The following is a 288,358-nucleotide window of genomic DNA, read 5'->3' on the forward strand; positions in this document are numbered from 1 at the left end:
TATTGGATGCAACAGATTTCCAGAATTTTTAGAAGCTAGGTTCCTACATTTCATGGGCTGACATTTGGAAAGGCCAACAGGATTCCTGAACATCTGTACTCCTTTTGAGTAGCTTTGTGACAAAGTTTTAAAAAGGACTACACACTTCTTTGAATGACACAGATAAAAATCATAACTGAGGAATATGTTAACTGGATCCATGAAACATGTATGTCAATGTATTTAAATTGGTAATTTAATTTTTCATTAAAATAAATGACAATTGAATGAGGTCTGAAATTGAAATTATTTATTTTTGATGCCTGAGCCAGAGCTCAAAGTATGAACCTGCATTGTGTATCTTTCACAAGAGGATATATTCTCTGAAGAAATGAAATACAAACTATATAAACCAGTGAATAAATACTTCATATAGTTAATACTTGAATCTCCAAATCCTTTCAGGTTTTACAACATTGTCAGGCTAGAGCCTCTGAGGTTACCCTAATGAATATTCATGGTCTATACCTTGAAGAAGTTAATAGACCATTGTCTGCCTGTTCATTCTCTCCTCTGGCTCCTATTATGATTTACAGACCATACAAAGAAATAACTTTGAGTACAGATATGGCAAAGCTAATTGACTAGTGGACAAGTTTTGACTTTGGCCTCATAAACACATCATTCAGCTAGTTAACTTTACTAGAGAGAAAAAGAATGAATGAAAGAAGAAAGAGAGAGAGATTCAGGATTGCTTATTCAATGTCACACAACCATGAAAAAGTATGGAGGGAATATAAATTAATACAAACTCTTGAGAGTTTGTTTGGAGGTTCTAGCAGGGGACTGCAGCTACTCATACACCTTGACTGAGGAAACGGTCCTTTGCTATTGGAGATGGTCGTCCTCTTCCACCGAGAACACAGCTTTAGGAAGGACACACATGGAGCGGTGAGGGAGGAAGGGGACACCCGCCTAGCCAGCCAGATCAGCTGAATCAACCCTGGCAATCAGAGGGGTGACAAATGTTGCAGCCAGATCACCCTCAAATCCACAAACTCTTGAAGGGTAAAAAATCTGTCAATATCCATTACACTGTTAGTTTAAGCATATAAATTTTGACCCCAGAGACTACACTTCTAGGAAGTTCTCAATAGATGTATGCACATGTGTTTGTAAAAATACATATACAAAGCTAGTCACTGATTTATAGTTGCAAACCCCGAACCTAAAAATCTATCAATAGTGGACTGGCTGAATCAATTATGGTATCTTCATGTAATGCAATACCATGTAACCATATTTTAAAAATGAGCACTGCCTGCCTCTCAAGTGCAGTGTCCCAAGTTCAATCCCCAGTACCCCCCCAAAAAAAGAGCTAAATCTAAATACAATAATATGAATAAATCTCTATGAAATATTTTATCTCTATGAAATATTAAGTGAAGACAAAACAAAAATAAGGCACAGATTATATTAAATAATGATACTATTTGAAATTTTCAAAGGGAATGAGAAGGATTTCATAAGAGCTCACTTAAATATATTATATATAAGCAAACAATATATGTGAATGTATCAAATATGCACACATGTTTAACTATATTTATAAACACACACGGTAGTACTATAATAATGGAGGTTGATTTGAATTTAGGTTCAATGACAAGGGAGATCTTTTTCTTAGATCTGTTTGGAATGGTAATGCCTAAATTTTTTTTAGAATTTTTGAATAAAGAGAAAAACATGATGACTTGGATTATTCCCATGTTCTGCCTCCAATTCAGTGGCTTCTTGTGTCCACCTGTGCTGTGCTTACAACATCCCATAGTGGATATCTGAGAACTTTAAGTGGTCTCCAAATTACTCAAGGTGAAAGTGGTTTTCCTTGAACATCCCTGGACAAATTATTAATTTTGTAAATCTGTTTCCTCAATGGTAAAATGAAGATGATATTTACTATGCAATTACTATGGGTTCAGAGTTTGTGCTTAAGTGTTTTTAACATGGATTATTTCACCTAATCTTAAATAGCCCTGCCTAGTAAGCATTATGACTATCATTCCCATTTTGCAGATGAAGAAAGGGACACATATCACAAAACTAATAAGTGGAAGAGTCAGGATTTGTCTGTTTCCAGACTCTATGGACTTACAGGATTGTGGTAGAAATTAAGAAAGTGCAAGTGAATGGCTTGGCCAGTGTCTGACCTTCTTAGGAAATGCTAGGTATGATTATTGATGTTATTTCTTCCCTACCAGGAAACTCTTCCAGCCATTAAAAATATGCACCTGATTGAATGGAAACAAGGTGTCATTGTACTGAAATAAATGATGAAATTTAGCAAGGGCATGGCCACAACTGAAGCTCAAACCTGTGGCAGCATCATCTATCTTCAGCTCTGAGTAAATTGCCATGGGGTCACTAGAGGAAGTACTGTAGCAGGGTATGTTTTTCCCCTCTTCAGGATACAATGGTTTTACTGTTATTAATAACAGATGTAGGGCCAGGGATTTAGCTCAGTGGTTCCAGCACCTTCCTCGAAAGTGCAAGGTTCCAAGTTCGGTCCCCAGTACCAAAAAAAAAAAGGAAAAACAGATGTAGTCAGGCAACTAAAGACTCAAGACAGGTGATAATGGCTTATATTTTAAAGCTTAATCTGATCACCTCAAGGGTCAAGGAATTACTTAGCTATTGTCATAGTTAAATTCGGTCTTGTGCTACCATTTGGGGAACAAAGTTCATCTGAAATGTAGTTTATCTGCTTTGTAGTGTATATGTATGTGTGTGATTTATTTTTGCATACATATAAACTGCTCCAAAACTCAGCTGGTGAGGAGCCCTGTCACTCTGGTTCTCACTCAAGTTTAAAGGTAAACATATCTTGTGACAAAAACAGGAAGTCAATAGGAATCAACTGCTTTCAGCTCTACTACAATTCCCTTTGCAATTCTGAGACCAATACTCATTTGTAAAATTAAAGTAATCTCACAATTTATACTTATTTATGCTCCCCCCCACCAAACTGAGAGTTCCCTAAGGCAAACGCCCTTCTATCAGTCGTTAAATTCTCAATGTCTAAAATAGTGATTAGTATACAGCAGACACTCAATAAACACAATTCTTTTCCATTAAAACTAGACTCCATAAAACCATAACCTAGTGAACACCAATATACGCAACAGAAAACACTGGCTGATAGCTTTCTTCTTTTCTTTGGCGACTAGTAACACTTTTGTGAACATTTCCACAAGAATGTAAGTTTTATGTACAAAAGGAGAGGTTTGAGATTTGCCCAATTTTCCTCTCCTTTAGATGTACTGGACAAGTTTGGATGAGAAGGAAACTGCAAGTGTTTGAAGTGTCAGTGATCAGCTGCTCTTATTTATGCAGGGTGCACCTGCCTACCACTGCCCTGCCACCCATAGCACCTGTTTCCAAGGCCTCTCTATTTACTTCCCTTTGTGAGTAACGTCAAAGAAAAGCCATTTTCTGACATTGTCTGAAAACTTCAAGTGATTTAACAATCTTTCCAGATCTAGAAGGAGAAATGACCAAGGAAGACATTCTGATATTTTGTTTTCATGTGCATTAGTCAGTGTTCTTGGTTGTTTACACACTGGCCAACAGAATAAGAATTGACTGTAATGATTTCAGGTATGAAATGAAGATGAATGAAGATGATACTAATTGGTTCATCACCATGATGGCTAGATACTGCCAGACTCAGGATACTGCCTGCCTCAGGGGCAGGAAGTTGACCACTAGGAAGTTAAACTTGTCCCTTGGTCTTCACATCACCTGCTCAAGATTCAAAGTTCAAAACAACAGCATCTGATTGGCTACCCTGCCAGATGGGAGAAATTGAGTCACCAATTATCTGGCCCCCTCATGCTCCATAATGGAAGAGAAGGTCCTAAGAATGGGATACAGTGGGGCAGACTCTGTGTGTGGCCCTGTGATACTGGTGGCAATGTTAGTGGTGAGAGTTACAAACTCAATGCAAGCTTGTTTCAAACTGAAGGGGCCTCCAGAGTAGAAAAACATTTTAAAGAGCCAGTGACTCTAATGTCCCCAGGTAACTCTGGGTTACAGCATCCAGCCCCAAGTGGCCTGTGTTGAAGCTTGAATGACAAGAAGCATGTGGAGCAGGGGACCAGCTTAGAGAAGGATGCCAAGAGAGAGATCTTCCTAACTTCCCACTGGCGGGATTTCTGCCCCCACAAGACGCCATCATACCCAGCCAAGGGTGGCAAGAGACTGATACTGCAACAGCCAAGCTAGTCTGTGGCCACAGCTCTTTTTTCCCCTACTGGGGTGCTAGTGCTTGTCCACCCTAATCTGGATCACATTTCCCAGGGCTCCAAATGTGGGGGGAGGGGGTTCTTCCCCTCCTGTGCGTCTAAGAGCTAATTCTAGTGTGTTCAGTAGTGGAAACCTGAAGGACTGAGTCGCTCTCCCCAGCCCAGGGCTATCTGCAGAGTCCTAATAACAGGGTCTGGGAGACTCAAATTTGTTTTTGTCCTTCGGTGGCTGGGAAACTCCCAGTTCAGTCTGGGAGTCTATACTCAGGGCCCTGGAATAAGCTGGGTCCTAGCTGTCCCAGGATGGGTGGGGAGCCAAGGCTAGTCAAAGCTTTGGCTTTGAGCAGTAACCACCAAGTCAGATCTGGGACACAGGCCCAAAGTCTCTTCATCCTTCTCCGTGTGGCACTCAGATGTATCCCTGGTCCCACTTTCATGGTAATTCCCACAACCACCAAGGCAAGAAGGCCTGTCCTAACTCCTCCATCCTCGGGAGTCTGATCACCATAGGTCCTGGAGATAGGCTTCTGGTTTCTTCTTCACATTTTACTAAGGGTCCCTTTGTGCACCCTTAGATCTTCAAGGGGAGATTTCCTTGGACTGTCCCCAGCAGTGAAGGCCCAGCCCTGTCAGGTTCCACTTGACTTTTGAGGTCCAGCCGCCGCCTTTGGTCCCTTCTTGGCCTGAAGTGGCTCCGGGTCTACGGGTCCCCCACCCCCACCCCACGCACACACCAACGCAGCGACACGAGGGCGGCCCCAGGGCCCTGCGCCGTGCACCCCGCTCGGTGCGGGGGACGCGAGGCCGCGCCTGCCTCCTCCCTCGGTGGCCACGCGGGGTAGGTAGCTGGGGGGACCGGAAGGATGGCGAGGAAGTCGGAGCGGGTTTCCTGAGATGAGAGATTACTTCCGTCCGGGCGCCGGCCTCTCTCTGGAGCCGGCTCGCCAGGGCTCGGAGCGTGGTGCGCGGGGCTCGGGGCGCGCCTGGCCACCGCAGCGCCGGGCGGGCCTCGGGCCTCGGGCCTCGGCGGACGCGCTCGGCCTGGTGGCCTACGCTAACCCGGGGGTCCTTGCAGGCGGGATTGAGAGCCTTTCAAAGAGCCTAAGCCATGGTGGCCAAACAGCGGATCCGGATGGCTAACGAGAAGCACAGCAAAAACATCACCCAGAGGGGAAACGTAGCCAAAACCCTGGTGAGGAGGGGGCGGGCCGGCCAGCGGACCTGGCAGGACCTGCGGGGCGGGGCGGGGCGGGGCGGGGCGGGGGCGCGGCCTTCAGGATCGGGAGGGTCCCGCAGAGGGGGCGCGGGGCTGGGCTGGGCTGGGGGGCGCGGAATTCTCCCTCTCCGTGGGCGGAGTGGGCCCTGGTTGGTCGTGGCCTCTCTGGGAGTGGCTGCCTGAATTACCTAGTAGGGTGGAAGAGCCTCCCCAGGACAGAATTAGACCAATGCCCTTGAGAAAAAACCAAAAGTCACATCCCTAAGGGACAGTTAAGCCAATTCCTTGTACACAGGGGCCAGAACCTAGTGGGTGTTAAAATGTTTGTTGAATGAATGAGGGAGTAAATGGAGGGCACTTATCATCTCCCGCTCCCAGGCTCCGCCCCTGGCTTTACACAGGTTGTAAAGGTTTTTTTGAGGAGTGAGATGCTGACCCACATTTCCCACTGTCCTCCTTTTTTTGTTTTCCAGTGAGGCCTCCCTTCAACGTTAGGCTAAAGTTTAAGTATGACATTGCTCATGTTTACTCCTTGAAATCAGACTCACACTGATGGTGTAACTTTAGAGACCAGTTTATGTGCTGTGCCCCTAGAACTGTAGATTAGAGCTTTGTAAATGGAAGTAAACGTTTGCCATATGAACAGGGATTTCTTTTTGTAAAGTACTCTTCAACAGAAAATGCCAGCCCTGCGACTTTGAACATTGAAAGACCTGAGTCTGTTGGGCTGTTGAGCAGAGTTGGTCTCCAAATCTATGAGCAAAGGCGTCTGGAATTTATTATTCTGAACAGTTAACTAGAAGTCCAGCTGAAGCTTTGGGTTTAGCTGAAAAAGCTTACAGAGTTGATGAGGCAATTCCTTTTAGCCAAACAAATTATGTTGGTTTGATTAACTGAATAAAGAGCAGGATCTGCAATCATCACATCGAAATTCTTGCAAAACCAGGATGTACTGTGTTAGAGAAACCTCTACTCAGGAGTTTTATATGCAATTCTAGGTTTAAGTAATCCTTAAAATTCCTTCGTTTGGGAATAGATCATTTAGCTGTGATTAGGGCAGCAAAATGCCAAGGCATTATTGAATTAGAACAATTTTTATATAGATTTACATTTCTTGTATTTTTTTAGTCAGGAAAAGTTGCCTGAAAAAATAATGTTTAATTGATGTTAAAGATGCAGGATTTATATTCCCAAGAAATCCTTCTGAAGGTATCAAACCTACTTGCTGACACAGTGAAAATATCTAAATGTGGCTCTTTCTAATGAACTAAGGAACCAGAGTTCAGTTGTTTACTGATCTCAGTTGACTAATTTGCCTGCAAAAATAACAACTAAGCAAGACCTAATTTGCAGGGCTGTTGTACCTATTAGCTGTGTAGACTCATTGACTGCCACTTCTAGCTTTTCACAGAACACTAGAAAATATTTTGGCCCTAAAACAAAAATTATTGGCCCCAAAAGGAGAAAAGACAGCAGGAAAATTGAGAAAATGTATAAATATCTAGTCACCTGCTATTCAACTCAACTCAAATTTCAGACCTACATTTAAATTATATTTATTGTGTAGTATCAATACACTTAATAGGATCTGATATAACGTAGGGTGGGCCCTCTGAAAGTCACTGGTGCCAATGACAGTTTTTAAATGGCCCAGCTAAATTTGTAATGAAAGGTTTCCCAAACAACCCACAGTACATGTTTGTTTTCAGTTGGTTGGAGGAGCTTTTGGTTAACTTTATTTTAAATGGGTCCAGAGCCAAAAGAAAAATGAAATTCCCTTTCAGAAAGAAACTAAAAATTCTAAATCTCATTTTCCCAATTACAAGTCAAATATAATTATACTTTGATAGAAGTAACTTGGAAAAGACAGTTTACCCAGGATGAAATTCAGTAAATGGGGAAGTGTTTACAGATTTCAACTGAAAATTCAGACAACTTGTTCAGAAATCAACTTCTCCTTTAATGCCACAGTATTTCATTATTAGCTAACAGCTTTGGAGTTAATATTTTTCTCCCAGATAGCATATTAAGAACAAAAAAAAAATCATTGTATGATTATAAAGTAATAAGTCCTCCACAATGAAAGGGGAATTTAACTCAGAGTTCTGAGCCACCCAGCTGGTATTTTATCACAGGGAAAGCCATCTCCTGACATTTTGGAGCCTCAGGCTTGAAGTGAATCTTGTCATTTGCAGAATTGCTATTGTTTTTCCTTACCTTTTTAAGCAACAGGGTCAGGTTTATGTGAATTATCCCAATGGGATTGTACTGCACACCCCTCCCCCAAAAAAGAGTAACCCAAAGCTCTCAAAAAGAATATATTCTATTTGGGTGTCTAAGGCAGTAGGATTGCAAGTGCAAGGCCAGCCTGGACAATTTAACAAGATCCCATCTCAAAGAGAGAGAGAAAGAGAGGGAGGGGGAGGTGGAAGGGAAGGAGGATGGAGAGGGAGAGCTGGGTGTGTAGCTCAGTGGTAGAGTGCTCCTGGGTTCAATCCTTAGTATAGGAAATTAAAAAAGGAGTATGTTGATATTATGATCGGCCAGGTATTTGTGAGCTCTGAAAGACCACTAGAGAATATCATCAAAAAAGTTTTTATGTTATTTACTCCAAATTCTATCTGCTGATAATTTGATTTTTCTACAAATGAAAAATGAGGGACTCCATTTGGAAACTGTACTAGAGTAAGGATTCATATGGGCTCCTGAATTAAGTTGTTGGCTTGCTGAAAACAGTGCTAAAATAAAATTTTTTATGCAGCATTAGTGGTAGGATGATAACAAAATTGATTTCTGGACAACTCTGATAAATTGTTTTAAAAGTTGTGGATGAGAGTAGAGAAGGGAAAATGTCACTCTTTTGGTAACTTTGTTTAATGTCTTTATTATTTACTTAATCAGAACTTCACCTTGTTGCAATTATTGAAGACTTATTTTGTCCTGGTCTGGTCAAGAGCAATGATCTATTATACCTCACAGCGTGACTTACTGCCATGTAAATGATGGTAGATACAAGGACAGGGGAGTCAGTGGCTTTAATCCAAAGTCAAAGTACCTGCCGCTGATACTTGATACCTCTCTAGTAAGAGAAATGCAAGGATAACCCTACCACCAATAAGGAAGTATTAATTAACAGATACTAATTTACCTAGACCCAGACCTTACTTGACCTAAGAAATTGTATTTAATGAAATTTGCATACTATTCATTCTCTAATGAACATTTATTTGTTGTGTTTAAGTTTTGTGCCAGCCTTTGTTATACTTTGATATCTAAGAGGCAGTGCCTGCTCTGGTGGGGCCTAGAGTCTAGTGGAGAGAAGACATTAAACACATTCTTACAGAAGTAAATATAGAGCTGTAAACTATAATAAATGCTGTCAAGAAAATGTACATGGCCATACAAATGACAAGTGAATGCACCTGAAATTTTTTTTAAAAAGTAAGGCTGTCTAGGAATGTAACAGGTAAGCTGAGAACTAACAAATTGTTGCCTTATCTATAATAATGTGAGAGATTGAGCTGGGGATGTAGCTTAGTGGTAGAGCATTTGCTTAGCATGGGTGAGGCCCTGAGTTCAATTCTCAGTACTACCAAAAGAAAAACTAGGGATTTTTTTTAAAAGATGAAAATCTACTTTTTATTTATATGAATTTGACTCCATTTTATGTATGAATGAAAATCAAAGGACGATTACATCTTCTTTGTTAGAAACTATTAAAACTTGTTCAGCATTTTAGAAAATTGCATCCCCAATAACAATACTGCTCATTTTTTTTTGTAATGGACATTAACTCACTTTTAGCCCATATTTTATATGTTTAATATATTTTAAAATGTCAATGACATTTAATTAAAATATGAAATTGGATTTTATGATTTCTATCACAAGTAAACATTTGTCAATATATATATATCAGCCCTACCAATATGTTTCTGTTAATGATGTGTGGAGTGTGTATGTGAGAGAGAGAAAGAGTTCTTTAATTTATGTTGACTACAATCTATCTTTTGCTCAAGCCAATGAGGAAGTAAACAATTAGTTCTTTCCTTCTTTCTACTTTCTCAATCACTACTTTTTCTGATACCTCTTCAGAAAATATGTTGTTCTCCCGTTGATTGAGTTGGTTTGAAGGACCTGCACATCGACCCAGAAGTGTTGTGGAGGGATGTTCTTATTACTTCTGAGCTCTTGGCTTGAGGAGAGCATGGGGCATGTAGGTGTGCATTCATGCAGGTGTAGCAGTGCCCTTCTGCCTGCCAGAATGTGCATAAACCTCTCCAAAGCACAAGCTGCTTTAAGGCTTAAGAGCTTCACTACAAAATACTGTAACCCTCACATCCATTCACAATTCTGAGGTGCTTTTTTGTTCCAAGATTGCCACTGCACTGACTTTCCAATTTATTGGTATATAGACAGATCTGAGGAAAAAGTCTATGCTCTCTGATCCTGCTTAGAATGCACAGATGTGGGAATGAGAGAGAAAAATAATCATGCTCTGTAATGAATTAAATTCCAGCTCTTTCTCAGGTTAACAAATTTTGAATCCGTTTCTCAACTACAAAGTGAAAATAAAGATAATATTTGCCTTCCACTGAGGTGTGCATTCTTGAGATAATACATATATACTGCCTAGTGGAATGGCTGGCTTAGAATATGCTTTCAACACATGGAAACAATTATCATTAACACCAGTTTGTCTCCAAAAATCACTGTATTAGTGTATATATTTATACCTTATATACCCAAGAATAATTAAGACTCCCAAATTTATTGAGTAATGGATGTTAAAAGGATTGTTGATTAATTTTTTCAAAACTTTCTAAGTCCTCCAACATCTATATTTGCCCACTAAGAATTCAGAGCAAGTCTGTCTCATTCATAGTAGCACCCAGGCCAATGCCCAATCATAATAAGTGTTTACCAACTCAATGAATCTAATCTTGCTTTTTCTCTTTCCCTTTTAGAGGCCACAAGAAGAAAAATACCCTGTAGGACCATGGCTGTTGGCACTGTTTGTTTTTGTTGTCTGTGGCTCAGGTATAGTATTTCACTGAACTTAGATACCATGCTCTCTACTGTCCTTCAAAATCCATGTTTTATTTATAAAGTAAATAAAAAATATACCAATCTGGAATTCAAGTTAATCACTGCATTAAGCTTTAATCTTAATAGGCTTTTGTTTAGTCTTTATTTCAAATATGGATGAGATAGAATTGATACCCTATCAAATCATAATCATAAAATGATTACACTGAGCAATGAAACTGATTGTGTATACTACAGAGTTCAGGTAAGGCGTTCGGTATAGACATCACCTTAAAAGAACATTTAGAACAAAAAGTGGAGCACTTGTCTGCCAAAGATAAATCCACATTCCAAAGGGAGGGAGAGGCCTTATGCCTCACAAGAGAGCTCTACAGAGTTCCTTGATAACACTGAGCCTTTGACCTGAGCCTTGAGTTATGGGTCACGTGGTACTGTAAGGTGCCAACTTCAGAGAGCTGTACTTACACATGACAATATATCTACACACATGGGAGATGAACAAAAGCATCACACAGTTGTTCCTAGTTAGATGCTTGTTAGTGAGAACCTTGACATGATTTCCTGGTCCTCATACTTGGGTCTCTGTAATATTGTACTAGTAAGTGGCAATTACTTCTAAGTGTGGGGATCTCTGAAGGGATCTTCCATCATCTCACTGTTACTGAAGTCAGGGAAGGTAAAAAGTCCATGTATTCCTGCACAGGAGCAGGCGCAGGCCTCCCACCAAGACGTCTTTCTGCCCCAGTGATAACAGAAGCCCATTACTAATGAAGGATCAGTTTCTTTGATCTTTAAGACATCTCCTTTCCAAGAAAACAAAAACTCTTAAGAAGAAGGAGGAATCTGAAGTACTCAGCATATTGTTGTTTGTGGTTCAAATGTTTTAAAGAGGATTTGGTGTTCCAAGATGAGAAAAATCATCCACCCAGAGATATAAAGATATATCCCATATCCAAACATAAGTCCCTGAAGCAAATCTTTTGCACAATATAGTAATCCCTTAATCATTATTTTAGCAGATGTTTACCCAGTCTCTGAATACTTCTAGGAATGGGATACTTCTTTTAAAAAGCCAATTCCATTTCTATGTAGCCCTAATTCAATGAGGACCATCTTCCCTGTTTTGAACTGTACTATACTGTCTTCTCAACAGTTCAAGTTTAGACTTCTAGAAAAACACAAAATGGAATCGTTCTCTTCGGAATGTCTTGAATCTTCAGTTACAGTATTTTAAAGATATCTTCCTTGCAGTTCTTTCTGTAAACTAAACTTCCCTGGTTCTGTCAGCATTGCCTCCTTAGGTGGAGTTTCTAGACCCGTTTCCTGGACACATTCAATGACTCTCTCAAACTATAGCACTGGTAGGAAGATGGCCTACACAAGGTAGTTTAGAAGTGGTGTGACTTCCACAGAGCCAGTGGGATTGTCAACACCCATGATTTCACCATTCTGCTTCAGCTATTATGACCCAGGCCTGCAGTTACTTTTTTAGCTATTTTACTTGTTCAGATGGCCCTCATCAGCCAGCCAGATCCTGCCTAGCTTTTCACATAAAATTCCTGAAAGCCTCAAAGTTGCATCTGTGTAGCCTCTTATCTTAAGGCCTCCTCTGTCCCCATCACACGTTGTTTTACTCATGACTCTATCAGCATTTGAAATTATTTCATTATCTTACTTATTATCCATTTTTCCCCTAAATATGCTCAGGGGAGGCAGTGTTAATTTTTCACTAAATTTGTAGGTCTTAACACAGTATGTGTCACATAGTGAGTGCTCAGTCTGAATGGATGAAGGATGGATGGTGGGTGGGTGGGTGGATGGATTAAGTCAGATATTCCCTACTCTACAGATATCTACTTAATTTTTTTGAGACCTAATATAAAGCTTCATGATTACTCCTGTTAAAACTTTGTAATTGGTTATCAGTTATCTTCCCACAGCGTCCATAAAGTTTAGAAACAGAGAAACATACATAACAAATGGTGTACTGGTATTTCATTATCAAATACAATATGGTCGGTAAGATAATGTGAAGTCATGATAATATTCATGATATACTCAATGTATTATCCACCCTTAGCAGTGCATAGTTCAAAGTACTGGACAAAATTGCAGGAATATGGTTCATTAATGCACTATTTGCATCAGTACCTACATATAAATACTTCGCCTCTGATGATCTGTCTCTGGTTTTTTCCCCCAAAACAAAACAAACCAGCCTGTTCCTTTAGCATGCTACAGGAAAATCAAGAAAATCAACCCACATTAAAAAGTTATCTCTGTTTTTAGGATTTGTGACAAGTCTGTAGATAGGTCTTGAACCTTGAACTTTGTATCTAGTTGCCTTTGTCTACCACCTTTATGATCTTTTAAAGTATGTTATAGCTCCAAGTCGCTGTGAAAAGTGCAGACTTAAGAGAAGTCCATGGAATACAATGAGACAAGCTTCTTCAAATTTCACTTTGAACCTCTAAGTGAATCATTCACCATGTCTCGAGTGTCCCCCGTGCAGCTTGAAGCTGTGCTGGACTATGAAAATACAAACCCTCTCCAGAGCCGTAGGTCCCAAGGGAGGCAGTAAGTGAGCTGTGAGGTACTGCCCAGGGAGAATACTGTAGTAATGATCACAGAGTGCATGGAGCACTTGGCCAGTGTGGATAAGGGACTTCCCATCAGCCAGCAGCCAAAGAGGAAGCTTCCTAGAGGAGGTGCTGTTTGAGCTGAGTTTTGAAATAAACAACCAGACAAATAGGGTGTTACTTCTGAGTCTGCAAAAGGAAACACGATGTAGGAAAAGCACAGAGGCTTCCAATAGGTGCTGGGTACACGAATGTATGAAGCTCAATTATGGGGATCCCCAAACCCTAGGATCATGTGCCCCAATTACTCAGGGTCTAACAGATACAGACCCAATATTTGTTTCTTTTGGCTTCAAGATATACAGTCACTGTATGTAGCTTTTCCCCAGTCTGCCTCCTTAAGTAACCTGTATGGCTTCTTTTTCTCAAATCCATGCTAGTTCTCAGAATCCATCTTTTCCTTTGCAAAAGACTTAGGAATCTTCTCTAAATTATATATGGCCTACAGTTTTGCAAGGCTTATTGTTCCTTACAGGAAGAACTACATCTTTTCTTCTTGGGTAAATTGGGACATTTGCCAGAAATAGTTTTCTGGAGGTCTTGCTATCTGTACTGGTTCCCCAGGGATCAGGTATATTGGCTCTGTTATCTTCTTTTTAGGCTTGTCCAGAACCCTGGAATGTGAGCCTGTAGTGCCCGAAGATTTGGACTAAAGCGGCTAAGAAACAAACCACTTATTGTAACACACCTCCTCCCTGTGTGTCTAGTATTTTATGTTCTTTTAGTACTAGGGATTAAATCTATAACCAGGGCTTCATGCATGCCACAAAGGTGCTCTACCACTGAGATTCCTGACTTTTCCACTGAGCTTATTTTTTTATGCTTCTTTAAATTTTTCTAGTTAGGAAACCATTTTTGCTTTTTCAGAAAAGCTAGATCTAAAAGGCAGATGAGTCATCTTACTTTAGCTATCCTCACTTAACATGCTACCAAGATCCCTAAGTGAATAATCCACCGCCACCTTTTTTCATTTTAACTTTTTTTTTTTTTTTTACCAACTTCAGTTGTTTTGTTTTGTTTTTGCAAGCCTTGGCTTAAGTTGGGCACTTTTCTCACAGGAATGTGTCACTCTTCTCAGTTTGTCCTTGGTACTGTGCCCTTCCTTCTCTTTGTACATAGCCTATTCTAAACAAAATATGTCATGAAAAATATAATAACTCCTTTAGATCTGTCTCTATTGCCACCTGTCTGGAATTAGTCACGATTCATTTCATTTTGCAGGGCCTCTTTCCCTCTTGAGTTTCTCCGTTCTTTTAGGGTTGCAAGCAAGCCACTAAATCTTATCTTTTCTCTATATTTCAAAGAACGAGACTTCCTCAGTTCTTTCCTGTATTGGTTCCTGTGCTCTAGGCAATGAGCCTTCACTGTAGGTGCTAGGATACCGGAAGTTCACATCACTGTGAACTCTGTAAGCCCCTCCCTCCAGGCTCTCCAGCCATCTGGAGTCTGCATGCTTAGCGTGGAACCCTGTTCTTGCCTGCTTCCCTCCCACAAAATGCACTGCCACTTCTTGCAGGATTTCCATTTCTCTACAGGCACCCCTCCTTGACCCTTTCCATTTGCTCATTCTTCTCTGAGCATGATCTACCCCATGCCAGGCTCAAGTTCCGTTTTGCCAAATTCCAATGACACCTTGGATATCTTGTTGACATCTTCAAACTCCTGTGGTTGGTTATACTTATATTGTGTGTTTTCATACATACACTAAGATAAAAGGCAAAATTTTCTCATATGAATGAAAATATCAATCATTGTTCTGAATCTCTTGAAAGTCTTATTGCTTTCATCACCTTCCTCTATTAGTCCACTTTTCTAATTGATGACGGATTGAGTAAAGTGTTCTTTTCAGAAGTAGTACCAGTAGGATAAAAATTCAGGTCAGGTGAGTAGTAAGAAATGTACATTTTATCTGTTTTTTTTTCTAGCTATGTTCTGGGAAACATAGCTGATAGAAAGTTGGCATTTAAGTACATGCCCACTTACTGGTCACTCTTCCTCCATTTTATGTAGAGAAACAGATGAACCTGTAAAAAGGCCCTTGATCCCCTTATTTTGGGGAGTCACATGTCACTGCCCTCTCTTGACCCCTGCTTCTCAGCTTCTTTCCTATGGGCTTCACTGTCCTCTGCACATGCCTGTCATACGAGCAGTGCCGATAAGGGCACAAGGTTGTGAAAAGGAATGAAGCAGAATCAGGAGAACAGTGAGAGATGGAGTCCAGGCACCCATCCCTCCTGGCACAAACACCCTCCCAGGAAATGCCATCCCCTGCCTACTAAATCAGATGGAAGTGAAAGACCTCCTCGGGCTTTCCCAGGCACCACAGTCTGAGTCCTGCTGCAGGCTGGGCCTGAAGGTGGTCCTTCGTCTCCTCCCCACTCCCTTTCTCCTCCCTGCTCCCTTTCTTCTGTTTGACTAATATTGTAGACCCTGGATGGCACAGCCCCAGGAGACAGTTACATTATGTATCCTTCCCTGTTCCCTTCCTGCACATACCCTGATCATGAAACAATCACGCTACGTTCTGCTTAGGCCATGTGGACCTCGTAGCACTATTTGCCCTGCCTTCTCTTCCTGTTTGCCTTCCACTATAAATAAAGAGCAAGTAGTGCTCCAGGAGGCCATTGGCTGCGGATAAGATATAGTTCCACCTGGTTCCAATTCTTCAAGAACAGTTGTGGTTTCTTTGTTTCTTCACCTCTCGCAGCTCTCCCTGGCTTTGGGCCCTATGTGGTGGGGGTCGCAGCAGAGTCCAGCCAGGCCTGCCCTTGATTCTTGCTTAAATATTTGGCTGTAACCTCTGATAATTATCCCCAGAAAGAGGGAGTTTGGGGAGATTATCTAAATGCACCCTCCTCCAAGTAAGGGAATTTCTACTTTACATGATTTCAAAGGGTCTCTTAGGCAAGGGACTTCTCTGAAAACTGACCAGTAATGGGATATGAGGCTTCAGAGGAGAAGATAGTTTGGAATCTGCCAGATGTGAGTTCAAAAACTAGATTTGCTGTTTGTCAGCTAAATAACCTTGAACAAGTTGTTTACTCTCTCAGTATTGATTTTCTTGTCAAGAAAATGGAGATAAGTCCTCCAAAGACAGCACTGGCTCTGAATGGTTCTGAGAATCTAAGTTCTGACCCACAGCAAGCTCAAAACCTCTAGTCACAGTCACACCAACTCTGTCCTCTTTGCCCTCCTGGAAAATGGTGGCATATAGGACTGTCAGTTGTGCCATAGGAGGATTAGAGTTTTATTTGCATATTTATTTGCACTTCTTTCTCCCAGCCTGTCCATTTCATTGACAGCCCCAGCCTCTCACATTGGTCTTGATCTCTCAGGAAGCCATAGGCCTGCCTCTTCACTCCAAGGGCGAGTGAGAGCAATTCTCAGTGATAACGCTGTTTCCTCAGGTGATAAGATATTGATATATCTTCCTCACACAAAGAAAGAAGCACCAACATGAAGACCAAAATCAGAGAATAACAGTTTATACTTTTAATTTGAGCATCAAAAATAAAATATGACTTTCATTTCCTTAAAGCAACCCTAACACCCTGTTTTTCACAGAACTTTTGTGAGATTCAAAACAGTGAGAACAGTGTATTCTTTTTAGATATGGCATTGTCCAGCCAGGACATCTCAGGCCTTATCTTGTTTGGTAACCAGCTTTATTTATATTAATATTATGTAGATTATGTTTTAAAACTAAAACTATTTCTCAATCTAATACTTGCTCTTATCTTGGGACTTTTTTTTTTACCTGAGCCTGTTGAACTAGCTGGATTTGTCTCTACTTGATCTGGGATCTAGATCCACATTGAAATCAAGAAATTTAAGTACCCCATAGGAGACTTTGTCTTCTTTTGCTCTTCTTTTTATAAAAGCATTATTTTCCACTGGGTATGATGGTACATGTCTGTAATCCCAGCTACTCAGGAGGCAGAAGGATTGCAAGTTCAAAGCCATCTTGGGCAATTTAGTGAGATCCTGTCTCAAAATAAAAAATTAAAAACGGGTAGCTCAGTGATAGAGTATTCTGGGGTTTGATCCTCAGTAGGAGGGGAAAAAGCATTAGGTTCCATTTCTGCTGGCAATGGGGCCTCTTTCCAGATAGGCAGCATACCCTGGCTCTTTCCATTCCATGTTTCAAGAGCTAATCCTTTAGAAAACAGTTTGATAGCTTCTGAAGAGTGCTTGTTCTTCTCTTGAGACTTAGAGAAAAGCATGACCTGGAATGTCTATCTGAGACTATTCCCCGCAAAGATACCGTCACATAAATACATCAACTGCTATCTTCCCAAGACACTTGCAGATTTGATGTGTTTCCTTTCTCCAGACCATTAATGAACCTTGTCATTGCTGTTTATGCCAGAAGCCCGAACTCCTGGGTTGTTCTTTTCTCTCCCTTTTGTCCTCAGCTGTCAGAGCATTGTTGAGAAGGATTCTCATATCACACCAAGCATCATTGTCTGCTGTTAACACAACATGGCCTGCAGGGCTACATTCTCATCTTTGCTATCCCTGACCTAAATTTTTTTAGTCTTCAGTGCTTTGAATTTCTTCTTTGACCAGAATGTCCCCTGGACTTGGTAAAAGTAGGTCTTTTTCTTAATATGCTAGTCCTACAGTTTTCTTGTTTATAGTCAGTGCATACATGTTTCTGGTGGTCTCAAAGTATTATTTATCTCTTCTGAGCCCGTGCTGTGATACTACACCATGACAGGGAGCAGCACTTGGAGGCGCCGTCTTTGTGGCCTGGCAGTACCTTTCTCCATCGTTAGGCCTCAGTTACAGTTTCAGCTGGGATCAAGGGAGCCACAGTCTAATTCTCGTCATCCTTTGATTCTCCAGGGGAACTCCTTAAACACCAGCCATGCCTCAGTTCCTCCACAGGCCATTTCTCCTTCATACAGTATTCCTAATTTCAGTTTTATTTCTCCTCTTTGGCAAATGCTGAAATTCTTTTCTTAATTTGAGTGTTTGAGAATTTTAATGGCTCCCAAAGCCTGGGTATTCTTGAAACTGACAAGCTCCCCCATGACAGGGAAACCACTAAGGGGGATAGGATTAACCAGTGATTATTATTATCTTCATAATTTCCTATACTGTACAGATTTTCCAATGAGTGTACATTACTTTTAAACCAGAAAAAAATGCTTTTTAAGAATAAGCCTACACGATTGGGTTTTTTCAGCCTTTTTTTTTTCCTTTTTAAAACTAAAGAACTCTTTGTTCAAATCTTAGAGAGAAACAAATGAAAGAGTAGCTGTTGTGGTTGAAGTGCGGTGTGTATAGGTTTCTGTGTGTGTCTATGTGTTTATGCATCTAAATATTTATGCTTGTATAAGTTTTTGTGTTTGTATATGTGTGTATGTGTGTGCAGGCTTCTATGTGTTTGTATATGTGTGTTTGTGTATTTTCATGTTTATCTGTGTTTGTGCATGTGTGTATAAGGCATATCTCCCTGCATTGCTGGATATTCTGACTCTCTCATCCTCAAAAGGAAGCACCTATTTGGATCCTCTTTGCCTTTCAAAAAGGAAATGGAGTCTGTCCTCATCACTGCAGAGCTACAGCCTTTCAACAAAGCTGTCTGGGTTGGTTGGTTTGGCGCTGCCTCTCCTGATCAGCCCCACCATTCCTGGGTGGGGATGTTCCTTTTGACTATCAGTGGCCAGACCGTGTGCTCCTCCCGTACTCTCTCAGGACTGTGCCTGGAGGGGTGGGGTGGGGGAGAGGGATAGCATGTCACAAGCAGATTTTTTTAGGACAGCCTTTTCAGAATAGATGTGAAGAAGGGATTCTCTGAGAAGCTCCTGGCAGGACCTGAGCCCCTCCTATGGGCCCAACTTCATGTGTCAGGCGACCCAGTGCCCTCCTCTGTGGATACACTAGAAGCCTCTCCATGTCTGGAAGGGCCACATTCCTGCCCTCCCTAAGACTGAATGCTTTTGTTAAAGATGACCCAGAGGAGGAAAAGGACTAAGTCCTGCATGTGTCAGGGATACACAGCAGGCCAGAGAGCCACTCCTCTTAATGCCTTCTGTCCCCACTCTCTGTGCAGCCCATGTGTGTTCATCAGTTCATGGTGACCTCTCTTTGAGTCCCACGGTTGCAAAGTAGAACCTTTTGCAATAGCTAAGAAACTTACTTTTAGTGAGCTGCTAGCTGTTCCCTGAAATCTTCCGGGAACACAAGTTTGGAAGAAGGCCTATATTTAGGGGTGTCTGGTTGAAAATTACCAAATAAGCATGTCCACATGTAATAGGCAGGAGTTAGCATGGTTTCTAAGAGCTCCAACTCCAAGACTAGACTCTCTGAGCCTTTATGAGGATTTTTCACCTTACTTCCACCAACTCTAAGCTTCAGTTCTGCTGTTCTTAAAGAGGATGGTACTGGGCCAGGGATTTGGCTCAGTCCTTCCATTACCTGCCTCTCAAGCACAAGGTCCCAAGTTTGATCCCCAATACCAAAAAAAAAAAAAAAAAAGAGGATAGTACTGCTTCCTAACACCTAGGATCCTCATGAGTATTAACCCTGAAGATCAACTGAGACAATGCATGTAAAATGCTCACAGAACTATGGTGATGGTTGACTGTTACTGTAATTATATGTATGGCTCTTCCTCACACTGCCTTCCCACCTGTCTGCCTCCTTGGCAAGGTTCTGACCAAGATTCTGAATGCTTATGAGGAAGGAGAGGTAACATTTCCATTTTGTATGTGTATGGCTTTACTTTGTAATGGTGAGAAAACTTGTACTGGGGGAGTGTAGCTCTTCCTGAGCCCTTATCAGCTCTTCCTGAGCAGTTAGAAATGGGGTTTGTAATCAGAGCATCAGAGGTATCACCTCTGCAGGGACAGCTGGAACCTTTTCGCTACTTCTAGAAAGAACTCTTTGTAAACTAGCCTTCAAGGAGGAGGAAGATCCATTCAGACTATTTTGCCATTTCTTAGGGGCTTCCTTATTGTCATTTCAAAATATTTTCTCTTCTAGTCACACAGTCCCTACAAAGAGGGTATTACATTCATTTTTCCAGATCATAAAACAGGCTCATGTAAAAAATCAGTCAATATCCCATAGCTAAAAAGTGGGAGCTGAAACTCAAAGCTAGCTTTTTGAGACTCTAAATACCATCTGCTTTCTATTATTCTACATTCCCTCTCTCTTATTTTCCTAAAAATACTATTTTCCACTGACTTCAGGCCTCCAGCATATGACTGTATATTGAAAAGAGATCCTGTTAAAACATTTCCTATTTTCCTCTGCCAGAATAGTATTTTCCAGAAGTTCCAGATATCTGGCTGTGGTGGGCCTGCCTGCTCCCAGATGGAAAGAGCCTTGCTCCAGATACATGCTGTTCCTTGATTGGGTCATCAGTGTCTCTCCTTCCTTCATTCTTTTCTGGAAACTTATTCCAAGACAGACTTGAATTTGCCATGTTTGCAGGTTGACCACATAATCACTAGCCTTTCCTTGAGACTACCAGAACATTCTCAAAGTCTGACACTTGGAGTCAACCTCTGAGACCAGCAAGTGGAGTGCTTGAGGAACTGGACTGCCCTGGAGGAAAGATGAAAGCCACTCATCTGCTTTGGAGTTCCTTCTTCAGGATCTGAGATGGACAGTCGGAAGGAGGTGTCTCATCATGCATTCGCTCCCTCAAGGGGACCCACAGCCTCCCTTGTTATGTGCCACCTTCTTCTCTGTGCAGGAACAATTGATACTGTGTAGGGTCTCTTTCTGGGAAGGATGTTTCTGCTATTCCAATGTGGGTAGAAGGCATCACATTCTTTGCTAATAATATCTCCATTTTAATGCACCATCCTGCCCTCGCTTCTGGCATCTTTCTTCCCTCTTCTCTGTTACTCAAAAGTTACCAAGAAATACTACCAGAAAACTGTGTCTTGCCTTTGACTTTCTTTGTGCTGATCTCTCAGTGAGCTTAGTGTTCCACATTTGCAGTGTCTTATGTCCTAACATTTCTGCTTGTCCCTTTCTTTCTTACATTCATGTCTTTCATTTTTTCTAAGTGAAAAATAAAGTTTGGTTTCTAGGGTTATCTTATCCTTCTAAAGGCTAGGTCTCTGGTCTATCATTATCTCTCTTCTCAACAGCTTCCTTAATCTCTCTTATCATCAACTATTTATTTTCAATAAAAGTGGTTTTATGAAGCTTCATATTGTCTGGCTGGGTCCTGGCCTCTGATGTTTCCTATAGGATTCACTTGTCATCAACCTCATGTCCTCCTGCCATGTCCTAATAGCTGGGGTGGTCCCCAGGGTAAGAGTGGATTGATTTGACATTGTCTTGGGCCTTTAGGAGTCATGTCATGATCTGATTTCTTTGAGGACTGAGCTTTTGGGACATTTGGATCTAAAGTAATAATCTCAATAATAATTTGAGGTTTTAAAAATGTTTTCCTCTGTGCTCCTTGCAATTATTCACTTTCATCCATTCACTAGATGGTTAGAGGATTTACTTTGTGCCATACATGATCCCTGCTATCCTGGAGCTTATGGTCTAGTGGAAAAGAAAGATAAGTTAGTCAAGCAATCACACTAAACCATGTGAAATTTCATCATATAAGTGTTTGAAAGAGAGGCATATGGGTCTATACAAGCATAGAAGGTGAAGGAATGGTCCTCAAAATGTGGTCCCCAGACCAGCAGTCTCATCAACACTTCTGAACTTGTTAAAAGCACAAATTGTCAGTCTCTCACTCGAGACCCACTGGATTAGAAATTCTGGGGTGTGGGACCCAGCACCTGTGTTTAACATGTCCCCAAGAGACTGTGATGCACACTTGAGTCTGAGAACCCCTACTCCAAAGGATCAAAGAAGTGTTCTCTGAAGAAATAACTTTTGCATTAGTAAGGAAACTAGATCTTAGGGAAGAAGAAAGGAAGTATTTCAGACAGAAAGAGTGGCATGTGTTAAAGCCCTGTAGCAAGACCAGGGAGTTTTGAAAACACATACTGAACAAGGGGAAGAACAGTACAAGATACATCTGGACAGGTGGGCAGGGGCCAGCATCTGCAGGGCAGGTAGGTGCCATTAAAGACTGGGAAGTAGAAAATTTCTGACATGCTTCAAACACAGAATAACACCACTTGCTGTTGTTTAAAGGGTGGTTATAGCTCCATTATGAAAAATTGACTGAAGAACAAGAATCACCCAGTTGGAGATCATTGCAGTGATCAAGGGAAAGATGATGGTAACTTGGACTAGGGTAGTATCTTGGGGCCTGAAAAGAAGAACACATAATCCCAAAATTCCTAGGTAAAAGCCACAGGTTTTAGTCATCAATTGGGGATGTCAGGGATGATTAGTTTTTCAAGTTTCCGTGTGAGACGAAGGATAATGACACCAATTTTGGCAGTGGAAAGAGCTCATGAAAAGAACCTGTTGAGTTTGAGATACTTTTGAGCCACCAAGTGGAGATAGCAACTAGATGGTAAAAGTTGTGTTCTAGGGCTCAGAAAAGTTGCAGCTGGAGGTACACATTTGTGAGTCAACAGCTGGTTGGCCATTAACACTCTGGATCAAGATGAGTCACCTTGGGAGAAAGAAGAAGGTGAAGAGAAGAAAGCTAACGATGCTCATGGAGGAACATCAAGTTCAATAATCAAATGGAGGAAAATGACCCATAAAACACTTAGTAGAAAGTGCCCAAAACAAGGAGGAGCTCTTGGGACCAGGAAGCTGTGGCATTTGAAGTCACAGAGGAGAAGGTTTCCAGAACAGAGCACTCAGTGGGGGGGGAGGAGTAAGGCAAGAGGAGGCTAAAGAATGCCTGTTGCATGAGTAACACACAAGTCATTCCTAACTTTAGCAAAAGATATTTCAGTGGAGTGAAGAGAGCAGAAGCTGGAATACGAGGGACAGAAGTAGAAATAGAAGGTAAGAAGGAGTATTGACAGCTCTTTAGAAATGGTTGGGAAGAGGAAAGAGCACCAGCTGATAGGGGTTGTAAAGTTGCACAGATGTTTCTGCTTTGTCTGTATTGGGAATGGATGATTCTAGCGTCCTGAAGACTTGGTTGAAAGGAGTTGAAGAAACTATGGAGCCGTGATCCTAAACTCAGGGGGACAGGTATAAAGTTGTGTTGATTCTGGTAGCTCCTGCTCTCACATGGCCTATTCTGACTCTCTGTGCAACCTGCCCAAGGCTGCTCCTCTGACCTGGAGTGCTAGCTGCCCTTCCCTTTCTCAGATTTCTCCTCCCTCCTGTCTCCTCTCCTGCAGCCTGCTTGGCTGTTTTCATTGTTTCCTTCACCCTCTGTTAAGTTATTAATTTATCAGGATCTAGAATTCCCACTTCCTTTATCTCTTTGGACTGACTGTGGGCTCTTTTCCTGTTCACCACCTCAGCAAGTCAATATTTAGAAGGTTATTCTGCCAACACAGAATTAGAATTTATATAATTGGTATAAAGTGTAGAAGACTTCTTAAAGACATTGGTACATCGGAGAAAGGAATAAAAACATGCTCATCTCTCCATTATCTCCTCCCTGCCCCTCTTTCCTTGGTGCTTGGGATTGTATGCTGAGCCTTGCATGTGCTAGGAAAGTGGTCTGTCTACCCTCCAGCCCTTTTTGTTAAATTTTATTTTGAGACAGGGTCTCCTTACTTCCCCAGGTTGGCCTTGAACTTGTGGTCCTCCTACCTAGCCTGTTGAGTAACTGGGATTACAGGAATGTGTCACTGCACCCAGCTTCTCCATGTCCTTTGATGTGAACTTAAAATAGACTTTATTCAAAGTAATTTCTCCAAGAGGGTTTGGTTTCAAAGGGTTACCCGTAAACATACTAAGAATTATTGGATTTTTTTACATGTTAATTCATGGATTCAATTAGGATTAGGAATGATCTTTAGTTTCTAAAGCAGACTCAAACAAGTTGCCACTCAGACATGCAAATATTGTCTAAGATTCTTTACATAGATTTGCAGCAGTTCTTAAAGAGAATTGAATGGCTTTATCATTCCCTAGAACCTCAGAAGTCATGAGTCAACTTAATATGGGGTGTAAACTAAGACCAGACAGTTCCCTACTCGTTGACCTACAACACACTGGTCATTTCTTGTCTAAGGATAAGATTGAGGAAGAAGTAACATTTTTAAGCATCTGTCATGATCAAATCTTTTACATGTGTCATATTTATTCCTCAGGATCCTCTGAAGTACTTATTCGGAGATACTTATTTTACAAGTAAGAAAGTAGGGCTCAGAACTATGGCAGATGGTACAAGGCTGGTCTTTCTGCTTACATGTGGAGGAGCCCTGTCGTTATTGTAATAGTAATATAGGTGGAGTATCTCTAAACCAAAAATCTGAAATTCGAAATGCTCCAAAATCCAAAACCTTTTGTGTACCACAAGTGGAAAATTTCACACTTGACCTCATGTTATGAGTAGATCACAGTCAAAACGCAGGTGCACTAAAAATATTGTGTAAAATTACATTCAGGCTATGTGTTTAAGGTATATATAAAACAAATGAATTCCATTTTTAGACGAGGATACCATCTTAAAAGTATCTCATTCTATACATGCAAACATTCCAGAATCCAAAAAACTCTGAAACACTTCTGGTCCCAAGCATTTCAGATAAAATATCTCTAATAATAGCAGTATCTGTGACCATCCGTTGAATCTTCAGTATGTGTGTAGGAAGAGGGGCTTCATGTGTGTCACACTAATTCATCCTTGTGACAATCCTGCAAGGACCACCATCCCCATTTTACAGAAGATAAAACAACTGCAAAGAGATTAAATTATTTGTCCAGTCACACAACTCTTTAGTAATTGTGATTCCATTCAGTTCCATCTGACACCAACATTCCTCTCTAAAGTCATCTTGTTTGTAAAGATGAGGATGGTTCCCGGATCCCAAGATCTGAGAGATGTATTTTTTTTCTCGGTTTTGTTGAATTTATAACTGCCTCCTGGCATTCCTGTTGAGCCAGAATACAAAATGTTTATTTAATCTTTCTTTCTTTGTCAGTCTTGGTATGGAGGACAAAAACATCAGATATTTCTGCAAGCTTCTAAGTTTTGGTAGTGTAGTTTCCCATCAATCTAGCAGCTTCCCCTGTCAAGACAGGCACAAGAACCCAAAATTAGCCAAGAAAACTTCAAGCACAGCCAGAATTAAATATCACAAGTTGCTGAACTAATTCCTTCACTTATCTTCACAAGAGTCCCTCACATGGAGCTGGTTGACTCCAGTTTTACACATAATTCTAACGGTCTTTGTCTATGCTTCCTCTATAGCAAAAAATAAATCAAAGTGGGCCCACTGTAGAAGAGGGCCCTGATGTAGGGTATAGAAACAACAGAGATGTGACCAGAGGTAAAAAATAGGACACAAAAAATGACAAGAGCCCAGAAGTATAGCTAGCTGAAGTTATTCTGGTGTCAAATACCATGTATCCTTCATAACGATATCACAACAGAGCGTTACCAGTTATTTTTTCATTATGATATAGACACTGAATATCCATGAAAAGTTAACATTATATCACATTATATAACATTAACAAGATATCATTATATTGGGCTGGGTATTTAGCTCCATGGCACTACGCCTGCCTGGCAAGTGCAAGGTCCTGAGTTCAATCCCTGGTACTGAAAAATGGAAAGTTTTGATCCCTGGTACCCCCCGCAAAAAATGGAAAGAGAAGATATCATTACATTATATCTGTAGTTTAGGAAGGTAATGACCCTGTGAGCATGTTTCTTTAGAAAATGGGGAAAAAGAGCTTCCTCCCCCAAAAAGCATTAGTACTTTCTCTACCCTTAAAATCCACCCATCCACGAATGATTCCTCAGAACCCTCTGTGCTATTTTTCTTTGTATTCCTGAGGCACAGCTTTTGGCACATGGTATAGGTTGAACATCCATAATCCAAAAATCCAAAATCTGAAATGTCCTAAAATCTGAAAGTTTTTGAGCAATGATGTGATGCCATGAGTGGAAAGTTCCGAATGAAGTTTTGATTTATGCACAAAATTATAAAAATATTTTGTGAAATTGCCTTTAGGCTATGTTTATAAAGTGTATATGAAGTATAAATAAATTTCATATTTAGACGTGAGTTCCATTCCCAAGATATCTCATTGTGTATTTGCAAATATCCCAAGCACCCCCCTTCAAAAAAAAAAAACCCAAAATGTCAGATAAGAAATACTTGGCCTGCATCTGCCCACTAATGTTAGATGGTAACATGTCAAGCATGTCCTCAGGGTTTTGGATAGCCCTGTTTTGTTGTGGTCTCTTAGGCAAGCTACATTCCTGGATATATTCCAGGATGACTTTATGAAACAGAAAAGAGATTAAGACCCTGAAAGTTCAGTGTTTATTCTGCTTGTACCTGTGATTAAATAAGATGACGCTAAGCATCTTTTCAAATAACAACAATAATAATAATAAACATTCCACTACATAGTAGTTGCTCTTACTTATTATCACTGTCTTCATTAACATTGACCGCTGTTGATCACTGGGAGAAGTCATAAAAAAAAAGTTGGGACACATTTGAAATCCAATAGCTAGAACTAGGCTGAGAATTATGGGATCAGATTTCCCAAAATAAGTGGGGATTCAGGAATTTTCTGCAGGCTTCAGAACACACACACATACACACACACACACACACACACACACACACACACAGCCTGCTAGTAAAGACTGAGCCCTGCATGAACCAGCCTTGATCTGAATGAGACAACCGCCTTTCAGAGAGTTCCAGGCAGCTGGGAGGTGCACATGCACACAGGTCATGGGCAGCCAGAGGCCCAGCTTTGTGCGTTTACTCCTAGCACCTGGCCTTCCCGCACAGAGCTGTCGTTTTACAGGTCAGGGCCATTTTGAAAAGGCAGAGTCACTGACCTGTTTAATGAGTGCAGTCTCTGCATGACAGCCCACATCCCTCTCAGCAGGGGCCAGGGAGCATTGCTAGGGTTGGGGCCAGTTCTCCTCTCTGTGCCTTAGGGATTTCTGGCCTTAACTCCTGGTGGAATTAGCAGGAGATATCTATTAATCCCTGAGGCATCCATCAGCAGACAGAGCCAGACTGCCTTTTGAAAGAAGTTCACTGACCCCTTGTTAACTTAACTCCTTGTTAGGAAATATCTAATCAGCTGTGAGCCAGCATGCCAGGGCCCAGGGGTCAGCAGAAGTGGGGAGCTGTGGGTTGGGTCTCCAGCTGTGTGCTTGTCTGGTGCCTGAGTTCTGTTTTGCTTTCCACTTTCAGCTATCTTTCAGATCATTCAGAGCATAAGGATGGGGATGTGAGACAGCCTGGCATCTGACTCTGTGCCCTCCCCCTAGAGGGTGGAAGACCAGGAAAGCCTGTGGCAGGTACCTGTGGGAAGCAAACAAGTCACAGAAAAGAAAGGAGGGTTCCCCCTGTTGTTCCCTGATCACTTCATCGAGGAAGTCAGACCAGATTGCCTTCTCACAGGACATCTCAGTGCTTCCATGTCCCCAAGCAGAAAGGACATTCTGCTGTTCTGTTGGCCAGATTGTTAGCCAGGCAGGTCACCTGCAGCAGCGCTGTCTGTCTGTCTGTTTTCCCCCTCAGTTTCACTAGTGTGTGCATGTGACCCCCTGAATGACCACTGGTTTACTATTTACTGATACAGTCTCTCCTCTGTCGGGAATTGGTTTTACAAATAAATGTCTTCATTCAAGCTTATACCACGTGTGGGTTACCAGAAGAAAAGCAAAAGGAAGAAAATAGCAGAATAGCTCAAGGGCGGTGGGGGCAAATAGGAGATTTTTTTTTTTTTTTGTAGGGGGATCGAACTTGGGTCCTTGCGCTTGCACAGCAGGTGGCAAAACCACTGAGCTAAATCCCCGGCCCAGGAGAATTTTTTTATGCAGTGGGAAAAGAGAAAAAGAATCCTCTGATGGGGATCCAGGGACTTACCCAGCAGGTCAGACCTTATCTGAATGAAGCTCTGGGCCATTCTAATAATCTTGGGTTTCTACACATTTGACTCTTCTTTTTCTTCGTTAAAATATATTTTTGTCTTGCTTTGTCCTTGTTGTTCTTTTTTTCAGTCCAGAAAAGGCATGTACAATGTGTGTTAAGGTCTGATTATCCGTTATCTCTTCTGTGGTCTGCCTCAGAGGATACAAAGAACAGATGTCTTAGGCGCTCAGTGAAAGCCATCACTCCAGGGCCCAGCAGCTGACTCCAGAGCCTGGAGCAGGAGCCCAGTAGCACCCTGGGTGGCCAGCAAGCAGGAGGGCAGGAGGCCAAGCTTATGGCTGAGGCCCTCCTCTCCATGGGCAGCCATCCCTCAGCCTCTCAAAGTGTGGTGTCACCAAATGAAATTACAGGGACAACCACAGAGATCCCAGATAGGAATTAAGGTAGTCCTCATGCAAGTTTAAGCATGCCTTTATTTTTTTAATCCCATCTTTGCACTGGCAGTTTTTTTCTTCTTTAACGTCATGAAAGCTATAAAAAGGGAAGTGGCAGGAATAATGGGCTTTGTCGTTTAAGTGGCACACTTTGAATTATGGAGCAACTTAATCACTAGTCTTTCACCCTAGACCAGCAATGGTGAACCTTTTAGAGCTTTCAGTGATACTAAACAGCCCACTGCAGCATGCATGCCATAGGTTTGCCACCACTGCCCTAGACCCTGTAGTGTTTTTCTTGAAGGCTTTTTTTCCCATTTTCTGAATTCCTCTCCAAAATCACTCCGCTCTCCTCTCTTCCTTCCTTTCCCACTGAGCCTGGTAAGAGGGCACCTCTTAGACCAGCACCTTAAGGACAGTCTGCCAACCTTGTGCCCAGGGCCCAAGCCCAGCTGCCTGCCAGGGTCCTGAAGGAAAAGGCCACTTGCCTCTAGGCCACTTAGGCTGGGCTCTCCACACACATCCTTTCTGACCCTTTTGTTGCCTGCCATAGACTTGTACATGGGCATTTATCTTCTTTCCTAATGCCATCAAAAGCACACCCACCAAACTACCACTGAAAGCCATAATGGGCTGGAGTGCTGTGGTCCACCCGTCATTGGATAGAATTTCTCTTTCCCTAATTTGGACTTTACCATAACAGCAGGAGGGTGATGATCCCCATTTTGAAGAAAGGAAACAACGGCAGCCAGAGCCAGCTCCAGAAAAGCCCAGGTTGACCCCAAGTGACATTTATGGTATGCTAAGTCAGTTGCTATCCGAAAAAGTGCCCCACTGCGCTTTATCCCCAGGGTATGAAGTCACTCACAAATCGATTTTCTGCTACTTTTGAGGTAGCATCCCTGAAGTACTTCCATACTGAAGACAATCTGCCCTCCCTTGTGGCTTCTCCCATCAGTTCTACACAATTAGAGATGAGACCATAGGTAAATGAGGGTCATTGTTGGTGGATGCTGTACAGCACAGACAACAGACATTTTCACTGTGACACATAGTAAGAAGCACACAGCATCCCAGTGCACAGTTACTCACTGAAACAAGCTCTACAGAGCAGCACCTGGCCTCCCCAAACAGAGTGCACTCTGGAGTTTTGCTTCTAGTCTGTTTGATTTTAAAAATTCTGATTGTATCCTCCACAATTGATTTCATAACCCATAAATAGATTTCAACCCAGTTTCAAAACACAATAATTTTCAAGGGAAATTCAAGCCCTTGGTAGAGGGTAGATAAGCAGGAAAGTTTGAACCCCACCTTCTATCCTGATGAGAATCTAAAGTCACACCTCAGTCAATTCACATACCTCACACATAATAAGAGACTTCTTTTAGGATTTAAGGTATGTTGGCTGATCCTGCAGAAAGTAGGTGGAGTGAGATTGGAGAGCCTGTGAATCCAGCACTACGGTGAATCCACTGAAACACCATGAAATGAAACGCTGTCCTCAAAGGAAAACCAAAAGGAGACCACTGCATTTGTATGACCTACCTGAGAGCATAAGCCTCATATACTCTCCTCAGATTGATGTAACAGTGCTTATTTTAGTATTAGCACAGGGTAAGCTGTACTGCAGGAATAAAAGTTCAGTGGCTTCACAAGATAGATAGATAGATAGAGAGAGAGAGAGATATGTATACATGTGTATGTATATAATTATTTCTATATAATTACATATGCAATCATTGTTGGAAGTCATATAATAATATAATAATTGCTACTCAGGACAATCTCTGTGGGACTGAACAGAGAAGAGCTGGATGTGTTAGCTAACTTGATTACCATTACATTGTATGATATAGACATTTATCAAATAATCATAAATGTATATAATTTTATTTTTCAATTATACTTCAAAAAAGCTGGGGAAAAAGAAAGGGAAAGAGACAAAAAGGAGAGAAGGAAAGGAAGGAGGAAGAAGGGGATTTTCTTGCACTTTAGTTTGCAATTTACTTTATCATTCACAAAAATTCACCAAATATGTCTGGCTGCATCCAGGTGCCAGCCAGGCATGGTACACCTCCTGCCCTCCCAGTCTTCATTCTCCACAGCACACATGGAGGAAATGGCTCAGAAGGATGGTAGTGGCATGTCCAGCCCCCAAATCTATATGTTTCTATATGTGAAGAGGACTTACTTTTCCTTTTTTCCTTTTATTTGGCTATAAATATTTTGATATCCATCTACAGACTTGATATGCTATGGGTGTCATGGAACAGATGAGGGTAGATCATAAATTTCTCTCTTTCTGTCTCGAATTCTCTCTGTCTCTCTATCTCTCTATATCCATCTCTGTCTCTGATGCGGTCCCTTTGTGTCTCTGTCTCTATATCTGTCTCTGTCTCTCCCTCTCTCTCTGTCTCTCATTCTTTCTTTGTGCTGCAGGGGATCATACCCAGGGCCTCCCTAATCCAAGGCAAATGCTCTGCTGCTGAGCCATATTTCTAATGACAAGGTATGAACAAGACTGTCAGACCCACAAGGAAGAAAGGCTTCCCATCCTGTTTTGTGGAATAGTTGTGTCTCTAGAGCTCACTAAGGACAGAAGCAGGGTGGGCTGAGATACCTCAACCATTCTTGGTATCCTAGGAGCAGAGTGGCACCTGTGGGATCCAGCAGCATCCCACATGCTAGATCACTCCCTTCAGCCAGTGCACTACTGAATTTTCCTCCTGTGGAAGTCAAGGTGGTTACTAGAATACATAGCCACTGTCGATATGATAATGACACAAAAAGTATCTGTGTATTAGAGATGCGTTCACAAACCAGCATCTGATTTCTCTTCTGGAAGCTTACTTGGAATGGTAAAAGGAAGAGGAGCAGTTGCAGCTCTGTTCTGTGCCCTGTGTGTGGAAACACAGACTTCTGCACAGAGTAAATATCTCCTTTGCTGTGTATGGCACCAGCTCCTGTCCAGGTTTGTCTGTTTTGCAGCAAGTACTGTAAATAGGCAAAAGATGGCAAAGGAAAGCAAAGCTCCACAAATTAGACCCTTTGCTGTCAGAGTTACCAACTCTGTATTTCAAGGTACATCTCCACCTCTCACTCTCCCTTGCTGGCTGCAGCCCTGAGAGGGCCTGAGATCTAGCCCTCAGAATGACAGATCCGTTACAGTCTTTCAGTGAAACCACCAATGTCTCTCCCCATCTTCTACCATCAGAGTTGCTGCCTGAGATCATGGTTTATTTGTGTTGGAAAAAGCCCCTGCTGCTTTCCAACCTGGACCGTCTCCCCTGGGGCTGACAGGGGAAAGTCATTGATGTAATAACCCAGCTTGAGCTTAGCTGTCAGCTGCAACAGGCAGGAAGAAGGCACCGCATGGGCTCTGGGCCCAGGGCAGCGAGGTGGCAGGAGATTGCCAGCCGTGCAAAACAATCTTCAAGTTTTCACAGCAATGAAGCCACCTTTGGCATCAGGTTCCTTGGGGTATTGAGTGCCTGTCTCCCTATTCATTTCTCTGCCTCTCTGTATCTCTGTATCTCTCTGTCTCTGATTCCTCTCTCTTCTACCTCTTTCTCACTGTCTCCTCCTGTCTCTCTCACTCTGTCTCCCCTCCTGTGTTTCTACACAAAAGAGCAACCACTACTACTCTTCATCCAACAAGAGTTTTATTCTCCACTTTGAAATACAAAGTATGCCTAGGGCTGCAGACTTCAGCACTACCACCTCTTCACTTTGACTAGCTGTGCCACCTAGCAGGTCAAGTTGCCCTGGGCTGGTTGGCCCCTCCTCCCAGTCCCAGGTGACCGTAGTCCTCTGCCACAGAAGCCTGGCTCTTCTTCCATCACCCACAATGCTCCTGGCTGATTAATTCCACAGACCAATGGTCTGGGGCAAAGGCAAGCAGTTGCCTGATGGTGTTACTTGCTTTTCTTGGGGCAAAGGTGAAGAAGTGTGATTAATGTAGCCAACATTGGCGCAAGGGACACAGACATTGCTGGGGACAGCAAAAGACAGGGGCCCACCAGAATAGCCAGGCTGGGGAACAAGACCTCCAGACATTCTTTTATCAATCTTCATCTAGAAACCAGACTGAAAAGTGTTTTTAAATGTTAATCCAACAAGTGCCCCATGATGGTCCAGACTGTAAACAATGTGGACAGTGGGAGGCCCCAAATGGAAGGGGGTGCTTCTTCAAGTCACAGGTGAGGGGTAGAGCTCAGAAGAGCTGTGCTGGGGAAACCTTTTAGGGTCTGGAGTGACCAGGACCCACGGCACCCAGGGGCCATATGTCACCTTTGATCGTGCACATCTGGGAAGCAGTTCCCCCTGACAAAGGTGGAGTAAAGCCCACATGACATGTGGAGGGGGCCTGGGGTGCAGCAGGGCTGGGAGAGCTTCACCACATAGCAGCTTCCTAACTAGTCAGGAGGACGTGCCATGGCCCACAGCCCTTCAGCCCTCTGCCTGTCACTGGGCAACTTCTTTATGCTCAGTGCACTAAGATACAACAGGGAATCAGGAAATGATCTTCCTTTATACAGTGGAGGCCATGTTCAATTTCAGAAGACAATGGAGGGTGCACAGTCAGCTTTATGAGACAAGAAGCTCATCCCAAAGTCTGTCTTTTGTTATAAGTTGCAAGAATTTTAAGAATGAGCATAGCTCTTCCTCCCCACCTGCCACCCTCTTGGAATCTGCCTCCCTGTCTTGGAAAAGCAAGTGACAACCTGGCATTGTGCACCAGGCACTGTCCAGAGCCTTTCAGATCATCTGCCACCTGAAACTCCATGGGGAAGGGCATGTTTCTCTCCACACATTGTCTTTTTCTCTGGCTACCTCTCTATCACACACACACACACACACACACACACACACACACACACTGACACACTGTCTTGTTGTCTGGCAGCCTCAGAGCAAAAGAGCTCCATCCCTTACACTCCACACTCACCCTCCCCCACCAAGCCCCCAGATCTCCTGAGCAGCCTGGGGCTGGAGTTGCCCTGCGGGCCTTCCTCCTGAGCCAGCGGTGAACTGGAGGAAAGTTCAGGGCAAAGAAGGCAGGGCTGCTGACTGCACAGCGAGATGCCAACTGGGAAGTTTCTGGCAAGGGTCTGTTCTCCCTTCTGTTCTTGTTCTGCTCTGACCTTTGAGGAGAGGGACAAGGAGAAGCACTGTGGAGGAAGAAGCCAAAGAAACCTTCCTCTCCTGGCTGCAGGGGATGGCAGCAGCAATTCTGACTTGAGACCAGGGAGATGAGCTCTGTCCTGGCAGAGCCACTCAGAACCCCTGGACATATGGCAGATCGAAAGCTCTCTGCATTTTTCTTTCTCCCACATAGAGATGGTTTAGATCTGGTTTTATTTTAGGGGCATAATGCCCCTTTCAAGCAAAAATCAGGTAAGTCCAACATGTAAAAATACATGAAAGCAGAAGGAGAGGAGACACCCTCTGTCTCACTCGCCCCTCACTTCCTCCGCAGCAGCTCTTTTCAGATCTGCTTATTTAATGAGCCTATCTGAAGTGTGCATCCTGTGCCTTACCTACCACCAGGGTGCATGACATCAGGCACAGGCTCCTCCCCACCAGGCACTTGCAATGGAGAGGAGAAAAGGATATACAAGTAAGTCAACTCAGTATCCTTAAAGGGGGCCACAAGGAAAGCACAGTGCATGGACTCAAGAAACAGGAACCTGCTCTGGGTATAAACCCAAAAGACCTGCAAGAGGGTCTTAAAGAGGCCCAGGAGGAGGCTCCCCACCCTGCCATTCCATGCTCCTAGGGCAGAGAAGGTGAGCCAGTCCCAGCACAGGGGAGGAGGCTTCCCTGCCGCAATTCCACACTCCAAAGGCAGAGAAGGTAAGCCTCGTGGGTGCCAGAAGCAGCCCCTCCCCTACCATGGAAATGAGAAGACACGTAAACAAGCCTCAAAAACAGACTTCCGGGTAAGCTACAGCAACCCCAAAGGGAAACGAGATGGAACAGTCTGATACTCGACCACCTGTACTCCCTGAACTAGCAACAAAAGAGGAGCTGGGAAAAATGAAATCAGAAATAATTTCTCAGATAAGAGCAAAGATTGTGCTCATAGTGCAAGACATGATTAATAAATCGAGAGAGGATACAGATTAAAAAAATAGAGGAGCTGAGGAATATGATGGAATCCCAACATAGGAAACAAATGGAATCCATAAAAGAGATGCAAAAAGATTTCCAGGAGATTAAAAACTCCACTTACAGTCTACGCAGCAGAATGAACCAATGTGAGGACAGAATTTCAGATATAGAAGATAAGATTGCAATTAGTGACCAGGAAAAGAAAAATTGCTTTAAAATTATAAGGGACCAGGAGAAATCAATCCAGCAGCTGCTAGATGATGGAAAGAAGAATAACATAAAACTGATTGGAGTCAATGAAGAAAGAGGAGAGAGTGCAGATGACATAAAAAAACTCTTCACAGAAGTGATGGCAGAAAACTTCCCAAGCAGGGAAACAGAACTTGACATACAGATCAATGAGGCATATAGGACTCCAGCTAGCCTTCATTAAAAAAAAAAATCTACACATAGGCATATAATAGGATTCCAAAAACCCAACAGAAGAACAAAATTCTACAAGCAGTGTGAGAAAAGAAACAAATCACATACAAAGGAAAGCCCATCAGAATCACAGCAGACTTCTCAATGCAAACCCTCAAGGCAAGAAGAGCTTGGAGTGATATATTTCAGCCCTTAAAGGAAAACAGCCTCCAACCCAGATTGATGTACCCTGCAAAACTATCTTTCAAAATTGATGGTGAAATAAGATACTTTCATGACAAAGAGCACCTTAGGAACTTCATGAACAACAAACCAGCACTCCAAAAAATTTTAGACAATATCCTAGGAAAAGACAATGAGGATCACAACCCCAGGAAACCCAGCAGAATTAATCCATTGAGCATGACAAATTAAACGCAAAGGAGGAGAATTCAACAAAAACAAAAAGTCATGACAAGGCTTTTAAAACTTTGAACTTCATCTCCCTAATGACTGTATAATTCAATCTTGTTATTGTACTGATTAGTATTTTTCTGATTCTAGAGTTGCACACCTTTCCTTGTGCTGTACTGGCTATTTATCATCTTCTTGTGTCTACTTTTTAATTGGGTTGTCTATTAGTGAGCTCTAGAGTTCTTTATATATTCTGGTCATAGGTTATATACATTGTAAATATGGTCTGTTTAAGGACTGGACTACTTTTCATTTTCTTAACAATGTCATTTAAAGTGCTAAATTTTGATGGAACCTCATTTATCAATTTTTTTCTTTTATACATCATGTTTTTTGTATCCTAGGTAGTTCTTGCCTACCCTAAATTCATAAACATTTTCCCTTATAATTTCTTCTTAAAGTTTTATACTTTTAGGCTTTCATATTTAGGTTCATAGATCCTTTCAAGTTATCTTTATGTATGGAAATAAAGGGTTGAGGTTAATTTTTATATACAGATACCAGGTGTTCTAATGCTGTCTGCTGAAAACACTATCTTTTCCTCTGCTCTTGAAATGAGTTTATATTATATAAAATGTTAATGTTAAATAATATTTTAAAACTCAGTGGATCATATATCTGTGGTTCTATTTCTAGATTCTCTGTTTTATTCCAATGATCTATATGTCTTTCCTTACACCAACACTGCCTTGATTACTGTAGCTTTAGAAGAAGTCTTAAAATTAAATACTAAATGTCTTCCAACTCTGTTTTTTTTTCCTCTTTTTCGTTTCACTTTTCTAGGTCCTTTGCACTCCTACATAACTTTTAAATTTCAATATCCAATTCTTTATTTATAGCAAGTATACATAGACCTGAATTTTTATATATGCCTTGTGTTTTCTAATCCTGCTAAATTCAAATACAAGTTCTAGGGGCTCTTAGAGATTTCTTAGTATTTTCTCTGTAGATAATCATTTCATCTACATATATTTTGCTTCTACCTTGCCAATCCTATCCTAATTGTGTCATTTTATTGCCAGACTATTTTGGTTTGGGTTTATGTTTCAAAGTTTAATGGACAGATGAAGAGTAGGCCTATCTGCCCTTGTTCCCCACCTTAGGGAGAAAGCATTGTATCTTTTCCATTCATATGAGGTGTTTTTGCAGGAAGTATGGAGTACATGGCTTATCTGTTGAGAAGGTTCTGTTCTACTTCTAGTCTCCTGATAGCTTTTACCATTAACAGCTGTAGAATTTAGTCCAATACTTTTTCTCCAACTAGTGACAGGATCATATGGCTTTCTCCTTTCCTCTGTTAAAATGATGACTTTTGGGGGTGTATCTTCCAATGCTGAACCAATAGCCATCCCTATAATAAAACCACTTTCTACATACTTCCAGATCTGACTTCTAATAGTTTGTTTTATTAAACAAATTTCTATCTATGTTCATACTTTTTTCTTTTATTATCTTTATCCAGTTTTAGGATTAGCACAATGCTGATTTCCTAAAATGAGGGGAGAAATGTTCCTTCTTCTGCTTTAAATGTTTGTTATAATTTATCAGTTAAAATGTATATGAGCCTGCTGTTGTCATATAGGTAGGTTTTCAAGCTAAGAATATACTTTCTTTAATAGGTGCTATTCAAATTTTATATTTCCTCCAGAGTCAGTTTCATTAATTTGTCTTCCAAGGTACTTCTTAGAAGTTGTCAAATTTATTTCAAAACAGATTTTTGTAATATGCTTTCTATATCCTTTTACATTCTGTTAAATCTGTGGTAATGTCTCCTAGGTCTTGATATTTTAATTTTAAAAATGTATATTTGATGTTGTGTAATAGGAAGAAAATGTCTAAAGGAGCAGGGTAAGTGGGAGGGGTAGGGGAAAGGAAAGAAGGGAAAAGAAAAAATATGAGAAAAGGAAAAGAATGGAAACAAAATCTTTGCAAATAGGGAAGGGTGGAGTGGGTGAAGGGAGGGCAGGGGAAGGGGAAAAAAAATAAGAACCAAGATACTCACGTAAAGGTACAAGATCCCAATGATGTATGTAACTGTATTTTATACCTAAAATGTACTAAGAAACTTAATGCGGGGGTGGGGGGGTGGGAAGAGGGTCTTAAAGAGAAACCGATACACCCGCATTCATAGCAGCCTTACAGGGGAGAGAAACTCTAGAACCTACCATCAACAAATGAATGACTAGCAGAATGTGGTATGTTCATACAATGGAATACTATTCAGCCTTTAGGAGGAAGAAAATTCTAGCACATGCTTCAAGGAGGAAGAGGAGGAGCCTGGAGCACATTATACTAAGTGAAATAAGCCAGTCTGAAAGGGTAGATGCAATGTGGCTGCCTTTTTGTGAGGTACCTCAAGTAAACTAATCTATAGGGACAGAAAATAGAAGGATGGGCCCCAGGGGCCATGGGACATTGTTTAATGGTGAAGAAAACATTCAGGAAGTAGATGGTGATCATGATGGTTTCACAACAATGTGAATGTACTTATTGTCACTGGTTAAGAAGGTGATCTGTATGTATATTTTACCACCATTAAAAATAATAATTTAAGAAATGAGCCTATGTGTCAAAAAAGATGCCAAGTGGTCAGGGATTTGGCTCAGTGGTGCCTCCACCTGCCCCCAAAAGCTCAAGGTCCTGAATTCGATCCCCGGTACCAAAAAAAAAAAAAGATGACAGGATTTGGCATAAGCTGGGGAAGAAGGATCAAAGAGTTTCTTGGGCCATTAGGTTCCAGCCATGGGCTTGCTTGCCTCATGGTCTCGAGGCCTCTGCGGGTGCCCTTCCTTTCACTAGATGCTTTTGCTTTGAGAATTCCATGACTTAGTCCTTGCCACTCTCTCCTCAAATGTCACTCCTTCCAAAAGGCCCTCATTGGCACCACTCACAATGACAGTGGTCACATATGTGCACACTCATGCACACACTGCCTCAAACACAGTCACCAATTTGCATCCCATGTAGCACTTACCACATCTCCTGTCCTGTAGACATAGCCTTGCTTATTTGACACTTTTCTGTTTCCTTTCCTAGAACATGGATACAAAGACCTGTTCCATTCACTGTTCTTGCAGTCGTGCCTGAAATATAGGTGCTGTGATGAATTTGTAGGCTAATAAACAAGTAAATGTGTGATCTATACAGCCTGCTGAGGTTCCCCTTATGAGTTTGAGGTTATACACATAATCAGCTGGGGACAGTCTAGCCTTGTTTTTGTTGTTGTTGTTGTTTGTTTGCTTTTGTTTTGTATCTCTATTTTTAAAGAACACTGAGGAAAGATCTGCTTAAAGACAGTTTATGGATTTGATTCAAATAGAAGCTAAATAATATCTATGACCACTTTCTACCCTTTTGACTTTGCCTTACAGTTTGGATATCAGCAGAATGACAGATGGTGAGTTAGAAGGTGACATTCAATTTTAGGAAACAAATAATTCATTTTTTTAAATAGTCATACAATTTTTGAGATGGATAAGGCCATAGACTGGGCTGAATTTGAAACCCTGAGAGACTGTCCACTTGCAAAATGGCAGGCCTGTATTGTCCCCTTGATCATGCAATCCAAATAATCAAGCTCTCAGAAATATTTTTGGGAGGAGAAGGAGCTGCTCGCAGTGGGGAGAGCTGGGGATGCTTAGGGAAGGATCAAGATGAGCTGTCCTCTTCCAACTTTCTCCGGAGCCCACTGAACAGTGAGTATGTGGGTCCTGGGGTTTCCAGCACTCATTTTCATGACCTTGAAGCTTCAAAATCATTCTTGTCAACAACGAGTTTTAAGAGGTCTAATCCCCTCCCCTTCTAAAAAATACTCAACTTTGAGAAATAATTCTATGAAAAACTGAAGACAGAATGGCACCTTCATCTGATTCTTCAAGGCAATCAAGCCACCTCCTGATATGTGCATCACCATCATGACATGATTACTTCCTCATCCATTCTGCCTTGGGATTCTAACATGGCAGTCACAGGCTCTCCAAAATGCAGACAGTGCTAAAGCTCACTTTTTAAGCTGTGGGTTGCAACTGTTTTGTAGGCCATGAAATCAATTTAGCAGATCATAGTGAGAAGTTAATTTGAAAAATTGAAATGGAGGAGAACTAAATAGAAAATATCAGCATGCACACACACACACACACACACACACACACACACAGAGTAAAAGTAAGCACTTCACAAAACTTCTCAATCAGGCATGTATACATTTGTAGAAGTACAGTGCATTCCATTCTGAGCTATGTATCTTACTATGCATGCTGGTCAAAAATCTTTTTGACAGTGTCTTTCTTAGTCTATTTTCCATATAAGATTTAATGCTTAAATCTTAATGCTTAATCTTAAAGACTTAATGCTAAGTCTTAATGCTTAAGGCTGATGCTTAATCATTCCTTAATTCCTGAATTTATTAAGTGCCAGTGGTATAGAAGGCACTGAGCTGGGTCCTTAGGCAACAAAGCTAAATAGAAGACTGTGCTCAGCAGGGGTCCTAATTGGGTTACATGAGGAGAGTTCAATAAAGGAGCTATTTATAAGGTGTGGGCAGAGTGTAGGGAAATCTAAGGAGGTGGGGCAGCCTCCACCCCTGGGCTGTGAACAGAGAACAGATTGGAAGGGGTGACAGGAAGAGCTGGTGCCAGACCTTGACCTCTGTGGAGAGGGTTTGTTGACAAAAGAGCTGTCACCTTCAGTCCAGGGAGGCAGCCAGCTCCCAGGAACCTACAGGAAGTCACCAGAGGGACCAGTAGCTCAGCTCTCATCTCCTGACTGTGAGCTACACAAGCCCCACCTGCAGCCAGGGGGCTCAGGATCCCAGCAGTAGCATCCACCTGGGCCAGCAGGGGAAGAAGGTGGAGGGTGGAAAATAGACGGATGATCAGTACTAACAAAGTGTCCTTCTTTCAGGAACTTAGGTTGGATAGATAAGAAGGCACATTGAAAACAACAACAACAAAAACCCACAGTGATGTAACTTGGGGTGGAAGAGAGGAATTGATGAAGACTTCTGGAAAACCTGGATAGAAGCATTTGACTCTGGAGAAGGACGGAGAAGGCTCATAAGGTGCAGTGGCCTGTCTCCAGCCTACCTCTTTTGGGGAACTGCCTCTCCTGCTTCCTTTTCTCCTTGACCCTGGTGGGATCTGAGAAAGATGTGCTGTTTTTCTGAGCTGCACGACAGCTAGTCAGAGTGCACCCCTACTCCCTTGCCACCCCGCACCCCAGAGTCCTCTCTGGGATCTGTTGCTAGTGACAAAACCTGGTTTTTGTCCCTGAATTTAGGATACTGAGAAGAAATGAAATTAGAACCATTGACTACCATCTGCCCTCACCCAGCAATAAGTGTAAATATTCCACTTAGGAAAAAATTAGGGCAGGACAGGGACTCTTTTTATTGGATTGGGTTTTACACCTTGCGTTACTTTGTATTTGGATAATATTTTAGCACTTTCCTAGACAAAAATGCCTGACACAATATGAAAAGAAAAAGTCTATCTTGGCTCATAGTTCTGGATGTTCTTGTTCATGGTTGGTTGTCCCCATTGCTTTGTGCCAGTGGTGAGGCAGGATATCATGGCAGGAGTGTGTGGCAAAACACAGTAACTTAACTCATGGTTAGAAAGCCCAAGAAATAAGGAGGAACTAACTGGGATCCTATAGTCCCCTTCAAGAATATGCTCTCAATGGCCTAAGGACCCACTAGTCTCCACCTCGTACAGGTTCCAAGTCTTTAACACATAGGCCTTTGGGGGACATTGAAGATCCAAACTATAGTAGGGATATTTGGACCAATGTGTTCATTTTATATTTAGTGAGTTTAATTTGAGTTTCTGGCTCTCTTCACCATGCAGAGGAAATTGTAGGTACAAATGTATGGAGATGAGAAAATGCTGAGGATATTAAGGGATCTGCTGAGCATGTGGCCAGAACAGAGGAAATGGGATGAGACTGTAACAGTGGGCTTGGGTCAGATCATGAAAGGCTTGAGTCAGATGGTGAATGCAGGAGCATCCAGTAAGGATTTTAGCAGGGAGATGTAGATGTGCAGTGTAGAAAGCTCACATGGGAGTTGAGTGGAAGTGAGCTGACCTGGAGGAAGGTCTGCCAGAGAAGCCTGGGGGTGACATAGTAGGCACCAGAACTCAGCTGGGGACCCCAGGGGACAGACAGCTGTGCCTGCATCCAGGAGAGGCTAAGTGATTAAGAGACTAGAAAGTTCTGGTATGGCTGTGATAGAATTTAGTTTCAATCATTTCCCATATCTTATAGCTTTGAGGGTCTCCTCCTTCCTAATTATCCTTCCCTGAAAGCATTCTGAGTTGGCCTATCTCTACAAGAAGATATGAGACCCAGAACAGAACTCCATACTCTTGATGACGTCAAGCTGAGGAGGAATAATAATATGCATAAAAATGCTTTACATGTTCAGTATGGATGCAATTTTTTCCAAATATTTTCAGTCTACAGTTGAATCTGTGGATCAGGAACCCATAAATATGGAGGGTGGACTGTACAGGATTGTGTAGAGCCTGAATCCTTTTTTTATATAGGCTCTAAATTATTTTTTAATAAGCTGGTAAATATTTTTACAGATTTTTCTCAGAGGAGAAGGCATCAAGAGATGGAAGGAGAGGAGAGGGAGAGAAGGGATAGGGTATGAAAAGCAGGAGCTGGGATGTGCTCTGTGCATGTACCAACTCCACACAAGAAATGTAAACATTATGTGCTGCAAATATGTACTAATAAACAAAAAAAAATATATGCAAGCCTACGTTATTAAGCTTAGCATGTCTTACCTACACCTGAAAACTGTGTCTCCAAACTTTTGAGTTCAATTAAATTCAGCAAGTAAGTATGATGTTACTGGCCTTTCACCTTTGTGATTTTTGTTCTAGAACATGTCTCCTGGGCCTCTGCTTTCTCTTGTCTGGGGATAACCTTTTATTTATTCATTCCCAAAAATCTTACTAGCTTTTACAGATGCACCTTACAAGGAGTAATTGTAGAAAACAGACTTTCTCACATGCCTTTTGCAATTTCTTGTAAATTTCTTTAAACTCACCATATGCCTCCCCTCCCATCTCCGTTAAACTCCCCTCCCACCTCATGTGACCCCTGAGGGTTTTCTTCATTGAGTACTGTCATAGCCACACCCCATCAGCCCCTTGGGTTTCTCATAGATCACCATTTATTCTAGTCAGCCAGCCAGCTGGGGCTATGCAGTATGTCCATTACCTCCCATGGCTCCCCTTTCTGCAGTCCCATGTGGGAGCCTGGCGGATCTCAGGCTCCTAAAGGCACCTAACCTTCAGCAGATCTGTTCATGTTACCCATATTTACTAAGCACTTTGGTGTCAAGCACTCTGAGAGGGACGGAGGAGAATTGAGGCTGGAGAGACGAGAGGTGCCATTTCAGGAAAGCCTAGGAGGTACAGGACACTTCCAGAGAGAAGTGCTGGAGGTAGGCTGCTTCCTGAAGGAAGAGATGGGTGAGCTGAGCCAGCATGGGGCATGAGAGAGAGCACACCCTGGCTGCGGGGGAGAAGTCTGGCTTCTCCAGGCTGCAGAGTGGGAGGGGTTGGGGAGAGAAGAGGCGGGTGTGAGACAGACAGGCAAGGAGCTTGGGTTTTATCTAAGATCAATAGGAAGCCACTGACAAATTTTAAGCCACAGATTGATTTTATATCTTTTTCGCTCTTAGCTTGGAAGCTCAGAAATGAACTTGCACCTGTTAGCAACTATTGCAGGCTCTCATTGTGTAGTTTGTAGATCCATGCACCCTTCCTTCATTTTCTTAGCCTTTTGTCCAAGCGTCCTCATTTAATAACTTTAGACATCTCTACCAGGCCCATCAGACATAAATAAACCATGTTAGTACACTCACCCTTTGAGTTTTATTTGTGTATCTCCGTTTTGTAGAGAAGAAAACCAGAGCCCAGAGAAGCTGAGTAAACTGCCTAATGACCTTCATATCCTTTCATTCATTATTAAAACTTGTTCAATATCTCACTTCCCCGAGGAGGGTAGGGTGGAGACAGTGTCTGCTGTGGTTGTGCCAGTGCGTCCCACCTGAGACTCAGGAGGCAACCCCTGGTGCTGCTCACCAAGTGACAGACTGACCCTCCTTGCTGGTAGCTTTCAAACCAGCCTGCTCAGAGGCCAGGGCAGAGCCCAGGCTGCATAGTTCCTAGGACTGAAAACCTTCCGATCCACTCCACTCTACCCTCCCTGCCTGCCTTGACTTCATGGCTCTTCTGGACTGAGCTTCTTGGTTATCCCCATATAACATTCCGTCACTTACCTTTCCAGTCCATCAAGTAACTAAAACCAGGCTAACATTTGGTTGCCTTTGGAACTAGACTTTTAGAACTGGAAGAAACCTGAGCAATGCTTCTTCTCTGACCAACTCATTTTACAGTGAACCACCTCAGGCTCACAGGAAGTGGGTGGCTCCCCAAGGTCACTCAGCCAGTTGCCAGCAACATTGGTGCTATCTGATGAGTGTTTACGGTGTTGCTTTATTTGCTTAGAAACATAAGGAGTGCATTTTAAGTTGGGCTGCTCATAAAATAAGTTATTCAATATATTTAGATATAAGTCTGGTGAGATTTTATTTTTAAGATTTTAAACCTCTCAGGCACCATCTTGCCTCAGGAGAGAAACAGGAAAACATCTTTACTGCTCAGGGTCTCAGTTGTCCTCTGGCTTCTGTCCTTTTGCTCACAGCTCTCTACCTGGGTCATCTCATCTGCAGTAACACTGCAGTAACCACACAGAGTCCCCGGTAGTCCTAACATGTGTTGAGCACACCTAGGTGCACAATCCACAGGTTCTATCCTCACCACAAACCTGTGTGATTTACACTTTACAGAGGAGGAAACTGAGGCACAAAGAGGCAAAATGTATTGGGCAAGGTCATAGGTGGATGGCCCCAGCTGCCTGGCTCTGCAGCATGTTCTCTTTCTCAGGACAGCATTGTCTGTACAGCTCAGCTTTGGCTCAGGGTTCTTCTTCCCAAGCATCAATTCCCAGTAACCTCCTACCTTCTACTCTCAACCCCCAGGCTGTTCTACAGCCAGTGCAAAACTGAACACAGGCTGAGCCACCCTTTCCCATTGCATCCTTCCTATTTCATTCCTGAATATATCCCAGACCTACTCCTTCCCCTCAGAGAGACCACCACTATAGATGGCCACAGTTTCCCAAATGCTCCCTGAGCTACAGCGCTAGGCATAGTACCCAGCCCAGCCCCTTATCCCCAATCTGCCTGGCCTATGAATACCAGCAAAGGTCTTCTGAAGGTGAGGCTGAACACATGCTAGCTATCTCGGCAGCTCTCTTGATGACCCCAGGGCCTGCTGTCTGGCACCTTACTGGCCTCTTCCAGGGTGAACAGCCTTGGCTTTGGCTACAAGACCCAGTTCTCAGAGACTCTGCTTTTACACATCTCTTTCCCCTGTTTCGAATTCCCTCCTACCTCCTCTAGCAGGGATGCTCATTTTCCTTTTGGCCTCCAGCGCTGCCCCTTAAACATACACACCCCCAGTCCTGCAGCACTTTTTCTAGATTGCAGTTGTTTACTTTCCTGTTGCCTCCCAGGTGGCAGAAATTATTTTATGGCATTCAGAGCTACATAACATTTAGAGTAGTTACATAGAGAACTCATTATGAGCAGGTGATGGGTGGAGCGAAAGAAAGAAGGAATGGTGTGGTGCTGGGATGATTAATTTTTGTGTCAACTTGACTAGGCGAAGAGATGCCCAGAAGGCTGGTAAGCATTGTTTTCTGGGCCTGTCTGTGAGGGTGTTATCAGAAGAAGTAGCATTCAAATTCTGCAATGCGGCCAGGCACCACCCAATTCATTGCAGGGTCTAAATAGAGAAAATAGGCAAGGTCAAGATGAATTTGCAGTCTTCTTGATGGGAACATCCACCTTCTCTTACCCTCAGACACCAGAGCTCCTAGTTATCAGACCTTTAACTACACCACTCCCAACTCTCCAGCTTGTAAATTATGGGACTCTTGGCCTCGATAATTATATGAGCGAATTCTTATACTCAACCCCCTCGTAGACATCTATATTTCTCCTATTAGCTCTGCTTTCCTGGAGATTCCTAATACAGATACAAAGCCCTGTTCATCAGCTCCATCCATACACAACAGACCTGCTCATTCCGGCAGGGCCTTCAGCCCTGTCTGGCCATTTGCAGTCCCCTGTGCGGGCTCCTGGCTAAAACTGTGAACTCCCTCCTGCACCAACTCCCACTCACGGAAACCCTGGTTCCTTCCACCGCCCAGCAGCAATCACTCTAGTGCACTCTCTACTCAGACAGGATGTGGGTTGTTTGCCTCATCCTCTACATCCTTACCTGAAGGGTCTCCTTAACCAAACAGGGGGAAATAATTGGGCTTTTCCTGTTCATCATGGGGCAGAAGGGCCCCAGTGGTCCTAGAGGGAGCCACAAAACAGTTTGCTGCCCCTGATACACATGCTTAATAAATATATGTGGAGTGAAGTCATGAAAGTAGTATAAATATTTATACTTGAGAGGTCTGAAAGATAAAGATTGTAAAGCCAAAGCAAAACATCAGAAATTCATGACATTTGAAAAGAGCATATTCCATAAGGCCAAGGTCTCAGCAAGGTGAATCTGTGTTCCTTGCCCAGTGTTGTCTTGACCCTGCCGAACATTATTAAAAATGCTGCCTTGCTCACCTCTTCCAGCTGAGAAGGAGGAGGGAGGTAAGAGCTCTGGAGTGGCAAAGAACCCCAGGGGTCAGTGGTTCATATGCCAGAAGACACTCACCACTGCCATGTCTGTCACCCAGCCAGCTCAGCACCTGAGACAGATGCCCGTGACAGGTGGGCATGGACCTTCTATAAGCTCCAGACTTGCTGCTGTTCCTTAGTAGGAGGAAGAGCTCAAGGGGAGGTCCATTAGGCCACATCCTTACAGTACTTCAGGTTTCTTTCTTTCTTTTTCTTTTTTCTTTCTTGCTTTTTCTTCTTTCTTTCATTCTCTCTCCTCTTCCTCTTTCTCTTCTTCTTTCTTTCTTTTGTAAGTTGTCCTTGAATTCGCATTGTTAGGAGGTAGATGGCAGATGTGAACTGAGCTGGAATTTCATGGAGAAATAATTTTTTTTGAAAAAATAAAAACAGTGATTACCCTTTCAGATACAAGTTTACTACTCATGTCCTTGAAAATAAATCTAAGTAGTAAAGCTATGTAATGCATGCTCCCTGCAAAAACTTTAGAGAACTTGAAAAACAATACTTATCAGTGACTGACCATTGTTCTCATTTTTTACAAGTGCTGCTGGGATAGTTCCCAATTATATGTGTCAGCTTCCAAGCTGCTATGGTACTGTAATATTCTTTTGGATTCCTGCAGTATTCGGTTTGGTGCTTTTTAACAATATATTGTGACTGATTTATTTTTGTTGTTGTTTGTATTTCATTATTGTTAAAAACACCAATAAAATTTTTCTGTGCATATCTTTATGATAAACACATTTTCTCAAGAAAAACTTTTAGCAGCAGGATTACTAGACCTGACTATATGCGCCCATCTAAGACTTTGGGTCCAAAAGGCAAAACCATCCTGCAGAAGTGTTGAGCCCAGGGCAGAAATGCCATGTGCTTCCACGTACATTTACCAACTCTTAGATTTATTGTTCCTTTACCTCATTTCCAATTTGATACACAGCCCAGAAGACAAATGAATAAACAAACCCTTCAGCTGACTGCTGGTAAGCCACAGTCTCATCCAGTTCTTGTCAGTGAGGTGAAAAGGAGAAAATTCAGATTCAGGCCTGCTTAGAATCAACCAAATCAGGAGTCTGCTCAGCCTGTCAGAGCTTCTGAGTGCAGAGATTTTTCTCAAGGCAAATCCCGTATGGCCTCAGGCAAAGCAGAGCAGCTGTCTCCAGTGTTTTCTTCTGCATCTGAAGGGCCAAAAGCAACAGCAGCTTGGCTTCCCCATGACTTGTCTGCAGTGGCTTCTGCTGGAGGCTCAGAAGAGCCCAGTCTCAGGAGTGCTTCCTGCCCAGCTGCAGGGGCTTAGCAGTGACAGCAGGTGAGGATGCTGAGGAATGGCTGGACACAAATACATCAACAGATAGAAAATTCAGGGGCTGTGACAAGTTGAACGGAAAAAAACCCCCACATTTTGTTTCACAAATCACTAATTGTCATATAGAGCTTTTATAAATAACTAAACTGGCAACAAATCATAGTAATGTTAGCAGTTATTGTAACTTCATTATCAGTAGAAATCATAGCTATTCTTAAGCCTATTACTGTTGTGGCAGATATTTTAAATGTCATTAAGCTCATCACTGCTTTGAAATTACAGTGATTATTGAGACCTGGTACTAGATCTTGTTATTTAATGGGTTGATAGGCATAACTATGACCATTGATAATTTATTCTTTTAAAAATTCTGATAACTGCATTTTAGTATAAGTGTTTTACTTGTTGCCTTGTATTTTTTATTGTAACATTTAAAACTTTATTCTGAGAGGGATTTTTTAGGCTTCACCAGACATCAAAGGGGTCCAAGACACAAAAAAAGGATTATAAACCTTAGAGAAGAAAGCTAAATTTGGGACTTGTGGGTGAGTCAAAGCTTCTGTTTTATAATTCCACAGTTGAAACATTTGTCTAACAGTGGAAGAACAGTCTCTTTCAAATATTTTCTCATCTCCCTTTTCCATGCATTCATTCATTTAACAACATGGATTTAACATCTACAAAGTGCTAAACAAACAAACAAGAAGTGGCCCACAAGGCAGCCTCATAAGCCAATTACTGACTCTAGTGGGTGGGAGGAAGATGGCTGGCTGGACCAATGGAGCCCACTAGAGCTCCAAGAAATCAGAGAAAACACAAATCAGTTGTTCATGGCTTTGAACTCCATGGAAACTCCCTCCCTAAAGTACAGATTCCATGAGTAAATTCTCCCATCAACCCCTCCTCATTCTGTGAATCCCAATCTACTCTGTCAAAATTCTCCTCATCCCTCAATGTTCTACTTCACAGGCCCCTTCCCAGCTGGAGTTAGTCCTTCCCTCTCCTGCACTCTCACAGATTTTAGCACTGTCACTTTTGGTTTTGGGGTTTTTTTTTGGTACCAGGGATCGAACTCAGGACCCTGTGCTTGCTTGCGAGGCAGGCAGCAGCACGACTGAACTAAATCCCTGGCCCATTATCACTTTTTATTTGCCTTGTTTGTGGGAGTCTGACTTGTCCCTAGGCACTGCATGCGAGGTAGAATATCCCAGATCCTGAAGCCCAGCAGGTCTGTTCGGAGTTCTGCTTCTTCTGCTTCTTAGGTAAGCCATGTGGGCAACTGACTTTCCTCTCCACTGGCCAATTTCCATCTACAAGGGGCAAAACTGTAACACATCGTCCACCAAGACCTCCCTCTGGAGTTTCCTTTGAACTCCAACCACAATCAAAATGTGATTTTCAGCCAGGCCTATTAGCACACGCCTGAGATCCCAGCACTCTGGGAAGCTGAGACAGAAGGATCCCGTTTGACCCCAGCCTGGGCAATTTAGCAACTTAGTGAGGCTTTGTTTCAGAATTTTAGAAAATAAGGGATTTACTTCAGGGTGAAAGCCCTGGGTTCAACCCCCAGCACATACAACCCCTCCCTACACATACCTCATGCACACAAAACAAACAGGATTTCCCAGAAGAGGCACTTGCTCTCCCAGCCCAACCACAGTGCTGCTTCCACAGCACTGTCTTCAAAACAGCTTGGTCAGATCCCCCGCTGCTCACCTGGTCAGGCTGGGCTTCCACTCCCTCTGCCAAGAGGTTCTCTTCCACTTAGTCCTGTTCATTTTTTATGCTCAGTTTGAGTGACTTTCTTTTAGAGTCTTTTCTGGAGTCCCATCCTCTAACACCCCACACAGAAATGACTGTTGCTCCTTAATTGCCCACTGTGTTCTGCACACTTGCTTTCAATAGCTGTCTATCTGCCTTGCTGGCTAGAAATTCCTAAAAAGGCAAATACCACGTATTATCTATATGTGTGGTGTCAGCACCTAAAAGGCTGAAGGAAATAAATGGAGGAATGAATGAATGAGTACCCCTCCTCTCCTCTCTCCACCTCTTTTTCAACATTCTCTCTCTTTTTTTTTCTTCCAGTACCATGGATTGAACTGAGGATCCTGCATGGAGGCAGACGTGGTGCCACTGAGCTAAATCCACTTTATAATTGTGGATAAGTGACTTCACACTCTTGAGACTCAGTGTCCCCTCTCTGTAGGAGGAAGGGGTGGAACTAGAGGCTGGTTAGAGACCCTCTCCTGCTCCTAGTGATGTGATTCTGTTGTGTGACTTTGCAGGTCTCCTTATCTGCTGGAACAGAAGAGCCTCCCAGCCACAGACTCTGTCCCAGGCACCCACCCAGCACAGGGTCCTAACTCTTGTATCCAGTTGGCCACTTAGTCCTCTCAATCCTACACCTTTTCATGTCTCTAAATCCAACACCAACCCCTTCCCCCCTGCCAGAATCTAAGTTACCATTTTCTCCCACAAAACTGTCCAAGTCACTGACTCAGCAAGGTACTGCCTGATCCAAGTGCATCTGGTCTCACACAAAGCCTGAATGCCCATCTTAGAGCCTGGTGTCCAGGCCACGTGCTTTGGGGAAGAGGTGTCTATACAGCCTACAAGAGCACCTCAAATTCTGGGTTTGCTATTGGAATTAAAAGAGCCCAACTTCAAATTTTTCCCTCCATCAATCCTATATGTGATTTATGTTTTCTTTTCTCACATTCCCAGCCTTTCCAAATCTGAATTTCCAGGAAGTCCCCCACTTCCTTGCTCACAGAGGACAAATCTGGTTAGGGGGAGAGATGTTCAGTTTCCCAACACCTATAAGCCCAGGTGTATTGTGCACCCCCCCCCTTCACTTTTCTTGTCCTTGCTCTGAGAGTTTGTTGATTACGCCACCTGTGTTGTGGTTCCTCAGGGAGTTGCAGTGTTTATCTCAGTGAATGATAAACTTGTGCAAATGTCTTCTCTCTTTTCTTTTTTCTTTGATCCCCTATCTAGCTGTTTCTTTGTTTTTCTCATAGCTTAGTGCTTTTGGTTTTTTGTGTGTTTGTTTGTTTGTTTTTATTTATTGAGACAAGATTTTACTATGTAGTGCAGGCTGGCCTTGAACTTACTATGTATCCCAGGCTGACAGAACTCACAGGGATCCTCTTGTCTCAGCCTCCCAAGTTCAGGGATTACAGATGTGAACCACCATGCCCAGTGGCTGAGTGCCTTAAAATGGTGATTTCTACTCACAAATTCCCTCTCACCTCCCATTCATTGTGCAGACCTCTGCAGTTAGGCTTCTTCTCCAGCCCTTTGAGTTCATCTCATTTTTCTGCTCACAGACCCCTTGGACAGTTCCTGTCTTTAATCTGCTCTGGCATCTCTCAAGCTCATCAGTGTCACCCACTCATTCCTCCTGGGCTTCTGTGCTCCATAGCTGGCCTCTCTCACCCACGATGATTCTTCCTCAACCTGCTGGGTCACGCCTGCAGCTAGCTTTGCCCAAGTTCTATCCTAGGCCTTGTCCTCCTGGATTGAATTTTTCCAGAGACACAAATCCACCCTAAGTGTTCTGTACCACTTGCAGTCATTTGTCACTTAACAACAGGGATAGTCTGTGAGCAGAAAAAGATCTGAATTCAGTGGGAATCCCCTAGTCTACAAGCCACAGCAAATCCAGCTTAAACCAGTTCAGACACTAGAGCGATGTCCAGGATGTGGGTCTGGCTTTAGACCCAGGTGATGCTAGGGATCACATGATGTCACATAGATAGATCCAGCTTTCTTTCAAATGCCTCTATCTTGTGCAATGGCTCCTGCAGGATCCCCAAATTTTCTGCACATAGCTGCAGCACTTTCAAAGCTTTTATTGTCAAACTGCCAATCCCAACAGAGAGGGAGGGAGGAGGGGGTGGGAAGGAGGGAGACTGAGACAATATTCTGACTAACTCTGACTGGACCAGGCTGGGGCCCTGTGGCCAGGCATGTGGCATATGTCATTTAGGGCCATTTTGGTTGCCACACTGAGTTTCCCAAAGGCAAGAGGCCAGATCAAATGCTGGCAGCCAATAACAAGTGATACAACACCCTCCCTTCCCAAGCAAGTATGTAGCAAGACCACAACTTCCTCTCTGAAGCTGTGTGTTCCTCTCCTTTCCCTCCACTTCCCAGACAGAATTTATTTTCCCTCCTCGGTTCCCACAACACTTCAGTGTACAATGTGTAATAATTTGCAGGATTATCTGCCTTGGCTCCTTAACTGGAAAACCTCAAGGCAGAAGTTGTTTCTAATTCCATACCCACAGCATCTAGAGAGCTCCCTATGCTTGATACATGGTGGATGCTTAATAACTATGGTGGGTTTCACAAATGAATAAATAGTAGCTTCATCTATGGAAACATTCAACTCTCCAGCACTGGTTTTTCTGGCTTTAGGGTTGTGATATAGGAATGGGAAATGTCACTGTCTCCTCTATGCTGCAGATTTTTCTGGTGCCGTGCTGGACAGGGAGAAGGGCACAGCATTTACCTTCATGGTAGGTATTTGACTAGGGATCTTCTGACTCAATTTACTCCTACTCTTCCCTTTGTGGTTTCTTAAAGGACACAGAATTCCACTGATCCTGCTGGCCAATGAGGTGATAGCTCAAAAAGAGCTTGGGACAAGGTCCTGCCCATGACTATTGGCTGAAGGGGCTGAGATTCACATACCAGCCCCAAATTGTGCCTCCACTTACACTGAGTGGTAGACAGAATGCCAGCTTTGGGGCAGCCACAGGCCCCAGACAAGCTCCACGTGTCATGAAGGAGCTGCCTGTCTTTAGGAAGCAGATAAAATAGTAGCTAAGAACCACAGACTTTGCTGTGGGACAAACCTGATTTGTGTCACACTTATTAGTTCTTTAAACTTGACATTGCAAGTGACTTTTGTAATATGGGTTGATAGTACTTTCTTCACAGGGCTGGTATGAGAAATAAATGAGACACTGTCTTGAAAGTGCTTAGCACTCAGTAAATGCTCAATACACATAATAATAACAAATGGATCTATTATTCTTTCCCTGAAAGCCCAGTCCAACCATTTTATATCTATGAAGGTGAATGCTCAGCTTTGTGCATTTTCAACTGTTTGGATCTATGAAGTAAAATAAAACCCCACAGACATGAGAATAAGATGTAATCATTTTCTTCTTTAAGGGTCCACACATTTGAATTATAAAAGGAGAATCCAATGAATGAAGGTACAATATTTTAAGAATCAGCTGTTGTATGGCTTGGATCACAACCTCAAGTGCCTACCTGGATCAAGTGTGGTGTTGGATAAGAGGGCATGCTGGCATCTGACAGTATGGGAGTGTCACAGGCATGGTGGGACTGTGGCCGGAGGGCCATGCCTGGCCCCCAGTGAACAGCAGTGATGACTCAGCAGCAGCTGACTGCTGTTATGAGGCAATACAGGTTCAAGGTTGCTAGAACTCAGAACAGTACCTCAGCTTCAAAAGAGATGTCACTAATCCGTTTTTTAAAAAGGTCTGAAAGCCAGCTGTGGTCAGTGGCCCTGTCATGACCCAAGGACCACCAGATTATCATCTCTATCTCAGCTGACTTTTTGCCACTGGTGTTCCTCAAAATGAGTTAAACTTTACAACTTTAGCAGGCCGATTCTCAATGCATAGAAGTATTTTTCTAAACTCTTAGGAAAATAATTCATTCGTACACATAGGAAAGCAATTGTTTTCTATAACTTTGCCAAAAATTATTCTTCCTGTATTAATTATATTACAGCTTCTTCAAAGTCAACGTCAAGATTTACCTTTTTAATGTCTCTATTCATCTGTTTACTGCTCCCTGATTCTGATATATGGAATTTTCACTATGTTCATCTGCAGTTATATTGCTTCCTAATATTGTTTCATGTATTTCATAGGTTTGTGTATCAGTTAAGATATTAGACTCAAAAATGTGTGTTGAAAGCAAAGAAATTTCTTTCTTGCTCTCTTACAACAGTCCTGAGTAGTTCCAGGTTGAGAGATGGGGGAGGACTGTGTTCCACTCTGTCACCCAAGGGCTCGGGATGATAAGGCTCTGCCATTTTTCAACACATGGTTTTCAAAGTGGCTGTCATTGTCTCCAACCTGTTGACTGGAGAGGAAAGAACATGGAGGATTGCACAGAGGAAATTTTTATCATAGGCCTAGCTAGAAATGACAAGCCACATTTCTTTGGTAGAATTCAATTGCACAGGCTCATCCAGCTGCAAGGGAATCTGGTAAATAAATTCAGTCTCTGTGCCCAGAAAGCAGAAGAGATTTTTTTTGGTAAACATCTGCCAGTCTCTGCCAATGAATCCAAATAAGCATTTCAACTTCTTGCCCTGATAGAACACACCCCCCCTTCCTGGGACAACAACCCAAAGTCCCATCTAACTTCTATATCAACTCCAAGAATCTTCGTGTGAGGCACAGGTATGTCTGTAACTTTCTAAAGTCTGGAGATCTATGAACTACAACAAAGTATCTCCTCTCCATTGACATTGCCCAGTGGCGGGCACAGGAGCTGCAAAGAAACGTCCATTGGAGATACATGAGAGGTCCCAGTCGCCGGCAACTATGGAATCTTGATGGGCAGGGATGGAGAAGACCCATGTTCTATCAATGGGGGAGTTATTTGATTAGACCCTGATTCCTCTCTCTAGGCACATTGTTCTCCACCCTGTGGGGAGCTTCTCTTGTCCAATATTCCCAGGGCCACAAATGAAGTGGGTGATGGGAAGAATGCTCTTCTTAGGAGCTAGCAGCTTTCAACACCCACTTTGCCCCATTCTAACTCTTGCAAGGTTGGGGTGCCTTCAGATTATTCAAAGGTTCCAACAAAGTTTTGTTTTTAAGTCTGGATTAGCTTGAGTTTTCCTTGGCAGTAAAAGTTTCTCAAAAACCTAGAAGTCTCCCTTTTCTGTTTATAATCAAATTCAGTGTGTCAGTAGCAGGACCTGAAATATTTTTCTGCACATACCTGGTTTATTTTTTATTATTTCCTCTCTCTTGACCCCTCTCAGCAGAAGGGACCACCTAGAAATCATAGGAAACAATAGTCATGTATGAGGATTCTCACCCTTTGTCTGATCTTTGATGAAGGAATGAAGCACTCTGCTTAATTGAAAAGCTTAATGGGACTTTACTGATTTTTTAGTCTTATTTTCAACTCTTTGGGATCCAGAAGCACTAGGGTTTTCTAGTACTAGAAAGCCCCAAATTTCTGCACTTTTTCTTCTCTTTCCTCTGTATTTAAAATTAATTCTTTCCTGAGCTCACCTTTCTCTCAAGAACACGGGAAAAGTAACCCAGTGGAGTTTATTCCCAAAGAGTGAGGAGTAACAGCTCTCCATAACTCTGGTTCCTGAGTAACACATAAGGCACATGGTCAGCCTTCTAAGTTACTGCAGATGAATTTTAGAAAATGTTCTGTCACTTCACAATGTGGAATTCAAGCTCTCTAACCTTCAGTAGTTTCATCACTACTACCACCATTATCAATACCATAGGATTTAGGTGTTTTGACAGCAGCACTCCACTGTACTAATTTCCATATTAGCCAAGATTAGACACTGCAGGAGAAGATTCTAGAATGCCTAATGGTGAGAGGAACACTCTTGCTCATGAAACTGTGCTGCTTGGATTTGGGTTATTGGCGGACATTCTACTTCAGTCATTCTGGGTCCCAAGCCAGAAAGGTCCTGACATCTCCAAGGTCACCAAGTCTTCTCTATCCCAGGAAGGAATAACAAATCACTGGGAATGGTTTTCTTACAGGCTAACTCAGTAGTGTTTGCTCACTTCAGTGCTCATCTATTTACTAAACCTAGGACTTACCTCGTTTTAACACTGAAAGTCCTACTTTCTGGGAACACCCTAAGTCTCTGGGAAAACCAGTATATTTGATCACCCTAAAAGCCTCCATCATAGTCTCGCTCCTTAAGGAGGGCACTGAATCTTCTGTTTTCTTGATCTCTTAATTTACAATGACTACAAACCACATACTGGGGCATGAAATGAATGTACTCATGCAACAATAAGGCAGAGTATCTTAATCAAAATATTTTGTTGTGGAAATTTGAGGTGTGTGAGATGCAACCTTGTAGCACACACATTTGCAAACACAATCATGGTCTCCCCATGAGTCAGCTATATAATGCAGTGGTAGGATCACACTACCACAAGGAAATGCTACCCAGTTAACAAGAGCTCTTAAAAGAACTCCCAGAAATATTTTTCCCAAAGATTCACCTGAGAAGAAACAATAAAGGAATAATATAGATATATCAGAGAAGGCAATTTTCGCCAGAAAACAAGTGATCTCGTTTGTCTTAAAGGCAGGTGCATGAGCTCTCCTTGAGGACAGGGACTGTGGCTTGTTCACTGTACTTATCTCCAGCATGTAGAAGATATTCAATAAACACTTTAACAGATAGCCTATACCCACTTCCTCTCATCAAAAATGTTTTTCTGATTTGTCTTGCTTTGAGCTGCTGCCTAGGGCAGAAGGCTAGTTCCTCAGATGGGCACAAGATAGAAAGCAGGCATGAAAGCTTGTGGCCTATAGGTTCACCTGCTTAGTAGGTATGCTTCTGTTTGGTCTGCAGTGTCTAGAAGACAGCAATTTCCAGGCAGAGGCCTAGAGTTCTGGATCTTGAAAAATGGGAAGTTCTGGCAACACAGTGTTTGAATTCCCACATGGCAACAACTGGATGAAGCCCTAGTGGTAGCTATCCTGTCTCTGTTAGATGGAGCACCCACTCTCCAATTGCCACAGTCACTACACTTCCTACTGCCTTACCCTCACTCACTCAAGGGACTTCCCTGTCATCTGTCATATCTGATAGAAATTAGTGTCTGAAATACCTGGTTTAAAGCACAGATCCTAACGTAAGGGTGTAGCTCCGAGACAGAGTGCTTGCCTAATATGCACAAGGTCCTGGGTTCAGCAGCAGCCCCTATTAGCAGGGCCCAATTACAAATCTCAGCGACTTCCTGCCTGGCCTTCCACAGCACTGCTTTACATGGAGATTTCTTCCATAATGGAATTAATAACTTAAGATCTATATTCCCTATCTGAAATCATTTATTTACTTCTACCAATATTATTTTCAAACATGGACAGTTTCCAATTTCCCCAATTCACATCAGTGAAACAGCTGTCATTTGGTATTATTTTTTAGATGAAACGGTACATTTCTGTCCATATTCTAAAAGACATTTTTCTTTCTATTTGTGCTTTCCTAGTATAGTTTGAACAGTCACTAGTATCAGATGTTACATCAAGTGCTCTTAGAAAATCAAGCTGGCACAGCTTTATTCCTAGGAAAAAGATAAAATTACACATTTAAACAAACACAAACAAGAGGACTAATGACTCAAAAATAATAGAAAGTTAATACTCTTTGATGAGTTGCTCTGAAACCATTTCTAGGTCTACTGCCTTCTAGCATTAGCCTTCCAAAACCCCTGTGGAGACAGAATGTCCCCATTTTTAATCATGAGGAAATAGAGACCAGCAAATAATGTGCCTGAGGTCACTGAGATATTAATTGCAGAGCTAGGATTAAAACCAAATTAATTTTGGCCCAAGAAGTTAAATGAACAAAAACACATCACACATATATCCCCGCTTCCAAAGACCACAGGAATAAAATAAAGTCATCGTGAAACACACAGGATTGTAGCATCTAAGACAGGATAGATTCCTTATGATCTTTAGTTTACAAATGGGAAGCAGGTCTGAGGGGTTCCTCACCCAAAGATCAGGCACCTAGTTCTCACAGGGCCTGGCACCAGGAGCCTCACATCCGAACTCCTCCCACACGCCCACCAGCTCAGGGACCTTACTGCACCATCTGCTTCCAAGTTCTAATGGCAGTCCTCCACTTCCAGGCCATTTTGTCTAAAAAGAAGAAAAAACTTCATTTTCTCTGCCCCTATCCTAATCTTAAAGCTATTATTGCTGTTGGAACAGATTTAGAGGTTAACGTCTAAAAGCAGTCAGCTTGTCAGGCCCTAGTAGCGTCAACTATTTATTTCATGTAACACAAGGGCTGGTAGGGTTTGCATTTTAAGTTCATTTTCACATCTAATTTCAGTTATAATGAACTTCTATACATATCTTGTGTAAATTTAAAACTGATTCTGGTATGACATTCACACTGAAAAGTCAATTTTTGCTTTTAAAGTATGCAAAAAAAGCACAGTTACTGAATTATAAACATCGTTAATTTGAAACAGAAAGCCAACATTCATTAAAATCATGTTTCTCTTTCTCCTTCACTAAACAGCAGTTGCTGATGTCATGAACATTCAGTGCTCCTACAACATTCCATTCCCTTTAGAAATTGTTCCTGCTCCACAGAACAAGTGTGATATAATCAATTATATAATAACCCACAGGCTGACAAGGCCTAGTCAGGTCTATAAGCAGCAAACTGCCTTTTCAAATCACTAAATATACTTAAACACGTCAATCACTTAAAAGCATGTTTAGTAATTACTAAAATAAGAAACACGTATAAAAACATCTTTTCATTTTAGTAATTCATTATCTCACATACAATATTCAGCTAGCAAAATTTGATGAATTTTCCATTTTTAATAGACCCAAAGGTCTATTAAATAATGAAGAAGAGATTGAGGTTTCTTGAATATTCCACAATTATCACCTAAAGCATTAAGGAACTTCATTAAAAACATAAAAGATGAAAGGCTAGGGATTTCTGTCCACTGTAGTTTTCTTTTTCAAGAAAATAGAATTACTACCTAAGTATCCCTTTGTTTAAACTGAAGTTATCTAATAGGATAGTGATTTTTTTCAAGTCCTCTCCAAATTCCCCAAACATCTTCATGCCAACTGCCATCAGCTTGTGATGGTCAGCAGTTCACTGTTTCAATACTTCCGCCTTATACCAGGCACACTGTCTAACAATTCTTTTCAGGAAGTTCTGATGTCCACTTATCAGTCTCCCGCCAGCTCTGCATTAGAGCAATTAAGGATTCAAAGAGTTAAGCTCTTGTCCTGCAAGGAAGTAAGGCTTGGAGCTTGCATATGCCTGATTCCCCTTGGGCAGAGGGTTATTGATAAGGTCCTAGGACAGATTACAGAGCCAAGTCCATCCTGTTTACTTGCTTACTGACATTGTACCTACAGCAGGGTAGGACCTCTCAGGCTCAGTCTATTTGCTTCAGGACTCCAGTGTTTTTAAAATTTGACCTGTTTGACAGTCTTACAGAATTTAACTGGGAGGGACTCCCTTGGTCATCAGGGCCCACCTCAAATCCAGTACAAGCAACCACTGCAATATGCCTACTTGGGCAAAACAAATTACTGTCCCAGGGGTTAGAAATTCATTTCATCCTATGAAAGACACCTCAACCAAGGTAACAAGAGTTCTTGTATGGGAAATCAGCTTTTTAAATTTTCATCTTCTGATTCTAGAACTGTTTATTGGGATTATACACACAATAAGGATCATTCCCCCTTTGTTCAATACACATTGGAAAATAAAGATCTTCACGGACTCCCAGAATTTAATGCCAAAGGGAAATTTAAGACAGTATCTTCAGTCCTCCTCATCAGCCCATAGAGGTGAAACCACTCATCGAAATCACGTAATAGTGAAAAGTGAGCCGTTTCCTCCCATCTCTTCTCTTACTGATTGAACAATTCAGTATCAATTTCCTTTACTTCTATAGACAAATCACAGGCACCCCTACTTTGTGCAGCCCTTCCTCTCTCTTTCAGTTCTATACTGGCCAAATTGCATAACTTTATATGAAAATAGTTGTGAAAATGACTGTAATTATGTTAACACCGTAATATGGAAACACTTGCTTATCAACATTTTATATGCTTTATTGAAAGTTGACAAGTACAACAGTTAAATACAGGGACACCTTACAACTGTGTAACAAACATGCACAGAAATATATCCATATGACTACTATACAGGTAATATGCAGAATCTTACTGGGAAATTGATTCATTAGCTAGAATTGATCACTTTTCAAAGTATTCAACCAGCTCAATCAAAAAACTTCAGAGAACAGAGATTTACTTTAAGATATTCAGCAGCTAGATTTCAGATTACACAAAGTGACTAACTGTGCCAAATTCTTAAAATTTTTTCAGATGTGGTTTGTGTTAGTTTTCATGTAGATTTCTATATAAAAGACAATCCACACCTCTTCAAACAGCCAATGAAACATCTAAATTTCAATCTGTACAACCTAAATAGTAGTTATAGTCCTCTATTGTACAAAAGTTACACTACATACACAAATATACAATAAGCAAAACAACCTTCATAGTAAGATAGCCTAGATTCCAGCTACCTGTCACCATTTTCCCACTAATAGTTTTGTGTCATCTGCTATTTCAGAAAAAGAGGCACAATACTTTTTTTTTTTTAATGTATTTGGGTGACAGTCATCAGTTTGTACAATTAACTGCATTCCCCCTCATTTGTCTTGTCTCTTGCCTCCCTTTCAAGTTCCTCATGGTGGGAGGAGAGGAGAGCAAAGTTCAGTGAGGAGCTCCACTGCCTCCGGACCCCATGCAGTAAACTGTGCAAGCAGGAGAGAGCACTCTTGGAAGTGGGGTGGACAGCAGGGAAGGGATGGAAAGGCACTCAGCTCCTCAGCAATTAAACCATTCCTCCAGTATCTGCCAAGCCGCACAGGGTACATCCATGCTAATTCTCTGATTAACCTTTAATTTACCTGGCTAATACATGTCTTCAGCCCAAAGCTTAGGAGTGCTTAATACTGGAAAAAAGAGATAATGGCATGTCAGTCTCACGTCTCTTTTGCAGCAAGCAATGAAATGGGTGACTGTGGATGTGGATTCTCCCTAGTACATCTTCTTCGTCTGTTCAGATCAGATAGCAGCCAGTTCCATGGGGACACAGCAGCCTACGCAGTTGGTCCTGAGCCCTGGGATGCTGGCTGGGCAGGGGGCTGTGTGCTCCCCTGTGGCTGTGTGGTGGCAGGAGGGGAGCCAGTCTGCAGCTGGGCCTGAAACTGGGCAAGCTGCTCAGGACTGGCCAGTGTCTTCAGCAGATTGTTTTCCTGCTCCAGCTGGGAATTTTTCTCTATTAGTTCTTTGATTTGCTCTTTAAGGACCTCCACCTCCTCTCTAACCGCATACATCAAGTGGCTCTTCACCAGATCCTGAAAGAAAAAAAAGTTTAACTATTTCTGGACTCTGAATTTCTAGAGTTATTTCGCACAGCTACATATTCTGTCCTTAAAGTTCTTTAAAGGACACTTGGGGAAATCTGAATACAACTATACAATAGTTAAATTTAATGTGTAAGTGATAAGCTTTTAAAAATTCTATGCCTTCTCTGCAGACATTAGCCAGGGATGCATACAGTCAGTTTCCTATTGGAGACGGCAAAAAGCACCAGGGATTCTTTGCCTGGGGCCTTGCATTCCCCAAGCCTATTCCTGAGCTGGCTGCCTGGACTTCCAGGCCCGCAGCCCAGTGTCCACCTCCCCGCCCCCAAGTCCCTCCCAGGTCTGCAGAGACGCCTCCCTCAGCACCGGCTACAGCCAGTTCCTACAGAGCATGTTGCCGCATTTTCTTCCCTCCACCCCCAGCACCCCTACCCCCTTCGAGATTAAGCTGACATCACAGAAACCTGGGCAGCCATCGCAGCCAATAGGAGCCCAAGTTATTTATAGCTCCGAATTAAAGGTTCGAGTTTGCCTAGCAACAGTGGCCAGAGAATCCCGTGAGAAGAGCCACAGGCGCTGCTCCAATAACAAAGAACGGCCAAGGCGGAAATAAAAAAATAGGAAAAATCCAGGCACAGGCTGAGAAAACAAAACTTTTCTCCGATTCTCCTTCATTGTCCAGTAGCATGCATATCTGGGGATCTGTCTGCACCGTTAGGGGGGCCCTTTCCCGGGATCCCCAGTTCTATCCCCCTCCCCCGCAGCTTCCTAGTAAAACCTTAGGATTCTTAGTAAAGCCACATCCCTAAAGATGTGCCCGGGACCAACGGAAAAAGACACTAGGGCACTGCTTCCCAGCAAAAAGGGACGCCCAGAAGAAATCCCTACTTTTGTGAAATCTGTCCAAGAAAGGAGCATGTCTTGTACCCCTAGGGTCCCTTTCTCCCTCTTTGGCAGCCGCGGTATGTGGCTTCATGCTGGCAGAAGACAGTGCCAGCATTTCTAAATGTATGAAGAGCAGTCGACATCATCTAAACCTAAGGGATGCTCTCTGGTTGCACCTGAAGACACCTCGCTTTCTGTGCTGTGCTCACAGTTAGTACACTTTTTAATTAGTACATACCATAGCTTGCTCGATTTTGTTGTCGATAGCTACCACACTTGCACCAGCAGAGCTGAAAAAGATTGAAAAAAAGAGATCATTGATAAATGGAATTTAAAACATCCAAGATAAAGATGAATCTCCCCGTTCTGTGATGTTACTAGCATTATATTTTGAATAGTCTTTAACGCTATGAAATGTGTCACGCTCCAGAAAATACCAGCCACTCTTATGAACATCCAGGCATTTCCCTATTTGAGGGAGTCACAAAAGGCTAAATTACATAATGTGAAAAAGCCTGTTCTCGGGCTAGACCTTCAAAAATAAGGCAATTCGGAACATTTATAAAACCAACATCTATGTCACAGTAACCTCTCAGCAATGGACAAAGGAATTCGCCTGGCTTTTACCCAATTATAAGCATCTTATGAATAAACTGAAGGAAACTATCACAGCCGACATTTACCTATTGTCAAGTCTCACAGAAGCGTTTTCAGTCCCCAGCAAAGATGACAAGAAAGAAATTGAAAAATGTCTCAGTTGGTAAACTCCTAGATCCATCGCCACTGGTCTACACCATTGGGATTTCATACAATTGCTGCCAAAAACACCCTCGTGGGAAAAAGGAGGGGGCACCAGCAGGCTTGTTTGAGCTAGATAAAAATCTTCTGGTTTTCTGCAGCCCAGGGGAAGAGAAAAATATACAGAGCTGGTTTAAAGAAACCCGGCTTCTGGGGCTTGGCGATCCAGGGAAGATGCGGATCCTAGCAGTGTGCGAGGCCTCCAGGATCCGAACGCCGCTCTACTGGGCTCTAGACCAGGTCTCCTGGTTTCAGTGCAACATAAATGCAGGACAGCACCGTGCCGATTGGCCGGCTCTTCACAGGCCCGCCCTCCACCTTCCCCGCCCTTCCCGCTGGCTCCCCCGCCTCCCGTCTCCAGCCCTGCTCCTCCCGGGGGCTGCCCAGGCCGCGGGTGGAGGGGCTGCTGCATGGCTACCAGGACCCGCGGCCATAGCACCCAGGCTACAGCTTCGGCAGGAGCCCGACCGCCCAGGGTCCCTTCAGAGACAATTGGTGCCCCGCATCTGCTTACGTTTAAGGGAGTCAGACCCCTGTCCCCCGAGCGGCCTGTTCCCGTGGCTGCTGAACGGAGAAAGCTTCCTATTTGCAACCAGACCCATCTGAGCTACTGGGCATGCCCAGTCCCACTGCTAAAGCCTTGCAGGAGTGTCTCAATTTCAATTATCTGGTTCTTACAGGCAACAGTTAAGGGGAGGATTTTACAGGCTGTTTTATTTATAAAGATGATAACTGAACTGCAGAAATACATAAATTCTCTTTTTTAGAAAAAAAAATTCCATTTGGTTTTTGAAATCCTACCTTTGGATGAATTTATCAGTTACTACTTGTACAAACAAACAAAAAGTACATTTCTTTACTAGATAAATAAAAATTGAATCAAAGGAATCCACAGGATGAAACAAGGGATCTTTCCAAAATGTCCCAAAGCCATAAGCCTTAAAATCGCATCTCCCAACAGCACTAGTAACTAAATATGACTTCTTCCATTCATAGCTAGAAAAGTCAATCCACAGCTTGAATCCTAAATAGATCTATTTTCATCTAATCCCTAAGGCAAGTTTTTGGAAATGGCAATTCCCCTAAGTCCCAATCCTATGAGCCTTCTTACATCTGAGGTATTGAAATATTGTGAAGTACATTTTGAAAGCACACAATTCCTTGAAGGTAGTCTCTTTGCCTATTTTTAGTTTCCAGAAGCAGTGAAAAGGGAGGTTTGATGGTATTTAAAAATAGTTAAGTAGCCAAGAGATGCTGCAGGCTCACGTCTATTTCACCTATGGCCACAATGATCAACTAATTCCCTTTGCCAAATAAAAATCAAGAAATATTTGGTGGTAAAATGGCTAAAATTATAACAGAATTACCTCTATTAATTTATTGGAAAGGATGCATCAATTAAGGTTATAATTAGCATGTTATAAATCCAAGGCCAGAATTTTGCTTATTATACATACCGTATAGTTTGCAGTCTTTGAGAAGGAAAATTTAACTTCTACAATACTGCCCTCTAATGGTACATACTATAAAAACAAACAAAATCTTGAGCACATATTCGGACCTCTATTCCATAGGCAAATTGTCACAAATAAATCCAACATAAAATTTGACCACAGAACATAAATATATACTCTACTGACACAGAGAGAGACAGACAGATTGAGACACAGACGTACAGACAGGCAGGCCGGCAGATAACACAGACATGTCTCTCCCTCAAGGAGCATCCTTCCCCAAAACCCTCATCAGAGCCCTATACACAGTCTTTGAAGTTGACTCAAATCTGGCGGGGGGGGGGGGGGGGGGTTTGAGAACTGTCTAAAGCAATTAGGAAACAAATCTGGTGAATGCAACAGATAAAGAAGATGATTCTCTTTTAGGTGACTAACTACGAAACAATAAAACTCACTTTCATTATAAGGTTCATTTGTTAGGATTCATACTTGAATATAAATGTTAGCATATTTGTAAGAATTAAATATGATACAATTTTTAAAGAAGTCTCCCTCCCATTTCTTGTAATAGGAAACAGTAAGTAGAGGCTTAAAAAAGCAGAACTTGACTAACAGTCATATAGTCCTATTGTCTATGAATGCTAAGCAGCATTATTTACTATTTAATAGTTTCTATATTTTGAAAGTTTAGATTATAACTACAACTGTGAAAAAGGTCCATTTACATTTTTAAACTGCGTACCAACTCCAGAGGAGGAGGTATTGAAGAAAGCTCCATCTTCAGCAATAAAAAGAACTTGAACAAAATCCTCTAAGGTCATATAAATAAATGAATTAAAAATCCCCTACTGGAGTTTTAAAATATTATTGAATTAATTTTATTTATTCATGTTGTTCTTGAACATAAACAGAGATAAGTTGATTATATTTTAGTTCAATTATTTCAACTAATTGCCTATTGTATTATGTATGCCACAGAAGCAAATATAAGCAACCATAGTCTACTTAACCCAAATTCCTACTAAGCAACATTTTATCTCCAATGTTTTCTATTTTAAATAAAACTGCAAGAAACATCTTTGTAAGTGTGTGTGTGTGTGTGTGTGTGTGTGTGTGTGTGTATACACTTCTGGAGAATTTGCTGGGCCAAGCGATGTGTAACCAAGAAAATGATTAGAAATCTAATCTTGATAATCTTTTATATAAATGTGCTAGATTCCCATAAAACTGGAATTTTATATGAAAATTGAAAAGACAATCTGAAAAAGGAGGCAAAGGAAATGGAGGAAAGCTTTATGGAAGAAAACCACTGGGTAAAAAATGTTTGAGGTGCAAATGGCTAGAAATATTTGCAAGGCAAAGTATCTATGAGTCTTGTGCCTACTCAGAGCTCACTGAAGTCTTGCTAATAGGACAAGGAAAACACTATAAGCCACCAGGAAAGACAGATCACACAAATCAGCTTTGGGCATTGGGTAATTCCCATGGGTAATCAGAAACGCAGGCAAGGGCCTGGGCATTTGAGACTGGGATATTTTGCTATTGTTGTCTGTCAAAGAACCTTTCTACATGGATTCCAATTCAACTATCTCTGCATCTCAGTATCAAGCAAGCGAAAGCAATAGGAGAAGAGGAGCAGGGCCTGTATTTCTAATCCAGTAATACATACTTTTCTCCAAACATGATCTCACTTAGCCAATACTAGTACAGGTGGTGATCCACCACCTGTAACCAGGACACTCTCCTCCTATCCAAACTCCTTGGAGATCTAAATTGACTGACAAGGATGCAGTTAAGGCACAGCACCCTGCACCTGACCCAGTCACTGTCGTCTAGGGACTTTCAGGTCATTTCTACTTTGTAGCTTATTCTTACTAGGTATTGGTAGTAGTTACCACATTTAGCAAATAAAATCACACAATGACCAGTTTTTTAAAATGTGGTATATGTATCCTCTACATAGTAAAATACTAGTCAGCCATTAAAAAAACCCCTATTATTTGCAACAGCATGGATAGAAATGGACGACATTAAGTGAAACAGGTCAGGCACAGAAAGACAAATACTGCATGATCTCACTTGTATGTAGAATCTAAAAAAGCTGATCTCACAAAAGTAAATAATAGAACAGTGGTTACCAGGGGCTGGGGTGGTTGAGGAAAGAGAAGAATGGGAGGATACAGGTGAAAGGATATATAACTGCAGGTAGATGGGAGAAGGAAGTTTAAAAAACCTGTTTTACAGCATAATAACTGTCATTATGATATACTGTATTTTTTAAATGCAAAGAGAATGGATATTAAGTGTTCTCATCACAAAATGATAAATATGTGAAGTCATATATCTATTAGCTAGATTTAACCATCCATAATGTATGTATACTTCAAAAAACAATTTTGTATACAATGAATACATGTTTATCTGTCCATTTAAAAAATATTTCAAATAAGCTGAAATAAAGTCAGAAAAAACTGATTTATAAACAATGAGTAATGCCTTAGTGCTGGATCCCCTCCACTGTCAGAAAGGAGTGGCAAATAAAAAAGAAAAAGCTGTACATAAAAGACATAAAAGACTGGAAGATAAAGATAAAATCTTCCAAAAATTAGAACAAAATTAAAAGAGGTGAGTTGTGAAATTAAAAAATAAGAGAGTTAAAAAATGAACTTAGGAGATCCAATATCAAAATAGGATGAGTGCTAAAAAGAGAGAACAGAGGGAACATAATCATTTAAGTTTTCCAGAACTGAAGGGCACAGGTCTCCAGATTAAGACATGACCAAGTACCCACTACAATAAATGAAAAAAGCCTCACACCAAGTGTAGCACCACGAAGCTTCAGATCATGACAGGGAAAAAATCCTAAATTCCAAATGGTAAGAACAAGTTCCAAACATAGAAACTAGCACCAGAATGATTTTTCTGGCTGTCAGAAAATAATGGAGAAAATGTATTTAAAACTCTGAAAGAAAAGGTTTTTTAAAATCTAGAATTCTTTACTTGGTCAAATCATCATTTGAGTGCAAAACTAGAGTAAAAATATGTAGATAGTTCAAACATCAAAATGGAGGAGCAAATCTAGAAAGAAGGAAGGTGTGGGAAATAGGAACCAGAAGGTCAGACACTGGGGAAAACAAAGAGAATCAACAGGCTGGAGAGGGATGCAAATTGCAGATGACAGCAGCCAAGCAAGTGAAAGCTGCAGCTGGTCTGTATCTGGTCTGCAAAGGTAAAGGGAACTGGAGGGAGGGAAAAAGCAGAGAGGCAAGGGGGAGAATGAACTCTAACCCACCTGTGGTTTTCAGGGGGCAAGGCAGCTAGGGTAGTTTTATGGAAAACAAAGCAAGGGAAAAAATGTAATACTTACAAATAAAATTTACATGGTCAAATTTTTAATTTTCTACCAATTTAACTTTTTATTGGGAAGGTGGCAGGAAGAATAATTGCATGGTAGGAATAAAGGAGCTGAATGTAATCTACTACAACCTTGATCAGATATCTAAAACTGAAAAAGCAAGAAATAACATAAAGATACTATGTTACAAAAAACGCACATTTTCTTTATCCAGTTTCCAGCTGATGGGCATTTTGGCTGCTTCCAAGTTTTAGCAATTACAAACTGCGCTGCTATGAACATGGGTGCACATATATCACTGTGGTATGATTCTTTTAATTCTTTGGGGAAGATACCCAGCAGGGGACCAGCTGGGTCAAATGGGACTTCCAATCCTAGTTCTTTGAGGTATCTCCATACTGATTTCTACAGTGCTTGCACTAGTCTATACTCCAACCAGCAGTGGAACAGGGTTCCTCTTTCCCCATAGTCCCGCCAGCATTTGTTATTGGTTGATTTCATGATAGCAACCATTCTTTCTGGAGTGAGGTAGAATCTCAGTGTTGTTTTCATTTGCATCTCTCAATTTACCAGTGATGTTGAACATTTTTTCATGTATTTATTTGCTATTTCTACTTCTTTGTCTGAGAAATGTCTGTTCATTTCAGATGCCCATTTTCAGATTGGGTCTTTAAATTTGGGAGGTCTGATCTTTTTAAGTTCTTTATAGATTCGAGATAGTAACCTTTGTCTGAGGAACAGCAGGTGAAGATTTTTTCCTACATTGGGGGATGTCTCTTCACACTGCTGGTGGTTTCTCTTGCTGTGCAGAAGCTTTTTAATAAGAACAGATCCCACCTGTTGATTGATTGTGCTAGTTCATAGGCAACTGAGGTTTTGTTCATAAAATCTTTTCCTACACCATTGTCTTGAAGAGTTCTACCTAACCTCTGTTCCAGCCAGTTCAGTGTTTCTATTTTAATATTTAGATCTTTAATCCATTTTGATTTTAGTTTAGTGCATGGCGAGAGATATAGGTCTAGTTTTAATCTTTGGCAAGTTGAAACCCAGTTTTTCCAGCACCATTTATTAAAGAGGCTATCTTTCCTCCAGTGAGGGTGTTTGGCTCCTTTATTGAAGATGAGATGGCTGAGTGTGTCTGGCGTTGTTTCTGCATCTTCTAATCTGTTCCACTGGTCCTCAGGTCTGTTTCTTTGCCAGTACCATGCTGTTTTTATCACAGTAGTTTTGTAGTATAGTTTCAAGTTGGGGATTGTAATACCCCCTGCCATGTCTCTGTTACCTAGAATTGCTTTTGCTATTCTGGGTCTCTCCTTGTTCCAAATGAATTTTTGGATTGTTTTCTGAAGGTCCATGAAGGATGCTTCTGGGATTTCAATTGGGATTGCATTGAATCTCTATAGCAGTTTTGGAAGTATGGCCACTTTCACTATATTGATCCTTCCTACCCAGAAGCAGGGTATGTCTTTCCATTTTCTAATATCATCTTCAATCTCTCTTTTCAGAGTGCTATAGTTTTCATGGAAAAGGTCTTTGATTTCTTTTGTGTTATATGTACACCCATGTTCATAGCAGCACAATTTGTAATAGCTAAAACTTGGAAGCAGCCCAAATGTCCATCAACTGGAGACTGGATAAAGAAAATGTGGTTTTTTTAAAATAGAGTACTACTCAGCCATAAAACATGAGAAATTAGAGACATTTATAACTAAATGGATGCACATTGAGGCCATACTCTTAAGTGAAATAAATAGGACACACATGTATAAATACTGAATAGTTTCTCAAGTGTGAGAAACTGAAAGTGTAAATAGGGACTAAAATGTATAATAGATAATGTAAAAGAGGAAGAAAAAAGGGAAAGGGGAAGGGGAAGTGGGAGGGCTAGGGGAAAGGAAAGAGGGGAATGGAATTAATATGAAAAAATGGAAAAATGGTAACAAAATCTTTGTAAATAGGGAGGACTGGAGGGGTTGAAGGGAGGGCTGGGCAAGGGTGAAAAATAAGAACCAAGAGAGACTATGTAAATGATGAATGTCATTATATTGTATACCTAAAATGTACCAATGATTAGAATGAATAATCGATAATGCAAAATAGGAAGAAAAGGTCCAAAGGGGTAGGGGTAGTGGGAGGGGCAGGGGAAAGGAAAGAAGGGAAAGGAAAAATGATGAGAAATGGAAAAAATGGAAACAAAGTCTTTGTAAATAGGGAAGGGTGGAGTGGGTGAAGGGAGGGTTAGGAATAGGGAAAATATAAGAACCAAGATGCATCATGTAAAGGTACAAGTTCCCAATGAGAAATGTAAATGTGTTGTATACCTAAAATGAACCAATAAAAGAATTTAAGTAATAATAAAAAAAGAAAAAAAGAAACTATGTTACATAGAAATGTGGACATAAATAAGAAAAAATAAATTTAAAAATTAAAAGTAGTTATATATGAGGAACAATAGATTTGAGGGGAATGAGAAAGGGAGCTGCTAATTTTTTTCTATTCATTCTATGTGATTTGGATTAAAAAAACATTTAATGAGAAAGAGGTACACAGAACACAGAGAGAGGGGTCTGTAGGGGATCTGGCAGCAAGCACTAGGCTTCAGCTGAGCAGGCAGAAAAAATTTCAGAAATCATACAGGTGGGGAATAGCAGGGCTACCCATAAGCCTCAGTGAAAAAGCCTTGTAAACACAGAGCATCGAATGCTCAGAAGCATACAGACTCACAGGAGAAAGACCTAGACTGAAGAGTGCTCTCGCCATTGGGAAGCAGTTTAAAAGGGAGTCTTGAAAGCATCAAACTATTGCCAAGTAACTTAATTTTGTCCCAAAACAAAGCTCAAGGATATTTAATAAAATTAAATCTCTAACATCCAATAATTCACAATATCTGGCATCCAATAAAAAGTACCAGGCATACAAACAAGCAGGGAAATGACTTATAATAAAGAGGAAAATCAATCAAAATGACCCAGATATGACAAAGATGATACAATTTGCAGACAGGAATATTAAAATAGTTATTATATTCAAGGAGGCAGCTGAAAATATTAAAGATAGGTGGAAAAGGTATCAAGAAAACCAAATAAATCAATCAAAATGAAAGCACAATGTTTTAAAAGAAAAACACCCTGGATGAGATTGTAACAGCAGATTGAATAGGGCAGAAATATTAGTGATATATTAATAAGAAATTTCAAAATAATTCAAAATAAAAAATTGGAGAGAAAAAAGAACAAACACCAAACATCACTGAGGTATGGACAATCTCAATAAACCAAATATACCTATAGTGAAATCTCTACAAAATTTCAATATAGAATAGGGAAAGAGAAATATTTTAAGAAATAATGGCACTTTCCCCAAATTTATTAAAACAATACCCACAGATCTAAGAATCTAAACAAACTCAAAGGCAAGGTAATTGCGAAGAAACTACAGTGAAGCATAGAGTCAAATTGCTAAAAAAAACCAATGATAAAGAGAAAATCTCAGAAGCAGTCAGAAAAAAGAACAATTTTAGTATATAGAGCAACAAAAATAAGCTTCTAGTTAGAAACAATGCTAGACCAAAGACAGCAAGCAGAATCTTTACAGTGCTGAAAGAAAAAAATAAGTGTCAATCTACAGTTTTATGCCCAGTAAAATTATATTTTAAAAATTTATGGCAAAATCAAGACTTTTTCAGATGTACCAAAACTATAAGGATCCATCACTGGCAGGGTTGCATTGTAAAAAAATTTAAAGTAAGTTCTTCAGACAGAAGGAAAATGACACCAGATGAAAATTTAGATCTACACAAAAGAATGAAGACTCAGAAATGATTTCCATAGTTAAATACAAAACCTTTTCCTTCCTTACTATTCATATCTCTTTTAAAAAATAATTGACTATTTAAAGCAAAATATAATATCAATGTACAAGAATAGGCTAGAACATATGGGAAGTAAAATGTATGACAAAAATAGAACACAGGCCAGGAGGGGAGAGAGGGAACCAATGTGCTCTAAGGTTTTTATATTACTTAAGTAGAACAGTAAGCTAAAGATGTCTCAAACAAACTCAAAAGCTAATAATACAAAATAGAAAGATAAAATGGAATGAAGAAAATGTACACTCTAGAGGAAGACAGAATAAGAGAGAAAGAGGAATAAAGAACAAAATAAAAAAATTCCAAGACAGATTTAAACCATCTGTATCTGTGGTGGCAAATTTATGGCACATGTGCCACATAGGCTGTTTGTATCACTGAAAGCTCTACAAGGTTTGCCATTAGGCTGGGGATTTAGCTCAGTGACTTTGCCACCTGCCTTGCAAGCGTAAGGTCCTGAGTTCAATCTCTGGTACCAAAAAATAAAAATAAAAAAATAAAAGGTTTGCCATCACTGATCTACTGAAATGTATCATGTAATTGATGTAAATGACCTAAATTAAGCACTTCAATTAAAAGGCACAGATTCCCAGACTGGGTGGAAAAAACAGAACTACATGCTGCCTATAAGAAGTGTACTTTAAATATGAAGGCACAAATAGGTACAATAAAGGGATGTAAGAATATATGCTATGTTGAGAATAATCAAAAGAAAGCTTTAATGTGAAATAGGAAGAAAAGGGACAAAGGGGAAGGGGAAGTGGGAGGGGTAGGGGAAAGGAAAGAAGGGAATGGAATTAATATGAGAAAATGAAAAAATGGAAACAAAGTCTTTGTCAATAGAGAGGGGCGGAGGGCTTGAAGGGAGGGCAGAGGAATGGGGAAAAAATAAGAACCAAGACAGATTATGTAAAGTGCAAATTTCCAATGATGAATGTCATTATATTGTATACCTAAAATGTACCAATAAAATTATATTTTAAAAAAAGAAAGCTATATTGGCTATACTACTCTGGCAAAGTGGGGTATCCAACAAAGAATATTACTAGGAATAAAAGTTACTTCATAGCGATAAAGTGTCAATTCATCAAGAGATCCTAAAATTTCTAAGTGTTTATGCACCAATAATAAAGCTTCAAAAAGCATGAAGCAGAAGTTGAATTGCAAGAAGAAATCCACAAGAATAGTTGGGAGGTTTTATCAACCCTCTCTTAACTATTGAAAGAACAAATAAACAGAAAATAAGTATACAGAACATTTGAATAATATTGTCAACCACTTGAATTGATTTTTGTATAATATTTGATCCAACAATGGAATACACAATTCATTACAAGTATACCTGGAACTTTTATCAAGTTACATCATATTCTGAGCCATAACAAAACAAAAACAAAAGTCTCAATAAATTTAAAAGGATTCAAATAATCCAAAGTATGTTTTCTGATTACCATTAAATTAGAAATCAGTAAAATAAAATTACTTTAAAAATTTCCAAATACTTAGAAATAAAATAACACATCTAAATAACTCATGGGTTAAATAAGGAATCAAGGGGAAGATTAGAAAGTATTTTAAACTGAATGAAAATATATATCAAAATTTATTTTAACAAAGATAACAATTTAGATGAAATGAACAAATTCTTAGAAAGAGATAAACTACCAAAATACACACAAGGATAAATAGATAACCTGAAGAGACTTTATCTGTTTACAAAGTTGGACTTTTAGTTTAACATCTTCCTATAAAGACTTCCTGCCCAACATCGGTTCACTCATGAATTCTAAATGTTTAAAGAAGAAATAAGACCAATTCTATACAAACTTGCCAGAAAACTCAAAAGGAAAGAAACATTTTACAACACATTGTATGAAATCAGCATTCCCCTAAAACTAAAACCAGGTAATTATAAAAGAAAAAAAGAAAAAGAAATCAATAGATCTATAGCCTAACGAATATAGATGCAAAACTTCTCAACAAAATTTTAGCCAATTAAATCCAAATATATAAAAAAGATAATGCATAACTAAGTGCTATTTATTCTGGGAATGCAAGGTAAACATATAAAAATCAATCATGATAACATTTTAAAATCAACCAATGTAATTCACCCTATTAACAAACTAAAGAAGAAAAATTATCAGATCAGTTCAATAAATGTGGAAAAAAGCATCTGACAACGTTCCATCTGCTTATGATAAAATCTTTCAGAAAAGTGAGACTTGAAGAAAATTTCTCAACATTAACAGACATCAAAGGTAATGGTAAAAGAAAGGTTTTCCCCTTCAGGTTAAAAGGCAAGAACGTCCACTCAGCACTTTAACATCAATGAAGCAAGGTAATAAGGCAAGAAAAAGCATCCAGACTATAAAGAAAAAAATAAAATCTCTATTCACAGATAATCTGATTGTCTATGAAGAAAATTTCAAAGAATTTACAAACTACTAAAACTAACAAGAAACAAGTTTCTTAAAGTCATAAGATACAAATTCAATGTACAAAAAGCAACTGCATTACTTTACTATTTATTAGTAATGCACAATTTAAAAATTTAAAGGTTCCACTTATAATAGCGTGAAAATACATAAAATAGGTGTAAGTTTAAATGAAATAAGTACAAGATCTGTATGCTAAAAATGATAAAAGACTGATGAAAGAAATCAGAGTCCCTCATAAGTGGTAAGCTATGCTGTGTTTGTGGATTCAAAGACTCAATGCTGTTAAGCTGTCAATTCCCTGTTCCCAAAATTGTATAGATTCAATTTAATTCCAATCAAAATCCCATTAAAACTATTTGTATAAAAATTATAGCTATTTTAAAATTATATGCAAATAAATTAAAGTAACCAAAATAATTTTTGAAAAAGAAAAAAGCTGAAAGACCCTCACTTGATCTGAAGCCTTTTCATAAAGCCACTCCCATCAAGACAGTGTGGTACTACTGGTCAACGGACTTACAGAGTAATGGAGCGGAAAGAGAAAGTCAGAAATAGATACCCACACACCAAAAAAAGAAAGAAATAGACACCCAAACAACTGATTTTCAACAAACATGTAAAGGCAATTTAATGCAGAAAAGATGATCTTTTCAAATGGTGATGGCACAATTAGATAACCATATGTAAAAAAGGATCCCTCCCAGAAAATCTCCAACTCGATCCATTCCTCACATCATATGAAATATTAACTTTAAACAGACCATAGATTTAACTATAAAATCCCAAACAATAAAATGCCTATAAAAAAAATAGGAGAAATCTTTCACTCCCGTGTTAGCAAAGATTTCTTACATGGCACCAAAAGCACAGTCCATGAAAGAAAAAAAAAACGGATAAGGTGGATTTTTATCAAAATAAAGAACATTTGTTCTTTAAAAAACAATGCTACAGGCCGGCTGGAGCGCGGGGCGGGGGCAGTGCCTGGCCCAGCTGCCCAGGGCGCCGCGGTCGCGCGTCTTCTCCCCCTGAGCTGGACACCATGCCACAAGAAGAGTGAGCTCTTCCCCGTTTTCACAATGGAGGACTCAGGAAAGACTTTCAGCTCCGAGGAAGAAGAAGCAAACTATTGGAAAGATCTAGCGATGATCTACAAGCAGAGGGCAGAGAATACACAGGAGGAACTCTGAAAATTCCAGGAGGGAAGCCGAGAATACGAAGCTGAATTAGAGACACAGCTGCAACAAATTGAAACCAGGAATCCAGACCTCTTACCAGAGAATAACCACCTTCATATGGAGCTGTAAACTGTCAAGGAGAAATTTGAAATGCAGCATTCTGAAGGCTACCGGCAGATCTCGTCTTTGGAGGGTGACCTGGCACAGACTAAAGCAATCAAAGATCAACTGCAGAAGTACATCAGGGAACTGGAGCAAGCAAGCGATGACTTGGAAAGAGCCAAACGGTATGCTCGGAAGGAGGAAGCAGGCTGGGAGCTTTTTGTCTCTTGCCCCAGCACTAGGCATGGTACTAGGCACTGTGTTGAATATAGAGAACTCAACAGTGAGCACCAGTGCCTTTCTGTATCTTCGTCTCCTGGGGGAATAAATAGGTAAATAAGAGCAACTTAATGATTGCAAGAAGTGCTGAAGTCCAGTGTGCTATGGGGCCTGTAACAGGATATGTTCATTTGGCCACTGGTGGGACGTTAACAGGCAAGGCTCCCTAGAAGAAATGTTGTTCAGACCAGCGGGAAGAGTGTGAGAGCATTCCAGGCAAGAAGAGAGCATGGGCAAAGGCTCTGACATAAGAAGGAAAGGAACATGCTCAAAGAACTGTATTTCTTACACTACTGCTCTGTAGTTTAACAAAATAACAATAACATTTATGTAATGATTATTGTGACTATAGGTACTTTTTTGGGAAAGAAAACTCTTGCTTTTTAAGAATTTATTCTATACCCCATAAATATTTTTTGTGTTACTAGGGATTGAAGGCCTTTCTCTTGAGCTACATCCCCAGCCGTTGTTGTTGTTGTGAGACAGGGTCTTCCTAAATCGCTAGATTGCCCAGGCTGGGCCTGAACTTGCAGTGCCCCTGCCTCAGCCTCCAGAGTGCCGAGATTACAGGCTGTGCCATACCACTGGTCTTTCTACTCTACTTAATATTATATTACTTCCTTCAGAATGTGACATCTCTGCAGTCTTAGTTTCATTTATGATCCTTGCATTTTACGGTATAGTGGTAAAATTTATTATATCACCAAATACTAGGAAGTCCATACTACATTGTTGTAAGTTTTGCTTTTAGAATCCATATGTATTGGGCCGGGGATTTAGCTCAGTGGCACCACGCCTGCTGGCAACCACAAGGTCCTGAGTTCGATCCCCAGTACCACAGGAAAAAAAAAAGCCATATGTATTTTGAAGAAATTGAAAGTAGAAAAATAGCCCCTTTATATTTTCCCACATATTTTCCCTGTATTGGAACATCATTACATGGATAATTTTTATTGTATACATATTAGTACACAGTTTAATAATAAAAATCCTACTCAGAATGAGGAGACAATAATTAAAACAAAGATACAACTATGAAGTGAATGTAAGACTAAGTATGTGTTCTTTTTTTGGTACTGGGGATTAAACTGAGGACCTTGCGCTTGCGAGGCAGAGGGCAGAACCACTGAGCTAAATCCCCAGCCCAGTATGTGTCTTTTACAACATGTTCCATACAGTTATTAAACTGATTTTTTACTATTCACTTATTTGAAACTGTAGAGTTGATAGAGGATGTATGTCATTTAAGTATTAGTTCAGATCTTATAAAACAAATTTTGGGGGACATTTATTTGTGGAGGCAAAGTTGTTTACTGTATGTAACCATCACGTCTCAGTGGACATGATTTAACAGTGTGGTTTTCATATTATGAAGAAGAAAGCAAGTATATATATTAGTTATTTTAGAAAGGTTACCTAAAGTAGAATGACATTAAGTAATTATTCCTTCCCAAACTCCATTCTAATAAACTATCAGTGAGGCTATGGGAAAAAAAAAAAAAAAGACAATGCCACAAGAATATTGCAAGTCAAGTATCAGATCAAAATCACAAAAAGAACTCAGCACTCAAAGGCAAGAAAATGAACAATAAAATAAATGGGCAAAACACCTGAACAGATGCTTTTATCAAAGACATACAGATAGTTAATAAGCAAATGAAAAAAATCCTAAATACCATTCATCATCAAAGAAATCCAAAGTAAAGTCATAATGAGATACCATTATACAATATACCTATGTAGAATGGCCAAAATAAGATTTTAAATAATTTTAAACTTTAAAATCCCAAGCATTGACAAGATGACAAAGTAAAAGAACACTCATATATTGATGAAGAGAATTCAAAATGGTACACTTTGCAAAACGGTTTTTGTAGCTGCTTATAAAGTTGGACATATGCTTTTCATAAAATCCAGTAATCTCAATTTCAAGTTATTTTCTCAAAAAAAATGTTATCATCAAAATTGTACCTTAATATTTAGAGTGCCTTTACTGTAATCACCACAAAGTAGAAGCAATCCAAATGTCACCGAACTAGAAAATGAATAAACAAATCATGATATAGCTACACAATGGAGTGTTAACACTCAGCAGTGGAATGAAATAAATAACTAATACCTATTAACAGCATGAAAGAATCTCAAAAATACCATGGTAAATGAAAAAAGCCAAACTCAAAAGGCTGCAAACTAGACAATTCTATTTACATGATATTCTGAAAAGGCAAAACTATAGGAAAAGAGATAGATTAGAAATTGCCAAGTTCTCAGAGTAGAGGGAGGTTTTCTTTTTGTGGCTGACTAAACTATTTCTTAGTTTTTCTTGATTGTGGTGGTGGTATAGCTACAGTTTGTGTTTTTCAAGACTCATAGAATTGTATATGTAAAAGGGAAACTTTACTGTAATTAAATTATACCATGATAAAATGTTTGTTTAAAAGCATCTAGGCAGCAGACTGGAAAGAGTGGAGGGGGGAAATTGCTAATATTTTCTTCTATTAATTCTACTTGTATGTATGTATGTGTTTAATTTTTATTGTACTAAAAACACATAAAATTTACCTTCTTAACCATCTTCAGATGTACACTTCAGGAAAGCTAACTATATTTGTTATAAAGTATATCTCTAGAACTTTTCCAACTTGCAGAAGTGAAACTACTCATAAAACAACTACTCATGGTCACAGAGGAAATTAAAGAAGAAATCAGACAAGTTTCTACAATTAAATGACAATGCCAATACAACATATTGGAATCAGTGAGACACAATAAAAGCAGTCTTACGAGGGAAATTCATAGCAGTGAATACTCATATTAGGAAAACAGCCAGCTCAAATAAACAACTGGATGCTGAATCTCAAGCTTCTAGAAAAAGAAGAGCAGGACAAATTCAAAGCTCATAGAAGGGAGTAAATTATAAAGATCAGAGCAGAAATCAATGCAATGGAGACTAAGAGAAAGATACAAAAAATCAGTGAAGCAAAGAGGTGGTTCTTGGAAAGAATAAAAAAAATTGACAAACCCTTAGCCAATCTTATCAAAAAAAAGGAACAAAAAGACCCAAATCCATGCAATTAGGAATGAAAAGGGTGAAATTACAACTGACCTAGCAGAAATCCAGAGGATCATCAATACCTACTTTGAGAACCTATATGCCAATAAGACGGAAAACACAGAAAACATGGACAGGTTCTTTGATACATATGAATTACCAAAGTTGAATGAAGAAGACCTATAAATTCTAAAACAACCCAATATCAACCAAGGAAATTGAAAATGTAATTAAAAACTTACCAACTAAGAAAAGCCAGGGCCCTGAAAGCTTTACTGCTGAATTCTACAAGACATTTAGAGAAGAACTATTGCCACTGCTGTTTAAACTCTTCAATGAAATTGAAAGGGAAGCAATACTCCCAAATTCATTCCTGGAAGTAAGCATCACCTTGATCCCCAAAGCAGAGAAAGACCCAGCCCAAAAAGGAGAACTATAGGCCAATCTTACTAATGAACATAGATGCAAAAATCCTTAATAAGATACTGGCAAACAGAATGCAGAAGATCATCAAGAAGATCATACAGCCTGACCAAGTGGGATTCACCCCAGGGATGCAGGGATGTTTAACATACACAAATCAATAAATGTAATACATTATATCAATAGAGCCAAGGACAAAAACCATATGATCATCTCATTAGATGCAGAAAAAGCATTTGATGAAATCCAACATGCATTTATGATGAAAACCCTACAAAAAATTGGAATAGACAGTCTCTACCTCAATCTGATAAAAGCCATCTATGAAAAACCAACAGCCAATATCATACTAAATGGGCAAAAACTGAAATCTTTCACACTAAAATCAGGAACAAGACAAGGATGTCCATTATCACCACTTCTGTTCAATATAGTTTTGGAAACATTAGCCACAGTAGTTACACAAAAGAAAGAAATAAGAGGAAAAAAGATAGGAAACCAAGAAGTTAAATTGTCATTATTTCCAGATGACATGAACCTCCATATAAAAGACCCCAAGAACTCCACCAAAAGTCTGCTAGACTTAATAACTAAATTCAGTAGAGTAGCTGGATACAAGGTCAACACAAAAAAGTCAATAGCTTTCCTGTACACAAACAGATTCACTCAAAGAGGAACTGGAGAAACAACCCCTTCACAATAGCATCGAAAACAACAAAAAATCTAGGAATCAACCTAACAAAAGAAATCAAAGACCTTTTCCATGAAAACTATAGCATTCTGAAAAAAGAGATTGAAGAGGATATCAGAAAATGAAAAGACATCCCTTGCTTCTGGGTAGGAAGAACCAATAGAGTGAAAATGGCCATACTTCCAAAACTGCTATGTAGATTCAATACCATCCCAATTGAAATTCCAGCAGCATAGTCACAGACCTTGAGAAAACAATCCAAATATTCATTTGGAACAAGAGACCTAGAATAGCAAAGGCAGTTCTAGGCAACAAAGACAAGGTAGGGGGTATCACAATCCCCAACTTGAAACTAGACTACAAAACTACTGGGATAAAAACAGCATGGTACTGGCAAAGAAACAGACCTCAGGACCAGTGGAACACATTAGAAGATGCAGAAACAATGCCAGACACACTCAGCCATCTCATCTTCGATAAAGGACCCAAACACCCTCACTGGAGAAAAGATAGCCTCTTTAATAAATGGTGCTGGAAAAACTGGGTTTCAACTTGCCAAAGATTAAAACTAGACCTATATCTCTCGCCATGCACTAAACTACAATCAAAATGGTTTAAAGATCTAAATATTAAAACAGAAACAATACTAAACCAGCTGGAAGAAGGTTAGGTAGAACTCTTGAAGACACTGGCGTAGGAAAAGATTTCATGAACAAAACTTTAGTTGCCCTTGAACTAGCACAAAGAATCAACAAGTGGGATCTCTTCTTATTAAAAAGCTTCTGCACAGCAAGAGAAACCACCAACAGTGTGAAGAGACAAACCACAATGTGGGAAACATTTTCACCAGCTGTTCCTCAGATAAAGGTCTACTATCTAGAATATATTAAAAAAATTTTAAATATCAGACCTCCCAGATTTAAAGCCCTAATCCAAAAACAGGCATCTGAAATGACCAGACATTTCTCAGACAAAGAAATAGGAATAGCAAATAAATATATGAAAAAAAGTTTAACATCACTGGTCACTGGAGAGATGCAAATGAAAACAATGCTGAGATTCCACCTCATCCCAGAAAGAATGGCTGCTATCATGAAATCAACCAATAACAAATGCTGGTGGGGCTGTGGGGAAAAAGGAACCCTGCTCCACTGTTGGTGGGAGTGTAGACTGGTGCAACCACTGTGGAAATCAGTATGGAGATACCTCAAAGAACTAGGATTAGAGCTCCCTTTTGACCCAGCTATTTCCATACAGGGTATCTTCTCAAAAGAATTTAACAAATCATACCACACCAATATATGTGCACCCATGTTCATAGCAGCACAATTTGTGATAGCTAAATCTTGGAAAAGGCCCAAATGTCCATCAACTGGAGACTGAAGAAAATGTGTTTCTTTTTTCTAAAATAGAGTACTATTCAGCCATAAAGAATGAGAAATTAGAGACATTTATAGCTAAATGGATGCACATTGAGGCCATACTCTTAACTGAAATAAATAGGACAGACGTGTTAATACCGAAGTTTCTCTGGAGTGAGAAATGAAAAGTGTAAATAAGGATCAAAAGGTATAACAGATACTGTGAAATAGAAATAAAAGTTCCAAAGGGGAAGAGGAAGTGGGAGAGACTGGAGAAAGGAAAGAAGGGAATGGAATTAATATAAGAAGAGGAAAAAAATGGAAACAAAGTCTTTGTACATAGCAGGGATGGAGGGGTTGAAGGGAGGGCAGGGGAATGGGGAAAAAATAAGAACCAAGAGAGATTACGTAAAGGTGCAAATTTCCAATGATGCATGTCATATTGTATACCTAAAATGTACCAATAAAATTAATTTTAAAAAATAAAGAAAAAAACAACTACTCATTTCTATCTTCTCCCATCCTCTGATAACCATCATTCTACTTTCTGTTTCTACTAATTTAACTACTTTAGATATGGGTACATATATTGTTTTCATTTAAAACACTGTAAGTGAAAGCACAAATAAAAGCCTACTAAAGATATAAAAAGGTATGAATTTATTCATTGACAAAAATCTGATAATACCTATTTTATAACCAATTAGTTTTTTATGATCATATGAAATAAATTACTGGACTTGAATTTTAAACTATAATTTGCTTCATGGTTAAAGCTATTAGGTTTAGTGATTGATCTTAAAAAAGAACTAACTCAGATGTATTGATAATACTGGTTCCATAAATTCTGTATTAGTGGTAAAATATTTGTAAAAGAAAACCCATTTTAAGTGTGAGAATTTTTAAGCCTTAACAAAAATGCTAATAAATTTAATCTTGCATTTATTTATAGACCTATATATAGTAATAAGGTTCTCTGTAAATATTCTTTTTCTGTATTTATCTCCCTGAACATTTATGATTATTTCTAACTTATTACAATTTCAGAAACAATTTGTACTTCTACCATATCTGTCTGCATATATACTCATTTTTTCTTTTTCTTATTTAACACAACTCTAATTCTAAAAGAATACGCACACGCTGAAAGATCCACATGTACACATACACCACTCCCCAAGTTTCACAGACGGTCAGGAAGACTTTATTTGAGAGTTGCAGCTGCAGTGGGAGTTCTGCAGGAAAGGGCAAGAGATGAGAAGCAATTCTCCTCAGTGCCTCTCAATGCCTTTAAGCACCAGGATTCAAATGGTTAACTTTTTAAAAAATTTCCTCCTTCATGGAAATAATCATTTTGAAGCCAAATTTCTACATAAATACCACTTGTACTAAATAGTGATAGATTACGAAAATCAGGAGCCATGGACAGAAAAGGCATCACAGATTTAGAAGCCAAATGATATTCTACGTAAAACATCTAAAGAAGTGAAAAGTTGATCCCAGGCTCCTAGGTCCAAGAAGGTGACCTGTCCCAGGACCCGGAAGGAAGCTCCCCCGCTGCCATCCCAGGCTCCTAGGGCCAAGAAGGTGAGCGGGTCCCAGCCCCTGGAAGGAAGCTTCCCCGCCTCCATCCCAGGCTCCTAGGGCAGTGAAGCTCAGCTGGTCCCAACACCCGGAAGGAAGCTCCCCGCCTCCATCCCAGGCTCCTAGGGCAGTGAAGCTCAGCCAGTCCCAGCACCCGGAAGGAAGCTCCCCCACTGCCATCCCAAGCTTCTAGGGCAGAGAAGCTGAGCCGGTCCCAGCACCTGGAAGGAAGCTCCCCTGCTGCCATCCCAAGCTGGTAGGGGAGAGAAGGTGAGCCGCGTGGGCACCAGAAGCACCCCCCACCCTGTGGAAATGAGAAGACACATAAGCAAGCCTCAAAAACAGACTTCCAGATCACCTACAGCAACCCCAAAGGGAAATGAGATGGAACACTCTGATACTCAACCACCTGGACTCTCTGAACTGGCAACAAAAGAGGATCTGGCAAAAATGAAATCAGAAATAATTACTCAGATAACAGCAAAGATTGTGCTCATGGTGCAAGGCATGATTAATAAATCTAGAGAGGATACAGATAAAAAAATAGAGGTTCTGAGGAATATGATGGAATCCCAACATAGGAAACAAATGGAATCCATAAAACAGATACAAACAGATTTCCAAGAGATTAAAAACTCCATCGAAAGTCTGCACAGCAGAATGAACCAGTGTGAGGATAGAATTTCAGATATAGAAGATAAGGTTGCAATTAGTGAGGAGGAAAAGAAAAATTGCTTTAAAATTGTGAGGGAACATGAGAAATCAATCCAGCAGCTGCTAGATGATGCAAAGAAGAATAACATAAGACTGATTGGGGTTAGTGAGGAAAGAAGAGAGAGTGCAGATGACATAAAAAAACTCTTCACAGAAGTGATGGCAGAAAACTTCCCAAGGAGGGGAAAAGAACTTGACATACAGATAGGTAAGGCATATAGGACTCCAGCTAGCCTTGATCAATAAAAATCTACACATAGGCATATAATAGTTAGGATTCCAGAAACCCAACAGAAGAACAAAATTCTACAAGCAGTGAGAGAAAAGAAACAAATCACATACAAAGAAAAACCCATCAGAATCACAGCAGACTTCTCAATGCAAACCCTCAAGGCAAGAAGAGCTTAGAGTGATATATTTCAAGCCCTAAAGGAAAACAGCCTCCAACCCAGATTGATATAACCTGCAAAACTATCTTTCAAAATTGATGGAGAAATAAGATACTTTCATGATAAAGAGAACCTTAGGAACTTCATGAATACCAAACCAGCACTCCAAAAAATTTTAGGCAATACCCTAGGAAAAGACAATGAGGATCACAACCCCAGGAAACCCAGCAGAATTAAACCATTGGGTGTGACAAATTAAATGCAAAGGGGGGGAATCCAACAAAAAGAAAAAGTCATGACAAGGATTTTAAAACTTTTGACTTCATCTCCCTAATGAGTGTATAATTCAATCTTATTATTGTACTGATTAGTATTTTTCTGATTCTAGAGTTGCACACCATTCCTTGTGCTATACTGGCTATTTATCATCTTCTTATGTCTACTTTTTAATTGGGTTGTCTATTAATGAACTCTAAGAATTCTTTATATATTCTGCTCATAGGTTATATGCATTGTAAATATGGTCTGTTTAAGGACTACTTTTCATTTTAATGATGTCATTTAAAGTTCTAAATTTTGATGGAATCTCATTTATCAATTTTTTTTCTTTTATACATCATGTTTTTTGTATCCTAGGTAGTTCTTGCCTACCCTGAATTCATAAATATTTTCCCTTATAATTTCTCCTTAAAGTTTTATACTTTTAGGCTTTCTTATTTAGATTCATAGATTCATTCAAGTTATTTTCATGTATGGAAGAAAAGGGTTGAGATTAAATTTTTATATAGGGATACCAGGTGTTCTAGTGCCCTTTGCTGAAGACACTATCTCTTCTTCCTCGGCTCTTGAATTGAGTTTATATTCTATAAAATGCTAATGTTAAATAATCTTTCAAAACTCAGTGGACCATATATGTGTGGTTCTATTTCTAGATTCTGTTTTATTCAAATGATCTATATGTCTTTCCTTACACCAACACTGCCTTGATTATTGTAGCTTTAGAAGAAGTCTTAAAATTGGGTGCTAAACGTCTTCCAACACTGTTTTTGTTTTTGTTTTTGGCTTCTCCGGGTCCTTTGTACTCCTACATAACTTTAAATTTCAATATCCAGTTCTTCATTTATATCAAGTATACATAGACCTGAATTTTTATATATACCTTGTGTTTTCTAATCCTGATAAATTCAAGTACAAGTTCTAGGGGCTCCTAGAGATTTCTTAGTATTTTCTCTGTAGATGATCATTTTGTCTACATATAAAGATTTTGCTTCTACCTTGCCAATCCTACCGTAATTGTGTCATTTTATTGCCAGACTATTTTGGCGGGCCTAGGTTTCAAAGTTTAATGGACAGATAAAGAGTAAGCATATCTGCCCTTGTTCCCCACCTTAAGGAGAAAGCATTGTATCTTCTCCATTCATATAAGGTGTTCTCGCTGGAGGTATGGAGGACATGTCTTTAATCTGTTGAGAAGGTTCTGTTCTACTTCGAGTCTCCTGATAGCTTTTACCATGAACAGCTGTAGAATTTAGTCCAATACTTTTTCTCCAACTAGTGACAGGATCATATGGCTTTCTCCTTTCCTCTGTTAAAATGATGACTTTTGGGGGTGGATCTTCCAATGCTGAACCAACACTGCCATCCCTATAATAAAACCACTTTCTACATACCACCAGATCTGACTTCTAAGAGTTTGTTTTGTTAAACAAATTTCTATCTATGTTCATACTTTTTTCTTCTATTATCTTTATCCAATTTTAGGATTAGCGCAATGTTGAGTTCCTAAAATGAGGGGAGAAGTGTTCCTTCTTTTTTCTGCTTTAAATGTTTGATATAATTTATCAGTTAAAATGTTTATAAGCCTGCTGTTGTCATACAGGTAAGTTTTCAAGCTAGGAATATACTTTCTTTAATAGGTGCTATTCAAATTTTATATTTCCTCCAGAGTTAGTTTCATTAATTTGTCTTCTAAGTTACTTCTTAGAAGTTGTCAAATTTATTTCAAAACAGATTTTTGTAATATGCTTTCTATTTCCTTTTAAATTCTGTAAAATCTGTGGTAATGTCTCCTAGATCTTAATATTGTAATTTTAAAAATGTATAACTGATATTGTGTAACAGGAAGGAAAAGGTCTAAAAGAGCAGGGGAATTGTGAGGGGTATGGGAAGGGAAAAAAGGGAAAGGAAAAAATATGAGAAGAGGAAAAAAATGGAAACAAGGTCTTTGCAAATAGGGAAGGGTGGAGGGGGTGAACGGAGGGCAACAGAAGGGGAAAAAAAATAAGAACCAAGAGACTCATGTAATGGTACAAGATCCCAGTGATGAATGTAACTGTATTTTATACCTAAAATGTACCAATAAAGTTAATGGAGAAAAAAAAAAAGTGAAAAGTTGTCCTGATTAGGACTTTCTATTTCAAGAAAATCACTCAAGTCTATCAAAAATGAGTATTATTTCTATTTTACTTTTGCATATCTATGGAAAACAGGTGCTCTGAGCTCTTTTTATACTTTAATAATTATTTACTTTAAGCTAATTTATGAAAAATTCCAGAAGTAATGACAATGACAAGCAGTATGGAAACAAGAGCTGGGAGGAACCAGACTTTTTCTATGTACATAGAACCACTTGAAGCCATTAGAGCTATTCCCTTGGTGACCATAAAATAATCAGAGAAAGCTCAATGGAACGGTTTTATTTATAAAGGTGAACATAAATTCAAGGGTATTACATAGCTACTGAATGTCTAATGCACTAGTTTTAGGTAAGCATTAAAAATTGGAAAAGATGGCTCTATTTTATGCCCTCTGTGAATACCCACTCTGATTTAAATAATGCCTGGGGATAAGTCTGATATATTTAGAATTTTAGAGATAAAATTTTAGAGATCAGTTAATTCTAATAGCATTACTCTATAGGTTTAGAAATGGGGGTTCAAAGCCATTATGTGTTTTGTCTAAGATTTACTTATTTGTGGGATGGGACACAGAGACAACTTATCATTCAATATACTTTTCTGGAAGCATAAATTACAAATTACAGGTCCATATACCGAGATGTAAACCAAAGAATAAATATTAGAGCTGGAAAGGTAAAGAAATCATAAAAGGAAGATTCCCCCAAGTAATCTCAATGGAACCAGAGTAATCATCTAAAGTTGCCCATTTTACAGATGAGGAAACCAGGTAGCAGACTGGAGATCTAAACCAGAGAACAACATGTGGTATGAGCCAGCAGCCTGGTGCAAGGTTTCTAGGCCTAGTTTAGAGTGGAGACTGTAAGTTCTTGGTGGGAACTGTATCCAGCTTTTAGGAAGTAGGGAGGGCGACTGGCCCTCAAGTCCATTTCAGGGTCAGCGAGTTCCAGTCTGAGAAGGTCCTCTCCAGGTCCTGGGAGGAAGTCCTCGCAGTGAGCAGGCTCCCCCACAGAAACAGACACACACTTGTTGAAAGGCACATGACCATGGGGAAGTATATAAGAAGGATTTGTAAACTGTGCTGTCAAGGCCCTGAAAGTACTTTGTACAGCCCTTAGGAGTTGTTAAAAGGGTCAGAGGGGGTCAAAGTGGACCACAGAAAATGGTACTCACTTATAAAGAAGGAAAGCAGGCTGTGTTCTGTGACATCTCGTATAATTTGTTATACATAAAGAATGATGGTAGCAGAAAGAAGCCAAGGATGCTTCCAAGAGCAGAAGATCTTCCCTTGGGCCTTGAAAAACAAGTAGGAGTTGTCTGGTTGTACTATAAGAAAAAAAGAAGGATGAATATAATCCATAGTAAGAGAATGGCCAGGCTAAATAAAGCCTGTTCATGCAGCAGCCTACTGATTTGGACTGAGGGCAATAGAGCCTACACAAGAGGGTGTTCAGCAAACTAGGGATGCAATGGGATTTGTGTTTTAGCAAGGTCACTCTGACCACAATCTATAAGATATCAAGAAATGGAAGTGAGGCTTAAAGGAAGGGAATGACGAAGGAAGGGATATTCAGGATATAGAACCGACAGGACTGGCCTGCAGGAAATAAAGGAGGCAAGAAGACATCCAGGTTTGTGGATTACATGAATGGTGGCAGATGATGCCATTAACCAAACAATGCTGGAGCTGAGAAAGATTCTGGTTGTAAGTAATGATACTGACTAGGCCCACTAGGCAGTGGGAAATATGGTTTTGGAACTTAAGAAAGATCAAGTATCAGAAGAATGCCTGAAAGTTGTAAGGTAGCAATAAATCCATGAGTAAATGAAATTCCTCAGGAATGCATATGGCAAAGAGATGGTGGAGCAGAGAGGTCACATGCCATTGAGGGGGCCATTTCAGTACAACAAAGACACTTGAGTTTTCTGTGTCTTATGGGCATCATGGAAGGTTAGGTGGGCTTGAGCCATTTTTCAAGAATTCTGGGAGAGTAGCCTTCTGGATGAGGAGGCCAAGACCAAAGACATACTTTAGCAGCAGAGGAAGTGGGGAATGGAGAGATGAGATCAGATCTCCAATACCAGGCTACGTAAAGGATACTCCAGAGAAAGCAACATGGGGACAGTGGCCTCACAAAAGAGTGAAAGGCCAGCCAGAGGCAGGCAGAACTACAGCCAACACAGAGAAGCAGAACTCTGAGGCATGGGTACATAGCAATATCCACTAATGTTCTTCTGACCCCCAACACTAACTAGCACATTATTCATTGAGAAGAGGGAGGGAAAGCATGTGAGAGCCAAACAGGCCCCTACTCCAGGGAGTAGGATCTCGATTGAGAAGAGCAGGCAGAGAAGAGAGCTTTGAACTTAACATGAGAATCAAATTCCACAATGAAAAGAACTGAGTTAAAAAAAAAACAAAAAAAAAACCTGTTACTGTTTTTTTGTTTGTTTGAGACAGGGTCTCACTATGCAGTTCATCCTGGCCTTGAATTCACTATGTAGCCCAGGTTGGCCTTGAACTCCCAGTGATCCTCCTGCCTCAGCCTCCTGAGTGCTGGGATTGCAGGTGTATGCCACCATGCCTGGCAGTCATTGACTATTAAAATGATCAAAATGTACTGGAAAGTGTGAAAAATGGGTTGACATGATGGTAAGGAATGTTACCAGGAGGGCAAAAGGGACTCAACAGGGCATAATGATTACTGGGAATTATCAGAAGAAATAAAACAAGTTATGAAAGGCTCATTCTCCCTGATGAAATCAGAGACTAACAGTCCTGAAGGGAGATGCAGAAGAATGTGTCATAAAGCTATCAACTGAAGGCCAACCCTAGATGAGGCTGTGTGATGGAAGGGACTGATAAGACTTCAGTGAGTTACATGGGGTGCCTACTGGGGCAACCACAGGACCTGAGGTCAAGGAATGGCTGTAGTTGACCACAGAGAGGACGGTAAGCTCATCAAGGGCTGTCTGTCCCCTCTTCTGACTCCCAGGTCACTTCAAGGGAACTCATCTATGAAAGGGAGCAGGAGGCAAACAGACATGGAACAGAGTAGGTCCTCCCATCTCTACTCCAAAACGCTAGAGACAAGTTTACTCTGCACTGGCCCAGGAGGAGAGCTTTGAAGCAAATATGATATGAAAAAGTTGTTAAATAATAGCACTACATCTTAAGAACTAAAATGAGGCTGTTTGAATAACCAGAGGTATCTGAAAAGTTATAGAATTAGCTGAGATACTATGAAGCAGCTCCATTATATAGTAAAAAAGGAAAAGCTTCCAAATGCCAAAGTTGGTGGTAATTATCAGAAAAAGAAATGATTGTAGAGTCATACCTCTGAAATATTAAAACTTCTCAATAAGCTGGCCATGTATTATTTTATTTAATTCTCACAACTCTGAGGTATATTTAACTTTATTTTAAAGTTTAAATGATTCATACTAATGGAGTAGATGTGCGGATCTATCAGATACCAGAGTCCTAGTGAGCACCCATCCCTTCCCTTTGAAACCAAAGACTGCTGTCGCTACTATACGGGCCACTCTGCAGTTTAGTTCAATATGTTAGGAAAATCTGCTTTAACATAAACAACAGACACCCTGAAAAAAAAAAAAAGTTTAAAAGCTGAGGGTTAGAATGGTCAAGCAATGGACTCAAGGAGACAAGATGCCTAATAAATGGCAGAATCAAGATCAAAATTCAAGCCAGGAGGCTTTGGCAGAGCATGGCTCAACTATCAACCAGAACCAAAAGGTGAGCAGTTTCTAGACATCCCGAAGATGCACTATTCAATCAGTTTAATAAAAAAGGATACTTGTTCTTACAATAGTGAATATCACTTATAGTCATTATTGTTAGACACTTTCGGACAATTAATATTTTAAACTAGAGGTTAGGAACTGGGCCACACAACAGGAGGAGGTGATGAAGCTTCATCTGTATTAACAGCCATTCCCCATAACCTACATTACTGCCTGAATTCCACCTCCTGTCAGATCAGTAGGGGCATTAGATTCTCATAGAAGCACAAACTCTTCTGTGAAGTGCCCATGTAAGGGATCTAGGTTGTGTGCTCCTTGTAAGTATCTAATGCCTGATGATCTGAGGTGGAGCTGAGACAGTGATGATAGTGCTGGGGAGTGGCTGTAAATACAGAGTAACATTAGCAGAGAGGTTTGACTGCACAGAAATCATAATAAATCAACTGCTTGCAGGCTTGTATCAAAACCCTAACAGTGAGTAGCAATTGACAATTAAGCTGCATCTAGTGGTAGGCTTTATAGTGGCAAGTGAATACTTCAATGTATAGCTGCATCTAATGGTAAGCTGTAAGTCAGAATCCAACAATTATTTTAGTCTGCACCTGGCATGCCCATTATTTTACTTACTACTTCTGCCTGTGCCTTTTTCCTGCACGGCGTACTTGTCTCAGTCAGTTCTGGTAAGCCCACAGGCTAATCCTAGCCAAAATGAGTGAAAAACAAACACTGGAGAGCTCCTTTGAAACAGAAAGACCCAGTGATGAGACAGGAGCTCCAAGACTGCCAAGAAAAAGAAGGTTGTATTTAAAAGAAAATATCAAGAGTCCACTTAAATTACAGATTCATTGCAAGAGGTAATACACATTCTTTAAGCCTGTTTTGTATAATGTGGGAACCAGCTAACCAATGAAGCCATGAAACCTTCAAAACTGCTTCACCACATGGAGACTAAGCACCCTGCATTAAAAGACAAGCCTTTGGAATTTTTCAAGAGAAAAGAATGTGAACACAAATCCCAGAAGTAATACTGATGGCTACCACTTCATCAAATATGTCCACACTGAGAGCATCATCTTAGTGATTTACCACATTGCTAAAGCTAAGAAGCCCTTTACTACTGGTGAAGAGTTAATCATGCCTGCTGCTAAGGACATTTGTCATGAACTTTTAGAGGTGGTTATAGTTAAAAAGGTGGCACATGTTCCTTTTCTGGCTAGCACCATAACTAGGTGAATTCATAAAATAGCAGAGTATACTGAAGCACAGTTAGTTGTTAGAATTAATGAGTCACCATGGTACATAAACCAAGCTGACAAGTCTATGGATGTTAACAAGGTAACAATGCTTATTTTTGTGTAATACTTTTTCAGGAAGATGTGCCCAAGAATATGTTATTTGCACTTGTGTTGCTAACGAGCACCACAGCTGTAGAACTATTCAAGTCTTTGAATGATTACCTATCAGAAAAAGTGAACTGGTCATTTTGTGTCAATAATATGGATCCACAGAGCAGTCACCATGACTTCACAGCCTTCTTGTTTCACACTAGGGTCAAAGAGGTAGCTTCTGAACATGAGTCTATACACTATCATCCACAGAGAAATGCTGGCTAGCCAAAAAAGGTTACTTGAACCTAACAATGTCTTGCATGGTGTGATTAAAATTATCAACCATATTAAAGCACATACCCTTAAAACATCTGTTTGTGCAGCTCTGTGGAGAGATGAACACAGAACACACATCTTCTCTTATACACAGAAGTGAGATAGCTTTCTAAAGGCAGATCACTGGCTAGGATAGTTTTTGAGTTATGAGAACTGCTCCAGCAATTTCTTTTAGAAAAATAGTCACCACTAGCAGCACAGTTCAGTGACACAGAATGGTTATAAAATTTGCTTACTCCAGTGACATACTCAACTTGCTCAACAAACTCAATGTGTCACTTCAGGGGAGAATGACAACTATGTTTAAGACAGCAGATAAAGTGGCTGTCCTCAAAGCCAAACTGGAATAATGGAGGTACTGAATGAACACTGGGATGTCTGACATTTTAAACATCAGCAGAGATTTTGAAAGAGACTGAGAGGTCTTCTTTTCCCCAGCTAGTTTATGATTACCTATTTGAACTTTCAAAAGTTTGTGCATTACTTTTGAACCACAAAATACTGCAAACTGGGAAGAAATGAATCTGCGACCCATTTGTAGACCTCTCAGGTAAATTGACTTTGTCTGTGCTAAAACAACATCAACTGCTTAAGATCACAAATGATGGTGGCCTTAAAAGTATGTTTGAGACAACTTCAAATTTTTATATATTCTGAGTTAAAGTCAAGGCAGAATATCCTGAGATTGCCACAAAAGCACTAAAAAGCCTACTTGCATTTCCAATACCCTATCTTTGTACATCAAGGTTTTCTGCAGTAATCACAACCAAAGTGAGATTACCAAGTACACTGGAAATAAGCAACACATTATGGGTGTCAGTGTCTTTCATCACCCCAAATGAGACTGTATAGTTTCAGGAAAATAAGCTCAAGGATCCCACTGATTTTGTGTTATGCTGAGTTATATAATTCATATATTTCGTCATATATTATAATGTAATAATGACAGATGTATACAATAAATGTAATGTACTTGAATTATCTTGAAACTCCCTCCCCTCTTCCATTCCCCATCCATAGAAAAATTGTCTTCCATGAAACTGGTCCTGGATGCTAAAAAGGTTGGGGACCACTGTCTAAAATGTACTGATTCATCAGATATTAAGACTTGCGCTTGAATAAAAAGAAATAATTTTAATTGAGTATGCTTTAATTATACTTAAAGATTTTGTAACTTGTTTGAAGGTAAAGTTAGAACATGAAATAATTATTTTAGTCAGATATACAGAAAATTAAATCTGTTGTTCCATTAAACAAATTAAATGTGTGTATTTAAAAATTCATTAACATTATTTTAAACAAAACAAGATGTTGGACCGGGCTCAGTGGCACTGTGCCTGCCTCACAAGTGCAAGGTCCTGAGTTCGATCCCCGGTACTAAAAACACCAAAAAAACTCCAAGATGTTTTGCAAAGGCCATAAAGATGGTCCCATCAGCTGTTACTTACATTAAATTAGGTTAATTCTGCACACATTATATACATCTAAATACTCCAAATATATATTGTAAGTAAAAAAAGAATTATAAAGCTTTGCCTTTAGTAAATTAGATGACAAGAAGAGATATCAATTAGGTTATATTAGATATTTTTAAAAACCAAGTTTCTTACCTAAGCAGGAAAGCTAGATTAAATGAATGATTAACTTGTTTAAACACTGAAATATGCTCGGGGCAAAAACGTTTTTTAAAATAAGTATTTAAAGCACACAAAATATATATAACATATACATATTAGGAAGCATAATGGTAGAACAAACAATTACAAACCCACCATGGAACTAAGAATGTGATCAACACCAGTGAAACTTTGTATGGTTGTCCTAATGCTCCACCCTCCTGAGTAAGGGCAACTTCTCCAACCTGAAATACTTAAGAGTCATTGTCATTTATGTAGTCACCATATTTATTGTCTGTCTTACTTCACTAGAAGATACTAGACATGGGCAGAAATTTTTTTACTTTTTTATTTATGTGTCCAAATGGTGTTGCACAATAGTAACGATTATAATGATAACAGAAAACACATAATTACACTTATTACTTGTCAGTACTATGCTAAGCCTGTTACATGTATTAATTCATTTAGTACTCTCAGCAATTTGCTCATCTAGGTACCACTATTATCCAATTTGGATAGATGAAGAAACCAAAACACAAAGAAACTGGGTGAGACCATTCTTGTCACCACTAAGAAAAGTAAAAATCATTTCTGCAGTCTAACATAATAGATGCTGTGCATTTTGGTGTGGCAAATCCTTAGTCTCTTCAAAGATTATCAAAGGAATACATGAAACAGCTGAAAGAGTGATGAAAGTCCAATTAATATTCATGAGCACCCCTTTTTTCGCCAGGCACTACTCTAGGCAAGGGGAATCAGCAGTCAATAAAATGAACAGAAGTCTCTGCCCTGGTGGAACTCATATTTAAGGAGGGCTGAAAAAATAAACATGGCCAATAAGTAGAGACATAGAAGGTGAGACAGTGATAGGGGTCAAGGAGTTGAAGACTGGAACCAGAAAGGATGGGAATTTTAGATCGTCTTCAAGGAAGGACTACCTCCCTGAGAAAGTGAGTTTTGAGCAAAAACTTGAAAGAAATGATGGGACTGTTCAAGAGCCTTTCAAACAGAATAGTAAGAGGAAATGCTCCTCTGATACTTGGGGGTCCATCAAAGTTAAGCCAGCATATGACATCCTGAGATGGTGCAGTATCCATTGTACAGATGCCTAAGATGTCTTTCTCCTTGCTATCTTGGTTTCCTGAAAGATTCTTTTCTTTGAGTAAATAAGTTTTTTATTAAGACTACTGTTATGGTATCCATTGCATATAAGAAACATTATGTATGCTTAATAACAGTAAGAATTACATACCACCTAATATTCCAAACTAGCTTCAAGAATCACTGGGGGGTGCTTTTCACCTTCCAATAAAACTCAAAGATGTTTTCCTATATTGAAGTATAAACAAGTAATGTTCTTTCAAAGAAATGTCTGCCTACAAGGTTTAAGTAATAGATACACAATGATAACTCTTTCCCAGTCTTAGCTTGGACAGTTTCACAAAACTGTGAGATTCTCACTGGGAATTTACTTTATTACACAGCTGTTAAAAGCTACTTCTGATTTAATATGTGATTGAACACACTCATTTATCTGTTTCTACCTACATACAACTAAAGAGATTAAGAGAATCAACACATAAGGGTAGAGTGTAAATACAGGACAGTGATGGTGAACACTTCACAGACAAGTGCCCAAATGGTACTCCAAAACCCACTTACTTATCACAAAGTGGCAACACTGCAATTAAACCTGAATTCCAAGGCTTTAGTTCAGAAAAAAACAACTCATACATTAACATCTTTTATCTTAAAAGAAAAATGACACACGTGCAATAGGTTTGCCACCACTGATATAGGAGCTGTCCAACAGTTCTTAAGGTTGAAAAGATAATTCATTAAACTGAAACCTAAACAAGAAGTAAAGAAATCCAGAAGACAGTCAATATGCACTGAAGAACCCAATAGTTATAATACATATGTTCCTGAAGTGCAAGATGCAGGCAAGATGAGTCTGTATAAAGCACAAGCTCCAATATTATGCAGCTGAAGTAACTGAGCAATAGTTAACAATCCTCTAAATATAACCAACATTCAGTTACAAAAAGCTGGAGGAAACAAGGATGGTGTCAAAAATTGAAGAAACCTTTACAATCCTAAAGGATTACACAGATAAAATAAAGAGGGAAAGGAGGATGACAATAACATTCAGAATAACAGAAGAGCTCCCGGATATTGAAAAATTGGTATTATGAATGTTCAAGTGAAAATCCTCTATAATGAATGGGATGTAAACTTGAGTATCTTAAAAATCAACACAAAATGTCAAAAAGGGGGAAAAAAGGAAAGAATAGCTGTTTAGAAGGGCTAAATCTTAACAATAAAAGTTTCCGAAACAGAACAAAGAATATGGAGGGGAGAAGTATCCAACAATTCAAGTCTTGATCTACAGATGAGGCTTTTAAAAATTAATAGAGTTGACACCCTACCGAGGTCCCCAGTCATGTGGAACACAGGCCGAATCAGCCCGCTGCAGACAGGCAGGTCTGCCCATGCACTACCGAGGTCCTGAGTCGCACAGAACATGCCGAATCAGCCCGCTGCAGACCCCCAGGTCTGTGCACGACCTAGCAAGGTCCTGAGTCGCACGGGAGACGCCTAATCACCCCGCTGCAGACAGGCAGGTCTGCCCATGCCCTACCGAGGTCCTGAGTCTCACAGAACACGCCGAATCAGCCCCCCGCTGCAGAGAGGCAGGTCTGTACACACCCTAACGAGGTACTGAGTCGTGCATAAGACATCGAATCACCCCGCTGCAGACAGGCAGCCACCTGATTCCACACTACAAAGACGCAGAGGACACCAGACCACCAGACCAAGGTACTGAGTCCCACTGTTCCCAGCCCAGAGGTAGGGCACAGAAGACCCCAAATCAGCCTGCTGCAGACAGGCAGGTCTGCCCACACCCTACCGAGGTCCCCAGTCACATGGAACACACATCAAATCAGCCCGCTGCAGGCAGGCAGGTCTGTACATGCCCTACCGAGGTTCTGAGTGGTGCATAAGACACCTAATCACCCCGCTGCAGACAGGCAGCCACCTGATTCCACACTACAAAGACACAGAGGACACCAGACCACCAGACCAAGGTACTGAGTCCCACTGTTCCCGGCCCAGAGGTAGAGGTTTCTGAGCTGTCGTCCCACTGCTCCTGGTCCAGAGGAAGGGGCTTCCCAGTCACCATCCCTCCCGCTGCTCCCAGCCCAGAGGAAAGGGCTTTTGGGCCACCTTCTGTCCCGCTGCTCCTGGCCCAGAGGAAGGGGCTTCTGGGCCACCATCCCACTGCTCCTGGTCCAGAGGAAGGGGCTTCCGAGCCACCATCCCTCCCGCTGCTCCCAGCCCACAGGAAAGGGCTTTTGGGTAACCATCCCTACGGCTGCTCCGGGCCCCTGTCCCACCTCTCCCGGCTCAGAGGAGGTGATCTGTGCAGGCGCTAACAGCCCCCCACCACAATTGAAATGAGAAAATATGTAAATAAGTCTCAAAACCAGTCTTCCACATCACCTACAGAAAGCCCAAAGGGAAATGAGATGGAACACTCTGATACTAAACCACCTGGACCCACTGAACTGACAACAAAAGGGGATCTGGAAAAAATGAAACCAGAAATAATTTCTCAGATAACAGGAGAAATTGTGCCCCTAGTGCAAGACATGACTAATAAATCTAGAGAGGCACTGAAGAACATGATGGAATCCTAACAAAAGAAACAAATGGAATCCATAAAACAGATGCAAATAGATTTCCAGGACATGAAAAGCTCCACTGAAAGTCTCCACACCAGAATGAACCAATGTGAGGACAGAATTTCAGATATAGAGATAAGACTGCAATTAGTGATCAGGGAAAGAAAAATTGCTTCAAAATGATAAGGGAACATGAGAAGTCAATCCAGCAGCTGCTAGATGATGCAAAAAAAATAACATAAGACTGATTGGGCTCAATGAAGAAACAGGAGAGAGTGAAGATGACATAAAAAATCTCTTCACAGAAATAATGGCAGAAAACTTCCCAAGCAGGGGAAAAGAGCTTGACATTCAGATAAAGGAGGAATATAGGACTCCAAATAGCCTTGATCAAAAAAAATCTACACATAGGCATATAATTATTAAGATTCCAGAAACACAACAGAAGAACAAAGTTCTACAAGCAGTCAGAGAAAAGACACAAATCACATACAAAGGAAAGCCCATCAGAATCACAGCAGACTTCTCAACACAAACCAACAAGGCAAGAAGAGCTTGGAGTGACATATTCCAAGCCCTAAAAGAAAACAGCCTCCAACCCAGATTGATGTACCCTGCAAAACTATCTTTCAAAATAGAGAGAGAAATAAGATACTTTCATGACAAAGAGCACCTTAGGAACTTCGTGAATACCAAACCAGCACTCCAAAGAATTTTACACAATATCCTAGGAATAGACATTGAGGATCACAACCCCAGGAAGCAAAGCAGAATGAACCCATCTGGCATGACAAGAAATTAAATGGAAAGGGGGAGAACCCAACAAAAAGAAAAAGTCATGGCAATGACAAGTCAATACGTTTCAGTTATAACCATCAATGTTAATGGTCTCAATTCAACAATCAAAAGAAATAGACTGGCAGAATGGGTCAAGAAGCAAAATCCAACAATATGCTGCATACAAGAAACACACTTAATTCAAAAGGAAACTCATAGACTGAAAGTTAAAGGGTGGAAAACAATACTGCATGCGACAGGAACCCGAAAAAAAGCAGGAGTAGCTATCCTCTTGGCAGATCAAGTAGATTTCAAACCAACACTGATTAAGAGAGACTAAGAAGGACACTACATCCTTGGAAAGGGAACAATCCAAGAGGAGGAGATGACAATCATAAATATCTATGCACCAAACACTAGTGCACCCAACTATATAAAACAAATACTAACGGACATGAAAAGTCATATATGCACTAATACTATTGCAGTGGGAGACCTCAACACCCCACTGTCACAAATAGATAGATCAACTAGACTAAAAATAAGTAATGAAATAATAGAACTCAATAGAACTCTTGAACAAATGAACTTAACAGATGTTTACAGAGTCGTCCACCCCACAAAATCAGAATACACATTCTTCTCAGCTGCACATGGGTCATTCTCAAAAATAGACCACATACTCACACAGAGAACATGTTTAAGGAAGTGCAAAGGAATTGAAGTTATCCCCTGTATATTATCAGACCATAGTGCGATGAAATTGGAGATCCATAGCAAAAGAAACTCAAAAAAGTTCATAAACATGTGGAAATTGAACAACACACTTCTGAATAACCAATGGGTTACAGAGGAAATTAAAGAAGAAATCACACAGTTCCTTCAATTAAATGACAATGACAATACAACATATCGGAATCTATGGGACACAATGAAAGCAGCCTTATGTGGGAAATTCATAGCAGTGAATATGCATATTAGGAAAACAGAACGAGCCCAGTTAAACAACCTGATGCTGAACCTCAAGCTTCTGGAAAAAGAAGAGCAGGACAACCCCAAAGCTCATACAAGGGAATAAATTATAAAGATCGAGGAGAAATCAATGAAATGGAGACTAAGAGAATGATACAAAAAAATCAATGAACCCAAGAGTTGGTTCTTTGAAAGAATCAACGAAATTAACAAACCTTTAGCCAATCTTGTCATAAACAGGAAAGAAAAGGCCCAAATCCATGCAATTAGGAATGAAAAGGGTGAAATGACAACAGACCCAGCAGAAATCCAGAGGATCATCAATACCTGCTTCCAGAACCTATACGCCAATAAGATGGACAACACAGAAGAAATGGACAGATTCGTAGATACATATGAATTACCAAAGTTGAACGAAGAAGACCTAAAGATTCTGAACAACCCAATATCAACCAATGAAATTGAAAATGTAATTAAAAACTTATCAACTGAGAAAAGCCCAGGCCCTGATGCCTTCACTGCTGAATTCTACAAGACATTTAGAGAGGAACTGCTGCCACTGCTGTTTAAACTCTTCAGTGAAATTGAAAGGGAAACAATACTCCCAAATTCATTCCTGGAAGCAAGCATAAACTTGATCCCCAAAGCAGAGAAAGACCCAACTGAAAAACAGAACTATAGGTCAATCTCACTAATGAACATAGATACAAAAATCCTTCATAAGATACTGGCAAACAGAATGCAGAAGATCATCAAGAAGATCATACACCCTGATCAAGTGGGATTCATCCCAGAGATGCAGGGATGGTTCAATATGCGAAAATCAATTAATGTAATACACTGTATCAATAGAGCCAAGGACAAAAACCATATGATTATCTCCACAGATGCAGAAAAAGCATTTGACAAAATCCAACATGCATTTATGATAAAAACCCTACAAAAAATTGGAATAGATGGTCTCTACCTCAAACTGATAGAAGCCATCTATGAAAAACCAACAGCCAATATCATACTAAATGGTCAAAACCTGAAATCCTTCACACTCAAATCAGGAACAAGACAAGGATGTCCACTATCACCACTCTTGTTCAATATAGTTCGGGAAACATTAGCCACGGCAATTAGACAAGAAAAAGAAATAAAAGGAATAAAGATAGGTAATGAAGAAGTCAAATTGTCATTATTAGCAGATGACATGATACTCTATATAGAAGACCCCAAGAACTCCACCAAAAGTCTTCTAGACTTAATAACCAAATTTAGTCAAGTAGCTGCTTACAAGGTCAACACACAAAAATCAATAGCTTTCCTCTACACCAATGATAGACTCACTGAGAGAGAAATAGGGCAAATAATTCCTTTCACAATAGCATCCAAAAAACTGAAATACCTAGGAATCACCCTAACAAAAGAAATCAAAGACCTCTTCTCTGAAAACTATGGCACTCTGAAAAGAGAGATTGAAGATGATATCAGAAAATGGACAGACATTTCCTGCTCCTGGGTAGGAAGGATTATTATAGTGAAAATGGCCATACTTCCAAAACTGCTATATAGATTTAATGCAATTCCAATTGAGATCCCAGCAGCATACTTCATAGACCTCAAGAAAACAATCCAAAAATTCCTTTGGAACAAGAAGAGACCCAGAATAGCAAAAGCAATTCTAGGTAACAGAGACATGGCAGGGGGTATCACAATCCCCAACCTGCAACTATACTACAAAGCCACTGTGATAAAAACAGCATGCTACTGGCAAAGAAACAGACTTGAGGACCAGTAGAATAGACTAGAAGATGCAGAAACATCAGACACACTCAGCCATCTCATCTTTGACAAAGGAGCCAAACACCCTCACTAGAGGAAAGATAGCCTCTTTAATAAATGGTGCTGAAAAAATTGGGCTTCAACTTGCCAAAGATTAAAACTAGACCTGTATCTCTCACCATGCACTAAACTAAAATCAAAATGGATTAAAGATCTAAATATTAAAATAGAAATTCTGAACCAGTTGGAACAGAGGTTAGGTAGAACCCTTGAAGACATCAGTGTAGGAAAAGATTTTATGTACAAAACCTCAGTTGCCCGTGAACTAGCCCAAACAATCAACAAATGGGATCTCTTCTTATTAAAAAGCTTCTGCACAGCAAGAGAAACCACCAACACTGTGAAGAGACAATCCACAATGTGGGAAAAAATCTTCACCTGCTCTTCCTCAGACAAAGGTCTACTATCTCGAATCTATACAGAACTTCAAAAGATCAGACCTCCCAAATTTAAAGACCCAATCCAAAAATGGGCAGCTGAAATGAACAGACATTTCTCAGACAAAGAAGTAGAAATAGCAAATAAATACATGAAAAAATGTTCAACATCACTGGTCATTCGAGAGATGCAAATGAAAACAATGCTGAGATTCCACTTCACTCCAGAAAGAATGTCTGCTATCATGAAATCAACCAATAACAAATGCTGGCGGTGCTGTGGGGAAAGAGGAACCCTGCTCCACTGCTGGTGGGAGTGTAGACTGGTGCAAGCACTGTGCAAATCAGTGTGGAGATACCTCAAAGAAATAGGACTGGAAGTCCCATTTGACCCCACTATTCCACTGCTGGGGATCTTCCCCGAAGAATTAAAAGAATCATAGCACAGTGATATATGTGCACCCATGTTCATAGCAGCACAGTTTGTAATAGCTAAAACTTGGAAACAGCCCAAATGCCCATCAACTGGAGACTGGATAAAGAAAATGTGATTTTTTTATAAAATGGAGTACTACTCAGCCATAAAAAATGAGGAATTAGAGACATTTATAGCTAAGTGGATGCACATTGAGGCCATACTCTTAAGTGAAATAAATAGGACACACATATATAAATACCAAATAGTTTCTCTGGTGTGAGAAACTGAAAGTGTAAATAAGGACTAAATGTATAATAGGTACTGTGAAATAGGAAGAAAAGGGGCAAAGGGGAAGGAAGTGGGAGGGCTAGGGGAAAGGATAGAAGGGAATGGGATTAATATGAGAAAATAGAAAAATAGGAACAAAATCTTTGTAAATAGGGAGGACTGGAGGGGTTGAAGGGAGGGCTGGGCCAGGGTGAAAAATAAGAACCAAGAGAGACTATGTAAAGTTGCAAATTTCCAATGATGAATGTCATTATATTGTATATCTAAAATGCACCAATGATTAGAATGAATAATTGATAATTTAAAATAGGAAGAAAAGGTCCAAAGTGGTAGGGGAAATGGGAGGGGCAGGGGAAAGGAAGGAAGGGAAAGGAAAAATGCTGAGAAATGGAAAAAATGGAAATAAAGTCTTTGTAAATAGGGAAGGGTGGAGGGCGTGAAAGGAGGGTTAGGAATGGGGAAAAAATAAGAACCAAGATGCATCATGTAAAGGTACAATTCCCAATGAGAAATGTAAGTGTGTTGTATACCTACAATATACCAATAAAAGAATTTAATACAAAAAAAAAAAAGAGTAAACGAGGACCAAACTATATAATAAATAATGTAAAATAGGAAGGAAAGGTCCAAAAGCGAAGGGGAAGTAGGAAGGGAGGTTGGGGAAAGGAAAGAAGGGAAGGAAAAAATATGAGAAAAGAAAAAATGGAAACAAAGTTTTTGTAAATAGGGAGCGGTGGATGGGTGGAAAGGAAGGAAGGGGCATGGGGATAAACAAGAATCTAGATATATCGTGTACAGGTACAAATTCCCAATCATGAATGTGATTGGGAATAATAATGTATACCTAAAATGCACCAATAAACTTAATGGCATGAAAAATGATGTAAATACAAAAAAAAAATTAATAGAGTTTCACTGACTGCTGTGCAAGCACAAGGACCCGAGTTCAATCCCTGGTACCAAAAAATAAAAATAAGAATAAAAATAAATTAATAGAGCTGGAGCCAATCCCACCACCCAGGAGGAGGCTCCCGGGCTGCCATTCCACCGCTCCCAGGGCAGAGATGAGCCAATCCCAGCATCCAGGAGGAGGCTCCCTGGCCACCATTCCACTGTTCCCAGGGCAGAGGAGGTGAGCCAGGCAGGCTTCAGCAGCAACCCCCCCACACACATTGAAATGAGAAGACACGTAAACAAGCCTGAAAAACAGACTTCCAGATCACCTAAAGCAACCCTAAAGGGAAATGAGATGGAACAATCTGATATTCAACCACCTGGACTCCCTAAACCTGCAACAATAGAGGATCTGGAAAAAATGAAATCAGAAATAATTTCTCAGATAAGAGCAGAGACTGTGTTCATAGTGCAAGACATGATTAATAAATCTACAGTGGACACAGATAATAAAATAGAGGAGCTGAGGAACATGATGGAATCCCAACACAGGAAAAAAATGGAATTCATAAAACAAATACAAACAGATTTTCAGGAGATTAAAAACTCCACTGACAGTCTATGCAGCAGAATGAACCAATATGAGGACAGAATTTCAGATATAGAAGATAAGATTGCAATTAATGACCAGGAAAAGAAAAATTGCTTTAAAATTATAAGGGACCATGAGAAATCAATCCAGCAGCTCCTAGACAATGCAAAGAAGAATAACATAAGACTGACTGGAGTCAAAGAAGAAACAGGAGAGAGTGCAGATGACATTAAGAAACTATTTACAGAAGTGATGGCAGAAAAATTCCCAAGCAGGGGAACAGAACTTGACATACAGATCAATGAGGCATATAGGACTCCAAATAGCCTTGATCAAACAAAGTCTACACATAGGCATATAATAGTTAGGATTCCAGAAATCCAACAGAAGAACAAAATTCTACAAGCAGTGAGAGAAAAGAAACAAATCCCATACAAAGGAAAGCCCATCAGAATCACAACAGATTTCTCAGTGCAAACCCTCAAGGTAAGAAGAGCTTGGAGTGATGTATTTCAAGCCCTAAAGGAAAACAGCCTCCAACACAGATTGATGTACCCTGCAAAACTTCAAAATTGATGGAGAAATAAGATACTTTCATGACAAAGAGCACCTTAGGAACTTCATGAATCCCAAACCAGCACTCCAAAAAAGTTTAGACAATATCCTAGGGAAAGACAATGAGGATCACAACCCCAGGACACCCAGCAGAATGAATCTGTTAGGCGTGACAAATTAAACACAAAGGGGGAGAATCCAACAAAAAGAAAAAGTCATGACAAGGCTTTTAAAACTTTTAACTTCATCTCCCTAATGAGTGCATAACTCAATCTTGTTATTGTACTGATTAGTATTTTTCTGATTCTAGAGTTGCACACCTTTCCTTGTGCTGTTCTGGCTATTTATCATCTTCTTGTGTCTACCTTTTAATTGGGTTGTGTATTAACGAGCTGTAAGAGTTCTTTATATATTCTGGACATAGGTTATATGTACTATAAATATGGTCTGTTTAAGGACTACTTTTCATTTTAATGATGTCATTTAAAGTTCTAAATTTTGATGGAATCTCATTTATCAATTTTTTTCTTTTATACATCATGTTTTTTGAATCCTAGGAAGTTCTTGCCTAAATTCATAAACATTTTCCCTTATAATTTCTTCTTAAAGTTTTATACTTTTAGGCTTTCATATTTAGGTCCATAGATCCTTTCAAGTTATTTTTATGTATGAAAATAAAGGGTTGAGGTTTTTTATATACAGATACCAGGTGTTCTAGAGCCATTTGCTGAAAACACTATCTTTTCCTCTGCTCTTCAATTGAGGTTATGTTCTATAAAATGTTAATGTTAAATAATCTTTCAAAGCTCAGTGGACCATATATGTGTGGTTCTATTTCTAGATTCTCTGTTTTATTCCAATGATCTATATGTCTTTCCTTACACCAACACTGCTTTGATTACTGTAGCTTTAAAGAAAGTCTTAAAATTAGGTACTAAATGTCTTCCAACAATGTGTTTTTCTTTTTCTTTTCCTAGGTCCTTTGTACTCCTACATAACTTTTAAATTTGAATATCCAATTGTTCATTTATAGCAAGTATACCTAGACCTAAATTTTTATATATACCTTGTGTTTTCTAATCCTGCTAAATTCAAATACAAGTTCTAGGGGCTTCTGGAGATTTCTTAGTATTTTCTCTGTAGATAATCATTTCATCTACATAAAAAGATTTTGCTTCTACCTTGCCAATCCTATCCTAATTGTGTCATTTTATTGCCAGACTATTTTGGTTTGGACCTATGTTTCAAAGTTTAATGGACAGATGAAGAGTAGGCCTATCTGCCCTTGTTCCCCACCTTAGGGAGAAAGCACTGTATCTCCTCCATTTATATAAGGCATTTTTGCTGGAAGTATAGAGTACATGTCTTTGATCTGTTGAGAAGGTTCTGTTCTACTTCTAGTCTCCTGATAGCTTTTACCATGAACCACTGTAGAATTTAGTCCAAAACTTTTTCTCCAACTACTGACAGGGTCATATGGCTTTTTCCTTTCCTCTGTTAAAATGATGACTTTTGGGGGTGTATCTTCCAATGCTGAACCAACACCGCCATCCCTATAATAAAACCACTTTCTACATACCACCAGATCTGACTTCTAAGAGTTTTTGTTAAACAAATTTCTGTGTTCATACTTTTTTCATCTATTATTTTTATCCAGTTTTAGTATTAGCACAATGTTGATTTCCTAAAATGAGGGGAGAAGTGTTCCTTCTTTTTTCTGCTTTAAATGTTTGATATAATTTATCAGTCAAAATGTATATGAGCCTGTTGTTGTCATATGGGTAGGTTTTCAAGCTAAGAATATACTTTCTTTAATAGGTGCTGTTCAAATTTTATATTTCTTCCAGTGTTAGTTTCATTAATTCCAAGGTACTTCTTAGAAGTTGTCAAATTTATTTCAAAACAGATTTTTGTAATATGCTTTCTATATCCTTTTAAATTCTGTAAAATCTGTGGTAATGTTTCCTAGATCTTGATAGTGTAATTTTAAAAATGTATAATTGATATTGTGTACCAGGAAGAAAAGGGCTAAAGGAGCAGGGGAAGTGAAAGGGGTAGGGGAAAAGAAAAAATATGAGAAAAGGAAAAAAATTGAAACAAAATCTTTGCAAATAGGGAAGGGTGGAGGGGGTGAAGGGAGGGCAAGGGAAGAGGGAAAAAAATAAGAACCAAGATACTCATGTAATGGTACAAGGTCCCAATAATGAATGTAACTGTATTTTATACCTAAAATGTACCAATAAACTTAATGGGAAAAAAAATTAATAGAACCTATCAAGTACAATTTATTCTTGATAAAGCTTGTTTAGAAGACGCAAATTTTTTCCAGAAACAATTTGTATCTTAGAAAACAATACAATATGAGAAATCCAAAGTATAAATAATTTAAAGAGCAAAATTAAAGATAGGTAGGAGGACTTTTGGGAAGATGGTGGGATGGTGAACCACATGTACTAATCATATTAAAAAAGAAAACAATACAAGTATAATGCACATTTCATTGTTCTTATGAATGATTTCAGTTGCAAGAAATCATACATAGCCGAACCAAGCCCATAAAAAAAAAAACATCTCCAGCATACACCAGCTACCTCAGTTCACCACATTTGTTATCCCACAAGTTGTGTTTTGCTATTCTTCTGCAAATGTTAACTTTTCTATAAAAAAAAAAAAATTCAGCATCCCAAACACAGCTAATTGCCCTGTTTCAAAAATGTCAAGCAGATGCAAAAGAAAAGCTTTTAAGTGTTGAGAAGTAAGAAATGAGGCATTCTGAAAGACAGAACATGTGGTATCTCCCAGGAAACAGGCATACAGGAATCCACCTTGTGGGCTGTCAAAAATAAGGCAAGAAAATAAAAATGTCTGTTGCTGGAGAAATTTCAAGTGCTAAAAAGACATAAAACGACACCCAGAGAATGGAAAAAATGTTGAGAACATGTATTGAAAAGACAGCAGAAAAAAAAAAAAAAAGAAAATCCAGGAAAAACCTTTCTCACAATCAAACAATAAGCACTATCTATATATAGACCCCATATGTAAATCACCAAATCCTGCAGACATTGCTTCTTTTAGTACTCGCAGTGGCTGGGTTAGTACTTTCAAACATCTCTGTAATTTCTAAAGCCTTCAGTTGTAGGGTGAAGCCAAGAGCACAAATAAGAAAACTGCAAAAGAATTTCCAGTACTGATATAAAAAATTGTCTTTCATTAACTTTTCTGTCATTTTCTCTAACAAAGAATAATATCTAACTTCTAAGTGACTTTGTTGTTTGGTAAAGGGCAATTCAAAGTCTCCTTTAATCTCTGGGTCATGATGAGTTAATTAGTTAATTAATTAGTTCGGAAAATGACCACAGTATTTTTGTTTTATGCCTCTAAAGAGAACCCTCTTTTCCTCACACATTTATTTGCTGCCCCAAACTGTGTTGCAGTCTCTGTAGCCTTGGTCCAGGGCAGGGCTTGGCACTTTGACTTTTCGCAAGGGAAGGCTGAGAAGGAACACTCCCCACCACCTACTGGCTCTCCAGTGGTTCTGGAGTTTATGCTACAGCAGGAAAACAAGTGACCTTCTGCCCAGGACAAGGAAGGGGAGATGGTCTTTCCCACCACAGCTCCCTTCTGCAAATACTTAGTGTACAAATATCTAGACAAATATTTATTTCACATACTTTTTGTGCCTAGCATGGTGCTAATCACTGGGGTCCCACCTCAAAAGGCAGCCTTCCTCTGAAAAGCATTCAAACCAGTAAAGTAGCAGGAGTTTTCAGACAAATACTGTCTTCTTTTTAACTATTACAGTTCAAAGAGAAAAAAAGAAAAGCAAAAAAAAACCTTTTCAACCAAATTTAACTGGGAGGGTATAACATTTATTGAACATCTATATACCTGGCAACATTAGTATGCCACATATTATCTTGCTTAATATTCAACTTGCTTCTATTTTCAGTGCATATGTAGATTAGTACCTTGAGACTATGGACAATTAATTTCTTCACTTTCACTCTGCTGGTAAATGGCAGGCCTGGAATTGAACTCTGATTTTTCTGACTAGTAAAAAGTAATTTTTTTCCATAAACTTAAATGTTTCTTTAGTGCCTACCAGTCCTAGGCACCATGAATAAATCCATAGTTCAGAAGGTAGATTTGTAAGCAATAATTATAGGCAAAGTAATGAGTGCCATAAAAGCAGAGGAGGTAACAGTAAAAGGGGAAGAGGCCAGCAAAGGTTTCACAAAGGAACTTTCCCCTAAATCTTCAAGAATAATCTTAAAATCATTACTTAAATCAAAGAATGACTATAGCAAAGTCAATGAAGAACGTATCCAAACAGAGGCACTTGTGGAAGGTGCCCCCAAAATAGGAACATCTGAAACAATTACAGAATGGTGGGAAATGAAGGCAGAGCAATACTTACTCAGAGATTCCAACCCCCAGTCTTGAAAACACTGCTAAGGAATAGGAAATGTACCCCACAGCACATGAAGACCAGCCAGTCAGAGCATCTAGTTACAAACAGTTCAACCTAACTGGGGCAAACTAGCTAAATACCAACCCTACTTCTGGAAACCCAGCAGTCAGTGAGGGGCCAAGAGAGCATTTGTTCTAGGAATAGAGCATTTATTCTAAGACCAGGGATAAATTCTGTTAATGGGCCTTTGCTGGGGGCTGGAGAGAAGTGTTTTTAAAAGAAACTAGATAATAAAAAAATATAATCATTTCAAATGAGTCTATTGTTCTAACAATATGTATTATACAGAAATTATACAATAAGAATAATTCAAACTGGTGACTCATAGGTTATGCTCCCCACAAATATATGAATGTTATTTCAGCAGCAAAACAAGAAGAACTACTGTCACTTAACAGAACACCTTGCTTGTGTAACTTGCTTTGTTCAACTTGTATATCCAACCCCTACTTTACATACAAACAGTTTGGGAAATATATTGAACAATACAAAATATGGCTCTACAGTTTACATCACAGTGGCCAAAACTTCTGTAGAAAAAGCAGAGCCAACTTTGTTCAACAAACTAAAATAGCAATGACATGGTTTTAATAAGTTTTCTAAGTCCTTTGTGATCATTTCATAGCTAATGTTCAAGACATATGCTGGTCCCACACAACTTTTAGTTAGATGGACCATCTACTCCAGTAAATGACTTACAAGCCTGCAAATCACAATAAGTACAACTACAACAAAAATCTGAATAAAGGGCCAGGGATTTAGCTCAGTGGTTTCACCACCTGCTGTGCAAGTGCAAGGACCTGAGTTCGGTCCCTGGTACCAAAAAACAAAAAAACAGAACAAAACAAAAATCTGAATAAAAATAAATATCAACTTAGGTAAAATTTGAAAGTCTATTATTATAAGTTATATTACACTTTACTAATGCTATTTACCTGGGTGCTTAAAGTATTTGATATAGGCTTTACTTCCACATCAAAAAAAGCACACATAAATTTAGACAGAATTCCAAAAGGATTAAAGACTAGCTCAAAAATCAGAAAACTAAAGTAGACGAAAATAAGATATAGAAAAAAGAGGACACAATGTCAAGGCCATTAAGATGGTAAATGTGTCTAGAAATTTTGGAAAACTGCTTATCTATGAAAAGTAAAGAGTTGTAAGCTAATGTATAATCATAAACAAGATTTTAGATGTATGTTAGTTATACTTGTTAAGAGCTTAAGAAAGTTAAACAATTTAAGTCATGGCACTCTTTTCAACAAAAGAGATCACTTAATAATTTTTTACTCTTCCCCCACCCAGCTGAATTAATCTGAATCCTATTTCTGAAACAAAAACTAAAGTTGAACATATAAGAAAATACTACATATGAGCTTTCCCATATTTGATCAAAGGGGTTAATTTTATCTGACAAACAGACCTGGAACTGCAGCTAAAGACCCTGACAAAATAGATAAAGGAGGGGACTGAGGAATGGAGGTGGTTCCAGGCAGACCTACGGACTGCAGTGGTGGTGGCCAATGACATTAAATGTGAAGCCCAGCAGGAGCTACGGACTGTGAAGAGGAGGCTGTTGGAAGAGGAGAAGAATGTCAGGCTACAGAAGGAGCTGGGGGACATGCAGGGCCACAGCAGCTCCGTGGTCTCTGTCAGCTAGCAGAGCTTTTGGTGGAAGAAACACAGCCCGGCCCTTGCCATGACTGGAAACTACAGCCATTTCTATATGAAAGGGGGAATCTGTAGAGGAGAAATTACCATTTTATATGAAAGAGCCCAGTTGTCTCCTATACCATCCACTGTTCCAAACAGTGGCACATTGCAATCAAGCCTCTTTACTTTTTTCTACATTTTCAGAATCAACTCATGCGTGATCAAAGATAAATCTTCCCTCTTTTTTTTTTTTTTTTCCTCCTCTCCTTAAGAAGATTCAGCAGTCTCTGCTTTTGGAGAATAAAATGAAGTTCTGGAAAGATAAAATATAAGTTTTTGCAAAAATATTTCATGTTCTTAGAGAATAGTGGCTTAGCAAACTCCCAAGTGGTGGTGAATGCAGCTCATGCATAGGTTCTGCTTTTTGGTATTTATTTTCATGCACTTTTTTGAATGTAGGATCTGGTAATCTTGGAATTGACACTGCTTAAGGCAAAATAAGAAGCCATCTGCATGATGCCTTATCCTGAAGAATTTTAGAAAGTTCTCCCTTATATCAAGTCTTGCTTGAGCCTGTGCAAGCTGAGGTCTCACTTTATTACCTCATTTGAAACAAACTGCCACTAAGCTTTGGTTTGATTTCCAGAATCTTTGTTTGGCTAAACATAGATATTTGGTTGAGAATAAAAAATGTGGTTAGCTGGATGAATATACACAATGACAGTGCTAATTGAAACCTAACTGAAAACTAATGAAGGATAACTTATAACAAAAGCCTCATGAATAAAACCTAGACTGGAAACTTAAAGACTTTTAATGCAGAAGGGCGCAACTCAGAGTGATCTGGAATTTAAAGTATGACTAAACTTTTGGGTAGTACATATGTTTGTGAAGATCTGTATCCATTTCAGCAGACTCTACCAGTGAAAAACCTCCTACATTTCTCCTGTGAGGAGCATCTTGCAGTATAGATAGCATAAGGCTGTTAGCTACATAATAAAAAGGAAAATTAGGATTAAGAATGCTCTTTAAGCTCAGGAAGAAATCAAACTGGAGTACACAGGCTTACCAGAAAAATTTAACTTGGCACGAGAAAGAAGAGGTGTTGATACTTCTTTATAAAGAAAATTAGGTACTCGCTCGAATTACCCTCATGTTCTGGGAAATCTTTACCTCGGGTTGAAAATTCTTAGAATGACTTAAAATGAACTTTCTGGGTGTTTTCTAATCTAGACAGTAAGAAAAATGCAACCTCAACTTAAAATGCACAGCTGTGTTAACCCTCATATTTTGATCTGTCTTTACTCTGGGTATTGTTGAATATTTTTATATGTAAGCACTTATGAAGTGCTAAATAAATGTTATTATTTAAAAAAAAATTTTATCTGACAAAGTAACAAAGGAGAAAAAGGTTTAAAGAATCCTTACCTGCAATACAATCATAATAATTGTCAAAGAATACTAGAACAGTAATCAAATTATGAAAAAAAAGATCCCCATATATGCTACTGTAACCATTGTATCTAGTTTACATTTTTATATTCAGGAATTTATTGACAAATTTAAAATCCTTACCATGTGCATAGCACATGAAAAGTATTCAGAACCTGCTGGATCAAGTTGTAAAGAAAACGTGTAACTTTTATAATCTCATGCTTTGAACAAACGAAACTAGGGAGTCATGTATAGTCACTATAAAAATAACAGATAGTAAGTAACATGGAAAACATATAATATTAAGTGAATGAAAAGACATAGGGCTACATCTATTCACAACTACAACAGTAGATGCATGTGTGTGGTGGCTAGCCTTCAAGATGGCCTCTACCACTCATCCTCTCCTGGTATGCACACCCCTGTATGGTCCCCTCCCACAGTAAGCAGAACTGAGCTGAGTAAAATACTGCAGAAATGGTGGTGTTATAACTTCTAAGGCTAAATTATAGGTAACTTCTAAGGTAAGTTACCTCTACATTGCTCTCTATTTGAACACTTTCTCTGGGAATGAAGCATCTATGCAGAGCTCCCTATAGTAAGGGACTGAAGAGCTTCCTGACACCAGCCAGCATCAACTTGCCAGTCACAACAGTAAGCCACCTTGGCAGTAGATCCTGTGGCCCCAGTGTCTAGTCTGCAGTGATGAAGACTGGTTGACTCCTTCATTGTCATCACATGAGAGACCTGGAGCCAAAACTATACTGCAAAGTCACTCCCTAGTTCCTGAACCTCATAAACTAATGAATGTTCATTGTTTTAAGCCAATAAATTTTAGGGTAGTGTTATGAAACAATAGAAAACTGATACATTTCAAAAAGATCTGCAAAAATTATAGTAGTATTAGAGTGTGACAAGACTCCTGACAGAAGATCAGGAGTGACTGCTTCTTAAACTTTCTGTTACATCACTTTCTGCTATGTCATTTGCATTATTCCATTTTTACAAACCATATCCACTGTTTCTATCACCCCCACCATTTTCTTTAGAGAGCTTACCTAAATCATTCATTCACTGAACAAACACCTAGTAGGATGGTAAGTCAAAACAGTCACCATCCTTGGTCCCATGGAGCTTATGGCCTAGTAGGAGAGATCCTAACTCTCTAATATCATAAATTAGTCTAGGATAACAAATTGCAAAATTCAATCTTTTTTGCTCCAACATGTGCAGCAAGGAAGGCAAACTTATTTTTTCCAGAAGCAAAGTAATTAAGTGCCTAATAAAGAGAAAAATGAAGTCAATATAACACAAAAGTTGTATTGGTTTCCAGAGAATTTTCCTGTGCAAGCAAAGCCAGGACAGCCAGAAAGAAAAGAGCTCTCAGTTCTGCTATAAAAGCAGCAGTAGGAATCCTTTCATTTGCATTTAACCAAACTTAAAAAGCAAGTGCTGCCACCAAGAGTCCCTGCTGGTTACCTTGCCACCGGTACCCAGCCTCTGGCCCACTGGCTTGGAGCTCCACTTCCCTCTGCACTATCTCAGCACCTGCCACCTTTGCTCTAACGAAAATGCTGCTGGCAAGGAACTGAAGTTATCCCCTGTACATTATTAGACCATAGTGCGATGAAATTGGAGATCCATAGCAAAAGAAACTCAAAAAAGTTCATAAACACGTGGAAATTGAACAACACACTTCTGAATAACCAATGGGTCACAGAGGAAATTAAAGAAGAAATCAGACAGTTCCTTCAATTAAATGACAATGACAATACAACATATCGGAATCTACGGGACACAATGAAAGCAGTCTTATGAGGGAAATCCAGAGCAGTGAATACGCATATTAGGAAAACAGAACGATCCCAATTAAACAACCTGATGCCGAACCTCAAGCTTCTGGAAAAAGAAGAGCAGGACAACCCCAAAGCTCATACAAGGGAATAAATTATAAAGATCGAGGAGAAATCAATGAAATGGAGACTAAGAGAATGATACAAAAAAATCAATGAACCCAAGAGTTGGTTCTTCGAAAGAATCAACAAAATTGACAAACCTTTAGCCAACCTTGTCATAAACAGGAAAGAAAAGGCCCAAATCCATGCAATTAGGAATGAAAAGGGTGAAATGACAACAGACCCAGCAGAAATCCAGAGGATCATCAATACCTGCTTCCAGAACCTATACGCCAATAAGATGGACAACACAGAAGAAATGGACAGATTCGTAGATACATATGAATTACCAAAGTTGAATGAAGAAGACCTAAAAATTCTGAACAACCCAATATCAACCAATGAAATTGAAAGTGTAATTAAAAACTTATCAACTAAGAAAAGCCCGGGCTCTGATGGCTTCACTGCTGAATTCTACAAGACATTTAGAGAGGAACTGCTGCCACTACTGTTTAAACTCTTCAGTGAAATTGAAAGGGAAACAATACTCCCAAATTCATTCCTGGAAGCAAGCATAAACTTGATCCCCAAAGCAGAGAAAGACCCAACTGAAAAACAGAACTATAGGCCAATCTCACTAATGAACATACATGCAAAAATCCTTCATAAGATACTGGCAAACAGAATGCAGAAGATCATCAAGAAGATCATACACCCTGATCAAGTGGGATTCATCCCAGAGATTCAGGGATGGTTCAATATACAAAAATCAATCAATGTAATACACTATATCAATAGAGCCAAGGACAAAAACCATATGATTATCTCCATAGATGCAGAAAAAGCATTTGACAAAATCCAACATGCATTTATGATAAAAATCCTACAAAAAATTGGAATAGATGGTCTCTACCTCAAACTGATAGAAGCCATCTATGAAAAACCAACAGCCAATATCATACTAAATGGGCAAAAACTGAAATCCTTCACACTCAAATCAGGAACAAGACAAGGATGTCCACTATCACCACTCTTGTTCAATATAGTTCGGGAAACATTAGCCACGGCAATTAGACAAGAAAAAGAAATAAAAGGAATAAAGATAGGTAATGAAGAAGTCAAATTGTCATTATTAGCAGATGACATGATACTCTATATAGAAGACCCCAAGAACTCCACCAAAAGTCTTCTAGACTTAATAACCAAATTCAGTCAAGTAGCTGCTTACAAGGTCAACACACAAAAATCAATAGCTTTCCTCTACACCAATGACAGACTCACTGAGAGAGAAATAGGGCAAATAATTCCTTTCACAATAGGATCCAAAAAACTGAAATACCTAGGAATCACCCTAACAAAAGAAATCAAAGACCTCTTCTCTGAAAACTATGGCACTCTGAAAAGAGAGATTGAAGATGATATCAGAAAATCGACAGACATCCCCTGCTCCTGGGTAGGAAGGATTAATAGAGTGAAAATGCCCATACTTCCAAAACTGCTATATAGATTTAATGCAATTCCAATTGAGATCACAGCAGCATACTCATAGACCTCGAGAAAACAATCCAAAAATTCCTTTGGAACAAGAAGAGACCCAGAATAGCAAAAGCAATTCTAGGTAACAGAGACATGGCAGGCAGTATCACAATCCCCAACCTGCAACTATACTACAAAGCTACTGTGATAAAAACAGCATGATGCTGGCAAAGAAACAGACCTGAGGACCAGTGGAACAGATTAGAAGATGCAGAAACAACGTCAGACACACTCAGCCATCTCATCTTTGACAAAGGAGCCAAACACTCTCACTGGAGGAAAGATAGCCTCTTTAATAAATGGTGCTGGAAAAATTGGGCCTCAACTTGCCAAAGATTAAAACTAGACCTGTATCTCTCACCATGCACTAAACTAAAATCAAAATGGATTAAAGATCTAAATATTAAAATAGAAACTCTCAACCAGTTGGAACAGAGGTTAGGTAGAACTCTTGAAGACATCAGTGTAGGAAAAGATTTTATGTACAAAACCTCAGTTGCCCGTGAACTAGCCAAAACAATCAACAAATGGGATCTCTTCTTATTAAAAGGCTTCTGCACAGCAAGAGAAACCACCAGCAGTGTGAAGAGACAACCCACAATGTGGGAAAAAAATCTTCACCTGCTCTTCCTCAGACAAAGGTCTACTATCTCGAATCTATAAAGAACTTCAAAAGATCAGACCTCCCAAATTTAAAGACCCAATCCAAAAATGGGCAGCTGAAATGAACAGACATTTCTCAGACAAAGAAGTAGAAATAGCAAATAAATACATGAAAAAATGTTCAACATCACTGGTCATTCGAGAGATGCAAATGAAAACAACGCTGAGATTCCACTTCACTCCAGAAAGAATGGCTGCTATCATGAAATCAACCAATAACAAATGCTGGCGGGGCTGTGGGGAAAGAGGAACCCTGCTCCACTGCTGGTGGGAGTGTAGACTGGTGCAAGCACTGTGCAAATCAGTATGGAGATACCTCAAAGAAATAGGACTGGAAGTCCCATTTGACCCCGCTATTCCACTGCTGGGGATCTTCCCCAAAGAATTCAAAGAATCATACCACAGTGATATATGTGCACCCGGGTTCATAGCAGCACAGTTTGTAATAGCTAAAACTTGGAAACAGCCCAAATGCCCATCAACTGGAGACTGGATAAAGAAAATGTGGTTTTTTTATAAAATGGAGTACTACTCAGCCATAAAAAATGAGAAATTAGAGACATTTATAGCTAAGTGGATGCACATTGAGGTGATACTCTTAAGTGAAATAAATAGGACACACATGTGTAAATACCAAATAGTTTCTCTGGTGTGATAAACTGAAAGTGTAAATAAGGACTAAATGTATAATAGGTAATGTGAAATAGGAAGGAAAGGGGCAAAGGGGAAGGAAGTAAGAGGGCTAGGGAAAAGGATAGAAGGGAATGGGATTAATATGAGAAAATGGAAAAATAGGAACAAAATCTTTGTACATAGAGAGGAATGGAGGGGTTGAAGGGAGGGCTGGGCAAGGGTGAAAAATAAGAACCAAGAGAGACTATGTAAAGGTGCAAATTTCCAATGATGAATGTCATTATATTGTATACCTAAAATGTACCAATGATTAGAATGAATAATTGATAATGCAAAATAGGAAGAAAAGGTTCAAAGGGGTAGGGGTAGTGGGAGGGGCAGGGGAAAGGAAAGAAGGGAAAGGAAAAATGATGAGAAATGGAAAAAATGGAAATAAAGTCTTTGTAAATAGGGAAGGGTGGAGGGGGTGAAGGGAGGGCTAGGAATGGGGAAAAAATAAGAACCAAGATGCATTATATAAAGGTACAATTCCCAGTGAGAAATGTAATTGTGTTGTATACCTACAATGTACCAATAAGAGAATTTAATACAGAAAAAAAAAAAAGAAGAAAATGCTACTGGCATTTCACTCTCCTTTTGCACATTTTTTATATCTACCACTAGGATCTGCAGCTAATGCGAACTTTTTTTCTCAATGCTCTGGGTACAAAGCTGCATCAGTGTTGAGTGGTTGGTTCTATTCTATTTTCTCCCTCAGCTATTTTTAACATGCAATTTTGCAAACTAAGTTTTTTAGAAACAATATTGTGGTAGAGAAAAAAATGCCTGCACTCTTTGGGAAACTTTCACAATACAGGGCAGTAAGTAACAAGACCCTGACAAAATGTGGGAACAGAAGAAGCATTTCCCAGGAAACAAGAGTCTTACATGAGCTTTCTCTTCATCCACCCCAACACCTCTGCCAGACTAGGAAAGTTATATTCACTTCAGGTGGATAAAGCAATGCTTTGTCTAACAGGACTGTATGGTGGGGCTGGGGAAGGGTTATGACAATGATGAAGCTAATTCAGTGATTCTTAACCTTGGATGAATTTTAGAATCAAGTAGGAAGCTTTTTAAAAAGTAGAGATGCTCATGCCCATTGCTCAGATTCTATTATAACTGGTCTTCTGTGGGCCAGTTTCCCAGGTGATTTCAATATGAAGTCAGGGCTACAAACCAGCAAACCACTGAAGGGCATCAGCAAAAGAGGACTGGAGAATAAGTCTCAGGAAGAATCTTAAAGCAAAAACCTACAGATGCTATTATTTACGCATAAAAATGTTGTAGCTTTAATTGTTTCTTCTTCTTGCCATACTATGTTGGTTTGGGCCTATGTTTCAAAGTTTAATGGACAGATATCTGCCCTTGTTCCTACCTTAGGAAGAAAGCATTGTATCTTTTCCATTCATATAAGGCATTTTTGCTGGAAGTATGGAGTACATGTCTTACCGTTGAGAAGGTTCTGTTCTACTTCTAGTCTCCTGATAGCTTTTACCATGAACAGCTGTAGAATTTAGTCCAATACTTTTTCTGCAACTACTAACAGGATCATATGGCTTTTTCCTTTTCTCTGTTAAAATGATGACTTATGGGGGTGGATCTCCCAATGCTGAGTCAACACTGCCATCCCTATAATAAAACCACTTTCTACATACTGCCAGATCTGACTTCTAATAGTTTGTTTTGTTAAACAAATTTTTATCTATGTTCATACTTTCTTTTATTATCTTTATCCAGTTTTACTATTAGCACAATGTTGATTTCCTAAAATGAGGAGAGAAGTGTTCCTTCTTTTTTCTGTTTTAAATGTTTGATATAATTCATCAGTTAAAATGTGTATGAGCCCGTTGTTGTCGTATAGGTAGCCTTTCAAGCCAGGAATATACTTTCTTTAATAGGTGCTATTCAAATTTTATATTTCCTCCAGCATTAGCTTCATTAATTTATCTTCCAAAGTACTTCTTAGAAGTTGTCAAATTTATTTCAAAACAGATTTTTGTAATATGCTTTCTATATCCTTTTAAATTCTGTAAAATCTGTGGTAATATCTCCTTGATCTTGATATTATAATTTTAAAAATGTATAATTGATATTGTGTAATAGGATGTAAAGATCTAAAGGTGCAGGGGAAGTGGGAAGGGTAGGGGAAAGGGAAGAAGGGAAAAGAAAAAAATATGAGAAAAGGAAAAAAATGGAAACAAAATCTTTGCAAATAGGGAAGGGTGGAGGGGGTGAAGGGAGGGCAGGGGAAGGGGGAAAAAATAAGAACCAAGATACTCAGGTAATGGTACAAGATCTCAATGATGAATGTAACTATTTTATATCTAAAATGTATCAATAAGCATAATGAAACAAGAAAAAAGATGAATTTAATTTTGAATCTCAAAAAAATATGTAGCTTTAATTAATAAGATCGCATATTCATTTTTCTGAACAAAGTGACAAGGGTATTTCTTAGGACATAAGTAGGTGTGGAAATAAGCACAGCTGGAAAGTGAGGGCCAAGAACATGGAGCACTAATGTAGGTTTCTAGGTGAGGCAGCCTGGGCCCATACTTATGGGCCAGGACCTGTAATCTTCAATTCACTGGAAAGGAGAGAAGGTGGAAGGGGGATGGAAGTTACATTCAAACAACAGCACATACCACTTAAAAACATGACCATCAAAATAGAAAGATAAAAATGTACAGTGGTTTAAACAGAGTCGTATTATATGAATGCAGAAAGGTAGGTGGCAACTGCTTGGCAATCAGTTGGAAGAAAGAATATTTATAAAATATATTTCAGAGGTAGGATGGAATGAATTGTCATTTATTCACATTTACAATATGCCAGGCAATTTTCTGAGTACTTTTTATGTATTATCTTACTTAGTTGCTGAACAACACTAATAGTTAAATGTGATGCAGTCACTTGCCCGTGGCAAATGGACCAGGTTCCAAACCTACAGACTGTAGGTCTGTGCTCTTAACCATGATCTTCTTTATCTCCAGCAAACCAAGGGATGTTGAGGCAGCTAGTACTCCTATAGTATTTGGAGCAGGAGGCGGAACCACTGAGCTAAATCCCCAGCCCAACTCCTATAGTAATTTGGGAACCACTTACAGTGTGTGATCTTTCAGAGTCACTTTAGCCAAATCATTCTATAAAATTGGGCTCAAAATCTACAATGTCTTCCTGGGGTTTTTATCAAATAGCACTATCTCCTTTATTAGTAATAATTCACAATATGCTAAATGTATGAAAATTATTTTTCTGCAGAAAGTGGGCTTGTATCTAAGATTTCTATTCCTGACAAGAATAGAAATTTTGTATGACATATTTTGTTTCTTAGCCTCACTTGGCAAGTTGCTATATCAATTCTGCCCTAACAATATCTGTTCCTTTTTCTTCTTTCTTTATTCCTACTTGCTACCACTCTGATCCAGCCTCATTTCACACAATTTCTAGATTACTAATCACCATGTCACACCTCTCTTGATCAATCTGGCTTCAATCTCCCTCCAGCCAGATCCAAGAAACTATATCCTGTGTACTGCTACCAGTCTAATTTTCTTAAAATATTTCTTGCCTGTCATTCCCTCAATTACGAGTCCTTTAATGAGCATAGGCTATCTAAAAGATAAACCCCCAATCTGTAATCTGGCATTCAAGGTCTATAACTAACTACTCTCTACTAATCTCCAGCTTTTTTTATATATACATTCAACTATAGTGCGCTTTAATTCAAAAATCTTTCATAAAAACAAGAGATAAATATATCACTTTTTAAAAATTTTAAATATATGAGTTCCCACACAGTCTTCTCCACTATCAATACCTCTCCCCAGGATGGCACATTTGTTAGGATCAGTGAATGTACAATGACATGTCATTATCAACCACCATTCACAGCTCACGTTAGAATCTATTGTGGGTGGTGCATAGTCTATGGGTCCATGTTAAGATGTTCATCTTAACTTGCATTTAAAATAACAAAAATACTTGAATTGTGGGCTAATTCTTTAGGTCTTCTTTATAAGATTCTAGCAATTTTGGAGTTAAATGTTCACATTTCATACTACTTCAAATGAGGTGCTTTTGCTAATAGTTCATACACTTTTGGCAGAACATGTAGGAAGGTGTTCTTAACACAATCTAAGCTTGCATCTGGTCTTTCTGGTAATCTCAAAGAGTTAGTTTCATTGTATACAGTTACACAAAAACTTGACCCCAAGACAACAAAGGACTGTCTCTTAAATCTTTTATATAATTCATTAAACCAGTTTGTCAATTTTGAATAGGGTTATTTTACTTAAAAATATACAGTATGTAGCCAGGCAGCAAATGTATATGTTCTTATATATAAAATTAGAAAAATGTACAAGTAACTAATGAAAGAAACAAAGGGGGAACAACACTTCCCTACAACCCAATCTTTCATAACAGATTCACAGAACTACCACAGGCATAGAAACATATGGGAGAGGAGAAAAGGCTCTCATAAAACCAGCACCTACAATAAGCAAATCAAGAAGTTCAAGAGACTGAAAGATCTTATACAATGCTTGTTGTATCACCAATAAAAGGGTAAATTGCCTTGGAACAACTGATTACCAGAGCAGGGAAACGGATTCATTTCTGGCTACATCCCTTATCACTATCACCTCTCCATATAAATTATGTATAGCTCAGAAACCAAAAACTACAGGAAAATTTTCTTCAAGTTACTCCACAAGCAGTTAGATTACCTTCTAATATTCTTGTAACAATGGAATAGAACTCATAGACCATGAAGTGCCTTTACGAGAGTGGTGTTTAATGAAAAAATTTGAAGGCCTTATAATTTACTTTCCTCTCCTAAATACCCTGTGTCACAAAACTCCCTGAGAGAAGGCATTGTCCACCTTCATTTGGTACTTAATTTAATAAAAAGCATCCATATTCTAAAACACTAGAGCTTGGCAATTTACATGATTTGCTTCACTGCTAACAGGAAAAAAAACAAAATGCAGATAAGCCAAAAGGTCTCTGAAGTCAGAGAGCTTTTAGGAGTAAAGGTCCAGAGTGCCTGCCAGGACCAATCTTCATTCCTTCCATTCCTGAGTTATCTGCTGCTTCATCTTAATCCTATACAGCAACTGGCATTCAAATGACTCATTGCTACATTATATTTTATTCTACTGCTTAAGAAATCAGGAAAACGTAGAATGTTTTCCACTAGAAAAGTTAAAATTTAAAAGTTCTGGCATATAAAATGCTTAACATTTAACCACATAGAAAACATAATCAAGGCTTGCTAAGCATCAAAACAAAACAATCCACAAAAACACAATCCTGCCCCCTTGTGGTACCAGCTTAAAAGTACTTCACTTCATACTAGACTACTGATTTTTTTTAAATTAATGTTGGAAAAAAATCAAGACAATAATTTTAAAATTTATTAAATTGTCATTGTCTTGTTTAATGAAACTATTTGAGATCTAAATTCTTCAAACATACATAAGATGTACAAATTCAATTGTATAGTACTTGGAACGCTACATCAACTATTGGCCTCACATTTCCTTTCTGACAGTTAAACGTTAAACAGAAATGCAAGAACTTCACTAATCACCAGGTAGTACTGCTTGATCAATTTCAAACTATGAAGTAGAGGGCTGGGGATTTAGCTCAGTGGTTCCGCCGCCTGACTCGCAAGCGCAAGGTCTCGAGTTCGATCCCGGTACCAAAAACAAAACAAAACAAAAAAAACTATGAAGTAGAACTAAGCCTGATAAATTTGTATAGTATTTTTATTGAGTATATGTACAATTCTTAGATTGTCAGACTTTTCAGTGAACTTAAAGAATTACTGTTTCATATTAACATAAAAGGTTAATTCTAAAATATTGGATAAAAACAAGAACCACTGATATTTTCAGAGCAACATCTGCAATAATTAATTCGTTTTAGAAAATTATAAAATAACGGTTTCATTTTTCATATAAAGAATGGGAAATATGAAATGTGAAAATATGAATCATCAATTACATTAAAAATGATGATACTGGCCAGGGATTTGGTTCAGTGGTTCCAGCGCCTGTCATGCAAGCACAAGGTCCTGAGCAGGACTCCTGGTAACAAAAAAAAAAAAAAAAAAAAGATGATAGTGCTCTCTCGCCATTGTTCAAGGTAGCTGGGCAGCTCATTCCCCCCAGTAAAGTCTTGACTCAGGTGGAAAAAAAAAGATGACATTAGGTTGAAACATGAAACTTACTTGCACAGGTCAAAAATAATAATTAACAAGCATTTTCTGTAAGTCTGTGCTAAATATTTTTCCTGACCTCTTTTAATAATCCTAAGGTCAACCTGTGAGGGGGAATCATTATTATCCCCTCCTCACCAACAAGTCACTGAGTTTTAGAGGCCCAGAGCCTGCTCTAGGTGACACAGTCTGCATGCCTTTAGTTTCCATGGTCTTAGCTACCAGATTGTGTATGTCAGTTAACTACAGAGATATAAATGGAATGCCATATAATTCTGAAAATACAATATTTTGACCAAACTTTTTTTATCTTTGATTAATGATGGCTATCAAGAGGTTCTCTGAGAGGGGGCGACTGTTGCATTTCTCCATTCTATGCTATCATTTGAATTAAGTTACTCAGTTTAAGAAATGTTGGTTGTCTCTTTTTATCTCATGATTCCAGACTGCAGCTTTTTTTAAAAAAAAAGATATGAATCAGCATTTTTCACCTTGTCTGCTGGTAACAATCTCTCAGATACCCATAACCACTGGCATATCTCATTTCTCTCCCCTCTTCATCCATTCATCTTCTCAACAAACAACTGAGCACCCATGAAGTGTACCACTTTTAGTTTAACAGGGGAAACATAAGAACCAGTACAGTCAAGTATGCACAGAGGGTAACGAGTCTTGAAGGAAGGACAGTTCATTTTGTTTTGAGGTATCTAAAAAATTCACTCCATTTATCCCCCATTCTTCAATAAACTCTACATCTAATTGGGTAACTCTGTAGAGTGTTCTTTTTTACAACACAAAGTCTTGTAATACAAAGAATAAAAATTAACACTAAAAAAAATAACACTAATAAAGTACAAAAAATTTATCAAGGATAATAGCCATGCAAGTAACTTTATGTTTTAGTCTTTTTCTTTTCTGTCCAAAAGTTAAAATGTCCAAATAATTCACTAAATGACACAGAAGAAACATAGGTATTAGTATTAACTATAAATTCTATAAACAGAAAGAGGAAAATTCAAGAAGCAAAGATTTAAGTTGATTTGCTCTAAACTTTTTAAATTAAGCACCATGTTTTAAAGCTCCATTACAAAACTTTCTGAAGTTATTCTGTTCCCCCTCATTGAACTTTCTTGATAAAATAAATAGCTTTTCTTAGGTTTCTCCCTACAATTCCCTACAGCTGGACATAAATTCCTCTAGAAAAGCTTCTTCACTCAGATAGGAGTTATTATCAGATTAAAAATATCCCTCCCAAATACAATTTCAGCTTGAACACACACATGTATACATGTCTATATACACATTATATACAATTACATTTTAAATATACATAGGTATAAAACTACATTTATATATTATAATCACATACACCTGACATATTCAAGATAATTTTTTATCTTTCATCTAACCCCTTCAGTAGACAGATTTGAAAGAGACTTTTCCTTTCTAGCTTGTTATATCTTCCAAATTTCTCATTAAAAGAATTCCTAATTAAATCTTTATTTAATGAGCATATATTGATTTTATAATGAAAAGGTTATTTATGCTAATTCATCCACCAAATATTTATTGAGCATAGTTTATATGTACTACAAACAAACAAGATACTTTAAATGTAAAGTTCAAATCTGGAGTTAAAGACTAGGACCTTGTCTGACTGCCCAGCTATGCTTCCATAAGAAACATTCACTTCACTTCCAATTCTTCACTTGAAAAATAAGTGTAAGTAAGTAGTGAGTGTAAGTAAGCATTTGCCTCATCTCTATCCCAAGTTATTCCGAGGATACAAATAGAGAATGTGTGTGAAACCACTGATATTAAGTTAATTCCAAATCCAATAATCAGCGAGGCAAGTCATATTACAAAACAGGTGGGTAAATAAGATTTAGTGCTATAATTGAGATGAAATTTATCCCATGTATTTAAAATATTTTCAAATAACCAATAATTTCAGTGAGGTATATATCTGTGAATCACAAGTGTTACGAGTTTTTAGAGTGTATCTTTTAAAATCATCCCAGCCAGTTAAAAAAAAAGCTATCTTAAGCAACTCCTGGCTGCCTATTAACATCAACAATACACAAATTATTTCAATGATCTTTAACAAAACAACCTATCTGCATATCAAAAGAAACATTATTTGACCATTAGTAATTAAATATTAAATGATCCCTTAGTTTAGGGTCCAGAATTATGCAATTATTTTATTTACTTTTTTTTTTTTTTTGGTACCAGGGATCAAACTCAGGACTTGGGCTTACGAGGCAGGCATCAGAACCACTGACCTAAATCCCTGGCCCTGCAATTATTTTAATAGAAAGTTTACAACCCCTTCAGAAAACCACAAATTAAAAAGAAACTAAATTTATTTTTTCCACTAAAAATAATTTTAAAATTTTGACATCTTATGCAAGGGTTGATCTAGGTAAAAACCTACTGTTCTTTTAAGATTTAATACTATTCACTAATACTAAGCAGGAAAGTTCTTATTTACAACTTCAGACCTAATGTATATCTCTTATTCAAACTAATTTGATTCCTAAAGAATATCTACTTTAGAGTACTTTAATTTAGAGCTGTATAATTGGATTAATACTTTTGCCAACATTCAAATTAGTTTGTTATAGACACAAACAGCATATATATATTATTATATACATTATATATAATATTATTATTATATATAATGTTTATTAATATTGTTAATCCTTGATATCTGCAGGGGATTGGATTTGGGACACTCCTCTTTTCCCAGCAAATAGCCACACCCCAGGATACTCTATCCCTTTATGTTAAATGACAGCGTTTACACATAACCTATGCACATCTGCCCATATACTTTAAGTCAACTCCTGATCATTTATAATACCTAACACAATGTAAGTGCTGTATAAACAGTTGTTATACCATATTGTTTAGGAAATAAAGACAAGAGGAAAAAGTACGTTTTCAGTACAGATGTCAATTATGTTTTTCCCAAATATTTTTGATCCTAGGTCGGTTGTATTTATTTTTAAATCACTAAGCTAGAACCAACCAGTCTGCTCTATAAAATACTCACAAAAATTATGAACATTTCTAAAGAACCATGTAACCAACATTTTACATATAAAGTATATCTTTTATTTATAAGACATGTAAAATACAGCTAACATAAATTTTCAAGTATGGATAAATTAAACTACCATTTTCTGATAGAAGGTTCAATATAAAACTCAAAATTCTGTACAGTTTTAAGTCAATTTATAATGGTGTCAACTGGGAAATCAAATTAAAAACCTAACACTTAACCAACTAGAATTTTAAGAGGATTTTATACAGCCTGTTAACAACTGAAGGAGAAAACTCTCATCATGATCTCCAAATAATCCACTAAATTACTTTAAAAATTACCTTTTAAATTTTTCTGACTAGGAGAAACAACACAGAGCAAAAACCAAAAATGGCTGAACTGAACCTAATTTCACTCTTTGAGGTGGGAATCTAGAAGCTAACTGCCTTTCAAGGTAATGATGTGTTTAGGACAAGACAGAGGCAATTCCTTCATAATTAGTTGAGTTAGTTAAGTACTCACAGCAGATATATAGCTAGACTACAGAAAAGGTCTCATGAACAGATACAGCGGCTACCCGGGGCTTTCTTCCCACCCAGGCCCAACTGACACTCCTAGGGGACCAACAAGTGCTTCAGGAAGAAGCCCCAAAGTTCCACTGGTCCATATTTAAAGGGGCAGTGGTCTAATTTACTTATGACTCGTTAAAGAAAATGAAATTATCACCAATGAAATGATCTGCTATTTTTTAAGGATTTAAAAGGGCAGGTGGGATTTTCTTTAGGTTTTCTTAGATTGCAACAGGTTAATAACATATGGCCTCTGCAAATCATTTCTGCCTGATCCAAAAATTAGGACACTGAAACATGTTTGTATGTGGAGAAAAAACATTAAGTATTCAAAGATGGAAGGAAAGAGGCTTGAGAAAGAGAAAGGATGGAGACAAGAAAGGAGGGGAAGAGGAAGCAGGGACTGATCTCCCCTTAGTAGTTAAGGCAATTGACACTGAGATATGGATCACACAATCATTGAAGACTAATAATCTAACAGAATGTTTAGGTCATAAGGGATGTAGAGCTTTCAAAAACTTAGCTGCAATGTAAATTAGATATTACTCAAAGTCTACCCAACTTTCTATTTTAACAGTTATATAAACTATATACAAGCTGCAGCAAAACTTTTGTAATCATCTTTGGGAGTATAAATACAAAAATACATTAGAATTATTACAGAACAGAATCACTTGTTCTATATCAGTCCCTACACATATAAACTATAATTTGAAATAATCATAGAATAACTAGTGAACTAATCTTCCTTTTATTGGTCATTATCTAAAAGGTATCAATATACAAAAGTAGGAATAATGGGCTCTACCTTAAATGTCTTACACTTGAAGTCAGTCTTTATTTTAAAATCCTGGCTAATTATGAATCAGTAGAAAATTCACTGATTATTTTGTATATTTAGTAATTACAATTTACATTTGAAAACAATTTTTTTATATTTTCTTAAATATTAGACCACTTCAGTTGTAATTTAAAAATTTTAAGACTGTTATATGAACCTTCTTAGATGAAACACATTTAACAGAAAAATCTCATTGTTAAAAAAAGAATCCTTTTTTTGTTGTGCTGATACATTTTCTTTACATATATTGGTTCCTGTATATCTCTGAGCATTTAAGTATCTAACTCTGCCTGGAATGCATACCCTGCCATGTCTACTCCTTTTCTAGTTAATAATTCAAATCATTCTTTGGATCTCAGTGGAAGCTCCTTCCAGGAGCCTTTCGTGCATGGCAGGTGAGGTTACCCGTTGAATTCTCATAGATCCACACACCATTTCCCTGGTAGAAAAGAACTAAAGGAAAGATAGTCTTAACTCATTCTCTACAGCCCGTGTTTACCAGGGCAAGGAACATGTGCCATTATTTTACCTTTGACATACGACTTTATTTTTATTTTTTGGTACCAGGAATCAAACTCAGGACCTTGCGCTTGCGAGGCAGGCACAGTGCCACTGAGCTAAATTCCCAGCCCAGGACTTTATTTTAAAAAGAAATGATACAGTACTTCTGTACTTTCCCTAGGGTACTTTCCCTTTTCTCTCCAGACACATCTGAGTTTAGGCACTGTGTTAAGCACACGTTCTTTGCCCTGGTAAATGTGGAGTATAGAGGAGTCAGGACTACTGAATTCCATATTTAACACATCAGTCATAAATTTAGGTAAGGATTACATATGTAACACTCACAATAACTTTTTTTCACCTTATAGGCAGAAAAAATGAGGCACAGAAAGGCTAAATAACACGCAAATGTTCACAGGCATAAGTGAATAATTTTTAAGTCAGGTATAGAATTTGGCGGGCTGATGCCAGAGTACACAGGCTTTATTGCCTCTGCAAAAAATAAAATAAATATGAAGCTCAGAACTTTCAAAAAGTAAAATAATGGGGAACTGGAATTTTCTTCACATTTTTCATGCATAGCAATTCTTTATATAATTAAAATAATTCAGTGATAGTAAATGTACAATATGTTCCAAAATATAGACCAACATCAAATACGCCTAGCCAGAGACCACAGATGCTCTTTATGGACAGTGATAGGCAAGGTCTCCAACAATGAATTAACAGGAATAAGATTAATGAATATGTGCTATGGTGTGCACATAAACACGAGGCATATATGTACTGTGTGTGTGGGTGTGTGTATGTGTGTGTGCGCGCATGTGTGTGTCTAGATTTTCAGTCAGGCTTTCCATCACCAAAGAGAAAAAGCTTCTGAATATTACAGAAAAAAGAAACAATTATCTATGACTCAACCCCAGATGGCTCTACAAGCAAATACAATGAAGTTAACAAGACTGATTCCAGAAAACAGATGAACTACAAATGAACAGAAAGTGCATCTGAGTGGCTAGAATCAGGAATCTTACTTGAAGAATGGAAGTCAACCTATGTATGGGTAGTTTAAAAAGCTCTCATAAAGCCACTATGCCAATGAAACATGCTCTGCTCCTCAAAACTTAAGAGTCAGACTCTTGTTTGTCATATAATTCTTTAAATTTGATTATCTAGCTTGTTGGGTCTCAACAGAGTAGAAGCAACCAAGCAAAAATGACAAGGTTTTGCCAGACACACTTAAGCATCTAGAGGAGAGAGAATTTTCAACCTAATAAGAGAAGAAATAAGTAGCATCAATGAGCCAGGCATGGTAGCAAATGCCTATAATATTGGCAATCTGGGAGGCTGAGGCAAAAGGACTGTCAGTTTGAGCTCAGCCTGGCAACTTACCAACTTAGTGACCCTGTCTCAAATTTAAATGGGCTGGGGACGTAGCTCAGTGCAAAGCCTCTGGGGTCAATCTCCAGTAAACAACAAAAACAGAACAGCTCTCTCTGAGGCAACTCATCATCCTCAGCTAAACTTCAATCATCAACCTGTAATCATTTCTGAAAGTTAAAACAACTTTGGATATTTGAACCCTTAAGTTTCAGTTATCTGACTATTTCTCTTATGTGAAATATTCAAACCATTAGAAAATCAGGTAAGTAGATGGCTGCACTCAGAATCTAGAATGCACCTAGTTATTGTTTATTTGACTGAAATTTATTTAGAAAAAAGTCTACCACTTTAGGCTGGCCCTGTCCAGAATTGTAGGGAAGACACAATTTTGTACTTAACAAACATGAAACTTAAACTATCACTTGAAAGCATGCAATGAAAAAATACTGAGAAATATTGAATAAGAAAAATAAGATATAAACCTGATTAAGTTTAGACTTGGGAGGATGAGGCAGGTGGATTGTCACAAATTCAAGTCCAGCCTGGGCTATATAGTGAGTCCAAAGTTAGCCTGAACTTTGGTGAACTTTAAGTGACAGCCTGTCTCAAAAAACAAAAACAAAAACCCAAAAATAAAAATAAAAGCTTGCAGTCCAGTGGGGAAAATAAATATGCATTTAAGTATTATAAAAGCAGGGTAAGTGCTAAAAGAAACAAGAGTACTATAATAGAGACTAGAAAGGATTTCTGGGAAAATGGGAGGACTTCCAAGAAGATGGTGGAGCAGTAAGCAGCAATAAATCAACCTCTCCAAGGTTCAGAATCCAGACACTGGAAAATAACAACCTAGGGAAGAAAAAAAGGAGGGAGGTAGATCCCTGGGACCCAGGAGGGATCTGAAGGGACAATTAGTGCCCACACAGAAAGTGAAGAAACAAAGAAAAAGTGGGGGGAGGTTATCTACACTTTCTCCTCAGCTCCCAACTTGTGACGAGAGAAAGGAAGATCAAATCTACAAAGACACAGTGAAAGCTGTTGACTCCAGAGATCTCCAGAGAGACGTATACCAGTGGAACAGCGCAGTGGATGCTGTCCACTACAACAGCTGGTGAGTGACTCCAGTCCAAGCAATTTCTGTGTCCCCTGGAGAGGGTGCTTAGTGGGATGCCATTTTAGAGAGGGGCAAACTGAACCCAGAACTCAGAGCAGCTGTGGGTTGGCTTCATCTCAGGGCTCCCAGAGTTGAAATCCCACAGTGACTGGGTGAGGGACAACTGCTGGAGATGTCCAGAGTCAGGGAGCAGGGGTTAGGCCAGCAAGAGACACCGAGTGTTGTAGGCTGAACAACTCAGGCCTCAAGCCCACAACCAGAGGCCAGGATCAGCCTAAACTTCTGTGGATTCGAAGGCACCAGAACCAGTACCCTGGCCTAATCCTACTGCAGGCTTGCTGGGATTATCCTGCACAGATCTGGGCTCTGACTGTCTCCCTCCTATTTGCAGACAAAGTGGATTTCAAGCCAAGATCAGAGGAGACAAAGAAGGTCACTATGTACTTGTTAAAGGAACAATCCAAGAGGAAGAGATAATAATCATGATATATATGCACCAAAGGCACACCCAACTATAAAAACAAACACTAATAGATATGAAAAATCAGATAGGCATTATTACAATTGTAATGGGGGACCTCAATACCCCACTGTCACAAATAGGGAGATCACTAGGCAAAAAATCAATAAAGAAATATCAGAGCTGAACCAAACCTTTGAACAATTGGACTTAATAGATATCTACATAGTGCTCTACCCAACTACAATGGAGTACACATTCTTCTCAGCAGCACATGGGATTTTCTCCAAAATAGACCACATACTACCTCATAGAAGATGCTTAAGGAACTGAATGAAATGCAAAGGAATTGAACTTATCCCATGCATAGTATCAGATCATAGTGCAATGAAATTAGAAATCAATGGGAAAAGAAACCACAAAAACTCCATAAACATATAGAAATTAACACCTTCTTGAACAACCAATGAGTCACAGATAAATTGGGGGGGGGCGGTATTGAGGATCAAACTCAGGACCTTGTGAGGCAGGCAGCAGCACCACTGAGCTAACTCCCTGCCCTGAGTCACAGATAAAATTACAGAAGAAATTAGACAGTTTCTACCATTGAACAATAAACCCAATACAACATACTGGAAATTATGGGGCATGATGAAAGCAGTTCTATGACAGAAATTTATAGCAGTGAATTCCCACATCAGAAAAACAGAGCAAGCTCAAATAACCTGATGTTGAACCCTCAAGCTTCTAGAAAAAAGAGAAAGTTAAACCCAAAGTACATTTGAGGAAGGAAATTATAAAGATCAGAGCAGAAATTAATGCAACTGAGACTAAGAAAACAATACAAAGAATCAATGAATCCAAGAGTTGGTTCTTTGAAAGATTACATAAGATACACAAACTCTTAGCCAACCTTATAAAAAAAGGAAAGAAAAGACTCAAATCCATAAAATTAGGAATGAAAATGGCAAAATGACAATGAATCCTGCAGAAATCCAGAAGATCATCAATACTTACTTTGAGAACTCTAATAAGATGGAAAACTCAGAAGAAATGGACAGCTGGGCATAGTAGCACATGCCTGTAATCCCAGCACTCCAGAGGCTGAGGCAGGAGGATTGCCGTGAGTTTGAGGTCAGCCTAGGCTACATAGTGACCTCAAGACCAGCTTGAACTACATAGTGAGACCCTGTCGCAAAAAAAAAAAAAAAAAAAAAAAAAAAAGGACAGATTCCTAGATACATATGAATTACCAAAGCTGAATCAAGATATAAAAATTCTAAATAGCCCAATATCAGTCAATGAAATTGAAGAAACAAAACAACACAACTAAGAAAAGCCCAGATCCTGAGATTCACTGCTGAATTCTGTAAGAACTTTAGAGAAGATCTAATGCCAGTACTACTCTCACTTTTCAATGAAACTGAAAGGGAAGGAACACTCCCAAACTAATTCCTGGAAGCAAGCATCACCCTGATAACCAAAACCAGAGAAGAATCCAACCAAAAAAGAGAACCACACCACCTCTTTTTGAACATGGATGTAAAAATCTTCAATAAGATACTGACAAACACAATGCAGCAGCAAACCACCAAGATTCTACACCCTGACCAAGTATAATTCATCCCAAGGATGAAGGGATGGTTCGACATATGCATATCAATAAATGTAATACAGCACATCAACAGAACTAAGGACAAAACCACATGATCATCTCAATAGGTACAGAAAAAGCATTTGACCCATTCATGATAAAAGCCCTCTACAGGAATAGAAGGTGTTTATCTCAATCTGATCAAAGCTATCTATGACAAACCATCAGCCAGTATCATACTAAATGGTCAAAAACTGAAAGGTTCACTCTAATATCAGGAACAAGATAAGGATGCCTGCTATTACCACTCCTGTTCAATATAGTTCTGGAAACATTAACCAGAGCAATTAGACAAGAGAAAGAAATGAAAGGAATATGGATAGAAAAGGAAGAAGTTAATTATCATTATTTGCTAATGACAAGATACTCTACATAGAAGACCCCAAAAACTCCACCAAAAGACTCCTAGATTTAATGACCGAAATTCAGCAGTGTAGCTGAATTTTTTGAGTCAACACTCAAAAATCAATAGCATTCCTATACAAGAATAACACACTCACTGAGAGAGAAATCACACCTTTCACAATAGCATCAAGAATGAAATACTTAGGAATTTAATCTAACAACATTCAGTACACATCTTTGACCTCCAAACCCTTACTCCCTTCTGTCTACTTTCAAGGCTGGATGCATCCAACAGCCTTGGTCCATGATGCTGGCAAATAATATGAAACCAATATTTCTGATAATACAGGAGTGGATTTATCTTCTGTAGGTCCTCCTACAATGGCCAATAGCCCCACACTGTTGAAAACATTACAACAGTAAATTCAGTGAGGGACATGGAATCTAGACCCTGTGTAAAACATATTCTTCCTCTGCACTTCCCGCAAAACATTTCTATATAATTTATTTAGCAATCACATACAAGTATCACTACCTGGGCTGGGCTGGGAATTTAGCTTAGTGGTGCCACTGCCTGCATTGCAGGGGCAACGACCTGAGTTCGATCCCCAGTACAAAAAAAAAACAAAAAAAAACAAGAGTAATACAACCATCCCATGAAATATGAAATATATAACAATAAAAAGAAACTTTAAAAAAAATCACTGACTAAACTATCATTCAAATTTTTAAAACCTCATGTGTTTATATCCAATGTCTCAATTATAGTCCTTGCAGATGTCACAATTTCTCTGTATCCTTCTCAAACTCCAGCAATCTTTCAAATGTACAAGCTATCTTTTTATTTTATTTTAGTATGAGGAATTTAAAGTGAAAATACAGAAATATGTGTATGTTAGTATATTTGTAGTATGTTATTAAGAGAATTAACACTCATGCTGTTAGTCTACTCAATGCCAAGAATGATGGTTTCATATATAGATACGATTTGATCCTCAAAATAACTCAGGAAGAAATGGAGCCCTAGAGAGATTAATGTACTCCAAGTTACACTGAGTAACTGACAGAGCCCAGACAGGAACAAACAGTAAACATTTAAATTGTTAAGGTACATGTTTTATGTCAGATGCTGTAAGTCTCATCATCAAAAAAAGTATGTTACTAAACCACATATTCACATATTATATTCACTTTGAATAAACATTGATAAAATTTGACAATAAACTATAGCATCTAACATTTGTCTGTGCTTACTAATGTGCCAGACATTCTGCTAAGTGCTTTAGAGAGATAATTTTATGTATGCTTCACAATAATCCCAAGAGGTAGGTACTATACTTTTATTTTCATTTACAGATGAGAAAACTTAGGCTCAGAGAAGTTAAGGTTGATGGTCTCAAGATCACAAATGGAAGGAGTGATAAAGACAATATTTAAACTTGGGAGTCTAAATATAAAACTTATGCTCAAGTACATTATATGAAACTATTTCAGCATATACTTTCCTATAAGAAATTAAACTTGAAGACAGTAACTATATTAACTTTGATATAAGCATTGTCTTAAATGAACCAATGTACTCAACCCTGTGGAGATCTGAACACTTAATAACAAGAAAGATGCTAAGACATAGTTTCCCATGGCTACAAATGGGAAATTCAATTTAAATACTAATTGTAATCCACTAGTCTTTATAACAGTGGTCAGGAAATTAGCAAAGTTTAAAACAAGGATAATATACTAGAGGCTAGAATAATCAGCTTTATTTTATTTTTTTAATTTTTTTGGTACTGGGGATCAAACTTGGACCTTGCGCTTGCAAGGCAGGTGGCAGAACCACTGAACTAAATCCCTGGCCCATCAGCTTTATTTTTAAATGCTGAACTATGAAGAAAATTGTAGAAAGTTTGTCATTGTTACTTTGACAAGGATTATGAAGCAAGATCTCCAAACACTGGCCAACTCAGAACACAAACAGAATATCATTTCAGAACCTCAAAGCACCCAAATTCTACAGAGTGGTAAACTAAGCAAGGAGACTTTCCCTAATATGCAAGACATGAAATATGTCCGGGAAAAATCCAAATGTACTCTAAGAAATTACTATTCCTACTTAACAGTAGATGGCACTACAACACCACATCCTATTAAAATGGTTCCTATATACTTCTCCGTTTATAATATATACAACCTGGTTACCCTAAATTAACTACAATTTTACTTATATAATTTCATCTTTAACCTCATTTTTTAGGCTGAATACACTATATTTATATAAATATAAATATATATTTATATACAAATATCAGTCATTTAAAATTATTAATACAAAATAAATTACATTATGTATTAAGAAACAATGTCATGAAGTTTAAGACAAAAAGAATAAGAGCATATATAAGTAATTCAAAACAAATAGTATCTGAATATTTTCAGGTTTGGTGAGCCTGAGAGCTTGAAATTCTTCCATAGTCAATTATGAGAATATTCAAAATCCTTTTAAAATCTCTAGTCCCTGTAACAGAATTTCCATTTATTTCTATGAAACTCTTTAAGGCTGTGTAGAACACACTAGTTTCCTACTGGAAAGTAAGGGAACCCAGTCCTTATCCCCTTCCCATATTAGCCTATCTTATGTCCTTCTCAACCCAGAGGTAAATACTGCCTCTGAGGGTACAGAAGTTAGTTTGGAAGAGAAAAAATGTATAGTTGCTTATTATTACTTGTCATACTACTCTAGAACGGGAATTGGGGATGGAGAAGGAAGGTAATAACAGAAATTGTTAACATGCAACAAGTAATCATGATAAACGTTTAATGATTTATGGCACAGAAGTAAATCTAATTGTAGCAGCAACATTATTAGATGACAGGCTTCTCACATCTAACATCAAGCGTAAGGAGGACTGATTACCATGACTGACATCCCATTCATTACCATGGGATATCCTAAGTGACAACAGAATTATAGAAAATACATGAATGTTTGTGTTTTGACTTCTTATCCTAATACTATGATATCCTGGGAAGTCACTTAACTTTCAAATTGAACTTCTTCATTTATAAAATGAAAGTAAGGTGGGCTTACAGTCAGAACAAAAAAAGAAGAGATGTGGAACATACAGCATGAGTAATATGTAACAATTCAATGAATGCTGAATTCTATCCTTCTTGTATTACGATGTTATAGAATAAGGAGCTGCCGGGGATTTAGCTCAGTGGTTCCACTGCCTGCCTCGCAAGCGCAAGGTCCTGAGTTCGATACCTGGTACCAAAAAAACAAACAAACAAAAGATATATAGAATAAGGAGCGAACAGAAATAGCAGTACTAATTTACTTAAACTGACTTCAATCAAGTAAAAAGCTAGAAAAAAAGATTTTAAAAGAAAGGTATGCAGGTAGGCTGCCCTCTTATAATCAAGAACTAATTAAGATATGAATTTTCTGAAAAATGAATGCTTAATATAAGCAAATAAAAACTGAAAGTCATCAACATTAGGCACTACAGTTACTTTAGGTGCAAACCTACAAGCAGTCACCATTCATGTAGCAGTTACTTTTAAATTTTTTTGTGTTTTTTTGGTACCAGGGATCGAACTCGGGACCTTGCACTTGCATGGCAGGTGGCGGCACCACTGAGCTAAATCCCCGGCCACCATTCATGTGCATACAGAAAGTTCCTTTTAGTTGTATTTCAGTCTCTTAAGCATAGAACAATTCTGCGTAACAATACAAATTTTGTGCAGATTATTAAGAGCATTCTTAGTGAAAAAATTTTAATTAAACCCACACATAAATAAATATTAAATTTCTGGTTGTATTTTTTTTATTACAAAGGCATTTCAAAAGTATCCTGCTATTTCAGAAAGAACACACAGTTATTCCAACCAAGAGTTGAATACCCAGATCTTTTAAGAGCTAGAGTAAAATGAGAACATTTTAAAATAAACACAAAATGAAACTTTACTGCTGTTTGACATTCTCTACAGGAACTTCCAAAAATATTCTTTATGAAGAAAAATACTCAATTTAAAAAAGCCTGAATGAGGAGAAGAAATAGTAAGCTGAGAAACTGGTACTTACATATGCAAATCCTCGGTACCTTAAATTAAGTAGTTTTACGTATATGAATTTATTTCTAACCTCATTTTTCTTAAATTGAACACATTGGGATCTTATACATTGTCTATATAAAATAAAATGTAAAATTTGTGGAATTATTAAAAATGAAGTTAAATTAAATTATGGGCAATATCATGTAAATTGTGGGGATTGAGGGAGATTGTAATTAGTGTTAAAATGTAGAAAGATTTTTATACTTTCGCATGTGGATGTGGATTTTATGATATTAATTTTAGGTTTTGTTAAGTTGATCATACAAAAGCCATAAACTAACAGAACATTAATATACTATAGAGCTCCAAAACCAGAAAAGGGAATGAAAACAGAATAGATACAGAAGACAAAGTCAAAAAATATAATCCAAAAAAATAAGGCAAGAATTTTGGGGGTGAGGGGCAAAGCATAGAAAAAGCAAAACAAACAGCAAGATGAAAACAGATACAAATATAAATAGATGAAACTCACCAGTCAAAAGACTTAAAATGCTATTTCCTCCCAAACTCCACTATATAAAATAATATTTATAAGAGACAGACTAAAATATAAAGTCATAGAAATACTAAATATGGGAATTGGAAAAAAAGATATCATTGACTATATCAACTGACAAAAGCTGGAGTGACTTTGTTAAAATAAGATGAATCCCTGGAGTTCGAGTCATAACAGTTTCAATGCACCAAGAAAATATGAATTCTAATCTCATGTGCACTGAATACATACAAATATAAAGAGCAAAATTTGATATAAATATATGGAAGAAAGTCAAATTGCCTCTCTTATTGTTAGGTCATTTGGACCAAATTAACTAAAATATTAAAGATCTAACAAATTTAAAACTTGACTTTATTTAAAACTTAACTTGACACAGAGAATCCTCAAGTTCAAAATTAAAGGATATACCCATTTTACATAAACTATAAGTAAGCTTTATGAACTCTTCCTGTGCTAAACCATAAAGCAAGACTAAACAAACATCAAAGAACCATTTCATATAACCAGATTGAAGATCACTATGCAATTAATGTACAATGCATTAACAAATGATAACATAGAGAACTTCTACATTTAATCATTTCAAAACATAATTTGTAGGTCAAAACATAAATGAAAAACATAAATGAAAAATGGAACTTTAAAACATTTAAAATGAAGATTCACACTTATATAATAGAATGAAAAATTAAAACCCCAGGAAATTTTATACCCTTAAATGCTCATGCTGTTAAAGAAGAAAACTTGAAATTTAGTTAATTTTTGAATTTAATATAAAAAGAACTAGAATAAGCCTTAAAATGCAGAGGGAAGCAGACAACAAATATTTTTTAAAATGAGATTTTAAAACAAGATGCAATTTTCAAGCCAAATTTTCTCTTTAAACACTATGGAATGATGGTTACTGGAGGGTGGAGAAAATAAAAGGAGAGGAAGGGGGAAAGGTTGATCAATAGGTACTAAGTTACAGTTATATAGGAAAAGTAAGTTCTGGTGTTCTATTGCACAGTATGGTGACCACAGATAACAATAATTTACTTTTTTTTTTATTTGGTACCAGGGATCGAACTCAGGACCTTGCGCTTGTGAGGCAGGCGGTGGCACCACTGAGCTAAATCCCTGGCTTGCAAGTGCAAGGTCCCGAGTTCGATTCCTGGAACAAAAAAAAAAAGATTTTGACTGTTTCATCACAAAGAAATGATAAATCCTTACCTTAATTTATTACACAAGGCATACATGCATAGAAACATCACCTGGTACTCAAGACTAACAGGCAGGAAGACTTTAGAAAAATGTAATGGAAATGGGAAGCAAAATAAATAGCAGGAATAAAAGGTAAATATAATCACCTATACAGAAAAATAAAAGATAGACTATTACAAACTTTAAGGCAACACTTAGAAATCAGACCTAGGTTGTACATGCAAAATTCTACCAAACTGCCAAGTAACTAAAATGAGCTTAATAAAAAGGGAAGGGGAAGTGGGTGGGATTGGGGAAAGGAAAGAGGGGGAATAGAATTAATATGAAAAATGAAAAAATTAATATGAAAATGAAAAAATAGAAACAAAGTCTTTGTAAATAGGGAGGGGTGGAGGGGTTGAAGGGAGGGCAGGGGGACAGGGAAAAATATAAGAATAAGAATCAAGATATATTCATAAAGGTTCAAATCTCCAGTGATGTCATTATACTGTATACCTAAAATGTACCCATTTTAATAAAAATTTTCTAGCAATTTTACATATATATGAGTTTAACTCTCCAATTTATTTTAAGAAGCAAGTAAAACCTTGAAACCAAAATCAGAAAAGCAGTTTAGAAAAGAAAATTATAGGCTATTTATTCCCTTTATGAACAGGGCAAAAATCTCTTTTTAAAAACAAACAAACACAAAACAAATCTAGTAGTAAATAAAGAGACATCATGGGCCAAATTGGGTTTATCACAATAGTTTATAAAATCTGTAAATTTTAATCATCAGATTAAAAAAGAAACAAATTAAAGAAAAAAATTATTGCCTCAAGAAATAAAAAAGATAAAATTCAATATAACTTTTTATTATGAATAAACTTAGTTAATTAAAATTAGAAGGGAACTTGTTTAATCATATAGAAGGTATCTACAAAAACCTTCAAAACACGTTCTTCTTAATGATGAAATGTCAGAAGGATTTGTTTGAAAATTAGGAAGAAGACAATCAACACTATCCTGGAAATTCTAGTCCTACACTGTCAATATGGTAGCCACTAACATAAGCACTATGGCTAGTGCAAACTGAGAAGTGATGTAAACAGATTTTGAAAATTTAGTACCTCCAAAAGTACAATATCTCATTTTCTCATTAATGTTTACACACTACATACTGAAATGACAATATTGAATTAGATAAAATAAAGCGAAGTATTAAAATTAATTCCACCTTTTAAAAAATCAGTTCTAGGAATCAAAACCAGGGCCCTGACATTAAACTATATCCCTAACCCTTTTTTATGTTTTATTTGGAGACAGAGTCTCACTAAGTCACTAAATTATGTAGGCTGAGCTGGTACTTGTAATCTGTCTGCCTCATTCTACCAGTGTTGGGATTACAGGTCTGCATCCTCATGCCCATATTTTTATTGCATAGTATCATCCTCGTCAACAGTACAAAAAAAATACAAATAACAAAGATTGGAAAGGAAGAAGCAAAACTTCCATACTCAAATGCTGTGACTCTCAAAAAAACAACATATAGAAAACTTGTTACAGTCAGATTAAGGTATAACAAAGTAGCCAACTGGGCTGGGGATTTAGCTCAGTGGCACTGCTGCCTGCCTCACAAGGTAGCCAACTGCATTATATACACATCAGCACTTAAACACAATTTTCAGAAAGATATAATTTACAAAAGCAATAAATAAAAAATGCCTGAAATTTAATGAAAGATACATAAAACTTTATTGAAACACATTTTTAAAATTCAATGTAGAAATTCAATATCATAAATTTCCAAACCGATGTAGATTCAATGGTATTCCATCAAAATCTCAAAATGATTTTATGAAGAATGATAAGATTTACACAGAAAAGCAAAGGCTGCTTAATAGTTGAAGTATCTTAAAGAAGTAGATGGAAGGACTTTCTCAAATATCAAAACTTAACAGCAAAAGTATACTGAAAGAATAGAATACACAAATAAGCCTACATACATGGATTTATGACAAAGGCAGCACTGCATAGGAAAGGATGGTTTTTCTAAATATCAGTGCTGAGGAATTAATTTCCATATGCGGCAAAAAATGATTAATGATCCCTACCTCACACTATGCATATATATACATATATGTGTATATATATACACACACATAACATATATATATATATATATACACATATATATATGGGATTGTACCTCTAAATGTGAAAGAGAAAAGCTTTCTAGAAGGTAACAGGAGAATATACTGAGACAGCACAATGATCTAAAACATAGGGGACATTTTCATGGCCTTGGATTTGGTATTGGATTCCTAAACGAAACACCAAAAACACAAGCAATGAAAGAAGAAATAGATCAATTAAACTTTATCAAATAACTTATAACTCAATAATACAACATGATTGAAAAATGGGCAAAAGATCTGAATAAACCTCTTGGGCATATACGTAGGAGTGGAAATGAGATGACATACAAATGACTGCCATCCATGCACAATGAAGATGCATACCATTAGCCATTTGGGAAACACAAATCAAAACCTCATGATACTGCTTCATATCCATAGGGATGGCTGTAATTAAAAATATGGAAAATGTGTGGAGCCGAACGTGGGTGCGTCCTGGCGCTCGTTCCGGGGTCTGCAGAAGGAGCAGCCTCCCTCCCGGAGCTGGAAGCTCGCCTGGGGACGCAGGGAGGCTCCCCTTGTGCTTCGTCCCGGGGCTCCGGTGGGGAGTCTCCGGAAGGAAGCGAGGGCGCGGGCGGCCTGCGCTCCGGCCGAGCCACGGGAGGCTCAGCGGCCGAGAGCGGGGGAACCCTCGTGTCCTACCCTGCAGTGCAGTCAGGACGAAGACTCCTTGACTGCTAGTTCAAGTGCCCGGGCTTCAGCCACAAAGCCTTCGAGGAGATCTGAACCCCCTCCGGTACAAATTGAACTTCGCCACACAAGACTTAGCTTACTCCTTCCACTTGCAGTTTGCTCCAGAGAATAAGTTGAGTACCAAAGAACCCGAGATTAGCGTTTCTTCAGACAATGCAGTGATAGTGCTGGCCAAATCTCCAGGGAGCCATGGACATTGGCGAGAGTGGTTTTACGGTTTAAACAGCTGTTCTTTGGAGGAAAGGTTATTTGTCAGTGAAGTAAATGTTAATGAGTTTCTTGAAGAGGTCCTGAACCCTCCATTCAAACAGACAGTGCTCCCAACCCCACCATTAATTGAAGTTCTTCAGGTTACTGATGAGAAGATTCAAATTCATGCAAAGATACAAGAATGTAGTAATCCTGATCAGCTTCGAGGAAAGGAAAAAAGAATCAATGAAGGATGTCCTCTAACTGAAAATGAAAATATAGAACATCTTACCACTTCTACAATTGATTCTGATTCATCTATATCAGTTAAATCACCAGAAATAGATATTTGTGGTTCAGTTGCAGGCTTTCAACAAGAGCCTCTTGATGTTTCTCAGATGCAACTAGGAAAATCTCAGCCACTTGAGGCAAAAATGGAACCTCAATTTGTAAAAGAAAAAAGTGCTACTTATTCAAATGAGGAAGATAATTTAAAGGAACCAGTCATAAGTGAAGAAAAACAGTTAGATGGAGATCACCAGTCTTCATCACTGAACAAAACTGTAATTCACAATACAACTGATTTTGATAGCATAAAAGAAATCAATATGCAGGATGGCAGTGTCCAGATTATTAAAGATCACGTGACTCATTGTGCATTCAGTTTTCAGAATTCTTTGCTGTATGATTTGGATTAATTAAACGTAATTTTGGAATTTGAATGTTAAAAGTAAAAAATTGGGGGATCTAAAATATTTTGTTAACTATTAAAACTAAAGCTATTCAACAAAATGTAAATTTTAATTCCAGTGGGGAAACGAGATATTTTTCTTTAGAATTTAAAGTTTCCTTAATTATAGAAATACTAGTTTTGTGATTCCTCTGATAGAGGTTTTTTCCTAATGGAGAATAAAACATTGTTTTAATACAACCTGTAAAAAAAATATATATATATATATATGGAAAATAACAAGTGTTGGTGAGGATGTGGAAAAATTGGAATCTTTACACAATGATTGGTGTGAACAGTGGTACAGGCATGAAAAACAGTTTTGTAGTTCCTAAGTTAAATACAGAATTACTAGCAGCAAGTAATCAAACATATATAAATGCTCATAGCAGCGTTCACAATTCACAATAGCCAAACAATGGAAACAACTCAAATGTCCACCAATATCAGATAAATAAACAAAATACAGTTCATACCCACAGGGCATACTATTCAGCCATCTAAATGAATAAAGTATGGGTTCATACTATAATGTGGATGACACATGATCACATGCTGTGTGAAAGAAGCCCAACAAAGTCACATATTGTATCATTCCCTTCATACGAAATATTCAAAACAGTAAAATTCCTAGAGACTGAAAGCAGGTAGGTGGTAGTTGCTAGGGGCTAGGGACAGGAGAATGGGGAATCTCTAATGGGAATGGAATTTTACTTTGGGGTGATGAAAACATTTAGGAATCTGATAAAGGTGGTAACTACACAACACTGTGAATGCACTAAATAGTGGAATCCATTTATTTTTATATTGTTCATGTTAAATTGAATTTCACCTTAATCTAAAGAGAAAACGAACAAAACAAACTCATGTCCTAAATCAGAAAACTACAAATGATCTTCAATTTTTTTCCATCATTTCTCATATCCTGTCAGATAATGAACCAAAACTGATTCTACTTCCACTTCAGAATGTAATTCTCTCCTCTTCCTTTTCCTTGCAACTGTCCCTGCCTTAATCTATCCATTAAAGAATTATCACGTCTAACCTAAGTTTTCCATAATCTAATGGCCAACAGTGTTGTTCCTCACATTTAGTATCTTCTGTAAATTGCTGTCAGATCCATCTTTCTAAAATCCAAATCGTCTTGTAAGTTTTCAACTCAAAATTTTTTCATGTTTCCCTATAGCTTTCAGCATAAAACAATGCTCTTTATCCCCACACAAAAGACCTTTTCTATTCTAGCCCCTTCATATACCTCTGGCCTCATCTCCTGTCATTCCTTGCCTTTCCCTGGCAATACATGGAGTACACTCTTCCTACTTCAAAGAACTGGGAGATCCTTTCCCAAGTAAATTCCTTAGAAATTCAACTACATGAATCTTCACAGGACAAGGTTCCAATTTTTTATTTTTACATCATACCAACTATTTCTCAGAGCACTTTTTACACTGATACAACTGGCTTACTTTCCTTTAAACTTATAATCTCCTAGTAAACTCTGAGGGCAGGGCATATGGCTTTCTCATTATTTATATCACATGTATCTAGCTCAGCAAATTTCAGTCAGTCATTCAATGAATCAAACATAAAATGATTCAGAAGTCTGCTTATTCTTTGCTATTTGATCACTAGGTCTTTGTGCCTAGCCAATATCTGACAGAATAATGACAACTTGCTTGAGCAAAGTTTCTGCTAAAACAGTCTATCCTCCAACTAATTCAAACAAGAGCTTCATTAAGACAGTTAATACATGAAAGAAAATTTTCTAATCCTCATTTTAAAAATCAACTGAAAACTGGCCAAGGTCAATGTAAAGATAAGTAAAAATAGTAGTAGTAGTAGTAACAATAATAATAATAATAATAATAATAATAATAATGCTACAAAATTAAATCTCTTCGTTTTGAGATGACAAATCTAAATATAAAAATTTAACTAACAATTTTCTCCCTCACTGGACAAACAATTCAATGTCAGAGTTGTTTTCTTTTGTTTTGTGATAGGATCTCTCCATGTAGTTTAGGCTGGCCTTGAATGGATAGCAATCCTCCTTCCTTAGCCTCCTAAATGCTGAGATTATAGGCATGTGCTGGGATTATAGGCATGTGCCACCACGCCTGGCTTTCAATGTCAATTTTTAGGGTTAGATATGCAACACACACTCTTGTACCATATTACCTGTCATTCTCTGGGGTGCACACTCCGTGTTCTTGAGCTCACCAAATCATCTGGTTGATTTTAAACTATGTGTTAGAAAATAGGTTCTTTCAGGATATCTTTCAAAGATAATATTCTTTACTCTTTCAAATCTGCTAAAAAAACTTCGTATTTTAAAATGTTTTGACAATGTGAATTTGAACATACCCAGGTAAACTTGAAATAAACTTGAATGTATCTCTAGACTTCCTTAGTGACCAGGGAAACATTGTTATTTTGAAATATGTAGAATATATAAATATTTCTCATGGGCTGAGGATTTAGCTCAGTGGGGCCACCGCCTGCCTTGCAAGCACAAGGTCTTGAGTTTAATCCCCCCGGTACCAAAATAAAATAAAATAAAATATAAATAAATAAATATTTCTCATAACATAACTTATATGACAAACTATATTTTTTTTTCATGAGGTTAGTCTTTTTTTGGCACCGGGCATCAAACTCAGGATCTTGTGCTTGCCAGGCAGGAGCTGTGCCACTGAGCTACATCCCCAGCCCTCATGAGATTAGTCTTATTCTAATTGTTCAGATACAATCTAATTCTGCCCACATTACAATATATACAGTTTCAAACACCTGAAAGAATGAAGCACAGCCATTAACATACTTTCTTTTTTTCACCCATGCATGGTGGTGCACACCTATAATCCCAGGACTCAGTTGGGTGAAGTAAGAGGTTTGAAAGTTTGAGGCCAGCATGGGCTATCTAGTAAATTCAAGGTTGGCCTGGTCTATATAGTGAGACACTATCAAAAAAAAAAAAAAGAAGAAGAAAAAATTTTTTTCCTGGGGCTATTTCTGCTAGACCCTCAGTATTTTTCTTTCAGGCAACTCAATAACAGAAATTCTTGTGCTTTTCCTATGAAATTTACTTGTATAATATTTTACGGGCTTAGAATCAGTTAACTATTTCCACCTTGCATTAGTTACTAAAAACCTCACAGCTAATTTACAGGTCATTTCTATACTTTTTTATTTGCAATAGGGGGATATTATTCTCACTCTGAGCTCTTACTCTTTCTTAACCTTTTTGATTCTATACCATAATATATACTTAATTTTGTCATGCTAGGTATTTAAGCTGCCTTTAACCCCTTCTGGAAAATAATTATTTAAAAAACCTCATATACATACTTCACTAATTATTAACTAATATGCTTCTGGGCTTCAAAATGTTTCAGAATCCAGACACAATCAAACTTATTCCACAGCTGCTCAACAATCCCTGTATTCATTGTTGGTTGACTACATATACATTTCCCATATAAATCATTATAGATTTTTTTTTTTTTTTGGTACTGGGGATCAAACTTGGGACCTTGTGCTTTCAAGGCAGGAGGCGGCACCACTGAGCTAAATCCCGGGCCCCTGAGTCATCCTAATTTAATTCAGTCAACACCTCTACCTAAATTTCAGAGATGACAGAGTCAATCAGTTAAACTCCCTCACCCTGAGGTTCTTGCAGTGGGAATGCAGGGATAAGGATGTGAAACTAGAAACTGTGTGGCAGTGAACCCACTGTAGGGAGTAAGGGGAAATTTAGTAGGGAGAAAACAGATAAAACTGTCAAGGCAACAGTCAACATTTAGTCCAGTAGCTGATATGAGGGCATTTCAGCATGAATTTAAAGATAGTCCAATAAACTGGGCATGGTGGCACATACCCATAATCCCAACACTTGGGAGGCTGAGGCAGGAGGACTGCTGTGAGTTCGAGATCAGTCTGGACTACAACAGTGATTTCAAGGGCTGCCTGGACTACATACCAAGACCCTGTCTCAAAAAAACAAAAATAAAATAAAATAAAATAAAATACAGATAGTCCATCAGATGGAACATTGAAAATGTCACACAAGAGTCAGTTATCTAAGCAAGAACTCTGAAAACAGAAAGAAAAGTAGTCCAGATATCTGAATTGGAGAGCAAGGTAGAGAACTAGTGATCATAATAAAGTAGCACATCAGTTACAAAGACTGAAAGATAAAGCATACAACTAGCAATAACTACTCTTACTCCTGAATCCTCTGAATTGAACTGCAACTTTTAAATCCTCCCCAAGATCAGACTTTGTCCCACAGGCTGGGCTAGGGGAAGGGTAAGCAGCTGGAGCAGGGTCAGCTGGAGCAGATGAAAATGATCAAGGCAGTGACAAACAGGACAAACTGCCAGTATAGTTTTCATCCTCAATACAGGATGAAAAACTAAGAATTTAGTGAAAAACAAAATTTTAATAAATTTAATAAGCATATTACCTATACCAAAGTTGCATAAATTTACAAATATCATATTGAAACTATGTGTGTGCGTGAAAGTAAAAGAAAGAAAAAGGATGAGCACCAACACATGCACTCTAGGCTGATACTCCCTTGAAATGGTTCTTTACAAAAAATAAAAAACCCAAAAGATCTTTATACTCAGCAGACAATTTAAATACTTACCCTACTCAAAATGGCATGCACATAGCTTAGTAGATCAAATAACATAGGTGTCTCCCTCTAACTTGCCTTTACATGCAACAAAAAGATATTATATAGTTAGTTTCCAGTTGCCATTTCTGCTCATAAGAAATCTTTCTCTCTCATTGTTACAGTATATTTGATGAATTTAATACAGGTTATATGCTTTCTATGAAGGACTTTTCTTCTACGTATAATCCTGTTTAAATTTTAGTGCCTTTCAGATGGATTTCTGGCCCCATTTGATACCAGGGACAGAGTAGTAAGTGAATACTGGCTTAAGATAAAAAATACTTTCAGGGCCCAGGGATTTAGCTCAGTGGCACCAGGCCTACCTCACAAGTGCAAGATCCTGAGTTCAATCCCTGGTACGGGAGTGGGGTACTTTCAGACAACTTTTATTGACTCCTCTTGCTTGAAAACCCTTTTACCCCTAATTAAATACTCTTTTTTTCCCCCCCAAGTCCAACAATAATAGCTAAAACTTTCAGGCCTTGTTCTAGGTGGTTTACTGTATGTTACCTCATTGAATTCTTTAGTAAGGTTCCTCACTGGAACCACTGCATACAGACAATTACCTGAGTGGCTGTTTTCTCACATTTCCCAGGTACGGTCCATGACTAGTAGTCCATTTCAGATTCACAGGAGAAAAGTCAAAATTCATTCACACAGTAGATGTCATAGGTCAAGGCTTAATTCTCTCAACCCAGATTATGAATATCAATGTCACAACTATTCCTGTGGGCTGCTTATACTGTACTATCAACCCCATTTTGCAAATGGGGAAACTGAGACAAAGGCTGATATGTGGTGAAGCCAGGACTGAAATCCAGCCTGCCTCCTCCAAAGTCCTTACTAATTCAATAGGTTCAACTGTGTTATTCTGAATACATTTAGCTCTTTCTCCATGTATAGGCTATACCTTTTGTAACATTTTTCAAGATTTGCTCTTTTAAAATTTTTATTTCACATGCATAAATTTGCCCTCACAATAAAAATGCCATCTATTCCAAATAAAAAACACAATACACTTCCTTTTCATTCCTAGTGTTAGGCTTACAAAATGTATTTAGAATTTGTTTACCTGATCACTGCAACTAGTAACAGTCATAAGAAATCAGAGAAACAAAAGAGTGAATTCAAATAAGCATGACTAGGTTACTTGATAGAAACTGCTTCAGCCAAAAAGACACGCTAATGTATGCATACTGACCACCTTGAAACTTGAAGATATAAATATGAACAAGACATAAAACAAAAACATATCTGTAATCAATAATTTTCAACTTATATAATAGTAATATGAAGGTTGCTATCTCAGTAATTTTACTTCCTAGTTACTTTTAATATTTTTAATGTTCTTCTGCAGATATCCTACAGCACAATCCAAAAACATAACAGAGAGATGGCATAATGATGAAAGTCTCTAGAAATCTGTTGGGGCTTTATCTTGCAATTTATAAATCTAGACTAAGTTAACATGGCAGAAAAGAAAGGAAAATAAATTATTTCCACCAAAACTATAGGATTCCAATCATAAATACCTTTGAATTTTCATATAGTTGTCATTGTTAATGGGTTTATAAATCATCCAGTTGCCCCCAATAGTTCTCTTCAATTTAAGGGAAGAGGGGAGAAAGTATCATTTAGAATATAGAAACTTTCAGCATTTCCAGCTCTAAAGCAGAGAAAACACAGAGGTTTATAATATAAACTTCTCAGTGTTTCAACAAGAAGGTTGTAAAGACAAGTAACAAAGAAACAGAAGTAAGACTTGGCAGGTTGAGTAGGTCATGTGTGAATATTTCATTACAATTACCTGATACCATTCCTCCTTTTACTTAAGTACTGCAAAAACACTTTATAGATTCTTGGATATATCTGCTTTATATTCACCTCAAAATACTTAGAACATTTAAAAATATTTGCAATAAGTTCATGACAAAATTGGAAATATAAATTGAATAAATCTTAATATAGCATATTAACGCAAAAAATAAGAAATTTACTTTTCAACTATGTTAAATATGCAAGATAATGTATCTGGACTTTATTATAATATGGGAATATGAACTATGGATTAAATGCCATAACAGAAATCTTAGAACAGTGTAAATGATTCCATCAGGTGCTTCAAAAGCCCTTGTGAAACCTCCAAGGGGAAGAAAACTTTTACTTTATATTATCAAATGGAATAAATTGTCTTGACATATTTAGTCAAGTTGTTTACTATTGAAAACTCAAGTCTCCTCCTCCGGCAGCCAGAAAAATTAGGCTTGTATTTAATGGACAGTTCTTCCCTTTTCCCTAAGAAAACCAAACATTATTCTATTATTTCATCTGTTGTCTAATTTTAGTTTCCTTAAGGCTTTATTAAAAGTCCTGAGAAAATTGATAAAATTTAAATGAAATGTCTACTCCATTGATGTTTGTCATTGCTTCAGAAATCATATAAAATAAAGCTAATATCCAAACTGATGTGAAGTATTTAAGCTCGAAAAAAAAGTATAGTTCACAATATGTTCAACTTTAGTATTTCAAGACCAGCTGGACATCTCCTACTCACTTCTAAGAATCATGTTTATCTTAGAAAAGCTAAATGATACATAACTTTAAAATCCCAGAATGGAGCTTAATGCTAGTATTCTTGAAAGAAAATTATACATCATAACTGGATAGTTCTACTCTTTTTTTTTTTTTTTTTGGTACCAGGGATCAAACTCGCTCGGGTCCTTGCACTTGCAAGGCAAGCGACGGAACCACTGAGCTAAATCTCCGGCCTGATAGTTCTACTCTTGGATATGTTCACCTTGGAGGTTCTCTCCAGTTGTTCAATATGATCATTAGTCTTTGGGGGCCTTATTGTAAACACCAAAGCTTGTGTATTATGTTTTGGTATTCAAAGTTTTACTATTTCATCACGTTCGTATGTTTTTGTTTAAAATATATTTTTTAGTTACAGTCTTTTTTATCTAACCATATAATTAAATAAGGAAACAGTATACCCTATTATTAAATTATCCCAGAAAGGGCCGGGGATTTAGCTCAGTGGTTTTGTCACCTGCTGCGCAAGGACCTGAGTTCGATCCCCGGTACCAAAAAAACAAAACAAAACAAAAAGTAAATTATCCCAGAAAAGCTTGGTGACCTTGCTTTATGGCTACTGAAACTACTCTGTACAAGTTTAAATGACCTTCTCATTTCAAAACCAAAAATAGCTGTTAATGGACAAATGGGGTTTTCAATAAACTTCAATCTCATTCAGTAAGAAAGCTTACTCAGAAAAGCTGATTATGTGTAAAAGGCATCATTCTAGAGTCTTCAGGGGTCAAAGAGAAATAAGATATTCCTGACCTTAGGGAATCTTTTAAAAATATGTAACAATAATAGTAAATATCACTACGGAACTGAGCAGCATCTTATATTTTAAACATATATTAACTCATCTATTCCTCACAACAGCCCTGAGAGATAGGCATTATTTCTGCTCCCAAATTATGGATTAAAAATCATGGCCCACAGAGTTAATACAACTGGCTCAAGGCCCAGCAATAGCAGGACACAGAAAGGTGTGCAATGTAGGCAGTGTGGCACCAGAGCTCATACTTTGAACCATTCTGTCCTGCTTCATCCTGAGCAATGATGAAGCAGGATAATGCCAGTTTTGTAGAAGCACAGAGAAATATGTTTTGACTTTCTAAAAGAAGATCATATCCCACGAGGTAGAATTTGAAATATGGTACCCAAAGGGTAGGTGAGTTTCAGGGAAACAGGAAAGTGGGAATTTTTGATGAAGAGGATGCACAAGAAAAAGGGGTTGTGGCAAAGTACAAAGAGAGCAATAAAGGATGGGTAGAAGAGGGGCAAGGGGATGGATCTTGCAAGAAGGAAAGGGTTCAAGGGAACAAGGGTGAAAAGTGAAGAGGAGGAGAAGGAGAAATAAGTAGAATAAAGATATGCCATGTATAGAAATCTAATCACCTCAATGAATGTATGCCACAACATGAGAGAAGATTAATATTATCAACAAGAATGAAAATAGGGAGAGAGGAGGGAGAGAAGGGGAGGAGATAAAAAGAAACAAGTTGTAGTATACATCTACCAATTCTCCAAGATGACTGTAAACTGCATATTCTGAAAACATGTACTAATAAAATAAAAAAATAAACACACAAACATACAGATAAATGTACCTTACAAAAAAGGAAAAAGAGGTTATGTTAAGGTAGTATCTTGTTTTTTTCTCTTTTTTTTGGTCCCAGGGATTGAACTGGAGTCCTTGAGCTTGCGCAGCAGTCAGCGAAACCACTGAGCTAAATCCCTGGCCCAAGGTAGTATTTTGAAAGTATATGTGAAAAATCAGCTCAAAGGGAACACTGGGAAACAACTGAAGATTTGAGTTGGGTATTGGGAGGATGTGGTTTAATAAGATTAATCATATGGCTGGGAAGGGGGGAGGTGGGCTTGGACCCAGGATGATCAATAAGGTTTCTCCAAAGTCTTAATAGCCTGGGCAATAGAGGGGATAATGGCGAAACAAGGGAAAACAACAAAAAGACAAGACACACTACAGAATCAAGAGATTACAAAACTGGATGACTATATACAATGCCTGCTATATCCCAGGAACTAGGGGGCTCAGGAACAATCATGTCAGAGATATAAGAAAGGTAATGAGGGGCCGGGGATTTAGCTCAGGGGTTTCACCACCTGCTGCGCAGTCGCAAGGACCCGAGTTCGATCCCCAGTACCAAAAAAAAAAAAAAAGAAAAAGAAAGGTAATGAGGCTGTTGAGCCTGGATGACTGAAGAATTGGGGCAATCATAAATAGCAGCTACAAGCTTAGGACACGGACGGAGCTCACAGAAAACATGAGGCTGTTGGCTGCTCAGGACAGGGTGATGGAAAAGGCTCAGAGTGAAGAGGAGGATCTGGGTTATCTGCAGAGTTCAGGATGAGGAGGAAGAAAGGAACAGAATGAAGGAGATGACCTTTACACACCTACACAGCTTATGGTAGGAAAGATAAAGAGCCAAGAAAGAAGATAAAGATAGCAGCACTAATAAGAATACTACACCAGTGCAATATCAACAGACCAAGCTGAGATCAAGGGTGGTGAAGAGTCAGTCATATATCATATTGAAGAACCCAGGGACTAAATTCTTTTCAAACTTTTACATTCAAAGTAATAATCTTAGATGAAATTCTTTTTTCAGCCAGGCATGATAGTGCACACCTATAATCCCAGCACTCAGGGGGCTGAGGCAGGATGACCTCGAGTTTGAAAACAGCCTGGGTTATATATTGAGTTCAAGGCCAGAATGAACTACATAGAAAGAACCTGTCTCAAAAAACGAAAAAAAAAAAAAAAATTCAAACGTACAAAGCCTAATCCTATATCAATACACAGGAAACACTACAAAACTGTAACTCCTCACAGTGGAGAAAATGGCAGTGTGCTGAAAATAGATGCAGTCATCATGTAAACAGAACACACAGCTTTACTCACTAAAAAGCGCTCCCTATCAAAACAGAACTGCAAGAAGGAATAAAACAGAAGATTCACAAGACTTCAAAGTAATGTCACTCTTGCCTTAAGTCCCTTCAGTTTGTCCCCTCAATGTTTGCATTCATTCACAATCTTTCTCTCCGACCTCAGTGTGCCAGGTAATTGAGTATGGTAAATGCTATCTATGGCAACACAGAAAGGACAAAGAGAACCTTCCCTGGAGTCCAGCTTCCTGTAGGAATTACTCAATTTTTAACTTAGAACACCAGTTAAATATATAATATGTGTGAGCATACCAAAAATGTACAAAAAAGTGCTCAATCTCATCTATACACTGAAGTTATACATGAAAAGAAACTAAAAGCATGATGCTGATAAAATGATGCTTTGCAGTTAGGAAAAACTGACAAATGTTTTGCTTTTTATTTTAGTACTATAAACAACCTGACTTCCTACTCTTCATATATAAAATCCAAACATGAATATCTTCTGGAATTCACTAAATCATTTATAATTACAGTTTAGTTAATCTCACAGGTATATTCAAAGATAGCTGACCCTGGGCTGGGGATTTAGCTCAGTGGTTTCGCCGCCTGCTGCGCAAGCACAAGGACCCAAGCTCGATCCCCAGTACCAAAACAAAACAAAACAAAGATAGTTGACAGTGAACTTTTGAGATTCACAAGCAAACTACATTTAGCCTGGAGTTAGCTGAGTTAAAAAAAAGATTATCAATGAACTCACAGTTACAATGTTTATACATTCTGATAAACTTCACTTTTCCATGGAGTAAATTTGGCCAGTTAGCTTTAGTTATGCCGCAGATGTTTACAATATGGTTTAGATTACCAAAAAGAAAAAGAGGAAATGAATTAGTGTTAACACTGTCACCTGGTAAGAGAATACACGTCCCATACACCAGCTTCCACTCTTACTCTATAATCCTTTCTCCATGCAGCAGAGTGATCTTTCACAAAACACATTAAATTATGTTGTCCCTACACTCAACTCCAATTAAAATCCTTCTATCACATTCTACTCACATTTCCATTCAACAGGAGCCTACAGCATCTGGCCTCTGCTTACCTCTGCAACGTACTCTTACACCGAGGTCTCTTCACTCCCCATTCTCCAGGTCACAGGTCTTCCTTCTGCTCCCTGAGCAAGTACAGCTCCTTCCCACAGCAGAGCCTTTGTACCTTCTGAAGCTCCTGCCCATACCCAGAGTTAGAAACAGACACACAGCCTCCATCCTCATGGACAAAAGCTTCTGAGGAGTAACAAGTCTCGTGCAAATCAATCACAAATCATTTAAAAAGCTCATGAGGTTCCATGTGATAAACATAAAGGGGCAGATGAGGATCAATCTTGGCAAGACAAGATACTAGGTCCAGGAAAAACTAAAATCACTGCTAATGAGCCATCCTCTTTGAATAAGATTCTCTATGTTACTAGTAACACCCCCAATCCCAATACAAACTAGAAATTTCAGCTTTCATACCCAAGCAGTGTGTTTCCTCACCCAGACAGGCCAACAAAATTATCAGAAACTAGTACCAAAGAATGGTTCACTAACAATGCCAGAGAGAACAAAAGTGAATTCTGAAGTCTGTGGGAGGAAGGATCAAAGCGACTGAGTGTACTTACGGCCCTCACACTGTACTCTTAAAAATGGTTATGGTGGTAAATTTTATGTTATGTATACTTTACCATAGTTAAAAATGTTTTTAAAAAGAGGGTAGGAAAGTTAAACACAGCTTTAAAATGAAAAACCTGGACCTCTTCATCCTTAAAAACACAAAAGCTAAGAAAGATATGATCCACATCTATTAAATCATAAAAGATGCCACTGCTTACTAAATTAGTGATTAGAATTAAAGAAACAAAAAGGAGAGTAGGAAGGACAAATGTAATTATATTTTAAATGCTTAGCTTTACTAACAAGAAAATCCACATTACTAAAACAAGATACTTTTGGGCTGGGGATTTAGCTCAGTGGCTCCACCGCCTGCCTCACAAACACAAGGAACTGAGTTCAATCCCCAGCACACACAAAAAAATTAAAACAAGATACTTTTTTCAGGGCTGGGGATTTAGCTCAGTGGTTCTGCTGCCTGCCTTGCAATCACAAGGTCCCAAGTTTGATCCCTGGTACCAAAATTTAAAAAAAAAAAAAAGATACTTTTTTTACTCATCAAACTAGAAAATTAATAAGAAAAACATGTAAAACATAATCAATAAGGGAGATGAGTTCTTTCATACATACCTAGTAAAAATAGTCAAGACCCTTTTGAAAAGGAATTTGTCAGTATATATTAGGAGTATGTCTTTTAAGTTCATATTCTTTTGCCCAGTAATTTCACTTCAGTGAATTAACCCTAAAGAAACAATTCTAAATGCATAAAAGATTAATGCTTAAATATGTACACTTATAAAAGCACCGTATATAATGAAGTAATGGAAAAATGAAAATGTCTGGCAATAAGACAAACTGTACATACCTATGTTTTTAGATAATAAATAAAAAGTTTTCTGAAGAACTTGTGTAACATGGAAAAAATGTTAGGCTAAAAATTATGAAAAGTTATATACCAGGTATAATTTCAAACATTTCTAAATAACGCAAAAATCTATACCTAGTATTTTTCTGCTTTCCTACATCTAAGCTCATGTCACCGAAAAGGGGTGTGAGTAGAATAAGGTTAATTTAACGATAAATTAATTCTAATTTATATTTGGGAAAGAATAAGAAAAGCTATGAACTTTATAAAACATCTACCTAATTGTCTTTTTTTTTTTTTGGTACGGGGATTGAACTCAGGACCTTGCGCTTGCAAGGCAGGCACCGGAACCACTGAGCTAAATCCCCGGCCCTAGTTGTCTTTCTTCACTATTAAACTTTGCATACCCTAAGGTCAGGAACTAAATCTTATTGCTAACATCAAGAATGTAACTGGTAGACACACAGTTGTTCAACACCCACCCATCTAAATGGGTAGCTTTTTAAACAAAAAGAAATGTGTACACAAATACTTTTTTTCAAACAATCAGGAACCAGCCAATGAAGCCAAAAATCTAAGATTCTATAAAGCAGAATTTAATTATGATTAAAAATAAATGCTATCAATAATGTCTTTGGAAAGAGTAGCAGAAACAGTTTGGTGACATTGATAGGTTTGAATTCAAACACTGAAGGACTTAGATTTGGTTGGATATAGAGCTGGGAAAGCAATTTGGGAAGGGGAACTGCCCAAGCAAAACAAAGAAGCTTAATTCTTTAAATTAATTAGAAGCTTCCATTCTTTAAATGCTGATATTCTCAAAGTTCTATCTTCAGCCCTATGCTTTTCTCATTCTACACACACTTTCTGGAGAATCACATCTACTGTCTTAACATTAGTCATCACCATTAAGATGAAAGCTCCCAAGAAGACAAAGTTGCTTTCAGTTCAGAATTTTTATTCCAATCTACACACTGATCATCTGTCCTGGGATATTTGTTTCAAATACAACATGCTTTAAATTGAGCTAGTGTTCCTTCTATATTGCTCCTACTATATTTCTTATTTCTGTGAAATAAAACTGCTTATTACCTAGAAAACCAGGCCATCCTAACTCATCCCTTTCCCTACACTTAACACCCTTCAATTAACAACTTATAAATTCCTAAGCATTTCTTCAGTCTCTCCATTTCTACCTCTATATCTTCTATCCTAATTCAGATCCACAAGAGCTGTTCCTCAAATTCTGAAATTGCCTCCTAGTTGATTTTCTTGCCCCCAGCCCTAACTCATCAATCCTCTTCAGAGACTTGCTTCAATGTCACCTCCTCAGGCAAATCTTCCCTGTTCTCCAGACTAGGTTGGATATGACAGCAATGGGTCACACAGTACTCCTCTACCTACCATTCTAACATGTAATGTTCTTGCAAAGGATGTCTACCCTAAGTCAGCATCTGCATTAGGGAAAGGACTGTCATACCAGTTTTGCTTTGTGTAGGGCTTCTTACGATGGCTTACTATAAACTGGGCATGTTGGCACACACCTGTAATCCTGGCTCTGTGGAAGGCTAGAGCAGGAGGATCCCAAGTTTGTGCCCAGCATAGCAACTTGGCAACTTAGTGAGACTCTCAAACTAAAAATAAAAAATGGTTGGGAATATAGCTCAGTGTGAAGGCCCTGGTTCAATTCAATTCCCATTACAAAAAAAAAAAAAAAAAAAAAAAAATCACTCTATGTTCTAACATGTGACTGATAGTTGTGATTGCCTCTGCTTTGTGTATCTCAAACATGAACCTACTTTCTCAAATGTATATAGAACTTCTGTGTATATCAATTTAAATCTCACTGCTAGAAATGCTTTTGTCACGTGTTTTCTTAGTCATCATGTATGAAATACACAAAAATACATGAGAAAATGTGGAGCTAATTAGATTAGGAAGAAACTGGCCTACCAAAATACAGTGAAATATTTAACAGTAGAAAGTACTCTAAAAAAATGTGAACTGGCTAGCAAAAAGATCAGCTTATAAACTCTGGCTGTTTTTTCCTTTGAGTTAGAATTTTGCAAACCATTGAAAATGCTAATGGAAGACAGAACCAACTACATTCACCATGAGCAATGTCCACAAACACTTTGGGGGCCGGGGATTTACCTCAGTGGTTCTGCCGCCTGCCTTGCAAGCATAAGGTCCCAAGTTTGATCCCCGGTACCCCCCAGAAAAAAACACAAACACTTTGGGGAACCCATAGTAGGGAATCTTGTATTATCTCTTCTACTCTTGCTTAACTTTCCTCTTGAAAAGCTAGTTTAGGCCTTCAGATAACAAGTTAAGTATGAAAAACCCCAGAGACCAATTAAAAATAGTTTTGTCAAAGAAGCTTTGAAGATAATCTACACTAAACTCTAACAGTGTAGTAGAAAAGTTTAGGGAAAGGTCCTGTGGATGGCTGAGGTAATTGAGGTTTTGGTAACTCAAAAATGAAACAGAATTGTAAAGCTACATTTTCTGTTATTCATTAATTCTATCACCCTTACATTCAAAACACTTGAAGGAGAGTATAATTAAAACTCATGAGTATAATCTGATCTGGAGAAAATATAAATTATTTATAAAATGTTAGAACGACTCAGAGCTGTATACAAAAACAAAAAGGTGGATCCACTCAGCGCACCAAAATAAACTCCAAAATGGTCAAAGACTTATAGAGAAAAAGTAAAATCAATAAAGAAATTGTAATATTTTAAAAAATAGCCTTGAAGTAAAGGAGGTCTTCTGTAAACAATATTCTAGTCATAAAAGGAAACTTTGATGAATTTCACTGTATTTTTAAAAATTTTTAAATCTCTGGAAGGCTGAAAAAAAATAAGCTTACTATAAACAAAACCAAAAGATAAAACATCAAACTTGGAAGAAATATTACTACTCTTTCTACCATTGACAAAAGCCACAACAAAAGTGGTAACGTGAACACAAAAAAAAATATGAAAAGATGTTTAAAGTCACTTATAAAAATGCAAATGAAAACTAATGTAGGAACAATTTTCAGGTTCAATAGCATTTTCTAAAGACAAGAAAAAAAAAGGCATTCTCACCCACTGGTAGTGTTCAGAGTAAAAAGATTTGATCCACAAGGAAAACTTAACACTATCAACTCTTTCTGGGATTTTAATTTATGAAAACACATACCAATAAAAAAGACATGTATAAGGTCTCTCATTGAAGTATTGTTTATAGTAGCAAAAGAAATAAATATCAATAGAGACTTAAGGAAAATGATACATCCACATAATGCAGTACTATACAACTGTTAAAAAGTAACTGCCATATGAAAAGATTGCTAAGAATTATTAGGTAAATAAAAAGGGTAAGGTGCAGAATGTATATAGTACGCTACCATTTGTGTAAGATTTTGAAAATTTAAAAATTAAGAACATAAATTCTTACTTGATCGAGTATGTACACAGAATATCTGAAAGAACATTTAGGGGAAAAAAACAGCTGCCTTAGGCTAGGGTTAGGGAGGTAGGAGTATTTGGTAGAACAGATTTAAGAGCATAACTTTGCAATATGTGTCATTGTAAACCCTATTAAAAATTTTAAAAAGAAACTACTGTTTCACTTCGAATGTCACAGAGAAAAGCATAAGAATACTGTATTAATATGAATGAAACTCATGCTTGTAGTATATTGTTCCTAAGACTGTGTATACAGTTTGTGTATACACTATAAGCTTTTTGAAACGGATTAAAATAGAAAGTGAAGTTGATTTTAGTAAGAACACGTCCCATTTTCCCTAAAACAGTATCTAAATGCTTTAGCTACTTATAATATCCCAGAATAATGTTGCTTGATCCATAGAACTTCAGCAACATACTATTGTTTTAAAAAGGCATTTTCTTGTTGAACCTTATTAGTGTGTCTAGAACACTAGAAACTGATGCTGAATGATGAAAAGTTACCCTCCTTCCCATTTCCCCTTTGCCAGATAGCTTCCTTAATTCTAACGACTTTCATTTTTTAGAAAAAGTCTCTTGAAAGGCCAGGGATTTAACTCAGTGGTTCTGCCACCTGCCCTGCAAGTGCAAGGACCCGATTTCGATCCCCAGTACCAAAAAAAAAAAAAAAAATCTCGTCTTAAATAGTTTCTTAATAAATAAAAGTCCCTGAAAGCTTGAATACAGGCTCTCAAAAGGCACCTGGCTATAATGCCTAGTGGAAACTAGAAAACAGACCAGGACACCTCAGCACATCACACCTAAGCCGTAGTCAAGGCACTCTCAGTGCATGAATTATGCTAATAAATAGCTTTGCCTACCATAAAAAACCAAACCAGTATCATAGTGAAATACTATTAGATTTATTTTTGTTAAAAGTACAATGATGCATAAAGGCACTTAAAAAAACAAACACTCCAAAAATTCACCAAATAGAAAAGGTAAGTCCAAGGCACTTTGTTACTTCCTTCAAAGCCAGGGTTTCAATAAGTCAAGCTTTTCCTCCAGTATTCCCTTCATTTCCCTCTCCTACTGCATGAAACAGTAACACTAACAATGGGAGCTTCTCAAAGCAGAAAATAAAACAATTTTGCAAGGGCAGAGTAAGATGAAGAAGCAAAGGGAGAGCAGTCTGCACCCGAATGCCCAGTGGTTAGTTCTCTTCTTCCTGCCAGTTCCTGATCTCTTCTCTTGCTGCCATGCAAACAACCCTAAAAAAGCAGCTTGGAACAACAGCTGTCTGATCCACCACTGTCCCGGTGTGTGATCAATGTATGTGCATATACTTATATATATTTGATCCAGATTGTGTTCACTTTTTAATTGTAGATAACTTAAGAGCTAGTTTTCAAATACTGTACTCATCCTGTGCTACAATCTATTTCACAAACTAGTACTTGTTTTTGTACACAGTGTACATTGATCTATGATCCTTAAATCTAAAGTATAGAAGAGTAATGGTAACCACTATAACTGTAAAAAAAAACTCTCATTATTAAAGTATTGGTAAAAATTAGAATGGAACAGTGAGCATTAGAACTTACCAGAATTATCTATTTGGAAGACATCAATAATAACAGAATATAATTATTAAACATTCAAACTGGAAATGTATAGAAATACTAGTCCTTGATCTATTAAAATTGGATATTTTTAAGTATTTTCCAGCCTAACACTAATATTTTCTTTAGTTGTCTATAAATTGAACCAGTACAGAAATACTGACAGTATTTTTTAACCTCTCATTTGCACAAAAACTTGCACATAGAATTTTTAGTGTTTCAAAATCTTCCCCAAGTTTTTAAATCTATTTCTTAAAATGACAAATTTAAAGCCTTTGAATGGGAGCAAGGGAAGACTAACATTAGGGAAGACAGACATTCACTTGCAGGGGACTGCAGACTGCTTGCACATAACTGCTAGACTGAATGAAAATCTCAGGATCATGAATTAGGAAGCACTACCATTTCAATTTGTTTCATTGTGAACTGACATAGAAAGTGTCAAATTAAACTGACCTTGGAATCATTCGTATTCCTGTCATATTCAACCAAAATTTGAAAAAATGAAGCATGTTACAGATGGATGTTTAGAAAAATCCCCACATTTTACATTTTGTATTGAAATGTTCAATCCCCCACACCAAAAAAAAAAAAAAAGATACCAAAGCTCTCATGTCATAACAGTACATATGAAAAGGGAATGAAAAGTTGCTATTTTTAAAAATCTGATGGTGGGCCGGGGATTTAGCTCAGTGGTTCCACTGCCTGCCTCACAAGCACAAGGTCCTGAGTTCGATCCCCAGTACCAAAAAAAAAAAAAATCTGATGGTCATTACTAGATTGCCATCAATGCCTTTTTAAAAACATTATCAAAATAAACAAGCTCATCATTCACATTTTCAATGAAGAAATTCACATTTTCAATGAGACATGTAAACAATGACAGCAGAATGCCACTAACTGAATTTTGGGAATCAATACTTAAAATATTCCCATAAAAATCACTTGTAAAAAATTGCCTTGTGATCAAATCTTTAGAAATTTTAGCAAACATTTAATAAGCTATTTCTACAAACAGTTTCATCAATGTGATAATAGTAACTCATTGAACTATTTATGAAAGCTATTCTTTGCTCTCAAAGAAATATAATTAGAAAGATAAATACATTTCCAACTTTAGCAAAGAAACATTTTAAAGTTTACAAAGATGCTAGGTTATTAGTTGCTTATTCATTCAAGCATATTTTCTCAAAGCAAACTTACCAGTACCTCACCAAAAAAAGGTTATATACACCAATGTACTTTTTATTCTACAAAAGGAATGTTACTACTAATTCGATTATTTAGAATAGTTTGTTGTCCAGCAATGTATCTTGGCACTACTCAGTTTTCAGAATAAAAATGAACACTTGGCTCACAATTCCCACAAAAAGGCTTCAAAGAACATACAAGTCAAGAAAGAAAAACAAAGATCTATAATGTACATGATTTCAAAACAATGGCATTTAAGTGACTATAAAAGGCTGAAGTGATTAGTTTATTCCAACTATCAAATGGCAGCCTATCGGAGAGTTTATTACTCAGAGTCTAGTGAAACAGACCCTAAAATTACAAAAGGGCTTTAAAAATGTAATTTTAAAGTTTCCTTTAAGAAACTATACAACAGTAAATGGCAAGCTGACTTTCCATTTGAAGGTACAAATGGAGTCAAGACAAAAGTTGAATCTGTTACAGACTCCTACCTCACCCCAACCAGAATGGTGCAATGGAGAACCTCCTATAAAATGAGGAAGGAAACAAAAGCCAACAGTAATTTTCCTAGAAGAAAAGTATGAGAAAAAGAGTAACTTAATGAAATGAAGAACGAGATAGGCAAACAAGTAATGATTCATGATACATCACTCTAAATTTTAAAATCTTTGTGGTGTTTTTAATCAAGTCTTCCAGGGCCAGGGATTTAGCTCAGTGGTGCTGCCACCTGCCTCACAAGTGCAAGGTCCCAAGTTCAATCCCCAGTACCAAAAAAAATAAAAATAAAGAATGTCTTCCCAAAGGGTATCCCAACTAACAATTATTTCAGTTTAGAAAGACTTTGCAAAATGATCAACCCTAACAAAATGTCAAATTCATTAAAATTAGCTTGGGTATTTTCTTTTTAAAGTTAGAAACAAATCTAGTTTTTCAGTTTTGGAAGACTGAATACAGAACCACTAAGTGCCAATTACATTAAGGTGTCACTCAAGAAATAGTTAATATTCTGAATTTCTTTCTTCAATAACATTTTACCACCACAGAGAAGTAGGGGAGTAGGAGAGGATGTCAAGAGTTCAAGTTAATTCAGTTTTTAAAGAGAATTCTTTCAACATATTATGATGATCTTGTCTTTCACTGATCCTAAGCACATTTTACATCACTCATATTAGGCTTCTTTGATTACTTGTTTTGGGTCCCTTTTATTGCTAGTAAAAGAAAAATAACATCTTAAAGTTCGATAAAATGAATGGTATACCAGTTACTGTGTTAACAAGAATTGGCAAATAGTAAGCCAAAGCAGACCGCTTAGTCTCCTAGGAGTTCATAGCTAGAGAAAGAAACTGCAAATAAAAATGTGAAACCATGACCATAAGGAATGATTCAAAATGTACACAGCACAATGACAGCAAACAAGATAGTGATCTGATCTGTTTAGGAACATCACTGGAGGCCTCCTTGAAGTAAGAAAATGAGCCAGAGACAGAATGTGAAACACCAGAAAGTGGTCCACAGTTAAGACTGCAAAGATAAAAAGGTGCTTAATCTCTCTTGGGGCATCACAAATTTTATGAAAATTTGTTTCTATTCAACCTATGGATTCAGAAAGCAAAAGGGAAGCCAGTCGAATGTTTCAATTAAAGGGACAACATCATTAAACTGCCATACTGTGGAAAATGAGTTTGTTTAGCAGGGCTATATAAAGGAAACCAATTAGATCTAGTATACATTAAGTTAGGAAATAGTTGGTTGAGCCAGTGTAATAACAAGTGAAATGGATGAAAAGTAAATCCATATTTCAGGGGACAGAAAGATCCTAAGTTCATAATATATGTTTGAAGTGCATTAGGGACAGCCAAAAAGAGATGTTAACTAGGAAGTTAGATCCATAAAGTTGGATGCTATAAACCTGAATCATCAGATAGCAACCCCAGGACCCAGCCTGAGAAACCCTATAAATGAAGCCCAGTTAGAGTTAGAATAATAAAGTCACTAATAACCTCAATAATAATGCTTTAGTGAAGCTGTGAGAGATAAAAGCAAATGGGCAAACAAGTGAGGGAAGGAGTGAAATGTAAGATTACTGACAGTTTTTAAGTTTGGTTCCACAGAGGAGGCCTAAAGCAGTAGCTAGAATTAGGTACAAAGTAATGAATTTTTTTTTAATTAGAGAGACTTCAACATGTTTCTATTATATAGAAGATACACTCAGAGGAAAAACTTAAATATAGAAAAAAATAAAAACTTTCAGCATCCAAGACAGTACAGGTGATAAGGTAGAGTCAAAAGGAATGAGAGCTAGAGAAGTCAGATTTATGTTTGGCATCAGGAGTGTAAAGAATTCCCATCTGATGGCTTCTATTTTGTTTAGTTGGAAGTGAGACATCCACATAGAAAGCTACATGTTATTCATGCAAGTATACTATATTGTAATGAAACTTTAGCTGAGTAAGAACACATTTACATAACGGAAAATACTTCATGTTTATTGCAGTACTTGGCATAAAGTGAATACATATATTAGCTCATTTACTTCTCAAAATACCCCTAGTAGGTAGGTATATTTTATTAGCCCCTTCATGGAAAAAAAACTGAGTCATACAGTTTAAAGGATTTGCCCAAGGTAAGTGGCAGTACTATATATTCAAATCCTAACACTGCTTACAGAGAGACAACACTGTGTGCCAAATGACTTCTTAGGGAGCTTGAGACTTCCCCTAGAGTAGTGATGTCATTAGAGATTGGTAGTTTCTTAACACATGTGATACCCTAAGAGGACTGCAGGGATCAGAGTTGTGTTAACCCCACATTAACAAATAAAAAGTAACAACTTATTTATAACAAAGTCTCGGCAATATAACTTCATAAATTGACATATAGAATTACTAGTTCACACTAGTAAGAATTCAAAGATGTTTATTCTTTATCTTTCATTGCTTGTTTTCCATGACAATAACTTTGTAATAGCTCTAAAGGGACACAACAATTTACCTATGTATGTATGGCTCTCCCTTACTACATCTGAGCATCTCAAAAGCTGCCTAGGGCTTCTTGTTCATTGGCTACTGTGGGGCAATCAGGTGCTAAAAAGCCATAATAAACAAAAGAGACATAATCCCAGGCTCAGGAAATCAGGCAATAATAAACCAGAAAGTTAAGCTTTTAAATTGAGAAAAATACTAAGCAACTCAATCTAATATTAAAGAATGAAAGTTAAGGAGTAGAACTTGATGTTTACATACAGTGACTACAAAAGGCATGTCTAAAGAGGAAACATTTAGGCTAAGAACTAAAAATAAGAGAAGGGGTAGTCTAGTCATTAGGAATTCCCTAAACCCAAGGAGGTTGGAGAACAAGAGTGAACATAAAGTTGTATACCTTTGTATGCTATTGTTTGTACAAAGGAAAGCAACTGAGTATTTTATCTATGCTTTAAAATTGTTTTTTGTAATGGAGGACAAGAGATACACCAAGACCAGTAAGGGCTATGGTAATAGTTAAGGCAAGATGATGGGGGCATGGAGAAGAAGTTGGCAGAGATTTTGAGAAATAGGTTTGTGAGATTTAGTAGGTAAACCTGTGCTCTGATTCATTGGAGAAAAAGAATAGTCTTTTCAACAGATGCTGCTAGAACAACTAGAAACCTATATGCTAAAACAAATAAAAAACAAAAAGCAAAACAAAAACCTATCTAAACATTGAATTTACATCTTTCACAAGTTAATTCAAAATGGATCACAAGCCAAAATGGAAAATTCAAAATTGCAGAACTTGTACAAGATAAAAAGATAGCATAGGAGCAAAGCTTGGATGACTGGGGATTAGAAATGAGTTTTTAGAAACATCAAAAAAAATCACTTCTCCACCTTTTGGCTAAGATCAAGTGAAACATCAATGAAATTATGACCCATTAAAGAAAATTTTGATAAGGTAAACTTCATTAAAATTAAAACATTTTCTCCTCTGAAAAACATCATTAAGAGAATGAAAAGACAAGCCACAAAATGGGGAAAAATATTTGCAAAGCATGTATTTGATAAATATCTGGTATCCAAAATATATCAAGATTGTTGTATTGTGTTCTTAATACACAACAGCAAGAAAATAACAATTTAAAAACTAGGCAAAAGATCTGAACAGACACCTTGCCAAAGATCAAATTGAGATAGAAAAAAGTCTATGAAAAACACATACAACATCACAGAACATTAGAGAATCATGAAGTCAAACAATGAGATATCACTGTAAGCCTATTAGAGTAACCAAAATCAAACACTGACATGATCTGGTGAAAACATAGAGCAACAAAACATATTCATTGCCAGTGTGAATGCAGCACGGAACAACCTCTTTGGAAGACAGTTTGACAGTCTCTGCATTACAGAGCTAAGCACAGACTTACATGACCTACCAATCACATGAACAGGTACTTTCCCAAATGAGTTGAAAACATACCCATATAAAAACTAGTACATGAATGTTTGTAGCAGCTCTATTCGTAACTGCCCCAAATCAGAAGCAACCAAATGTCCTTCAATGAGTGACAGATAAACCATAGAAAGTCTGTTCGCTAAAAAGAAATGAACTAGCAAGGCACAAAAAAAGATGGGAAAATATTAACTGGGAATTATTAGTAAGTGAAAGAAGCCAGCGTGAAAGGCTACCTACTGTGATTCTAACTCTACAGCACTTTGGGAAAGGCATAACTAGAGGCAAAGATCAATGGTTGCCAGAGGTTTAAGGAAGAAGGGATAAACATATGAAGCATAGGGGTTTTTTTGTTTTGTTTTGTTTTGTTTGGGGGGGGGGTTGTTACCAGGGATCAAACTTGGGACCTTGTGCTTGCAAGGCAGGCACCACTGACCTAAATCCCTGGCCCAACATAGGTTATTTTTAAAGGGAGCAAAACCATTCTGTAAGATACCATAATGATGGATACATGACAGTTTGCATTTAGCAAAACCCTTATAGAATTGCATGATACAAAAACTGAGCCCAAACAGAAAGTAGTTTATGTAGCATTTATCAAAACTGACTCACCAAGTTTGACAAATGTACCACTAATGCAAAGCATTAAGAGAGGCAAATTCAGGGTAAAGGGTAATAGCTGTACTAACAAAAACAGTTCTAATTGCATATATTAATTTTTTACTTATTCAAGTAAAATTATCGACTGGAACTTTGACAGATGAGTAGGAGATAAATACTGGGGAACAGTTAAAACATAATTAGCCACAAGAATGAATAAGATTATTACATGTAAAGCCAGATGTGGTGGCACATGCCTATAAACTCAGCACTTGGGAGCCTGAGGCAGGAGAATCACCATGAGTTTGAGGCCAGCCTGGGCTACTGAGTGAGTTTAAGCCCAGCTTGAGCTACATAATGAGACTCTGTCTCAAAAGACTATTATATGCAAAGGGAAAAGTTAGGAGAAAAACTCAACTGAGCTCTGAAGTACATTCATGGTTGAATTAAAGAGTGAGAAAGAGTTATAGTGAGAAATAGTAAAAAGTAAGGGCTGAGAGGAAAACCAACTTATGGAAGTATAGAAAGGGATACTTGCGACACAGAACAGGCCGAATCAGCCCCCTGCAGAAAGGCAGGTCTGTGCACCCCCTACCGAGGTCCTGAGTCCACGGAGGTCCTGAGTTGAGCGGAGGACGCCAAATCATGCTGCTGCCCACAGGCAGGTCTGCCCACACCCTACCAAGGTCCTGAGTCACACAGAACAAACCAAATCAGCCCGCTGCACACAGGCAGGTCTGTGCACCCCCTACCAAAGTCCTGAGTCACACAGAACACGCCAAATCAGCCCTCTGCAGACAGGCGGGTCTGCCCACGCCCTATCGAGGTCCCCAGTCCCAGGGAATACGCCGAATCAGCCTGCTAGAGACAGGGTAGGTCTGTGCAGACCCTACCAAGGCCCCGAGTTACGCAGAAGACACAGAATCACACCGCTGCAGACAGGCAGCCACCTGGGTCCACACTACAAAGATGCAGAGGACACCAGACCACCAGACCAAGGTACTGGGTCCCTCTGCTCCCAGGCCAAAGGTACGGGCTTCTGAGCCGTCGTCCCACTGCTCCTGATCCAGAGGAAGGGGCTTCACTGTCACAATCAGTCCCGTTGCTCTCAGCCCAGAGGAAAGGGCTTTTGGGCCACGTTCTGTCCCTCTGCTCCTGGCCCAGAGGAAAGGGCTTCTGGGCCACCATCCCTCCCACCACTCCCGGACCAGAGGTAGGGGCTTCTCAGCCACCATCCCACTGCTCCTGGTCCAGAGGAAGGAGTTTCCCGGCCACCATCCCTCCCACTGCTCCCAGTCCAGAGGAAAGGGCTTTTGGGTCACCAACCCTACCACTACTCCCGGCCTCTGTCCCACCTCTTCCGGCCCCTGTCCCACCTCTCCCGGCTCAAAGGAGGTAATCCGTGCAGGTGCTAACAGCCCCCCACCCCAGTCGAAATGAGAAAACACATAAATAAGTCTCAAAACCAGACTTCCAGATCACCTACAGCAACCCCAAAGGGAAATGAGATGGAACACTCTGATACTCAACCACCTGGACCCACTGAACTGGCAACAAAAGGGGATCTGGAACAAATGAAATCAGAAATAATTTCTCAGATAACAGGAGAAATTGTGTCCCTAGTGCAAGACATGATTAATAAATCTAGAGAGGAACTGAGGAACATGATGGAATCCCAACATAAGAAACAAATGGAATCCATAAAACAGATGAAAATAGATTTCCAGGACATGAAAAACTCCATTGAAAGTCTACACAGCAGAATGAGCCAATGTGAGGACAGAATTTCAGATATAGAAGATAAGATTGCAATTAGTGACCAGGAAAAGAAAAATTGCTTCAAAATGATAAGGGAACATGAGAAATCAATCCAGCAGCTACTAGATGATGCAAAGAAGAATAAAATAAGACTGATTGGGCTCAATGAAGAAATAAGAGAGAGTGCAGATGACATAAAAAATCTCTTCACAGAAATAATGGCAGAAAACTTCCCAAGCAGGGGAAAAGAACTTGACATACAGATAAGTGAGGCATATAGGACTCCAAATAGCCTTGATCAAAAAAATCTACACATAGGCATATAATCGTTAAGATTCCAGAAACACAACAGAAGAACAAAGTTCTCCAAGCAGTCAGAGAAAAGAAACAAATCACATACAAAGGAAAGCCCATCAGAATCACAGCAGACTTCTCAACACAAGCCACAAAGGCAAGAAGAGCTTGGAGTGACATATTCCAAGCCCTAAAAGAAAACAGCCTCCAACCCAGATTGATGTACCCTGCAAAACTATCTTTCAAAATGGATGGAGAAATAAGATAGTTTCATAACAAAGAGCACCTTAGGAACTTTGTGAATACCAAACCAGCACTCCAAAGAATTTTACACAATATCCTAGGAACAGAAATTGAAGATCACAACACCAGGAAGCAAAACAGAATGAACCCATCTGGCATGACAAGAAATTAAATGGAAAGAGGGAGAACCCAACAAAAAGAAAAAGTCATGGCAATGACAAGTCAATACGTTTCAGTTATAACCATCAATGTTAATGGTCTCAATTCAACAATCCAAAGAAATAGACTGGCAGAATGGGTCAAGATGCAAAATCCAATAATATGCTGCATACAAGAAACACACTTAATTCAAAAGGAAACTCATAGACTGAAAGTTAAAGGGTGGAAAATAATACTCCATGTGACAGGAACCCAAAAAAAGCAGGAGTAGCTATCCTCTTGGCAGATCAAGTAGATTTCAAACCAACACTGATTAAGAGAGACGAAGAAGGACACTATATCCTTGTAAAGGGAACAATCCAAGAGGAAGAGATGACAATCATAAATATCTATGCACCAAACACTAGTGTGCCCAACTATATAAAACAAATACTAACGGACATGAAAAGTCATATATGCACTAATGCAATTGTAGTGGGGGACCTCAATACCCCACTGTCACAAATAGATAGATCAACTAGACTAAAAATAAGTACTGAAATACTAGAACTCAATCGAACTCTTGAACAAATGAACTTAACAGATGTTTACAGAGTCGTCCACCCCACAAAATCAGAATACACATTCTTCTCAGCTGCACATGGGTCATTCTCAAAAATAGACCACATACTCACACATAGAACATGTTTAAGGAAGTGCAAAGGAATTGAAGTTATACCCTGTATATTATCAGACCATAGTGCGATGAAATTGGAGATCCATAGCAAAAGAAACTCAAAAAAGTTCATAAACACGTGGAAATTGAACAACACACTTCTGAATAACCAATGGGTCACAGAGGAAATTCAAGAAGAAATCAGACAGTTCCTTCAATTAAATGACAATGACAATACAACATATCAGAATCTATGGGACACAATGAAAGCAGTCTTACTAGGGAAATTCATAGCAGTGAATATGCATATTAGGAAAACAGAACCAGCCCAATTAAACAACCTGATGATGAACCTCAAGCTTCTAGAAAAAGAAGAGTAGGACAACCCCAAAGCTCATACAAGGGAGGAAATTATAAAGATCAGAGGAGAAATCAATGCAATGGAGACTAAGAGAATGATACAAAAAATCAATGAAGCCACGAGTTGGTTCTTCGAAAGAATCAACAAAATTGACAAACCTTTAGCCAACCTTGTCAGAAAAAGGAAAGAAAAGGCCCAAATCCATGCAATTAGGAATGAAAAGGGTGAAATGACAACAGACCCAGCAGAAATCCAGAGGATCATCAATACCTGCTTCCAGAACCTATACGCCAATAAGATGGACAACACAGAAGAAATGGACAGATTCCTAGATACATATGAATTACCAAAGTTGAACGAAGAAGACCTGAAGATTCTGAACAACCCAATATCAACCAATGAAATTGAAAATGTAATTAAAAACTTATCAACTGAGAAAAGCCCAGGCCCTGATGCCTTCACTGCTGAATTCTACAAGACATTTAGAGAGGAACTGCTGCCACTACTGTTTAAATTCTTCAGTGAAATAGAAAGGGAAGAAATACTCCCAAATTCATTCCTGGAAGCAAGCATAAACTTGATCCCCAAAGCAGAGAAAGACCCAACTGAAAAACAGAACTATAGGCCAATCTCACTAATGAACATACATGCAAAAATCCTTAATAAGATACTGGCAAACAGAATGCAGAAGATCATCAAGAAGATCATACACCCTGATCAAGTGGGATTCATCCCAGGGATGCAGGGATGATTCAATATATGCAAATTAATCAATGTAATACATTATATCAATAGAGCCAAGGACAAAAACCATATTATCTCCATAGATGCAGAAAAAGCATTTGACAAAATCCAACATGCATTTATGATAAAAACCCTACAAAAAATTGGAATACATGGTCTCTACCTCAAACTGATAGAAGCCATCTATGAAAAACCAACAGCCAATATCATACTAAATGGGCAAAAACTGAAATCCTTCACACTCAAATCAGGAACAAGACAAGGATGTCCACTATCACCACTCTTGTTCAATATAGTTCGGGAAACATTAGCCATGGCAATTAGACAAGAGAAAGAAATAAAAGGAATAAAGATAGGTAATGAAGAAGTCCAATTGTCATTATTTGCAGATGACATGATACTCTATATAGAAGACCCCAAGAACTCCACCAAAAGTCTTCTAGACTTAATAACCAAATTCAGTCAAGTAGCTGGTTACAAGGTCAACACACAAAAATCAATAGCTTTCCTCTACACCAATGACAGACTCACTGAGAGAGAAATAGGGCAAATAATTCCTTTCACAATAGCATCAAAAAAACTGAAATACCTAGGAATCAACCTAATGCAAGAAATCAAAGACCTCTTCTCTGAAAACTATGGCACTCTGAAAAGAGAGATTGAAGATGGTATCAGAAAATGGACAGACATCCCCTGCTCCTGGGTAGGAAGGATTAATAGAGTGAAAATGGCCATACTTCCAAAACTGCTAGATAGATTTAATGGAATTCCATTTGAGATCCCAGCAGCATACTTCATGGACCTTGAGAAAACAATCCAAAAATTCATTTGGAGCAAGAAGAGACCCAGAATAGCAAAAGCAATTCTAGGTAACAGAGACATGGCAGGGGGATCACAATCCCCAACCTGCAACTACACTACAAAGCTACTGTGATAAAAACAGCATGCTACTGGCAAAGAAACAGACTTGAGAACCAGTGGAACAGATTAGAAGACGCAGGAACAATGCCAGACACACTCAGCCATCTCATCTTCGATAAAGGAGCCAAACACCCTCACTGGAGGAAAGATAGCCTCTTTAATAAATGGTGCTGGAAAAATTGGGCTTCAACTTGCCAAAGATTAAAACTAGACCTGTAGGGCTGGGGATTTAGCCCAGTGGTTTTGCCGCCTGCTGCACAAGCACAAGGACCTGAGTTCGATCCCTGGTACCAAAAAAAAAAAAAAAAAAAAAAACTAGACCTGTATCTCTCACCATGCACTAAACTAAAATCAACATGGATTAAAGATCTAAATATTGGAACAGAGGTTAGGTAGAACCCTTGAAGACATCGGTGGAGGAAAAGATTTTATGAACAAAACCTCAGCTGCCCGTGAACTAGCACAAACAATCAACAAGTGGGATCTCTTCTTATTAAAAGGCTTCTGCACAGCAAGAGAAACCACCAACAGTGTGAAGAGATAACCCACAATGTGGGAAAAAATCTTCACCTGCTCTTCCTCAGACAAAGGTCTACTATCTCGAATCTATAAAGAACTTAAAAAGATCAGACCTCCCAAATTTAAAGACCCAATCGAAAAATGGGCAGCTGAAATGAACAGACATTTCTCAAAGAAGTAGAAATAGCAAATAAATACATGAAAAAATGTTCAACATCACTGGTCATTCAAGAGATGCAAATGAAAACAACACTGAGATTCCACTTCACTCCAGAAAGAATGGCTGCTATCATGAAATCAACCAATAACAAATGCTGGCGGGGCTGTGGGGAAAGAGGAACCCTGCTCCAGGGCTGGTGGGATTGTAGACTGGTACAAGTACTGTGGAAATCAGTATGGAGAGACCTCAAAGAACTAGGACTGGAAGTCCCATTTGACCCCGCTATTCCACTGCTGGGGATCTTCCCCAAAGAATTCAAAGAATCATACCACAGTGATATATGTGTGCCCATGTTCATAGCAGTACAGTTTGTAATAGCTAAAACTTGGAAACAGCCTAAATGCCCATCAGCTGGAGACTGGATAAAGAAAATGTGGTTTTTTTATAAAATGGAGTACTACTCAGCCATAAAAAATGAGAAATTAGAGACATTTATAGCTAAGTGGATGCTCATTGAGGCCATACTCTTAAGTGAAATAAATAGGACACACATGTATAAATACTGAATAGTTTCTCTGGTGTGAGAAACTGAAAGTGTAAATAAGGACTAAAACGTATAATAATGTGAAATAGGAAGAAAAGGGGCAAAGGGAAAGGAAGTGGGAGGGGCATGGGAAAGGAAAGAAGGGAATGGAATTAATATGAGAAAATGGAAAAATAGGAACAAAATCTTTGTAAATAGGGAGGAATGGAGAGTTGAAGGGAGGGCTGGGCAAGGGTGAATAATAACAACCAAGAGAGAGTATGTAAAGGTGCAAATTTCCAATGATGAATGTCATTATATTGTATACCTAAAATGTACCAATGATTAGAACGAATAATCGAAAATGCAAAATAAGAAGAAAATGTCCAAAGGGTAGTGGTAGTGGGAGGGGCAGGGGAAAGGAAAGAAGGGAAAGGAAAAATGGTGAGAAATGGAAAAAATGGAAATAAAGTCTTTGTATATAGGGAAGGGTGGAGAGGGTGAAGGGAGGGCTAGGAATGGAGGAAAAAAGAGAACCAAGATGCATCATGTAAAGGTACAAGTTCCCAAAGAGAAATGTAAATGTGTTGTATACCTAAAATGTACCATTAAAAGAATTTAAGAAAAAATGAAAATAAAATTTAAAAAAAAGAAAGGGATACTTGCAGAAGGCAGACATGTTCAACTACATTAAATTCTGCTAAAAGATCAAACAAGAAAGGGTGGGTAATTGTCTACTGGGTGTGACAACAGAGGGCCCTAATGACTTTAGTAAGAGTAGTCACAGAGATACTGGAAGCAACAGCCAGAATGCAACAGACTGAAGAGTGAACAAAATTTTAGAAATTGTGGTAATGTAAGTAGACAATTTTTAGTAATGAAAAAGCAGAGACTGCAGAAGTTATAGAGAAAGGGTCAAGGTGGTTCTCTCTTCTTAAGATGATATATCAAAGCATAATTAGGTACTCATGGTAATTATCTAGTAGAGATAGAGAAGAGAGAAAATATTAAGGCCACAAAAACTTTGACAAGATATGAGACAAAACCAGATTCTAGAGAATGGAAGAAGCATATTAATATTTCAAGTGCTTGGAAATGTGCATGGAGTTAGTAGGCAAATGCTCAATAAAAATTAAATGAATCAAATTAAATAATGATGATGGTTTAGAAAGCTCCTAAGCTGTACATGATGGTGCCTGTAATCCTAGCACTCAGGAGACAAAAGATCACTGCAAGTTCGAGGTCTGCCGGGGCTACATAGTGAGTTCAAGGGCAACCTGGACTACATAGCAAGACACTGTCTCCAAAAAAAAAAAAAAAAAGTGCAAAAAGAAGCTCCTAATAGATCAACATATTTCTAAGTCTCTTAACACCTTGCACTATTGGTACATGTTTCAACTGGGACTCAAATCAAAGTGAAGGCAAATTCAAACATTTAAAAAACATAATAACTTCCACTTTCCAATTCAACAAGTAAAGTTGTCACTCTTGAGCATGAGAAAAGAAGCTGAAATAGACATCAACAACCTCTATTAGAATCAGAGCACTGATATTACAGGACAAACTACTATCCCCAAAACAGGAGAATCAGGCAGACACAGAAAACAGCTGACTTGAAGCAGAAACCACTACTTTACCCTACACCTAGTACAAAACCTAGAATAACTGATTGCTACAGAGTGAGTTAGATTAGCATGATAGATATAACGTCTGCCAAACAAGGGGACTCCTCCTACACCTTCATGATTTTATATAGAAAAATCTCTTCTTATCGAAAAAAGGAAAACTAACCATGATCCAAAAGTCCCATAGCACCCACCCTGTTCTGCTTAACCAAGGACACCCTGCCCTAAAAGAAAGCTACTTTACCAGAAGTTAACCAACATGGGTTCAATCAAAGCTCCAGTAAACAGGAAGGAAACATTCACCTCCAGGACTCTCTAGCTTTCAAGTCTCACCTAAGAGGAAAGGTGAGAAACAATTGTGAAGGTGAAAGCCCAGGAGCACTAAATTGCTAAAGGAGTAAGACCTAGTCACAGGACTAAAGAATGTCTCCTCACCAACCATTCCTCACCATCAACCAAGGGGCTTCCATATGACAACAGGCAGTTGCACATTAGAGAACACCAAGGCTTAGATTCTTTCTTTCTATCTATCTATCTATCTATCTATCTATCTATCTATCTATCTATCTATCTACCTACCTACCTACCTAATCATCCATCTATCTAGTTATTTGGTTGAGACAGGGTCTCACTATATAGTTCAGGCTGGCCTCGAACTCTTGGTGATCCTCCTGCCTCAACCTCCCAAATGCTAGGATTACAGGTGTGTACCACCATGCCCAGCTTCAGATTCCATTTAAGAAGTTGTTAGGAATAGCCAGAGTAGACAAAAACAAGGACAGGATAGGAAACTTTTCCCTGTAGTACTTTCAGCAAACAGTAAACACAGGCTTACCTTGGGCCAGATTAACATAAAACTTTGACCTTAGCTCTAGTTCATCTTATCTAATTAAATAGAAGGGAAAAAAACTATAAGGCATGCTATGTATGTATAAGGTAAAAAAATGTCTGAAGATATAAAGTAGGTATCAGAATTAGATTCAGGTATGGCATGTACTCTGCAATCATTAGACGATTTTAAAGAACTATATGCTCTAATGGTAAAAAAGGGGCCAGGGATTCAACTCAGTGGCACTGCACCTGTCTCACAAATGCAAGGTCCTGAGCTCAATCCCCAGTAACAAAAAAAAAAAAACTGACTGACTCCTTTCACTTAGCATGATGTTTTCAAAGTTCCTTCCTGTTGCACCATCTAAGGGTAAAAGAGGACAACACGACAGAGCTGATGGGTAATGTAAGCTGATACGTGAAAACTGTAATAAAGAATAAAAATATGCTAGAAAAGAAAAACATGGAAGTGAAAAATGCATTTTAGGATCATCAATAGACTGGAGATGGCCTAAGAAAGATCAATGACCTTAAATATATGTTAGTAGAAATTTTCTAAATTTAAAAGCAAAGGGGAAAAAACAAGGAACGGAATATTCCAAAACTGTCAAACTTTTTAAAAGTTTAGCCTATACATAATGAGAATCCAAAAGAAACAATATTTGAAGAAATACTGGCTGGCAATTTCCCAACATTTATGAGAGACAGCAAACCACAAATGTGAGAAGCTCAGAGAAAGATAAAAAAGCTCAAAGTAAGATAAATATCAAAAATCTACATTTAGGCATGTTGTATTCAAATTGAAAGAAATCAAAGAAAAAGAACCAATCTTGAAAAAAGGCATAAGTGCCACAAGAGGGGAACCTTACCTCCAGAGGAACAAGGAAAGATAAGAGTCACATCAGGTAGTTCTTCAGGAGCCATACAAGCAAGTTGACTGCAGTGAAATAGTGAAAGTATTAAAAGAAAAAAACTAAAAACTACCAACCTATAGAACCTACAATTCTGGGTCCAGCAAAATTATCCCTGAAAAGTAAGAGAAATAAAACAACTTTCTCAGGAAAAAAAGAAAAACAAAGGGAGGGAGGGAGGAAGAGAGACAGAGAGAGACAGAGAGAGAAAGAGAGAGAGAAAGAGACAGAGAGGAAGGAAGGAAGAAAGGAAGGAAGGGAAAGAGAGAAAGAAAGAAAAGAAAGAAAGAGAAAGAAAGAAAAACAAAGAAAGAGAAAGAAAGAGAGAAAGAGAGAAAGAAAGAAAGAAAGAAAGAAAGAAAGAAAGAAAGAAAGAAAGAAAGAAAGAAAGAAAAAGAAAGAAAGAAAGAAGGAAAGATAGGTAGATTTGTCACTAATAGACTTGCCTTAAAATGTTGCAAGTTCGGAGAGAAGGAAAATTATATAGGTCTTAGATCTTCACAAAGGGAGCAAGAGATGGTAAAATGAAATTTTATCTTGAAAACTTTTAATTGATCTAACACATAAGTCTTTTAAAATACTGACAACAATAATATGAACAACTATAGCTCATGAAAAAGTGAAATGAAGAAGACCAATGTTAAGGAATGAGGGAGAAACTGAGTAGGCTCTGTTGCAAAGGAACTGCACTACCTGTTAAACAGGATAGTGTTAATTAGAAAGTAGATTAGTCATAAATGTCTACTGCAACCTAGGGCAAAAACAAATTTTAAGTTACAAGAGAAAGATAAAATAGAATTCTACAAAATGCTCAATACCAAAGAAGGCAAAAAGGCAAAATATAAAAAACACAAGGCCAAAGACAAGTTACAAATATGTCAGACAAGATAGATACTATCCAACTATATCAACAATCACTTTAAATGTGAAATTTAAATATTTCAACTAAAAATTATCAGGGAGATCAAAATATAATATATCCAAGTATATGTTGTCTATAAAAAAATCTTTAAATGATCAAGATGTGATATGTGTATGTACCCAAGATGAATTATTATGAATCCCAAATATATACTGATAATAAATTCACTTTTATGGGGGGGGGGCAATGTCTCACTATGTAGTGCAGGTTGGCCTTGAACTCATTACATAGGCCCAGGCTGGCCTTGAACTCTTGGCGATCCTCCTGCTTCAGCCTCCTGAGTGCTAGGATTACAAGTGTATGCCTCTATACCCAGCTAAGAAACCAATTTTAAATACAAAAACACATACAGATAAAAAGTACAGAAACAGAGACAGATATACCATGCCAATACTAATCAAAAGAAAGCAAGAGTAGTTATATTCAATTCAGACAAAGATGTTAGAACAAGGAAAATTACCCGAGATAGAGGGCTATTAAGTAATGCTAAAAAGGCCAAATATCCAAGAAGATATAACTGTCTTTAATATGTGCCTAGCAAAAGCTGATAAAAATATAAGAAAAAATAGACAAATCCACTATTATAGTTAAAGACTTAAATATCCACCTCCTGCTAATTGACAAATCCAGCAGGTAGAAAATCAACCAGGACACAATTGAACTTAACAGCATAATCAATCAACAGGATCTAATTGACGTCTATAGACTATTTCATCCAGCAACATTAAAATACATATTCTTCTCAAGCTCACATGGAACATTCACCAAGTCAGACCATAGACCGGGCAATAAAAACACCTAATAACAAATGTGGAAGAATATAAATTATGTTTTCAGTCCACAAATGAAACTATACAGCAGTAGTAACGCATGCCAAATATTTAGATAGCTAAAGACTCCAAATTCTTGGAAATCCAACATTACTAAATGTTTCTAGGGTCAAAGAAGTAGTTTTAAGAGAAATTTTAAAATATTTCAATGAAAATGCAAAAGAAAATATAACATCAAAATTGGGGAATGTGACAAAAACAGTGCTTACAGGGTAATTTAGAGCATTGAATGCATTTATCAGAAAAGAAAAAAGGCTCAAAATTAATAATCTAAACTTCTACCTTAGGAAAACTAGAGACAGAAGAGCAATACAAACCTGAAGAAAAAAATATTAAACCAGAAACTAATGAAACTGAAAATAAAAAAACAGAGACATCAACAAAACCAAAATCTACTTCTTGAGCAATAAAACTGACAAACATCTAGTCAGGTAACCAAGCAGAAGCAGCCACAAAAAACTAACAACACAGTTGAAAGAGTAGTCATTACTACTGATTCTACAGGTATTAAAAGGATTGAAGTATCCTCACAAACTTTATAGCTTAGATGAAATGAATTCCTTGAATGATACAATCTACCAAAACTCACTCAAAAATAAATAGGATTGTATCTTTTGCACAAATTGAGTACATAATTAGTAATTTTTCTAAACAGAAAGCATGAGGCTCTGATGGCTATAGTTATGAATTCAACCAAATATTTCATGAAATGGTACCAGCGTTCTAAAATCTCTTGATGATCCTAACTTTTATTATGAGGCCAGTTACACTAATTTCTAATTCAGATATAGATAATAAAGGAAAATTGTGGACCAGTGTCTCTCATGAACACTGATTCAAAAATCCTTGACAAAATATTCACAAAAGCAAGGCAGCCAACGTTTAAAAATTACAGCCCATGACCAAATGAGATTCGTTCCATTTATGTAAGGTTAGTTCAGAAATCAATTAATACAATCCAGTGAATGGGCCACAGAAGAAAAATCATATTCAACATCTATTCATAAGTAAAAACACTGAGAAAATGGGAAGGGATATCTTCAAAAAACCTACAGCTAACATCAAATCTACCAGTGAGAAATTTGATGCCTACTCCCCCTTAATACTGAGAAAGGACAAAAATAATCTCCACTCACTACTCCTATTCAACATGACATAAGCCCCAGCTAGTGCTATAGTAAAGGAAATGAAAACGCCTATAACTGAGAAGGAAGAAGTGAGTGCATTTGTTCACAGATGATATAACTATGTATGTTGAAAATCCCTAGGAATCAAAGACCAAAAAAAACCCCCAAAAAACTCCGTGCAAGATTGCAAAGACAACACTCACATACAAGTCTACTGCTTTCCTATACACCAGCACTGAACAACTGAATAAAAGACTAAAACTTAAGATGTCAGTTCTTCCCAAACTGACCTGTTTGTTTTTGGTACTGGGGATTGAACTCAGGACCTTGGGCTTGCGAGGCAAGTGGCAGAACCACTGAGCTAAATCCCCAGCCCCTCAAACTAACCTTTAGATTCAAGGCAATCCTAATAAAAAATTTCAGCATTTGTTTTTTGGGATATAGGCAAACAGATTTGAATATGTACCTGCAAAAAGCAAAAGATCTAAAACAACCAGCATAATACTGACAAACAAAATCAGAGACTGATACTACCACAACTTTGTAAGACTTAATAAAAAGCTTCAGTATTCAGAACAGTAAGATAATGGCATAAAAAAACTGCCAATGGAATTAGATGCAGCACCCTAAAATACACAGAAATACAGTCAATTATCTTTGAAAATGAAAAAGGGTAATTCAGTGAAGAACAGTTTTTCAACAAATGGTGCTGCACCAACAGGACATCATGCCCCTCCACATATACCCTCAAAATCAATGTAAATATCTTATACCTTTCACAAAAATAAGCTCAATGTAGGTCATAGACCTAAATATAAAACACGAAAGTGTAATCAAATATAGAAAGATAAGGCACAAGGTCCTGAGTTCGATGCCCATACCAAAAAAAAGAAAAATAGAAAGTAGGGAGGAAGGGGGGGAAAGAAAGGAAAGGATGAAAGAAATAAAAAAATATGAAAAACAACACAAGAGAAAAATCTAGGTAACCCTGAGTTTGGCAAGGAGTTTCCAGAAATATTATCAAATCTAACTCATTAATGAAAATAATTTAAGATGGACCTCATTAAAATTATATCTCCTCTGCAGAACACACTGTTAAGAGAATGAAAACACAAGCTACACAACGGGGGAAAATCTTTTTTCTAAACACATTATCTTTAAAAATAACTGGTATCTAAAATATAACAAGACCTCTTAAAACACAACAGCAAGAACATGTTTTTAAAAGAGTGAGCATAAAATCTAAGAAGATGCCTTACCAAAGATGATGATAGAGATGGAAAGTAAGTATGTGAAAGATACTCAACATCACAGATCATTAGGGAACTATGAATTAAAATAAAATACCACTACATTCTTATTAGAGTAGCCAAAATCAAACCCTGACATATGATGAGAAAGTGGAGCAATAGAACTCATGTCCATTGCTGGTGGGATGTAAAATTGAACACTTTGGAAAAATTTAGGAGTCTGCACTACAGAACTAGGCATAGGCTGGGTCATAAGCATGATCCCGCAATAGCATGATTAAGAGAACACAGAGTTATTGAACTGTATAATACTGTAATGGAGAATTTATGGCATTACTTGGCAAACTCCATAAACTGTATGACAGAGAGCAAATCCTAATATAAAACATAGACGTTAGTTAATAATGTTATCAATATTGGTTCATCACCTTAACAAATGTTCCATGATAAATACATGATGGTTAACAGAGAAAACTATGGGAGAGAAGAGGTACATGGGCACTCCCTATCCTTCATCAATCTTTCTATAAACTTAAAATTGCTCATTAAAAAGCTCATTAATGCATAGCAAACAGAGTAACTTTTATTTATTTTAGATAGCAAGGTTCTATGTGAAACTTTCCTGAGAATATGCATTCTGTCAGCAAAGATATTTGACAATCAATGGTGTAATAGAATTCTTCAGATTTAGATTACAGACCTACTTTCAAATGTCATCTTTACCGCCTACTGATCACATGCTCTTGGGCAGGTTCTGTAACCTTTTGAGTATCTTTACATGTAAAATGAAAAATTACCTTTCTCACAGATAACTAAATTAGATGAATAAGTTAGATAAATATGTAAAACACCAAGCAAATGTGCACACAGCAGGCATGTAAATGTTTCTTTTCCCCAAAATTCTAATTCAATTATGAAATAGCCCTCCATAGCGATGGATTCTGAATCCACAATTCACCAACTTCCGATAGAAAATGCTGAGAAAATAACTGTACTGTAACACTTATGTAACTTTCTTGTCATTAAAAATAATACAGTACTGAAACTATTTACACAGAACTTACACTGATATTGTAAGGAATCTAGAGATGATATGAAGTAAATCCGAGGATGTGGGCAGGACATATGCATTCTGACTCCTTTTATAGAAAGAACTTAAGCATCTGTGGATTTGGTGTGCATGGAGATTCTGGATCCAATCCCTTGATACAAGGGATAATTGCACACTCTATGTCAACCAGTATTTCCATGCAGGGGCATTAGTACTCTCGACCACTAAACACCTCTTATCTTCCTGGAGGCAATTTAAGACTGGGAGGGTGGGGGGTGTGCTGAACATTTTAACAATTTAAGAAAAATGATTACACTGAAACAATGGTGCTATGGTTGAGTGTCTGTACTACATTTCAAGAAGCAACACAAATTATCATTTGCACTAGAATCTGGGCCACACTCTCAGATATCCAAGGCTACTTCTTCACTCTTTTGGTGTTTGGTATTATTTTCCAAATTTTTCCACTGAACCACTGTCTTTCATTTCTAATTTTGTTACTAAATACAAGTTGAAATTCTTCTCAATGCCAGTAACAAAGATAGTTTGGCTCCAACACACCTAGTTGTCCTTAAATTTTCTAGGATAGCCTGAAAACTAGCATTTCATATTATACATATACTTACTACATTATCATACATATTATTTAGTATACTTTACAAGTATTTAAATCAGAATTAAATAAGCAAAGCAAAAATACCTTAATAGATTATACGTTTCTATCTACAATTTCCCAAGGTCTTAGTTATTACCTTGAGTCAGCTTTACTCTTACTAAGTTATGCACATTATAGCCTTTCCATAGGCTACTACACTGAGTTTTACAAACAAAATATTGTGTAATCACTACATAATTTCTCTGCCTGAATAATATCAACACGCATAAGACTAGGCACACTACTTAGGTATAAATACCTAAGGGCAGAGTGGCATGAGGAGTCCATGGACAAACATATTAGTCATATGTTCTAACAGTCCAAGCAGAGCACCTCTGTTCTGTTCAGAATCACACAGTAAGAGCCGGGCATGGTGGCACACACCTGTAATCCCAGCACTCAGTTGACTTAGGCAGGAGGACTGCTTCAAGTTCATGCCCAATCTGTTATACAGGTAGTTCAAGGTCAGCCTGAACTATATAAGCAAGACCCTACCTCAAAAACAAAAACACTAAGAAAAACAATGAGAAACTCAAGTATGTTCAGGGAAGATCTACAAAAGTTTTAAACCAAGTTTCATGAGTAAGAGATAGGAACATGGGAATGCTTTATCTGTGGGAGGAAAAAAACCTAAGCTTGGAATTGATGGGTAATTAAGTTATTTGAATACTATCATATCTGAAAAAAATCAGATACGCTCTGTCATCCAAAACTAGGTATAACAAGAGAAAGTAGTAGGGCCGGGGATTTAGCTCAGTGGTTTCGCCGCCTGCTGCGCAAGCGCAAGGACTGGAGTCCGATCCCCGGTTCCAAAAAAAAAAAAAAAAAAAAAAAAGTAAAATTGGGCCAGAGATTTGGCTTAGTGCTTCTGCCACTTGCCTCGCAAGCGCAAAGACCCGAGTTCGATCCCTGGTACCAAAAAATATATATATATCAAACAAGAGAAAGTAGTAAAGTGGCAACTATTTCTGAACCAACAGTCAAAAGACTTGAGTCTTATAGACAATTTATTAATCAATAATGTAAAATTAGAAATGGTGTGATGTTTCTAAGTATCAATTATCTACTACATAAAAATAAGGGTACCAAAATGGATAATTTCTAAGGTAATTTCAATTTAAAAAGGCGTAGGGGCTAATTCTGGATTAACTTCGTCCCATTAGACCATCCTGAATATGGAACCACGTAGCTCATAGATGGTGAGCTGTATCACTAATCCACACCAACATTATTATCCTGTTTTACATAAAGGGAAAAACTGAATAAAGAGCGAATTCCTTTAAGAGCGAGCCAAATGTCCACAAGCTGGAGCTCTTTTTAAAAAGAATTCATACACGTGTAAGATTGTGTTTTCTGTTACCATACATTGAATAAATTAATACTAGAATTTTAATACTAGGGAAAAAATCCTAGTATTTTCCTATTTCATCCATATTCAATGCTGTAATTTCCTTTATTTTTAGATATACTCAGAATTATACTAATACTCTTTGAACCTACCTATTATTCCTTAGAGAACAGTAAGTACATTTAATTTCAATGATATATACTAGACAATAATATTATTTCTTAGTGTTAGGAATGAAAGACTCCCAAGTTAGTGTAGGTGACTACTATAAAATTCCTTAAACTAGTTTCTCATATAAAATAAAAATTAGTCAAGAAATTATTTTCTAAGTCCCAGATATCATTTAATAAAAACAGGTATACACAGCCAAAATGAATCCAGGCAATAATCTTATAAAATATATACTCAGCTTTTCATGCAAAGTACAATATTTTAGTGCTCACTAAATTAAATATAGATCATAAACTCTTTAAGAAAGCCAAGGCAGAAGATGCCTTGTAATACTGAAGGCTATGTACATACAAAACATACAATGCCTATAAATGTTTCTAAATGCACTCCAAACTCAGGCAAAAACATATTTGTGGTTTGTCTGTGTCTATTCTCTAAAAGTTTTTCAAAAATTATTTTTATAATTCTACATCTATCTAAAAATACAAGCTTGTTTTCATTTACTTTGTCATCAGACATTATGTTGAACATACTTTGAACACTTTTCTACCTATGCCATACCTTACCTCTTGAGCAGAGATCCCTTGATCATAATTTCTGAAAATTCCGATGCATACTTCAAAGTTCCCTAACATTTTTTCCTTAGGTGTGTATACTAGTGAAATTTTTAAAAACTCCAGAGCAGCTAGGTACTTATTTTTGAAACATAAATTGTTCAGGTTTTAGGACTATGTTAATATGAAATCTTTTTAACAGAAAACCAAAAAAACAAAAAATAAAAATAAAAGAATTGCTTAGAACATCTAAGCACTGACTTCTCAACTGTTTCAGTATAACAAAGGAAAATAAGACTTGTCCACATATTTAAGCTATCAGGTCAGTACTTTGCAGTTACCTTGCTTGTGACTTTTTAAAGCAGAAGCTACCAAAAGGCAGGAGGGGGCTTTTGTTTTCACACTAATAACAATCCAAACAGATTGTTATACTGTAATCTAATCAATAATGGTTAAGCCATAAGCTTATGTTCTTAAATCTTGAAGATACAATTGTAAGCCAAGTTCAACATTCTGCAATATTTTTATTTTGAAGGCTATTGTTGGTGTAGGAAAGAGTTCATGTAAGAAATATTCCTTATTTAAAACTCACTTCACCATTACTGTTGCAATACTTTTGAAGGTTCTGAAGAAGCATATTTTTCACCCCCAACCCTATCCTTTTGTATATACACAGGAAAGGCTTATAAATTTTTTGTATTCACATAAAATACAGTCTCCTACTGAAGTGCATTATCTGTAAATCTTTTAATAGCTTCAACTCCAAATATAAAATCTTGTCCACAGACTCTTTAACTCATCTTTTATAAACTTACCAGATTAATTGTCAAAACTTTTGAGTATGCTTTCCCTGTTCTCCATTACAGTAGCTATCCGAAATCATAATTTTCTTTTATAATTGTCTTTTCTTAGACTACAGTTTAAGAACCAAACTATTTCATTTTAATCCATAGATTGTCATTAATTCAATTTTTATTCTTTGTGTAGGACTCCATCTTAATATTTACTTTAAATTTTTGAAGCCCAATTCTTGTATAACTTTTCTTCAATTCCAAAAAGAAATCTTCTTGCTTCTATCAAAAAAGGGTAAATTGTTCCAGTGGCTTTAATTAGGTAAGTTTAAGCAATCATATTGATAAAAATCATTAAAATCAAATTTTACTCTTTTCCATGCTGTCTTCATAAGGTCGAAGCAAGAGACTCTGAAGTCAAAATTACCCCTTTTACAGTTATTTGTTCCAGCAGAACATTAATATATAAAACACTTTTCTCTTGGCAACAAAACTTTAGAATTGAGTAGTTCTCCAATCAGCATTATTTCCAAATGTTCTTGCTTTGAATAGAGAGACCGCATGCTATTTTGTAAGGGGTTATATTTTGATCACTCTAGCCTCAAAATATTTGACCAAATTACTACTGATACTTACAGTATCAACTCAATTAAGTTAATTATTAAAGTTTTTTTTAACTAAAAACAGAATAGTATATTCAGAAACACTTTGAAGAAAGACACATAAAATTAAAATACATTTAAATATTGTTGCAGTTTTCACTTGCTACTCCTGAAACAGAAATAAGTCATTTATCAGTAAGTACATTTTTAATGGAGAAAATATTTATTAGTTTTCAAATGATCACATAATACAAATATTACACAATTAGTCATTCTAGAAAAATTAGCTTATATTAATATTCATAAAATAAACACTGAAAAATATAGGGCTGTATATTGTGACAAAATTATTTTTAAAAATCTGAAAGGAAAATGCATCAAAATAAAAGTTTAAACAAATCAGTTCACATTAATATACAAAAAGTTTCACTTTTAAATAGTTTGCAGTGGCATGAGGTAAAGAGAAATGCACTTACATTTCTTTTGCACACTTTAACGAACAGAGCTAAAATTTAATTAAGAAACTAAATCACCTTCATCTTCAAAGCTAAATCAAAAAGCTAATAACGTTACAGGCCATAAAATGGTTTGTACTGAACCACAGTTCAAAAATTCAACTAGCTAAATTTCTAAGCAAATTTCACTTTCAATTCTCTGAGTTCCTTCTAAAATCTTAGGTAGTTTTTTTTTTTTTTTTTAGTACACATGTGTTTGCAAACTGTATTAACAAAAACAAGTCAAATAAAGTTATCATCATTAATGAAAATTCAGAGCTCTCTGGGGAAATTTTAATTCCAACTGATCTTTTAAACTTAGTTTTAAGTACAATATTTACAAAAATTTATCTATAATCAATGAGAAAAAAAACACTTCTCATCATAAGCCAAGGAAAGCTAAAGGCCAGGTTATATTTAAGCAAATGTGGCTTCTAAAATGTTTGGCATTTCTAAAACACTTTAGCTTTTCCATATTAGAAACTCTAGAATTTCTCTTAAAATTTGTACAAAATATCACAAAATGACAGCACCTAATGATTTTTTTAAAATTTCTTTAATAGCTTTGGACTGACCAATTAATAGATACCAAATAAAGAAACAAACATTCTGATAACTGCTTTTTATCATTAATTGAAAGTTTGGATAAAACTAGCTTGCAACACTTACTCAAAGACAGGCCTATTCTAATACTACAAATTGCCTTTGCCCTGTAAATTACTATTCTGTGTTAGTATCACTTAAACTTTAGTATGCTTTCTGTGCAGAACAATACCTCAAGTTTAACAGGTATTTATTCATGTAGAAGACAGATAAAATTACTTAATTTCAAAGATGTCTCTTCTACTTCTACCCTACAGTCTTTGTTGATTCTGATTATAGTAAGGTTCAAGAGCAGCAAAAGATAAAGGAGTGTATCTTAATATTAAAAGTCTTAAATAACTTTAAAAATCACCCTTTATTCACTAGCTCCTTTCAGCATCAGGTAACCAAAAAAAGAAAAAAGAAAAAAAACCATTAATAATTTTTTGGATTTCCTATAGTACTTTTCCAAAAAAAAGTTTACCTACTACTTTATTAAGGTGATTTTCAGTCCCAGAAATCTTTTAAGTGAAACAGATACAGAGAGCTGCTTTAAAAGAAAGGAGTCTCTCAAGCTTCCTCTATTTCAGTCTTCTGAATAGAAAGGAATGTTTTCATGGCCATGAAATTCCAATCTGAAAAGATTATTTCATTATTTGAGCCTTTCCATTTTCAGACCAAGAGTAAATCTTAAAAGTTTATAAATAACAAGATCAGGTGGCTGGCTCATCCTTGTGTCTTCTATACATATTGCATGGATCCATTCACCACTGCCTTCCAAACTGCAGATGCTGGCATGTGTGACAGATATCATCCATGAAGGCTCTGCTAGAAGAATTCCTTTTGCTGAAGAAGTATGATGTTTTACCAGTTGAAAGAAATCTGGGCAATTAGAGAACAATTAAACCGGTCTCCCATTATCAAGACACCTGGAGTCACAGAAGGAATCCACCAAGGAAAAATGAAAACTTGCCAAAGGCACCAAAGTTCACATCCTACCCATTGTAGATGATAAGAACTTCCTGGAATCAAATCCTACCCTTGGCATCAAAGAAACTAAGAGAAAACTATCTTAATGCCATGGGAAAAATCCAGCAAAGGGCTATTTTGCCACAAATAATACTATTCCTAGGACTAGAAAACTTCTTTTGAGTATATTAAACATAGCTTTCAAGGATATTATATCCTGAAACTTATACTCATTTATATTGATTTTATTAAAGAATGAAGCCTAGATTTGACAGTAAAACCATAACAATACTACTATCATTGTATCTTCTAGAACATCTAGTATGAAAGCCTAATATTTGAGGTAGGAAAAAGACCAAAAAGTTCTCACTAATAGGGTAGGGTAACACCTGGACATCTACTATATAAATTAAAGAGATTTTAGATGTCCATCTTGGCAAAGATGAAATACAAAAACTTTTAAATTATGAGAATGTATGAGAGCACTTAGAAGTCCACTATTACCATAAAGGCCAAATGGATAAATACTCCCTTTTAAAATTTCTGTGGACTACACACATATCCACCAAATCATGTGCCCCAAATCATCCTTTAGTTATCTGGAGAGAAAATTAAATAAAATTTATGGGATTTTTGTTTGTTTTGTTTTTGAATGGGCACTAGTTAGCACTCTCAAAAAAACAAAAGAGATTGTGGCCCCACCTGGTTCTTACATGAACCCACGGAGTTTACCAATAGAATAAAATGGGTAATGGAAGGACACTCCAACCTAAAAATAAACCCAAGTAAATAATGGAAAGCACCCACTTGTTTATTATCCTTTCCCTCTCTCTCCAGAAGCTGGATATTCTGTCTCCAAGGGTTCAGTGGAGAAAGTGGACCCCTGACGTCAAAAGCTCTCCGTGGTCTTGGCTGTATCTGTGGTTCTAGGATCACTCCTTGCACCTCTGGTAGGAGAGAAGCACTGAAATAGAGCTGAATATAGATTTAAGAAAAAATTCTTATTAAGAAATTACATTCTCTGGTCATTTGAGTTTGTAATGGCTTATCCTCAGGACAAAAAGGAGCTATCTTTGGACATACTTTACCACCTTCTTAATTTGAATTTTATAAGTCTGTCACAAATGATTAATTCCTCAGTAACTATTAAGAAGAGACCTGTATCTAAGCCATAACACACTCTGTGACAAACCACACAACTTCAAGTGGAAGACCAAAGCCAAAAAAAAAAAAAAATTATGAGTTATGACTAGTTGTCTTAAAATGACAGGGAAAAGGCACTCAACCTCAGATATATCAAAGGAGTCCCAGTTAATTCTTCTGCCAAAGACAAGAAGATGGATTGAAAAAGTAGAAACAGAATAATCAAGCATATTAACAGGGATACCACTAAACTTTTGGAATGCCTCAGAAGCTGAATTTGTTATCAGTTTTCAAGGGTTCAGTAATTTACAGAATTAAACATACTACAGGCCAATATTATAGCAATACAAGGCTAAACCCAAGTTTTATCAAAGCAATGACTACTGTCACTGAAAAAGGTCTATTCTTCAAGCATTTATCTTTACAACTGGGAGGGCAGAATAGTAGATACAGGTAATATAGATTCAAAATCTTTTTAAAATGCTGATCATTTTTTTCTGGGTCAAGATGGACTAGAAATAATCAATAATGGCTACAATGTAGAAATTAAAGCTGTAAGATATACCCAAATAATAGATGATGGTAAAGACAGGAAAATAGTTAGCTTTATTATAGGAAAAGGTAAACAGAGAGAAAGAAGTTCAAAGCATATAGCATCAAGGAAAAGCTGAAAGGAGAATAAGATAAGCAGATATGTATTTAAAGTTAAAGGGACTGCTGGATAAATCTTAAATGCTGCCTCTGGAAAAAGGATCAATTATTCTTTGTGGTCCAGAGTGATATACCTCCATTAAATTTCAGATCTTATTCTAAATATAAAGGTGCTGCATACCCCTGCTCTATGGAGTAAGTCAGTCACAGTGGAACAGGTAAATCCCCTATGTCTTATTTCTGGGACATGTTATATTTTGTGATAAATTAAGAAAAAAATACTACCACATAATCTCCCATTCACACCAACTGGTTATCACAAGGTTTCCTTACCTGTAGTGGAACGAGGATTGTGCTCTTGTTCTCTATCAACCAACCAACAAAGGTTATAGTCTCAGCACTAAGTAAGTAGCAACCAACCAAAGTTAGTGTTTTAATGCTTTCACTTCCTCCTGGCTCTGGCAGTCAGTTTGGAAATATATCCAAAGCTGAAAAGGAACGGTTAATTCCATTACCTGACAACATTTACACTAAACTTTTTAAAAGCCTAAAGATGAAAAGAATGAGCTAACCGTTCTGCTTAGAAACATTTCCAACTCTGTACAAACAAGAACTGAAAACAGTTTGGCCCAAGAAAAGAAAATCTTTGAATTTAAATTATCAAATCTGTAATTTCCAAAAATTAAAAGAAATAAAAAAGGAATCTAAGAAGGTATAACTGCCTTCTAGGCAAGAAGTATCAAATAAGCACCTATGAAAGTACTTCATGAGTTTAAGTGGCAGCTCTTTTTTCATTTAAACTTTCCAACACATTTAAAGTTCTAAAAAGCCTTTCATTTTGAAGAGACTGAATTTTTATATCAGCAGGTTTAAAAAGTATTTTAGAGTTTTATCTATCACACTGAGGAGACAGATGAGGGATGACAAGAGGAAAAAGCAAAAATTAGAAAAAAAGATTTGAATACTGAATATCCCAAGAAATGTTTTCTAATTAGATAGTTCTAAGAATCCAAAACCTCCAAAGAGATTAGCAAAGTATTCCATAGCAATTCTTTGGGGATGGCTCCTTTACAGGTAAGAAATGCTTAAAACTAGAACATCAGAGGTATCTTACATATATTTCTTTTTCCCTACATAAAAATACCTGCTACAACAATATTTTTTAAATTATTAAAGAATCACCTTCTAGTCCCTTATAATCAATTTTCTTGATAAACCATTCCTTTTCACGTATATTTCAATATAAACCATAATAATTACTTAAGATTTCCAAATTAATGATATCTAAGTCAAACTTAACTTCAGTGATTAAGATAGCTAAAAACCTATGCAGAAATTAGAAACAAGATATGATTTTCCCAACTTTCCAGTTTTACTCCAATTCTTAATATCAATAACATATAGCTGAGTGAAGAAGCAAAAAGGAAAAGTCCATTTTGAAATAGAAAACACACCCAGTGACTTTTTTTCAAAGTTCACAAACACACTTCACTTTGAAGATGAAAAAGAACTCCCAAGAAATCCTATCTTGTACAGATTAATACTGAACTAACCTTATATCTTCTCTATCAGCATGAACTTCACATTTTACACCTCCAAACCCTTTATTTACTTATCACACCCTAACAATATATGTTTAAAAAATACAACCACTCTAAAAAAAAAAATCCAAAGGGGTATGTTAAACAGGAGAGTACACTGGAGATATGATCCTTTTATAAATGTCTCCCACATCAGATCATTTTTGGATTATATCTTTATTTTGTCTTAATTATCAAAACTTCAACATACTCATTACTCAGAAATGAATAAACACAGACTTCTCTAAGTATTATTTTGAGATCACTGGGGAAAGGTAGTATTTCTCTTGCTTCAAGAGTTAATAATTTGCCAAGACCCTAGATATGAAAATGTTATCATTTATACAGGAAAAACATACAGGCACTTTCAAAATGTGGTCATTACAAGAGCAGCCTTTGTGAGAATACCATTGACAGAGGCGCATAAGAATGATATAACAGGACCTTATCAAATTCTATTTTAATGAACAGCATTCTTCCCTGTGGTATTTTAAAAGGAAAAAAAGCAAGCATTCTACTGCAGGACTAACATGCTGTTGGAGAATACACTTCAAATCAAACCTAACAAATCAGTAATGCTGAGATGCTCCTTCAAATGAGTGTTTCAAATTTATTAATCTACCACTACAATAAAACCATTTTAACATTTTCTATAAATACAAATTTTTTAAGATCTTACTGAACACCCAGTTATACTCAAATCAGAAACAATAAAACTAAGCATTAATACCACTGAGAAATTGAGATATCAAATTAGACTACTTGCAATATTTGTTCTCAATGCTAAATTATTAAAATGAGCACAAATAACTTACTAGTTTTTTCTAACACCAAAGAAAAAGGGAAGGCTATACCTACTTCGAAGCAATGAAATGAGATGTAACCATTCTGCAAAGACCATGATTTCAATTCACTTGTGTTTTAACTGATCTAGGGTTAACCTTGCTAGTTTATAAATGTATGGATTACTCAGAAAACATGACATTCTACATGAGTTTGAAGCAGGATGTAACATCTTTTTCTTATCTTTTATCACTCATTCTCACCAGTTCTAAGACATTTGTATAAAACCAATTCTTTCACAAATTCCTCTAAACAGTAAGAAGAAAAGGAAGGAATACTTTTAACAAAAGCCGTCTTTGTATATCTCCAGCCCCAAGAAAAGTGCTTGGCACAATGAGTAGACAATTCAGTAAATATTTTACTATCTTTTTTTGGAGATTATCACTTCTATGATTAATTTTTTAATGTAGTCAACAGAAATTTCAAAGGTATTATCCAGAGATAATACATTGAAAGTCAAATCGTAACACCTACCATAGATGTTCTAGGGTTCTTTTCAGAGACTTAAAAGTGTCATCAAGTCAGATTATTGCCATAACAACTCCAAATTTTCAATTTCAAAAAGTACAGAATTTTTTCCTCGAACAAATGCAGTTGCCTTAGAAATAGCCAAGGTGTTGTTGTATTTTACATTGACTCTGTAGAAAAAAGGTTTTAAAACTACCAAAATTTTTTTTTGTTTGTTTGTACCAAGGATTGAACTCAGAACCTTGCGCTTGCAAGGCAGGCGAAAACTACAAATCTTGTATGTATTTTCAAATGGGATACACCTTTAAAAACCGTGGAACTTAAGAAACTGACAACATTATGATATGTATTTAATCATGGAAAATAATTTCCTAAAAGAGAAGTTGTAGAGAAAATGGAAAACCTAACTAGTAGAATGTTTTAAAGGCTCAATATCTAATCAAATTCCATTATAAATATATTTTCTCCTCTTTTTGGAAAAGATACTATCCAAAAATGTTACTGGGATTCAAGTTACTGTACTAGATTTAAAAGTCAAGCTTTGTTAAAAGATAAGCAGCAAAAAAAAAAAAAAAAAAAAGATAAGCAGCAAATAACTAAGACAAACGTGTCCTCATATTCCATCGACCAAGGTAAACAATGAAGTAGAACAGATGAAAAAGAATTCACAATGGAATACATTTTTAGAGCAGTTAATACATTACAGAAGATAAAAGCATTAACTAAAATATACCTCCATAAATTATTATCAACTGCAAAAATGGATAAAACTGCAACCTCAGAGTCAAGACAATGAAGCACAAAAATGCGTAAAATTGTCTGACTCTTCTGAACAAAAATGTTTATATATTTGACAAAAAGAAATAATTAATGAAAGCAATTTTAAGAAAATCTGTAATTTATTGACAATACAGTATTTTTTTCATTATTAGCTTATTCATTACATTTTACCTCTGTAATATCTTCTTTGCCTGTTTACTTCTCTAATATGAAATTTTTGGCTTTGTTCTTACGATGGTCAGCAGAGTCTGAAGTATGTATGTTATTTTAAAAGAAAGGGTTGTATTTTTAGTATTTTCTTTTTTTGGTACCAGGGATCAAACTCAGATCCTTGCGCTTGCGAGGCAGGCGGCAGAACCACTGAGCTAAATCCCCGGCCCTTTAGTATTTTCTTTATTCCAGGATCTTGGATTGTGCTACATTCACAAATGCACTCAGAAATAAGTGAACATAAAAGACTATAGCAAGAAATATATTTATGTTTTACGAATTAGGCTACCTTTACATCCTTTGAAAGCTTTATCCATTTGTGACAAGAAAAATGGCATATAGTCAATAACAAAACAAAAAGATGCTAAAGAATTAACTTTAAAAGGCTAGAATGGTCAAGCAAGAATGGATGCTAAAATTAGATAGAAGTACATGAGAAAACAGAATATTTACATTGAAAATCTCTCCCCCTACAAGACACTTATTAATTACAAAGAAAAAAACTGTAATCTGATAGTTCAGAAAAAACAGTAAGTACCTAAAACAAATGATCAAGATGACACCAGCTAAAGGCAAATCAACAGTACGTACCTGGCTAATATAAAGCACAGATAAGGTCAAACCATTATTTGTGTGGTATTCTGCCAAAAATGCACGTTGTCAACCTGACCAGGAGAAAATATGAGACAAACACGAAGCGAGGGGCCAACCTAACTAGTTAGTGCCCTTCAAAAGTGTCAAAGTCATGAAAGGCAAATAAAGAACTGGCCTCAAATGCAAGAGACATAACGACTTAGTACAACAGGAGATCTTGGATTAATACTAGATCAGAAAAAAAATCATTCAGAAGACAATGTAGAAAATTTCAAAAAATTTATAGATTAGTATTAATTTCCTGATTTCTATTATTTGTACAGGTCTATATAAGATATGAACACTAGGCAAAGCTGGGTGTCAGTTTATGGGAATTCTGCATACTACTTTTAGCAACTTTTTGATATCTAAAATTATTTCCAAAAAATTAAAATAAAAAATAGAATGAAGGGTCCTAAGTTTCAATCCCTATGTATTACTCACTAAGAAATTAAGAAATATGAATTTATATTTTCCCATTCAGATGAAAAATCAGTCCAATCTGTCATTAAATACTGCTTGCTGAATGTGGTGGCAGCCACATGCCTGTAATCCTAGCACTTAGATCAAGCCAGAAGGATTTCGGGTTCAAGGCCAGACTGGGCTACATCAGGAATACAAGAACAGCCCACACTACATAAAGAGACTCTGTACAAAACAAACAAAAAAGCTAGGGATTATGTGCTGAGCTACATGAATTAATCTGTATTTAAAGTAAAGACCAAAAAGAAGGTCATTTCCTTCCTCATCTCATTTTGAATCTAAAAAAACACTCAATACAAATGACATTAGCATTCAACATTTTGAATAAGAACAAGGTGTTTTCCACTTGGTGCTTTATCATAAAGTAGGGTACAGTTGTTTTCTTTTTTTTCTTTTTAAAGTCAGAGCTTATCTGTTTACAAAAAAAAAATCCTTTAATCTACTCTCGCAATTGTGTAGCAACTAAACCTGAGATGACTAAGAAGAAAGTCATGTCAGGACACATAAGGCTCAGAGATAGGACATCATGAACCTTAGGTCCATACCATCAAATGATCAGAAATTAATAAATCCTGTGTTTATCAAATACTTATCAGGTAGCTGATTTCTACACAATGAGACTACAAACCAGAGAACTTAAATGTCCAACTTGATATTCCAAATTTATTTTTATTTTTTTGATATTCCAAATTTAAATCCTGGGGAAAAAATTTAATCTGGGTGTCTTACTACTCATAGCTTTCATAACAGTTTGTACTTTCCAAACATTTTGGGAGCAAATTTTGATAGTCACAATCCATAGCTAAAAAGGAAAATACCACCAAAAAGAAAGCAGTGAAAAGGTATAAAGAACAAAGAAAATCACCACCAATTTTAAAAATATGATGATATATCATTTAGTTATCATTGTAATGGTTTAGTTACCATTGTAATGGCTATCAGTAAAACTGTAAAAGCTACAACATATCTTAGTTTAAGTACTACGAGTGCCAAAAATACCAGAACTCTTAGGTCAGAAATCTTCACATGTGGATATACCTTCAATAAGAAATGAAGCTAATGTATCTTTCTCCACATGTTTTAGTAAGTCACTGATTACATATTCAGATGCAATACCCATTATGGTATTTCTAAGTAGTAAAAAAAATATATTTCCATTCTTTCTTTAAAACTTGAATTCAGCTAGTTCTCTTAAGACTTTCTGTAGTTACCTGGTGATCCATCAGCATTCCCAAGAGCAAACACTCCTTCCGGAATTTACAAGTGTATCTTCAGAAACATATCCGTGATCATCTTTTTTACTCTTTAATAAGTCTTTTAGACCCTGAAAGACTTCAATGTTTCTCCTAAGACTCTGACATGACCTTTTGTACTTGAATTCCATTTCTTAAGTTATCATACATAAAAAACTGGATAAACAGTAGACCAGGTTTAACAGCTCCTTAGTTAAAAGCAACATTTAACTCTCCAACATCAGAAATCTAAGAATGTGAAGTTCATGAAGCATTCTATACAGATGACTACTGCAATCACTTCTAGGCCTTTTGGCTAAGATCAAGTGTAGATGACTACTGGAGCATAGAACAAACTAGTCAGTTTCCCTATCTTTGAACGTTTATGATAACTAGTTCCTTCTAACTTATTTATGGACAGATTCCCTTAGGAATCTACTACCACATATATCCCTAACAACTGCAAGCTATTTACAAAAACAGGGCTAATTAAATGAGCATTCAAATATGTCAGTGCTGTACTTCTCAAAACATGTTCTTAAACGTCTGCCAGATGTCCACTTGGTACACTTTGAAGTGACCACCGTTAAACTTTTATTACTAATATACATTGTAAACTTACAGAAAACAGGATGGTAAGATGGGCTCTAGTTGAAGCCTGCCATTACTTAACTACATGACTCAAGACATTTCTCATATATAAAATGAAACAAATTAACATTTCCCAATGTATTTGAAGGAACACTGGTTCTAACAAGTCAGTAATAGCTGTAACATGAGAAAAATGGAGAGTCTGCAAAATATAATTGTTTCTCTTCTGCAGAATTTCTCAGTCTTTAATAAACTAAAATGCAGTGTCAAACTCAAAGATGCAAAACAAAAAGCATTCCTCAAAATTTCTGGGTTTTAGGAATCTTTATTATTTTCCACTTGAGTATTACTACAAAAACACTAGTTTTGAAACTTTATACTCAATTTCAAAACCCTGTTCAACGCAACTTTGAAACTTAAAAATCAGATACTGACTCATTTATCTTATTAAAAACAAATGATTAACCCCATTCATCCTAAGGAGATACTCTGCAGTGTCATATGGGACTGAACATGGAACAGATGGTCTCCACATCATTATGGCCATCTAAAACACTCCAGAATAAAAAAGTCTGAAAATAACTTGATTCAGATAATGGATCTGTTTTGGAGATTAGTAAACTGCTATATGACATTCTATTTCTTCTGAGTACCTTCACCCCCGTAAGAAAAGGGGGAAGGCATGCTTAAAACTACTTGTTTTTATAAATTTAAGAATTTCAAAGCACTTCTCAAACATAATGTATTCCTAGCAGCATGGAATTCAGCAAAAGAATGAATTCCTAGTGCCTCCACTGTGTGTAATAAACTCATTTTTCTTTTATGTATCACATCTAAAATGGTGGTACTAGATGATTACCACTCTTAGGAGACCAGTCACTCTATATAAAAATTCTCTTAAGGAACCCCAGGTGAGAAAGGCTGCACCTAAAATGTCACAAAGACACAGAAAGAACCACTGATTTAGAAGGCTATAGCAGACGAAGCCTCTGAACATGTACATAAGCTTTCCATTTTAAATTACAGTGATTAACAAAGGGATGGTTCTTATTTGGCACTAGAGGAGCAGCCACCATCTTTACAGAGCTACCAAGAATAAATGAGCCAGGTTGCATTACAAACTTCATCTCTTTTAATCCTTCCATGCAGTGCATAACAGGTAAGGAAATTGGGTTTACAAAGGTTAACTCATTTACAAAGATTATATCATGAAGAGGTAGAAGAAACATCAGACAAGTTCGATGCTAAGGCTAGTGTACTCATTAAACTCTACCTCACTATGTTCAATGCTCACTATTGTATAGCTTTACTAAATCAACTAATTTGAACATAGAAGCTATCAAGCATACTATATACAGATTAACAATTGAGGGCAGAGGCTATAGTTGTTTGCCTAGCATGTGTAAGGCCCTGGGTTTAATCCCTACTACCGCAAAAAAAAAAAAAAAAGTTAACAACTGAACATGATATAGCTTAATTTGGATTCATTCAAAAAACCTATCAAGATCTTATGATGCTTCCTTGAGGTACCAGACAAAACTCTTGAAGAATACCATGTCTTTTCTTTGAATCCTTAGTACCTCTGCTAAGTGTTAGGTACATAACAAGCATTCAATATTTCTGAAACACGTCATCACAAGACCAGGAAAAAACAGAAATACTGTAAAAACCCTTCTAGACTAACAACTGCTGGAATTACCTTGGATTATTTTACTAAAATACTTTACATGGCTACATTCATAGATGTAGGCAATGAGCAAAGTGTCCAATGATGGAGGACTGTACCAGCTGTATAACAAATTATTACATAACTAGATCCGGTTCTTTCTCCTCCATCCCATTGTCTCCTTTTAATGGTCATCTACTCCTTTTTTTGTTTCTCTTGTTTTTTTCTCCCCTACTCATGTATTGAGACTCAGGCTACTGGCACCAATGGCATTTAGGTCCCACAGTAATATATGTAAATGAAGACAACTTGGTTTTGTTAAGCCAATGTGTCCACTTGTTAAAAGTTGTTTTTACACAATTTGATCAATTTCTAATAGGACTACAGATCCTCATGGGCTAAGAATTTGAGTACAATTTAAAAATAACTAAAACTTTCAATAGAGAAAAAATCCTAAGTGGATCTTAGCCCATCTATCTTAAAAAAGTAGCAGTTAGAACATTCTGTCTTCTCTGTAGTTGTCTACATGAATTGAGTAAAAGCACAACCAATAAGTAGTGTCCAAAAATGCAATCAACTTCTGTAAGAGATAAAATTACTACCTTTAAGCAGTTTTGAATTATTTTGTATTACTGGATGGTGAAAAGTGTAAAACAAATAAGATACATATAACTAGTAAATAATAAATCAAATCTCTTTAGATCCACAGTTCAAAAAAATTCAATCACTTCTTTCAATAGCTTCCATGTTTATAAATTAGGAAAAAAGTAATGAAAATGAAGGAAAGCAGTTCTATTGCAAAAACTCTGAATACTGTCTTGCTTGATATATCAAGCATGACATGCTTTATCATGTCTTCATTTGTTTATAAGCCAGGACAAACACTGGATTTAATCAAGTGCTCTTTTCTCTGGAAGGTATCTTGGCTTTTACTCTTCTGTTCCATTAATGAGATAAAATTCATTTACTGATTGCCTAATGTTCTATCATCTGTATATTTCTAAAAACAATCCCTGTTCTGTTTGTGTGTTCCTCTTGTAATATACCACTAGACTTAATTGGTGGTATTTTGAGGTTTTTGGGGTATTTTTTAATAAATGACTGTGGAAAAAACTGAATTAACAGAATAGCTAATATACTTGTCTTAAAAAGATAAAATTTTACCTTCCAGGATAATGAACAAATAAACAAGGTAAATCTTATTTTTCAACTAAACATTAAATCATTAATATAAATTAACACTTGCTTGTTCCAATAACAAATACATGATGCGAATACAAGCTGTAACAAAACTGAAGATGTGAATCATAAACTGTATTAGTATAATTCAATTAATTAAAGTGAAGTTTGTTTTTAAAGGCACTTTAATGAAATCTGACCAAATTAAGCTTAAAGAAAATTTCTGAATATTGCCAGTTTATGGTAAAAATTCACTGGAACCAACAGAAGGCTATTGATCTGATTTACTGAAATGTTCACGTCATGAAACTGAGTCTATACTTATTTTTCTGAAACTGGATTCTACTGAAGAAATTTCTCCTAAGTAAAAGTTTATTCTTTGGTAATAATTTTGGAAATTTTAATAATTTGGAATAGAAAATTCTTCTGAAACGTGGTAAGAGAATAACAAGTACAATTAAGGTTGAAGGAATCATCACTAGAAATATCAATCATTGTATAACTATAAAATAGATCAAAGGTTGGTTAAACCCATGGATGCAGAACCCATGAAAAAAAAGCAAGCAGAGGTTTCTTCAGACACTAATGTAAAGAACCAATCCTGAAATATTAGTTCACTTGGATTTCTTTTCTTACTAAACATATGTGGAACACATCTGTTTTGGATTAGATATAAATAAACCGTATAAAAACATTAAATTGATAAAAACTGTACCTTCAGAATTTTAAAATGAGATTGAGGAAAACAGATTTTGGGGAAAACCAAATTTTTAAGTTGTTGGGTATTTCCCCCTAAAATGAGAACTGAAACATTACTTTGAGGGAAGAAAAGATGGAGAGAATACAGTGCTTTTATAAATTAAGGAATCTGTTTTAGGAAAGGAATCTTGTGCTGAATCATTTTATAATGGAAATCATTATCCCTTTCATTTCGTTTTTTTCCCCTTCATTTCTTTCATTAATTAAAGAAATATAATTTTTAACTATCTTTCCTACCTCCCATTCGATTCCAAACTACAGATTCCTTTTATACTTAACTTCCTCGAACACCATTCAGTCAACAACTATTGAGAGCCAATCACTCCAGATTCAACTTCCAGTTATTTCCTAACACTTTCTAGCTGATAATAACAAACTTATTCTAGTAAATTCTACTATTCCCTTATTGCTGCCCAGATGTTTATTTCCCATTTTTATTAACATTTTCTTGTCTGAAACATTATCCTTTCCCCCATAACTTCTGAAGAGGAAGTTCAGGTAATGCTATCTTGATCCACCAAAGGTAAATTCTGTATTATGTGATCCAGTTACTAAAAAATGAGAGAATTCACTTAACTTCTCTGAACCTTTCTTTCATATATAAACGAAAAAGTTACATGAAATCTCAAGGTTTCCCATTTTAAATTTCTGATTCTTTGATTTCCTATTTCATGTTGCATAAACTTTTGGTCCTTATCCTATCATTCCATTTCCCAATGTAGATATTTTACACACCCCGAGAAGAAAAGAACCATGTTTGATTATACTTTTGCTTAAACCAAGTCTAGATATAATGATTTACACTTACAAGTAGTACTTAATAAATATACCCATTTGATAGCAGATAAGCTGGAGACAGAATTTCACATAACAGAGTAATATATCTATAAAGACCTCAATCTTACTACTATCAAAACAATTGTGTACCTTACAGCAACAGGATGGCAAAGTATTTGGCTATGATTCTACATCTATCCTGAATGTTTTTGTGATTTCCTTTCAATATATATCTGAATTCACCTATTTGACATACATTTCAGACATATTACTGCATACAGTGGTAAACTAGACATGCAAAGTCACTGTTCTCATGAAATGTATATTCTTGAACATAAAAGAATATCATCCCTATCCAAATTCCAAGATCTCATCAAGAGTATTTTGAGGAAATAACGTAAGAAATAGCTGCACGCTGTAGTTTGAATATGGTCTGTCCCCTCTGAAATTCATGTTGAAATTCAACTGCCATTGTGGTGGTGTTGACAAGTAGGACCTTTCTAAAGCAGAGCATTAAGTTGGGAAGTAGAGCATTAAGAGGGATTAATGCATCTCAGGACTGGGTTATAGTGAGAATGGGTTGTGATAATGTGAAGTTGCCCCTCCTGCTTTTTGCCTCTTCCCCTTGTACCTGCTTGGCCTTCTGCTTTTCACCATAAGTTAAAGTAGAACCAGGCCCTCACTAAACACAGTTGCTGATCTTGGCTCTCCCAGCCACCAAAACCAAAATAAACCTCTTCTCTCCATAAATTACTCAGGCTTAGGTACTCTATTATAGTAACAGGAAATAGGACTAAGCCACTGCTGTTCCTATTGCTTTCCAGTGCACTTAAACTGACTTAAGGAAGCAATCAGAATATTCTGGTTTGATAACATGCTGCAGAGGCAATAGAGCAAAGTTAATTAGTACAAACTCTGGAACCAGACTGCCTAGATTTAAATCCCTGTTCCCACTCAATAGCTGTATGACCTTGAATAAGATACTTAGTATCTCTGTTTTCAGTTTCCTCACATGTAAAATGAGGATAATCATGGTACTTACAATTCATAAGGATGTTCCAAGAATTAAATCAGCTAATATAAGTAACATGCTTAGAACACACAGGAGCATAATAAGCACTTTGAATTTCAACTATTCCTACTTAACTAGCATTACCACTACTATGACTCAATTGTTGTAGAGCTTATAAAAAAGCTAAAAACAATACATAACACATAGTAGGTAGTTGATATGTAATTGTAGACTAAATTAGAACCTGAATCTCTTTCTTCCTCTGTGAAACCTGAATAATGGAATCTTACCAACTTCAAGACTGTTGGGACTCAATCCCAAAAAAATCATACAAAAGTAGTTTTATTACTATCAGCACTAAAAATATATCACAGCTACATGATATGGAAAATTTAATGTCAGATATTATTTCAACTACGTTTATACCTTTAAAGCACTCCTAGTCAACAGGCTATTTGTTATGACATAAATACACACTAAGACAGTCTAATGAAGAAATCAGAAAACTTAGATGATCCGGGAGAGAACTAAGTCTTACAATAATGAGCAATTTTATAAACCCATCCATCTGTAATTCACTCAAAAAAGAATACTAAGGCATGTACACAGGATATCAGGAGTTCCTCAACCCGAATAGCCAGCTGGTATTACAAAAATAATTTGAGAGGCCTAGAAAAATAAGAGGCTATTTCATCTGTCTTCCCCACACAAAATTTAGAGTAACTCTTGTGGGTTCCATTGGTAAGGAAGGGCAGGATCATGTACCATGATGTAAAATTAATCCTTAATAAAACCAGGCCACAGTAGATCTCCCCAGTCAACACAAAAATAATTTTATGCCAGGCAACTGATTTGGCACCAACCAATATGAACACAAAGAAAGTGGCTCAGAGACTCTCAGAACTAACCTCTGATAATTACTACATGACAACATCATTTATTTTCCCTTGTTTTTAATTATTCCAACTTTAAAAGTGAAGGCCTAGCTGTGTGTGGTGGCACACGAATATAATCTCAACTACATGGGAGGATTACAAGTTCAATACCAGCCCAGGTAATGTGGGAAGACCCATGTCAAAATAAAAATCAAAGGGACTGGAGGTGTAGCTCAGTGGTAGAGTACTTCCCTAGCATGTATGGGACCCTGGATTCAATCCCCTGTACTACCAAAGGAGGAGGAAAAAAAAAGGGAAGCCTTCATTTTTTCACTTTAGAACCTATAATCAATAAAGTTTATTGCTAACTCTGATCACTACCAAACCTTTTCCATGGTTCCTGCCCCTCCATATAAACCCTAACCTCTGGCTTCATAAAGCAGATCACAGAAATTTTAAACAAGTAATTAATCAATTTTTACTAAATTATTTAGTAAGAAAAAACTCATAATACAAATAAGTAACATTTTACCAGTTAAATGTTTATACTGTTAACAGCTAAAACTGCATAAAAGGACTTCCAAGGTAATACTCAGACATTTAAGAATCATTGTATGTGAATGGCTGCACCAGTCAAAAGCAAAAAGAATAGCGATAATTCCAGTTTGGAAATAAATGGAGAATTGTTTCATTCAAATTGGAGACTTTTTATTGGCATAAGCATAAGTTAATACAAAATAAACATAAAACAAAATGCTTGTTTAAAACAGCTAACTAAGCACTGCTTTTTTGGCTCACAAACACAGCAAGAAGTAAAACAATTCTTAATCTATTAAAGGAGAAAATGTTGTATCATGATAATCTACAAAAACTTATTCAACTTTCAAATACATCAAAATAGTCTTTTTAAAATGTTTCCTTTTCTTGTGCCAATATTAACAATATATTTTCTTCATTAAACAGAGTATCCACTGTTAAGCACTGAAATAGGCTTTTGATATGTAATAGCCCACCAAACATACTTATTCATGAAGCTTGAAATCATCAGATAATCACAACACACACACACACACACACACACACACACACACACTCTAATTAAAAACTGCAGTATTATAAAAGAAAAGAACAAGGTACTTTCTGTCAGTAATACCAAAGAACCTAAGTTTAGATCGGTACATCAGAGACCTTTCAAAAGTGACAGGCTAAGAAAATGTAGGGAGGTGGAATAGGGGATGTTCAGACTAAACATGTGCAAAGGCCTTGAGGGAAGAATGGCCAGGTGAGAAACATGTCAAGTAGAAAGTAGGAGACAGTAGCATGATACAAGGCTAGGAGTACGGAAGTACAGAAAGTATTTACCTTAAAATAAATGGAAAGCCTTCAAGGGGATTTGGGCAACTGAGTTACATAAACAAATACCCACTTCTAAGAATATCATTCTGGTCATAACATACAATATTTGAGAAAGTTTATGCAGTAGGCTCAGTGAAGAAGCTACTGCATGCGCTACTTTAACTGAGAAGTGTTATGTTAGGCTAGAGCTGTAGCAGTAGAGAGGGGAAAGAAAAGTAATGGTCAAATGCAATGATGAGGAAAAGAAGCTATGAAGAATGACTCACATTTCTAAACAGAAGAACTGAAATTTATCAAATTAAGAACAATGAAAGAATAAGAAAATTTGAGAGGTAGGATAATAAAGGGTTAAGTTTACTACCTGTTAGGACTGAGAAGCCTTTAAGAATACAGAGACATTATTAAGACAAAGGACTAAAGAAGAAAATGCTGGACTAGTAGTATGCATTCAGGAGCTGATGCCATACAGACCATCTTTAAAGTCTTGGGAATTAGAGACAAGGTGTAAGTGGGAAGAGGACTCTGACATCCAAAAAAAACTAAAACAGTTTGATAGAAGAATCTGGAAGAGTCTGAAAAGGAGTGCCCAGAAAGGTGGGCAGAAAACAAAAATAAGAGTATCAGAGAAAGCAAAGGGAAGCTAAGGTCAATTATGCCTAATGACTGATGAAAAGTCAAGTAAGAGCTTTTGGGCAAACTGTAAAGAACAAATTGAGGTGGAAAAGAGGGGCATTCAAATACATGTGAGACAAGGAAACAACCTGAACTATAATCTAAAATTATTATATAATTATTCTTTTTAAATAGTGTAAAGATGCTTTAAAATTTTTACCACCCTGTAGCTTTCTTTTAATGAGCCAAGTATGTTTTATCACGACACACTCAACCCTAACCATGACACGGCAAAAATCAGCCAGGGATCAGATATTGCAGTACCCACACAAATCATCCTTTCCATGGTGTCATATTTTTATATTAAACTTTCTCAAGAAAAACAACTTTAATTCTAAAGCCAATGGTACAAAGACTGAACTGAAATTACTAGAAAATTAAAATGGACTTTCTAAAAAGAAACTTTCCATACAATTTCAAAAGAAACATGTCCAAATTAACTCAACATCCAGATGTCTACTGAGTTCCAGGCTCTGTGCTGTGATGACTTTACCCACTTTTTCCTGATCAAGGGCTTATAAGGAATTGTTACATTATACGTAAATTCCATGATTTATACTGAAACAGAAAGCAATTAATTGAGCCTTCCTGTTTTTTTGGTTTTGTTTTTTTTTTGGTTTTGCAGCCACTCTAACAGTATAGAATTGGTGATAAATATTCAATTGGGAAAATGGCTTTGAATCGTAGCTTCGCTTTACTGCCACATATGGCACATCTGCTAGACAACTCATTTAACCTCTGTAATAAATTCAGTAAGTTTCAGTTTATACACAAGTAAAATAGGAAAAAATTAATTTACAAGGTTACTGAGTGGTTAAATGTGATAAAATATTAACTAAATCTATTCTTAACTTTTTTCATCACTTCTATGAACTAAGTTATATACTATTCTTCTTTCTAATAAATATATTCTTAAAATTTATTTTCAGTATTTGTGATATCTTGGAGCAATGGCTTTTTTAAAATTAGCAGTATTCTTTACATTTAATAGTGCAGTATTCTAATGTTGAGATAGTTGTATAGCAACAGTTAGAAGACATTTTTACTCCTTCCCCAAAAGCCCCACTGAAATGACAAAAAAGGAATATTTTAAGATATAAAACTATAAAACCTACAAGAAATTGAGAGGTAAAAAACAACAACAGCAACAAAAATTTGGAAGCTGTAAATCAAATGAATAAGTGAAAAATTATTTAGCAAACAGTACAAAATCAAATCTTTAGCAAACAGAAAGAACTAACCCAATTCAAACTGCAAAATCCCCCAAAGGCTTAGGAATTAGCAATAGCACAACTGTGTGAGATGGGGCATGGCGGGGGGGGGGGGGGTGTCCCCAAAATAAGGAAGACTGAACCAGCTCCACAGATCCCAACTACCTCTCCCATGTATACTATCTGAAAGTAAAACACAAGATCTCAGGAAACTAAGGAAATCAGGCACAAAGAAAGTAGATTTCACTCCAAACAAGGCTGAAGAAATATACTTTGGGATGCTAACACTCATTCTCCAAGACCTTTCACTCTCTGTCTCCCTTACTACTTCTGCTCCTCTCAAGAATGCTAGTAGATAAGCCTTCACTTCTAGGCAAGAAATCAAAAGGAATTTTATAGGAATCAAATCAGCTAGAAGGAAATACACGAGATAAGGAGAACCCCAAACAAACAGCCCAGCAAGTTGTCACACAGTGAAGCTAAGAACTGACAAGCCTCACCACAAATTTCTTATCAGTATTTAATTCCTTACTCTTACATATGACTAGTAATTGTCTGAGGAAAGACTATAAAATGAAAAATAAAGATCAAAAGAAACAAACAGAAATCTGGAGAAAAACCACACAGAAAGAAAACAAAAAAGAAATCCAACATTCATGTAGTCAAAGAATTAAGAAAAGAATACACTAACATTATTAAAACAGAATAATACAGGATTAAAAAGGAACAAACAAGGAAAAAAGCTCTTAGAAATGAAATACATGATAAGAAAAATGAAAACTTAATAGAAATACAGCACAGAGAAAAAGAATGGTTAAAAGAATATAGAAAACCAGAAGACCAGCCAATAAGGTCCATTATTCAAATATGAGGAATTTGAGAAAGAAAACAAATACATAAGCAACAACCTCATTTAAGAAAAAGTACCAGAAGCTGAGGGAGTAGCTCAGTGGAAATGCACTCTCCTAGCATGCACAAGGCCCTGGATTTAATCACCAGAACCACAAATAAAAACTAAAGTTGTACTGTATGATTTCAATGTGGCCAGTGAGGCCTAAGTTCATTTTTTAGAGTTGCAGAATTCAGAAATGTTTTCAGGCTGAAAAGGCACATACCAAATACTCAGTGCCATGAATGAAAACAGACTCCCAAAAAGGTCCACCACTGTAAAATTTTAGAACATAGAAACAAACAAGGAGAAAGAAAATCAACACACAGAGATCACACACAACACACAAGAAGTCATATATTGTATGAAAATGGCTTCAGATTTCTCAAAAGTGGTATAGATGCTAGAAAGCAGTATTAGGAAATTCTAAGAAAACATACTTTCCCACCTGTTACTCTTTACCTAACCAGAGAATCAAACAAGTATAAAAGTAAACTAAAGCCATTTTAAAACACAAATAAATCAAGAAAGAAGACAACAATGGTCACTGGAAAATGGAGATCCAATACAGGAGAAAGTGAAGGGAATCCCAGGATAATGGTTGTGTACACTAGAAGGCAATCAGTCCAGAAAGGAAGTGAAAGAGCTATTACAAAGACTTCTCCTGGAAGATAAAACAGCTAACAATACTTGATGCCAGTACTGAGACATCTAATGATATGCAGACTTAGTGATAAATACAGAGAAAACTAAAGGGGGGAGGGGGAAGAGGGCAATAAACTTCAAACACATCACCCCAGCTGAAAACTGTTAATCAGCTCTTTAGTCCTCATACACTTAAGCACAAGCACACCATCAAGAATTACCAGACATCCAAGAAAGGGCTTTATCAAAAAAGGTAGAGCTCAAAAATACAAAAAATGGGAGGGAGCTATAAAGGAGAAAATACAACTGGAAAACAGACTATGCTGATAAACAAAAACTTGAAAGAAGAGAACCCACCAACATTTCTACATACTAGACAGCTAAGGATGGGGTGGGAGCTGGGAGGCAGCCACAGGAGATTGTACTGCACAGAAAAAGGATCTTTTATAAGAATATTGAGTAATCAATAGTAACATAATATTAACTATTGGAAGGAAGGAGTACTAGTAACAAGGGTGACCAGATAGGTAAATCTTCATTTTCTAACTAAGAAGTTAATGAACGAGACGAACCTGGGCTACATAGTGAGTTCAAGGATAGCCTGAACTACAAAGTGAGACCCTGTCTCAAAAAAATGAAACAAGTTAATGAAGCCCAAAACAAAACAAGGACTTATTTTATTTAACGAACACTTATTTAGGGCATAATGAATTAGACAAAGTTCTAAGGGTATTTCAAATTAATTTAATTCTAACAACTTTATGACACATACTTTTATTCCCAATTTTTAAAATGAGAAAACTGAAGCACAGAAGGGTTAAACAGCCCAAAGTTAATAAAACTAGCAGATGACAGAGGAAAGATCAAACCTAAACAATCTAATCCAGAGTCTGTGCTCCTAACCATCAAGCTGCGTTGCAGATCTCGGTGCAACTCAAGCATGTTAAAGTAGAAGGAAGTATCACAATAATCATCTGAAAGAGGTGAAAGCACTTCCAAGAAAGAAAATCTAGGAAAGAGGGCAGCTTATATATTCATTTAGTTATTTAGAATAACCATGTAAACTATTAACGCTTTAAATTGTATGTACATTTCAAATAAAAAATAAAAAACTTTAAAACTTACAATTTGGTATTTTATAGTTAAAAGTGTTCTAACTGATCCTACCACCCTTGGAAGTAGGCAAAAGGAATATTACTCCTATTTTACATGTTTAAAGTATCCAATCCTCTTTGATAAATATTTGAGGACCTACTATAAAACAGGCACTGTATTTAGAAGATATCTAGTCATCAATTTGCCTCAAGGAACACTGAAGAGCTTAGGAAGTCTTTTCAATCCACTGCATAAATTATACAATCCATCGATCCCCAGTACCAAAAAAAAAAAAAAAAATTACATGATCCTGCATCTCTAACAGCAGTGTTTAGATGAAAAACAACATACACTTTACCCGGAGACAGGAAAAACAGAGAAAGGTCTGCAGGTTAATTTGTTAAAAAAATATTTAGTCCCTCTCCTTCAAGAATTCCTAGTCTTGTGGGAAAGACTACTAAACATAATTATAATCAAATATAATGTTATTAAGCACTGCTAAAGCAGAGGAACATTAAGAAGGGATAGGAAATATCCCCTAGGGAAAGAAAATCCTGTGGAGGAAACATCTGAGCTGAGTCTTGAAGGATGAACAGAAGTTTGATAATTTCACATTAAAGGCTGTACTAACAGTCACAAAAAAAAATACTGGTTTTTTGGAGTAAAATAACTAATATTCCCATTCTTATAAAGGTAAGTTCATATTAAAGACTAAAACATCAAGCCATTTTAATAAGAATGCTTTTCTGAAAGATAAACAACCTTAATGCCTTGAGGCACATTTCTAAGCTTTACAGTCTACAATAGCCAAGTGAAAACTTTTCATGTCTGATAAACATTATAAAACCTAAAGTGATAAACATCATCACAAAAGATGATTAAATAACCACCTCATTCATTCTACCACCAAAAATTTATAGTTATTAACACTGAAATGATAATGTACCCATTCTCCAGTAAGAGACTAATGGTGACCAAGCCTAGAAGCTGTCAAGTGACACAGAAGCTAATAAAGAAAAGCAAAAATAATTAGGTATTTAGAGATTATATCACTTTTTTCTCGGGTCTTCTCCCAAGGGCAACTTTTTTTAAATATATATTTTTCAAAATATATACATGTTAGTGATCCTTTCTGTCCTTTTAGGGGTGAAATATTTTGATTTTAAAGAATCTGAAGGATACCATTCAAACAAAAATTTTCTGGTTTTGATTATTCAACTTAATGTCAACGAAGGTTCCAATTCATAAGTTCAAAACAAGTACATTCTGAAGGCAAGTTACTTTCGATCAGTATTTGATCATATTTCTTGTCTCTTTCTAGAATTTCAAACCTTTCTACATAATTTGCCCCTAATTATTCTTTAGCTCAATTACTACCTGGAAAATAATTTTGTGCTAATATCTTTAACTAGGAATCCATCCCTACAGTTAAAAACCCTAGACTTTTAACTATGAAACAGCTAAGTTTGGAAAACCCTACCACGCCCTCTATACCAATAGAAGGAAAAGAAGAAAAAGGTGTTATCAGGAGACCACAAATGATAATTAACAATATCAAAAAAGGTTTTCATTCAATGGGTAGGTTTCACTTGTCACTTATCTTTTATTTCTCTAAATTTAGCACCTATATACTTGTTTTTATACAGGGTTCACTCAGATCACAACCTTTATTTAGAAAACATGAAAAACTAGAGTAATTCCTTAAAATTACAGGTAAGTATCAGATGTTAAAAGTCAAACAATAATTATAATGGAATTATTAAGGAAGCTACCTCTTAGAAGTCTATCTTTAAAAGTACAGTTTCGTAAAAACATATAGCATACATTTGGCTAGTAATAAGATTTTAATTATATGCCCATTGGAAAAATAATAAAAAACTTGAAGGTAAAAATTTAACTTGTTTCAATTAACCATGTCTTTTCATTTTACCTTTAAAAAAAAACATGGAAACTTCACTAAAACATTTAGCCTTTATTTTCTTTTTCTAAAACTAAAATTATTTTCCAGTCAACTCAGCTTTTCCAAAGCAAAACCCACAAATAGATGTATAGAATATAAATGCTTCCACTGGTGTGATTGAAGTTCAAGCCCCAAAATCTTCAACTAATACTAAAATAATTAAATATCTCACATGCTTACTCAAAATTCCAGTGAAAATGAATAGACTTTTCATTAACTTCAATATTTTTATCAAGGTTAGCCAGACTAGCCGATTTATGAAAAGAATATTCCTTTAAAAAAATAAATCAACACGGACTGGATTTAGCTCAGTGGTTTTGCCGCCTGGCGCAAGGACCTGAGTTCGATCCCCGGTACCAAAAAAATAAATAAATACAAAATAAAAAAAAATAATAAATCAACTAAGTCCTAAAGCTATGTAGAAACAAAATTTCACAACTTTTCTAGCCAGTCAGCTTCAAAGATACAATTTGAGTAAGTGTGATTAGTGCATCATTTCCAATCTGAAAAAAAAACGCTGGTGTAATAATGTATTTCAGGCTATAAGGGTTTTTGGCGGGAGGAGAGGGAACAGGTGGAGTTGATTAGCAGACAATCTTATTTTCATGCCTGTATAAATTCAACACTCCAAGGCTTTCTTTACTCTTTAAAATGGCTACCACCTTGATGTACTATGCAAAAGAAAAAACATACAGCATACTACTATCAAAGACAAATCTAGTTATTTTGACAGTGTATGACTGATTCCTCACCACCCAAAATGTTTTAAAGAGTCCCATTCATTTTTGGTTCAGATAAAGTAAACATTAAATTAAGTCTGTAAAAGCCAAAGTACACTGTAAGGTCAACCTATAAGAGCCCAGATTAGGTCATCTTTCCTACAGTGTTTGACTAGGAAAAGCAGGCAACCATATCTTTCACAGCCTAAGATGAAATGCACAATAACTGAAAAGTAACTATAGAGAACAAATGTGGGAACTGCAGCCCTCCAGGAGATCTTCACAAGGATTTAAGTAACTCAAAAGAATAAATTAACTATTTTGTGGGTTAGCCAAATTTAAGCTTCTTTTCATAACTAATCTTCCAAAAAACATTTTATAAACAAAAACTACTTGATGCCCCCAAACCTAATTTTAATATTAGTATGTTCAATAATTTGACATTTATATATTTTACTACTTCCTACCCACTCTGAAATCACTCAACAGTCTTCATCTAAAAAACTTACCATGAATATGCATGTACTTACAAAACAATATAAAGAACGTTTAGATTTGGCATAATTTTGTGCTACTGAATAGATTAACTTCAACTCTGAATGCCTGCAGAAATATGCCATGATCTTACCTCTCATCCTCGCCATCCACAAAGGGTGTTGTCAGCGGTAGCACCTTCAACGGGAAAAGAGAAGCAGAGGCTGCTAGGCTGCTGCTACTCCCATCTGAAACTGCTGACATTCCCCCACTGTCACCACTGGTAGTCTGAGGTAAGCCAACTAAGGACGGCTCCACTGGGCGCCTGGCATCTTCAATTTGGCTTCCAATTGCCTGAGCTAATGATTGTGCAGAGAACTGAGCAGAACTTAGTGGTAACTGTTGTGTCAATGGCAAATTTATATTAGTTGCTACCAAGGGAGGTTGACTAACACTTTGAATCAAATTACCATTTTGAGTGGCAGGGGGTTGTGCTATATTCTGTGGTGGAACCAAGTTTGCTGGGGCAGAAGGCATTCCAGAAGGACCAGTTGAACTAACCTGGTTTGTAACAGGAATACTACTAGCAGAAGGTAAAGGACTAACTGTGGGCAACTGCTTCGAAACAACTTCTTGAACTACTGGTTCTACTCCTTGTGGCTGGGGAGGCACAGTTAACAAGGTACTCTGGGGTGCAATAACCAATTGTGGAGGAAGGCTTGAAGTGCTAGTTTGAACTCCCTGATGAATAATCCCAGTTTGAGCAGGTGGAACTACTTGTGAAGATGGAGGAGCACCTTGCTGAATAACTGAAGGTGTAGCTTGGGTAGAGGACTGCTGCACTGCAGTAGGTATGTTTGCTTGTTGACCAATAGTTGCAATTTGACCACCAATAGGTACAGCAGACATTGCTGTTTGAGCCTGGCCAACAGGCTGGCCAGATGTCCCTGCAGGTTGTGCTTGAATTGCTGTGGACTGCGTTGGCAGCTGGATCCCCCGTGGCTGAGCCACAGGAATCACTGCTGTCCCTGTTCCCACTCCTGCAGAACTGGACTGCCCAGAGGACATTGCTGTTTGCAGAAGTGACTGCTGTTGTACATACTCTGAAGTAGGATTCTGAGTCACTGATTGACCATGGCCTGGGGCCAACTGCGTAGAAACCATTGGTTGCTGTTGTCCATATTGTAACTGCTGGGGTGGTGCCCCTGGAAGGGGAGTTTGCACTGGAGGAGCTGTCTGTGAGTATGGCAGTTGGGTTTGAGCCAAACTGGAAATGGAAGGCTGCTGACCTAGAGCTGAAGTTACACCAACCACATTTATAGATGATGGCTGGATACCAGTTGCAGCATTGACAGTGGCTTGCAGAGGTACTGGCTGAAGACCTTGCTTTTGCTTATAGCCTAGTTCTTGAGATTGTAAATGTACTTGTGACATCTGTGACTGAGAAACACTCTGTGGTATACTAACTGCTGAAATACTCTGTGGACCACTGCTACTGAAATCCATTTGTTGAAGGGCCACCACACCTTGAAGGGCTGGTGGCTGCTGTACCACAGTAGGGACTCCCATCTCTCCACTTCCCACACTCTCTGTGTAGTGACTCAGTGTGCTGACACTACTGCTCACTGAACTCCCACTAGTGCTCTCCCTCTCAGAAGTCACTTCTGTCGGGTTTTGTTTTACAGTCTCCACCACTTTATTTGTCACACCTTCTGTAGCAGATACAGCATTTTCTTTTTCATAGAACTCAGTGCAAGTCCATCTACCTTTTTTAAAGGGTTCAGAAGTAGAATCTAACTTCACAACTCTGAACCTTGATGTGTTAACTGTTGGTTGTTGCTGCTGACTTGAAACCAATCCCACATTTGTCCCTGTAGTTGCATTAGGGACACTGTTAACAGCAGAGGAAGAAACAGTACCATTGCCCATACCACTCAAGATATTCACATTAACACTACTGGTAGCTCCAGGCCCAACACTTACAGTAGCAGCACTAGAAATATTGCTTGTACTTATGTTAGCATTACCAAGCATGCTGCTTGCCACGTTAGGACTGAAACTACCCACAGAAACAATGTTAACATTATTCACTGTACTAGTGCCAGTACCAGAATTTATACCTACACTGCCTGCAGTACCTGCAGCCCGGATATTAGTCATTACAGATGCAGGTGAGCCACTCAATGATACAGCAGAAGTTGGTGTCCCTGGCATAACACCCTCAGAGCTTCCAGATGTAGAAAGTTTTCTGGATATTGGGCTTGTAGGTGGCCCTCCAGGAACAGATGCACTGGCCACACCAGCATGGGATGGATGGTGGTGCCCATGGTGAAGGTGGTGCCCATGATGGATATGATGGTGATGATGCAGGTGGTGTGGATGAGCATTCCCATTGATCACAACATTCTGTTGTGGAAGGTGAGGCAAATGAGGTTGTGGAAGGTGAGGCTGGTTGGGAGAAACTGCCCCAGGCGTCTCTGCTTCCTGGAAGTTATTCAGAGTCTCTTCGGAGGAGCTGCGCTCAGGTTCCCCCAAGTCAGTAGCCCTGGAAAGTGACACATCAAGGATCTCGGAAGAAGAGAGATCTTCTGTGTGAGATTCATCCAGATCATCATAGCTCTCAGTGTCCTCTGCTATACTGTTGTTAGAGCTGATACTGGCAGAGATCTGAGCCGGAGTAACGCTAGTTATCTGGAAGCCACTTTTCTTTTTCATCTGAGTTCCGCCTGGTGCAAGGGGCTGTGCCTGCAGCTGAGCCTGCGAAAGGAGGTTCAGGCTTTGTGGAGGAGGAGGCTGTGGTACGGATGTGGAAGATGCTGCAGGAGACGCTGGCTGGAGCAGAGACGCAGGCGGAAAATCTTCAGAAGATGTGGCAGTAGGACCAACACCGGTACCTGCTGCACTGAGAGCAGAGGCGCTGCCACTACCGCTGCCCCTTCGAGGGAACATAGTCGGGTGCGCCATCTTCCTAGCACTAACGTCTGCAGCGGCGGCAGACGCCGCCGCGGCGTTGGACTCAGGCGGCTGGTGCATTGTGTTGGGTACCGGGAGGCGGAGGAGGCGAGTGCAGTTTCCTTCTGCACCGTAATCTTTGTATTCAGGACGCAGGAGAGGAAAACTGGACCTGACGCTCCGCCCGGCGCGAGTCCTCCTCCTTCTCAGCCTAAGGCGCCGGCTGCTGCTGCCTTCGAGGGCGAGCTTCGGAAAGGGAGGATGAACGAGGGTGAATAGGGCGGCCGGGGACCAGAACGGGGGACCCCTTCAGTCCTCCGCCATTCACTTTCCCCGCTAGTCTCACACACACACACCCCCCCTTTATATTCCGCTTCACGTGGGGTGCGGGGCAGAAGGGGGGGGAATGGGAGGGGGGAAGGGAGGGCAGGGGAGGAAAAGCGAGAAATGCCCACCTTCTCTGGCCAACTCCGGGGCCACCTTAGACCCCTCCTCCCGCCGCGGCGGCGGCCGCTGCAAAGCCCTCCCGGTCGCTCTGCACGGAGGCAGCGCGGAGCGAGCTTCGCCGTGCTCTCGCCACCCCCGGCTTCGGCCGCCGGCGAGCCCGAGCTCAGTGTCGCTCAAACCTCCCCCGCTGGGCCCTCCCCCCGCGCCCCGCGGACCCTCTCAAACCCCCTGGGCTCGCGGCGGCTGCTCCGGGAGGAAACGCTGGCCGCGGCTGGGGCCGGGGCGGCGCGGCGGCGGCGGGGCGCCCGGTACGGAGAACCCAGCAACGAGGCGCGGGCGGGAGCGCAGAGACGCCGGGTCCTCGCGGAGCACGGCAGGGGCGCGGCGGCGGCAGTGGCAGCGGGAGCCCAGGGACCGCTCCATCACTGGCAGCCATGGAGCCCGAGCATTTTCCTCCCTCGGGGCAGGCGCTCGGCTCGGCACGCGTCCTCGGGGAGGAAGGGCCGGCGGCCGAGCCTCCCCGGAGGGCGGCGGGACGTGCGCGGGAGCCGAGGCTGCGAGCCTCTCCCGACCTCTTCCTCCGCGGCCGGCTCGTCTTCACCCCGCAGCTAGGGGGCTAAAAGCGGCGGCGGCAGCTCCTTTCTCGGCCGCGTTGGTGGCCAGACGGGATGGTGCAGCGACTGCAGCCGACGCCGTTCAAAGGAACGAGAGGTGGGGTTGGTCGGTGTCGGCAAACGGGGCGGGGGAGTGGGTGGGTACCGAGGGAGGGCGTCGGGCGAAGGGGGGGCTGTAGTGGTTGTTACTAGTGCTCTTCTCCGGCTCCACCGTGTCCCCCAGTCTCTCGCGGCATCGGGAGAGGAGGGACCAGCGCCCGAGCGCAGGAGGAGGAGGGGCGACCGCCGGGGAGAGGAGGCGGCAGCGGCAGCAGGGGGAGGGGACAGGCCGAGGAAAAGAGGGAAGATGGCGTCTGCGCATGCGCCCCGGAGCCGCAGACAGAAAGCCGGGTCCGGCGAGGAAGGAGTCGGCGGGTGTTCGGACCTTGCCGAGTGCTGGCTCTCCGGACGGAAATTGCCGAAGGCTAGCGGAGGCGCCGAAGCCTGGGGCAATGGGGGTGGGGAATCTAGCTGAGGGAGCGAATCCGGGTCGTGCTGAAAGACACTGCCTGATGGGGGCGGGGCAGGGTGCGGGGCCGCGGCCGCGCGCAGGTTAGGTGTGTCCGCTTTTTTCTCACGCGCGGCCGGCGCGCGGGCGCGCGGGCTCGAGGCCTGGGGATGGGGCGCGGAGGGAGGGGCCAGCTGAGGCTGCCAGAGCGCCGGGTTTGAGTTGTGCGCGCCCTGGGTGGCGTCCCCCGCCTGCGGAATGGATGATGAGGCTTTTCTCCGCAGCAACAGCATCACGAGTTTCAGTTCCCAGGAGCTCGCCGCCGCTGCCACATGAGTCAGGCTTTCTTCCACGACGCGTGGCGGAGCCCTGCGCCCCTGCGCCGCACCTGGGCTCGCCCGGGGCCCGAGCTGCCCTCGCCCACCTCGCCCCTTCCGGCGGTGTCCCATTGCCCGAAGCCGCGTGCGGGACCGCAGGGGCCAGTGGCCGCCCGCGATAAGGGTCGCCTTTTGTGTACTTGCAGTTGGGGCTGCCATGCGGTCCCCTCGCCCAACGAGGACCTGGGGTGAGGCTGTCAGGGCGACCATCATGTAAGCTCCTTCGGGGTAGGACGTGCTCTAAAAGGGAGTGGGTGCAACCCATCCTTACCTGGAGGGAGAAAGCAGGCCAGCCGGGTGAACCAGCTGACCTCAACAGGTGGAGCTTAGGCCCAGCAGCGACGCCGCAGTTGTCTAAGCTGTGGCCATTAGGTTTGACTGAAGAGGCAAGGGTGGCCTGGAAATGATCGCACTACAAGTGAGGTGATGAATGGAGAGTGCCTTTTAGGGTTAGAAATAAAAAAGGACCATCTGAAATTCCAGTTTGAAACAAAAGCACTACATTTTATGGTTCTGAGCGTAGTTCTACAAAAGCAGTGTTAGGTTTGGTTGGAAGCAATTTACTGGAAGTTGCTTGCCTGACTTTACATGTCAAAACCTACCTTTCAGCATTCCCTTGCTACTCACTGCAAAAATACTTCCCAGCCAGGAATTTTTTTAAAAAAAAGCTTAAAAACCAGAGAAAATTTATTTTTTTAAATTTAAGTTTGTTGGAATCTGAATTTCAGAAGTTCTCCCCTTCTCTCCCCTCTTCCTTTTTTCACCAAAACATCTAGGACCCTCAATACATGAAAAGTACTGACTATTTATAGGTAGACTTCTGATGCAGGAAATCTCCAATCCTATTTGAGGAAGTTGTTAAATTGTAGAATTTTAATAGATTTCTAATTGGCTGTTCAACTTTTGGTTTTCTGAGTTTTTCCCCTCATTCCATCCCTCAAAAAGGTAAGACTGTCACTGTTCACTTAACTATTAAATAGAAATACACCCTTGACATCCTTGTCTATCCTATTTCAAAACTGATACGTTTTGCTTTGTAGTGTCCCCCCACGAGAACTAAAGATAAGACCTTTTTTTTTTACTTTAAATTGCTAATGTGGAGCTCAGCTAAGTGTAAAGTATGCACTCACAAATATTGAAAGTGATATGGTTGTAAAAAAATCAAGATGTGAAAAGACTACTTGTTTTATGGTATTAACTTGTTAATATGAGAATAAAAAATAATCGTTTTTTAAATCCTCTGGCTTTTGTTGCAAGTGATATACTTGGTTAATGACTATTATCCATTGTTGAAATGCAAATCTGACTTGCTTTATCAACAGTTTCCTAACTGATTGAAACTGCAATGGAATGTAGACTGGCAAAACGCTGGTTCTTTGAACTATCCTGTGAAAGAAAATGCTCTTGATCTCTCAAAATATTACCTTAGGTTGAAGTTTTAAATTATCCCGAACAACTGTTTTCCAGCCCTTGGGCTCCCTAAGTACTTGCTATGATTGTGCTGATATGGTTGAAGAACCGAATAAATATATTGAGGTCTTAGCCAAAGTTAACAGAATGAAATTGTTGCTGAGCTAACCCTGTAAGAAGCAGATATTGTACTTATTCCCATAACCAATTATTTGGTTGTTTTGATGGTAGAGCTCCCTGAGGGGTTAATCCTTTTAAAAGAAAGTTTAAAGAAAAAACCTTAATGAATAACAAAGAATTTTTAAATGGTCTTATCAAGTGTATTTAATTCTGGTCTGCTGTCACATTCAAGCTCCTGTTTAGACTTGGTCAAATGCTGCTAAGCAACAACTTTGGCCAGGCATGGTGGTGCATGCCTGTAATCCCAGCACTCTGGGAGGCTGAGGCAGGAGGATCACAAGTTCCAGCCCAGACTGAGCAGTTTACAAAGGCCCTGTCTCAAAATAGAAAAAGGGCTAGGAATGTAAAGTGCAAAGACCCTGGGATCAATCCCCAGAATGCCACCCCCCCAGAAAAAAACACACCCTGTAATTAGAGAAATCTGAATTTCAGAAGTTTGTCTCTCCCTCTCCCCTCTTTCTTTAATCATGAAAAATGTCTTTGACCTTTAATACATGAACATAAATGCAGTCATCCCTCAGTATTTGTGAGGATCCCCCTCAGATACAAAAAAATCTAAGGATATTCAAGTAAGTCCCTAATATAAAATGGTGCAGGATTTGCATATAATATACATCCTTTCATATACTTTAAATCATCTCCATTACTTATAACACTGAGTATATTGTGAATGCTACATAAATGCTGGTGTGGTTTGAGGACCAATGACAACAAAAGCTTATACATGTTTAATACTGACTCATTTTATCCCAAATATTTTTGATTCTCAGTTGAATCTAGAGAACTGGAACACACAAATATGAGGGCCTTACTGTACATTGAAGCAATGAGAAACATCTGAATAGTTGTGTTTTATTCTGTTATTACCTTTTTTTGATAAATCCCATTGCTTTTTCCCATACCCTCCTTCCCTCCCTATACAAAAGCTTTGTTTCCATTTTTTCCTTCTATTTTCACTTTTTTTTCTTGTCTCTTCCTTTTAATAAAAAATCTGGATTTTTATATAAATATTAAATTTTAAATTAATATTAAATGCCTGCTACTACATGTATAAAGTCATTAAATTCTTTGAACCAAGTGCTATATACTTAGAGCTATCCCTTGCTGCGTTTTTTTGTTTTTGTTTTTGTTTTTTGGGGGGGTTTTGAGACAGGGTCTCACTATGTAGTTCAGATTGGCCTTGAACCCACCATATAGCCCAGGCTGGCCTCAAACTCATGGCAATCTCCCTGTCTCAACCTTGTCCCTTGCTTCCCCCCAACCCCCATACGGGGGATTGAACTCAGGACCTTGCACTTGTGAGGCAAGCACGACTCCACTGAGCTAAATTCCCAGCCCTTCCTTGCCTTTTGACTGACGTGATTTCAATCATTTTCATGCCGAAACTGTACTGCTCAATTAATTTTTCTGTTCACTCAAAGATTTGCCTGTATTTCGCTTAAATCATCCAGTTATTGCAAACCAGCCTGCATATTTGGCTATGTTTAATGTTTATTCTACCATAAAATGTAAAATTTACTATTATAACAGAATGTACCTATTTGTAAGAACTCCAAAATGTAGCCAAGGATTTAGCTCTGTGGTGCAGTGCCTGCCTAGCAAGCACAAGGTCCTCAGTTCGATCCCCGGTATGGAAAAAAAAACCCTCCAAATGGCTCAATACTTTAAAAACAAGTGATTCTCCTGGTGTAATACTCTTGAAGAACAGTAAAGAAGCCAGGCATGGTAGCTAGCTCGGGCCTGTATTCCCAGCACTTGGGAGGCCGAGGCGAGAGGATCCGGGTGAATTTGAGACCAGCCTGAAATACAGAGCAGGATCAAATACACTGAGAGCTCTTGAGTGACAGATAGATATTAAAGAGAAAAGTATGCAGAAAATATGCCAGCACTTCATTTCAGTAATTATTCTGGCTACATATGTGACTTTTGAATGTCATTTGCAAGAAAAAAAATCAAATGCTTAAATATGTTAAAAACATGAAAAAAATCACATTTTTACATTGGAAGAAATGTATGCAGGAGGATATTGAAGCATATTATTAATCAATTATTTTTTTATTAATCAATTATTAATCATACATTTTCTAGACAAGGAGTGTGCTATATGACTTGAAAATTTCACAAGATATTTATATTGATACTTTTATTCAAATTTTAGTGAATAGTTTAACTTATAACTGATTAATTTTTGCAGCATATGTTGTTTCTAATAGAAGTATATTTCTGCTCAGCTAGACAATTTTATATCCTCAAAGGAAATAATGTTTATAAAATAAAAAGTACAGAAATTTGAATTTATGGTCCACAAGGCACACCAATACACATCCTTTGAGGAAGGAGGAATTATTCTCATTTTAGAAGTAAATAATCACAGAGAGGTTAAATAACTTGCTGAAGGTTCATGCCTACATCTGGGTACTCGGGTCTCCAAACTTCAAATTCTATGCTTCTATGTTCTGGGATTTTTCTGAAGAAGTCTAAACTCTAAGGACAGATACTTTCCCAAAATGTATTTAAAGTAATAAGTATTCTTTTATTGTTTTTGAATAACAGAGAAGATTATGCTGTACACACAGTAATTTCAAACAGCATTTCTTCTATAGAAATAAAAAAATGTTTCTATGTTTGAACCAAGTCAGTCTTTTCTGACTTATGAAAATGTGCATTCAAAGAATTTTCTCAAAACTTAAAAAAAGCATTTCTGACTTCACTACAGAACTGTAAAGTAACAGAAAAAAAACTTGTTAATTTAGGCTTTTTAAAGGTTATAACCAAATAGCCCTTCAAGTCTTCAATAATAGCTGAATGTTTATTTAATGCTAGATACTACAGGTCTTCTTAAATGTTTAAGTCTTTTGTCTCACTTAATCCTTACAATTGCATAATGTAGGGTTGTAGCTGCCCCATTTTACAAATGAGAAAAGTGAGGTATAGAGAGGTTTTGTTCTTAAAAGTTGGCTAATGTTGCAGCTAAGATGAAAATAGCTGTCTAACCATCCCTTTACAGCTACTTCGAAGCTTTCAAGTTAAATTTCTACAGAAGACTCATTTTAATTTACCTGACTAGATATCTCCAAAGAAATTTGTGAACACTATTTTCTCCTGATAAAGGGGCATTCAAAAGGAGAATGTACATTTTAGAGACCCTACTGTGGTCACATAGGAATTAAGACATAAATGAACAGAACAATAATTTGATTAAGCTGGATGATCCTTCACTGATCAAAACAGATGCCAAATGCTTGGAAAAAAAGCATTAATTAAACATAAGAAGTGTTATTGGTATAAGACTAGATAAATGTTTTCCTATGTAAGCAGTTAGCACTTATTGAACATGAGAGCCTGTAAAGTAAAGAGAATAATAACCTAGTTTCCAACATGTGCTCAGAACGCATTTGTATTTGTACATCTTCAATAACACTTAAAGTTATAGCAATAAATGCATTTATGATATTTATTTGCATTATGATTTTAATAAAACCTCTGTCCACTGTGAACAAAACTGGATCAAGCAGTATAAACAAACCAAAACAACCACTATACCTTTGTATTTAAAGGTTAGTTTCACAAACACTGAGGTGCATCTTATATCTCAAAGCTCAAGGAAAAAAGAATGCCTGTTGAGGTCATTTCTTTGTATGGAATTTTCCTTTGGTCATTCAAGTCCTCTTGTTTAAATTTATCTTTCAGGAGAAGAAAACCAATTATTTTCATTACAGAACAGAAAATTGGTAGTTTTAAAGGACAAAATCTTTTCTGATTTTAATGCCTATAAAAAAGATAAATGTATGCAAGCTAAATTGGAATCGGAAGTACACAATAAAATTCTGTTAGCATGATCACAAAATCTTAATGGTAACAATACTGTTTGCATATAGAAATTATTTCCAAAATGTTTCTATGTGAATAACTTAGAATGATTAAAGTGTAAATGTTAGAATTTCAGAGAAAATTATTAAATGAGATTTAGGGGGTAAAGCCCAACAAAATTAATTTGTTTTATTGTGTGATGTATGTCAAATTCAAGAAAATTAAATAGGTGATTGAGCCAGGTGTGGTGGCACACGCCCTGTAACCCTCAAGCTAAGGCAGGAGGATCACTATAAGTTCAAGGCCAGCCTGGGCTACATAGCAAGTTTAACACCAGCCTGAACTACTGCAAAGTGAGACCCTGCCTCAAAAAACAAAACAAAACAAAACCCTAAATACATGACTGACTCAGCCTATTCACTGAATTTAATTAAATATAAAGTTAATTGCAAAGATACCAGCAAAGCTTTCTATCAAAATCTGGAAGAGAAAAATCCAGGCGCTTTCTTTTGATTTTAATTTTTATTAGTCCATGTTCACAGTACATGATGATTACATTCATCGTAGGAAGGTAGTACCTGTTCATAATGCGTCTTAATTTTTTTTACTTCTCCCTCCTCTTCCCTCCCCTCTGCATGCTTTCTTGCCACAATTATTTATATGAAGTATGGAGACTGCGTGGTAATGCCAAATCAGTGGTATAACCTTGATGCCTTGGAAGAATTTCTTGACTCAAGTCATAACTAACATACAAAAGTGGTTGTTAAATTACAACTGTCAATGTATATTTTGAGTAAAATGAGAGAAATATTCTGTTACCCAAAGTACTGATCCCAAATTGTTGATCCCAAATATATTTTGGGTTTTTTTGTTTGTTTGTTTTGTTTTTGGTACCGGGGATCGAACTCGGGTGCTTGTGCTTGTGCAGCAGGCTGCGGAACCACTGAGCTAAATCCCTGGCCCAATAAAAATGTATTTTGAAAGAAGTACTTCCAATGCAAAGCATCTTGAAAAAGCAGCAAAATTTTGTTTTTTTCCAGTGTATGGCAGAAACTTAATTACTTACAAAGAATTTCTTAAATCCTACATTATGTAGTAACATAGTCAACATAATTTATCATATGAACTATACTAGTAGACTTTTCAGATGTTTCTGAAAAACATTACGTTTGAAAATTACAGCACTGCAAAACAAGCTCATTTTTAAAGTTTTGGTCAAAGGCATCCAATGGTATTAAAATTCCCTTCTTCATTCTTATTTGATCTCTGGAAAATTCTCCTTGCCCAATTCATGCCTGCAACAGTTTGCTGACTACTCTTTTATGGAACATCATCTCAAAATCTTTCCTTCCTTCCCTCCCTCCCTTCTTCCTTCCTTCCTTCCTTCCTTCCTCCTCCTCCTCTTCTTTTTTGTAAGAAACACAGTTCAGTAAAACTGGTGAGAAGATAGGAGTTGAATTTGTATCTTTTCTGATAGCTTTGCACTTGTCTAAAGACAGTGCATTAGGGTTATGTTCATATTAGAATTGGAATCTTTAGCTTTCATGGATTCTGGAAATGCATTCTTTATATTGTGGCCTAAGGATATGGGGAACTTAGGTATTTTCCAGTCAGATAAGCTTCAGAACTATTTTCTAAGAAATTTAGTTGATGATCTTTGGCATAACCTGTCACAGAGTTCATACAAAGCCTACAAATGAATAATTGCAAATACAGTGACCCATATCAAAAAGTTCATCTTAGTAGTGTCTAAAATATGTACTACCTGTTTATTGTTCCAAACTCCCATTTTGGAATGTTAGAATCAAATGAAATTTCTGCTAGTATTTTGCATTTCTCCCCACATGAAACATTTTTTCTCTTCCTTATGACTGTCAGCACAATAAGAATCACTTTCTGATATACAGCTAAAGTTAAAAGAAACTACCCTGCTGATTATAATGGATATATTTTCAAAATTAAGTACATAATATTTAGTATACAAGTGTTTTATAAATTCTTCCTTTGATAATGATTCAGTAGCTGAAATATATTCCCAGTGAATACATACTAAATGACTGAAAGTAGGACTTCTTTATGCTGCCCTTTCTTTGGAAGAACAGCAGGATTTTGGCCCCAAAGCCTCTCACCTCTGTGGAATCCTCAGAGGAGGCAAATCACTATTTCCTCCTAGCTCTGCATTATTACAATGTCCAAAGAGAATAGCCTTTGGCACTGTTTTAATGATTCTAGTAAGACATTAATTTGGCATTCATCTTATTACTAGTTGTAATTAATAGCTCATTGAAGACTCAAGCCCTGACATATTTACAAATGGCTTTGATCTACAAGTCAAGTCTTTTGAATGCCAGATAGATTTTATAACACAATAGTTCGCACTCCTCTTTCCATCCCATTCATTGCTCCCATTTTACTATTACTCCTTTTTCTGCTCCCATTTCCCTTACTATAACTAAGAAATTAAAATTGCAACTACCTTGACTTAATGAAACCCCAAAATACTATAGTAATTTTTTTCTTCTTTGTGATAATTATGACACAGTGGTCAACTAGTTTGCTAGTTTGTTCATTCTAACTGTATGATGAGCTGTATTTCATGAATAGTATTGCTATAAAAATATATGGGATAAAACAAATTAAAGGATATTTATTTATTATTTTTGCAGTACTAAGAACCATTCCACTGAGCTATATTCCCAACCATTCTTTCCTTTTCTTAAAAATTTTGAGACAGGATCTTACTGGACTCCTACTTGTGATTCTCTTTCCTCAGCTTCCCAGAGTGCTAGGTTGTACCACCATGCACATCTAATTTTTTATTTTTTTTGGATACCAGGGATCGAACTCAGGTCCTTGCACTTGCAAGGCAGGAGGCAGAACCACTGAGCTAAACTCCCGGCCCCACATCTAATTTTTTGAAAGAACATTCAACATTTCACATATACATATTAACAACAATGGCTGGTCTCATCTGAATCATACTGCAGGTATTTTTTACTTTACTAGGTTAAAATATGGTTTTCCTGCAAAGTAAAAAGAACTAGCCAAAAATACAGAATTTGTAGACTGCTACATTGGAAAGAACTAAAAGATGGAGATAGAGGATTTTGCACTCCATGGAAAAACTAAGACTAAAAAGAAAAAGAAAAGAAAAGAAAAACTAGGAATAGTAAAGGTAAGATTGGTTCAACTTTGTGTCACTCATTAAATATCTACTGGCTGTACTTTAGGAGACAGAATTGCTTGTGCAGGAGGATTTTTTTTCTTTTTGTGTGTCAGTGAAGTATAAAAGGAGACAACCTTCTTGATCCTTCCCGAATGTTTATTTATATAAACTTACTGTAAACAGGACAAGTGGAAAGCGGTAGGAGAAGAATTTGTTTCATGTTTCATGAAAGACATTTTCCCTCCAGGTTGAAGGTAACCCGAGACTAATAAATCATTGCAACCATTCTTAACCCATCAGTTATATTTAGGCATGATATAGATCTTTGGCAATTAAATAAGGATAGTTTTAATGTGAATGATGGCAATAGCATGGTTTAGGAACTGTGATGGTAAGGCTTCAGTGCATACATGTTCTGGGGAATGAATATGTTAGAGCCTGGTACAGATGTAAAAGTACAATTATGGCTTCTTAGTAAGACAAGTAAGTCTGACTAAGTATGAGTTTTGTTAGCTGTCTAAATTTGCTGAGCAGAGCCAGTGTTAGGGCACTCCTAGCACTTGGGAGGCTGAGGCAAGAAGATCGCCATGAGTTTGATGCCAGCCTGGACAACATAGTCACTTCAAGGCCAGAATTACACAGCAAGACCCTGTCTCAAAACAATCAGTCAGTCAATTTATATAAATAAATTTGTTTTAAGCTTTTACTGTTTGTTGGTTTGTTGATGGCAGATGTCAGGGATGAGAAAACTACACCAAAAAAGGAATATTATGTTTGTGGTATCATTAAATTTAGCATTATTACTAATTATACTAGGAAAATATACAAAACTTAGCAGAAAGCAGGTACAATAAAAACATACTAAAGGATTACTTAAGGATACTTGTATATCATAATAGCAAACAACCATGCAAATAATCAAATTGTATCCTTAATGACTATCTTTACCATGCAGCAATTTTATTCTATGGCAAATATATATAAATATATATATCTCACTAATTCATTTGCCCAGGCTAGGCTCCATCTTGTGATCTTCCTGCTTCAGTCTCCCAGAGAGACAGGATCACAGGCGTGTACCACCATGCCTAGCATCATTTACTATATAGTGACAGAATGTTCTATAAGGAAAAAGTGGGTTTATATTTAAAAATAAGTAACCATATTAAATTATGGGCTCTAAAAGCACTAAACTGAAGTTTTGTAAACTTAAGCTTAAACTCCATTCTCAACAAGGAACATTTTAAAAGCTTGAACTCATTTGTCTTTTCGGGAAAGCCCCTGTTTCATTGACTTGGCTATGATAGTCCCCAGGACAGAAGAGCAGAGCCTGTGAACAAATAGAGTTGCATTTTGAGCAGCATTTGGGTATAACCACCTCCTCATTATCTGTATATGAGTTCCCGATGGGCAGTTTACAATCCCATATCATGTTGAACCTATCACTTGGTACCAATCAGATTCCCCCATCCCCACATTACAGCCCATGCACAATGGATGTGAAACCATTAAAAGTTTAGTTTAAACCAAAAGAAGAGTTTGGATAGATCCATTATGTAGGAAGAAATCCATTAAATTTAATTCAAAATCTGTTATACTTTATTCACCATTTGGAGAAAATCCATCAACACTTCCTTCTAATAGCAAAGTTAACAAAGAATTGATTGCTATTGCTTTAATGAAGTCTCTCTACCCACAAACCTGTACCTAAGAACTCACTTAAATGTAACTCATAAAAATGTGGAACAGAAATGGCAACATGTGCCTGCATACCTTGTGACAGAACATTCTATGATGATTACTCCCATACATCCCAGTAGAATATATTACACTTACATGACCAGAATACATCTGGAATAATTGGGCCTTCAGTGAATAAACACCAAAGGCAAGGCAATATGGTCACTTGTGGAACAAGTACTTAATTCAAGAAACTGAGATGTCCAGAAGAGTTCAAAGGCTGCATTTAAAATTAATGGAAGCTGAGCACAGTAGCTCAGGTGTGTAATCCCCAAACTCTGGGAGGCTGAGAGGCAGGAGGATTGTAAGTTGGAGCTCAGCCTGGGCAATTTAGCAATTTAGTGTGACTCTGTTTTAAAATACAAAAGGGCTGGGGATGTAGGTTGGTGTGAAGGTTCTAAATTCAATCCCAAAGTACGGTCAAAAAAAAAAAAAATCCACTAAGCCACTAACAACTCTCTGGTGCCTGCCTTCCATTGGAAAGGAGCTGGAAGAGGTTTCTGGAAGAGCAAGAGCCCACCATAGCCAAACTCCTTTGAATTTAAAGAACCGGCCTTTGTCTCTGATGTGGCCTCTAATTTTTATTTATTACTTTGGAGCACAGGCACACCTTCTTCAAACAAAGCAAAAGCCTAGGCATGGAGAACCTGGACTTCTGAGTATCTCACATGGCTGTTGTCTCCTTCCCACTGAGGCTTACGCCAGTTTCCTAATGACCATGACCCTGATATTCTAGTGATGGTTTGAATGACAGATATAGTCAGGTCTGTAAGATTGTGAATACTTAAGGTAAAAACTGTGCATCTAAATTCTTAAGTGAAATTAGCCCATAATTTTCTATAAATGGTCTCATCTGCATTATTTCCAAAAAGAGCTTTTGGTTTTGTTGGTTATGTATATTTTTCTGTTTCCTTAATTTTTACTGTTAATTCTACAACTTTTCTTTTTCTGCTTTTTTTTTTACTAGCTTTTTGGTTTTTTGTTTGTGTTTGTGTTTTTTATTTGTTTGTTTGTTTGTTTTTCAAGACAGGTTCTCCCTACATATTTCAGGCTGCCCTTGAACTCACCATGTAACCCAGGCTGGCCTTGAATGGATGGCCATCCTCCTGCCTCAGCCTCCGGAGTGCTGGGATTACAGGCATGTCCACCATGCCCTGCTTGTGATTGCCTCTGTTTTAATTTCAGTTTTATTGGTACAACTTAGATATACATCATGATCACTGTCATCATAGGGAATTTGTACCTGTGCAGGATGTATCTGGATTCCTCTTTTTTTCCCATTCCCCTCCCTTCAGCCCCTCTTCCCCTCCTTATTTACAAAACCCCATTTCCATTTTTCCCTTGATTGCCTCTTGAAGCTGTAAGTTATGTAGAAACGTTTTTTGTTTGTGACCTCTGAATTCAGTTTTACAGATAAAGAAACCAAAGTCCAGAAAAACTGAACATTTTACTCAAAATTGTATACTAATTCATGGCTTCAAAATAAAATTTCCTAATTACTGTTCTACTCTGATACTCTAATTTCTTAATTTATGTTCTTTCTTATTAGGAAGCTTTTTAAAATTAAATCAACATTATTTTTATCTCATGTTGTAACTTAGAATTCCACATTTTTATAGCTCTCCATTGTACTTTTTAATATTTGCCTAAGCCCTCTTCTAACTATATTGACAATTGTGCCTTTTAAAAATTAATTTTATTGGTGCATTTTAGGTATATAATATAATGACATTCATCATTGGAAATTTCTACCTTTACATAATCTCTCTTGGTAAGACAATTGTGCCTTTGACTTTCTTATCCAGCCAGGATTTATTAAGTTCTAGACATATCATTTGGCATGATGCTTAGCATATATTAGGCTCTCAGTAAAAAAAATATTGAGGAGAATGTTTTATTTAATCAATGTTTATAGAGTATAATCAGTACCATCTATATGTTTTATTAAGCATTTTTAAAAACAGGTTCTGGGATGGAAGGAATTTATTTGGAATATTATAACACAAGTCCAGTAGATTAATGATAGAAGTGAAATGAACAAGGGCAACAAACCAGAACCATTATTGAAATGAGTTGTAACTCCATGATAAAATTAAAAACAGGTAAAACTATATGAGAATAAAAATGTATCATAAATGTTAATAACCAACTTCCATAAAACACCTAGTGCTATGAAGAGTAGGTTTTATCATTCTCACTGTATAGTTTGATAAAATCCCTGGGATAGTTTGAATGATTTTTCCCAAATGTCACAAAGGTGGCAACCTTTGAACTGGAATGTGGCTTCTGTCTGACTGCACAGCCATTATCTTTGTACTAGCTACAGTCTTCTCTCAGGGTCCTTATCTTAGCTTTCGTCCCAACTGTGGCTCAGGTTTGTCCCTCACCCACCCATCTCCACCCCAGGCAGTAACTGGGAAATGAGAGAGAGCTCTGAAGGAAGGGGAGGGGCTGGTACTATCAGGATCTGTCTCCTGTAAACACAAAATGCTAGAAGTTAAATACCACTTCACTTATTTTCTTGTCCTTAATAATATTTGTTTGGGCTTTGGAACAATTGCCTACACAATGGGCAGCTCTACAATATCATACTGCTTACCTCTTTTTCTGAGTTCTCACTAAAGCCATTAACAAAAGGATTCTAATGTCATAAACTCTAACACCATGTTAAGAACGATGTACTTGTGAGTATCAGCATCTTTGTGCATATTTTCTCTAGAAATCATTGAAAAACGCAGAAACTTCACTTGTATTACTTAATAAAAATACATTAATCTTACCAATATAATTTGGTGCTGCAAAATGACAATTGATTTTGTGGTACATAAACATTATATATTATTCCTTTGCTAACAACTGCCTTTTCATTATTTTATAAGTGTATCAGAGTAGCTTCACTGATCTTGGACTAGTTCCTGATTTTTCATTTGAACATTCTCCCCCATAACTTTTAGGGTTTACTAATTGGTCATTTGTAATTGGGATGATCATTCTTCCACCCTCAATATTTTAGATTGCTTAGTTTTCCTCATTTTTTGTTTTCTCTTTGATCTGTATTTGGTTCATTTTTATAAAACAGATGTATGTAATAATTATAAAAATGTCTTTTAACCTGAAGAAATGCTCATGATATAAAGTTAAAGCAAGATCTAAAATTGCATATATAATATGAACAAACCTAAATGAATATTTACATGTTTATTTAGATAATAAAATTTTTTTGTACTATACCAAAATATTGATGGTCATCACATTGGGTAGTGAGATTATAAGTGGTTTTTTAAAAAAAATTCTATGTATTTTTCATGTTTTCCACAATGGTTATTTATTATCTTTTGCCAGAATTAGAACCAAAAGCCAGATAACAGGCCAATGGGACAATTTTTCTGAAAAACTCCTGCAGCTGACAAATGCTGTCTTTCCATAGGAAGACTATCCCTTACTGCCCTGTCTTGAGGGAGTTGGTGGTTGCCAGCAGCTGGTAAGTGTATCTGGAGGCCCTGGGGTATGGGAGTGTGCAGTGGAGATGAACGATCCAAAGAAAAGCCTGACAGTCTCATTCCTCTGGAGAGAAGCCAGAGCTCTCTAAATCTATATAGTTAAGAACAATGCTATCTCATTAAGGGTAGACTGGAAATAACATCTGGATCCAGACGAACTCTGAATATCTAGTATCTGTGTTGTCCACTTCACTCTCTAGCTTGAGCTACGATATTTGAACAAGTTCTCATCTTTTAATTCAAATTAATATCACAATATTTAGAATATTTTCAGCATCCCTTTGTTTCACTTTTTCCAAAGAAAAATTTTTTTTGGTACCGGGGATTGAACACAAGACTTTGTGCTTGCAAGGCAGGCAGCGGCACCGCTAAGCTAAATTCCCAGCACTTTTTCCAAATATTAAGGACTTAATAATAATATTCTTCCGGAATCAGCCCGCTGCAGACAGGTAGGCACCTGATTCCACACTACAAAGACGCAGAGGACACCAGACCACCAGACCAAGGTACTGAGTCCCACTGTTCCCGGCCCAGAGGTAGGGGCTTCTGAGCCATCGTCCCACTGCTCCTGGTCCAGAAGAAGGCGCTTCCCGGTCACCATCACTCCCGCTGCTCCCAGCCCAAAGGAAAGGGCTTTAGGACCACCTTCTGTCCCTCTGCTCCTGGCCCAGAGGAAGGGGCTTCCGGGCCACCATCCCTCCCACCGCTCTCGGCCCAGAGAGAGGGGCTTCTGAGCCACCATCCCACTGCTCCTGGTCCACAGGAAGGGGTTTCCCAGCCACCATCCCTCCGGCTGCTCCCAGCCCACAGGAAAGGGCTTTTGGATCACCATCCCTACGGCTGCTCCCGGCCCCCGGTCCCACCTCACCCAGCTCAGAGGAGGTAATCCCTGCAGGCGCTAACAGCACCCCGCCCCAGTCGAAATGAGAAAACACATAAATAAGTCTCCAAACCAGACTTCCAGATCACCTACAGCAACCCCAAAGGGAAATGAGATGGAACCCTCTGATACTCAACCACCTGGACCCACTGAACTGGCAACAAAAGGGGAATCTGGAAAAAATGAAATCAAAAATAATTTCTCAGATAACAGGAGAAATTGTGCCCTTAGTGCAAGACATGATTAATAAATCTAGAGAGGAGCTGAGGAACATGATGGAATCCCAACATAAGAAACAAATGGAATCCATAAAACAGATGAAAATAGATTTCCAGGATATGAAAAACTCCATTGAAAGTCTACACCGCAGAATGAGCCAGTGTGAGGACAGAATTTCAGATATAGAAGATAAGGTTGCAATTAGTGACCAGGAAAAGAAAAATTGCCTCAAATTATAAGGGAACATGAGAAATCAATCCAGCAGCTGCTAGATGATGCAAAAAAGAATAACATAAGACTGATTGGGCTCAATGAAGAAACAGGAGAGAGTGGAGATGACATTAAAAAATCTCTTCACAGAAATAATGGCAGAAAACTTCCCAAGCAGAGGAAAAGAACTTGACATACAGATAAGTGAGGCATATAGGACTCCAAATAGCCTTGATCAAAAAAAATCTACACATAGGCATATAATCATTAAGATTCCAGAAACACAACAGAAGAACAAAGTTCTCCAAGCAGTCAGAGAAAAGAAACAAATCACATACAAAGGAAAGCCCATCAGAATCACAGCAGACTTCTCAACACAAACCACCAAGGCAAGAAGAGCTTGGAGTGACATATTCCAAGCCCTAAAAGAAAACAGCCTCCAACCCAGATTGATGTACCCTGCAAAACTATCTTTCAAAATGGATGGAGAAATAAGATAGTTTCATAACAAAGAGCACCTTAGGAACTTTGTGAATACCAAACCAGCACTCCAAAGAATTTTACACAATATCCTAGGAACAGACATTGAGGATCACAACCCCAGGAAGCAAAGCAGAATGAACCCATCTGGCATGACAAGAAATTAAATGTAAAGGGGGAGAACCCAACAAAAAGAAAAAATCATGGCAATGACAAGTCAATAAGTTTCAGTTATAACCATCAATGTTAATGGTCTCAATTCAACAATCAAAAGAAATAGACTGGCAGAATGGGTCAAAAAGCAAAATCCAACAATATGCTGCATACAAGAAACACACTTAATTCAAAAGGAAACTCATAGACTGAAAGTTAAAGGGTGGAAAACAATACTGCATGCGACAGGAACCCAAAAAAAAGCAGGAGTAGCTATCCTCTTGGCAGATCAAGTAGATTTCAAACCAACACTGATTAAGAGAGATGAAGAAGGACACTACATCCTTGTAAAGGGAACAATCCAAGAGGAAGAGATGACAATCATAAATATCTATGCACCAAACACTAGTGCGCCCAACTATATAAAACAAATACTAACGGACATGAAAAGTCATATATACACTAATACAATTGTAGTGGGGGACCTCAACACTCCACTGTCACAAATAGATAGATCAACTAGACTAAAAATAAGTAATGAAATACTAGAACTCAATAGAACTCTTGAACAAATGAACTTAACAGATGTTTACAGAGTCTTCCACCCCACAAAATCAGAATACACATTCTTCTCAGCTGCACATGGGTCTTTCTCCAAAATAGACCACATACTCACACATAGAACATGTTTAAGGAAGTGCAAAGTAATTGAAGTTATCCCCTGTATATTATCAGACCATAGTGCGATGAAATTGGAGATCCATAGCAAAAGAAACTCAAAAAAGTTCATAAACACATGGAAATTGAACAACACACTTCTGAATAACCAATGGGTCACAGAGGAAATTAAAGAAGAAATCAGACAGTTCCTTCAATTAAATGACAATGACAGTACAACATATCGGAATCTATGGGACACAATGAAAGCAGTCTTATGAGGGAAATTTATACCAGTGAATACGCATATTAGGAAAACAGAACGATCCCAATTAAACAACCTGATGCTGAACCTCAAGCTTCTAGAAAAAGAAGAGCAGGACAACCCCAAAGCTCATACAAGGGAGGAAATTATAAAGATCAGAGGAGAAATCAATGCAATGGAGACTAAGAGAATGATACAAAAAATCAATGAAGCCAAGAGTTGGTTCTTCGAAAGAATCAACAAAATCGACAAACCTTTAGCCAACCTTGTCAGAAAAAGGAAAGAAAAGGCCCAAATCCATGCAATTAGGAATGAAAAGGGTGAAATGACAACAGACCCAGCAGAAATCCAGAGGATCATCAATACCTACTTCCAGAACCTATACGCCAATAAGATGGACAACACAGAAGAAATGGACAGATTCCTAAATACATATGAATTACCAAAGTTGAACAAAGAAGACCTAAAAATTCTGAACAACCCAATATCAATCAATGAAATTGAAAATGTAATTAAAAACTTACGACCTAAGAAAAGCCCGGGTCCTGATGGCTTCACTGCCGAATTCTACAAGATATTTTGAGAGGAACTGCTGCCACTACTGTTTAAACTCTTCAATGAAATTGAAAGGGAAGCAATACTCCCAAATTCATTCCTGGAAGCAAGCATCACCTTGATCCCCAAAGCAGAGAAAGACCCAACCCAAAAAGAGAACTATAGGCCAATCTCACTAATGAACATAGATGCAAAAATCCTTAATGCGATACTGGCAAATAGAATGCAGAAGATCATCAAGAAGATCATACACCCTGACCAAGTGGGATTCATCCCTGGGATGCAGGGATGGTTCAACATAAGCAAATCAATCATTGTAATACACTATATCAATAGAGCCAAGGACAAAAAGCATATGATCATCTCAGTAGATGCAGCAAAAGCATTTGACAAAATCCAACATGCATTTATGATAAAAACCCTACAAAAAACTGGAATAGACAGTCTCTACCTCAAACTGATAGAAGCCATCTATGAAAAACCAACAGCCAATATCATACTAAATGGGCAAAAACTGAAATCCTTCACACTAACATCAGGAATAAGACAAGGATGTCCACTATCACCACTCTTGTTCAATATAGTCTTGGAAACCTTAGCCAAAGCAGTTAGAAAAGAGAAAAAAATAAAAGGAATAAAGCAAAGAATGAAGAAGTCAAAATGTCATTATTTGCAGATGACATGATACTCTATATAGAAGACCCCAAGAACTCCACCAAAAGTCTTCTAGACTTAATAACCAAATTCAGTCAAGTAGCTGTTTACAAGGTCAACACACAAAAATCAATAGCTTTCCTCTACACCAATGACAGACTCACTGAGAGAGAAATAGGGCAAATAATTCCTTTCACAATAGCATCCAAAAAACTGAAATACCTAGGAATCATCCTAACAAAAGAAATCAAAGATCTCTTCCCTGAAAACTGTGGCACTCTGAAAAGAGAGATTGAAGATGATATCCGAAAATGGACAGACATCCCCTGCTCCTGGGTAGGAAGGATTAATAGAGTGAAAATGCCCATACTTCCAAAACTGCTATATAGATTTAATGCAATTCCAATTGAGATCCCAGCAGCATACTCATAGACCTCGAGAAAACAATCCAAAAATTCCTTTGGAACAAGAAGAGACCCAGAATAGCAAAAGCAATTCTAGGTAACAGAGACATGGCAGGCAGTATCACAATCCCCAACCTGCAACTATACTACAAAGCTACTGTGATAAAAACAGCATGATGCTGGCAAAGAAACAGACCTGAGGACCAGTGGAACAGATTAGAAGATGCAGAAACAACGTCAGACACACTCAGCCATCTCATCTTTGACAAAGCAGCCAAACACTCTCACTGGAGGAAAGATAGCCTCTTTAATAAATGGTGCTGGAAAAATTGGGCTTCAACTTGCCAAAGATTAAAACTAGACCTGTATCTCTCACCATGCACTAAACTAAAATCAAAATGGATTAAAAATCTAAATATTAAAATAGAAGCTCTGAACCAGTTGGAACAGAGGTTAGGTAGAACTCTTGAAGACATCGGTGTAGGAAAAGATTTTATAAACAAAACCTCAGTAACCCGTGAACTAGCATAAACAATCAACAAATGGGATCTCTTCTTATTAAAAAGCTTCTGCACAGCAAGAGGAACCACCAGCAGTGTGAAGAGACAACCCACAATGTGGGAAAAAATCCTCACCTGCTCTTCCTCAGACAAAGGTCTACTATCTCAAATCTATAAAGAACTTCAAAAGATCAGACCTCCCAAATTTAAAGACCCAATCCAAAAATGGACATCTGAAATGAACAGACATTTCTCAGACAAAGAAGTAGAAATAGCAAATAAATACATGAAAAAATGTTCAACATCACTGGTCATTCGAGAGATGCAAATGAAAACAACGCTGAGATTCCACTTCACTCCAGAAAGAATGGCTGCTATCATGAAATCAACCATAACAAATGCTGGCAGGGCTGTGGGGAAAGAGGAACCCTGCTCCACTGCTGGTGGGAGTGTAGACTGGTGCAAGCACTGTGGAAATCAGTATGGAGATACCTCAAAGAACTAGGACTGGAAGTCCCATTTGACCCCACTATTCCACTGCTGGGGATCTTCCCCAAAGAATTCAAAGAATCATACCACAGTGATATATGTGCACCCGGGTTCATAGCAGCACAGTTTGTAATAGCTAAAACTCGGAAACAGCCCAAATGCCCATCAACTGGAGACTGGATAAAGAAAATGTGGTTTTTTTATAAAATGGAGTACTACTCAGCCATAAAAAATGAGAAATTAGAGACATTTATAGCTAAGTGGATGCTCATTGAGGCCATACTCTTAAGTGAAATAAATAGGACACACATGTGTAAATACCAAATAGTTTCTCTGGTGTGAGAAACTGAAAGTGTAAATAAGGACTAAACGTATAATAGATAATGTGAAATAGGAAGAAAAGGGGCAAAGGGGAAGGAAGTGGGAGGGCTAGGGGAAAGGATAGAAGGGAATGGGATTAATATGAGAAAATGGAAAAATAGGAACAAAATCTTTGTAAATAGGGAGGACTGGAGGGGTTTAAGGCGGGGCTGGGCAAGGGTGAAAAATAAGAACCAAGAGAGACTATGTAAAGTTGCAAATTTCCAATGATGAATGTCATTATATTGTATACCTAAAATGTACCAATGATTAGAATGAATAATCGATAATGTAAAATAGGAAGAAAAGGTCCAAAGTGGTAGGGGTAGTGGGAGGTGCAGGGGAAAGGAAAGAAAGGAAAGGACAAAATGCTGAGAAGTAGAAAAAATGGAAATAAAGTCTTTGTAAATAGGGAATGGTGGAGGGCGTGAAGGGAGGGCTAGGAATGGGGAAAATATAAGAACCAAGATGCATTATGTAAAGGTACAGTTCCCAATGAGAAATGTAATTGTGTTGTATACCTACAATGTACCAATAAAAGAATTTAATACAAGAAAATAATATTCTTCCACTGGCTCATGAAGATTTTATCCATTATTCTTTCTGGGAAATGAGACAGAAGAACTGAACTCCTGCCATCTTGAAAAGTTTAGTTAGTGACCATCCTATGTGAACAGAGGCAGTCTTAGCTGAGAAGCATGACTGATGTGACCGTATAGGCCCAGAAGACTGAATCAGATTTTAATGAGTTATTTCATAGAATGACTTTTCCAGTCAATTTTCAGCAGAATTGAAGCCCAAGCAATTATAAGAAAAGCAAAGGAACCCTTAGGATTTTCTCATTGAAGGGTCATCTAATCATTTGGGAGTCCTGACAGAATAACCTAAGTGATTTTCCCCCAAGCAAAAATTGATGTCATTTTGCATGGCAAATAAACATGAAGAAAAGACAGTTTTAAGGAGCTGTCTTACAAGAGCTAATAGCTGGAGCTCAGTTCTTGTCCATCAAATCATAGTGCCCAAAATCCAATCTCAGGTTCCTTATGAGTTTTTGGATTAACGGACTGAACAGCTGACAATAGTTGAGATGACACTGTTCTGATGATGCATCCCTCTCATACTATTCCTCTTATCATCATGTCTAAACTGTTCATCAGTTCAGTTTTGTACCCCAAAAACTCTGCACACCAGTTGTCAGGATATAAAATTATTGCAAAATATTTTATATATGAGACTAGAGAGATTAATGGCTGATGAAGTAACAAGATACTAGTTAAGAACTATATCTGATGTTTGCACATTACTAACAAAACATTCATGTGTGTGATTTGAGGAGTGAGTAGGGGCTTACCCTCTGACCACCAAAATATAACCCAATAAAACCAGCAGCCTAAACAGGATTAGAACTGAATTCTAATTCAGCAAACTACCTGGAATCACTCATCCAGCAGCAGAGAACTATCATAACAATTAGAATGGATGAGAGTCTTCTATTTGAAGATTGCTCTCTTGTTCATAGTGAGGCTAGCTTAGGGTACTGCATATTGTGACCTATGTAAGGCCATCCATCCCACTTCATAATTTGGGAAATCACAAAATGTTTGTGATGTTTGATTTCATCGTGTTTATTGCTTGAGTATATGAACAGTCTAGTATGTGAAGATGAGCTTTAGAAATGAGATCATTTAGGATTCCTGGACACACCAGATATTGGCAACAAGCCATTCTCTATGGTGATGTTTGTTTGGTATTTAAAACATGCCAAACTTTGGCATCTTTGGCAGAGGAGAAGAATAACAGTTTCTTGTTAGACATTAATGATGATTCCTTTTATGGCCAAAACAATCAGTAAGAAATATAGTTTGAAACCAGACTTTTTCCCAATATGAATAAGAGTTCAATTATTTCCTCTTGTAATCTTTTATATTTCTTCTCTTTTTTTTTGGATAGTTTTGTATCTCATTTCCAGTGCAGATGTCTATTGCCTTCAAGGCTTTCACGGGGAATTTAATCCTTGGCAATGAAAAGGTAGACTCCAAAAGGGGAAGATTGGGGGTGGGGTGGGAGGAGCTAGTCCAGTTGAAGTTTAATTTGAATTGAGAAATCCTTTAGTCAGGCCAAAGATGTGAAATTACTAAAGAAACAAAGATTTTGTATTGTAAAAATAGAATAATACCTCTATCTTGCAGGAAACACATTTTCTTTTCAGTACTCAAAATTATGATGTCAATCCTACAACAAGTTATTCTTGAAAAAGAATATTACTCTCATTGCTTGGAAGCCCTTTGCTATCTTCTGGTGTGATTATTTTCAGTCCTAGGGATGTGTCTAGATGATCAAACATTAATTTGCACTATGATTAAGGTTTAAACGACAATTTTTTATGCCCGGTAATTTTTTTTTTAAGAACTGAAAATATACTCCCCAGTAGATCTCATTTCAGGCCTTGTTTATTCCCACTTAAATTTATCCCCACTTTCTTACTTGGTTAGAGTTCTTTTGCCGCAAGCAATAATGGTTGTCCCTGGTAAACTTAAGAAAAAGGGGAATTTAGCTGAACAAATTGGTGGGACATTCAAAGGATTAAGGAGAGAAAGCTGATGAACTAATGTTATGAAGAATATACTAGGCAGCTCATGTGAGTCTCCACAACATGGATGTCTCAACAGCACCATCTAGAATGAATGATTCAGATTCTAGAAGAGAGATTTGACTGGATTAACTATGGTCAACTCCTCTTTCTTTGGTTATGGAAGGACAGAATATCTGAAAAACAGAATTCCTGAAAAGTAAATGAAGTTGCTACTGCTGAAAGAAGGTGGGCTGAAAGCTGGCCAGCTAAGGTGAATAAAAAAAAAAATAACGAAAAGCCTAATGTGTGCCATTCTCATTCCTTTCTTCTTCTTTTGTATATATGTATATTTCCTCTCTTCTTTCTTTCTTGCCTCTTGTTTTTTCTTGCCTTTTAGATTTTATCTGTTGTCTTGGCTGAAATTTTTGTCCTTGTTTCTGCTGCTTTATTAGAAACTCTAAAGTTAAAATTGTGTTACTTAAACAACTGATTTCTGTGGGCAGTTGGTGTTGGCTGAATAGTAAATGTCTATGTGGTGTGATTTTAAAAGATACTCCTGAATATACCCTTCCAATCAACCCATTCAACTTTGCACCTTATATTTGAATGTGATCATTATAAATTAATTCCTTTGACTAAAGTATTGACAACTAAGGAAATTACCAATGAAAGTTGTTAATTCATTATTTCATCAGCCAACCTATATTATCAGAGGAAGCCATGAAACAACACAGCTGGCCACCATAAATGTGGCAGAGTAAAATTAGTATTTACTGTGAGGGTAGACCTCTGACTTACTTCTTTACTTATATGTGTAAGTAAATAACTGGTGAAACAGTTTGTCTTCTTTAATCTTTATGTATCTCAGCTGTGAAATGGGGATATAGTTCTTATAACTTTTGGTTATGAAAAGCCAATAAAATTGTATTTGTAAAGCACTTACCATACTGATTAGCACGTAACAGATGTTAAGTAAATGTAAAGTAAATCCTTTTTTAAAAATATTTGATGAACATCTCCTGTGCCTCCATGCCACCCTACATGGGAGGAATGCAATGGGAGCAAAGGTTATGCTCTAGTGGGAAAGCCAAGTTAATAAAAATCTGATATAGAAAGTATTGGTACCAGTGGACATGTTAATTAGTGACACAGACAATGGCACTCACACTGCATACATTAAATATAGATATGAATTAATTAGATAGATATTCTTGGTCAGGGTGAACTCACTGGGAAGTGACTGATAATTCTGAGTGTTCAGGGAGAAATGATCCTATGTCTTATTTAACCCATGAGGATGTTGTTAAAGAGATAACACTGAAATATTTGTGTGAGAAAAAAAGACATCATTTTGCTTGCTGAAAGTTTCAACTGTAGAATTTTTAAAAAATTTTATCCCATTCCTCCCTCAAGCCCCCTCCCCTCCCTATGTACAAAAGCTTTGTTTCCATTTTTTCCTTCTATTTTCACTTTTTTTCTTGTCCCTTCCTTTCTCCTTGCCTCCTCCCTTGTTCCCCTTCCCATTTGAACACTTTCTTCCCATTTCCCAACACCCCTTATACATCTCAGTCCTTATTGCCACATTCAGTTTTCTCACACCAGAGAAACAATATGGTATTTAAATATGTGTGTCCGACTTATTTCACTTAAGAATATGGTCTCAAGGTCCATCCATTTAGCTATAAATGTTTGAAGCTCATCCTTCTTTATGGCAAAGTAGTACTCCATTGTATAAAAAAACCTCATTTTCTTTACTCATCATCAACTGTAGAATTTTATATGGAGAACCGTTGGGAAATTAGTTAGCAGTAGCTGAGGTGAAGATGAAGAAAAAAGGTAATTTGAAAAACTCCAATTTTATTTATTTATTTATCTATTTATTTATTTATTTTTGGTACCAGGGATCGAACTCGGGTCCTTGCTCTTGCGCAGCAGGTGGCGAAACCACTGAGCTAAATCCTTAGCCCTAAAAACTCCAATTTAAAAAAAGATGTACTTAGTGTTTAAAGAACAGATTGGGGATTTAGCTCAGTGGTTCCACCACCTGCCTCGCAAGCGCAAGGACCAGAGTTCGATACTCAATGCCAAAAAAAAGAAAAAAAAGATTGCTAAATTGCATATTCCAGTATCTAATTTTCTCAGCTAATCTACTAACTACATTTCTCAGCTTCCTTTGCAGCTACAAGAACGTGACTAAGTTCTAAAAGTAGTAAAGAAGTGTTATGTAATATTTTTGAAAAGTCTTCTCGAAATGGAAGTATGCCATTTTACTTCCTTCTTCTTCCTATTACCTAATGGGAATTTTAGCTTTAACCATAAATGACCTTGAGGGGCCAGAGATTTGGCTCAGTGGTTCTGCCGCCTGCCTTACAAGCACAAGGTCCCAAGTTCAATCCCTGGTACCAAAAAAAAAAAAAAACCATAAATGACCTTGGAGTAGAACCCATGTGTGGTATAGCAATAGGCTAGAAAGAGTCTGGTTTCCTGATACTACTTGCTGCTTTCATACCAGCATTGAACTGCCAGTTTCCAGACTTCTTCCATGTAAGCTAGAATTGTCTAGTTAGAGCCACTGTTTCCTAGAGTCTTTACTATTTAACATGCACTCAAATGTAATCATTCTTAATATGTTCTTTGATAACGCCATTGAGATTATAAAATAAACATGTCACAATCTGGTTATTCTAGAAGTTTATGTTATATTCCTCTGTAGATGTATGCTTACACAAACTGACTTGCTAAAGAAAAATGAAAATGACTGAAATTCTCTTTAATTTGCAGTAGAATCAATAATAGTAAAAAAATTTTTTGATCCTAAGACTCTTGGAGACGCCTTTACCAAATACAAGTCTCTGAAATTCAGGGACTTCTACTAGATAATATTGGTTATTATATTTTTATTTATTCATTCAGGAAATAGTTGATGAATGTTTGGTCTATGAGAAGTACAGTTCTTATGAGAGATGGCACCAAACAGAACAAAGTCATTGTCTTTATGGAATATATGTTCAAATAGGGTGAGCCAAACCAAAAAAAATTATTTTTTTGAGAAAGAGAGAGAGACTAACTGCCTTAATAAAACAAGAAACCAGAATAAGGAGCATGGAAAGTGATGGAGTGAGTATCTGCTATTTAATATGAAGTGACTAGAGAAGCTCCTTGTGAAACTTGACATTTGAACAGAAATTTGAAGGAAGGAATGGAAAGCCATGTAGCTTCATGAGAAAAAGCTTTCCTAGTAATGGGAACAAGTGCAAAAGACCTGATGTTGGAGGGTGTTTGGTGTGCAAATAGACTAGTGAGAAACCACTGTGGCTGGAGTGTAGTCAGGTAAGGAAGAATTGCATGAGATGAAGCTAGAGAGAGAGCCTGAAGCCAGATCACACATGATCTGCTGGAGCAGTGAAGAGATATTGTTTTTATTGTATGTGTAGAGATTCTGGACAGTTCAGTGTTATAATTTGACTTATTTTGTTTGTTTGTTTGTTTTGAGACAAGGTCACAATATGTAGTTCAGGCTTCCCTTGAACTCCTTGTTCCACAACTGACCTTGAACTCATGGCAATCTTCCTGCCTCAGCCTCCTGAGGGCTGGGATTACAGTTCACTTATATTTTTGATGGATCAAATTTTTCACTTCTGGCACTGTAGAATGGGTAATTTAAATGAATCCTCCCACTGAGAACAACAACTATGAGAACAACAACAGCAAACCTGGACAAAATGTTCAAAAAGTCCACAAAAGCATTAGATGACTAACAAGTCAAATAAGAATAAAAGGAAAAATTCTAGGAAAATAAGAAAACCTAGAAAAGTAAGCATGCCATTTAAGGGAACTTTTCCTATAGGGCCATATACCAACTCTAGAAGAAGTGATGAGAAGCTGAGAAACTCAGTAGTGCTTTTGACAGGTTTATGGAGCTGAGGAATGAAAATTGAGATCACAGAGGGATTGGGAACAAACTCGGTAAAGTATCCAGGCTTTGGATTGATACTCGAATAGACTGCAGTATACACTGTGCTAAGATTGAACTGAAAGTTGACTCACCTTCATAGGGACTGAGCCACACCTTCAAATTATCCTAATCATGAAATTGTGTTGCTAGAATCCCTTGCTGACTATAGAAGCAGATTTCTTAAAAACATATAACAGCAAAGGAGGACAAGACAACAAGCAAGAGAACATAGAAACAGACTCCCATGTGTCTTCACCAAGCACAGATTTTTTAAATAGCTATATTCAGTATGTCAAAATCAGAAAACACAAGACTGAAACTTTAAAAGCAAACTGGAAACCTAAAAATGAACCAAATAGAACTTTTATAAATGAAAAAATCCAATAACTAAAATTAAGAATTCAGTGGATAAGATTAACAGCAGACTAGACAAAATTAAAAAGAGTATCGGTGAACTGAAAAAAGCATAAAAACTATGGGGAGAAATGAAGATGGAAAATACAGAAGAGAGTGCAAAAGACATAAAGCACATAGTAAGTAGGTCTAAGATACATGTCATTGGATTCCCAACAGAAAAAAACAAAAGAACAAAGCAGAAGACGTAAAAAAAGAGAGCTCTTCAAAACAACAGCAATTAGACTAATGAGTAAATTCTCTCTCTTTTTTTTTTCTTCTGGTACTGGGAATCGAACTCAGGAACTTGCACTTGCCAGACAAGTGCGGCACCACTGATCTACATCCCAGGCCCATGAGTAAATTCTTTACAGAATTGTGAGAGCCAGATGAAAATGGAAAGATAAACTTAAAATGATGAAAGAAAACAGCTGCCAACCTAGCATATATACCCAATGAAAATATTCTTCAAGAGTGCAGCTAAAATACTATTCAGACAAGCAAAAATTGATAATATTCATTTTTAGCAGATTCACAATAAAAAAGGAGTATTTTTAGGCAGAAAGAAAATGATCCTAGATGGAAATTCAGAGATATCAAATAAGTAAATAAGGATAAAATGTGTGTATAAAAAATAAAGACTTACTATAAAATAATGTGTTCTGGGGTGTTTAATAAATATAAAATTAAAACAATGGCATATAAAGAGGACAATATATGGAGTTTAAAAGTTCTAAAGCTCTTGCATTGTCTGATAAAAGGGTAAAAATACCAACTAATATTAGATTTAGTTGTTAATATTGTAATATCTACAAGAAAAGAATAATAGAACATAGAAAAGAGTATATAACTTGTAAGATAACCTAGGGAGAAAACTAGAATATTAGTAATAAAATCAATCCAAAAGTTGTCAGGAAATGAGAGAAACAGAACAGAAGCAACAAATAGCAAATATTACAATGCTAGAGTTAACTCAAAATATATCAATAATTATACTAAATGTAAACGGAATTCTAATTAGATTATAAAGATTGTCAAGCAGGATCAAAAAAACAAAACCCATGATCTCATTCTTACAATAAACATATTCTATTTTAAAAATATATATATTAGCATGTGTTTTCAATACATAATGAATATATACATTATAGGGTATTGGTACACACATATATCATGTTTTAATCCCTTTTGCTTCCCAATCTCTTCTCCTTGTAAGGGGAGAGAAAGGTTAAGAATGAGATGATGGAAAATTATATATAATACAAGTTTTTAAAACAACTATTCTGGTTGTTGTGAGGATAATAAACCAGAACCTTGGGGAAGAAAGGCAACTTGGATAGAAGCAATGATTTATTTCAAGTGGGAAATAATAGAAGTCAAGGGGTTGCAATAACGTAGATTGATGATATGATGTATGCTACTAGTTTGGATACGGTTTGAGTGACCTCCAAGGACTTACGTGTTAAAAATTTCATCCCCACTGTGAGACAGTAAGAGGGTGAAAATCTAATCTGACTGTGATGTTCAGAGGTGACACCTTTGAGAGGTGGTAAAGTCATTTGGGTAGAGGCTGCATGATTGAATTTGGATGCATTTATAAGAAAAGAAGAGAGACCAGGGCATATGTGCATGCACACATATACCTGTTCTCTGGCTCATTCCATGTCTTGAAATACCTTGGGACTCTGCCACTGAGAAAGCCAGACCTCCAGAACTATGAGCCAGAGTAAACTTCATTTTTTCATTTAGTTGCCCAGTCTGTGGTATTCAGTTCTTAGCAACAGAAAATGGACTGATGCAGTACACTTACATACTGAAGCATCATAGAAATAATATAAATATAAAAGTAAGAAATGTATTTTTAAGAATACAAATGTGAGAATTAATGTTTCCTTTAACATATTTTTTAAATTTTTATTTTATTGATACATTTTAGGTATACGATATAATTACATTCATCATTGGAAATTTGTACCTTTACATAATCTCTTTGGTTCTTACTTTTCCCCCTTCCCCTGCCCTCCCTTCAACCCCTCCATCCCTCCCTATTTACAAAGACTTTGTTTCCATTTTTTCAGTTTCACATATTAATTCCATGCCCTTCTTTCCTTTCCCCTACCCCTCCCACTTCCCCATCCCCTTTGCCCCTTTGCTTCCTACTTCACATTATCTATTATATCTTTTAGTACTATTTTACACTTTCAGTTTCTCACACTAGAGAAATTATTCAGTATTTACACATGTGTGTCCTATTTATTTCACTTAAGAGTATGGCCTCAATATGCATCCATTTAGCAATAAATGTCTCTACTTTCTCATTTTTTATGGCTATGTAGTACTCCATTGTATAAAAAGACCACATTTTCTTATCCAGTCTCCAGTTGATGGGCATTTGGGCTGTTACCAAGTTTTAGCTATTACAAATTGTGCGGCTATGAACACCGGTGCACATATATCACTGTGGTATGATTCTTTTAATTCTTTGGGGAAGATACCCAGCAGGGGAATAGCTGGGTCAAATGGGACGTCCCGTCCTAGTGCTTTGAAGTATCTCCATACTGACTTCCACAGTGGTTGCACCAATCTACATTCCCACCAGCAGTTGGAGCAGTGTTCCTCTTTCCCTACAGCCCTGGTAGCATTTGTTATTGGTTGATTTCTTGATAGCAGCCATTCTTTGTGGGGTGAGGTGGAATCTCAGTATTGTTTTCATTTGCATCTCTCCAATGACCAGTGACGTTGAACATTTTTTCATATGTTTATTTGCTATTTCTACTTCTTTGTCTGAGAAATGTCTCTTCATTTCAGATGGCCATTTTCAGATTGGGTCTTTAAATTTGGGAGGTCTAATTTTTAAAAAGTCTTTATAGATTCGGGATAGTAGACCTTTGTCTGAGGGACAGCTGATGAAAATTTTTTCCCACATTGTGGGTTGTCTCTTCACACTGGTGGTGGTTTCTCTTGCTGTGCAGAAGCTTTTTAGTAAGAAGAGATGCCATTTGTTGATTGTTTGTGCTAGTTCCCGTGCTACTGAGGTTTTGTTCATAAAATCTTTTCTTACACAAATGTCTTCAAGAGTTCTTCCTAAACTCTCTTCCAGCTGATTTAGTGTTTCTGTTTTAATATTTAGATCTTTAATCCATTTAGATTTTAGTTTAGTGCATGGTGAGAGATATAGGTCTAGTTTTAGTCTTTGGCAAGTTGAAACCCACTTTTTCCAGCACCATTTATTAAGGAGGCTATCTTTCCTCCAGTGAGGGTGTTTGGCTCCTTTGTTGAAGATGAGGTGGCTGGGTGTGTCTGGAGTTGTGTCTGCATCTTCTAATCTGTTCCACTGGTCCTCAGGTCTGTTTCTTTGCCAGCATCATGCTGTTTTTATCCCAGTAGCTTTGTAGTCTAGTTTCAAGTGGGGGTTGTAATACCCCCTGCCATGTCTCTGTTACCTAGAATGGCTTTTGCTATTCTGGGTCTCTTCTTGTTCCAAATGAATTTTTGGATTGTTTTCTCAAGGTCCGTGAAGTATGCTGCTGGGATTTCAATTGGGATTGCATTGAATCTATATAGCAGTCTTGGAAGTATGGCCATTTTCACTATGTTGATCCTTCCTACCCAGGAGCAAGGGATGTCTTGCCATTTTCTGATATCATCTTCAATCTCTCTTTTCAGAGTGCCATAGTTTTCAGAGAAGAGGTCTTTGATTTCTTTTATTAGGTTGATTCCTAGGTATTTCAGCTTTTTGGATGCTATTGTGAAAGGAATTGTTTGCCCTATTTCTCTCTCAGTGAGTCTGTTGTTCACGTAGAGGAAAGCTATTGATTTTTGTGTGTTGACCTTGTAAACAGCTACTTGACTGAATTTGGTTATTAAGTCTAGAAGACTTTTGGTGGAGTTCTTGGGGTCTTCTATATAGAGTATCATGTCATCTGCAAATAATGACATTTTGACTTCTTCATTCTTTGCTTTATTCCTTTTATTTCTTTCTCTTTTCTAACTGCTTTGGCTAAGGTTTCCAAGACTATATTGAACAAGAGTGGTGATAGTGGACATCCTTGTCTTATTCCTGATGTTAGTGTGAAGGATTTCAGTTTTTGGCCATTTAGTATGATATTGGCTGTTGGTTTTTCATAGATGGCTTTTATCAGATTGAGGTAGAGACTGTCTATTCCAGTTTTTTGTAGGGTTTTTATCATAAATGCATGTTGGATTTTGTCAAATGCTTTTGCTGCATCTACTGAGATGATCATATGCTTTTTGTCCTTGGCTCTATTGATATAGTGTATTACAATGATTGATTTGCTTATGTTGAACCATCCCTGCATCCCTGGGATGAATCCCACTTGGTCAGGGTGTATGATCTTCTTGATGATCTTCTGCATTCTATTTGCCAGTATCGCATTAAGGATTTTTGCATCTATGTTCATTAGGGAGATTGGCCTATAGTTCTCTTTTTGGGTTGGGTCTTTCTCTGCTTTGGGGATCAAGGTGATGCTTGCTTCCAGGAATGAATTTGGGAGTATTGCTTCCCTTTCAATTTCATTGAAGAGTTTAAACAGTAGTGGCAGCAGTTCCTCTCTAAATGTCTTGTAGAATTCGGCAGTGAAGCCATCAGGACCCGGGCTTTTCTTAGTTGATAAGTTTTTAATTACATTTTCAATTTCATTGACTGATATTGGGTTGTTCAGAATTTTTAGGTCTTCTTCATTCAACTTTGGTAATTAATATGTATCTAGGAATCTGTGCATTTCTTCTGTGTTGTCCATCTTATTGGAGTATAGGTTCTGGAAGTAGGTATTGATGATCCTCTGGATTTCTGCTGGGTCTGTTGTCATTTCACCCTTTTCATTCCTAATTGCATGGATTTGGGTCTTTTCTTTCCTTTCTCTGACAAGGTTGGCTAAGGGTTTGTCAATTTTGTTGATTCTTTCGAAGAACCAAGTCTTGGCTTCATTGATTTTTTTGTATCGTTCTCTTAGTCTCCATTGCATTGATTTCTGCTCTGATCTTTGTAATTTCCTCCCTTTTATGAGCTTTGGGTTGGTCCTACTCTTCTTTTCTAGAAACTGCAGGTTCAGCATCAGGTTGTTTAATTGGGCTCGCTCTGCTTTCCTAATATGTGTATTCAGTGCTATGAATTTCCCCCGTAAGACTGCTTTCATTGTGTCCCATAGATTCTGATATGTTGTTCTGATATGTCATTGTCATTTAATTGAAGGAACTGTCTGATTTCTTCTTTAATTTCCTCTGTGACCCATTGGTTATTCAGAAGTGTGTTGTTCAATTTCCATGTGTTTATGAAAGTTTTGTGGTTTCTCTTGCTATGGATCTCCAATTTCATCGCACTATGGTCTGATAATATACAGGGGATAACTTCAATTCCTTTGCAATTACCTAAATATGTTCTATCAGTGAGCATGTGGTCTGTTTTGGAGAAGGACCCATGTGCAGCTGAAAATAATATATATTGTGATTTTTGTGGGGTGGAACACTCTGTAAACATCTGTTAAGTTCATTTGTTCTAGAGTTTAATTGAGTTCTGGTATTTCTTTGCTTGTTTTTTGTCTAGTTGATCTATCTGTTTGTGACAGTGGGGTATTGAGGTCCCCTGCTCCTATTGTATTAGTGCTTATTTGATTTTTCATGTCCGTTAGTATTTGTTTTATATACTTGGGCACACTAGTGTTTGGTGCATAGATATTTCTGATTGTCATCTCTTCCTCTTGGATTGTTCCCTTTACAAGGATGTAGTGTCCTTCTTTGTCTCTCTTAATCAGTGTTGGTTTGAAATCCACTTGATCAGCAAAGAAGATACCTACTCCTGCTTTTTTTCTGGTTCCTGTCACATGGAGTATTGTTTTCCACCCTTTAACTTTCAGTCCATGAGTTTCTTTTTGAATTAAGTGTGTTTCTTGTATGCAGCATATTGTTGGATCTTGCTTCTTGACCCATTCTACCAGTCTATTTCTTTTGATTGGTGAGTTAAGACCATTAGCATTGATGGTTATAACTGATACGTATTGACTTATCATTGTCATGACTTTCTTTTCGTTGGTGTTTCCCCCTGTGCTTTTAATTGCCTGTTGTGCCTGGTGGATTCATTCTGCTGGGCTTCCTGTGGTTGTGATCCTCGTTGTCTTTTCCTAGGATTTTGTCTAAAATTTTTTGAAGTGCTGCTTTGGTATTCATGAAGTTCCTAAGGTGCTCTTTGTCATGAAAGTATCTTATTTCTCCATCAGTTTTGAAAGATAGTTTTGCAGGGTACATCAATCTGGGTTGGAGACTGTTTTCCTTTAGGGCTTGCAATACTTCACTCCAAGCTCTTCTTGCCTTGAGGGTTTGCGTTGAGAAGTCTGCTCTGATTCCGATGGGCTTTCCTTTATATGTGATTTGTTTCTTTTCTCTAACTGCTTGTAGAACTTTGTTCTTCTGTTGGGTTTCTGGAATCTTAACTATTATATGCCTATGTGTAGATTTTTTTATCAAGGCTAGTTAGAGTTCTATATGCCTCATTTATCTGTATGTCAAGTTCTTTTTCCCTGCTTGGGAAGATTTCTGGCATCACATCCTTGAACAGTTTTTTTTATGTCATCTGCACCTTCTCCTGTTTCTTCATTGACTCCAGTCTGTCTTGTTATTCTTCTTTGCATCGTCTAGCAGCTGCTGGATTGATTTCTTGTGGTCACTTACAATTTTAAAGCAATTTTTCTTTTCCTGTTCACTAATTGCAATCTTACCTTCTATATCTGAAATTCTGTCCTCACATTGGCTCATTCTGCTGCATAGACTTTCAATGGAGTTGTTAATCTCGTGGAAATCTGTTTGCATCTGATTTATGGATTCCATTTGTTTCCTATGTTGGGATTCCATCATGTTCCTCAGATCCTCTATTTTTTTATCTGTGTCTTCTCCAGATTTATTAATCATGTCTTGCACTATGGGCACAATCTCTGCTGTTATGTGAGAAATTATTTCTGATTTCATTTTTTCCAGATCCTCTTTTGTTGCTAGTTCAGGGAGTCCAGGTGGTTGAGTATCAGAGTGTTCCATCTCGTTTCCCTTTGGGGTTGCTGTAGGTGATCTGGAAGTGTGGTTCTGCAGCTTGTTTATGTGTCTTCTCATTTTCATGGTGGGGGGGGGAGTGGGGATGGGTGCATACTGCTGGTGCCCACACAGCTCACCTCCCTTGTGGTGGGAGTGGTTTAGGTGTGTCCATAAGCCTCCTACTCTCCCCTGGGATTTGTGGCATGTCAACCCACAAGCCTCCTCTGAGCTAGGAGCTGTAGTACGTTGACCCAGAAGTCTCCTCTGTGCTGAGAGCGGTGGTAGGTTTGCCCAGTAGCCTCCTACTCTGCACTGGTATCTGTGGCACATTGACTCAGAAGCCTCCTCTGTGCTGGGAGTGGTGCTAGATTGGCCTAGAAGCCTCCTACTCTGCACTGGAAGCTGTGCCACATCAACCCAGAAGCCCATCTGCCTCCTTTACCATATTTTAAAAATTATCTCCCCTTTCCCTCCAGCCCCATTAAATTTTTTTTCTTTTTTTCCAGCATCAGTTTTATTTATTTTTTAAGTCTTTATCAAGTTAATTGTCATAAATACAGTTGAACAGCCAGACTAATGACCTAAAAAATGTAAAACAGACATACCTTATTCGGGGGTAGGAAGAACCAATATAGTGAAAATGACCATACTTCCAAAACTGCTATATAGATTTAATGCAATGCCAATTCAAATTCCAACAATATATTTCACAGAATTAGAGAAAATAATGCAAAAATTCATTTAGAACCAGAAGAGATCTAGAATAGCAAAAGCAATTCTAGGCAACAGAGACATGGCTGAGGGTATCACAATGCCCAACTTGAAACTATAATACAAAGCTATTGTGATAAAACAGCATGGTACTGGCAAAAGAACAGACTTGAAGATCAGTGAGATAGATTAGAAGATGCAGAAACAACTCCAGATATACTCAGCCACCTGTTCTTTGACAAAGGAGCCAACTACCCTCATTGGAGGAAAGATACCCTATTTAATAAATAGTGTTGGAAAAACTGGATTTCAACCTGCCAAAGATTAAAACTAGACCCATACCTATCACCATGCACTAAACTAAGATCAAAGTGGATTAAAGATCTAAATATTAAAACAGAAACACTAAACTGGCTGTAAGATAAGTTAGGTAGAACTCTTCAAGACATTAGCATAGGAAAAGACTTTATGAACAAAACCTCAGTAGCACGGGAACTAGAACAAAGAAACAACAACTGGGATCTCATCTTATTTAAAATCTTCTTCACTGCAAGCAAAACCTTAGCAACAGAGCTAAGGGACAACCTACAATGTGGGAAAAATTGTTTAGCAGCTGTACCTCAGACAAAGGACTACTATCTAGAATATATAAAGAATTGAAAAAAAATCAGACCCCCCAAATTCAAAGACCCAATTCAAAAATGGGCATCCGAAATGAACAGACAAAGAAGTAAAAGACAAAGAAGTAAAAGCCGCAAATAAACATGAAAAAATGTTCAACATCACTGGTAATTCGAGAGATGCAGATGAAAACAACACTGAGATTCCACCTCACCCCACAAAGAATCACTGCTATCAAGAAATCAACCAATAACAAATGCTACCAGGGCTGTAGGGAAAGAGGAACACTGCTCCAACTGCTGGTGGGAATGTAGACTGGTGAAAACACTGTGGAAGTCAGTATGGAGATACTTCAAAGCACTAGGATGGGAAGTCCCTTTTGACCCAGCTATTCCCCTGCTGGGTATCTTCCCCAAAGAATTAAAAGAATCATACCACAGTGATATATGTGCACCGATGTTCATAGCCACGCAGTTTGTAATAGCTAAAACTTGGTAACAGCCCAAATGCCCATCAACTGGAGACTGGATAAGAAAATGTGGTCTTTTTACACAATGGAGTACTACACAGCCATAAAAAATGAGAAAGTAGAGACATTTATTGCTAAATGGATGCACATTGAGGCCATACTCTTAAGTGAAATAAATAGGACCCACATGTGTAAATACCGAATAGTTTCTCTAGTGTGAGAAACTGAAAGTGTAAATAAGGATTAAAATGATTAATGTGAATAATTGATAATTTGAAATAGGAAGAAAAGGTCCAATGGGGCAGCGGTGATGGGAGGGGAAGGGGAAAGGAAAGAAGGGAGGGAAAAATTATGAGAAGAGGAAAAAATGGAAACAAAGTCTAAGTAAATAGGGAAGGGTGGAGGGGGAGAAGGGAGCACAGGAAATGGGGAAAAAATACATCATGTACAGGTACAAGCACCCAATGAAAAATGTAAATGTATTGCATACCTAAAATGTACCAGTAAAAGAATTTAAGAAAAAAAACCCATTTAAAACATGGAAAATAACTGTACTAAATCAAGGTACATTTTCAGATACATTGGCCATCCTGGATTATAATAAGTTTTTCCCACTCTCTTCTTTTTCTTATTATCCTTAATTTTGCACTTTATATATTATTGAATTTCTCATATAAGAGAACCCATGCACTATTTAAGACTGTGTGTCTGAGTTACTTCACTACCCATTTTCCCACAAATGTCTTGTTTGTGCCAGAATAGAACTGCACTGTGTATAAATACCATAATTCATTCATTCATCTGTTAATGGACATACAGACTGCTTCCAAGACTTAGCTATTATTATTATGTATTTATTTTTTGTGGTACTGGGGATCAAACTCAGGACCTTGAGCTTGCAATGCAGGAACAGTGCCACTGAGCTAAAGCCCCAGCCCCCAAGCTAGCTATTAATAATTGTACTGCTATAAAAATGTTTATACATGTGTCACTGTAATATAATATCTTTTTTTGTTGTTGTTTAGTACCAGGGAATGAACTTGGGACCTTGCGCTTTTGAGGCAGGCAGCGGAACCACTGAGCTAAATCCCCAGCCCTGTAATGTAACATCTTTAACTATTTCAAAAATATACCTAGAAGAATAGCTGGGTCAAATGGAATTTCGATGTTTAGTTTTTATTGAGAAATCTTCTTACTGATTTTCACAGTGGTTGTACCAGTTTACACTCCCACAAACAATGAAGAAGAGTTCCTTTTCCTCCTCAGCCTCTCTAGCATTTGTTATTGTTTGATTTTTTGAAGATAACCATTCTTTCTAGAGTGAGATAGAATCTTAATGTTGTTTTAATTTGCATTTCTTGAATGGCCAGCAATGTCAAACATTTTTTCATTTATTTATTGGCCATTTGTACTTCTTATCTGAGAAATGTCTGTTCATTTCAGATACCCATTTATTTATTGGGTCTTTAAATTTGGAGGTGTCTAATTTTTTTAGTTCTTCATATATTTTAGATATTAATTTTTAGAAGTAGCTGACAAAATTTTTTTCCCATTCTGAAAGTTGTCTCTTCACTCTATTAGTGGTTTCCTTTGCTGTCCAGAAGCTTTTTAATTTGATGTGATCCCATTTGTTGATTCTTGATATTGTTTCTTTTGCAACCATGGTTATGTTCAGAAAGTCTTTGCCATGGGCCAGGGATTTAGCTCAGTGGTTCCGCAGCCTGCCTCGCAAGGGCAAGGTCCCAAGTTATATCCCTGGAACCAAAAAAAAAAAAAAAGAAAGAAAAAAGAAAAAAAAGTCTTTGCCTATATCTGTGTATTCAAGAGTTTTACCTATTTTGACTTCCAACAGATTGTTTGTGTTTTAATATTTAGATCTTTGATCCATTTTGATTTTAGTTTAGTGCATGGTGAGAGTTATTTGTCTAGGCACATTTGGCCCCTTTGTCAAAGATAAGGTATGCCAGAATTTCTTTCTTCATCTGCCATTCTGTTCCATTGATCCACAAGTCTGTTTTTGGCAATACTATGTTGTTTTTATCACTGTGACTTAGTAGTGTAACTTAAGTCCAGAATTGTGATGCCTCTTGCCTTGCCCATTTTGCCCAGAATTACTTTTGCTATTCTAGATCTCTTCTGGTTCCATCTGAATTTTAAGATTGCTTTCTCTAATTCTGTGAGCTATGTTTTTGATATTTTGATTGGATTACATTAAATCTGTGTAACAGTTTTGGATATAGGGCCCTTTTGACTATATTGGTTCTGCCTATCCAGGAATAGGGAATATCTTTCCATTTTCTGATTCACTCTTCAATTTCCTTTTTCAGAGTACCTGTAGATGTCTTCCACGTCCTTGGTTAGATTAATTCCTAAGTATTTCATTTTTATTGATGTTATTGTGAAAGGTATTGTTTCCCTAGTTTGTGTTTTAGTGAGTTTATTATTGATGTACAGGAATGATATTGATTTTCAAATGTTGACTTTTTTTGTATGGTGCTATGGTATTGAACTTGGTCATTAATTCTAGGGGTATTTTGGTGGAGTTTTGGGGATCTTCTATATAAAGGATCATATCATCTGCAAATAATGATAATTTAAACTTCTTCCTCTCATATATATATATATATATATATATCCATTTTATTTCTTTCTCTTATCTGATTGTTCTGGCTAATGTTTCTTTTTTATTATAAAATGCTATTTATTGATCATTCACTTTTTTGGGGGGGTACCAGAGATCGAACTCAGAACCTTGTGCTTGCAAGGCAGGCAGCAGAACCACTGAACTAAATCTCCAGCCGTGATCATTGACTTTTGTTAAAAATACAACCATGAGAACAGAACATCTCTAAGACAGACTAGCCCTTGCAGGCAGAATGATGCCCTGAAGAGAAAGTCTGAAAGTGGTTTTTTTTATGCCTAAACTCTGAGTTTCCTCATCACTCCACAGCTGCATGTTTTGCCACCTCTGAAAAGGGAAAGGAAACTGGCTAGAAGATTCATGTACAAGAAGGCCATAACAACTTTAAGGCTATCTGATGTTAATGGCTTGTACATTCTAGTTTGTAACTCTGAGACACAGTATCAAGTAAGCACTGTCAAATACCTACTCCCAGCTAACCATACTGTCATTATTCTTTGAATTTACCTTTGGGGTTGATTTTGTTCTTTCATTATAGCTTCTGTTTATCTCAGAGCACAAACTCTAAAACCCATGTGCAGTCTTCTTGTTCAAGTATAAAAGTTTGTGTGAGGATCACCTCAGGTTCCTGTAGTGTTTATAATTCTGTAGTATCTACTGGGTGTCACACCCTTGGACAGTAGGTTCATTTCAAATAGTGACACAAAGCAGGGGCACATGAACAACTTTCTCACTGCCAAACTTGCTCCCTGTTCAATCTGGACACTGCCCCACAGTCAAAAGCAGAGATCTTGAAATCAATTATTTGCAGATTATGCAGAGGAGGTAGAGGGCTCCATGGAGGCAGTGGCAGTGGCAGAGGTGCTGGTTGTGGGGGGTGGCAGTGGCAAAAGCAGTGGTGTAGGTGGAAGCAGTAATGATGTCCTATGTTTCAAGAACTATATTGAACATGAGTGGTGATGGGTACATCCTAGTCTTGTTGTGATTTTAGAGGGAAAGTGTTCAGCCTGTCGCCAATTAATGTGATGTTGGCTGTTGATTTGTCATAGATAGCTTTTATCAGATTGAGATAAAGACCTTTCATACCTATTTCTTCAGGGTTTTTATCATGAATGAATGTTCAATTTTGTCAAATGCTTTTCTGTGTCTCTTGAGATGATCATGTGATTTTTGTCCTTGCTTCTGTTTATGTTGTATATCACATTTATTGATTTGCATATGATGAACTATCCCTTCATCCCTGGAATGAATCCTACTTGGTCATGATGTGTGATTTTTTTTTAATGATTTGCTGTATTCTGTTTGCCAGTATCTTATTGAAGATTTTTGCATCTATGTTCATTGAATTGGCTTGTAGTTCTCTTTTTTGACTGGGTCCTTTTCTGGTTTTGGAAACAGGGTAATGCTTGCACTTAGGAATGACTTTGGGAATACTGCTTCCCTTTCAATTTCATTAGTTTGAGGAGTATTGGCATTAGATCTTCTCTAAAGTTCTTGTAGAATTCAGCAGTGGATTCCTTGGAAACTGAACTTTTCATAATTGGTACCTTTTAAATTACTTCTTCAATTTCACTGATATTGGATTGTTCCGGATTTGTATATCTTCTTAGTTCAGCTTTGTTAGTTCAAATGTATCTAGGAATCTATCCATTTCTTCTGAATTTTCCATTTTATTAGAGTACAGGTTCTCAAAGTAGTTACTAATGACCTTCTGAATTTTGGCAGAGTCTATTGTAATTTCACCTTTTTTATTTCTAATTGCATGGATTTAGGTCTTTTCTTTCCTTATTTTGGTAATATTGGCTAAAGGTTTGCCTATTTTGTTTATTCTTTCAAAGAACTAACTCTTCAATTCATTGATTCTTTTCTTGTTTTCTGAATCTCAATTTCATTAATTTCTTCTTGATTTTTATAATTCCTTTCCTCATACTAGCTTTGGATTTGCATTATTCTTGTTTTTATAGGACCTTGAAATGCATCATTAGATTATTTTTTTGATCTGTTTTTCTGATGTGAGCATTCACTGCTATAAACTTCTGTTTTAAGACTGCTTTCTTTCATTATATCCCATAGGTTTTAGTATGTCATATTGGTGTTATTGTTTGATTGTAGGGACTGTCTAACTTCTTTCTTAATTCCATCTGTGACCCATTGATTATTCAAGAGGGTATTATTTAATTTGCATAGTTTCTTTGGTTTCTTTTGCCATTAATTTCTAGTTTCTTTTTTTTCCATTAAGTTAATTGGTACATTTTAGGTGTGCAATACAGATACATTCATCATTGGGATCTTGTACCCTTATATGACATATCTTTGTTCTTGTTTTTTTCCCGCATTCCACTGCCCTCCCTTCACCTCCTCCACCCTTCCCTATTTACAAAGATTTTGTTTTCATTTTTTTCTTTTCTCATATTTTTTCTTTTCCCTTTTTTCCTTTCCCCCACCTCTCCCACTTCCCCTACTCCTTTAGACCTTTTCATCCTATTACACAATATCAATTATACAATTTTAAAATTACAATATCAAGATTTAGAGGACATTACCACAGATTTTACAGAATTTAAAAGGATATAGAAGGCATATTACAAAAATCTGTTTTGAAATAAATTTGACAACTTCTATGAAGTAAGTACCTTGGAAGACAAATTAATGAAACTGACTCTGGAAGAAATATAAAATTTGAATAGCACCTATTAAAGAAAGTATATTCCTAGCTTGAAAACCTACCTATATGACAACAACAGGTCATACACATTTTAACTGATGAATTGTATCAAACATTTAAAGCAGAAAAAAGAAGGAACACTTCTCTCATTTTAGGAAATCAACATTGTACTAATATTAAAACTGGATAAAGATAATAGAAGAAAAAAGTATGAACATAGATAAAAATTTGTTTAACAAAAAAACTATTAGAAGTCAAATCTGGCAATATGTAGAAAGTGGTTTTATTATAGGGATGGCAGTGTTGGTTCAGCATTGGAAGATCCACCCCCATAAGTCATCATTTTAACAGAAGAAAGGAAAAAGCCATATGATCCTGTCAGTAGTTGCAGAAAAAGTATTGGACTAAATTCTACAGCTGTTCATGGTAAAAGCTATGAACAGAACCTTCTCAATAAATAAAAGACATGTACTCCATACTTGCAGCAAAAACTCCTTATATGAATGGAAAAGATACAATGCTTTCTCCCTAAGGTGGGGAACAAGGGCAGATATGCATACTCTTCATCTGTCCACTAAACTTTGAAACATAGGCCCAAACCAAAATAGTCTGGCAATAAAAAGAAACAAATAGCATAGGATTGACAAGGTAGAAGCAAAATCTTTATAAGTAGATGAAATGAGCATCTACAGAGAAAATACTAAGAATTGATTTCTAGTTTCATTGCACCATGATCTGATAAGATTCATGGGATAATTTCAATTCTTTTTCATTTACTCTGCATGTTTTGTTGGCTAATATGCGCTCTATTTTGGAGAAAGTCCCAGATGCTGCTGAGAAGAATGTGTGTTCTGTTGTTGGATAGAACACTTTGTAGACATCTATTAAGTCCATTCATTTGGAGATTTGGTTTAACTCTGATATTTTTTGGTCTGGTTGATCTGTCCATTTGTGACAGTGAGATATTGAGGTCCCTTGTTACAATTGTATTGGTGTTTATCTGACTTTTAATGTCCACTAGTGTTTGTTTTATGAAGCTGAGCATACTGGTATTTGGTTCATATATGTTTATAATTGTTATCTCTTCTTGTTGAACCATTTCCTTAACCAAAATGTAGTGACTCTCTTTGTCTCGTCTGATCACTTTTGGTTTGAAATCCACTTTGTTTGAAGAAAGGATAGCTACTCCTGACTTTTTTCAGTTCCCATTACATGGAATATTGTTTTCTGTCTTTCGATTTTTAATCTTTGAAATTCTTTTTGAATTAAATGTGTTCCTTTTATACTGCATATTGTTAGGTTTTGTTTCTTGATCCATCCTGCCAATCTGTGTCTTTTGATTGGGAAATTGAGACCATTCACATTTTGAGTTATTACTGAAAAGCATTGACTTATTCCTGCCTTTGCATTTCCTTTTCCTGTTGATTTCCTTAGTTTTTCCCCCTTTTGCTTAGCTGCTCATTCTGCCAGATGTATTCATTCTTTTTTTTTTTTTTTGTATTCATTCTTTTTGACTTGTTGGCATTGTTGGCTTCACTGTATCTTTCTACCATATCCTTGAGAATTTTTTGCAATGCTGGTTTGGTGGTCATGAATTTCTTTATGTGCTCTTTTTCATGTAAATACCTTATTTCTCCATCAGTTTTTGCAGGATACATAAATTGGGGTTGGAAGTTGTTATCTTTTAGGTATTGAAATACTTTATACCAAGTCCTCCTAGCTTTTAAGGTTTTTGTTGAGAAGTCTGCTGTAATTCTAATGGGCTTACCTTTATATGTGATCCATTGCCTTTCTCTAACAGCTTTTAAGATTTTGTCCCTGTGATCAGTCAACTTCTAGTACTTTGATTTTGATGTGACATGGAGAGGTTCTCTTATGGTCATGGTGACTGGGGGTTCTATATGCCTCACTTATCTGTATGTTTATTTCTTTCCCTGTATTTGGGATTTCTTCTGGCATTATTTCTGTGAACATGCCATTTATGTTTTCTTCTGATTTTTCACTTATTCCAGTTACTCTTAAATTAGTCTTTGCATCATCTAACAACTATTGGATTCATTTTTCATGTTCTCTTGTTGTTTTTAAAATGTCTTTGAGTAATTGGTCTTTGAAAGCGCCATAGTCTTATAGTTCTGAAATTCTGTACTCACATTGGTCACTTCTGCTGCCCATACTGTCAATATAATTTTTAATTTCCCAGATTTCTGATTGAAACCTTTTCATTTCTCTTTTTCTTCACTAGAGTGATAATTCATGTTTTGAGTAGTTTTGCTTAGCTCAGCTAGCTTTTTATTAATGTCTTCTGAAAGCTTCTCTATCATTTTGGTTATTACTTCCATTATCTGTTTCATTATAACTCCTGCAATCCAGCTAAGTTTGATCTGTTTTCTAACCTCATCTTTTATCCTTTTGAGTAATTCGAGTATGTGGCTTATGCTATTCTCCCCCTTGATGCCTCCTCATTTGGCTTTGAGGGAATTAGGAGTTTTGGGAGACATTTTGTTGCCTTGTTTTCTCATGTTTCTATTGTTTGATTATTTTATTTTGTTTTGTTGACTTTCATTGGTACATGTTTTCAGTACTTAATGATTACATTCATGTAGGAAATTGGTACACATACATAACACATTTTAACTCTTTTTTTTTCTCTTTACCTCTACCCCCTTTTATTTTTCCAGCATCAGATTCATTTATTTATAAGACTTTGCAGAGTTAACTATCATATATACAGATTGAAAATCAGACTAGTAGGCCAAGAACGTATAAAACATGTAAGACAATTGTACTAAGTCAAGGTACACTTAGATAATGTTGTACACACTGGATTAAAATATCTTTTCTCTCTCTCTTTTCCTATTATCTGTCTTTTATTTTATACTTTATATATATTGAGTTTTTCATTTAAGAGAAGCCATGCGATATTTAAATTTGTATGTCTGAGTTACTTCATTTAACATTATGGTCTCTTGTGTTGAGGTTTGTGTACATTTATAGTGTAAAGACTCTGTTGCTAGTACAGAGATTTCTTTAGTTAGTTGCTTTTCAGTGATATACTTTGGGTGTGGCTAATTATAGTCTTTTGCCTCAGTTCCAAGATTCTACCACCTTGGTTAATTTGGGAAAGGAGGATGCAGTGCAATTGGCCCAACACCAGGTTCTCTGTGAATGTACTCTAGTACTATTATTGTCATAAATGCAATCTTAGTGTTGGCTGAAAGAAAACAAATCATTAACAGCAACAATTACATGACCCTGGTAGTATCAAGCAAATCAGCTATAGTAGTATTGCCCAAGACAATTGGATATTACATACTATAAGAACCAATTATGTACCACCCTTAATCCTAGAGAAGAAATTATGGTATAAAATTAAGAAAACTTAGATATTAACTTACAACTAATATGTACTAAATGTAACAGCTGTATCTCTGCTAATGGTAGAAAAGAATTCAACAGTAATTTTATAGAGTTAACTATTTAAAGATTAATAAAGCTTTATCATTATACTATTAAAGATATAGGGGATTGGGAACAGGGGAGGCCAAAAGGAAAAATTTGAAACCTTATATGAAAAGGAGAGAGAAGTGGTACAAAGGATTCTGTTGGGGAGTAGAAGGATGTTTATAGAATTAGGTAAAAGTATAATAAAAAACTAATAAGCAATAGAAGATAAAAGAAAAAAAGGAGAAAAATTATGTGATGAGTAAAAATAAGAGACAAAAATAAAAGGAGAAAAATTAAAAGGGAGAAGAAGAAAAACTAAAGAAAGAAGAAAACAAATAAGAAAAATAGATTACTGAGGAAAAAGTACAAAGGAAAAATTCTCCCAAACCACAATAAGCTGGTGAAGAATAGAGGAAAGATGCAAAACAAAAAGCAACACACATACACACACAAAAGAAAAGAAAGAAAGAATTTCTGTTATTTTGAACGTGTGGTTTTCTTTCAAGATCTATAATTTTGAGGCAGAGTCCAAGTCAAGATGTGTCCCTGCTCACAGTAGTAGATAAAGAAGGCAGTCAGACTTCTGATCTCTGCTGGATACAGGCACCAAACAGTCAATGGAATTAGAGGGAGGGTGCCAGTGCCATGATTTTCAAATCCAGAGCAACTCAGGCTGAAGTTTGGATTTTCCTGTCAGTAATTCCTGGTTCCTAGGGATCTACAGCTCTCTTTCCTTCTCCCCAAGTTGTTCCTCAGTTGTTATTTTCCAGTGTTTGGATTCTGAATCTTGGAGAGGCTGAGTTATTCTCACTTACCACTCCACCATTTTCCAGGACGTCTCCTTTATCATATTTCCCCTTTGATTATCTTCTATGTGCTATTATTAGGATCAAACTGGGGGGAGAAGAGCCCTAGCACAAAGACAGTGGATTCTTAGATTCATAGAAAAAGGCCCGGTAAGATGTAAGATACTGCACGTTTGAGGCATCTCACTTCATTTTACTAGTCAAACCTTCCACAGGCTCTACACATTATAGTAGTGGCTTTACTCTGCTACTCTAAAAAGCCCAATTTTACCCCAAGGATATCCCTCTGAAATACCAATCTTTTTTTTTTTTTCGGTTTCAGAAACAATAGTTTACAGATCTCTAAAATAATAGGGCTTTTATAAATGTTGGGGACCCAATTCATGGTCTTACAAATGTTAGGTAAGTACTCTACCACTGAGCTACAGACCCCGCCCCAGGATTCTTCTTTAATACTCATTATCCCTGATCCCAACAACATGAATATGAATATCCATGATGAATGCTCAGCTCACATTTCCCAGAATAGGATGAACAACATAGTAAGTCATAAATAAGTCATCAGATTGTGGAAAGATGAGAGGAAGAAGAAGGAAGTTCTGTATAAATTTTACTTATTTTTCTAACCACATTATTAGGTATACTGAATTTGTCAGCTTATGAAATTTTTATTAGCTCATTTATTATAAAAAGTTGAAGGGAGAATACGTGTCTTATTCATAAATGTTCCAAGCATTTATGTAAGTGATGATGATTGCTTATCTTTCAATTCTGAACTCAAAAAGCCTTTGCTGGGCATAGGGACACACATGTAATTTCAACACTCAAGAGTCTGAGACAGGAGAATTGTCATGAGTTCAAGGCCAGTGTGGGCCACAATGAGTTCAAGGTCAACCTGAACTACATAGCAAGAACCTATTCAAAAATAATTAGGTAGATTGATTGATTTCAAGAATAGCCCAGGCTACATAACAAGTTCCAATCCAGCCTGGACTATATACAGAGACCCTTTCTCAAAAAAAAAAAACTTGGCTGCAAAGACAGAATTAGTCAGGGACCTTTCTAATAAACAATATATAAAGGTATTTTTTGCAATAGAACTTATAAAAGAGCTAAGATTTGAGAAGAGAGAGCACAAATCGTGGGATGAACTAGGCTCTGTTAACATATAAATATATAATATGGAAACAATAATTAAAAGACAGACATGCAAGACTTTTGGTAAAATATGTAATCATCCTCATTAATCATATCAACAAATTGCACCAAGAGTATTCTTGCTTAGGAGTTAATAGAAAGCCCTGATAAACTGACTTAAACAAGGAGAACATTACTTTACATATGGGGAAGTCCTAAGATAGGGCAAGTTTTGAGATTGGTTAGTTTAGTAATTCAATAATATCAGATACTGAAGTTCTTTCCATTCATTCACTCTGCCAACTCCTATATGTAGGTTTGGTTTAATATATACTCAATGAAAGAGGAGAGTCCCTCTTTCTATCTCTTTCATAATATTGAGGAAACCTTTCCCCAAAAACCTCCAGCAGACCATTCCTATACCAATCACTAGCAATATTTACGAGTTGCTATAGTAACCTGGGCTAATCATCTGTTGAGTGGAAGGAATCATGAGGAGTTGAGAATAATGAACACTATACCAGGAAACTGCCACAGAGGAAACTATTTCTCACCTGGTCTTCCCATACCCTCTTCTTCCTCAGCCCCTTAATTTTTGTCATAGTCTACCATGCATTCCCAGTTATTTCAGACTGAAATGTTTTCTTTCTCATGTAGTATCTATATTCTTACTATTTTCTTTTCTCCATCCGCAATTTAAAGTTTTTTTAGCAACTTTATTTCTGTATCTAGTTGCTTCAAGTTCCTATTGGCTGTTAAAAAGCTCTGTGCAGCACTAGACCTCAAGGAAAGAAAACTCTATTTTAATGTCTTCTTTGCAAAGACAGGCCCAAAGCCTCTCCCTTTAAAAATAAGATTCTCTTTTCCCTGCTGTGAAAGTTGAAAGAAAGGATAAGTATTACCTCCAGGATCAACTTCATTACCACATTCAAAAATGCTTTCTATAATTATTTTGTGTATACAACTAGCAAAGATACTGTTTGGCCACTAGCCAGTAGCTGCCTCACTAAAGTTTTATTAACTCTTTTAGGTCCACTTATGTGTGAGTTTTAAAGACAAGGCAATTATACTTTAAATTGTCTCAATAAATTAAAATTCTACAACCTTATTCACATTATATGATTTAATGCTATTTGATCAAATTATTTTTTCTAATTACAATGAATTTTGTCTAAGAATTAGAAATAAATTTAATTTAAAATAAATAATAATTTTGTCTAAGCAAATCACCTGAAAAGTAGAACATTTTTCTTACATTTTGTGTTTTAATTGATATATAATGTTACATCTATAAGGAATTAATTGATTTTTTTTCTTTCATTTTCAAAGAGACTAAAATGCCCCATCACATCTTCAAGGTATCAGATTTTTCCAAAAGGCTTTATAGTGTGAATTTAGGTCTGAGGAAAAACAAAAAACCTTCTTAATTCAGATTATCAGGGAATCTTTTTTATTGTCCTTTTCCACTTTTACTGTCTGTATTCATCATTCTATATTCATTGTCCCCTTCTTACAAGCAGAAAAATACAGTGCTTCCTTGTTGGCCTTCAGTGAGAGCAGGTTTAATTAAAGTCTGAAAAGCACATTTGAACATGAGGAATGTTAAGCCAAAAATAATTTGTGAAGTGTTTTACCCCAATCTGAGAACAAACCAGTAGTTGCAAGACAAGAAAAAAAGTAGAGGGGCCAGGGATTTAGCTCAGTGGTTTTGCCGCCTGCTGCGCAAGCACAAGGACCGAGTTCGATCCCCAATACCAAAAAGAAAAAAAAAGAAAAAAAGTAGAAAAAGAAAAGTAAAGATATTACAGAAATATTAAACCTAATGCTTAGTTACCAGACATAGCCACTTGGTGGGAATGAATATGAGGTCCTGTGGGACCTTTCACTGTTGTTCTGGAACACTCAAATGAAACAGTCCTATAGATGCTACTTTGGAAAAATTACGTGGTCATCACATGTCATTGAGCCTGTCCTGGATAGTCAGCAGTAAACTAATCAAGAACAAAAAGCTTTTGAACTCACATCATGTGTACAGTCCACTACAGAGAAGCATTCTATGCTACTCAGCCATCTGAGGTGAACTGTTGAGGTGGGTTATCTGTATGTGCCATGTCCCTAGCCATGTCTGTTTCTCCTTGTTCTCTTCTGATAGAGGCTACACGTTAGTTCTTTGAAAAATGTGTATTTTGTTCTTGTTCTGGACTTTTTCTTTCTTTTTTATTTTCTAATTGTTTTCCACTCTGCATAGAATTTAAGAGCTTAGAATTAATTCAGGAAGTATAATATCCATTAGTGGGGTTACCACTTGAGAGCTTCCCAATTTCTCATTACGTTCATCACACAATCTGTTAATTGAAGTGTTGGCAATAATTGTACTTGAAGTCATTATAGTATTCAACCCACAGCAGGTACATTATTAGATGAAATATTTGAATTATAGAGGTTGATATTTACTATAATTATTTATTAGAAAAGATTTCATACATTTGTTACTGAACCAATGCACTAGTCCAGATCATAGAAAAAGAAAAGTCAGATTCCAGATTCAAGAAAAATCAGATTACACATGCCCAACTGTCAGACAGTGGTGACATTTTTCAGCTTGATATGGTAAGATGACAGTGACTGTGATACAGCATAAATATGTGTGTTATCTCATGTAAATTCCTTATAAAACCAGCTTGCTGCTGCTGGAGTGTCTCTTTTGAAGTTGGACCTTATATTATTGCCAGTTCTGAACTGAAAAGTGGGATGATTTTGCTTTTGTTTCTAGGCCAGGAATTGCTTGATCCTGAAAGTCTTGTGAGAAAACATGGCAAAGAATGGAGTCAAGTGCACACCACTATGGTGTGGAAAATAACAGTTACACTTTTATTTTTAATCACTGGTATCCAGTGCATACTAAAGGGTCCTAGGAACTTGGTTTATAGGTCCTCCTTTGTTTTTTTTGGTACCTGGGATCAAACTCAGGTCCTTGTGCTTGCACAGCAGGTGGTGAAACCACTGAGCTAAATCCCTGGCCCCCCATAGGTCTTCTTTTGGATTTGACCTTCATATTTTTTGTTTTTTCGTTTTTTGGTACTGGGGATCGAACTCAGAACCTTGTGCTTGCAAGGTAGGAGGCAGAACCACTGAGCTAAATCCCCAGCCCTAACCTTCTTATTTGAAGAACAGCCTCAGCCTATAATTGGCAAATATCATTGGCAACAAGTCCTTGTCTACTACATAAGACTTTGGTACCATGAGGTACAAGCAGGCAGCTATGTTTAAATCAACAGAGACATCAATATGATGGAAAATAACTAGAAATAAAGGTTAATTATGGATTAATACTAGGTTTGAAGAAATTACGTAAATAAACTAGAGATTGAACTGTCCTCTTAATTCTTCCAGAAGATGTATTTTACACAATAGTACTTGATTTGGTGTGAACACAGTAACAGGACTTAGCAAATAGGATTGGAGCCTATGTTTTTAGATGCCCTTTGCTTACCAATATATTTCACTTTAATCTTCCTTTTACCCATGGGAATAAGGGTTTTCAAAACCTTACCTGAGCTGGGCTGGAAGTGTAACTCAGTTATAGGCACTTGTTTAGCATGTGTGAGGTGTTGGTTTGATTCCAGCATCACAAAATAAATAAATAAACAAACAAACAAACAAATAAATAAACCTAACTAGAAGGGTTCTAAATTTTATCCTTTGGATTAAAATGCTCTCATCTCTCACTTTATTTTTGATCGCTAACAAACTATTGCAGCTCACATGAAACAACCCTTCATAAATTATTTATCCTATGTAAAAACAGAATATTCTAGAAAACATATTTATTCACCTTATAGCAATTGATTTACTATCATACACCTTAGGAATAATCAAAGTGTCAATAAATAACAAAATACTAGTGGCAAAGGTAATAATAGATGAAATCCTAGGGAATTTATGTAAGAGTCTAGGTAGTATATTTGAATTCAATTTAGAATAGTAAAAAAAGCAATAGTATCCCTCTTCTTACTTGAAACCTGCAAATCTTTTTAATTGATTGAAATCTTGTGATCATTTTAAAGCAATAAAAAGCAATTAGCTAAAAAATTTTTTTAAAAAAGCAATTAGCATGGTTATTATACAGCTTTTTGCATCCTGCATACACCAGAGACCAAAAGTCTTTAGAAAGTTATCAAAACCCCAGAATGTACCATGGGCTGCAGATGTCAACAGACATACAAGTCAGTGAATCTCCCAAAAGTACCATTTCTGTTTCTGTTCCATAATGATAAAGTTGACAGAATATGATGAATTGTCAAAGTTAATTAGCTTAATTTCCACTGGGTTAATCTTTATTTTAGGGCTAGAATTTGCTTATCTATATATTTTAATAATGTTTCTCCCTCTTTAATAAAATAATTGGCCTCTAATAATTTAGTGACAAAATCAGAGACTTTACTTTATAAAACTGGAAGGAAATGGTTACTTTTTTTTCACTTCAATTGTGCTCAGAAGAGAGAGAAAAGAATCTCTGGCTTACAAAATAAATAACTCCTTGATCAAGGAAAATGAAGATCGACACATGCAGTGTTGAGGGTAACAAGGATTAGTTTGTGACTGAAACACAAAAATCCTGGCTTATAGTTTTAGTTCTGCCACTGTCTACCTCAAGAACTCTACCTTCCCTGTCTCCCTGTCTCAATCAAAAGGGGTTATTTCCACTTGTTCAGATGTAGAAACTTAAGTCCTGAAAGCACCAAGAAAATATTTTAAACAGGAACCATAGCAACCCTGAGCAATGACAAGATTAACATGTCTTGAACAAAAATGAAACACCTTCTTTCAGGTTTTAGCCCCTAGAGGAAATATTTACATCTTGGATTTCAATCCTATGAATGTAAATATTGTTCAGTTATTTACAAGCTATAACCTACTTACCTTTGATTGTTATTTCCACCAAAATAGGCTTATAAATAAGAAAACAAGCAATTGCACAAGCAATAGTGGGAGGCAGTTTGAAAAAGCATGATATATTTCAGAAAGTTTAAGAACTTCCTGGCCCAGGCTTAAAATTTATCTAGTAGTTATAAAATATGAAGTTAGAAAAGCAGATTGGAGAGAGATTACAAAAAGCATTGAATGTCAGACTGATAATAGCAAAAACACTGAATGAAAGTTGATATGAGTACTTGTATGTGTCTGGCATAATGTTTAGACTTATTTTATTAAGTCTTCATAACCAAGGCTGCTTAATCAGTTACCATGGGAATTATCATCCCCTTTTCAGATTCTGGAGAATTTAGATAATTTTCCCAAGGTTACATAGTTGGTAATTGGTTAAGCTAGCTTTAGAACCCAAGTCACTCTGAATCCGTAAACTGAAGAGTTAGGCTGCCAGGAGTCTGGGTCTTATCCTACAAGTTTAAGAAGTTGTTTGTTTGAAGTTTCTATTTCTATCAAAATTTTGTATGGAAGAAGGATCAAACAGTTATTCAGTTTTCTATGAAAAACAACAATCCTCACAAGACATGGTGGTATGTGCCTATAATCCCAGCACACTGAGAGGGTGAGGCAGGAGAATTGCAGGGTTATGCCCAGCCAGGGGAATTGAGTGACTTAGCGAGACTCTTGTCTCAAAATTTTAAAAAAAGGGCTGGAAACGTAGTTCAGTGGAATAGTCTGGGTTCAATCCTCAGTACCACAAGAGAAACAAGCTCTTTTATATTTTAAGTTATTATTATTTACCTCTAAATCTTCATATAACATTCCTTTACATAGCAATCTTTGCATAACCACAGTTTCTTGATCTTGCAGTATTACATGTTAGCTGTTTATCTGTAGTAAGATAATAGCTTATCTCTCTTTATCATTCCTTGTCTATACCAAAAATGTCATCCTTCACACAAACATAATTTTGTCAAAATTCACTAGTTGCATTATTTTGACTGGGTAAATACTCATTACCGAGCCAAGTACTACTAACTATCATTCCTTGTCTATACCAAAAATGTCATCCTTCACACAAACGTAATTTTGTCAAAATTCACTAGTTGCATTATTTTGACTAGGTAAATATTCATTACCGAGCCAAGTACTACTAACTGACATTAATTTCCTCTCTGGAATAAACTTTTACTTTTCTTGAATTTAGTAATTTTCTTGGTTTTTAGAAAACAATACTTTGTTTTCTATCCCCCCAAAGAGCATATCTCCTCTCCTTATGTTCAAGCACGCCGTGTCATGTGAATCCCACATTCTTGAAGTATCTCTCCCAGAATTCCCCAACTCCTCTAGCTTAGACCAACTACTCTCTCTTTCTAGAGCATCTGTGTCCTGGGACCCCATTGAGCACCCTGCTGACTCTTCCTTTGCCTCTCTCTCCTCTTAGATTGCTTAATTTCTGCATCTCCTGTCCTCTTTCTTTTCTCTCTGTTTGGAGGAATACCCCCTCCATTATTTACTGAGAAAAAGTAATTGGGAAGTCAATTTTGAAGAACTTCATTTCTAAAAAGACCATCCTCTACCCTTACATTTTCCAGGTTTGGTTGGGAATAGAATTCTGGGTTAAAATGTCATTTTTCCTCAGAGTTTTCAAGGCGTTGTTCCATTGCTCTCTACTGATTTGTGATTCTTGATCTTTGCATGTACAGTCTACCCTCTGCAATTGAGGGTTCTACATCCATCTACATCCTGGAATTCTATGTCCTCAGATTCAACCAATCTTGGATTGAAAATATTCAGAAAAAAAGTGTCTATACTAATTAAACATATATAGACTTTATTCTTGTCATTTTTCCCTAAATAATACAGTATACCAACTATTTACAGAGAATCTACATTACATTAGCTATTATAAGTAATCTAGAAATGATTTTTAAAAGAATATTTATAGGTTGTATGTAAATACTGTCATTCTATATAAAGGACTTCCTCGGATTTTGGTATCCTTGGGTGTTTTGGAACCAATTCCCTGCAGATACAAAGGAACAACTGTAATCTCTCCCTGCTACTCACTCAAAACTTTCTATCTGGGCTGAGAAGTAGCTCAGTGGTAGAGGAATTGCCTAGCATGCAAGAGGCCCTGAGCTCAATAACCAGTATCGTGAAAATAAAAACAACAAAAACATCTTTGAACCTTATCTTTAGTTTCTTAAATTTCTCAAATGATTAAGTGGTTATGTGTAGATAAATATCTACTGGTTTGGGAACTTCATAATAAACCTTTGCAATCTGGAAACTCATATTTTTTAGTGCTTTATTTCTTTGATAATTCTCCTCAATTTTATCTGTTCTCTTTCTGAAAAATCTTATTCAGATATTAATTTTCCTGAACTGATCTCTCTCTCTCCCTCTCTCTCTCTCTCTCTCTCTTTCTCTCTCTCTCTCTTCCTCTCATTTGTTTTCCATCTTTTTATCTTTTTGTTTTGCTTTCTTGGAAATTTCTTCCTCTTCATTTTATAATCCTTGTACCAAGTTTTTAATTTGTCATATTAATCAGTCCCAAGATTTTTTTTTTTTATTCTTTGAAGTCTTTTTCTCCAGTAGCTTTTTTTTTCATTTATTTTATTGGTAGATTTTAGGTATACAACAAATATAATGACATTCATCATTGGAAATTTTCACCTGTACATAATCTCTCTTGGTCCTTATTTTTTCCCCTTCCCCTGCCCTCCCTTCAACCCCTCAATCCCTCCCTATTTACAAAGACTTTGTTTCCATTTTCTCATATTAATTCCATTCCCTTCTTTCCTTTCCCCTATTCCTCCCATTTCCCCTTTCCCTTTGCCCTTTTTCTTCCTATTTCACATTGTCTATTATACCTTTTAGTCCTTGTTTACACTTTCAGTTTCTCACACTAGAGAAACTATTCGGTACTTACACATATGTGTACTATTTATGGCCTCAATGTGCATTCATTTAGCAATAAATGTCTCTAATTTCTCTTTTTTATGACTGAGTAGTACCCCATTTTATTTTCTTTATCCAGTCTCCAGTTGATGGGCATTTGGGCTGTTTCCAAGTTTTAGCTATTACAAACTGTGCGGCTATGAACATGGGTGCACATATATCACTGTGGTATGATTCTTTTAATTCTTTGGGGGAAGATACCCAGCAGGGGAATAGCTGGGTCAAAGGAGACTTCCAGTCCTAGTTCTTTGAGGTATCTCCATACTGATTTCCACAGTGGTTGCACCCGTCAACACTCCCACCAGCAGTTGGAGCAGTGTTCCTCTTTCCCTACAGCCCTGGTAGCATTTGTTATTGGTTGATTTCTTGATAGCAGCCATTCTTTGTGGGGTGAGGTGGAATCTCAGTATTGTTTTCATTTGCATCTCTCCAATGACCAGTGACGTTGAACATTTTTTCATATGTTTATTTGCTATTTCTACTTCTTTGTCTGAGAAATGTCTCTTCATTTCAGATGGCCATTTTCAGATTGGGTCTTTAAATTTGGGAGGTCTAATTTTTAAAAAGTCTTTATAGATTCGGGATAGTAGACCTTTGTCTGAGGGACAGCTGATGAAAATTTTTTCCCACATTGTGGGTTGTCTCTTCACACTGGTGGTGGTTTCTCTTGCTGTGCAGAAGCTTTTTAGTAAGAAGAGATGCCATTTGTTGATTGTTTGTGCTAGTTCCCGTGCTACTGAGGTTTTGTTCATAAAATCTTTTCTTACACAAATGTCTTCAAGAGTTCTTCCTAAACTCTCTTCCAGCTGATTTAGTGTTTCTGTTTTAATATTTAGATCTTTAATCCATTTAGATTTTAGTTTAGTGCATGGTGAGAGATATAGGTCTAGTTTTAGTCTTTGGCAAGTTGAAACCCACTTTTTCCAGCACCATTTATTAAGGAGGCTATCTTTCCTCCAGTGAGGGTGTTTGGCTCCTTTGTTGAAGATGAGGTGGCTGGGTGTGTCTGGAGTTGTGTCTGCATCTTCTAATCTGTTCCACTGGTCCTCAGGTCTGTTTCTTTGCCAGCATCATGCTGTTTTTATCCCAGTAGCTTTGTAGTCTAGTTTCAAGTGGGGGTTGTAATACCCCCTGCCATGTCTCTGTTACCTAGAATGGCTTTTGCTATTCTGGGTCTCTTCTTGTTCCAAATGAATTTTTGGATTGTTTTCTCAAGGTCCGTGAAGTATGCTGCTGGGATTTCAATTGGGATTGCATTGAATCTATATAGCAGTCTTGGAAGTATGGCCATTTTCACTATGTTGATCCTTCCTACCCAGGAGCAAGGGATGTCTTGCCATTTTCTGATATCACCTTCAATCTCTCTTTTCAGAGTGCCATAGTTTTCAGAGAAGAGGTCTTTGATTTCTTTTATTAGGTTGATTCCTAGGTATTTCAGCTTTTTGGATGCTATTGTGAAAGGAATTATTTGCCCTATTTCTCTCTCAGTGAGTCTGTTGTTCACGTAGAGGAAAGCTATTGATTTTTGTGTGTTGACCTTGTAAACAGCTACTTGACTGAATTTGGTTATTAAGTCTAAAAGACTTTTGGTGGAGTTCTTGGGGTCTTCTATATAGAGTATCATGTCATCTGCAAATAATGACATTTTGACTTCTTCATTCTTTGCTTTATTCCTTTTATTTCTTTCTCTTTTCTAACTGCTTTGGCTAAGGTTTCCAAGACTATATTGAACAGGAGTGGTGATAGTGGACATCCTTGTCTTATTCCTGATGTTAGTGTGAAGGATTTCAGTTTTTGCCCATTTAGTATGATATTGGCTGTTGGTTTTTCATAGATGGCCTTTATCAGATTGAGGTAGAGACTGTCTATTCCAGTTTTTTGTAGGGTTTTTATCATAAATGCATGTTGGATTTTGTCAAATGCTTTTGCTGCATCTACTGAGATGATCATATGCTTTTTGTCCTTGGCTCTATTGATATAGTGTATTACAATGATTGATTTGCTTATGTTGAACCATCCCTGCATCCCTGGGATGAATCCCACTTGGTCAGGGTGTATGATGTTCTTGATGATCTTCTGCATTCTGTTTGCCAGTATCGCATTAAGGATTTTTGCATCTATGTTCATTAGTGAGATTGGCCTATAGTTCTCTTTTTGGGTTGGGTCTTTCTCTGCTTTGGGGATCAAGGTGATGCTTGCTTCCAGGAATGAATTTGGGAGTATTGCTTCCCTTTCTATTTCACTGAAGAATTTAAACAGTAGTGGCAGCAGTTCCTCTCTAAATGTCTTGTAGAATTCAGCAGTGAAGGCATCAGGGCCTGGGCTTTTCTCAGTTGATAAGTTTTTAATTACATTTTCAATTTCATTGATTGATATTGGGTTGTTCAGAATTTTTAGGTCTTCTTTGTTCAACTTTGGTAATTCATATGTATCTAGGAATCTGTCCATTTCTTCTGTGTTTTCCATCTTATTGACATATAGGTCCTCGAAGTAGATATTGATGATCCTCTGGATTTCTGCTGGGTCTGTTGTAATTTCATCCTTTTCATTCATAATTGCATGGATTTGGGCCATTTCTTTCCTTTTTCTGATAAGGTTGGTTAAGGGTTTGTCAATTTTGTTTGTTCTTTCGAAGAACAAACTCTTGGCTTCATTGATTTTTTTTTTTTGTATCGTTCTCTTTGTCTCCCTTACATTGATTTCTGCTCTGATCTTTGTAATTTCCTCCCTTTTATGAGCTTTGGGTTGGTCCTACTCTTCTTTTCTAGAAACTGCAGGTTCAGCATCAGGTTGTTTAATTGGGCTCGCTCTGCTTTCCTAATATGTGTATTCAGTGCTATGAATTTCCCCCGTAAGACTGCTTTCATTGTGTCCCATAGATTCTGATATGTTGTTCTGATATGTCATTGTCATTTAATTGAAGGAACTGTCTGATTTCTTCTTTAATTTCCTCTGTGACCCATTGGTTATTCAGAAGTGTGTTGTTCAATTTCCATGTGTTTATGAAAGTTTTGTGGTTTCTCTTGCTATGGATCTCCAATTTCATCGCACTATGGTCTGATAATATACAGGGGATAACTTCAATTCCTTTGCAATTACCTAAATATGTTCTATCAGTGAGCATGTGGTCTGTTTTGGAGAAGGACCCATGTGCAGCTGAAAATAATATATATTGTGATTTTTGTGGGGTGGAACACTCTGTAAACATCTGTTAAGTTCATTTGTTCTAGAGTTTAATTGAGTTCTGGTATTTCTTTGCTTGTTTTTTGTCTAGTTGATCTATCTGTTTGTGACAGTGGGGTATTGAGGTCCCCTGCTCCTATTGTATTAGTGCTTATTTGATTTTTCATGTCCGTTAGTATTTGTTTTATATACTTGGGCACACTAGTGTTTGGTGCATAGATATTTCTGATTGTCATCTCTTCCTCTTGGATTGTTCTCTTTACAAGGATGTAGTGTCCTTCTTTGTCTCTCTTAATCAGTGTTGGTTTGAAATCCACTTGATCAGCAAAGAAGATACCTACTCCTGCTTTTTTTCTGGTTCCTGTCACATGGAGTATTGTTTTCCACCCTTTAACTTTCAGTCCATGAGTTTCTTTTTGAATTAAGTGTGTTTCTTGTATGCAGCATATTGTTGGATCTTGCTTCTTGACCCATTCTACCAGTCTATTTCTTTTGATTGGTGAGTTAAGACCATTAGCATTGATGGTTATAACTGATACGTATTGACTTATCATTGTCATGACTTTTTCTTTTTGTTGGTGTTTCCCCCTGTGCTTTTAATTGCCTGTTGTGCCTGGTGGATTCATTCTGCTGGGCTTCCTGTGGTTGTGATCCTCATTGTCTGTTCCTAGGATTTTGTCTAAAATTTTTTGAAGTGCTGCTTTGGTATTCATGAAGTTCCTAAGGTGCTCTTTGTCATGAAAGTATCTTATTTCTCCATCAGTTTTGAAAGACAGTTTTGCAGGGTACATCAATCTGGGTTGGAGACTGTTTTCCTTTAGGGCTTGCAATACTTCACTCCAAGCTCTTCTTGCCTTGAGGGTTTGCGTTGAGAAGTCTGCTCTGATTCCGATGGGCTTTCCTTTGCATGTGATTTGTTTCTTTTCTCTAACTGCTTGTAGAACTTTGTTCTTCTGTTGGGTTTCTGGAATCTTAACTATTATATGCCTATGTGTAGATTTTTTTATCAAGGCTAGTTAGAGTTCTATATGCCTCATTTATCTGTATGTCAAGTTCTTTTTCCCTGCTTGGGAAGATTTCTGGCATCACATCCTTGAACAGTTTTTTTTATGTCATCTGCACCTTCTCCTGTTTCTTCATTGACTCCAATCTGTCTTGTTATTCTTCTTTGCATCGTCTAGCAGCTGCTGGATTGATTTCTTGTGGTCACTTACAATTTTAAAGCAATTTTTCTTTTCCTGTTCACTAATTGCAATCTTACCTTCTATATCTGAAATTCTGTCCTCACATTGGCTCATTCTGCTGCATAGACTTTCAGTGGAGTTGTTAATCTCGTGGAAATCTGTTTGCATCTGATTTATGGATTCCATTTGTTTCCTATGTTGGGATTTCACCATGTTCCTCAGCTCTTCTATTTTTTATTTATTTTTTATTTTTTTGGTACCGGGGATCGAACTCGTATCTTGTGCTTGTGCAGCAGGTGGGGACACCACTGAGTTAAATCCCTGGCCCCTACTCCTCTATTTTTTCATCTGTATCTTCTTCAGATTTACTAATCATGTCTTGCAGTATGGACACAATCTCTGCTGTTATGTGAGAAATTATTTCTGATTTCATTTTTTCCAGATCCTCTTTTGTTGCTAGTTCAAGGAGTCTAGGTGGTTGAGTATCAGAGTGTTCCATCTCGTTTCCCTTTGGGGTTGTTTTAGGTGATCTGGAAGTCTGGTTCTGATGCTTGTTTATGTATTTTCTCATTTCCATATTGGATGACGGGGATTGGGGATGAGTGCATGCTGCTGGCACCCGCACAGCTCACCTCCTCTGTAGTGGGAGTGGTGGTAGGTTGGCCCTGAAGCCACCTACTCTGCACTGGAAGCGGGATACATTGACCCAGACACCTCCTCTGAACTGAAAGCTGTAGCATGTTGACCTGGAAGCCTCCTCTGTGCTGGGAGTGGGGGTAGGTTTGCCCAGCAGCCTCCCACTCTGCACTGGGAGCTGCAGCATTTCAACCTGGAAGCCTCCTCTGTGCTAGGAGCAGTGGTAGGCTGGCCCAGAAGCCTCTTACTCTATACTGGAAGCTGAGCCATGCTGACCCAAAAGCCTCCTCTGAGCTGGGAGCTGCAGCAGGTTGATCCAGAAGCCTCCTTTGCGTCCGGTAGCTTTTCTATAGTTTAACTTCTTTCATCTTCTAAGGATAATAATGGTAGTTGTTTGTTTTATTTTGTTGTTGTTTTGGGGAGACAAGGATGGTCATTTCCTTCTGTCTCAATTGCTTTGTTTCTTCTAAGTGTATTTCTTCAGAAGTATATTTTTGATCGTCTGTTTTGTCTTATGTGGGGCATTTGAAAGGATAAATGGGCAGTCAGGACCTTGACTGGACCTTGTTAATTGATGGTAGACTTTGGTGTTGGGAGGATAACTAGTGGGGCAGTTTTATTGGAGAGTGTGAAAAATAAGTTTTTTGTGTCAATTTGACTAGACTATTGAGCCCAATTGTTTGATCAAATACCAGTCTAGACATTGCTACAAACGTATTTTTCTAGATTTGCTTACCATCTGCAACCAGTTGACTTTAAATAAAAGAGATTACCCTCTGTTTTAATCACTTTCTGTGTCACTGGAACATGATAACTGACACTTGTAATTTAAAAGAGGAAAGGTCGATTTTGGCTCCAGTTTCAGTCCACAGTTAGCTTGCTCTAAGGCAGGACATCATGTCAGAGGGGCGTGGTGAAGGAAAAGCTGCTCATGGCATGGTGGGAAGGAAGCATAGAGAGAAGGGAGGAGCTGTGGTAGGAAATAAGCTCTCTTTTCTTTCTTTTGGGCAGGCGGGTACTGGGCTTAAACTCAGGACCTTGTGCTGAGGCAGGCACAGTGCCACTGAACTAAATGCCTGACCCAGAAAATAAATTCTTTCAGGCCATGACCCCTGTGACTTGCCTCTTCCCACCAGACTCCACCTCTTTTTTTTTTTTTTGGTAGCAATTCAGTTAGGTTCATTCACTGACTTGTACATGCCAGAATGTAAATGTCTATGATTCAATTTTGTGCCTCAGGAGAATCTGGAATTACTGTAGGTTTTAATCCTTTGGAGTTGTGTGCACACAGCTGAGATTATGCGGGTTAAATCTTTAAATGCCAAGGTGTCTTCTATACTTTCTTTTATTATTATCAGTCTTTGCATCAAGATATATAGCAATGATAGCAGGTTTCTTTTTAAAGCTGTAGTATTAAATATTAAATATCTTTCCCCATTTTAATTTTACATTACTCTGTCAAGGGAAAAACATTTAAAACTCAAGTTATCTGAAGCCTGGACACACTTCCATGATTAGCTGGGCTATGTAAAAGTTGGTGGCTTTATTCTTCCTGCTGTGTAAAGCAGATCTTGGCCCTAGAAAGATAGGACCAGGTTAAAATTGTTTTTGAAAAGTGTGCTACAAAAATGGATGGCCTCTTATAAGCCTGTTTACAAATTAAGGACGGGGGCAAGGGAGGGACATTTTTCTTTAAGAAAATAAAATTCCTGAAGTGTTCCAGTCCATGATTTTTCCCAAAATGGTTGGAGGAAGGGGTAAAATCTTAACATGAGCTTCAAAGTACTGTCTCTGGAGGGAACAGTAAGTAGCTGCTTTGCTGAGGAGGGGACTGTGGAGTAGGGGAGTGACTAGGTTGTATGCTCCCCAGCTGGGGAATGGAAATGGAAAGTCTATTGCCCAGTGGCTGTCAAAGTGAGCTCATGCTTGATTGGTACTGAATTCTTCTAGAAACAGACAAATCAAAATCTTCCTCTCACTTCAGCAAAGATGTTGTCTTTAAAAGCACTTGGGAAGTTGCTCCTCCACCATGCAAGTGGGAAGGCTCAGAGCAGGGAGTAATCAGTACAGCCACCCTCTAGGCCATAACAGAATTCCTGCAGGTTGTAGACCCTGTAGAAGTGGACAAACGCTGCTGCAACCACTAGGACATGGAAAATCAGATAAGACTGGAACCATATGTCAAATTTTCTGGGAAAGAAGCACTCAGGAATATGAGCAGCATAAAGGCCAGCGCCAGTGATGTACATCACAGCCATGAGGAAGAACCAGCCCATCTGACCTGCTATGGTGGCCTTGACAAAGCCCTCAGCGATTGTAAAGTGCATAGTGGGCACAACACCACTCAAGCCAAGTCCCAGGAACACTCCTGCTCTTGTCTGCTGGTGCTCAGGAGTGGCAAACCAGTCCCACTGTGCTACAATGATGGCAGAAATGCCCAGTTCACAGACAGTAGAGAGGTAGATGAGCCGAGGCTGTGGGGAGCAGTAGAAGGAATAATAGAGCCAGGGGACAAAGCCCTCCATAATCAGTAGAGCAATCCCTGAATACAAACTCCACCTCTTAACAGCTGTAATGCCCCCATAATCCAATCATCTCCCAAAGCCCCTTCCATGATTTCATGAGGCTTTGAGAGGATGTCTAGATATAAACTACCACACCTTCAGTAATGTAGAAGGCCTCATCCAACCAATTGGAGGCCTTAAGAACAAAAATAAATGAAACTTTAAGGCTTTCCAGAGAAAGATCTGATACTAATACTCATCAAACATTTCAATGAAATTGAGAGGCAGAGGTACTTCCAAAATCATTCTCAGAAGTTAGCATTATCCTGATCCCCAAACCAGAGAGAGCTATAGGGCAATTTCTCTAATGAACATGGATGCAAAAGCCCTTAACAAGATACTGGCAAGCAGAATGCAACAAATCATCAAAAAAAATCATACACTATGACCAAGTAGGCTTCATTCCAAGGATGCAAGGATGGTTTAACACACACAAATCAATAAATGTAATTCATCACGTAAACAGAAGCTAGAAAAAAAATCATGTGAATATCTCCATAGACAAAGACAAGCATTTGAAAATACTCAACATCTATTCATTATTAAAAAAACTCTGAAGAAAAAGGTACAGAAGGACCATATCTCAACATGATAAAAGCCATTTATGACCAACATGCTGCCAACATCATATTAAATGAGGAAAAGCTGAAAGCCTTTTGTCTAAAATTTTTAAAAAAAGACAAGGATATCCACTATCACTGCATATGTTCTACATAGTCCTCAAAACATTAGTCAGAGCAATCCAGCAGGAGAAAAAAATAAAAGGGATACATTTAGGAAAGGATGAAGTCAAAATATTATTATTTGCAGATGGCATAATCCTTTACTTAGAAGACCCAAAAAACTCCACCGAATGACTCCTAGAATTGATAACCAAATTCAGCAGGGTAGCAAAATACAAAATAAACACACAAAAAATCAATAACATTCCTGTACACAATAATGAACTCACTGAAAAAGAAATTAGGAAAATAATACCATTCACAATAGCATAACAATTAATTACTTATATTTTAATCTAACTAAGGAATAAAAGACATCTACAGTGAAAATTACATCAGTCTGAAAAAGGAAATTTAGGAGGACATCAGAAAATGGAAAAATACCTTTTGTTCCTGGATTGGCAGAACCAACATAATCAAACTGTTTATACTTCCAAAGCTGATATATAAATTTAATACGACCCCAGTCAGAATACTAATGTCATTTTTCACAGAGATGCAAAAAATCCTAAAATTTATGTAGAAACTGAAGAGACCCTGAATATAAAAAGCAATTCTGGGTAACAAAAACAAAGCAGGTGGCATCACAACCCTAGACTTGAAGTTACATTATAAAGCTACAGGGATTAAAACAGCATTAATCAGCTACAGTGATTAAAACTGGTGCAAAAAGAGGCATGTGGATCAATGGAACAGAATAGAAAAAGCAGAAATAACCTCAAACACATTTAGCTCTTTGATTGACAAAAAGGCCAAAAATATACACTGGAGGAAAGATAGCTTCTTTAATAAACAGTGCTGGGAAAATTGGATATCCACATGCAGAAGATTGAGTCTAGACCCATATATTTCACCATCTACTAAACTAAAATAAAAAATTGATCAAAAATTTAAATGTTAAAACAGAAAGACTTAATCTACTGGAAGATAAAATAAGTATAGCTCTGGAAGTCATAAGTGTAGGCAAGGACTTTCCAAACAGAACCCCAGTTTCACAAGAAGTAACACCAAGAATCAACAAATGAAACCATATCAAATTAAAAACCTTCTGCACAATAAAGGAAACAAACAATAGAGTGAAGAGATGATCTACAGAATGGGAAAAAATTGTTTTCCACTTATTGGTCAAATAGAGGATTAAAATTAATAATATACCAAGAACTCAAAAAAAATTAGACCCCCAAAATAAAAGACCCAATCAAAAAATGGGCCACTGAAATAAACAGACACTTCTCAGAAGAAGTACAAATGGCCAATAAATACATGAAAAAATGCTCATCATCACTGGCCATCAGAGAGATGCAAATTAAAACTACAGAAAGAATGACTATCATCAAAATATCTAATAATGATAAAAGCTGGTGATAATGTGGGGGAAAAGGAACTCTACTGCATTGTTTATGGGAATGTAAACTAGTACAACCACTATGGAAATCTGTGTGGAGATTTCTCAAAACTCTAAAAATAGAAATTCCATTTGACTCAGCTATCCCCCTTCTAGGTACACAAGCTTCAGATGTAAATTTCATCCAGTCCCTTTTTAGATAATTGTATTTTTAGAATTCTTTTGCTATGTGCCTTGCCTCATTGTGAGTATCTCTACAAACATTTGGAGTAAATACTTTTTAAATAAAATGATTTAAAAAAAATACAGCTTGCTTTTTTTCTGTGCCATGTGTCAAAGAAGAGACTGTTTCAGGTGAGACCTGAAACCCTTCATTTGTGTTGATGGTGAAAGAGTAGAGCATGGAAATTTCTCCTCTTAAAATAAGCAGTGCACCTCCTTCCCTGGCAGCCCAAGCTGTGGTAACTTTTATGGTACACTCTACTCTTCAGTGCTGGAAGGAAGCTATTGGCCCTGAGGATGATGGTAATGATTCTAAACCTTTTGGTAATGATTCTAAACTATGAAAGTTTTGCCTATCTTGTAACACCAATGATTATGACAATGACAACAACAATACAGTCGCAATTACAACACAACCAATACCTAGATAGCATTTTGTGTTGTACCATGAAGGAATCAGTAACCCAAAGATTTTTTAGCTAAAAGCTTCTGAAACGGTAACAGCTGCAAAAAAAAGGAAAAAACTTCTTTTGCTGACTTAATCAAGACCTTCCAAAAAATATAACTGTCATAAATCTCCTCTACAAGAGGTTTACAACCAGGAGGGAGACTAACCATTAGCATTGGAATGAGTAATTGCTTAAACAAACTATCTGGACTGCTGTATTTTCCATTTTTTTTTGTATAAACTTTCTTTCTCCTACCTACCTTTCCACTATGTATTAGGTATATAGACCCCTTTCTCAAGCTGCTTGAGGAGACATTTTATCAAAATTTAAATTATTTCTTACACTACTTAGTCTCTTGTCAGGTAAATTCATGCCCTCCCCCTCGCCATGAATGCAATTTGGAAAAGGAAGGGCTTTCTCTCCCAACAGTATCATCTCAACCCTCACAACAACCATATTGTATTCCCATTTTCTAGGTGAGAAAAGTGAGTCTTGGGGAGTTAGGGATGTTTCTCAAGATCACACAGTAGTTAAATAGCAGAGAAGGGTTTTGAACATTTATTATAAAATGCCAGTGTCCTGGAACAGCCAGGCATTGATTTTTCTTTCCCCTTTCCCTTGGACGTTTGGAGCCGGGCGACAGAACAGCACAATTTGGAGGCAGTGGCTTGGTTCTAAATGGAGGTTTCAGAGAGTTCATATGAGGTTAAAAGTCAACTAAACATTGTGTATCTGTGCACCATAGTACTTGTGGTCAGTCACCAAGGTGAGGAAGAAAAAGGAAAAAGAGATTGTCATGCATCTATAAATGTGGTCATGCACCTGCTTAGAGGTCCAGAGATCCCCTGAAAGGTTGTTCTTGGACCAGAGATTATCAGCTTTTTCCTGCTCTTGAGACCCAACACAGGTAATGATTTTAGGCGCAAATTCCTCATCAGCCTCTCTCCCAGAATACTAACAGGAATGGACCTGAGTGTGAGAGATGTTATTTTAAAAAGAATCCTTAATCTGTTCACATTTATTTAATTGCAATAATGATTCTTATTAATAAAGCCTCTACGACTTTATTATTAGTAATATATGTGTGACCTCTACCTAGAATATAGTAAATCAGTCATCTGGTCCAGAAAAGTGCCTTTTTGTACTATGGTCTGTCTAATGCCAAAGAGAATGAATGGCCATGATGAGTGGCAGCCACTATCTCTTCTCTCAGATTCCAGATCTGACTTCCTTGGGAATTTTCTCATAGCTCTTTTTCCTTTCAACCTTGACATGAAAAACACCAGCATGGGAGGGCACCAGTATCCAGAATGCTATTACCTACTTTGCTAATCTTGAATATGGAGGAAAAGTTACAGTCAAATAAAATTATCACGTTATATATGTCTGAGCATATATCAAAAGATCCAATTTCAGAAATAAAGAAGAAAACATGGGAAATGCTTAAATTGAGCAATGGTTTCATGGCCCTTGGGGCTGCCTCTGCACAAGCAGTTTTCATCTGCCTGAGCAATCAAATCGATAGGCATGACCTTTCTTTTCAGGTATCTTCCTTCTGCTGTCTCTCTTTTCTTCCTGTGGCCAGGGGAAAGAAAATGGGATCATTTTTTGAAAGAAAACAGGAATAAAAAGCAAGTTTGTAAATTATATGTTATTTAAATAATATTCTCTAAGGAACTTATGTTGAGATATCACAATTCTGAGGATTATCTTTGGTATTATTTAGAGTTTGTAACATCTTGACACATGTCTTTATCTGATTTATTCTAGTGTCTATCCACTATTTCACAGAGAATGTAGAATAAATTACTGCTGAAAGAAGGAAAATGTTTATTTCTGAATTCTGGATGGGTTGAGATGAGGGAAGATAAGTGAGCTGATCAAATTTTCAAAGTCAGTTCACTGAGAAAAATATCTACATCTCTATTACTACAACATGTTATAGTCAAATCTCAATTGACATGTCCTAAAATTAAACTCAAACTACTTAAAACATGGGTATTTTTCTAAAGACCTTTGGTACCCTTAAAAACCACAGTAGACTCTGTTAGATAGTTGTTCCTCAGGCCCATCAAGTGGTCATTGTCCTTGCAGGAGAGGCCCACACTGCTGGCCTTCTCAAGTTTCTCTTCCCAGAGACAGTAGACAATCCCTCCCTGAAAAGTGGTGAGAATGAGCTTGTCTCTCAAGTGAAAAGGAGATGGGAAGTGTGAGGTAAGGTCAGGGAGCACTCTGGCAAAGTCAGGGGCTGAACTTGAAACCCATCCAGCAGATATGGGTCAGTGTGGACTGTGCTTCAAAGAGAAACCTTCAGCCTGAACATCCTCAAATTTCAGGAAAACCGAAGCACTTTCTTATTTACCTTTAGAAATCCACTGTTTTAATATCAGCATGAAGTTTTGTTCTGACCTTTCTTGACCACAAAAGCCACATCTGAGTGAATCTGTTTAAATGGGGGCTGGTCATCTGCTTGGTGATTTTCAAGGAGCCCTTCTCTAGGAAGCAATTTCCTTGTACTCTATCAAGGGCAAGTATCCCTTTCCTGAATTCTTTTCATGCTTGAGTTTCACTGCTAAGGATTTGCTCTGTCATACAGCATTCATTGTATCAGTTTATGGGGTTCTGGAGTGGGGTGGGATGTGCTTTTGACAGTGCACTGGGAAGACAGGGCAGTAGGAGACCAGATATAAACCTCTCACAGCAGAGTAAAATGATGAGAGTCCAAACAAAGGTAGCAGTAGTTATGTATGGGAAGGAGGTGAAAAGTAATTCAATAGACATGTCAGGCATAAAGTCCCTAGAACTTGGTTTTAACTGTTTATGCAGACTTGAGGTAAAGGGAGGGGTGACTTTAAATGGTGGTTAGATGATGGCACCACATACCAAGGTAGGGAATTTAGAGAATATGGAACTCTAAAGAGTGAAGCAAGGAAAAGACAATGAGTTAATTGTCGGGCATGCTGAGTTGAAGATTCTGTGCATACAGGGAGTAAGCAGTTGAGTAGAAGACTAGAGCTCAAAGAGGTTAGGGCTGAAATGCAGATTTTCACATTATGGTCCTTATGGAGGTGTGCTGCTCAGACCTCCTGTTGGGGGAGTGGAATTGGTACCCTCTGTCCTCTGCAGCATTAGTTCAGGCTGTGCTCTCCCTTCCTGCTTCCACCCAAAGCCTGAGCATGCAAGCCCATGCCCTGTGAATTTCTTGAATACCCACTTTCTCAGATCTTCACGGCAATCTGTGTCTTTTCCTAACAAATCCTCCTTTATTCTGAATCTCCTTTTGCAAATGTCTGGTTGGCAGAGTGATTGGGTCTTCTTTAAATTTCCAGTGTTCATTTTGGAGGACCGACCCAATATTTGGTGCACAATGTGTGCTAAATGAATTCTTGCTGAATGAAGTTGAACTGCATCAGTGTTGCAGACAGCTAAGAGACCAGTAAAACATTTGAACTGGCTTCCTTTTGCTTCTATAGCAGACTATAGAATAGGATGCTAGGTGCATGAACACTCTAATTCAGTATTGAAATTTAAAATGAATTATTAATCCCTGAGGATAATCCATAGTCAGGGTTGTCTCTCACTGCAACAGGAAGAGAAAGAGTAACTGTTCTTCCTCAATTGTATCATTTTTTTCCTCTTCAAGTCTTTGTTTCTGCAGCTCTTTGGAGCCATGTTTCTAATTCTCATTCTATCCCTGACTTACTGTTTGACCTCAAAATGAGTCACTTAATCTCAGTTAATACTTACATTTTCCCTTCAGTGGGAGCCAAAGGGGCCTGGCAAAATAGTTAGCAAATATCAGCTTTTAAAAATTGGTCATATGGTGCCATCCATCATCCCTGTAAGGCAAATGGAAATGAATCACAAATACAAAGCCACAAACTCCCTCAACTCCTCCCAAATTGTCTCTGAGGGTTACTCAGTCACTGTGGAGTGCAGTTAGGGGGGAAAAGATAAGGAAACTGGGGATAGTTGCCCCAAACCCAAAGGGGAAGATACCTTAGAAAGAGAGGGCAGTGAGGAAAAAGCTGGGCTCTCTGGCTGGAATGACAGTGATTGGATCATAAACTTGTCCCCTTGGAAAGAGTAAATTAGCCTTTGCTTTTAAAGATACATGAAAAAGACAGCACATCAGCCTCTCCATATTTAAAGTTAGGTGAAACAAGATGCAGACTTGTAGAATAAATCAATTATGGAGTAAATATTCACATTTTTGTAGAATATATCCTGGTTTTCTTTAACGAGAAAGCTTCTCCAGAACCTTCAAATAAGACAAACTCTAAAGGTTAGATTTATATACTGTACTTAAGAAGCAATCTGAAAAAAAGGGAACTGCATAGCTTGCATGAGAGAGTGATGGACGATGAATGATCAAGTGCAGAAGCCAGACTCCAAAGTGTCTGCTGCTCAAGCCTGTATTTTCCAGGGAGAAAAAAGATCCACAGAGGTGAGAAAGTCCATATTCCTGTAAGAAAGATCTAGAAAGTTCTGGGTAGATGACTCCCCTCTGTTATAACAGAGCTTAGAGAACAACCCAAAGGTTGTGATCTATTGCAGTGGGCTTTGTCACAGTTCTTCTAGGGACACCGGCCACTAGAAGACCCTGCATTACCTGACTTGTTTTTAGAGCACGGGCCTGTGCTGATTGAGAGTGTCAGACTGGATTTGGCAACATTATCTTCTCTGTTACAAACCCATACATACACTGGCCTCTACAGACACCGAAAAGTGGCACTGAGCCCCTGACCATTTTGCTTTTCAGCTCACAGCACTATCTGTACACTTGCTGGGTAACAGCAATAATGGATGGACACCTCAGTCACATATGAAAACCCTTAACACTGCACTTGCAAGGCTGTAAATCTTATCTATTGCATTCCAAAGTGACTGATGAGATGGGTTCTCAACACAGCCAAATGCTCCAGAAATCTCTGTGATAACAGTAGTCTATAAATTTGTTTCTTGTGACAGTATTTACAATCTCCACGAACCATAGTAGAATTCAATACAAATTCAATATGATAAAACATTAAAATTGAAAGTAATGATCTGCACATGGTTAGACTAGAAGTCACAATTTCTCAATGTTTAGAAGGAAAAATGGAACCATTAAAGTGTCCCTTTGAAAACACTGATTCTGTTTAAAAGAACAATCCAGTCCAAAGCTAACAAAAGTCTCATTTGAACTATACCTAGTACTGTACTGAGGACGTACTTTGTGATTTCCCAATAGTACAGACCCCATGAGTAATAATCACATTGAAATTTTTATTCCATTTACTTGTCAAGGTCTATTGCAAAGAAGTCTTGACTTCAGGTACGTAAGTAAAGACCAGTTCCTCCAAATTACTATTTGAGAACATAAGATAAGAGCTAATCTAGTTATTTCTTTTCCATTTGCTCCTCACCTAACAGTTAAGAGAAGAAACTGGAGAATGACAATTGTCTTTTGTCATATCAAAATCATGTGTTAAATGACTAGAGTTTTTATGAATGATAACTCTTCTTTTAGGAGTTAATATGACTGAAAGCTTGTAAGTTCTTGATTTGTTTTAATGTTTATGTTTTAATTTTTGATGTTTCTTGTAGTAGAGAACATTGGCTCACACTCATTTGCCTTTCTTTTTGTAAAAATGGGGAAAAAATAAGAACCAAGATACATCATGTACAGGTACAAGCACCCAAAGATAAATGTAAATGTATTGTATACCTAAAATGTACCAATGAAAGAATTTAAGAAAAAAAATAAAAATAAAAACACTTAAAATTTCTTTTGAGGAGCCACTCTCCCCTTGCCTGGAGAATGGAGGTGCATGCATGTGAGTGACTATATCCAGACAAGTGCAAGAGATCTAGTCCTGGCCAATCAGAATTCAGAATCCTTCTGGCCCCAGGATTGGTTGACAAGCAAGCAAGTTAGTCAGAAGGAGACAACCAGGGACAGGAACAGTGATTTCTAGCTGATAGAACATAAACTATTTATTGTCTTGACACTGTGACTTGACCACCTGAAAGAGAAAACTATGACACCTTATAAACTTATAACTCTGAGCACCTTAATAAATTCCTCTTTTTGTGGAACCCTATTTGAGTTAGGTTTCTGCTACCTGGAACTGAAAGTGTTCTGGCGAATGTGTACTCTTCTTGGTATTTTTTCCTTCCCCAATTATTTATGTCTGTATAATTTTCAGACTCAAATAAAAGAATGATAAAAAGAATATCTGTGTTCTCCTCACCTAAATTCACCAGTTGTTAATAAGTTGACACATTAGCTTATCTCTATCTAGCTTTCATGTTTTGTTTTGTTACTATATAATACCTATAATATTCACACTGAGAAAATTAAGATTAACTCAATAATAATAGGACCACATTTGCATTTCTCAATTGTCCTTAAAATGTCTTTTAATTTTATTTTATTACTGAGGAATCATCAATCAAGTTTCATGTACTGTACTTGGTTCTAGCTTTTAAAATTTAGAGTGGTACTCTTGATTTTTGTTGTTGGTGGTGTTGTTTTTTACTTTAATGATATTGTCTACTGTTTTATTTTTTAGAACCCAGGACAGTGGTCTTGTAGAATGTAGCACATTTTGGATTTTTCTGATTGTTTTCTCAAGACTAGAGTCACATTTTTAGTACAAATATTTCCTAGGTAGCACGTTATATACCCTCCTGTTTCTTGTTTTTTTTTTCTTTTAACACTATATATTGGCAATAACTCCATTCACTCCATAACTTCCCCCTAATCTTTTTAAAGAGCATAGTGTTTTATTAGTTGGAATAATTTATCATTATATTACTAATGTAATTATAAAATTAATTAAATAAAATTACAAAATATAATTATTGCTTGACACTAAATTGTTCCCATCTGCTAAGTATGGACATTAATGTTATTTCATAGTTTTTCTGTTACAAAATTGTCCATTACAAAATTGCTGGGGCACAATACCTGATACCCACAAATTAAAGAAGAGGTTTATTTTGGCTCTAGATAGAGGTTTCAGAACATAACCATATATTTAGAGGAGGCCTATTTTATGATAAATTCTTATAAGTGAGAATGCTGGATCAAGAGGTAAACATGTATGTACTTTTAAAAAATGTTCCTATCCCCCCCTCAAAAAAAAGCAAAATAAAAAGTGTTCCAGTCTCCCTTCTGTATGATGTTGGCAAAATGTTTTGACACGCAATATTCTATCTAGTCTTTTAGAAATTTTGCATTCCCCACAGGTTTTTGAATATCATTAAGTCTATTTTTCATTTATCCTTTTTGGCTTCACAGTACCAAGCAGTGTGTTGCTCACAGAAGGTATTCCATGGGTGCTGCATAAATGAAGGCGTCAGAAAGTGAACAAGTTATTCCTTCTCATGATATCTGCATTTTCATTCACTTGACAGGAAACGGAGACCCAAATAAAATGAGAACATTCGTTTTTTCAAGGCTACTCTACAAGTCAGCATAGAGGACGTAATAAATATGTGGACAGGCAAAAAAGGTAGGAGGCTAATCTTGAAATTCTTTCTTTGTTTTGTTTTTTTTTTTGGTACTGGGATCGAACTCAGGTCCTTCTGCTTGTGAGGCAGGCGACAGAACCACTGAGCTAAATCTCCGGCCCTTGAAATTCTTGAAATAGGAACAAAAGCACATTTGGTTAGTATCCTCAACATGTCAGTCAAGATAGATGTAGAGTATAAAGATCATGTTATGGAGCTCAAGTTCACAGTTTAGTTATGTCTATAGGGATATAGAACACACACACACACACACACACGGTAATAAAAAAGGGCAGCATGTGATAAAATACCAAATGGATGGTGAAGAAATTTTAATACAATAGGAGTTACAAGGAAGGAAAAACACTTCAGTTTGGAGTGGGAGATGGAACACAGTAGACAGATTCCATTGCAGGCTTGAGATTTAATTCTGATGAGGCAGGATTCAAATTAGAAGAGAGCCTGAAAGCCAGGTGTGATGGCAGATCCCTGGAATTCCTACTACTTGGAAGGATAAGGCAAGAGGATATCAAGTTTGAGACCAGCCTGGGTAACTTAGCAAGACCTTGTCTGAAAATAAGAATAAACAAAAAGAAAAGGGTCTGAGGAACAGATAAAGGAGATATAGCACAGTTGAGGAACAGTAAGTAAATGAATCTAGCTGGAGCAGGGAAGTTATATAGATGAGCAGTGGGAATTGGAGCTTATAGTTGGATGCTAAATGTAGGGAAACCATGAACACCCTGCAAGGAGTAGCAATAGCTTTAGTTTGTACTAAAGTTTACATATTTTACCACAACTCTCATTTCTGTTTCTTTGGAGTGGTCCTACTCCACTTCCTATGGCCCTGGTGAGTCTGTGAAAATAGTCATTCAGCCTTCCCATCTACAAAGGGTGGTGCACAATGACAGTTACTGTTCAGAGACAAACACTCCATCTGAACAAGAACACTCAGAATCGCCTTGGGATGTGTATATGGACACAAGGAAGACAAGCCTCTCTTTACTGGGATTGGTGGTCTGGGAGGAGGTGGGTATAGAGCAGTCACCACTGGCACTGTTCACCTTGTGGTGGGAACTCACATGCAGAAGCTTAACTGAACTGGGCAGAGTGGGATGCTTGAGGACAGGCAGAGTTCCATTCACCATTAGACTCCTGGGTCCACTTGTGCCCTAATTAGTGATCCCCTCCAGGACTTGCCAGTTCTAAATAAACCAGCAAATTCACTTCTGTTTCAGCTGGTTTGAGATCAGTTTCTGACACTTTCACCTAAAGAAGGTTGACTGATATCTTAGTTATGTATTTCCTCATTGCTGGGACACAATACAGGATACCCACAAATTAAAGGAGGAGAGGTTTATTTTGGCTCAGTTTGTAGAGGTTTCAGAACATCATTGGCTGGTCCTAAGGCAAAGTGGCCTGACAGAGGAGCATTGGCAGAGGAGAATTGCTCATGGTATGCAAGGAGGAA

The 288,358-nt window shown here is 37.7% G+C and overlaps 2 protein-coding genes and 2 pseudogenes across 12 annotated transcripts; 2 read left to right on the plus strand and 2 right to left on the minus strand.

Annotated features, from left to right (window-relative positions):
• Window positions 1-5,008: 5,008 nt before the first annotated feature.
• Window positions 5,009-42,405, plus strand: Serp2 (stress associated endoplasmic reticulum protein family member 2). 5 transcript variants are annotated; one of them, XR_205213.3, is made up of 5 exons: window positions 5,138-5,475; window positions 10,467-10,539; window positions 27,440-27,546; window positions 38,919-38,944; window positions 40,450-42,405. XR_205213.3 is itself a non-coding variant. In XM_021257887.2 (4 exons), the coding sequence occupies exons 2-4, from the start codon at window positions 5,392-5,394 to the stop codon at window positions 27,478-27,480; spliced, it is 198 nt and encodes a 65-aa protein (XP_021113546.1). In that variant the 5' UTR covers window positions 5,009-5,121; window positions 5,359-5,391; the 3' UTR covers window positions 27,481-27,883. The 5 variants fall into 5 exon arrangements, 2 of the variants coding, with proteins under 2 accessions (XP_021113546.1, XP_004844291.1); XM_021257887.2 differs by lacking the exons at window positions 38,919-38,944; window positions 40,450-42,405 and adding an exon at window positions 5,009-5,121 and having other exon boundaries at window positions 5,359-5,475; window positions 27,440-27,883; XR_015445863.1 differs by lacking the exons at window positions 38,919-38,944; window positions 40,450-42,405 and adding an exon at window positions 20,634-23,087 and having other exon boundaries at window positions 5,129-5,475; window positions 27,440-27,883.
• A 17,072-nt stretch (window positions 42,406-59,477) lies between these two features.
• Window positions 59,478-214,449, minus strand: Tsc22d1 (TSC22 domain family member 1). 7 transcript variants are annotated; one of them, XM_004844229.4, is made up of 4 exons: window positions 213,636-214,449; window positions 210,383-213,426; window positions 61,947-61,998; window positions 59,478-60,814 (listed from the first exon to the last, which is right to left on the minus strand). In XM_004844229.4, exons 2-4 carry the CDS (start codon window positions 213,259-213,261, stop codon window positions 60,557-60,559), a joined length of 3,189 nt encoding a protein of 1,062 aa, XP_004844286.1. In that variant the 5' UTR covers window positions 213,262-213,426; window positions 213,636-214,449; the 3' UTR covers window positions 59,478-60,556. The 7 variants fall into 7 exon arrangements, 3 of the variants coding, with proteins under 3 accessions (XP_004844286.1, XP_021113543.1, XP_087053448.1); XR_002394653.2 differs by lacking the exons at window positions 59,478-60,814; window positions 61,947-61,998; window positions 213,636-214,449 and adding exons at window positions 184,903-186,238; window positions 187,133-187,300; window positions 188,453-188,607 and having other exon boundaries at window positions 210,383-213,606; XR_002394654.2 differs by lacking the exons at window positions 59,478-60,814; window positions 61,947-61,998; window positions 213,636-214,449 and adding exons at window positions 184,903-186,238; window positions 187,133-187,300 and having other exon boundaries at window positions 210,383-213,606.
• LOC110348997 (protein kintoun pseudogene) lies at window positions 140,393-141,522 on the plus strand (annotated as a pseudogene).
• A 61,681-nt stretch (window positions 214,450-276,130) lies between the features above and the next one.
• Window positions 276,131-276,610, minus strand: LOC147822255 (adiponectin receptor protein 1 pseudogene; annotated as a pseudogene).
• Window positions 276,611-288,358: the final 11,748 nt, after the last annotated feature.

The sequence above is a fragment of the Heterocephalus glaber genome, unplaced genomic scaffold (assembly GCF_053883595.1).
Source record: "Heterocephalus glaber isolate CG9 unplaced genomic scaffold, H.glaber_assembly_v1.0 deba00001666, whole genome shotgun sequence".
Classification (NCBI taxonomy): Eukaryota; Metazoa; Chordata; class Mammalia; order Rodentia; family Bathyergidae; genus Heterocephalus; species Heterocephalus glaber.

Bases quoted from the DNA above. Each gene is read 5' to 3' on its own strand.
- Serp2 (XM_021257887.2), top strand. From the start codon at position 5,392: ATGGTGGCCAAACAGCGGATCCGGATGGCTAACGAGAAGCACAGCAAA. The intron at 5,476-10,466 runs GTGAGGAGGGGG...TTTCCCTTTTAG, and splicing joins GAAACGTAGCCAAAACCCTG to AGGCCACAAGAAGAAAAATA. The intron at 10,540-27,439 runs GTATAGTATTTC...TTCCACTTTCAG, and splicing joins TTTTGTTGTCTGTGGCTCAG to CTATCTTTCAGATCATTCAG.
- Tsc22d1 (XM_004844229.4), bottom strand. From the start codon at position 213,261: ATGCACCAGCCGCCTGAGTCCAACGCCGCGGCGGCGTCTGCCGCCGCT. The intron at 61,999-210,382 runs GTAAGATCATGG...AATCTTTTTCAG, and splicing joins GTGGATGGCGAGGATGAGAG to CTCTGCTGGTGCAAGTGTGG. The intron at 60,815-61,946 runs GTATGTACTAAT...TTTTTCTTTCAG, and splicing joins ACAAAATCGAGCAAGCTATG to GATCTGGTGAAGAGCCACTT.